General features: G+C 35.7%; 5 protein-coding genes across 7 annotated transcripts in view; 3 read left to right on the top strand and 2 right to left on the bottom strand.

Moving 5' to 3' along the window:
• The first annotated feature begins 29,591 nt into the window (after nt 1-29,591).
• LOC149801977 (electron transfer flavoprotein subunit alpha, mitochondrial-like) lies at nt 29,592-95,777 on the top strand. The gene is made up of 10 exons (XM_089956373.1): nt 29,592-29,723; nt 45,735-45,881; nt 55,119-55,200; nt 56,799-56,881; nt 58,686-58,785; nt 61,517-61,624; nt 74,189-74,293; nt 76,039-76,190; nt 88,237-88,383; nt 95,401-95,777. Exons 1-10 carry the CDS (start codon nt 29,685-29,687, stop codon nt 95,437-95,439), a joined length of 1,002 nt encoding a protein of 333 aa, XP_089812499.1. The 5' UTR covers nt 29,592-29,684; the 3' UTR covers nt 95,440-95,777.
• An 858-nt stretch (nt 95,778-96,635) lies between these two features.
• LOC149801978 (piRNA biogenesis protein EXD1-like) lies at nt 96,636-117,590 on the bottom strand. Of its 2 annotated transcripts, none has more exons than XM_089956375.1 (7): nt 117,409-117,590; nt 112,290-112,425; nt 111,474-111,601; nt 106,157-106,237; nt 103,561-103,674; nt 101,602-101,720; nt 96,636-97,969 (listed from the first exon to the last, which is right to left on the bottom strand). In XM_089956375.1, the coding sequence occupies exons 2-7, from the start codon at nt 112,408-112,410 to the stop codon at nt 97,774-97,776; spliced, it is 759 nt and encodes a 252-aa protein (XP_089812501.1). In that variant the 5' UTR covers nt 112,411-112,425; nt 117,409-117,590; the 3' UTR covers nt 96,636-97,773. The 2 variants fall into 2 exon arrangements, with proteins under 2 accessions (XP_089812501.1, XP_089812500.1); XM_089956374.1 differs by having other exon boundaries at nt 112,290-112,413; nt 117,409-117,587.
• Nucleotides 117,591-131,436: 13,846 nt separating this feature from the next.
• On the top strand, nt 131,437-132,405 carry LOC149801979 (protein CFDP2-like). The gene has a single exon (XM_089956874.1). The coding sequence runs from the start codon at nt 131,437-131,439 to the stop codon at nt 132,403-132,405; it is 969 nt and encodes a 322-aa protein (XP_089813000.1).
• A 19,654-nt stretch (nt 132,406-152,059) lies between these two features.
• LOC149801980 (synaptotagmin-4-like) lies at nt 152,060-186,618 on the top strand. 2 transcript variants are annotated; one of them, XM_089956376.1, is made up of 4 exons: nt 152,060-152,335; nt 157,202-158,001; nt 178,451-178,574; nt 179,528-186,618. In XM_089956376.1, exons 1-4 carry the CDS (start codon nt 152,287-152,289, stop codon nt 179,833-179,835), a joined length of 1,281 nt encoding a protein of 426 aa, XP_089812502.1. In that variant the 5' UTR covers nt 152,060-152,286; the 3' UTR covers nt 179,836-186,618. The 2 variants fall into 2 exon arrangements, with proteins under 2 accessions (XP_089812502.1, XP_089812503.1); XM_089956377.1 differs by lacking the exon at nt 152,060-152,335 and adding an exon at nt 154,082-154,214.
• Nucleotides 186,619-207,619: 21,001 nt separating this feature from the next.
• LOC149801981 (lon protease homolog, mitochondrial-like) overlaps nt 207,620-288,358 on the bottom strand; it is an 85,577-nt gene continuing 4,838 nt past the window's right edge. The window contains exons 4-9 of the mRNA XM_089956378.1: nt 287,844-287,960; nt 281,593-281,733; nt 275,968-276,133; nt 264,460-264,671; nt 223,049-223,213; nt 207,620-210,709 (exon numbers count right to left, since the gene is read on the bottom strand). Of these exons, the coding sequence (XP_089812504.1) occupies nt 210,554-210,709; nt 223,049-223,213; nt 264,460-264,671; nt 275,968-276,133; nt 281,593-281,733; nt 287,844-287,960 (957 nt within the window). The 3' untranslated portion in view covers nt 207,620-210,553. The remainder of the gene's footprint in view (nt 210,710-223,048; nt 223,214-264,459; nt 264,672-275,967; nt 276,134-281,592; nt 281,734-287,843; nt 287,961-288,358) is intronic.

The raw sequence follows: 288,358 nt of genomic DNA on the forward strand, positions 1-288,358 counted from the left end.
TAAATATATTGCACAGTTGCAACAATTACAACAACAACCACAACCAGTATTACAACAACCAGGTAAAAAGTCCGGAAAAGGTCTTGCTACTGGCAGTGTAAAAAAAAAACCCGATTGGCAAGTTGTGGGCATACCAACGGGAAATTATCAAATCGAACAGATCAACGATGAGTTTCAGCGCGGAATCCAATATCGCTATCACGGTTCATGAACCAACATTAGCTGTGCGTTAGAAATATCAACGCATGACTACAGCGTCGATATATAGCAGCCGTCGATCCGAAAAGTATTAAGGTGGCAGGAAGAACAACTACCAGCACCTTCAGGACCACCAGAACCTCAACGATCTAATTATACCTCAGAAAATAAAATATTTAAAAAATTTCCAGAATATCGAAAAACTCATCCATGGAAGAATATGGAAGCATCTGATATAGATACTGGTGCAAAATTTTATTTTACTGCCTCTGATGGCACAAGACTTCCTAGATTATAGAGATCGATATATCACTTTGATGATAATAGAAAGCCAATTATCGACGAACAATTTTTTAAAACATTTTCTGATACCATTAAACCTGAACATAAACAAGTAAGCAACAAACTGCGAAATCTGTTTTTCAGGCTCGCACAAGATTATTCCAACGACGGTAGAAAGCAGTAGATCATTGCAACGATACAACATCTAAACCAGGTTGCATCAGACCTCGAGTATGTCAATCGGATTATTATTAAAAAAGTGATTGTCACCGGTGTTGAATTCGTTAATCTTAACCGTCCCTACGTGACAACACTTAAGCATTTGTTTTTCAAACATTAGGCGATTAGCGAGGTAGATATACCAAAATCCATATTCTTTTGTCACTTGTTTAGGCTCGAATAAACAGTAAGACAAGAAACAGTGAAAACAACAAGTTTTTAAAAATACAATAATTTATTTCCCTTAAAAAATTATGTAAAAATGAAAAATATGAACTTACGGTTTTATAGAATCAAACCCAAAAATAATCCAAGAATAAAATTTTAGTAGTCCTAATAACAAAATGTTCTACTGATTTCACGTTCGAATCCCGACGAAGAATCCAAGATGGAAGACGATGACGTATGCTGCAATCTGTAGAGTTGAAGTCTACAGTTCCTTGTAGAAAAAAATTATCACTCTGGTTTCTGATACCTGAACAAAGTTTTATAAACATAACTGTTCTTGTTCCATGATATTACATGAGCACACGTATTTTCAAGAAAAACAACAGAATTAATCTTTTTGAATCGAAGTAATTGAAATAACTCCAAACCAAGTAATTTGAAATAACTCCAAACAGCACAACATACTACTAACAGTTTAACAGCCCAGCTTCTACTGATATTAATTCTCCAGAACATGGGTTATATGGCTTTCTGAAACGTAAGAAGGGTCACGTAATCATCTTCTGGAAGTTTATAGAAGCAAATATGTGTTACATATCACGTTTACCCAGTGAGACCCTGACGAAAATGAATCATTTTAACTCTAAGAAATAAAAAAAGAAAAACAGTGTTTATATCTTGAAGACAAAGTCCCATCATGACCTTGGAAACAACCAATCATTTTAAAATAAAATAGAACTTGTTTACGAAGGTTGCTACAAATTATGAAACAAGGCCAGGATTTAGATCAACACCTGGTGTTTATAACCTAACAGTGAAAGACTATTTTCTAAAAAAAAAAGTATCATCTCGAGTGAATACATTTACATTACAATATCATCTAATGAAAAATAAAAAATAAAACTGACAAACAATTAAATTGAAATAAATATATGTTAAATCAGATATAATTAAATCAAATATACATACCAATATTACCAGATTTTAACATCGAGGAAATGACAAAAACAGTTAACAATATCATCGATGAATATTTTCTAGCGATACTATAATCATGGAGAAAACTATCCCCTCCTCCGAATATTCTCAAACATAATAATGATCCATACGGTGGAGGTAGTCATATATCACCAGGTGTTGTCAATATCACAGCTAACATTATCTGTGAATCTTATATGTGATAAATCGATATCGGCTATCAGATAGATCTTGAAAAATCCAGTCAGGCCCAGCAGGGATACATTTTATACACATTTACCCCTGAAGCCCTACCTGGATTTTTGATTCTGTTAGAACCTGTTAATCCGGTTTATCTGCGATGTCAAATCCGCTTCTGTCACGGGTACATTTCAAACTTACTGACCATCGCGGATACTTGCTTGATTTAAGAAATGGATCGTTTATAATAAGTTTGTATGTTAGATCGTAGATCTTCGCGCTCATTGAGGGTCATCATAGATCTTCAACACCATCGTAGATCTTCAACGAGTAAAAAAAGTCAGTCTTGCTTGTCGGATAATTATATTCGTGCGATATTATATAATGTACCAACACGTGAAAGTTTTCATATACAACAAATCTATGCTCGAAAGGGACGTCAGAATAATTTCGACACTTCTACACACTGTAGAGTGGAGTGTTGACATACTCGTGGAGGATTGAGAAATATTTGTTAACGCAGGAATAGTTAAATGAACTGCAACGAGGTCATATTATTACAAATTTATGTGATTGTGATCACATTCTGATTACGCACATTCCTGCCTTCAACGGTCCAAGTTACACGAGCTGAATTCGTAAGCAGTCTTTGATAGTCTTAATGTTTTATAATTTTACGTGCATTACCATTGTTCAGGAACAATGTCAATTTGGTACACTCTACCATGCGCTCAGGTGTTGTAAATTTTCTGCACAGATTAATTTCTTCACATGTATGTAATCGTTCAACTTTTTCTCAAAAACACATTTGCTAACGAATTTATTTATTTCTTTTTCGTATTTCTCACGAATTAAATCGCCTAATAATATTTTAGAACCACATTTGTTAGCGGATTCACATATTTCTTTTTCGTCTTTGCCACACTTGAAATCTTCAAATAATTTCTCAGAAGCACATTTGTCAGCGAATTCATACACTTTTGTTTTGTCTTCTTTTCACTATTTATTTATTGTGAAGTCATTATATTAATATTTGTTTCTTTAAAAGTTTGATTCAGTCCGATTTATAAAATTTTGAGGGAAAAAACCTGACCCTCTTTTATAATGGATTCTATTAGGGAAACTGAAAAGTTTTTGGTAAAATCATGAAAACTCGGTAAAAAATAAGATTTTTTCTTGATGTTACAAAAATATAATAATTTTAAAACTGATCAAGAATATTCCTACCACTGGTCAAGAATATTTTTAAGTTTCATAATTTTTTTATAGAATTCTCAGAAGAGTTCCTAATATCTGAACTTTGTCATAACTTTCATTTTATTTAGATGTCACAACTTTTACTTTCACTTTCACAACTATCATTTTGCTTACGATTATGCATAATTTTATTGAACTGTCTCGCACGAGCACTCATAGTCTTTTTTGTTTCGTATTCGTGATACAACTCTGGTCTAATTTTTTCGATCGCTGTTGCGAGTGAAACGAATTGTTCAACTTGTTTATCATCGACACAGGTTTGCGATTGTGTCATTGACTGCTGCAGTAATTTGATAAACCTGTATTCGGCTGCTAATGTGTATCTACCCTCGGATTTTCGTTCCTGTTGCGCTCCAAAATCATTTGTAATTTTTTCAGGATCGAGTTGATCAGAAAGTTGTATACCATCATCATGTAATGTCTCAATCGGAGAAATAATCGCATTAATATTTTCGGAATTTATTTTATAATAAATAACTGTTTATAATAATTCAATATGAGGAATGCAGGACGGCACATACACATATTATTTACAGTATTTACAGTATATACAATTTTTCAGGATCGAGTTGATCAGAAAGTTGTATACAATCATCATGTAATGTCTCAATCGGAGAAATAATCGCATTAATATTTTCGGAATTTATTATATAATAAATAACTGTTTATAATAATTCAATATGAGGAATGCAGGACGGCACATATACATATTATTTACAGTATTTACAGTATATACAATTTTAACTATAATAGTATATTTATAGCATTATATACATAGTTAATTCTAAGGACGGCACAATACACTTAATTATGGCATCCCTAAGTGTTCCGTGAATGCAATCTCTTTACTCATTTACAGTGCTAAAGTTCTCATTAACCAATCATTGTCAGAACAGTGCCGCTGCTTCATGATATTTATTTTCTTTCATTTTCATTCTTTTGTTTTCTTTCTTTTCTTTTCATTTTTTCTTTTCTTCTTTCATTCTCAGAGACTCTCACTTACAGTGCTAAAGTACTCTCTTTAAGAACAGTGCCACTGCTTCATGAGGTTAAATACATATTTACATAATTTACAATATTGACATATTTACAGTATTTACATACACCAACAAGGGCCCTCCTCTACGTTTAACAGATAATTGAAAACATTTTGCACACAGTCCCCATAATCAACCCCGAGGAGTAAAAAGTTGCACCCACAACGTGGTGACATGGTGGAAGGCTGTACATGAATTTCACTGGACAACAAATTTTTACAAAAGTCATGTTACTGAAATAAAATTAGTCAATTCTTATCAATTTTTATGTGCTGAACACGAATATGACAGTCAAATTGCAAAATTGGCTCTAGTTTTTTTGTAATCTGCAAGAAATTAATGTTTACATAACGAAATGCATTCCAATAGTAAAAGGTCAACTGTAATAGCCTACCTATAAAAAATCAAGTCATTGACTACATCTTAGATTTCTTCGCCTGTCTCTTGTACAGCTGTTCGGGAGCATCTCTGAGGAGTGTCCAGCAGTAGTCAGCCAGCATTGTAGTGGACCATTTTCCCTGGTATCTTTGTTCCATTGTTGCGATATCTTGATGAAAACGTTCGCCGTGTTCATCACTAACAATACCACAGTTGCTAGGAAAGAAATCCAAATGGGAATGAAGGAAGTGAATCTTTAGAGACATATTGCAGCCAAGTTTCTTATACTTCATCAACATGTCTTCTACTAGTTCCTTATAGTTTTCTGCCCTAACATTTCCGAGGAAGTTTGTAGAAACTAGGCGAAAAGCATTCCATGCTTGTTTCGCGTCACCTTCCAGCAAGTTGTTGAACCGGTCATCTTTGAAAAGCTCTCGAATCTGAGGACCCACAGAAACTCCCTCTTTAATCTTTGCTTCGCTGAGTCGAGGGAATTTTTCATGCAGGTATCGGAATGCTGGCAAAGTCCGGTCAATGGCTTTCACGAAGTTCTTCATCAAACCTAGTTTGATGTGAAGGGGTGGTAGCAAGATTTTCTGAGCCTCAACCAGAGCTGGGTGTTGGATATTCTTCTCTCCAATGGCTACATTCTGCCTGTGAGTCCATTCCTTCCTCATGTAGTGCATTTCCCTTGCTCGGCTATCCCACTCGCATAAGAAACACATGTATTTTGTATATCCTTGCTGCAGTCCCATTAAAAGGGCAACTACCTTCAAATCACCACAGAGGTGCCAGCTGTACTTGTTATACTCAATGGAATTCAGTAGCTGCCTTAAGTTATCGTATGTCTCTTTCATGTGGACAGCATACGCTACTGGAATAGATGGAAGAATGTTTCCATTGTGCAAAAGCACAGCCTTGAGACTCAGTTTCGAAGAGTCCACAAATAGTCTCCATTCTTGTGGGTCATGAGTGATTTTTAAAGCATTCATGAGGCCCTCAATATCGGAACAGAATATCAGATTACTTTCCTTTCTGAAGAAAGGCTCCAAATGCTGGTGGCGCTTTCGATATGCAGTAATTGTGACATCTTCTTCTAGAAGATTCCATTGTTGGAGTCTTGATCCTAGCAATTCTGCCTTGTTCTTTGATAAGTCCAAATCACGAATCAGGTCATTTAGTTCTTCCTGTGTTATTCTGTGTGGGGTTGATGATGCACCACAGTGAAAATCTGGATCACTGCATGCTGATGGACCAGGAGAAGAACAGGTCGACTCACCTTTGTCTTCGTCAGATGAATCAAGAGAATATTCTGCTGGAGGTTCTGGAATAGGAAGTCCCTCACCATGTGGAACTGGTCTCAATGCAGACGGAATGTTTGGGTAAACTATTCTCGACTTCTTTCGCTTCGTTATTCCGCCGGAAAGAGGAGGAACCAAGCAGAAGTAACAGTCATTTAGGTGGTTGCTTGGCTCTCTCCACACCATTGGGACTGCAAACGGCATTGATGACCTTTTGCAATTCAACCACTGTGAAAACTGTGTTGTACATGTAGCACAGCATATATGCGGAGCCCAAGGCTTGTCTTGGTCACCAACCTTGCATCCGAAGTAAAGATGATATGCCTTCTTCACTTGAGAATTGATACTTTTCTTCTGGTTGGCAAATGTCACTTCCCCACAAATATAGCAAAAATTGTCCGCGGTATTAACACACTTTCGAGGCATTACTGTTCTTTATTGTACGTAAATGGATAAAATAATAAGTTTTATGTAACAGTAGCTTGAACTGTCTCGCACAACGTCTAAAATATTTTAAATGCTGAACCTATCTGATTGGGCTTTATATAGTACACTGCTTACGTCAGCTTCAGCAGCCGCCTGGCATTAGTATAATAGGCCTACACATGTATAGTACACTGCTGACGTCAACTTACTTCAGCAGCCGCATGGCATTAGTATTGCATTGCATCAGAAAATGATGCAATCAACTGTGGATGATGTGAGCATGATGGTATTATGCAATGTTACATCATTATTCCGGATGTTGCTGCAGTCCTACTGGAGAAATTTACACAGTGAAACATAGAAAATGAGGTATATGAATATCTTCAAAACGAGAGCCAATACAAATTTTTCACGGTTATATTCGTGTTCGGCACACCAAAATACTACAGATTAGGGCCTTTTCAAGTCAGTAATGATTTCACTGTTGACCAGTGTTTTCAGTTATCTGTTGAATTTCGAGCATTGGGAGGACCCTAATATTTATGTTTGATAAATTATACAAAGCCGCTAATACATGGTAATCCAGAAAATCCTCACACAGGGAGCGTGGCTTACTTTTTGTCTATTTTTCTCACTTTTCTTAACTGTTATCCCTGACAAAGTCGGGGAAAACAAGAAACCTGACAAAGTTATAAAAAAATAAGGAAAATATAAGTTTTTATTATTAATAAAAATAATTAATTTATAGGTGGATGTGGTTCTTAAATATAAGTGAGGTTACTCTTTAATCTCTCCACTGGAGAAAGCTTTACTTGACAAATTTGAAAATGTTTCCTTTCGTTCAAATACCTTTCTTCTAAAGTTATACTTCAGAGGCGCAGACGTACTTAAATATAATGCTTTGTTTGTATTTCTTTGAAGATGGTGATCTGGTTATTTTATCTGCAACATGTTGTACCGAAGCTGGAAAAATGTCAAACTATTTAGAAGCTGCATATGTCGATTGAATTTCTATTTCTTCCCATGTCTCTGCACTCACAGATATAACCAGTCTAGACTCTAGTCCAACATACCAATCCTACCTCACCCATGTGTACACACCAGCAAGATACTTACGCTCCTCTTCTGACAATCGTATACTCAATATTCCCACTATGAAAACAAAGTCATATGGACAGCGTTCTTTTGCATTCCAGGGCCCAGCAACGTGGAATGAATAGCCCACAGAACTTAGACAGAAAGACACAGTGATCACATTCAAGAGGGCTCTCAAAACTCACTTATTTCGACTGCAAGAACAAACTTAAAGACCTAATAGTTTCCTACCTAAAATATTCTCAGCATGTTCATTTTATTTTTTAATGTTTTTCTAATTTCATGGTGTTTGTTTTTGTAATAATATTATTATATGTTTCTTTATTTTATAGGTGTTGTCTACTGTTGTAAAACGCTTAGAGCTTCTAAAGATTAGGCGCTATACAAAGTCCTCATTATTATTATTATTATTATTATTATTTAAAAATTTTATTATTGCCAGTATTTCCAAGATAGCAATTCTGACTCTGTGTAATAACGTGCAAATTATTCAAAGAATTGTCAATTTTTTGAACGTTTATTTGATCAATCACAAGATTTTTTTCGGTTAGGCCATAAAAGCAATCATACACGAATTTATAACAGAGATATATTTTCTCAGCAGAAAATCTCTGAAAACCAGCATTATCAACCGAACCGATCGGTTCTTTTCGTTTACATTTTTTGATGATACCTTCACGTGATTCCTTATAATTTTTAATTGATAGGATGTTTTACAAATTTTTCTTGCTCTATTTAAATAGTAAATATTATTTGTCTAAATTATTATTTTATTACTAGAAAAAAAAATATGTGGGAGGCTAGCGTGAAAATATATCGAGATAGTTTTCAGCAGTTTTTATAGGACATTGATTACCATCATTTTTTATTATACCAATTTAAAGTTCTGTATTTTCTGCCTCCACAGTCTACACAAAATTGCGTTTCTCCCTGACTCCTTTTGGTATATTTCAGACACGGTTTTGGTCCTAAGACTAATTATCGACGATACCGAACTGCTGATGAAACAGAGAAAGTCACATTTATAAGTCGAAATAATGCTTACTTGTCAGACGGAACTAAATTAGGAACAGCTGTGAGCTACATTGGTGGTGATTCACCACAGTTTACCCATTTAATATCCTCGATGTTAGCGTATGTTTCTATAAATTTATTATCGCTGTAAACAGATTTCATGATACCGCGGTTACAGTTGCCACATATTCATTTTATGTGGATAAAAAAAATACGTTTTTTTTAAAGATTAATACCGATGCATCATGGGGTGAATAGAGAATAAAAAGAGAAAAAAATATTTATTATAAACATAGTATTATGTCAGCGTTGTTATTGTGACCGTCAGTATATGATCCCGTCGCTAGACATAAACCGTTAATCTTAACGGGTGCGGTTGTTCTGGTAAAACAACGCGTGTGATTGAATTATTTCGGAATTTTGAAAAGGTTTTGTTGATGCCTACACAAACTCGCCAGAGAAATGAAAGAGCGAGGAGTGAAAAATAATATCTATCATAGCTTCTTTGGATGGAAAGGAAATGCATGGAATCCTGGACGAATGTGTGAAAATACATTCCTTAGATCATTATTTGGGATGAAATATGCACAGTGTCTTTAGATGTGTTAAACATATTTCTTGATTGGTTTTTGAATCGGAACACTGCTGTAATAATGTGTGGCGATCATGGTCAACCACCATCTTTCGTTGGATCATCTCCGCATGAATGGCTGAAAACATTCGTACATTATTATAAGGAAATAAATGATGATTACCGAGAGCTTGATCCAGAATTAAGAGATATTAAGAAATTAATCAGACTACAACTAGGCAAGATTCAGTGTAAAATAATGCGCTAAATAAGCCCGGAAACACATATAAATTATTTTTGGGAATTTATTGAGTCCTGCTGATTTGGTAGTTGCAAGTCGGAAGATAGTTCGTGATTCACTTCAGCAGCAATTGTTTCTGTTGCATAAAGAAAATGTTTCAGATCTACCTGTACCATTATGTTATCACCCAGTAGATACGCGACGGCAAAATATTGATACTGACATTCCAGGTAGCGGTGTTAAACAAAATCTTGTGTTAAATGATATTGTTTTAGTTCCTGTGAGAGCTGCTGAGAACGCGCTAACGATGGATAAATCTCCATGGACGCTAGGATATGCTATAACGATTCATTCGTCACAAGGATTAACTATTTCGGATACTAATATTCGGATTGTTGATGATCGCATCGAGTGGTCAAATTTTGTTTATCTAGCAGTGTTTCGATTCAGAAGAATATCTCAACTGCGGAGGGTTATCATGGACTGCACAGTGAAAAATAATCTAACTCAGGAAAATCAACGACGATGTAGTAAGGAAACAAGTAGCTAGTTATCAGAAATGTGACAAAACATAAATAAACGCGACTTTGATCTCGATGCTGAATTTATCATGGCACTGAAACAGCGACAGAATAATCACTGTGCTTGCTGTAACACAGTAATGTTGTGGCAGTATTCGGATAATAACCCAATACAGTTTACCTTGGATAGAATTAAAAGCAGTCTCGGCCACACACGTGAAAATGTGATGTTGACCAGTCTTGGGTGTAATTGACGTCGAGGAGCCAGTTCACAAAAGTGAAGGCGGTGGTAATTGTGTAACTTGAGGAATTACTTGTAATATTCACGTAAAAATCCACGTTGAGGAGCAGTTGAATCTAGTTTGTAGATTGCAGGTCTACCCGTGGATCTTACCACGCTGGAAATTTTATAAGTGCTTACACTCCAAATTGGGTCAGTCGCTCTTTTTTTTTACTCCCTTCAAGACACCAAGTTCATATAAATAACTGACAGTCACATTACCTAGTACTTGTTGTTTTGAGAAAGAGTCATGTCGTTGTACTGGTATGTTTTTTTTTTCGTGATTGCGTTGATAGGTTTCATAAAAATTCCACGACTAATTTCTTCATTTAATGCAGCTATCACACTTGGTATTCTTGTAACCTATTCACGATTCACGAGATCTCTTGTCTTTCTGAACTTTGTTCACGGATATTTTCTTCGCATATTGATATCCAAACAATCTCTCAGCAAGTGTTCGATTAAATCGCTCAACGATTCCCTCATCACGATGAAATGCGGTGTGTCCTCATCTGATTTTGACGTTATGTTGTTTAATCAGAGATGTTACTGCACCAAGAAATTCTTTGCCACGATCAACCTGTAGCAACTGTGGGCATCGCAAGGGTCCTCGTTGATAAATTCGTTCAAACGCAGATGCAACATCAGTTGCTGTCTTTGTTGATAGTGGTTCTGCTTTTTTATTTCTACTTGAAACGTCAACGACACTCAACACGTATTTGTTACGTGCGCGAATGACTTCTACCAGTTTTAATAGTATCATGCGGTAAAAACAAAATATCTGCATGATGTACTTCATTGGGAGCGCCGACATCTAGATGTGCGTACTGAATATTTTAGGTGGTGGTAAACAAATTTTCTGTATTGCCTGTCGTGCCAACAAATCTGCAGCAACAGAACGTGTGACACTTGCTGCATCAGCAAGTTTACTAATCGCTGCTCTAACCCTCCAATATCATATCGGACCATAATAAATCGACTCCATATAATAATAATCGACGAATTACCGGCCCCTAGCACCAATTTTCCTTTCATCGCAGATCTTATCAAAAAATTAGCAAGCGGTTCTTTGAGAGATTTTTTTTTACAGAGTTTAATGTGTGTGTCAACTTCACTTCTGCCATATGTCGTTCTTGTAAATCTTTATTTTTATACGCGACATCATCAACGTGGCACGCTTGATCAATCGCATTTATTGGAAACTCTCCAGGTCTTGTTTGATCTTTCTCGTCAAGTTGGATATCAAGTCGGGTTCCAGGACCATAACAATTATATCCAGGAAGATGCTTCTCACGTAGATGCAGCAATATCTCCGCATATTGCATGAGAGATAAATTTATATTTATTTGTAGCACATTTTATACACTTGCCTGTAGGTAAACGCTTTTTATTCCTTGTGGTTATTGTTTTTAATTCAATGGCAGGGGTGGGTGCTCTGCATCGAACACAATATAAATTCATATACTTATTATATTTCTACAACCTGGATGTCATTGATTTCTCGGCGACACGAAAGCAAGAGCCATTCAAGCATTATCCAGTACTACCAAATTCTTTCAGAGCAATTATCATAGGTCCATCTTGGTCTGGTAAGACGCAATTATTGCTTAACCTGATAATGAGATGGCTCAGGTTGGATAAATTGTATCTAGAGGCACTAACTGTAGATGATAAGAGATGCTACGACGTGCTTAAAGAGATCAAAGATAATGCAAAATTATTGGACGAGGACGGTAATGATATTATTGATTTTATCACCGATATCGCAAAGGTCTCGATAAAATTTTTGGTTGAGAGACCCGTTACTTCTTTTTTTTACCACACACAGGTGGTGACGGTCCCGGGTAAATAAATTTGACATACTCGATTCATTTTCGTAGGAAGCTTTATTTTTAAAAACGAACTGTTCTAAAATTGGTCTGTTCACCCTCTACCTTGTCTAAGTTGATGATAAAAAATATTTGTCGGAATCACCCCACCCCACCTATTTTTTTGCAGGAAGCTTTATTTTCACGAAAACAATTGCTCCAGAAACTGGTCTGTTTACTCTTCCTGTTGCTAAGCTGCTAGTATCATTTTTATGTCTTTGGTATGACTCGGCCGGGGTTTGAACCCGCGACTTCTCGCATCTGTGGCAGACCCTGTAACCACTTAGGCCACCGGAGTGGTCCTTTCAATAATGATGTGCATACAGTTAAATAATACATTCTAAATATACGTAATAAATTCAGCAGATGAAAATCACTTCCGGTGTTCATTGCTCTAGTGCATAAGTTTATTTAGTATAAAGAAATATTTAACATCATTTTTGAAAGAAAAGGCATTAGTATATGCAAACCAGAATATGTGTACGGAGAAAATAAATAACCTGTTATCATACTAAGACCAGTCTATATTGACGAAAACGTATCACCTGCATTGATTTCTTTTCAGTGTTAGCAATTTGAATAACATTAAATGATACATTATGAATTAAAAAATTAACATACGTTGCTTTAAACAAAGATTATTAAAGTGTTTATTTTATCATACGAGGAACAAAAAATTATGAAAATATAGACGCATGATATTGACGCTTGATACTGTATCCAACTAAATCATAAATTGTACAGGATCTCACTTCCACTTTTTTTAATACAATTTTTTTTTAGTGTTATTTGTATATAGTAGAACATGCAGTATAAGATAAATTCTAAATAAATCTTACAAAAGAAATAAACCTTCTCATATAGATAGATGTTGTTGTTGTTCTAGGGTTTAACGTCATTTTTCAGCACAAGATAGGCTATACATGGCGGCCAGTATTAATGGTGGAGGAAGAACCCTGGAAAACCCAGGGAAGAACCACCGACCAACGAGAAGCTACTGGCAGGCTTTCCCACGTACCCACGCTAGCCTTGCCTTGGACTCGAACCCACGCAGACAGAGGTGAGATGGCAGTGATCTGTAACGGTGAGCGCTTTGGACCACTCGGCCACTCGAGGCCCCCACACAGATAGTAGCAGAGGGGGCGAACAGACCACTTGTCTGAAACCTAATTTGCTTAAAGTATTTAGCTTCTTCTGAAATAAAAAAAATAAGGTCACTACTAACCTGACCGAGAGTTGTGTTTACATACCAGAGGTCCCGCCCCCTCTGCTGCTATCAATTAAAAAATTATCATATTAATAATACCACCAGCTAGGGAATCTCACACTGCTAGATTAGCTCGAGAGAGAGACTAGAAGCAATCAAAACATTTCTTCCTGTTCGTGATTCTGTTAGACAAAAATTGCAAGAACGTCAAGAAGCCCAAGTTGAATTTACAGAAGGCACAGAATAGTTATTTAAACCCATTACAACAATTACTAAAAAAGCTGTATGGGGGGATTTTAAGGATGATGAGGATGACGAGGACGAGGAGAAGAAAAAGAAGGATATTCTTCAAGTATTAAAACAAACCGCTGCGCAGACTAAAAAAATAGCAGAAAGAACCAAGAAAGCAAAAAAGATTTTACGAGATCTTCCAACTGAAATAGCTGCAGCTCAACCTCTACCTGATGAAGAAATACTTGAGGGTATTGGTAAAGTTCATACTGAAATCGCGGACGTGAAAAAAGAACTTGCGTCTAAACCAATAACAGAAAACATTAAAATAATCAGAAAATTTAATGAAAAATTTATTAGAGAAATTAGAAATACTGAAGAAGATGATTTAACTGAAAAAATAGTAATTGGTATGTTTGATAAATCCAGTATTTTAAAACCCGGTCATGAAAAAGTAAACGATGATAATCTTATTAAGTGGATATATCGCATATATAAAAACAAAATGCAAGTCAGAAATGATGATTTGGAATATATAGATCTTTTTGACAAAGTACAAAGGCTTTATAGAGAGACACTGAAGCAAACAGAACAACAACAATCAGATTCCTCAACCTCTGCAACAGATAGAACAACAACAATCTTCTTCACCGCAGCAAAGGTTGACGTCGGAATCTAAAAAGGCTGAGGAGCTGCTTGAAAAATCAAAGGGAAAGAAGAAAGATCACCCTTAAGATTATTTAGGGAAAGAACGGAAACAACAGAAGAAGGAGCAACTGGAAGTGGTTTGGGGAGTGGTCTTATTGCCTGTCCTAACAGTGTTCTTTCTAACGTAGAACGACTAGAAATACTGATTGGAGGAAAACGAGCTGGAAACAATTCTTCAGAAATTGTTAATGAAATATCTGATATTTGTCGAAGATTATTTCAAGGCGGTATTATGGATCGCAGCATTTATCGTTCTCTTATTGAAGAAATTACTGATGATTATCACAGCGACTAAACAATTAATTAATCAGTATATAAAAATGATTATACACACTGCTCAACGTGGACCGATCATGGTCAGGGTAGTAAACTCACGACTGCCAAATTACAAAACAATTTACGGAGATGGACTTGGTGATGTTGTTCAGGGTCTGTTTAGAAGGATGGCTCCAAAAGCAATACCGATTGCAAAACAATTAGGGATGAAGGCTATTGAGGCTGTTCGTGATAAAATTCCTGACGCTATTGGTAATCTTGCCAGTAAAGCGTTCTCGACTGTCAAGGACAGACTAGCTCGATTAGTACGAAGAAAACAGCAGCAACCAATGAAACTGGCCAGCACTGAAGTTATGCCCGCAAATGTCAGTAAAACAATAAATCAAGCCGCAAATCAAAAACTAGCGGAATTATCTGAAGAAGCAGAAAGAAATATAACTGCAAATTTAATGGCGGAAAGTGGTCTTCAACGATAATTTAGATCACCATTTGGAAAATTGATAATTATAATAAAATGTTCAAGCGTATGTCCGACCCAGCATTTGACATGGATGCACCGGTCCTCAAAGATGAATCAGTACGTGATTATCAGTTTTATTCCTATGACGCAAGACAATCAAATCAGCGGGGGAGAATCGAATTACAGGTTCAGGATACAAGTAGATATTTCTTGCCCGCTGAGGCGTTTATTGAAGTAGAAGGTGAACTTGTAACGAATGTTGCGGCTAATACGCCATATGATGCCAATTTGCGAGTTGGTTTTGTCAACAACGGGATTATGGCGCTGTTTGATAGCCCCACATACATGATTGATGGAAAAAATATTGAATCAGTTCAGAAGGATGTCGATATTGCTACAACAATAATTGGTCTAGCGAGATATTCTGATGATTACACAAGATCAGCTGGTCCAACAATGATGTTTACCAAGGATATTAACAACAACGCTGATTATGTTCAATATATTAAATTACGGACACCAGTAGGTACTGCATCTGATCCACAACCAGTTGCTGATGGTCCTGAATATGCAGCCAGACCAGGTGCTGCTTTTGATATTATAAAAAGTGTTAATGCAACTCACAACTTAGGCTTTGCAACACGCCGAACAGCGTTGTCAGGAGATAATATAAGTTTTTCGTGTGTGATTCCATTGTCTCACATCTTTGGATTTTGCAGAAATGTTAGAAAGGTCATCTTTGGAGCTAAACACACAGTTGTGCTCGTAAGAAAAGGTGATGATAATGATGCAATCTGGCGAGGTGTTGGTGTTGCTGATGCTGGTAAAGTAAATATAACGAAACTTTCATTGTGGATGCCAGTAATGATTCCATCTATTGCTGAAGAACAAAAATTACTCTCTTTTACGGATCAAGGCGGTAAATCATTGCTATCATGGTTAACAGTAACCACAGATGCTGTTCAAAGTAATGTTAATGGTTTATTCACATGGAATATAGCATCACAGCAAGGTGTTTCTGCGCCACGACATACTTTTATTGCGCCGCAAAATAATGATCGGACGAATAGTCAAGAACGTTCACATATGATATTTGACAAAGTTGGAGTTGATGAAGTTTTCTTGCGGATAAATGGACATCAAGAACCAGCTGAAGATATATTATTAAATTTTGGTCAAAATCACGTAGCGCGTGCATATTATCGTTTGATGTCATTTATGGGACGTGATCAAAACGTGGATACTGGGCTGCAAATATCACAGTTAGATTTTACAACATAATATCCGATTTATTACTTTTCGCTGGAACATCTTGATTTATCCAGGCAATCTGTCGTTGATATACACTTTCGAGCTCGTGTTAATGACCCGCCTCGTGGTGGTGCCTTCTACAGAGCAATCGCGGTCATACTCAGTGACAAAGCGATGTTACTTGAAGGTGGTAGTGGACGAATGAGGGTTATTGATGCAGCAGTGGAAAATCTTTAATCATGTTATTTAAAAACACGAGTATTATCATAAAATGCCATATCATCACATTAGTGTCAGTCTGACTCCTGGTCAGATTAAAAACCTTCAATCAAATTCAGCAAAAAACTGTGGAATCAAATTATCACTAAAGCGAGATCAGATCACGGGCGGTCAAAATAAATTATCATTATCAGAACGTCAACTTAAGCATTTCAACAGCGCTAAACAATCAAAGACAGGCGTCAAACTTAATCTCTCTGCGGGTGCAGTTAAAGACTCAATTAAAACAGGCGGTATTTTTCCACTTCTCGCGGCTATTGCAGCATTAATTGCCGCAACGGCACCTGTCGTAGCAAAAGCAGCTACATTATGTGCTGTTGGAACCGCTGCTGGAATGGCTCTAAAGAAAGCAACAGGGCGAGGATTAAAAAAAGAGGGACCGGATTAAGATTGCCGTGATCTCGTTGGGGAAGAGGTCTAAGGCCTCCAGGATCACTTCGTTAATTATTCCAGCATCAAATTTTGATTTACTTGATGCTGTTAAACAACTAAAAATAAAAAACTTCAGAGGTGTTTTTATACGTGATCAATTGCCGGACCGACCAAACTGCGCTGAAACAGGTATTATTAATCTCGATGATAATTCAGGACCTGATACTCACTGGACTGCATACGCAATTGATCCACGTGGAATCGTTTATTTTGATTCGTACGGGTTAGCTCCACCTCGTGAGTTTATCAAGTATGTCGCGCCACTTCACGCAGCGGTTTGGTATTCAATGCTACCAACACAAACAATGACGGATCCGCCAATATGCGGCAGTGAAGTAATTAATGTACTCGACGCTACCTCATAAAGTCGTGCATGATTATACCTGTAACCGCTTCGTTTTAAACAGATCTTAAATTATAATGGTTGATATTTACGGAAGATCTTCTTCTACCAGTAAGAAAAAAAAATCCGACATTGATTTGTCGTAGTACGCGACTAAAGATGAGCTCGCTGATATTATGAACCTGGCTGCAGTTGACCGAGATGAAGTTGTTGTTTTTCAGGACCGATACGGAAAACTAAAAACGAGCAATATCAAATGGAATGATATAGTTCGACGAGTACTCGGTGCGGTCACGGATAACATTCCTGTGTTTACTGACGGCGGTAGAATCAGGGATTCAAGTATGTCGCTTATAACCATCAGAGATGAAATTGCAAAAGTGTTGCTAATCGTGTAAGAAACACCGGCGACATAATGACAGGTGAACTCAGTATGAACGGAAACAAGATAGTAGTTTTAAGAGATCCAACATCCGACGAAGATGCCGCGACGAAAAAATACGTTGACGTCAACTACAATACCGTTGACGGTAAAATATCCATGTTGCCGGCCGAGCACAGCACCGTAGATGGTAAATTATCCACGTTGCGGGCAGAGTATGATGTGCACGTAAGCGCTTTTGGAAGATTTCGAAGAAATTTTCAAAAAACCGATGAAGCCATCGATAAATTCTTAGGCACTCCGCACGCCGTTGACATAAAACTTTCTGATATCAAAACTAACCTAGACACAACTAAAAAAAACATTGGAAGATGTCTTAAGTGGAATTCTTGATATCGTTAACAAAATTAGTCTGATTAAAATTCCAGCCGGAATAACTCCCGGGCATATTACCAAGATCGTATGCACGGTGTCATCTGGATTCGCAACATGGTCACAGCAAAATAAAACTATCAAATATACCGCAACGGTCACTGGCGTGTACAGGATGTCTGTGTTTAGTGCTGCAAAATTCGAGATTTTCACAACGTACCCATGGCGTCATTCCACCGACAAGTTTTCTGGAGTTGTGTCTATCATATTAAATAGCGGAAACGAAGAAATATTTATTCTGGAAGCAGCTGATAAGAAATTAACCGCAGCATCTTTCTGGTGGTGTCTAGAATTTGTAGCTGAAACACCTCAATTGGTTACTGTATAAAATATAATGAGTACCTCAGCATCGCAATATTACAGGTATAATCAAGCACGTGAATGGCAAACGAACTTAAAAAATCGAGTCGAACAATATACGGTAAAAATAAAGAAATATCGACGACGACTAGTTATCGTTGACGTAATCGTTTATTCAGTGTCCGCTGTTGTTGTTGTGTCCACCGGCGTAGTATTATCAACGATAACAATGATGGCGCCAGTAACCGTAACAATCTGTATTTCAGCTACAACATCAATTGCAGGTGTGCTAAATATCATTGCAAAAAAGATAAGTACTTGCACGAATAAAAAATTATCCGATTACATGATAAAGTTTCACACGGCGACGGTAGTATACTCGTTGTTATCAACAGGTCTTAATGATGGAATTATATCTGATTCTGAGTTTACAGAAATGATTAAAATATACAGCTGTGCTGGTATTAAAGGCACAAATATATTAAATAATGACATCACTAGAGCTACTCCAACAGATCGTGACAAACACAACTCCGCTGAAAACAGCGATGATCTCAGTAAGTTCGATTAATACTGAATGTAACGTTAGTTTTCCAACTGCGATTCCAGTAAAAGAAATCGCACTAGCACAATTACGAGTATATTACAGTTGGCCAAATATCAGATCGAAATCATTTAATGGTACACCAGCAAATAATTCGCTTCTATTTGCTAATAAAAATAAAGATGATGGAACACCTGACTGGAACGTTATTGGGATACCCACTGGCAGTTATGAGATTGAAGAGATTAATGAAGAATTTGCGCGTAGAATAAAATCAATAACGGGAAAAGAAGCAAAAATATCGATTAAAGTTCATGAGCCGACGTTATCTTCTGCGGTTGAAATACATTCACCTGATTACGCCGTTGATATTTATTAGTCATCGATAAGATCAGTACTAGGTTGGCCTGAAATCCCGCCAGAATATCATGGACCACCAGAACCACGTCGGGATGATTTTACAATAAATGAAAAGAAATTTATAACAACTCCTAAATACCGAAATTTGTATCAGTGGAATGGAACCAGTGCATATAAAGTTCATACTTTTAGTGGTGAAATAAGATATTTGGAGGTTTATGAAATGTATTCCGGCCCTATTTATTCTGAGGTCAAACAATCAATCGATAATATATAAAATTTGTTTTTGTCGTTATCGCAATATTATAATGATGATATAAACCAACAGATCATTGAGTCAATAAAACATCTAAATCAATTGGAATCAGATTATAATTATGTCAATGAAACTTTCATTAGGGAAGTACGTAATCATGCAATTGTTGCTCGTAATTTTCCTTTCCTTCGCCCTAGAAAGTCATTTATTAATTATTATAGAATAACGGAAAAAGAATATGAAGGGGAAGGCGATTTTATATTTGAAATACCAAAATTTAAAAAAGATGAACTGAAAAAAATTATTGATATAAATTTTCCTAAAATCATCGAATCATGGAGAAAAATAGCCCCACCTCCGCTTGTTCTCAGACATGATAACGATCCATACGGCGGCGGTAGACATGTACCCCCCGGAATCGTTAATATAACATCGACAATCGTGGTTAATCTCGTTTGTGATGTGATAGATGGCAGCTATTAAATAGATCTTGGAAAGTCGAATCAGGCTCAACAAGGATACATTTTATACACGTTCACACCACAAGTTTCCCCTGGGGATTTGATCGTGCAAGTACCAACCAATCCTGTATATCTGCGGTGTCATAATAATATGTTAACACGAATAAATTTTAAACTAACTGGCCACCTTGGACACTTAATTGACCTGAGGGGAGAGGAATTGATTGTGAATCTGTATGTGAAATCTTAATGATTTTTCAGAAATGTTTTATTTATTCTGAAATAATTATTATAATCTGAAATATTTTATTCAGAAATATTTTATTTATTCAGAAATTGATGGGGTAAATGATACTTAAAATTGTGTAAATCAATCAAATTGTTTGTTTTGATGGGGTGGTTGGTACTCAAAATCATATAAATCAATCAGATTGTTTGTTTTGATGGGGTGGTTGGTACTTAAAATCATATAAATCAATCAGTTTGTTAATTCTGATGGGGTGGTTGGTACTTAAAATTGTGCAAATCAATCAGTGCTGCAATAATTATTATAATATGAAATATTTTATTCTGAAATAATTATTATAATCTGAAATATTTTATTTATTCAGAAATTGAAGGGGTGGTTGGTACTTAAAATTGTGCAAATCAATCAGATTGTTTGTTTTGATGGGGTAAATGGTACTTAAGATTGTGCAAATTGTAATAATTATTATAATCTGAAATATTTTATTCTGAAATAATTATTATAATCTGAAATATTTTATTCTGAAATATTTTGTTTATTCAGAAATTGATGGGGTGGTTGGTACTTAAAATTGTGCTAATCAATCAGATTGCTTGTTCTGATGGGGTAAACGGTACTTAAAATTGTGCAAATTGCAATAATTATTATAATCTGAAATTATTATAATCTGAAATAATTATTATAATCTGAAATATTTTATTCTGAAATATTTTATTTATTCAGAAATTGACCGGGTGGTTGGTACTTAAAATCGTGTAAATCAATCAGTTTGTTAATTCTGATGGGGTAAATGGTACTTAAAATCATGTAAATCAATCTGTTTGTTAATTCTGATGGGGTAAATGGTACTTAAAATCATGTAAATCAATCAGTTTGTTAATTCTGATGGGGTGGTTGGTATTCAAATCGATCAGATAAAAAATATTTCAGAATAAAAAAATATTTCAGAATAAAAAAATATATATTTCAGAATAAATAAATTTTAGCAAAAATAAAAAGTAGCATGATAAGCGGTTATCATTCATGGGTTTTCCTGCACTGGCCTGTGTGTCTCCATGGGATCCTTTGTTTGAGACTTTTGTCCCGAGACTCTGTCGATTGAGACTTTTGTCCCGAGACTTTTGTCTTCATTTGAGACCTTTCTTATGGTCTTTTTTCGGCATCCCATGATCGTTTCTTTTAGCTAAACATTTTTTCTAAATGTTTTTTTGTGGGTACCCATGTGACGTAGAGCTTATACATCCACGCTACTGTTTATTTTGGGGGCGTCATAGACATATCTCCGGAGAATTTTTCTAACCGAAACGAACTGATAGAAATATTCAGAAGATTGTCTATGCGCCATGTACACCCCCCAGGAGAAAATCCCGGGGTTACTAAAATGCACTCACAGTACGGTTTCGTAGTGTGAGATGTACATGGGCTGCTGCCGCCCCCATTTTTATATAGGAAAAACCCTACCATAGGTACCGTCGACAGTATGTCCGTTAAGAGATTCGAACTGGAGACCCATAGAATGAGAGTCAGCTGCGCTACCATTTGCCCCACAGTTCCTAATCTGATTATATACGCTTTAAAGGTTATTATATAGTTAACCATCAAAATTAGCTCAGTATAACTAATTTTTCAGTTCTGAATACAGATAAAACGCACAAGTCAGATTTAAAAAGTTAGTTATTTTTCGGGATAACATATGTACCGGAAAAACGTTCTGGCTACTTGTTATTATCGCAGAAGACATACATCACTATAACACGAGCATCGATAAATGGACCAAACTGCCACACTGTAGACATCGTAGCGAACCAGGAAAACTGACCGAATTTAATAAAATAAAAAAAATATATCGTTTGTCGCTGATATAAGGGAGATAATTGATACTATTCCTGTAAGACAACGGAAAATAACTGATATTCTTCCCGTTAGCCAGTTCTAGACAGATCAAAATTAAATAAGTGCGGTTTACATCCAAATAACTCCCATGTACACTGAAATCTATAGTTAATTGACATACATGAATACATCGCAAATTTGAAACAGATGTACTGTCCATTTCATTTAAAGTTGGAGGGTATAACAATTTTCCGCTTACGATCGTAACCACGGTCAAAGGGAAGTAACTCAATTACATGAATATGCTCAGGTAAGTAGTCTGCTCGTATACTATAGACCCAAATATTAAATAAATAGTTAATAAATATATTTCGAGGTAATTTGACGATTTATCTACATCATTGACTTTTACACAATTGCGGCAGAGTTATCTGTATCTAACACCAATGGAATATAAGAGAACGAAATCCAGTTTCCAAACCGGTATGAAAATGATGATTTCGTTCTCTTATCTGCAACATATTTTACCATACGCGAGTTAATATCAAAATATTTTCCAGCCGCGTTCATTGACTGAAATATCATCTCGTCGCCGGTCTCTACATTGACAGATTTAATCGCTCTCTTTGCAACTGTTTTTTCATATTTACCTGTCCCTCCCCGTGCAGAGTTCTCACTTTGTGTATAGCCTGAAGATTAGATAAATTATTATTAAGTTTGATTCCGTTAATATGATCGATCACAAGACCGTCTTTAATCACCCCAAAGAAACATTCGAATACGAAACGATGACAATAATATCTTTTATTCCCAGCACTAAACTGGAGATAACTAGTATTACTAATAACACCAACTAGTCTCTTCAACCTGCAATTTCTGATCACACCATTACGATTTGATTCATATTTCGTTATTACAGGATGCTTCACAAACTCGTTTATATTTTGCTCCATTTATATAATAATAGTATTTGTTTAAATCATAATTTGTCTGAAAACTTAGTTAGATAGTCCTCTACGGATTTTATAGATCTGTCACTGTCATTACTTTTTTTATCATAATATCTTTTAAGTTCTCTGTATCGCTTACCACCACAACGAGCACATAATTGTGTTTTATCTCGCACTCCAGCACCACATCGCAGGCACGGTATTGGTCCTAAGCTTCCACGGTGAAGGCTCTGCAAGTTTTGTCCGCAGAATTCGTTTTTACAGGATTTATTACAGCGAGTCAATGAACCGATCATCTACCATTTGCATTGAGACGTTATATATAATATTTTTTATTTAAATACTTGTTTGAAATATAATATGAGCGAGTTCGATAGATTGTCCCGAATCAAGCCCTGGAACGCAGATAAATTTAATCTCGACAGAATATCTCCCGACCTACCGATGCGAGATCTGGTTGATCCAAAAAATAAAAACTTGATTAATAAAATTCACGGCGCAAAGAAAGAATTTCACACAGATGGTGCATCTCATGTATGGTCAACGTTCAAGATTATACGCAACGGTGTCATCGACGCTACGATGAATGACGAACGAGCAGCAACTATCATTAACTACATTGATAATCGCAAATATCTTTTCAGAATACAATTTGTCGTGCTAACAAAAACAAGTAATTGGATTATCCGTGACAAATATGATCCTGTACACAAGGGTGAAAAAACTGTCGTACTAAGTAAAGATTCTAAACCAGGTCTATTGACTGGCATTGACAAAACATATTATGAGCGAGCGTATCCTGTTACAGCAGTTATTTATGGAATCTATGTGATAAATGAAAAACCCAACGTTGATAAACTGGCGCCGATAAAATTTTCAAAAATAAACTGTGTGGCTAAACGAGTAACAGAACATTTTACCGTTTCGACCCGTGGAAACGGCTTAACGGATAAAAGACGTAAAATAATAACACGTGGGGAGAAATGGTTAAAGATACCGGGGCGTCAATCAAAGATGTGGCTGAGTTAGGGAAAAAGCTAAAGTTCCCAATAAACGCAGCGACGATAACAGGAGAAATATTATTTGAATCAAAATATAAATCAAAAGGTGCTTTGATCGAAATTATTGATCATAACGCACACGCGTGGACCAGCGCAGTAACAGTGTTTCCACGAAATCGAACTGTTAAAATTTACCGCGGAGATATGTTTGATTTTATTAACGAAATAAGTAAAAACGATCCTGTGTCAGTATGGTTATTTCAGAGTTCTTGTGTGGAAGAAAAAAATTAATTTGATCAGTTTGTACGACCTAATGGCGTTATTTATCGAAAAGATCTTCTCCATGAGAAAATGAAAAATCTTGCACTGCAATATACTGATGATACTGACGAACTATTAAGCAACTGTTTTACTGTTCCGTCAGTTGCGGCTCATTTTGCTAGAAAGAAAAATTCGTGGAAGCCAACTAGATTTGATTTTCTCAATGACATAATATCCAGTTGTGTCGAATACGGACACGGTGGACTATGGAATACTAAATACGATCACAGAGATGTTATTTCAGTTGATATGGTCGCGTGTTATCCCGGAAGTTTTCTCGGGTACGGAGATTGTTCTGTGTACTTTGAGCGATTCGGTCATCCGACGCATGAAATGACACGAGTATCGATAAATGGACCATTACCGGATTTTGACCTGACTGGATTCGTTCGTATCGAGTCATTCGAGTTTGCTATGGGACTTCATCCAATTTGTTATGTTTGGTTTGGAAAACTTTTTTCAGAAAAAATGTGGGTACCAATAGTACTGTTACGGTATATGCTTGATTGTGCGATGTTAATATCGTTGACGATCAGCGAAGCAATTATATCATATCGGAAACAAACCGAAGTTTGGTTGCCACAACAAAAACAGTATTCTGATGATGAAAACCCGGATAAAACAGATTACGAGAATAAAATTACGAAAGATCTTGGCAGAAAAATAATTGGCAAGTTCACTCAAGGAGGATCATCCGATCATAAACGACATTGTGCAAGATTGATCATGGACGATGCTGAGTTAGATTTCATAATCGCTGATACAACGAAGAAAAACACGTTTATAAGTCGAGAAATAGCTTTCTAGTCAAATGGAACTAAACTAGGTACAATCGTGAGCTACATGGACGGTGAGTCACCTCAGTATACTCATTTAAGATCATCGATGCTCGCATATGTTTCGATAAATCTGTTATCGATGATAAATAAGGTTTCTAAGTTTGCTGTCAGAGTTGCCACGGACTCGTTTTATTTCAATAAAAAATATTCAGGATTATTAGAACAACTACATATCGATACTTGTGCACAGTGGGGTTCGTGGAGAATAAAAAAAAAGAAAACATACTCGATTATTCCGAATCCGCTGATGTTACAATTAAAAATATTTATTGTAAAAAATATCAAACATTAAAGCTATCTTCTGCACCATCGGTGCACGATCCAATAACCAGAAATAAAACGGTTTATCTGAACGGACCGGGAGGGTCTGGTAAGACGACTCGAGTAATCGAATTATTTCAGAATTCAGATATGATCGTTTTAACTCTTACACATAGACTCGCGCGAGAGATGAAACAACGAGGAGTGCAATCGTGTATCTATCACAGCTTCTTTCGATGGAAGGGTGACGCATGGACTTCTTCGAGGATGGGAGAGAAATATATTCCGAGGATTATCGTTTGGGATGAAATATGTACAGTACCGTTAGAAACATTAAAAACGTTTCTTGATTGGCTATTAACAAAAAAATACTGCTGTGATAATGTGTGGCGATCACGGTCAACCACCACCTTTTGCTGGACCATCTCCACATGATTGGCTGAAAGATTTTGTTGACCACTTCGAAGAAGTGACTGATGATCATAGAGCACTTGATCCAGAATTAAGGGAGTTTGAAAAATTAATCAGACTGCGACCATATAAAATTCAATGTGAAGTAATGCGTGAAGTGATTTCAGAAACACCCATGAACGACTTTTTGCGCGCGTGGAGACCAAACGATCTGATCGTTGCAAGTAGAAAGATAGTCAGAGACACACTTCAGCAGCGGTTGTTTCAGTTACAACAAGAAAAGTTTCCAACGTTGCCAGTTCCGTTATGTTATCGACCAGCAGATACACGACGACAAAATATTGACGTTGATATACCAGGACAGACCGAGAAACAGAATTTAGCGTTGAATGATATTGTCGCAGTTGATGTCAATGTTGTTGAAGATGCGCTAAAAACAAATAAATCCCCGTGGACGCTAGGATACGCGGTGACGATTCATTCATCTCAAGGATTAACTATCTCTGATACAGTTGTTTGGATCGTCGATGATCGTATCGAGTGGTCAAATTTGGTTTATCTCGCAGTATCTAGAGTTAGAAGAATATCTCAACTACGAAGGATTGGCCTGGACGAGTCAGTGATTAATGATGATGATGCTGACGATGACATAATAAGAAAAAAATTAGCTGGTTATAAACAGTGTGATAAAAAAAAAATAAACGCGACTTTGATCTTGACGTTGAATTTATTAATACGCTGAAACAGCAGCAGAATAATCACTGTGCAAGTTGTAATTGTATAATGTTATGGCGGTATCTGAAAAATGATCCAAGACAATTTACCGTAGATACGAAAGATAACCATCTTGGCCATACACGAAAACACGATGTTGACCTGTCTTGAGTGTAATCGACGTAGGGGTGCTAGTTAAGTGATTGTGGTGGTAATTGAGTGTCCTCGGGAATTATTTGTAGTTGTTCACGCACAAATCCACGTTGAGGAGCAGTTGAATCTAGTCTGTAGATTGCTGGTCTACCAGTGGATCTTGTTATGTTAGATATCTTGTGTGTCGTAATACTCCAAATAGGATCAGTCGCTCTTTTTTTACCACCTTCAAGTTCACCTGGTTCATATAAATATCTTACGGTCACATTACCTAATACTGGCTGTGTTGAAAAATCACGTCGTTGTACAGGTATATTTTTTTGGGTAATTGCGTTAATAGGCTTCATATTGGTTGTTCGAGTTATTTCATTATTTAATGCAGCTATCACACTTGGTAATCTTGCCACCCATTCGCGAGATCTTTTATCTTGAATGAATTCCTTCGCGTATTGATATCCAAATAACCGCTCAGCAAGTGTTCGATTAAATCGTTCAACAATTGCCTGATCACGATGAATTGCAGTGTGTCCTCGTCTGATTTTGACATTATGTTGCTTCATCAACGATGATACTGGACCAAGAAATTCTTTGCCAGGATCAACCTGTAATAGTTGTGACCATCGTAATGGTCCTCGTTGATAAATTCGTTCAAACGCATCGGCTACTTCAGATGATGTTTTCGTTGATAATGGTTCTACCTCTTTATATCTACTTGCAACGTCAATGACAGTTAACGCGTATTTATATGTTATTTGACGTCTGCGTACTTTAATCGTATCATAAGATAAAAACAGAATATCTGCTTGATGAACTTCATTAGGAACACTAACATCGAAATACGCGTACTGAATTCGTTTCGGTGATGGTGGGTAAATTTGCCATATTGCTTGTTTGGATAACCACGCTTTAGCAGTAGAATGTTTAACCGCTGCTGCATCAGCGAGTTTACTAATTTCTGCTTTACCCCTCCAGTATCCCCTTGGACTATAATAAATTGATTCCATTTATAATTAATTACCAGCCCCTAATACGAGTTTACCTTTCATTGCAGATTTTACTAACCAATTAGCTAATGATTCTCTGATATTATTTTTTTAGGGAATCTAGCGAATGAATCAACTTCACATCTGCAATATGCCTATGTTGTAGATCTTTTTTTTATAAGCCACATCATGAACGTGACATGCTTTATCAATATCATTTATGGGATACTCACCTGGTTTTGGTTGATCCTGATTGTCAAGCCTGATATCAAGTCGAGTACCAGGACCACAATAATTATATCCTGGTAGATGTTTTTCTCCAGGGTATTTAGCCCATGGGGTTCCTGGGAAATCTGACATTAATTTAGCAATATCACCACCATCTTTTCTGGGTAAAAAAGAAAACTTTTTTCTGTTACATCCTGCACATCTTCCACCATATGCTATTCTCGCATGTTTTGTTGTAACCGTAGATAGATCATTAGTTGGAGTTTTAACTCTACAACGTAAACAATATAGATTCATATTATTTATATATGGATATAATTGATTTCTCAGCGACACGAAAACAAGAGCCAGTTAAACACCATCCTGCGTTGCCAAATTCGATCAGAATGATAATAATAGGTCCATCTGGATCGGGTAAGACGTAATTATTACTTAATTTGATAATGAGATGGCTAAAATGGGATAAGTTGTATTTAGTAGCACCATCAGTTGATGATCAACGATGTTATGATGTATTTAAAGATTTCAATGAAAACGCAAGATTACTGGACGAAGATAAGGATGTTATAGAGTTTATAACCGATATTGATGAAGCGCCGAGAGTTGATGTTTTAGACGGATTTATTAATAATTTAGTTGTATACGATGATTAGATGCTGGACAAGCAATCAAATCCTGCCAGAATTTTTTCACGCGGCAGACATAAAAACACTGATGTGATTTATGTTACTCAGCGATTCACACAAATACAAAAGGTGATCAGAGATAACTGTAATATTTTAGTTATGTTTAATGGAGTTGATACGCACACGTTGCGAAATATTCATCAAACTTGGTGTAGCGGTGACATGGATATAATGGATATAATTAAATTCAGAAATTTCTTTTCACAAGCACAATCAACCCAGCACGGGTTTATAACAATAAATTTACATGATCCTAGAACAAGATATCGCATTGGACTTGATAAAATTTTTGGATTAATTGATAGCAGCAGAGGGGGCGGGACCTCTGGTATGTAAACACAACTCTCGGTCAGGTTAGTAGTGACCTTATTGTTTTTTTTTTCAGAAGAAGCTAAATACTTTAAGCAAATTAGGTTTCAGACAAGTGGTCTGTTCGCCCCCTCTGCTGCTTAGATAGATAGATAGATATATAGATAGAATGTTACTGTGTCTGTATGGAATATTTTCACGTTTTATCTTCTTTAGTTATTTGCATACGTAATAAAATTAAATGATTCAATATGAATTCACAGAAAACAAATAAAATAATGTGCTTTAAACATATTGTTAACATATATTTAATCTTTCAACAGAAAAAAAAACACCGTCTTGTTTTAAAAAAATTTATTACATGAACTCTGCTTTTATATTTGTTTTGTTTTCTCGTCAGTGTTTGTAATTTATTATTTCCCAATAAAATAAACTATTTAAATTTGCACAAAGTTGAATGAGCTACTTAAAAAAATGTCAATATTAAATTAATCTCATTATAAATAACAACCCCATTATCGCGAGTACTATCGGTGTTTTGTTGCCTTAAATGCACATTTGAACTGCTCAGCGTACTTGGAAAATAATGAGAAATATTATATTTAAAGCAAATTTAAATATCAAATTTTTAAATCCCGAACAAATTTAATAATATCTCACATGTTCCGAATCAGCAACAAATCTGGGTCGAATCAGCCGATAATTTGGGCCGAATCAGCCTGTTATATTACACCTTTTAGTCTACACCGTCGGTCCTGCGATTCAGCAAGGTCAGAAGAAAGTACGGGGTCCAAAACCATAACGTTAGTGAAATGTTTGTTCGGTGTTTTAAGCCCAATCTTCTGGAAAGTGTAGGTATTCCAGTTGCTCGGAAATTGAAATATTAAATATTACTTCATTTTCATGTTTTAATTTAGAGGTTTGGTCATTATTCATAAAGCAGTCAGTTTGAAACTAATGCTGAGATATATTGTGGGTTATGTAGAATATAATTTCGACAGTAACTAATTTTCGTGGTAAATTTGTACCTAATTTTGTAGTTGATATATAAGATCTTGCGGTACGAAATAATAATAATAAGAGGCTGTATCTGTAATAATTTGTCCAGTTAATCTAAAATTTCTGTGAAATGTAGCTACGATGTCGTAGCCTTAACTTGATTTTTTGTGGTAAGGTAGGAGTAAGGGTACTAATATTAGTACTATGTGAAAGCTGCATTTAAGCTTCTTTTTCTCCGTGTCGATAATTTCATATTGAGGTCATCACTGGCATTCAGCCAATCAAACACCGCATTCTGACTTAATTCGAGTAGGTGACTTGACTCGGTTTTTATTCTTTTAGACCTTTTGATAGCAAAGAAAATCCTTTTATAATAATCACATACATCCAGTTCGTTTGTACCCCCTCCCCACTGATTTAAAAAATAAAAACCGTCAAGGATATAAAAATGCACAAAGCTTGGTCATTTTGTTCATTGATTTATAATTTCTAACCTGATTGTCTGTTTGGGGGTCCCTAACACTTTCTAATTATTGGCGTTTCAATGCAAACAGAAGCTCCCAATCAGGGATGGTCCTGGGTTTTAAAAAGTTGTCGCCAAATAAATCACCAACTTCAATATTTTGCTGCCAATTTTCAAACAAATTCATCAGAACAAGTAGTGAATATTTTCCATATCTATTAATGTAATAGGCAATGAAAATTGAAAAAGATGGGATAGTTATTACTTTATTGACAACAAGCAGTACAGCTATAATATTGCAAAATACATCATTATCAGATATAAAATATCTAATTTCCTGACATCTACAGTCTCTCTCTCTCTCTCATTTTTTAAAAATAGAAACATCAGGTATTAAGCATATCAATTTTATGTATATTATTTTAGAAATAATAGTTTTGTAAGGAACTTTAGATAATGACATTTTAATACTAAAACCCTATGATCGTACTTTGCAATGTAAGATAAGTGATGTATAATGTTACCGTCGATTTCACGCATTCAGGAATTAAATGTCCTCCCCCCCCCCCCTTTTATGGCTAGTTTCACAAAGTACATCTCCATCAACTAGGGGTTCAGAAATTTATTTTTGCTGTGCTTTTCATGCTTTGATTGTAGTGAATTGCTTCCTAAATCTCAAGAATGATCACTGAATGCAGTAGATTTTTTTTCTCAACAAGCAAAATAGGATCTTCCTTTCCACCAATGAAACATGAGTCAACACCTGGCATTATTGTACCTTATATATAAGCATTAATTACCATCATTAAATTGAAAGAAGGAATGAAGAAACATATCACAGAGCATATGTGCCCCCAAAAAACTAATTCAGAATAAATGTTATTTAGTAAGCAGTGTTATATGCATATATGAGTTAACAGTAGGAAATAAGGTAGGATATAAATGGGGGAAATAGTTATCACATGTATTGTAGCTTGAGACCACAAAAGGGCATGGTTTGTTTGTCAATCAATTGCTAGTGCTTTCACTTACTGTAGAACAGACGGTTTCTTTGAAGTATGCCAAAGAGGCTTGAGTCTGACCTTCAGCTATTGTGCAGTTTGGGCACAGCTAACCAGAATATGAAATGGGGGCATGTTGGGGAGGGGGTGTAATGCACTCCACAGGGAGAAACGGCATGTCCTTTGAGAATTTCACATGTATTGGGCCCAAAAGATTGGTGAATATTTAGTGAAAACAATGCTTAAATATGCCACAAAAAAACTTCCTGGTGGTAGGTCCCAGTCTGTGTGTTTTCAGATTCAATCTCCCAACTTGGTTTTGGAAAAGATTTATTTTTTGCATGACATGCTAGAATAACTGTACGGTATTAACTAAATTTTTTCAATGACTATTTTAATTCTTTGGAAATCATTCTGTACAATTGAAACTTCAACACAGAAGGGACATTTTTCGTTGGAATGTATTCAGATTTCTTGGAATTGAAAGGACTTTTTTAGGAAATAGGAATTCATTCACCATGATGTAAGTTAATTTCATTTTTTCACTTCCTGTATTTTGAGAAGCAAATTATTTTCAATCATGCAAAACTTGTTTGTTTTGCTATTTCTTGTTGCTTAAACTACTTAAGCTCCTGGAGTAGTAATATTGGATTGATGGCACAGCAAAAGATAAATGAACAAAATTAACATGTAATACTTACTTCACTTGGATTCATGTTTGGTGACACACTCCTTCAAAATATCACAACCAGCTGTAAATGAATTGACTTATACCTTGATATATATCACAGAACATCTGCTTTTACTTTTTATCATATCAGCCACGGATTCCCAAGTTTCCAGCTGTCGAGAAATTTTCAGGAACTTTTGATCTGTTCATCATGACGTGGTGTTGCACTTGAAGCACTGCTACCATCACTACATGTAGATGATGTTGTACTGTTGGGTATACCATAAGGTTCAGCGACCGTGGTGTCTGATGAATTTGCACTAAATCCAAATGCTGTTAATTTTGTTAACTTACTCTTAGGATGAGATGATGAATAAGCTACAGTAAACTTTTGTTTACCCATGATAAAGTGGTACTGTTGACAGTTTATAATTCTGACTGAGATTTTTTCCATTTGCTTTGCATTTATACACAGCAATCGGTACTTCAAGGGTATTCATTTTTCTCTGAAGTTTCAGCTAAACTGGTACATTTGTACATTTATTTTTAAAAACAGAAGGATTAGCCATCGTTCAGTTAATTGTAGCTGTTTCTGTTCATGTCTTTAGAGGTCGGTAGCATGACTGAGTGTATCACAGCATACAGTACTCAGGCCAGATGTCAATATTATGATGTAAGAATGCACTGTAAAGATGGGTTTGTACAAACAAAGGATTTGTTTATGTAACAGATAGATTCCAGTGCATTGTTTATCCAAGTTTATGGCTTCCTTTTGTGGTCCCTTTGAATATCTCCACTATAAATCCATGATTGTATGTACAAATTAAACAGCCAAAAATGTTGTTGCCCAAAAAACTGCCAGGTGGTATATTTTGTCGCCAATAAGAGAAAAAAATCGCAATTTGCGACATTGACGTAGCCCAGGACAATCCCTGCTCCCAATGAAAACAAGCAAACAGACTGCTCACTGCCCATTTCTTGTTTCTTGAATAGTCTATTTCAGCAAAAGCTGTTGTCTGCATCCAGTATTTGCAGTGTCTAGTTTTAATATTTCTAAAACAAAGTGAACAAATAAATATGAGTAACTCTTGTCTATGTGTTCAAAGAAACGTAAATCCAAAATTTATGTAATTATTGAGATTTTCAAAGATGTTGAACTACATCATATCCTTTGCTTGAAAACAGACTGGCTCAAGCAAATGTGGTGACCATGTTGCTAAAGAAACTCCCTTTTGATTTAATATGCCAACATGTTGACAGTGTTTGGGACCCCCAGGTGACAATCAGATTAGAATTTATAAGTCAGTGAATAAGATCACGAAGTTTTGTTCATTTTTTTTATATCCTTGATGCTTTCTATTTTAAAATTGGTAAGGGATGGTGTGAGAATACTATAGCCTACTATTTTTGTTTTAAAACTTAATATTTGTGTGTGTGTGTGATTTGGTTATTTTAATGTAGCTTTAACAATTTTTCAGTCATATCGCTACGATGTTTACAGTGATGTCAAGCACTGGGGTATCATACCACAGACATGTAGCATGTCGCAAACTTGGATTGTTTTTCCTTATTGGCTGCAAAACATAGCACGTAACTTTTTTATTTATTGGCGACATTGTTGGCTGTTTAATTTTTTATATACAACCATTGGTTTGGAATGCAGAAATTCAGAGGCCCCATGAAAGGAAGCCACAAACTGGATATAAAATGCACTGAAATTTATCTATTGTTACATAAACAAATTCTTTGTCCATACTGACAAACCATCTAAACAGTGCATTGTTATATCATAATCCACTTATCTTGACATCTAGCATGAGTTCTGTATGTTCTGAAATATCCACTTTTTTGTCGTTGACATTTCTGGTAATGGAGATCAACAGGACAAGGCATTGTCTCATAATCTATCTTTCATCAGATTTTCGGCCCCTCGCTAGTAATTAATATATTTACAAAGACTGACATTTGTATGCGGATGGTAAATAAAATTCCTCTTCTTTTCACTCAGAATTAAATCCTTCAGAAAACTCATGTTTTCTGTAATAATCCCTGTCATCAGAACACCTGCGTCTCTATTGTCTGTTGACCCTTTGTTTATTTTCAGACATGCATGGAAGGCAACGTTGCGCTTCTACCACAAATGTAAAAAAAAAAAAAATACATCTTATGGGTTTATTCAGTAGGCATGGAGGGACGGTAACTAGAATAGTCTAAACGACGGCCAATTCCTTTTTAAAAATGTACCCAGATAAAATAGTTTGCTGAAATTTCAAAGGAAACAGATTACCTTTGAAGCACCGACTGTTATGAAAACGTATTCAGCAAATGGAAAAAATACCAGTCTCAATCATGCAATACAATTATTTGATGTTGCCGCCACAAGAAGAAATGGGCATTCGTTTGGTTCTCCAAAGCTGTCCTTTAGCGGTGACTTCAATAGCACATGCACCCTTCATCAAAGAAAGCCGACTACAATCTTTCAACAACAGCAAAGAACTTTTCTTCAAAGGAAGTCAGTACCAAACTTAAATAAAAGTGATGGAATCTGATGGATTTTTCTATTTTCCAGCATTAACTGTGCTGCGAAAGTTTCTTTTTTGTAGGGAAAAAGTTTATGTTTACGAACGCTACCAACGGCAGCTTAAAACGCAAACTAATTTTTACCGACTTGGAATGTACTTTAAAGTAAATGTGTTTCGTCATTCGTTACGTGATTGTGTTACGTTTTTTCACTGAATTCAGACCAATATGACATGTTACAAAAATAATGAATATTTTAAAGCTGTGTGTGTGCATATTTTCGATGGAATCACTTGTATTGTGGATTCAATGTATATGATGAGGTTCCCTTGTGAGTACATGGTGCTGATACTCTAGTAATGCTATACATTAGACATTTATATATAAACAGGATTTACGTATATGTAACAATTCATGGTTCTCTAAATAAAGTAAACTATTATATTATGTCTTATCTGTTTTCACTACATGTGTATTTCTCATTTAATATGCATAAATATAAGATGGTAACTGTGCCGACGAAGCACATATTTTACCCTCCGCATTTATTACCCCCACCCACCCACAACTTTTGTGTGTGGGGGTACATTTTCTTCAGCTAACTGACTTGGTTGCATATAACGCGGTCAGGTTTTATGGCTTCTAACTAACGTGTTATAGCGGGGTCACACTGCCATTTTTGTAAATCTCGGGTATGACTCGGCCGGGGATCCAACTCACGACCTCCCACAATCGAGTTGGACGCTCTAATCACTAGGCCACTGGAGCAGTCCTAAATATTTGTAATCAATAACATGTTGAAATCTATTCCCTTGCTTTTCAAGGTTCATTATGAGAAATTCTATGAAGATAGAATTAGACACTTGTAAGGCAAGATGAAGTATAAGTCCCGAGTAAACAAAATGTTTTCACCTATCAGAACTGAGCATCAGGCCTGTTGTAGATGTAGAAATTGCCAGTATTTGTTCTTGTTTTAGAAGGTCCAACCTTCATGGGTTTACCACTATTAGATGGCACCTTCTGTGATGGTCTATATTTACTTATCAGTTAGAGCAGTTGTATGCATATGTACACATTATTTATACCATAAAGCCTGTATATCCTTGCTGTACATTTTGGAATAAGTAATAAACTTTACAGTTTTTGTTAAAAATTGTTTAATAATTTTTTTAATTATTGTTATACCTGCACTAAAGTAAAAACATTTAAGCTATCCTTGGGTGTGTTAATTGACATTTTATTTATGAGTTCTGTGTTTTGCTTACCTTGTTTATAATGTCTTCTGTTTTGGAGCAGTTAATTACAGCAGAGTTCTCCTATTGATATGACCTGCTTGCCTGATGGACCAGCTGTATTGATACAATCTGAAAGGATCTTAACATGGGGTGGAAACCTGTATTATTTTGTGACTTTTTCCAACATTCTTATAGTAAAGATTTCTTAAATGTTTTTGTATTTCCATTTCTTTTTGCTTTTTGATGATTGCTTTTTTCATATATCCTATTATTTCTTGCACATTGATTGCTTCCACCAAGTCAAGTCATTATGACTTTTTATTTCTTTGTGGTCTACTTTGATTAGCCCAGTAATACTCTCGCCTTGTAGAAGAGACCAGGTCAACTGCTTGTACTTGCAACATAAGAATCTACTGCCTTTTAATCATTAGGTAGAAAGCATCTATTTTGTGGGGATCTGGCATCATTGCATCAGTAACTTTACTGGAAACAGACACATCTTTAGATGATCATGTTACCAAGTCTGATTGCAGTCTTTTAAAAAAAAGAAGAGTTTTTCTTGTATTGCATTTATCTGCAGGACAAAAATGGCTACCAAAAGTAGCAGGAGCAAAGAGATTTGTCAGTATGCACATCCTCAGAAAATGACCATGACATTTACCAATTTACATGGCTGTCCATTGAAAACTGAGAGACTAGTTGTGTTCACAATTTATTTTGTCATGTCTAGCATCTGGCTGCAAGAAAAAAAGGTGAATGATTCTTATAAAAATTGCATGAGCAAAGTATTATCATTCATATCTTCAGGCAGAGACCATAATATTTGCAACCATTCATGACAATCCATCAGAAACTGGGGAACTAGTTGTGTTCACAAGATATTTTGATGCAAGGAGGGGTGGACAAACTTCAGAACTACATTTTTGATCCTCCTAAACTTGATAATGGAGTCACTAACTCTGCATTTCAAAATTATTTTGACAGTTCTTGTTAACTTTTTGACATAGAAATAGCCATTGAATATTAAGTGAATGTCAAATAATAAAAACCTAGTTGTAAAGGCTGATGAACAGTAAATTTGACATTGGAATAAGGTTGTACATATTTTTGACTGAAAGCTGTTAGGTTGACTTTGGTACATATTATTCATAATTTTCTTGTCATAGCCTAAAACTTTATCCGAGTGGTGTGGGGCAAATTGGCAAATTGTTTTGTGTAGTAGAGACATATGTTTGCCATTATGAAATATACCCATATGCAGTTGATTAAAGTGATGTTAATTAATTGTTAACATCCCTTAATTTATTTCAAATTGGTACTACATAGTGTTACAACTCTACAAATATTAATAAAAGAAAATGAACCCACAATTTAATTAAAATCAACAAATTATTTATTTTTCTTAGTTGAAAAGTGAATATGAAATACTTATATTACATTTATGGTGAAATAAATCCCAAATGATCCTAAATGTCATGTCCTATCACAAGTCCAAAAGTACAGAATGTTCCAAATGAATTCCAGTCGTCTTGAATGACCTGATGTACCACAGTGATGCAATCCAGAATGTCACTGAATGAATTACAATCCAGAATGTCATTGAATGAATTACAATCCAGAATGTCATTGAATGAATTACAATCCAGAATGTCACTGAATGAATTCTTTAACTATTTACAATAAATGTGTTATCCAGAGTCAATGTAATTCCTCGAGAATTATATCTGTACACAACTCTGAACTGATAACAAATGAATCCACAAAACTGATCTTAAAAACAGGAATAACTTATTTGTTTACCAAGTACCCTTTATATACACATCCCAGCTTGACCTAAACATGAGTCATACTAATGGAAAATTCCATCGAATTGTAAACAAGTTTGTTTCTTTTTAAATGTTACCCAGTCATAATACCTTAAGAGAACTACTACTGCCTCACAAATCAAGCATTCCCAGATAAAGCTTTTAGCTAAAAGGAGCTAAAAGTTATCTGCCCACCAAGGCGGTGGTCAGGCAGAGTGATCCCCCCATGATATGGTGGCAAAAATCCATGAATATCCCAGTTACCACCTTGCAAAAGCCAGAACCCACACAGATAAGAAGTTAGATGAGTTCTTACTTCACAAGGAAAGTATACTCCATCTATATTATTCTCTTGACAAAGTTCAGTATTTACAGTTTACAGTTTTAGGCACAGTTTGTCATCTTCACACATTTACTTGTTCTTAGGTACTTGCACAGGTAGCCTGTGAGACTTAACAAATAAGTTCAGGCTGTACTTTTGTTATGTTAACATGCAAGTCCCAGAGACCTATAGAAAACTAATATTATTCCACAAAAACTGGCTAAATATGGGTGAGTTTTCTCTGCTAATGCATTTAATATCTGGACACATGCTACATTGCATTTACCTGTACAAGTCATCCTTGTTACAGGTAGTATATGGAATTTTGGTAAATTTTGTCTGCTATTTGTCAAGGTAACACTATAAGGCATAGCTCTGCACCAGCTTTCTGTTTTATACTTAGAGACGGGTGCTGAACACAACATGTTTATATATTCTGCTCTATTTGTCTTACAGATTAAACTATGGGCAAAGAACGGAAACACACAACTAAGAACAAAGACACTATAAGCCTACATGCTTATATGTGAGTGCATGAATTTTTGGCAGATAATCAACAAAGACTCTCCAGTTACAAAAGGCCAGGAATCTACATGATCAGAGACAGCCCTAACACCTGTTTCACTGCCACAGGATTCCTCATTGCTGGCTGTATGTTTAGGTAACCAAGGAGTGAACAAACTAAACAAAGTATCCTTTTGCTCCACTGATACATGGACCGGTCATGTGGATCATCATCCTATAACCCGCCCCAACATTATGACTTGAACAACATCCTCCCTATAAGCATGGCCTATTTCCGTTTTCAAGCATCCTAAGCCTACTACAAGGGATCTTCAGGATAACACCTCAACATAATAAATTCCCGGAATCTCTTTTCCATTGTCGAACATGGTGTATACAGGCAGTTATGGAGACCAATCTAGCCCACATATGGCCTCACTGCACTGTCCATTTATGATGCCAAGCTTAGTACTTCAGCCTCTGACAGATGCCACCTCTCATTTCTTTCAACCCTTGGTCTATAGAACAGGGTTCCTGCTGTCATGGAAATCCTGGAAATGTTTGTAAATTACAGAAAAGTATTTCAAGGGCCTTGAAAAGTTTTGAAATTTTCATAAGTTATTCAAAGCTTTAGAAACATCAAGGAATTTGGTAATTTTGCAATATCAGGTTACAGTATTGCTCACCTACATAACTTTGACAGCAGGAAAGCATACCAACTGGTCCAAGTTCTAGCAAGCACAAAATGACCACTAAGCTGGGTTCGAACCCCGGCCAAGTCATACCAAAGACTTACAAAAATGGTACTAACAGCTGCCTCACTTGGTGCTCAGCATTAACAGGTTAGTGTTAGGACTGGTTGGCCTGGTGTCAGGATAATGTGACTGGATGGGGCATCACGCTACATGTCTGTGACATGATGCCCCAGTGCTAGGCTTCCCTATAAACTGCCACACTGCAGACATTGTAGCGATATGACTGAAAAATTGTTAAAGCTACGTTAAAAATCCAAATCACACACACACAAGCACAAAACAACAGCGGGCTATCTCCTTACAGGACAAAGCCAGAAGCTGCTTCACAGAAGAAAAAGATATTCTGAAAAGATGGACAGAGTACTGTGCAGAACTTTACAGCCATCAAGCCACAATAGATCCAGAGGTACTGAACGACCCTCCAGCAACTAACAATGACAACCACCATATCCTACGTGAATAAGTAGAAGCCGCAGAAAGATTGCTGAAAAAGAGGAAGTCAGCAGGAATGGACAACACCCCAGCAGAACTGATCCAAGCTGGGGGAGAAGCAGTGATAAGCACCCTCGCAAGCATCTGCAACAATATCTGGCAAACAGGAGTATGGCCATCACTGTGGACCCAGTCACTGATCATCATCCTCTCCAAGAAAGGTAACTTGCAACAGTGTCAAAACCACCGTACAATCAGTCTTATAAGCCATCCAAGCAAAGTCATGTTGAGGATACTGCTGAACAGACTAAAACCACAGGCTGAAAAGATCATTTCCAAGGAGCAGTCAGGCTTCAGAGAAGGACGTAGCACAACAGAGCAGATCTTCAACATCAGGATATTGTGTGAGAAGTACCTCCAACACCAGCAAGATCTGTAACACATTTTCATGGATTTTAAGAAGGCATTTGACAGGGTAGGGCATACAGCCTTGTGGGCAACCATGAGTCTGTACAACATCAATGCCAACCTCATCACAGTAATAGGGCACCTCTATGACAAGGCCACCAGTGCAGTATACTTCAACAGCAGCATAGGGGACTGGTTCAGAATGAGCCCTAGTCAGACAACGCTGTCTGCTCTCTCCCACATTATTCAACATCTTTCTGGAGAGAATCATGGCTGATGTGCTTGAAAATCATGAAGGGACAGTCAGCATCAGAGGCAGAACAGTCGCCAACTTACGCTTTGCCGACGACATTGATGGACTAGCAGGAAGACCAAAATGATGACCAACAGCACCAGGGGCATCAGCACTGAAATCATGGTCCAAGGTACGAAGCTAGAAACAGTCCACAGCTTCAAGTATTTGGGGGCAACTGTAATAGATGTAGGATCGAAGCCTGAAGTACTCTCCAGGATTGCACAGACAACAGCTGCGATTACAAAACTGATGCTCATATTGAACAACAAGAACATCACACTCAGTTCAAAGGTCAGACTGATGCACTCGCTGGTGATTTCTGTATTTATCAACGCCTGTGAATCATGGACCATAACAGCTGACTATGAGAATATGATACAGGCCATAGAGATGAGATGTTCCAGAAAGATCCTTATCATCACATACAAAGACCATGTCACCAATGAAGAAATATGGCACAGGATCAGACAAGCCATTGGGCCTCTTGATCACAGTGAAAAAACAAACTGCAGTGGTATGAGCATGTCTCACGATCATCAGGACTTGCCAAGACCATCCTGCAAGGCACTGTACAAGGAAGAAGAAAGAGAGCCAGGCAGAGAAAAAGGTGGGAAGATAACATTTGAGAGTGGACAGGCTTGACATTGAGGGACTCACTGAAAAAGACAGAAAATTGAGAGGAATGGAGGAAGCAGGTTGTTCGGTCTTGTGCAGTGCCCCAACAGTCTACCAGACTACGGGACTGATGATGATGATAACTTCGTTAATGGATTTGTTAGAGTAGGTTCCCCAAAAACTTCAGTTAGACTACATCTGGGGATCTCACTGCCATTCAAAATCATTGTATTGATGGCACTCAAAAGAGATTGACCTATCCGATAGGATGAAGTATGCCCAAAGTCAGCTATAAAATATGCTTTTGTGTTAAATTTATATATTAGGTAAATATTAAAGATCGTAGTTGGTACTCTTGAAATTGGTTTAAAAAAAATGGTCTTGGAAAAGTCATGGAATTACATTTTTTTTTTAAATTGCAGGAACGGTTCCTGATAGAGGTGCTCTTTAATCTGTAACCTATTAGAAATCACCTTTTAGGCTTCAGAATGCTCCACAAGGTTTGTCAGTGACACACTTTGCTAGCTCCATCTCAGGCAATTCAAGAGACATCAACCTCATCTCATGCAAGCAGAGATGACAATGCTTGCTCTCAGGATCCTTTTTCACTTTGTGATCTCACTATGTCATAGGAAGACTCAGCCGTAAGATCCTCCATTGAAGAAGCTTTTACCTTTTACCTCCAGAGTTCTGCCCTCCTCCTCCTCCCTGGATCAGAGTACCAGTATTTGTTGATCTTATGAAAAAGGAAGAATCCAGTTTCAAAATAGTTCTGCAGTCTGGCAGAATCACAGACATTTTGAATGGTTTTCATCAGCATCAGCTGTTTCTTTTCTCATAAAATGTTTTTCGTCAGCAGTTCTGCTATTGCCGTGCACCAGCATTTCATTCGGAAACCCCAACAGCTGACTGGAACATTGCAGCTTTGGGGATGTTGAACTTGGTATTGATGGCTGTCTTCTAATTGGTGGAAAAGAGCTCATCTCTTACACTGAATCCCATGATATATGCAAGGGAGTCCGTCTCCAGAATGGCCAGAGTCTTGAACAGAGCTGCTGAACATACTTTAGCCATTGCCGTCACTGCAGCTGCAAATTTACAATTGGCAGAATGAGATGCATTGCTTTCCACCACCACCTTCCTTAAGGATCATTATAAAACCAAGCTGTGATCACAACCATTATCCTTGAGTCTACTTTTTCATGGCAATATCGACAAAATACACAAACAAGCCACTAATGAGATGAATTTTCCCATCGCTCAACTGCACCTCAGGTACAGGAATGTTTCAGGAAGCCAACAAAATGAACCAAGGGTCATGACTCAAACACAAACCTTTGACAAGTTACTCTATCATAGTTCCTTACATCATAAACCACAGTTCTTGCAAACCAAAGTGGACAAAAAACAAGTAGCAATAGCTTATACCAAAGTTTCTATGACCACCTCCATCTCTCCAAAAATTACATCACCTTGACAACACCCTTGCCACAGATCACAGTAGAATGCTTCTATTCATTGCTGCTGAATGGGACAAGATTTGCCACGATGATCTTTGGATCTAACAAATGGTTTCTGATGGAATCTGCATCATTTTCAAAACACCTCCTTTTCTGTCCAGAGTCCCATCAGCTACAATATTTCAACAGACCCATTCAAAGCCACCACCTCGCAGCATGAAATAAATGACTTTCTCCAGAAAAGGGTGGTAGAAATCATTTGAAATATAAATTCCCAGGGATTTTATTCCAGACTTTTCATGGTCCCAAAGGCAAATGGCACTCTGCACCCTGTCATCGACCTAAGTACCCTCATTTCATTCATGCTTCTTGGTTCTTGATGGAAACACCATGGCAGATTTAGAATGCCATTCAAGAGGTAGACTTCACAATATGCTTGGACTTAAAGACACATATCTAAGGTTGCCTTTGTATTTGCCCATTACAGATGTTTCTTTTATCCCATTGGAGGTCAAAAGTTTGCCTACTGAACCAACCGCTTCCCATTTGCACAAATTTGAGATACCATCTGCAGTCTTGGAGTGACCTAACTTGACTCACAGCAGGTATACCTCAGAAATACAACCCTGATCAGTCTGTATGGATGGAAGTACAGAAAGCTGGGGGCAGGGCACACCTACTGCTGCCATTTAGAGAAGCCAGTAAAGTGTGGTCTCCTCAGGACCTGCATCTACATATCATTATCCTTGAGATTAAGGCCATTTTGAAAGCCTTTCACTGGTGGCAGGAATTTTTATCTGGAAATGGAGTCCTCATTCTGTTTGACACCTTTACAGTGGTGACTTATGTCAATCAGCAAGGAGGAACCAAGTCCCCTGACCTTTGCATAATGGTGTGGGACTTTCTAAAGTGGTGTCATAAATAACAAATCCATGTCCAGGTCCATCATATTCCTGGATGTCTACCAGCAACTGCAGTTTCTTTGGCCAGCTTATACAGATGGGATGGATTCTCCATCCCATGGTTTTATTCAGATGGAATGGTCTCTCCATCCCTTGGTTTTATTCAGATGGAATGGTCTCTCCATCCCGTGGTTTTATTCAGAGGGGCTGGATTCTCCATCCCGTGGTTTTATTCAGATGGAATGGTCTCTCCATCCCGTGGTTTTATTCAGATGGGCTGGATCCACCATCCCGTGGTTTTATTCAGATGGAATGGTCTCTCCATCCTGTGGTTTTATTCAGATGGGATGGATTCTCCATCCCGTGGTTTTATTCAGATGGAATGGTCCCTCCATCCCGTGGTTTTTATTCAGATGGAACGGTCTCTCCATCCCGTGGTTTTATTCCAATATGCACCTGATATTGACCAAACATTGGTGGACCTGTTTGTGACAAGGTGGAATACCAAGCTCACAACCTTTGTCTCACCAGTCCCAGATCCAAACGCCTGGACAGTCGATGTGCTATCCATAGATTGGAATGGCCTGGATGCATACGCTTATCCTTCTACACCTCAAAGGTGATACAAAGTGAGAGAATCAAAGAGTCGCCTAATCCTCATTGCACCACTCAGTTGTGAGAAGTTATGTATCAACAGCCTGAATCTCACAATGGAAATTCCAAACAAATTTAGAATTTCCCTTATCTACTCAAACAACCATGACAATCCCAGACCTTCACACCCAACTCAGACCTACTTATTCAGCATGTCTGGATCATGTTAAACAGGCCCTCAGAAATAAAGTTCTCTCAACCAGTTATGCAGGGAATTGCTCAAGCAAGAAGGCCTTACACTGTGGAAGCATACAATGGCAAATGCATGTACACATGAACACATATTACCATTACTGGCATCTATACAACATATAGCTAACTCACTCCCATGGCTTTATGATGAGAAAAAGTTAGCATCAAATACAAAGCCACAGTTTCACAATCACTGACATCTTTTGTCACCATGGAAGAGATGATATCAAACAAACCAGAGACTTATCATACCTCTTCTCTGACTTTGATTATACACTGCCAAATATGTAGGCTCTGTGTCCAAGTGGAACCTATCATGGATGCTAAGGAATCAGTGAAATACATGCCCTATCAGGGAAATTGAAATACATGTAATTCTGATATGACGGATCAGTTTCATTTATGATGGTTCCCTTTTTCATCGCCAAGAACAGGCTTCTGTCCATGGGTAACCAGACCTTTGTACTGAAATTGTGGTCTACTCTGGACACTTCAACTCAAGGCCACCTAAGGATCCAGTACAGGCCTTGAAGTGGTACCTTAAAAGACCAAGCCATTGCATCAAGAGGGATCACACCCATTTTTGCCTCTCAAGCAAGGTCAAGACGATATAACCACACAGACCCGTTCATCCTGGATTAAGTCAGATGAAATTGTTGCGCATTTTGGCTCACAAGGTTAGAGCAGTTGCCAGAAGCATCAACCTTGAATGGAACTGTTCTCTGACTGATATTATCCAGGCTGTGGAATGGAGATCTGAGTCCACATTCGCCAGTTTTCACTTCAATCCAAAGGGCTCAACTTGTTCTCGTGGGACCTTTAGGCATGTTGCAACAGGTCACCTTTCCAGGTCATTTGACAGCTTCATAAGATATGACTTCATGACTTCTGCTTGATTTGTAGGCGGGAAAATGTTCTGTTTCTGAAGTTGCTCCCTGTGACAGATAGTCTTCTCCAGTCGGGTTACCTCGAAGCTGTCTCACATACCTTAGGGAATCAGAGATGGCATCTCAGTGGTAAGGGAATATGCCTCCCTCCACCTCTTACCTGTTCTCCTAAGGTGTTATGTTTGGGTAACATGTTTAAAGAAGAAACTTATTTTTTCTAGTAAAATGTGATTCTTCGCGAATATCTACCCAATCATAATACACATACACCCTCCAAGCCTCCCTGCAGTTACATCCATAGAGACCATGCCTTACACTCCAGTAGTAACTTAGATATTTATGGCTTTTGACTGACCACCACCTTGGTGGGCAGAAAACTTTTAGCTCTTTTTAGCTAAAAGTTTTATCTGGAAAGGTCAGATTTGCGAGGTAGGCATAGTTCTCCTAATGTATTATGATTGGGTACGTATTCACAAAGAAAAATATTTTACTAAAAAAATTTAGTTTCTAGAACAATCTAAACTGATAAACAAGTTGTTTATAACCCACAATCATGGATAAAAGTTAGCTATGTAAAGATGTTTGCAAATGACCATTGTCTTAAAGTACAATCTGCAATCGTTGATCTAACAATATAGATATACATAACAATAGATAGTATTTTTCTGACATGCCATTAAACCCCCCATATATATTTTTAGTTCATGTTAATGGCCTACTTGATTCATTACTTTCTCTTGTAGGTACAGTTTTTCCACAGATTCAAAAGCACCCTTGTGATAGTAGAGCATGACAACCAGAAGTTGGTACCCATTACACTTAACACCATCACAGCAGCCAGTAAACTGGGAGAAGTCTCCTGTCTTGTAGCTGGAACTAAGTGTACCAAGGTAATGGCAGACTATCATTTTTATTGACTACAAGCATGTTTTCATGTTTGTCATAGAATTTTGAATAGAATAGTCACGTTCAGTAATATAGTGTACCAGACTAAAATTTACTGTTCTTGATCTTGTTCCTTTTCAGCTTGAGTCATTGCCTGCTACTTCCTATGATAATCCCCTCTTTGAAATTTTTTTTTAAACTTAAAAAAACCTGACTTATTGCTTGGTTTTGCATTTCTGCTTGTTTCATTGTTAATAAATTTAGTTCCTTACATCATTATGAAATCTCAAAAATATATTATACAAGCAGATGTCATATACTTAACACAGAAAGATCTGCATACAATGGCACAAGCCCTTCAATTTTAAGCCACTAAATATGTTGCTTTTATTATAATGGGTTTCCTTCTGAAACACCTTTGACAAATTTTTTGATCATTGATAAGAACATAGTATTGCTGCTATAAAATAAAACATATTTCCTGATATCATTAGAGTTGGTCTCAGCATAGAGGATGGGCAAGTTACATGCCCTCTTCGTGGACCTGGACTATCTCCAGATTCGATCAGATGGTTCGGCAGTCCTTATGATGCAACCCAGTTTTGATACCATGAAATGTTTGCCATTAGCAGATAATCAGAAAGTCATTATATGGCCTGTAGCCTGTATTGATACATCCATAGAGGCAGGTAATCAGACAGTCATTATATGCCCTGTATTGATACATCCATAGAGGCAGGTAATCAGACAGTCATTATATGCCCTGTATTGATACATCCAAAGAGGCAGGTAATCAGACAGTCATTATATGGCCTGTATTGATACATCCAAAGAGGCAGGTAATCAGACAGTCATTATGCCCTGTATTGATACATCCATAGAGGCAGGTAACACTGGTCAACAGTGAAATCATTACTGACTTGAAAAGGCCCTAATCTGTAGTATTTTGGTGTGCCGAACATGAATATAACCGTGAAAAATTTGTATTGGCTCTCGTTTTGAAGATATTCATATACCTCATTTTCTATGTTTCACTGTGTAAATTTCTCCAGTAGGACTGCAGCAACATCCGGAATAATGATGTAACATTGCATAATACCATCATGCTCACATCATCCACAGTTGATTGCATCATTTTCTGATGCAATGCAATACTAATGCCATGCGGCTGCTGAAATAAGTTGACGTCAGCAGTGTACTATACATGTGTAGGCCTATTATACTAATGCCAGGCGGCTGCTGAAGCTGACGTAAGCAGTGTACTATATAAAGCCCAATCAGATAGGTTCAGCATTTAAAATATTTTAGACGTTGTGCGAGACAGTTCAAGCTACTGTTACATAAAACTTATTATTTTATCCATTTACGTACAATAAAGAACAGTAATGCCTCGAAAGTGTGTTAATACCGCGGACAATTTTTGCTATATTTGTGGGGAAGTGACATTTGCCAACCAGAAGAAAAGTATCAATTCTCAAGTGAAGAAGGCATATCATCTTTACTTCGGATGCAAGGTTTGTGACCAAGACAAGCCTTGGGCTCCGCATATATGCTGTGCTACATGTACAACACAGCTTTCACAGTGGTTGAATTGCAAAAGGTCATCAATGCCGTTTGCAGTCCCAATGGTGTGGAGAGAGCCAAGCAACCACCTAAATGACTGTTACTTCTGCTTGGTTCCTCCTCTTTCCGGCGGAATAACGAAGCGAAAGAAGTCGAGAATAGTCTACCCAAACATTCCGTCTGCATTGAGACCAGTTCCACATGGTGAGGGACTTCCTATTCCAGAACCTCCAGCAGAATATTCTCTTGATTCATCTGACAAAACAAAGGTGAGTCGACCTGTTCTTCTCCTGGTCCATCAGCATGCAGTGATCCAGATTTTCACTGTGGTGCATCATCAACCCCACACAGAATAACACAGGAAGAACTAAATGACCTGATTCGTGATTTGGACTTATCAAAGAACAAGGCAGAATTGCTAGGATCAAGACTCCAACGATGGAATCTTCTAGAAGAAGATGTCACAATTACTGCATATCGAAAGCGCCACCAGCAATTGGAGCCTTTCTTCAGAAAGGAAAGTAATCTGATATTCTGTTCCGATATTGAGGGCCTCATGAATGCTTTAAAAATCACTCATGACCCACAAGAATGGAGACTATTTGTGGACTCTTAGAAACTGAGTCTCAAGGCTGTGCTTTTGCACAATGGAAACATTCTTCCATCTATTCCAGTAGCGTATGCTGTCCACATGAAAGAGACATACGATAACTTAAGGCAGCTACTGAATTCCATTGAGTATAACAAGTACAGCTGGCACCTCTGTGGTGATTTGAAGGTAGTTGCCCTTTTAATGGGACTGCAGCAAGGATATACAAAATACATGTGTTTCTTATGCGAGTGGGATAGCCGAGCAAGGGAAATGCACTACATGAGGAAGGAATGGACTCACAGGCAGAATGTAGCCATTGGAGAGAAGAATATCCAACACCCAGCTCTGGTTGAGGCTCAGAAAATCTTGCTACCACCCCTTCACATCAAACTAGGTTTGATGAAGAACTTCGTGAAAGCCATTGTCCGGACTTTGCCAGCATTCCGATACCTGCATGAAAAATTCCCTCGACTCAGCGAAGCAAAGATTAAAGAGGGAGTTTTTGTGGGTCCTCAGATTCGAGAGCTTTTCAAAGATGACCGGTTCAACAACTTGCTGGAAGGTGACGCGAAACAAGCATGGAATGCTTTTCGCCTAGTTTCTACAAACTTCCTCGGAAATGTTAGGGCAGAAAACTATAAGGAACTAGTAGAAGACATGTTGATGAAGTATAAGAAACTTGGCTGCAATATGTCTCTAAAGATTCACTTCCTTCATTCCCATTTGGATTTCTTTCCTAGCAACTGTGGTATTGTTAGTGATGAACACGGCGAACGTTTTCATCAAGATATCACAACAATGGAACAAAGATACCAGGGAAAATGGTCCACTACAATGCTGGCTGACTACTGCTGGACACTCCTCAGAGATGCTCCCGAACAGCTGTACAAGAGACAGGCGAAGAAATCTAAGATGTAGTCAATGACTTGATTTTTTATAGGTAGGCTATTACAGTTGACCTTTTACTATTGGAATGCATTTCGTTATGTAAACATTAATTTCTTGCAGATTACAAAAAAACTAGAGCCAATTTTGCAATTTGACTGTCATATTCGTGTTCAGCACATAAAAATTGATAAGAATTGACTAATTTTATTTCAGTAACATGACTTTTGTAAAAATTTGTTGTCCAGTGTATAATCAGACAGTCATTATATGCCCTGTATTGATACATCCATAGAGGCAGGTAATCAGACAGTCATTATATGGCTTGTAGCCTGTATTGTTACATCCGTAGAGGCAGGTAATCAGACAGTCATTATATGCCCTGTAGCCTGTATTGTTACATCCATAGAGGCAGGTAATCAGAAATTCATGATATGACCTTTAGCCTGTGTTGATATATCCTGAGAGGCATTGCATCAAGATTCAGTCCAGACTATCACAGTTTACTTGAAGTGCTTCAGACCTTTTTGTGGAAAACAAAAAGACCTCCTTTTACTATTTAAGCCTTGAAAGAAAGATATAATCCTTCAAATTCTGTCATTGTGACTGAGGTATGAGATATACTTGGCTTTCTATGAGGTCTCACCCAAACAGAGTTGCCTCATGAAGATCTCTGCTCATAAAATTGGTGTAATCTTTCCAAGCCTTGTCTTCAGCTACAGTATTTCAGTTTGAGACATTCTTGAGGCTGTTGACTGGCACATACAGTCCACCTTCTTGAGTTTTTATCTGCGAGATTTAGCAGGGTGCCCCGAGTGGCCAAGTGTTCTGAAGAGCTCACCATTCCGGATCACTGCCATCTCACCTCTGTCTGCATGGGTTTGAGTCTTAGGCTCGGCTAATGTGGGTACATGAGAAAGCTTGCCAGTAGCTTCTCATGGGTCAGTGGTTCTTCCCAGGGTTTTCCAGGGTTCTTCCTCAACCAGTTATACTGGCTGCCATGTATAGCCTATCATGTGCTGAAAAATGGCATTAAACCCTACAACAACAACAACAACAACAAGATTTAGCCTTGCAGAGACTTTGAATCTTATGGGTGTAGTGTCATTCCCACAGACAACTACCAGATCCAGTTGCAAGCATGACCTCGGAACAGACCCCGTAATAGATTTCACTGGTTTTGTCTGGAAAATCTTGGTAAATAGCTGTTGTCCATTTCTTCCCAGACACAAGCCATATCTCCATTGGTTGTGCTGCTCTCAAATTAGGAGAGTCAGTTATCTTTCATATAGAGAATCCAGCATTCTTCCCATGAATGATCCCCAAAGTATAGGTAGGAAAGTTCAGCAAACCCTCTTCCTATTACCCATTCTCCTAATGCTAATGTGACCAAGGAAGGTATCAGAAGGAGAATGCAATTTTTAAGTAAATTATGTTTCTCTGAAAATACTTACCCAATCACATGACTATAATACCCTTCCCACAATGCAAGCATTCATTTGACAATGTTCTGCTCAGCTTAAGACTAATATCACCTGGCAAAGGTAGAAGGGGGTAATGGGCAAGACATATTGCACCTGCCTGTATAAGACAGACAGGAAATACACATTTTCGCCTTTCGGGAAGCACTGGATTTGAGAGGTAATGGGCTTATATTTCAGACATTAATGTGATCAAGTAGTTATTTTCAATGAAACCTAATTTACTTTAAAATGTATTCTCCAGTTAATCCCCATCCCCTGTTTTGAAGCTCAGCAGATATGGGGTAAATACCTAAAAATCACTATTGTGACCAAGTAGGATATCTTGTGCAATATTGCCATGGGGGAGGGAGTTAGTTGACATTACTAATTGACATTTGAGTAGCCAGTGCATGGATACTACCCATGGAAAAGACTGAGACATTAGAGAGATTTACAATCTGATGCCATTTGAAGTATCAGCCATCTTTATTTTGATTATATATTTGGACAATAAAAAAAGAAAACATTTTAATTCTTGTATATTTACATATGTGTTTAGAAAAGGTTGTTTGACTTCTGTGCAGTGCTTTTGTTTGTAGCTATTGCCAATGTCAGAAATACATGTGCATTCCCAGTTCAGTTTAAACAATGTAGCCCAAGAATTGTACAGAATCGTCAGTGATATATATCTCTGACACTTCCAGAAGTTTTCCTTTCTTGCTTTATTCAAAGGAAATCTAACAAACTTGTATCCTGACACGATGAGAGGCACATCTTTTGACTTCTCATGGACAGTATAAATTCATTCTTTTGTTACAAAGGAAAATTAATCCTCTGAAATATGGATAGTTAAATTCCAAATGACATACACTGCTATTTAAAATTAACAAAAACATTGAATTTACACTGAAATGCAAACCACTTTCTTAGTTCTAAAGCAGTAAATGGTGCTTTTCTGTTAAAATAAGATTGATTATACACAACACTGACCAGCTAGATTCTGACACAATAGGGCCTGCTGCATGCGTACTATAAGGAACTGACCATGTTCTACAGAAATCAGTTGCTATTGTCAAAATATTGACAAGAATTAGAATCAAATGAGGATGTCAGTTTCAGCTTGGGAAAGGTGCTATTGATGTTACAAGGAGCCTCATATTTAACAGCCTCCTCAATGATAACCCAGCATTAACAGTAGAAGTTTGTTCATTGTCTGCAATTAAACTGAATTAAATATAATGTAAAATTGAATAATGATGTGAGAAAATTGTCCTGTTTCTAAGATTAATCCCCATGCCACTCTTTGATTGCTAAGTTGCAATCAAAGATCTTCAGATTTTATTTTCCAGAGACACCTCACACCATCAGTTTTCGTTTCTTGGTGCCGTTTTCTTGTTTTGGCATAATTATATGATGTTTGAGATTACCAGATCTCAGTGTCCAAAACCTTGCTCTTTCTTGTGTGTTCCATTAATATCTGGTTTATTTAGTTGACTTAATTATAGGAAAGATATTTAGCACTATAAACTACTATGGGTCATTGATGATATTACAGTTTGAATTTGTTCATGATTCTTTTGCAAAGAAAGCTGTAAGGTTCCATGGTAGACAAACCTGCCAACCATCTTCATTTGCCTCAGCACCAGAAATTGGGGCGGGGTGAAGGATAGATTGCCAGTCTGATCCCACCTTGAATTTATGTTTTTGCATGGCTGTATAATCCCAAACAAAACCAAAAATGTACAAATAATTTTTAAAAAAACGATTTTACAAAATGATAAAAAAACACAGCCTTCTATCCCAGATTGTTTTTGTATTTGTGTATCTTTTATCCACATTTAATGAAAATAAACACAGTAATGTAGTGACCTGTCTTTAGATTTAATAAATTGTATTTTAAATTGCAATTTAGCTGAAATGAAATTGCTAGTTCATCATGCTGTTGTCATTCAAGTTTTTCCTGTGACAGGGTGGCTTGAGTTTCATCAGTCTTTGCATGTAAAGATTCTAATAACTTTATTTTTTAATACATGTATCACATTTTAATAATCATTGAATTGCATTTATAGATTTATAGTTCTTCAATACTTCATGATAAAAAAATTGCAAATGGTTCCCATAATGAAAAAACTCAACCAGAACTTGAAAATTACATGCTTTACTCAATATATAGACTTACTAAATTTATGTTAGCTAAAATTTTATTTGGAACAATTAAAAAAGACCTATCTGTTAATTTATAAGGGCACCAATAACCTGGTGCCTCACCTAGCTCTATCAATGTCTCTCTCTCCCTCCCTCCCTTCCTCCATGAAGTTCTTTAGTTCATACTTGCAAGCAGCATAAAGAGTTATCATGTCCACTTTATCAACACCACATCTAATCCATGTTGGATAAACATGGTATCTGCTGTTCTCCACAAGAAGCTGTAGCAACTCAATCAGGATACTTGATGTTATCATGGAGGGACCTTTTTCCTTTCCATAGTCTCTCTCTCTACCCCCAATGTGATGTGTGGAGAAATGAAAAAATTGCTTGAGCTGTACTTAGTTATGGATTCCATTTTACTATTCAGTAGAAAAATTAAATCATTGTTTTATCTACCCATGTGTCATGCGTCAAATATGCAGACTTTTCTATTTGACGCACAAAAATCATTGCTGGTACATAATTTGACGCACCCCAATGTTATGTTTTGTTGATTAATAAAAAAAACAAAGGTTTGGTCTACAAATCATTGGCGGTACATAAATTGACGCACCCCAATATTATGTGTTGCTGATTAACACAAAATTAAGTTGTGGTCTAACTACTTTAATGGCTAGATTATGACTCTCCCAAACAGGGAAAACACATGCAGATGAGTTTCTTACGCTAATGTTATTATAATACATAGGGTTACAACTGAGTGTGGAGCCTGGATCTGACCTTATGTGACCTGTAACTGTCACATCATTTGTAGCAACAGGATGTTAGAACCATATAATCATCCCACCCAAGAAAGAGGTGGAAAATAAACACATGATTTTAAAGTGATTCTCACGAGAAACTATTATTTTATGTGCATCCTTATCATGCAATGAAGCAACAATTTCCATTTGCTCAATTGTATGACATGCGTTGTGACAAGATACTGTCAGCGTTCGTTTGGTGTCCAAGGCAAAAAGAATTAAAATTTATCTGAAACAAACAAAATTATCTTTTGGACTGCGTTTGTGATGGTCTGATGATAATAGTATTGTTATCAAACCAGTGGAGCCTTCATCGTCCAATCATGAGGTAATGGTTACTCGTAAGATAAAACGTAATTTGTGCAGCAATGGTTGAAAACAGCTGGCTATGTTTTCAAGAAGTTAATTTGCATGAAAAATGTGACAGTGAATATGCCTTTATGTTTAGCCATATATCTAGAGATTCTAAAAAAAGACGTCCATGACCAAATGTGCAAAAAACAATAACTTTCAGAACAGTACACTGGCAAGGCATGCAGGGTTGCCAGAACACAAACTGCTGATTGAAGGTCCACAACACTAGGCAGATTTGAATGCAGTTTTAGAAAAACATGCTTCCAAACAAGACATAGCAGTGAAAGTACTACTTAAGTGTGTACATTGGCTGAGTGTAGAAGACATCCCTTGTTTTAAAATACAAATCTCTTCTTAACTTAATACACGACTTAGCAACTGAAGAAATTGATACCATCGGCATTTTGAAGAATTCTGCCAAGCAATATAACTCGGCTACTACCTGTTCGGAGTTACTGGAGAGCCTATCAAACATTGTTGAGGATAGTCTTATACATGACCTGCAAAATTCTTCATTTGTGACAGCAGTGGCAGATGAAAGCACTGACACAGTCAACAATAAACGCCTTGTCATATATGCTCAGATTATTTCTGATGACATGAAACTGTCAACAAGATTTTTAACAAATGTAGAATTTTCAGATGCTTCTGGCAAGGGAATGGTTTTATTGGCTTTAGTGACATTATATAACAAACATTTTTGTTGTATATTTAAACAATATAATTATATTTTAAAAACTACTGAAAACTGATCATCGGCTTGAGTAAGACTCATAGGTTTGGATTTTGACTCACATAATATGATAGTCTGATAATGTTTGACAGTCCAGTAAAACACATATATTATGATAGTCTGATAATGTTTGACAGCCCAGTAAAATACATATATTATGATAGTCTGATAATGTTTGACAGCCCAGTAAAATACATATATTATGATAGTCTGATAATGTTTGACAGCCCAGTAAAATACATAAATTATGATAGTCTGATAATGTTTGACAGTCTAGTAAAATACATATATTATGATAGTCTGAAAATGTTTGACAGTCTAGTAAAATACATATAATATGATAGTCTGATAATGTTTGACAGTCTAGTAAAATACATATATTATGATAGTCTGATAATGTTTGACAGTCCTGCAAGTCTGGGTTATCAAAAAAGAATGGATAATTGACAAATCATGGCTATAAACAAGTATGAATAATTGACAAATGATAAGGTACAAATTTTAAGATGGTTTAGTAACCTTTCGTAGTCCAACAAGTCAATGTTATCAGAAATTGTGGATAAATAATAATACATACGTTAAGAAAGTTTGTTAATTTATGAACCCAGCAAGTCATCGTTATAAAAAATTATTAGTAGTTATATCTGGATATCAGTATTTTAAAATAAAAAAATAAAACAACAAAGTCTTTTGTTTTCTAGGTGGTTGAAGAAGTCAAGAAGGTAAATGGAGTGAAGAAGGTTCTTCTGGCTGACAATGATGTTTTCAAGGGGTTCTTACCAGGTGAGATTTACCTGCCTTTAAGATGAGTATTGACTAAATTTTAGGTAAACATTTCAGCCAATTGTTACTGACTAGGTAAGAGTAAACATTTTTTGCTTATTATAGTTTTGGACTGGAGAAAATGCATCATATTTTGTGTATATCTTTATATGTACATCCTTCATGTTTTTTTGTTTTTTTTAAGAATGCAAGTTTGTGGAAATGATTCAGCTATCAGTTTCTTATGTCATCTGCCTTACTAGAACATATTTATGCTTAGGTGATATATAAAAAAATAAGGATAATTAATCCCCACTTTTTTTATGTGGCCTGTCTGAAGGCAACTTTATTCCAGAATTCACCAGTTCAGCTAAGCCAATGTAATTTTACCATAGAGTGAACACAGTAAAGATTCTTTTAAGAAAAATACAGTAAAAAATATCAACGGCTTAACCATGGATGGCTCAAACTTGTTTGTAAAACTTAACAATATTTATGATTATTAACTTACCTGGCCATTAGGCTAGTGAAGCTTACAACCTGTGTAAATTAACAAAATTCAGCTTAGTCCAAAGTTCACTAATGAAATGAATTTCAACAATTTCATTTTTGCTTTTAAAATACTTGTTCACTAATTTAAGTGAAGGAAGTAATTCATGATATTGACTATTGAGAATGACAGAGTTAAAGAATTATTACCCTTCAAAATGTGATATAAACCAGATTTTAAAAAAAAATCCTGTGGGATTAAAATGAATAAATTATTATCAATAATTGAAGAAAAGTATAAAAAAGAGATATTGTTAGAGAAAATATTTTTTTACAGGCTAGAATAAACTATTTGCACAGTTGTAACTAAGGGTCTTAATGTCTACAGTTTTTGACCTTTGTTTTTTCTTTTATTTGTAGTTCTTTCTACAGTTGATTTTACTCTTGTAAGAACATATTTCTTGCAAAAAAACCACTTCTAAGTTATGAATTTATTTGCAGAGGTTTCTTTTTCTAAAAACTTTTGCCACTTAGAAAATTCTTAAAGTTTTGGAAGCAAGTTTTATATATTTGATGAAGCAGAGTTTGACATTTGCTAGTATTATTACATTTATGTTCCTATGACAGCCGTTATTTACATGTTATAATATGTACTTTGAATTTTTGCATATATGATCTCTGCCATTTCTTGCAAATTATTTGGAATTTATATTTTGTATTTCAAGCTTATAATAAAAAAAATACCCCAGTTTGGATTTTTCTTGAAACACCTCTAAATTTAATTATAAAGCATAAAGAATCCCATGGCAAAAAAAAAGAAAAAACAACTGAAAAACTGAATTTAATTTAATTGCACTGGAAGGACCTTTGACTCTGTAAACTGCAAATTAAAGTTTGTAACCTTAACTTTCAAAGATCTTCAATGATTTCAATGATGTACAAATACTGCACATTAATTATGCCTTTATGTTGGGAAAATTTATTTATCAAACTATAGTAAAATAGGACATAGTTTACATGTGTGTCATTTTTATAGTGCTACATAAGTCTGTTTAATTAAATGTTCAGCTGTCAAATTATATAACACAGATTTTATTATTTTCACAAAAATGATCTGTATTCTTTTTCAGAGGCACTCACACCCCTCATTATAGCCACACAGAAGCAGTTTAACTTCACACACATCTTAGCTGGAGCCTCATCTTTGGGAAAGGTACGAAAATTATTAATAATCTTCCATTAGTACAATCTGGGCCCCTTTCATATTGTAAGTGAGTTGCCTATCAGACCTTTCCAAAGTGTTATCTAATTGGTGTGAATGAGACCTTGAGCCCACCAAAGAAATGCTGCATATTGATTTTGAAGTTCTTGAAAGACACTAGTAAATTATTGAATAGTCCGCACCTGGCTTGGCCCCATTTGTAAATCCCTCTACATTTTGAAGATTGCAGTCTTAATCGTATTAAAAACAAAACTCTAAACTTTGTGTTTGCAAAGTGAAGCACATGACCAATGAATGGGGAGCTGCTGTTTCTGTTCTCTGTATTTTATTGGTTACCTGTAATTAGCACTCACTTTTATAGTATCATAATAATAAACTGTCCCTTGCTCATGCTGACTTAGTAATACATTGTGGGTTAAATATATAGAGCAGTACCTATGCGATTGTTTGATAGTTAAGCTAGGAGATTTGAGACTTATGTAAGCCCGCAATACAAGATTTTTTTTCAAACCTAAGAGAACTGAGATAATTCCCATAGAGTTTATAGCTGCTGAGTTTATTGATACAGAGTGAGTGTTTCTTATAATTTGGTATATCCACAGTAACATAGCATGAACTGAAATTACGAACTTGATCTACTGTTTTAATTGATTGATATTTTAAAAAGATCAATGCCTCTCCAAGTTCATTTTAATTTTCAACTTTGAGAAATATGGAGATTTTTGCAGCATTCAGGAAATGAAATTACTCCAAGATTCCCAAATAGTTATCCCTACATACAACACAGACCTTGATGAAATACATACTGTGCATTGACCCGAAGGCATATTGTTTGATTTCGCAAGATCAGGGTTGTATTGTATAATTTTTCAAATTTTACCACATGTGCATGTAGAAATTGTGAAACTGTTGAAAACCCCATTGGTTGTGAGCCCTATTCAGGAGAATGTGAATGAGGTTTCATTGACAAATATCACAAGTATAAGGGATCAAACATTTCATTTTTCTGGATGAGGTTGGTGTGCAAAAATAATAGTTAAAAATATGGTATTCTCAGAATAAATGGATTTTTAAGTCAAAGCAAGTGATTCTTTTTTAAAGAGAGGAAACTCAACGAGTACTGGAATACTTGGACAGTAGTTGATATCTTGAGAGGTAAATAAATATTGAGTCAGTTTAATATGATTTTTGTTTATTTCTTTTTTATTTAAAACACAGCAATTTCAACATTTTGCCAAAGTGTTCGTAGAAGATTATGGTCCATTAAGACACATGGAATTGGACTCAGGGCAGGTGCAATTTAAGTCAGGGCTTCTGAATTTTTTTTAAGTTACTTGCCCTGGACCGGTGTATGAAAAAAAACTTTCATTGAGCACTTTTAATAGACAAATATGCTTTTTTTTCAAAAAGAAATATGGGTTACCTCACTTTGCAATAGGTGGGGGTATAAATGAATTAGGCTTGATGGATCATTCAGATAAGTCAGAATTATAATTCAGAATAAAGGCAAGAATTCCATCTCTTATTGCAGTAAACATAAACTTTTGAACAGCATACCTGAAACTCTGTTGCTGAAACATCTTCTAAACATCTCATCTATGTGCAAAGAGCATGCTAGGATGTAATGGCAGTTGAAGATTAAATTCAAGTATTGTAAATTGGACTCTTAATTCAGTAATATAAAACAAAATCAGAAATAGTATGCATGTATGTTTAGTCGCTGTAAGATAAGTTATTTTTTAAATATTGTGCAAGAAATTTTCATTTTTGCTAATCTAATACAGTCCTATTTCAGAGTTTGATTCCAAGAGTAGCAGCCAAGTTGGATGTAGCTCCCATCTCCGAAATCATAGGAATCAAAGACAAAGATACATTTATTCGAACCATTTATGCAGGTAGGATAACATTCATAGATAGAAATGATAAGCTTATTTGCTTCTACCTTATATGTCATTGGAGGCATATGGTGTTACTCACATTTATTTATCCTATCCTGCCTTGTCACATCCATCACAGTTTCATTTCCACTCCATAACTTTTAACCCTTTACCTTATAGAGCAAAGTTACCTAGTGCAGTGCGCTATAAATAGAACACCTGTTACCTATTCGACTCCATACACATAGGCCTGCCTGTTAACTGTTAAGCAATATAGTATATGTTACGTTTAACAGCAATTTTAACCATTTACATTTTTGTTACACATCTATTATGTGTGGAAAAATTTAAGAGTAAACTCCAGTTGTTATAGCTGTGTAATTATTTTTCATGGAAGAATTTTTTATGTGCTTTAAAATCATGAGAGAACTTGTTCATCGTCAGGTCAGTGAAGCCACATGACCAACCATAGCTGCCATTTCTCGTACTCGAAATTTACAAGTTTTTTGTCTGCGTCTACATCACTAAGTCATCTGAATTTGATAATTTATAAAAACTAATTGCTGCCTACATCAATATCAAAGCCTTTACCTAAGTTGTTGAAGCTTTCATAGTTGTGATTCTAATCGTGAAAATTTTGTAAGTACTGAATGAAATCCATGACCTCCAATTTGGAGAGTGGAGAATATGACCCATTTACTTTAAATAGCAGATTTCGACCAGAGCATAAACAGTGACCACGTGATCTGACATAATGGTCATTCACAGAAATGACTGTTGAATCTAATGGGGGGGTTTCCACGTAGATGGTGCTACAAAAACCTGCTTAAAATGTCTGATGTTTACAGCAGGCATCAAAAGGCACTTCCATGCGACTGGAGTAGATGCATCCAAAGGCGCTTGCATGAGGTAAAGGGTTAAAGAACTTAATAAAATCATTTTTTGGGTCAGGTTTTACTTTAAGAAAACCAAGATCAAGTTTGATTTTCGCTGTTTTCCAGCAAAGCTTTATGGAGTTAAGGTTCTTGCTAGATTTTTTTTTGCTGAAAATTAACATAGTAGCCATATATTTGTAAAATTTAATATTAAAATATTCAGAGATGACCAAAAAAAACAAAGAAATCATTGATATACCTAATTGTTATATGTACCATACAATGTGTCGTTTTTGGTTCCAGATCTGAAGCTGGTTTAGATTTAGTATTTTCCTTGCATGATTAATTGTTTTCCTCTGAAACTTAATATTTGTACAAAAATCTTTTTTTTAGAAAACTATACTATAGAATTTCACTCAACAACAGTATTTTTATTCCACTTAACTGTATGTAAAAATTAAATATTAGTTGACAAAAATCTGACTTGCCACTTTGAAAATATGTAACACCTAATTAACAGGCCATCCTGGTAAAGTCGGATAGTTACGTTTTATTTGATTAGGTCACCAAATAAATCTTGGAGTTTGCTAATAAAAGTTATTTGTTGCTGGTATCTTTTTTCCCTTATTTAGACCTAGGCTTCACATATTTTGTTTTGAAGGTGTCATGTTCTGAAACCTCTCTCAAAAACCACAGGGTGTGCAGGACTGATGTCATGTCTGTAGCACAGATCTTGTGGTAGTCATTCAGACTTTTACTATGTGCTTGTGGCTAATGAGTGTTGAAACAATTGGGAAAACATACTGACCAAACAAGCTGACATGTAGTTAGCAATACCTCTTTTGATTGTCATACAAAGAGACAGTGTATAAACTAGACCTACCAGTTGTCACTGTTGAATTAAGCTTAGTCAGCAACATCTTTATTGACTGGATTAATAAGAATCATTCTGTAAAATAGACCTAGTAACCCTTGAATTTTGCTTCATTATCGTTTTTATTATGTGATTTTGTGGCTAAGCAAATCAAAGGCAAGTTCATATGATGATATTTGAGAACTCAGAAGACTGTTATCTGGTTGCACAAAGTATGTGTGGGTTAAAACCTTTGATATTTTCAATGTATCTGACAAATACAGGGATTTTTGGATCTCTGTATGTTGTACATACACTGAACTTCACCAGTAAAGTTGATCTTTCTTTACTGAGTATGAGTTCAAAAATCTCTACAAATCCACTCACAAAAGTTTGTACTTATCCAAAACAAATTCAGAATAAATTCATACTTAACAGCTAGTACAGGTATATAAACCTAATTGTTGACAGTGTTGATGACCAAATCTTAGACATGTGAAAGGTAGTCTCCCATAACAGCTATATTGCAGAAGTGAGCTTCCAATCAGATTCTGTTCATGGGTTGTTAACTGTATCCCTTGCAGGTAATGCTGTGCTGACATTGAAATCCAAGGAGCCAGTTAAGCTTCCAGTCAGATTATGTTGTTGTTGTTGTAGGGTTTAACGCTGTTTTTCAGCACACGATAGGCTGTACATAGCAGCCAGTATTAATGGTGGAGGAAAAACCCAGGAAATCCCCGGAAAGAACCACCGACCCTCGAGAAGCTAATGGCAAGCTTTCTCACATACCCACATTGGCCAAATCCAAGACTCAAACCCACGCAGACAGAGGTGAGATGGCAGTGATCCATAACAGAGAGCACTTTAGACCACTCAGCCACTCGGGGCCCCTCAGATTCTGTACAGTGGTTGTTAGCTGTATCCTCTTGCAGGTAATGCTGTTCTGACTTTAAAATCCAAGGACCCGGTTAAGCTTCCAATCAGATTCTGTACATTGGTTGTTATCTGTATCCTCTTGCAGGCAATGCTGTTCTGACATTAAAATCCAAGGACCCGGTTAAGCTGATAACTGTTAGAGGGACTGCATTTGAAGCTGCTGCCATGGGTGGATCTGCATCTTCAGAGAATGGTATTTTTGCATTGTACAATATCAGTTAGTGTACTATTACTGGTTTGACACTTTCTCAACTAGTCACAAAAGTTTGCCTTTCAAAAAATACTGGCATTTAAGTGTAGGAATATTTGATGTGAAAAAAACCTCTATTCCAGAACTTCTTTTTATTTAACTTCACTTAGCATCTGTTCTAAATTCTTTGCTTCTTTTGAAACACACAAACATGTCATTTAATGTAACTGCATTTCTTCTTTAAATACATTACCCAATCATAATACCTTTGGAGAACTACTATAACCTCACTTATCGAGCCCTCACAGATACTACTTTTAACTAATGGGAGCTAAAAGTTGTCTGCTGACCCAGGTGGTGGTCTGGCAGAGTGATCTTCCCTTAGGTTTTGAGGATTGGTGGCAAAACAAATGAGCCTGTCAGTTACTGCTTCGCTCATGCCAAGAAGCATGCCTTCATCATGAGAGACCTGCCATAGGCAAAACCCATGAGCCTGTCAGTTACTACTTCCACTCGTGCCAAGAAGCATGCCTTCATCATGAGAGACCTCACAAAGTCAGAATCTACATGGAAGATATAGCATTACAAGTTGGAGTTTTTCACTTCCAAGGAAAGTATACTCTGTATCTCTACCTGTATTTCCAACATTTTCTCATCCTATGCTGACAAAGTTCTGTCTTTGCAATTGCTAACATTTTGTCATCATCACACATTTAGGTACTTGCAAGGGGAGCCATAACAACTTCACATTATGTTTAGGCTATAATTATATTTTGTACATGCACATCTCTATCGCTTATAAAACTCTTAGTGCGTAATTCTATTATGAACGGGTACATATCGTTGAGTTTCTATTCCAAAGCTTTCATAGCCTCTGGAAGCCGACTTCAGTGGTTTTACTTGTATGGGTGGTCTTTGGGCCTTTCTCCCTAAAGGTAATTGCCTCATAATGAATATTGTCATACATTCTTTGTAAGTATCTATAACAGTTCTTCAGTTCCCTTTATGTGAAGATTTTTATGTGTAATGTAGTCACTTGTGTACATTTCTGTATTGCTTCCATTCTTTTTATACACAGTTGACTCAGTTGTATCTTGCTCATGCATGTTTCTGTAGGTAATGCTTGAGTGATATTTATCTGAATAAGTATTCCATCATATTTAAAGAACTCTTAGCCCCTTGCACAGGTAGTCTATGCGGCTTCTGAAGATAGGTTTTGGCAACAATTTTTATATATGTGCATGTCTATGTGCCTTTAAGAAACTCCATACATATGTATAATTCTATCCATAATTCCATCCAAATCACACACACATATAATTCCATCATTACTGGTACACACAGGTGTTTCCTTTACCGCAGCATGTGTGATTTGTGTGGTTTAGACTTTTAACATAGCTTTAACAGTTTTTCAGTCATATCACTACAATTTTTGCAGTGTAGCTGGTTATAGTGATATTTAGCACTGTGGCATCATGCCCAGGTCATGTAGAATCATGTCCCACCCAGTCACATTATCAAGACACCAGACCAACCAGTCCTAACACTAACCTCTTGATGCTGAGCACCAAGTGAGGCAGCTTCTATTACCATTTTTAGACATTTTTGGTATGACTCTGCCAGGGTTTGAACCAATGATCTTCCTCATCTGAGGCAGAAGCTGTATGCTTAATTTCTATATTAGTCTTTCTGTTGTCAATTTCTGGGTAAATTTTTTAAGATTTATCTCCACACTGACATTGCTTTCTAAAGTCATGTGCATGGCTACAGTTTTATCCATTATGCTCTGTCATACAGATTAGAACTACAGGCAAAACTAGGATGAAGACATCACCAGTCTGCATGCTGACCTTTCTTCAGTGTGAGAAATGCTGGTGGACAAGGGTGATAAGTAGATAAGTGAACTCTTACCCTTCAGCTGTGAAGTGCCAAACATTGACATGTTCTGAAACAGCTCTGGCACCCAAGTCACTACCACAGGACTCAGTGTAACGTAATCGAGCTGACCCTTTGAGACCGGGCAGGGTTTTAAAGAAACAATAAACACGTTCGTGGATGACAAATGACAACATATTAAAAACTGGTACTAATGATCTGAAAATAACACGGAAACACATAAAATGAATATAAAACACATATGAAATATACTTTGACTACTATGTCACATTCAAGTAGTCAAAAAGTTCTAGAAACTCCATGTAAACTTCATGTACACAAATATCTCTAGCAAACTTTCATATAAACAAATGCTTGTTGCAAACCCATATAATCAACTACTGGTTGCAAACATTTATGTAGTCAGACACTACTGTCATAATTCACATGTAGTCAAACCACTACTTATTGTTCTTTACTTGTAGTCAATACACTACTTGTTATTGTCCTTTTACTTGTAGTCAATACACTACTTGTTATTGTCATTTTACTTGTAGTCAATACACTACTTGTTATTGTCCTTTTACTTGTAGTCAATACACTACTTGTTATTGTCCTTTACTTGTAGTCAAAACACTACTTGATTGGAAAATACACGTTGACATGGCCTTCTCTCTGGCATGGTCACTTTCCCCTCCGCACTTGTACCCGTATGCTGGCACTGAATTGGTGGGTTATACTAGTAATGGTACACCAGACGTCATGGTATTCACAAGCCCGTCCGGCTGCTCATAACCGGCCAGCTGAATATGGAAAATAAACACACCTTTCCAATAGTCTAATTTAATTGGAATGGGTTTTGTTGCAACTTCTTTAAGAATATACGATAGGTACGAAGTATGACATAGGAATGCTATGGAATAAAAACAAATATACATAATGCAATGACATTAATACATACATAATATGTTTTCGAAATTAGTCGTGATAGCGACTAGATGAAATTAACTCGCTACCACATTGCCTAGGTTATATCTTAAAAAACTGAATTGCAAATACGATAAATGATGTGACCACATAATACAACAATGAACGTGCTTTTATGAAACTGAATAATTATTGTAAATAATAAAAAGAGTTGACTAAAAAAACATTCGACTCACCCAACTGTTTGGCTTTAACAAAATTACAATGGCACCTGCCCGACAGCTGAATATGTTTAGAGCTTCCCTCTACATTGGCTGTGCCCTTCAATATCTCTACCCGATATATATAGTAGTGCGCAATAATACATTATTTCGCACGTGCCGCGCGAGCAATAAAAGCGTCACGCGATACGACGAAAAATTACATTTACAGAAATATTACGGCGCGTGAAACAAGACAACCTGATTATATGAAAAGTATGGAAGACTAAATAAGCCATATCGGGCATTTCGTAACACTCAGCATTATTGCATTATTGGTGAATCCGATCTGCCCTGCCTCCTCGCATGCTTGACTCTATTTGTATTGTGGAACAGTGAGAGAAAGCGCTAAACAAATAGCCTGGTTCCCTCTCACTCAGCAGATATATAGACCTGTTACGTGGATCAAACATCCTATAATCTGTCTGACCTAACAATCCTGACGATATCCTCCCAACACAGATGGCCTAATTACATTGTGATTGGCATAGACCATATACTAGGGTTCATGAAGGGATAAAACAACATATGGGCTCAATCACTAACAGCCTGGCATCCAGTATGTCAGACCCGACTTATACAGACATGTACAGTGACCAGTCTAATACTGCCTCAATTCACTACGTTCAGCATGATGCCAAGATTAGTTCCTCATGTTTCAACAGATTTAGCTTCACAAATCTCTCTACACTCTGCCACTTGAAGAGACTCTTTTCTTAGTGACTGTCTTGAAGTTTAGTGTGTAGCAGACCTATCTTCTCCCAATCCAAATACATGGGAGTTCATTTAAGTAATGGCCTGAGTACTGAACAGAACAGCTCAACACACTTTGACCATTGCTTTAATTGCAGCTACAATTTACAGTTGGCAGAACTCAACTCTCTGCCTGCACTTTCTTGAAGGACCACCATAAGGCCAAGCTGCAAGCACAGTCTTTTCCATATTTACCGTATATATTGGGACATGATAAAATTTAAAAAATTCCTATACCAGAACTTATTGTGAAACTATTTTTCACCCAGGTAATATGTCCCAAGACTAAAGAAACGAAAATAATGATATTGCATTTGTGCTCCTCCCATTGCACATTGTAATAAAATAGAAAAACAAAACACTTATTTGATCATTAAAAGAAAGAAAGTAATCTGCATTGTTTTCATTTATTCCTTTTTTTTCAACATGAGCATCAAAGAATATAATATATCCATGAAATCTGTATATGTAGAGTAGGCTTCCATACTGTAGCGTGTATTGTTTATGTCCAATAACACATGCCACGTTGTTCATTGGCATGAACATTGAGAAACAAATTGTGTTTGGTTGTGCTCAGAGGTTTGAATATGTTTTCTGACTGAAAACTGGACTTAACAAAATCATAAACAAGATGGAAATAATTGACTGATATCACGCATGACATGGTGATAGGTGCAAAATAATGAAGATTGAATTATATCCAGCTTTACTGTAGGACAGTATCTTGCAAATAAAAATCATTATTTGAAAACACATTCACTTGAGTGCAAGTGACAATCTTTTCGCCAGCATGGGTTACAAAAGTATCATCACTATTTACCCGCATGCATCAGTACTTCTTTGTATTAATTATAACTACAGATGCCAAGCACATAGAAGCCCAGGTGGTGAATAAACACAACTGGCAGTGAGCAGTAAACTTCTTTGAACTTACCGACAGGACATCAAAGACAATGGTTATTTTTATTACAAAGCAAGCTGACCTCAGGAGCTGACTTAGATACTCTCAAGCCATTTTTTTTAAAAGGATATCAATACAAAGTTATTTTATTGCAAAGCAAGCTGACCTCAGAAGCCAACTCTGGATTCTTTTATGTGTACCAATTTTATTTTTTTTAATATACAAAGATGACTGAGATAATGGAAGCTAACTTTGGTTCCTTTTCGGTGTTAATGGGAATTCTGAAAATAATTTGAAACAATGGAACAAATTTTAAAGTGACACAGTATAGTGCTTCGTGTACGGATATCGATGACCCAGTGTCACCCAGAAGATTTGGAGAAAATAAAATCATGTGATGAATTTGTGAAGGCCAGAAGAGAAGCAGATGATTTCATCAACAATATGATCATTAACATGGATGAAATTCTAGTGTACCTTGATCTCATTCCTGGATGGACTGATGATAAGACAGGGGTCAGAAGTGTGAGAACTAGCAAGACTGGTGCAAATTTGAAAAATCTGACTTTAGTCCTTGCAGTTTCCGCTTCAGGTGATGTGTTGCCTCTATAAAAAAAATCACAGTATGAGAAAGCTATAAAAAAAATATTCATGCACCAAAAGAATGGATCATATGTGTGCAGGTGAAGGGTTGTGTTGATGCGATGCTGCTGCAGGTAATTAAAGAGTTTTATCTCAAGTACAGAGTTTTATATTTTTTTAAATAAAATTTCAGTTGGAGTGCATTTTCTGAAATGTAACTTTTGAATGATTTAAATGGTGACTTATGACTCGAAAAAACGATGTGTCCCAGAACATTCAGTGCACAAAAAAATTACTTTTAAAAATAATTTATGGTGTCCCAGCAAATACAGTGTCCCAACATATATAGTAAATACAGTATCCTCTAACCTTCTGTTTAATTGCCAGATTGAAGAAGTCCATAAACAAGCCACCAAGGAGACCAATTTCCCTCCCCCATAACTAAGGTGTTGATACAGGGATAGTACAAGAAATCAACAAAAGGATCCAGGGGCCACACATAGGACACGCATCTCTAAACACCATCCTATTGAAGCTCCACCCAGCAAAAACCATAGTTGTCAGAAGCCAATGCAGATAAAGCACTTAAAGATTGTTTATCATTTGTTCCATGAATTCTCCAAGGATTTATTCCAGACTTTTCTTTGTCCCAAAGACAAATGGCACTCTGCATCCAGTCATTGACCCAGCACCCTCAATAAATTCATTTACTTCCATCCTTGGTTCTCAGTGGAAACAACATGGCACATCTTGAATGCCATCCAAGAGGGAGACTGCCATCAGTCTGGACTTAAAAGATGCATACCTTCATGTCGCTATTCACAAGACTTCCAAGAAGTTCCAGTGATTTGCCTACAACATTGAATACCAATTCAGGGCACACCCATTGGGACTCAACATCAGCCCCTGAATTTTCACTTGTCTGATGAATCAAGTAATGGTGCATGTCCTGACCATTTCTACGGTTGCAACATCAAGTTACCTGGATGACATCCTACAGAAACATCAGGTGAGTCATATCTCAACATGTCATGATAGCCCTTATTACTGCTTACCAACCTGGGCTTCTTGTCAGAAAGGAAATGATCTGACCTATACAATTTGTTCACCTAAGTATGGAGTTCAGTACATGGGCCACACAGTTTGTCTCCCTCAGGATTGCACTTGGAAATCTGAACCATGGTGACTTCTTTACTTTCGAGGAAAATTCTTTCCACATGGGAATTCCTTTGCCTAGTGGGCTTGCTAAATGTGGCAGCAGACCTAATTGTCCAAGGTTTCCTTTTTATGTGCCTATTGCAAATGGCTCTTCTGTCCCAATGGAGGCCTGAAGTTTGTCCTCTGGACCATCTGCACACAGTTGAGGCACCATCTGTGGAATTGACTTGACTCATTGCTAGGTATACCTGTATAAGTACAACTGCCTGAGATTACAGTCTGTACCTACACAAGTACAGAAGGCTGCAGAGCCCACCTAATACCATCCTTTCCATAAGCTAGCGGTGCATGGTCTCCCCAGGAACGACATCTGCATATAAATATTCTGGAGATGACAGCCATTGTGAAAGCCTTTTACTGGTAGCAGGAATGTTTAAATGGAAAGGGAGTTCTCATTCTGTTCAACAGCTCTACAGTGGTGAATTATCTCAAACAACAAGGAAGAACCAAGTCCCCCATATCCTTGTGTCCTGGTGTGGGACTTTCTAAAGTGGTGTTGTTAGTAACAAATTCACATACACCTTTGACATATCCCAGGATGCCTGACATACTAGCCAAGTTGTTGTCCCAGAACAATCAACTAAAACAGATGAAATGGTCTCTTCATCCTCGGTTTTCCATCAGATATGTACTATATCCTCATTGCACCACTCAGATGGAAGAAGTCATGGATCAGCAGTCTCATCAATCTCGCAACAAAAACTCCTCAGAAAATTAGGATTTCCCCTCATCTATTCAAACTACCATGATGTCACTTGTTTCATTACTACCAAGAGCTAATGAATCTGGATCATATTAAACAGGCCTGCAGAAATAAATAATTATCATGGAGAGAATCATGCTAGCAATAAGGCCTTCCACTCTGAAAGCATGCAAAGGCAAATGACATGTTTTCACCAAGTGGTGCAAAAACAAACACATCCTACTTCTCCAGGCATTTATACTGCAATATCTGGCTCTTCAAAGAGAGAAAGTTTGCACTGAGTACAATAAAAAATTACTGCGCCAAAATCACTGACACCTTTCATCACAACGGAAGAGAGGATATCACCCAAAATGGGGATTTATCTGTCCTTCTCACTATCTTTGAGTATACTCAGACAAAAACGCTAGCCCTGTGCCCAAAGGGGAACCTATCTTGGGTGTTAAACTCGCTGAACAAGACACATTTTGAACCACTCTGTAGGGCATATCTAGTGCCATTTCATACAAAACCTGGTTCCACATGGCAATAGCGATGGTGGGCAGAACTAGTGAAGTCCTATCAGCAGACCTGAATGACATGCAGTTTCGAAAAGGCAGGTCAGTCTTACTCAAGGCAGCATCCTCTTTCATTACCAAGAACAAGCTGCCATCCATAGGTAACCAGACTTTCGTCAAGAAAACTTTGTCTAGTCTGGAGACATCAGCTCAAGACTTTAATAGAACAGAGCTGCTGCATTGTGGGAGACTGGGCTATGTTTACCTCTTGAGAAGAACAAGGGGATATATCAACACAGACTGTCTCATCCTGGATTAAGTGGGTTATTCACTTTGCATACTGAGAAATATTCCCAGCTCAAAATGAACTTCATTTTGACTCTTGAGTTTAGAGCAGTTGTCACCAGCCTAACATTCAACCAGAACTGTTCTCTAGCCAACAGCTCTCAAACTGTGGAATGGATATCAGTCCTCATTCTCTAGATTTTATCTCAGAGATCTGTCATCCCAAAAGGGCCCAATTCAATCTGGTGTGACCTATATTCACAACTGAACAAGTCACCTTTCCTGTTTGGTTGACAGCTTCTAAAAATTTTGCTTCACAACTTCTGCTGGATTTGCCAGGGAGGGGAGAGGGAGATTATCCCTATTTGAAGCTGCATCCCGACAGATGGAGTCCCCACCAGTCGGGTACCTAGAAGATGTCTCGCATAGCTTAGGGACCGGAGATAGTATCTCCGGAGTAAGGGGATGTATCTACTTCAACCTCTTACCTATTCCCCTAAGATATTATGATTAGGTAATGTATTTAAATAAGAAACCAATTTTTCCTAGTAAAATATGTTTCTTTGAGAATGCTTACCCAATCATAATACATTTTACTAGAAAAAAAATTTTTTTTTTTTAATCCTTGCTTAAAGAAATTCAGTTGCTTATATTATGATGTTTAACTCACATGAACCCAAAAAAGTTTGGATCTAGGGGTCATTCAATATTCAGAACAACTTGTCTGTAACCTTTATTTCAGACAAAATTGCCTTTTTTCTTCGTCTGTGGTACAAGTTGTTTTACATTCAGCATTGGAAGTTGAGAGTCCTGGTTGAGCTAAGACAGACACATCAACCTCATGAACTGAGATTACCATCGCTACTGTCTGTCCCTTAAAGAAGACTAATGAATTAGTCTTTCATTTCCTGGATTGATCTTCATTTTGCTTGTAAAGCACTACATATCTCATTCATTAAATCACCTGACGACACTGCAAATGAATGCTTTTCTTGCCACAATGCTTATGTTTGTATTCTTCATTACTAATGCAAGTTTTTAGAAGACTGAATGGTTTTTGTTTCTCTTCTCAGTTTAACAAAAGGAATGCATTAAAACACAAACTGGTCTGACTACAGGAAAATGTCAAGCTGAGCTGATTTGGCACTAAGGTTCTAATGTTTACTCAGATTTATAAATGTGTAGATTGTAAACAATAACTGAAATGATGCCATTTAATCAAAACTATTAGAAACTCAATTTTTCCCCTGATGAGCTAAATCATTGACAGTATACATGTAATACCTAGCTTACGTACTTCCATTTACTGTACACCTTTTCCCTCTGTTATGACAGGATTCATTTTTTAAGACGTGTTTGTTGAGAATGTCTGACAATTTAGATAAATAGGATCATCATGACAGTGTTTCATATTGCTGCTTTGTACTTGTACTTGAGGGGGAAAAACCATTTTGAACATACTTCACTGGATATGCCTTTTGTAGGATACACTATGACTATAGTACAAGTCACAGGGGGCCTGCAAGTGCATTTACTGATATAAATTTAAAACTTAATTTTAGTTTTACAATTTAATCATAATAGAGTTCTAACAAAGTTTATTCAGTTGTGATTTTGGGGTGATCTGCACAATAATTGTCATAACAAAATTTCCAGACAAAAATTATGAATCGCTATGGACTTTTACAATGGCATTAGACTGGGTCAGGATGGGACTATTAGTGCAGGGGAAATCAATGTGCAGTCATGCACGCTTACGTTTATCTCCCACATGGATGTTCAACTTTGAATGGGATAGAGGAGTAAAATACATTTTTTTTATGTACATTTAATTTTTAACATGTACATATGATATTTCTTCTTCAAAATTATAATTTATCATTGTGTACAATTTCACTAACATGAATCAATTGACAGCTGCATTTCTACTGTCATTTACGTGTATGAAGGAAGATATGTGTGTGGGAAAAATAGGTATTATGTACAAATTGAAATATAAGACACGACATACCATAAATATATACGAAGTTGCATAATTTCCTCCAATTTATTGGACCTGGTGCCTTTTTTTTTCTTTCCTGCCTGTGTTTTCCCAGGCTCTGTTTATAGATGATGACATTGTCACATCCCTGTCCATGTTTGTCATACAGCTTATTCCCAACAGCATGCACTTTCCCAGTTACATCATATTGCAGAAACCGGTTTAAACAGGATCACCCCTCTTGGGGTGGCTGCATCTGAAAATGTTGATGTATGTTATTGAATTTGCCATTACGCATTCTTGAGGAATGTATACACTGGAATTTTGGTGTACAAGGAGCAAAGTAAAGTGAATAAACACCATTTAAAGTATCTCCTAAATACCACCTATAACTGCAAAAAGTGACTCAGAGCGCATACATGACCTGTGTAAGTTGTACTATACAAGAAATGCAATGACCTACAAAGTTGAAACAGTATTTATTTAGATTAGAAGTTTGCTTATCAAAGGTCCTATTCATGACCAAGAAATTCAAATTCAAAAATTGTATAATATCAGTAATCAGGAAAATAAGTTTGAGACAGAATGATAACCATGCCTTTGGATGGAATGGCTAAATCAACAAGTATTGATCAAGTATGTATTTAACATGTAATAAACCAAACGGCGTTAAATAGTCAAAAGTCAGACTGATCAATTTCTACTAGGAAAAAAGTTGTATGAATTGTTAAATGTATTTCAGTCTTATTGGTGAAAAAGGCACAATTTATCACTGATAAAAAAAATAACTGTGTCAGAAAATGTACAGAATTAAACATATTTTTTCATGAGTTTCATGCAGATGTTAAGGAATTTTCCAGCCCAAATTGTATAAGTTGATGGGCTAGTTGGCTTGCTGTCCCCTCTCCCCCCCCCCCCCACAGTCTCAGGCTGTGTACTAGCAGTTGGTAGTGACTTTTTAAGATAAAATCAGCAAACAGCAGGACAAGCCTTGAAATTTTAAGTGGTCATAAAGCTATTGCCATAACCCTGAATCCATTCAAACATTGTTCATCTGTCAGCATTTGGTTTTTTTTAATACTTTTTCTCAAGAAATACTGAACTAATTTTACCCAAATTTCATGTGAATCATCTTGGCAGCAATGCCTTTAAAGTTTTTGCAAATAATTTTTATCAGTCATTGAATTAAAAGCACCCATACAAAAAAAGACAGATGGTTTACTAACTCTGCTCAAAATTTGTGCTTTCTGGCATGATGCCCTTTAAAGTTTGTATACATTGTGTCAGTCTGCTCTATTATTTGGTTGCCCTTCCAAAAACTATTTTAAAAAATGTTTTTAAACAACTTTTTCATAAAAATCACAGAACCAAATTTGACCACATGTGAAACCATTCTGATTTTAAAATCCTTTTGATTATGTATAAACTGTGCTGATCTACCCTTGATCATGGCTGAAGATCCTAAAAATAGATAAATCTTCAAATAACAGTTTGCCATAATTCAGTTGGCAGCAATTTTAATTAATTTTGACAGAACACATGCTGCTAACTTGGTCCACTACTGTTTCATTTGGCTATTAGGCAGATGTTTGCCAAGTGAGCCATCTCAGGCCCACTTGTGCCTCTTTGTTTTAAACAAAATAAATTGCCATTGAAAATCATATATGCCCTTTTCTTGATTGTGGTACTATCTAGCATCAAAATAGCATTTACATCATCTATAGTAATAGCCAATCAGATGTACTTTTTCATCTGATTACAGAGACATATACAGTACTCACATTTTATTCTTCTCATTTCTTCACTGTTAAATAAATCCTTACGGTGTTTTATATTCAGATCTCACAGAGTTATATTCATGCATCAATGTAGGGGTTTGCATAAACATATCGTAAGCTCATACAAGTCTTTTGTAGGTCACAGTATGTTTCTAACAAAGCTGTTAGCATCTAGTAATTTTTACAAGTGGACATACAAGTACTTTTTGGTTTCCTTAAGATTTTTATATGCAGTATTACAAGTATTTATGCTAATATACATGTAAGTTGATGAATTTCTTCATCATATATCAGCCTATTCTGTTTAACTTCATGCTGCAGAAGTGTTATGGAACAGTGAATTGACCTTTGATTAAATGACAATAATCCACTTTGATATGACTTGCTTTTATGTGTATACTATAGATATAGGAATAAAAAGGACATATTTTAGAAAAATTAGCTTATCAACATGGTTTTACTATAATTTGTAGCATAACTTGTTATGCAGCAGTAATTCACATGAAAGGACCATTTACAGAGTGTCTATACATGTGTGAGGTTTTTGTGACACCATATACTCATTTGCAAAGTGAGTCCAACTGCAAACATCAAAGACCCTTATCTGTTGTTGCATAATGTGCCAGTAGTTCAGGGTGTATGTTGTATTTTCTTTTAATTACGCCAAACAAACTGAATTGGCACAGATCTGCCTGCACATTGTGTCTCAGCAGATCTACATTAGGGCAGTTTGTACGTGGACTCAACTTGTAAGCGATGGCACATTTTTTTTGTCAATTCTTTATGAAAGATACTTTTTTTTTTCAGCTCCATCAGTTGATGTTAAGAATACTTTGTCAGAGTTTATAAATCAACAGTTGAGTAAAAGTGACCGGCCAGAACTAACAAGTGCCAGGATAATTATCTCAGGAGGTATGAGGGTATAACATACTGGGATTTTTGTTATGGTGTTCCTTCATCAGTACATTAATTCCAGACGTGTGAGTTTAAATTTCCAGAGTATTTGAATAACAATGTGAATGTTATTTATGCAGAACATTCTCATTTGTAATGTATCAGACGGAGAAAGCACATTTCTTCTAGTGAGTTTTGTTTCCCAGAGAATAATCACCCTCTGACAATGACCCACAAATCCTCAGGGATGTATCATTCAGCTTAAACTAGTGCCACTTGCAGGTGTCACACAGGTATGAGGTGGGAGTTTCTTCCCTTTTGTCTATAGGTGTATAGAAAAGAAACATTAAGTTATCATATCTCTAGAATTACTGAATTCAAGAGGTAGTTAAGCATATATTCCTAATGTTAATATGATTGGGTAAGTATTCTCAAAGAAAATTTACTAAAAGGTCAAGCCTGCTATGAAAGGTATTACTCAAGTTTACACATTTATTTAGTATGGTTCAGATCAGCAAATAAAAGAAAATCTAATAATTAATTTTTTCAAAACAGTCTTGTTGACCGTCAGCTACCACCTCAGACTACAAACCTACTCATACTTTATGTTTATTTGAGTTTACATCATTACATTAATATTTTCATTAATCTGTTACTATCATGTTTCTAGTCTATCAAGGAACTGTAAACTATCCACATGGAACTTTGTTGCCTCAGCAAGCCATTATTGTTTGAAACAAGAATTGTGATTGATTTATTTAAATTTTCCATAGCCCATTAGTTACATTTGGCCAATAAAAGCAGCTGTTATATAATCAACAGTAAGTACCCACTTCAGCAGACCCATGACAAAGCTTAATACTAGATCATAGGCATTCTTGAAGAGTTCTATCTTAGAGGCGGGTAGTATGGACTGTGATCAGATTATGAGTGCAAGATTAGTTGGCCTTCTTCTAACAGAAATCACCAAACACTAAGCTGCAGAATTATATGGCATTAATTTGGGTTCCCTGTTGTAGGTACTCAAATCAAATGTTCATCATAGTAAAATGTATAAAATCCCATCATAATTTTTAACATGATCATTTGTAATAATACTTTTGATTGTATGACATGGATTTCACATCAGGAGATATTGTTACCTAGCATTAATCTTGTTGTCCCATGATTCTGGACAATTAATTTTCTGCCACTGAGGAAATATAGCTAGCTAAATAGATGGATAAAACACAATGACAATGTAATGAAGGTCTGATAAATAATTTTGCTTGATTGATATGACAGAATAACAAACAGGAAGACAAACTGAGACAGAGACAGATACTATCCATGTCATGCTTGCAAGGAGTTTAGAAATTACAGTAAAATTTGTAGTTCTGTATTGGCTTTCTGTGAATCCTTGAGACCTTTATGATACGTTTGACATAAATTACTAAATTGGGTGTGTTTAAGTTGATTTTAAAGTGTATTGAATGTGTGCAAGGTGATTTTAAAGTGTATCATTTTTGTACTGTTGAGTGGTAAAAGATATTAATGTATAGTCAAAAATGGCTGCCAGGATTTGATTAGGCAGTTATTATTTCGTTGTGTTTTTACTTATGAACTGCATAATACAAGGGATTTTAGTTTAAATAAAATCATGTGGCCAAAGAATTTTGACGTTATAATATATCAGTCATTTACAAGAAAACATACCTTGAGAAGATTGGATTGCTATGTTTTTATCACTAAGAGTTTCACTGATTTATTTTCCTTTTTCTTAGGAAGAGGAATGAAGAATGGTGAAAATTTCAAGCTCCTGTATACCCTTGCTGACAAGATGAATGCTGCTGTTGGTGCATCCAGAGCTGCAGTGGATGCTGGATTTGTTCCCAATGACATGCAAATTGGACAAACTGGCAAAATTGTGGCTCCTGTAAGTTTCTTTTATCATGTAGAAATAGAACCTTTACTGCAGTTTTTCTGATCAGTGATAATGTGGTTGTGGCTTATTTGGTTATACAGAAGTCCCCCTCTTGAACGGCCTCCCTGACCAGTGGCCATCCGCTTCTTACGGCAGAAGCCATTGGCACGGACAAGTTTGTATCCAAAAGTACCCTTCAAGAATGGCCACCCCTCTAACACAACCAGCAGCCAGCATATTAGTGCAAAAATGTAAAATGTTCCCCTCTTGACCGGCCACTTTTTTCCAAATGTATCCAGAATAAAAAATGAATTCATATTGTGACGTAAGGTAAGTAATCAGATTATCTCTTATCATCGATAAATTTCTTCCAATGTTAAGTTTCTGTTACTGAAAGAAGTGTTGCCTGAAGTACATGTAACAGTAAGATTAATATTGTATCATTGTCTATACAAGCCGACGTTTACAGGAAATGGGCTTAACAATGTTATGATAGAGTTTTGGGCTTCACACGTCTGTCGAGTTCTTCTCTTTGTTGACTACAACTGGACATAATTGTCAAGATCATAACAGGGTCAGCATAGGCTAAAAATAGATTTGTGCATTAACAAACACACACACACACACACACACACACACACAGAAATTAACCTTAAACAAGACAGGGTACCAGACAAAGACCGAAAAAATCATATAACAACACATTTACCACTTCCTTTACAAAGAAGGCATTTCGTCCACTCGATAAACATTTTGTCTGCATAATGAAATCTCAAACAGTTGGCAACATCCGAATAAATTGTTACCAAACATTAAATTGTCATCACGCATACAGAGACATATTATTTCAGAAGTTGGTTATTCTACTTGATGACATCGGGTGAGGTGGGGAGGGGAGACTTACCGATCATTTTTATGTAGAAAAGACTCGAATAAAACAATTTTATGTTGAAAAGACTTGAATAAACAATGTTGTAACCGACGAGGAGGTTATTCAGCAGCAGTGGGAAAATGGAGCAAATGGAAAGTGCATTATGTATTTACCAAGATTTAAATGATGTTTTTGAATGGTTTTGCAATGTGCATGACCACATACCCGCTTGCATATCACGCTTACGCCAAGATTAAGAACTATTAATGTATATTCAATTGAAATAAGTCTATTATTATAACAATAATAACCTTTTAATAATTAATGTTACTTTTAAATGAAGATATTAATGAAGATATTAAGTGCTTTAAAGTATGTAGCTTTCTTACTACGTCCATTAAATATACTTCTCACAAAAAATTTAGTCCCCCTCTGGAAAGCCACTCATCTCATACGGCCACTTTCCCGGTGCAGAAGGGGTGGCCGTTTAAGAGTGGGACCACTGTAATTGTTATTCCTGTTATCAATCCGTGTCTTTATCCAGGTTTATTTTTCTCAAGAGGTGTTTATGCTTTAATCATCATACCTGATGATTGTATGCATTTCTATTAGTACCATACCCAAGCAATAAAAGTAGCTCAGTGTGATCTACATTTTCAGATTTTACTTGCTTTGGCTTTATTTTTGCATATGGCTCATGACCAAATAGGTTTATTGTACCCATTATGCACAGTCATGAAAGATTATGTGAGTGAGTGATCTTGATGAGTACTATACCCTCATTGCCAAAGTAGTTCACTGTGACCTGTATTTAATGCTTCACTGATTTGGGTTTAGTTTTGGCCAACTGGTCTAAGGCACTCACATTTACAGATCACTCACACATCTCACCTATGTCCATGTGAGTTTTGAGTCTCAGCTTGACCAACATGAGAAAGCTTGCCAATAGCTTTCCTTGGGTCAGTGGTTCTTCCTGGGGTTTTCCCAGGTTCTTCCTCCACCAGGTATACTGGCTGCCATGTATAACCTATTATGTGCTGAAAAATGGCATTAAATAAAAAACAACCAACCAACCAACTTGTTTTTGCATATAGCTTGTCATCAGATATGGATAATGTTACTAAAACAAGAAGAAAAACTATAAATAAATGACTTTTTCAAAACCACAGAAAGCATCTTACATTGAGGACTGTCAGATTTATACAAATTATGCCAATCTGCAGTCAAACTTGAAACAACTGTTAGTGCAGTTAAAAGCATTGGAAAACATTTAAACAGATAGCATCCTAAAGACCCAGATTTCTTGGCCTACTGCATATGATGTTACAGAGATGATGGGATGTGAAAAATATAGTATTCTACTTTAACAGAAATACATGTTTTCTTTTATCGTATGTTTTTTTTCTCAAATTATAAATGGCTTTTACTTCACATTTTTTATTGAAAGTTCACACATATATAGCCATATATTTGTGAAATTTAATTTAAAACTATTCAAAGGCTATATAACAGATTGTGACAAATGAAGAAAACATTGATAGGCCATTGATGAATGAGAAAATGTGTCATTTATTGATCCAGAGTTTCCACTGCTTGAGTGTTAGTATTATCCTTCCATGATTAACTGGTTTTCTCTTAAACTAATTATTTGTAAATATCATTTAGACTTTCAGAAAACTATATTGTAGAATTTCACCCAACATTATTTTATTGCACTTAACTGAATTTAAAAATTATATTTTTTGATTGACAACAAGCTGACTTCCTACCTCAAAAATGCTCATATTACACCAAGTTAATGGTCATTTCTGGTAAAGTTTGATCATGCAAGAATTATATAAGCTCTAACTGGTGAATATCAGTACACATTATCTGTGGACATTGAAACAGTAATACCCAAGCTGATTGACACTAAAGGGAAATTTCTAGCTTGTGATAAAATTGTCTGTAAAATGTTGACCAGGAATGGAGCCAGCAAATAACCACCAATGATGATTTAATGTAGCTCATTTACTGAGTGACAGTTGGAAGTGTTTGTCTCCAGACTTAATCCAAGTACACAGACTTCAGAGCAATGGAGAAAGTTCATGTAAAATTGGCTATTAAATGGCTGAGTGGTCTAAAGCGCTTTCCGTTACGGATCACTGCCATCTCACCTCTGTCTGCGTGGGTTCGAGTCTCAGATTCAGCCAATGTGGGTATGTGAGAAAGCTTGCCAGTAGCTTCTCGTGGGTCGGTGGATCTATCCGGGGTTTTCCCGGGTTCTTCCTCCACCATTAATACTGGCCACCATGTATAGCCTATTGTGTGCTGAAAAAATGGCGTTAAACCCTACAACAACAACAACAACAACTTAACTTGGACATGGGGGACAAGTCTGGAATGTCTTCATGTTGTTATGTCTATGGGGGACAAGTCTGGAATGTCTTCATGTTGTTACATCTATGGGGGACAAGTATGGAATGTATTCATGTTGCTACTTCTTTCTAGTGGTTGAAGATGCCATGGGAAACAAATTAGCATGGATCTGATGATGGGTCAGAATCTGAACTGTACAAGTTAGACACCTTGTGTTAATTTGTAGAAGGGTTGATAGGTGTTGTAACTAGTTTTACATTTTTAAAGATAGATATGAGTACATGTGCAAATTGTCAAAGGCTTGGGGAATGTTGGACTTATGTAATTATGCATTTTGGGGATTCTTTTTGCGACAAATGTTTGTGTGTTCCAAGAGACTTGATTGACATGATATTTATTAGGTGACTTTCTCTGAAAATCATTGATGTGTGAGCTTTATAATTGTTTAGAAACTGGTGTAATATACCTAGTGTTTAATTAGTACCTGTGCTTCAGTTAGTGTATATACCTAGTGTTTAATTAGTACTTGTGCTTCAATTAGTGTATATACCTAGTGTTTAATTAATACTTGTACTTCAATCAGTGTATATACTTAGTGTTTAATTAGTACTTGTGCTTCAGTTAGTGTATATACCTAGTGTTTAATAGGTATTTGTGCTTCAATTAGTGTATATAACTAGTATTTAATAAGTACTTGTGCTTCAGTTAGTGTATATACCTAGTGTTTAATAAGTACTTGTGCTTCATTTAGTGTATATACCTAGTGTTTAATAAGTACTTGTGCTTCAGTTAGTGTACATACTTAGTGTGTAATTAGTACTTGTGCTTAGTACCAACACATTTGTGAATTTAATGGATGGAGGGGGGTAATAAAAGCGGGTGCGAAAATGCATGCTTCATTGGCACAATTACCATTTTAGATCAGTGTATATTAAATGAGAAAATCATTTGCTGTGATAACAGAAATTGCATATATAATATATTACTTTATTCAGAGAACCATGCATTGGTACATACACGTGTATAGTTTATATATATGTCTAATCTATAGCATGAATATCAACACTGTGTACTCGCCAGCAAATCTCATAACATCCATTGAATCCACAATACAAGTATTTCCATCGAAATTATCCACACACAGATGTAAAATATTCAATAATTTTGTCACAGATCATTATGTGACTGAATTCAATGGAAAAAAATAACAAAAATTACGTAACGGGTGTATGTAACGAATGATGAAACAGCACGTCCGAAGGTTAATTAACGGTGTCTGTATAAATTTCATACCACTACATTTCTCATCCATCAATTGTAATACATTATTATTGTCTGAAAAACTCTGTGATTTTCAGCTGCTTTCTGCTACTGTCACGTTTGCTCTTGGCAAAGTCAATTATAGTTCTCAGCTGAAGAATTCGAACATAGTCAATATCTTGCGTCTCCATCCATCTCAAAGCACACTCTAAACCTTTGACTGCTTCTGTTGCTAATGGTGGACTATCCTTAGGTGTGGTGTCCTTGCTATCACCATCGTCAGCATCATAATTGGTGTTATTGAACTTAATATTTTTAATAATTTCCACATCCGAAACGTGGTCTGCAACTGGGCAGTCATTATCGAAATTGAGCCATTCATCAACACTTTCACGTGACTGCATCAGCTCCCCAAATGCCCTCTCAGCCTGGAACACATCATTCTCAGAAAATCCATCAAATAAACTATTGTCATCATCACTGATGTTGCCTCTGTTTTCCTGTGTAATAGTAAATGCTGCCCCAAGTCCTTTCTCCCAGCAGTTCTCAATGCAGCATAGCATAATGGCATCCCAACATTTGCCACCGAGGTGTCTCCTGCTAGTCTTGCTTTTTTCCTTATCATTCCCTCACTTTCATGCATATCCACAACCATCTCTCTTAATTTTGCTTCTTCCTTCTTCCATCCTCGAACTGTTGATTCATTCACACCTAAATCTTTAGCTACCTGTGATTGTTTAACACCGGACTTAATCCTATCCAATGCTTCAATCTTTTCTTTAACAGTAAAAGCTTTATGTTTCCATTTCCCATTTTCCATTTTAAATGTCCACTAATTAACACTTTTACTCCTATTGGTTTGAAAGACTACAGCAAGAATAATTGTCATTAAACAATGGGGGTATATTTGTAGGAATGGACGACATTATTTACTAGTCAACAGATTGCATAAAACAACACCGACAAGCCACGCGCACATGTTGGCAGCTTTTGTTTCTTTGATGTTTTATAAATCATTGCCCCCTAATTTGAACAAGTTTAGCTCGGCAGTTGACATTGATGATGAGCAATGTACTTAAATTAATTGATTAATAAATTCTGGCGAGAATCTTTTATCTACTGCCACATTGGTTGTTGCTTAGTTGCGTATGCAATTTAGAGAACATATGTCGGATATTTTTAGAGCAACGATTGTATATGGAATGCATTCAAGACAAACACAAAGTAGACATGATGGCTTCATTGCTCAAGGATCAGTAATAATAATATTAACACTTATGAGCTGTCATTTTTCAACAATAAACAAAGATCAAAGTTCTCAAAAGGCCCAGCCACTGGTTTGGATACTCGTATTTCCGATGTTTATTTTGGCACAAAACTATAAGAAATTAGTTAAATTTGTAAATTTTAGGAGCCACAAAAACAATTGATTATATTCGAATTTGTGTGATTTCCTCCCCAAAATGATAATAAATTTTCTACGTTTTTTTTTCGCACTTTTAAGAAGAGTATGAGAATAATACATGTATTTGATATTTCAGCCACAGTCGTCTTATATTCGAATTTATATGCAATCTCTTCTCGAAAATGACAATAAAACTCTTTACGTATTAAATTTTTCATACTTATAAGAATTTTTTAGTTTTTGAGAAAAATACCTGTAATAAAGTACCTGAAATTTTGGGAGCCATGCCACGACCGTGTTATATCCGAATTCACGTTATAATGGAGCGCGTTATAGCAGGGTCCCACTGTACCTAGTGTTTAATAAGTACTTGTGCTGCAATTAGTGTATATACCTAGTGTTTAATAAGTAATTGTGCATCAATTAGTGTACATACTTAGTGTTTAATTAGTACTTGTGCTTCAGTTAGTGTACATACCTAGTGTTTAATTAGTACTTGTGCTTCAGTTAGTGTATATATCTAGTGTTTAATTAGTACTTGTGCTTCAGTTAGTGTATAGACCTAGTGTTTAATTAGTTGTTGTTGTTGTTGTAGGGTTTAATGCCATTTTTCGGTACACGATAGGCTATACATGGCATCCAGTATTAATGGTGGAGGAAGAACCTGGGAAATCCCCAGAAAGAACCACCGACCCTTGAGAAGCTACTGGCAAGCTTTCTCACATACCCACATTGGCTGAATCCGAGACTCGAACCTACACAGACAGAGGTGAGATGGCAGTGATCCGTAACGGAGAGTGCTTTAGACCACTTGGCCACTCAGGGCCCCTGTTTAATTAGTACTTGTGCTTCAATTAGTGCACATACTTAGTGTTTAATTAGTACTTGTGCTTCAGTTAGTGTGTATACCTAGTGTTTAATAAGTACTTGTGCTTCAATTAGTGTATATACTTAGTGTTTAAGAACCGCTCTGGTGGCCTGGTGGTTAGAGCATCCGACTCTGATGCAGGAGGTCATAAGTTCGATCCCTGGCCGAGTCGTACCAAAGACTTATGAAAAATAGTGCTAACAGCTACCTCGCTTGACGCTTAGCATTAAGAGGTTAGTGTTAAGACTGGTTGGCCTGGTGTCAGGGTAATGTGACTGGGTGGGATACCTATATGTCTGCAGCATGATGCCCCAGTGCTAGACATCACTATAAACTGCCACACTGCAGACATCATAGCGATATGACTGAAAAATTGTTAAAGCTATGTTTTAAAAAAATCCAAATCCATATACCTAATGTTTAATAAGTACTTGTGCTTCAGTTAGTGTATATACCTAGTGTTTAAGAACCAATACAGTGGCCTAGTGGTTAGATCGTCCATCTCAGATGCGGGAGGTCGTGGGTTCTATCCCCAGTCGAGTTGTACCAAAGACTTACAAAAAATGGTGCTAACAGCTGCCTCGCTTGACACTCAGCATTAAGTGGTTAGTGTTAGGACTGGTTGGCCTGGTGTCTGGATACATGTCTGTGGCATGATGCCCCAGTGCTAGACATCACTATAAGCTGCCACACTGCAGACATCGTAGCGATATGACTCAAAAATTGTTTAAAGCTACATTTTAAAAAATCCAAATCCAAATACCTAGTGTTTAATAAGTACTTGTGCTTCAGTTAGTGTATATGCCTTGTGTTTAATAAGTACTTGTGCTTCAATAAGTGTATATACCTAATGTTTAACAAGTACTTGTGCTTCAGTTAGTGTATATACCTAGTGTTTAATTAGTACTTCAAGCAATAGATATATTATTTTACAGTCCTGTTCCTTTAGATTAATTGTATGGATAAAATTAGATGGATATAAATTTTAACAGGACAGTTTGATGCCAATAATTATGAGTGTAAATGTTTGAATTTATCAATCCTGTTAAAATAGAAAATTGGTTTCACAAATTTGTTTAGTTTCCTTGTAAGTCTGGCACCATTTTGTGAAGAAGAAAAAACAACTTAGTGGAGAATAACATATGCAATGTTGAATCAGTTTACAAGGTAACAACTTGAAATCTGCTGAATCACCTGAAGTCCAAACTATGACTCAAAAGATTGTAATGGCAACAAAGCCTTTTATTATCAATGAACCAGAGCTCCAAAGAGTTTGTGAATTGTTGTCTGACATTCATTCTGTCCATGACAGTTATAGTGAATCCCACATGCCAGAGAGTTAACTCCACTATATTTCTACATTAGTTTGGACTCTTTACACAGCACTGGAATTGTCATTATGCACACTATCCTTTTCTTTGCTTTCCTAAATGTCAGTAATGCAGAAATCAGGTGTGTATCACTAAAATGAACATGGGCCTTTTGACATGACTTTGAAGCAAAACCATTTAAGTTGTAGGAGTCAAGGAGTTTGCTTTTACAATAAGGCTAGCTACTCAGTTTTTGCTCTGTACTATTAGAAAGCCATTGTTACCAGTATATCATACAAATTCTGGAGACCTGCAATCAAAGTAAAAGTATTTACTTCAATTAAATTGACTAAATGACCCTAAAGTTTTGATTGTGAACATATCACTTTCCAAAGAATATATTTAGGTATAGTTTCCACATTTAACTGAACAGGTAATCAAGTTTCTAACCTTCTTTACTATCCATCTTAAACATTGAAGGAGTGTTTATAGGCCTTTTGAGTTTGAAGATAAAATAACACCTACGATTTTTAGTTGGAATCCTATAAAATGTACTCAGTACAGTGGTCCCCCTCTTGAATGGCCCCCCTGACCAGTGGCCACCTGCTTCTTACAGCCAGAATCCCATGGCACCGACGAGTGTGTGTTCAAAAGTGCCTCTCAAGAATAGCCAGCTCTCTAACACAAGCAGCGGCCAGCATATTAATACAAAAATGTAAAATGTTCTCATCACATGCAGCCACTTTTTATTTCAGATGTGTCCAGAACAAATAATTAATTAATTTGGTAAAGTAAGTAATCAGATTGTATCTACCATCTTTACCTGTCTCCCGATGTCAGATTTCTGTTACTGAAAGAAGTGTTGGCTAAAGTACCTGTAACAACTAAGATCATTATCTATAAATTCGATGTTTACATGAAATGTGCTCAACAGTGTTTTGGGCTTCACACAGCTGTCGATTTCTTGTCTTTGATGGTTACACCAGATGTAATTGTCAAGATAAATATAAATATAATCTAGATTTCATGGATTAACACACATAGAAATTAAACTTGAGCAACCAATAAGGAGAATATTCAGCAGCATGGAGCAAATGGAAAGAGAATTATGTTTGCACCAAGATTTAAATGACAATTTTGAATGGTTATGCAATGTTCATGACAACAATACCCACTCGCATATCACACTTATGTCAAGAATAAGAACTGTTAATGCATGTTCACTTGAAATAAGTCTATTCTTAAAATAAGAAGAACCTTTTAATAATTAATGTTACTTTTAAATGAAGATATTACATTTTTGAAGTATGTAGCTTTCTTACTACGTACATTACATATACTTCTCACAAAATATTTAGTTTATACTTTATAGTTCTTTAATAATTCTTTTTTTCAAAAGGTGGAAATAAAACAAATGCATGTAAAGATAATATTTTCATTGAATAATTAAGTTGAATTATGGGAACTAATAGCTTATTTTGGTGATTGCCAGGAATTGATCAGTAAGACAATGGGGGAGGGTTGGGTGTTTCTGCATGATTTGTGGCACATTTTTTAATTGAATCTATAAATTTGTGATTTTAAATTGGAGCAACCATGAAATCCACATAAATTGGTGTCCCTTGAAGAAAGTGAATCTACAGTAACTAGAACAATCAGAGTCTTATAATGGTATTTCTCTAAAGTGTTATACCGTTCCACTGAGACAAAGTTGTAAAAGCCTAGAGTAAATTACTTGATCAGACATTTAAAATTAACTAAGGCAAGTCTTTGTATAGATTTATACATTTATACATGTAGATGTTTTGACCTATTGTTCAAGAAAATTGACATATGAGACTAAGCATTAATACAAATCATTAATGGTGGTGGTATAGTAGATACAAATGGTACAAAAGAGAACGGTAGGAAGAGATATATTCAGATCAATATTTTTTACATGCATGACATGGGGAGAAAAGGTAATAATACGTAAGTACAATGAGTTTACAAGGGAACAGTAAAGTCGTTTACAGTTGCATATACCAACATTAGAATCTTGAACCTGCAGCAGCTCCTGGATATTTAAAACTTTTTAAACTATTGGTAAGATGTATGAATGCTTTCCCTAATGAAAATTTAATCTATTGGTGAGAAGTATGAATGCCTGCCCTAGTGAAAATTTAAACTATTGGTTAGAAGTCTGAATGCCTGCCCTAATGAAACTTTAACTATTGGTTAGAAGTATGAATGCCTGTCCTAATGAAAATTTTAACTATTGGTTAGAAGTATGAATGCCTGCCCTAATGAAAATTTAATCTATTGGTTAGAAGTATGAATGCCTGCCCTAATGAAAATTTAATCTATTGGTTAGAAGTATGAATGCCTGCCCTAATGAAAATTTGCTCATTAATCATAATTTAATCTATTGGTAAGAAGTATGAATGCCTGCCCTAATGAAAATTTAATCTATTGGTAAGATGTAAGAATGCCTTCCCTAATGAAAATGTAATCTATTGGTAAGAAGTATGAATGCCTGCCCTAATGAAAATGTAATCTATTGGTAAGATGTATGAATGCCTGCCCTGCCCAAATGAAAATTTAATCTATTGGTAAGAAGTATGAATGCCTGCCCTAATGAAAATGTAATCTATTGGTAAGAAGTATGAATGCCTTCCCTAATGAAAATGTAATCTATTGGTAAGATGTATGAATGCCTGCCCTGCCCTAATAAAAATTTAATCTATTGGTAAAAAGTATGAATGCCTGCCCTAATGAAAATGTAATCTATTGGTAAGAAGTATGAATGCCTGCCCTAATGAAAATTTAATCTATTGGTAAGATGTATGAATGCCTTCCCTAATGAAAATTTAATCTATTGGTAAGAAGTATGAATGCCTGTCCTAGTGAAAATTTTAACTATTGGTTAGAAGTATGAATGCCTGCCCTAATGAAAACTTAATCTATTGGTTAGAAGTATGAATGCCTGCCCTAGTGAAAATTTAATCTATTGGTTAGAAGTATGAATGACTTCCCTAATGAAAACTTTAACTATTGGTTAGAAGTATGAATGCCTGCCCTAATGAAAATTTGCTCATTGAGGACCAAAAATTGCACTATCTTTACAGTTAAAACAACTCTAGCAATTTCAATGCCATAGACTAACAATGTTAAGCATAACATTGTCTCTAAGAAAAAGACAATATATTTTACACTGTATTTGATATTATGACTAATTCAAAGTGACCTTGTGGTTTAACTTTCAACAGAATAATTATAGTGATATTGTTCAACTTCATAATAAGTATATTGGTGTGGGCACAGTTTGCATGCTGTATAAACAGCTAGTTATCCAGTTGATACCAAATATGCAACCAACTATCCAGTTAATGCCTTGGGTATGCTGAGGAGCAACCAGCTATCCAGTCCATGCCAATCATGCTGTGTAACAACCAGCTGTTGAGTCCATGCCAGGCATGCTGTGTAACAACCAGCTTTATAAAAATATTAGAAATTTTGCACTGTTTATTTTTGTAATAAAACATTTTGGATTTTAATTCTATGTGACTAGTCTGCAGCCTACAAATACAACCTGGTCCTTGGAAATGAGGTTGTACTGAATTTTCTCATGTTTTTTGTTTTTTTTTTCTGGATTACGTTGGAACTTTTGCTCTTGAAATACATGCTACTATCATAGACAGTTGATTAGCACTCATTCTTTTGGGTAAGGTAAGCTATTTGAGAATATTTTTAATTGCATTTATAAAAATGAAGAAGTTTATTCTGCACCCCCACCCACCTATATCCTTGTTTGCCAAGCTTCTATCTGTATTGGATGTTTGTCTTGCATTCTTTTTCTCAGATATTCTTACATTTTCTTGTTACAATGATAGAATTTCAAAGGCCTGTGAACAGTGTGAGGAAAAACATCATTACATATTAGGTAATTCATGCACTGGGAAAACTCATACCTTTGGTTTAGACTGGTTTTCTGTTTTTGCTTTCAGGACTTGTACATTGCTGTGGGGATATCAGGTGCTATTCAGCACCTAGCTGGGATGAAGGACAGCAAAGTGATTGTGGCTATTAACAAGGATCCTGAGGCCCCTATTTTCCAGGTGGCAGACTTTGGACTAGTTCAGGATCTTTTCAAGGTCAGCTGTTGTTAACCTTTCTTTCCATTCTCATTCATGCAATGTAAAATTAAGAAAATAAAGAAATCTTATAACCTTATATACATAATGTTTATAACCATATGCTTGTCATATGAAGTATTTTGAGCATAAAGACTGACATTTTTACAGATCCCTTTTTAAAGTTACCATGATTTGTTAGATGCATATACATCAAAGAATTTGATTATGATTACTTACCTGATTTCGTTAATTCATTATCTTCTTGTAGCTAAATGTTGCCAAGAGATTGAATCTGGTAATTCATGGAAGCCACTATATAGTTTACATCATATGGAATGAGACACTTTCTGACTGGTTAATTGACTTGACATCATGCAGGTGTTAAGTCGGATTTCATTGACACATTCCTTTGAATCTGCAAACAGTCAATCTTGATTTATAATCCTATAAAAATTAAGTATTATCATTAGATTTTCTTCAGAGTTGAGTTACTTTTTATCTTTATTAAGAAACATTTTCGAAACAAATGAAAATTTTATTGTATGCATAGCCCAAGTATATGAACAATTACCCTGTTGAAGGGGAGAGGGTGGAAAACACCTGAAAAATGCAGAGCACGTATGGAAATCATGGGTAAAAGACAGCTTATGGTCTCGCAAGTAATGTAATGCCATTATCAATTTATTTGTGTCATTGTCAGTAAGCAAGTCTTTATGTTACCAAGATTTATTTCGATTTTAATGCTATTTCTGGGATATTTGATCTCTTAAATGGTGAAATGCCATCCTAAATCTCTTGTATTTCCAGAATGTGTTGGACATTGTAATAGTGTAATATTTATGATCAGTTTATTAATGTCATAAGTTTTCTATGTTAATCCTTTTCTGTTCATCTGCAACATAATGCATTCATTAGAGGTATAGTTTCTTTTCTTTTGGGTAACAAATGATGTAATATCATTACCTGAGAAAGATAATGATATAGATAATACAATTCATGCATATTTGTTAGGATACTTTTATTTGAAGACATTTTTCTGATAATAATAATAATAATAATAATAATGACCTTATTTAAAGAGGGTAACACAATTAGCTAAAAACTAATCTACCTTGAGGCCCTCATACAAAGGAATTCATTTATTTAAGCTGCATCTCTGAAGCCACTGGATATATTGGGTTTGGAAGAAGGAAATAGAGTGGGCATTTCTAATCTCAACTGGAATACTATTCCAGAGCAGAGTTCCAGAGTATTGGAAACTTTTTTTAAATAACTCCTTATTTGGTTTGGGAATTTTATACTGTTTGGTAGACATGGATCGCAGGTGGGGAGTATTACCAGGTAGCCTATACTGGAATAGTGATTTATTGTTTCATGTATTCTTGTTGGCAGGACAGTGTCCTGTGTATATGTGAATGATTTGAAGCTAGAAAATAAAAAGGGTTAAGATCAGTGGGGGAGGGTCCCTCTTCCTCAGAATGATAATTAACTTTTTACACATTAGTGTTTGTACTTTGAATTTTTTATTATTTTTTCATGAATAAACAAATGCAAAAATTTCAAGTGCCATGCCTCAATTGTGTTATATTCATACATGATCTCTTCCCCAAAACTGATAATAAACTTTTCATACATTAATTCTCATATGTTGAAAAAATATTTAATTTTTCATCTGTGAATAAATATGTAAAATTTTCAAGAGCCACACCACAATCATGATATATTCAAATTTGTGTTATGGTAGAACATGCTGTAGTGGGATCACAATGTACTGGTTTAGAGACAAATCATTATTTATTTGACAATCTGATTTTGTGATTTGTGATTATCATTTCCATTGTGAATAGAGGTATGACCCTTGACAGTTAACCATCACCACTTAAAAACCAAGTAACATGTTGAACATTGTCTCAAAGACACCTGCCTTTTATGGGTTTTTGGAAGAGTTTATGTCTCCCAGGTAGATTATCATTCTTACTTTGATTTCTGTTTGTTGCATTTCAGCCATTTGGCAGCACATCCATCTGTCTGTTTATTACTCATCTCCTCTCTAAACCACTTGCTGGAATGCCACAAACTTTGTTGCCCATGTTATAACCATCTGCCAGATGGGTGTAAGTTTTGGACCTTGAGGTTGGACAGGGGTCACATATATAAAAATTAGAATCATTGTGACATTCATGAATAACAGGAGGACCTCTGCATCATGGTGTGATGGGGAGATTGGGGTATTATTAAAGGTATGGGGATTTGCCATAGTGCACCATGGAAGTGGCTCTAAATATAATTGTGTAGGTTTCAATTTGTGTGGATTTTCAAAAGACATTATATTTTCATTGGTACTTAATTCTGACACTTGGGAAACAGGTTTCTAATATCTCAGCAATAATCTTTTTTTGTTTTGGTCTTCAAATCCTTGGTTTTTGTCAGCCAAACCATCTATCAAAATAAATGGGCATTTTTCCTCCTATCCCCCCCCCCCAAAATATGTGTTACAGGTGACTACTTAGCTTTCTTAAGCCCATCTGTCTGTCACTGTCCATAAACATTTTTATTTCTGGACCATAACTTGCTGACTGTTCATAGCATCTCAGTGAAGCTTGATACACGTATTGGACTAGTGTGGAGCCACAATTCCAAAGTTAATCACAGGTTTCATACCCACCCAGGCCAACTCTGTTCATTAGTTTTGATGTGCCTATGGGAAAGGCAGATCACTCCCATTTCATCTGCATGATACAGTAAATAATGTGCTCTGAGAGCAGTTAGCAACTAAGTATCCAACCAACCAGATATGTCTTGCTTTTTGTGAATCTTCAGTTAGATTATACTGTATGTTTTTGTCCATTTTCGTTCCACAGACCCAACGATTAGCTGCTTTTTCATTTCTGGAGCATAGCTTGCAAACTGTGCAAGGTGTCTCTTTGAAACTTGCCCTCATGCTTCAGCTTTGCCTTTGCTATTCCCAATTTGGTTGTAATATTTTCTGTGTTTATTCATTTTTCTCTTCATCCAACCACTCAAACTATTTAAGGTATATCTTTGAAATTTGCTGATAATTTTAGGCCCAGATGTATAATTTGGTATTAAAAATTCTTCAGTTTCAAGCTTTTTACATTTGTATCCATTTTTATGCCTATTTATCAATGCTTTTATTTCCAGAGCCTTTTCATTGTTGATCCACCACTCACGTTTAGTTTTGGAGCAGAGTTCATGATGCCAATCACTTCCCTGTATACACTGAACATTCAAACTTCCAGTGTATGAATATATGACAAATGATTCTGTCCCCTTGCAGACATTATGGTAGTAGGGTGGGGAATGTAGATGATTCCATTATCTTGCTGTGTTTTTGTCATCTCCCCATTCTTGTGTAATACAGGCGGAGTATAGCTATAGATGTGTGCATCTGTCTGAGTCCATAAACATTTTTGCTTCCAGAACATAACTTTCAAATCATTCAAGTTATTTCAACCAAACTTAGTACACATGACCAGCAAGCTGTAAAGAGATGTCTTTTGATGCTTAGAATTTTCCACATGGCATATTTGTTATGTTGGCAAGGAAACACAGTATAGCATTGGTAGTATATAAATTGCGAGGGTTTTAAGCATAGGGTACTTTAAGTGGGAGTTTTTGCATAATGGGGGCATTGTCATCATATATGCCTGTTTTTGTATCAGTTATTTTTATGGTATGACCTTGTGTCCATCATCCAGTCATTGTCCACTATTCAACATTGATCCTGTAACTATTATCCATTCATTGTCCACCATTCAACATTGACCTTGTGTCCATCATCCATTCATTGTCCACCATTCAACATTGACCCTGTAACTATTATTCATTCATTGTCCACCATTCAACATTGACCTTGTGTCCATCATCCATTGTCCACCATTCAACATTGACCCTGTAACTCTTATCCATTCATTGCCCACCATTCAACATTGACCTTGTGTCCATCATCCATTCATTGTCCACCATTCAACATTGACCTTGTGTCGACCATCAGTTTATTGTCTACCATTTAACATTGACCTTGTGTCCATCATCCATTCATTGTCCACCATTCAACATTGACCTTGTGTCCATCATCCATTCATTGTCCACCATTCAACACTGACCACCTTGTGTCGACCATCGATTTATTGTCCACCATTTAACATTGACCTTGTATCCATCATCCATTCATTGTCCACCATTCAACATTGACCCTGTAACTCTTATCCATTCATTGCCCACCATTCAACATTGACCTTGTGTCCATCATCCATTCATTGTCCACCATTCAACATTGACCCTGTAACTATTATCCATTCATTATCCACCACCAGTCAAAATTGACCTTGTACCTATCATCTATTCTTTGTCCACCATTCAACATTTGCTGGCTGGAGGCCACATTTTGTTAAAATCCTATATTTATGAAAATTTTAATTTACGTTTCATTATCAGTATCTGGAAATAGTGTGAGTATGGACTGTGCATCAGATAGACTAATCTTAGTATCATTCTGAAAGCCATATTTTTATGACCCGGTTTTGTTTCATACATTGAATACAGAATTACATCATCATTAGCTTGGATGACGAGTTCAGTTACAAGAGAGATCAACACATATTGATGAGGTGATTTTTGTTTCATTGATTGAGCTTGTTTTCAAGGAGGAGGGCATATTTCTGATCATACTTAGAATATAGGCTGCTGTGATCAAGATGTCTAATGAACTTTATTATGAGCAAGATCTTTGATAATTTGGTTTCATTTTTTTTTTGGTGTGTTTTATGGTATCATAACACAAATAGGTTATTTAGTGTAGAGGCATTTGGAGTAAAGTACCTTGGCCAGGCACACACCTTGGTAGCTGATCAGGCTGGTGTGATGGTAGGATTCAAAACAGCATCTGCATAGTAACCACTGAGCCACTGCAGTTTCCCACTCTTTTTTTTTATTATTAATGAAATTCATTTAGAAATAGTTTTAAGTTTTGCTGTTTAATTTTTTTTTTACATGCCTGTCTTTTCAGTCTAAAAGGAAGCAGGGATTTAACCAATGATATTGAATGTTGAGAATTGCTGGTTTGGAGTTAAACATAGTTCTTCCCCTTGCAAAAACATGAAAACCAATGCAGTATTTGTGAATTTGTAGTAGAACAACTTTTTTAAACTTGCAAAATAACACTTAGAGATTAAAATGAATAATTTGTAAGTTATAGCTGAAGAAAAAGCATGCAATAATATTATTTGAGAACATTTTCAATTGCAGGCTTGCAAAAACTATGTACAGTGTTGTAATTAAGGATCAGAATTTCTTTCTGCAATCAATTATAGATATTCTCCTCAAGTAATTGTGGGAGGTTTTTTTCTTCTTCTAATATTAACTTTGCTCCATTGTTAAATAATTCTTTTGCAAACAATTTTATAGAATTTAAATTTGTTGCAGAAGATTATTTCTAAAACTTGGCCCCATTTTAAATTTTAAATATTTGGATGCAAGTCTGAGATACTTGGTAAAATAGAGTTTGACATTTACCATGTTGAAGTGCCTAACATGTGCAATTCATGTTTTATCACATAGATTGTACATTATTTTATGGCATTTCACATATTTAATGCACAAATTATTTGAAGTTTATATTTTGTAATTTTTTTCTTTTAATAAATAGATTAAAAAAATACCTCTTTATGGTTTTCTGCAGAAGCATTGCTACATTTAATTACCAAGTATAAAAAAATACATTGTTTTTAAAAATAAAAAAAAAATTAGATCATAATTTCAGTTCACATGAAAGTCAAGTAACACTAGACCAGAAATAAAAGCTTTTTAGAGAGCTTTAAAAGATATTGAATGACTTCACTTATGAGGAATGGAATGTGCCTATTATGACAGTTTTTTTGGAATTAATTTGTGTCAGATAATAGTAATATAGGCAAAATTGACATAATTTAAAGGTATGCGGATTTACATAAATTGTATTCTTACATTGCTGCATAAGTTGGCTTAATGAAATGATTGGACAGGTGAGCAATATCAGTGCACTTGAGCCTCTTGTATACGGTTTTGCAAACAATGATTTTTGTTGTTGATTGTGTGGAGAAAAACCTTAAATCTTTATATGCCACTGAGTTGTAACCGTAGTTTCTTCACTAGTCAGTCCTCTTTAGTCTTTAAATTATGTGGTTTGCAGATTGTACAAATGAAAATGAATACCACATAAATATTAGTTAATTCACACCATTAAGATAACTTTCATTTTGTACAACTTGCCATGTTGTAATAACTGGTTGAATGGAATCAATATGTCTTCTTTCCCATTGAGGCATATCCATGAACTTCAATAACATTAAACTTGTCAGGTTTGCACATATGGGAAAATTGATATCCATTAGAAATCAATTCGCTTTTGTTTGTTGAATTTTTACATGTCTGACAGGAGTCTATTAAATAACATACTGCAGTTTTCAGTTAATATGATTTTATTTTGCTATTTTTGTAGTCATGTATTCTGCCAGTGGGGATGGCACAGAAGAAGTAATAGGTTCAGTTGTAAAGTTATCCACTGGAGTAAAAGTTTGTCTTGGGGGGGGGGGATTTATCCCTCAGAAGCCTGTGACACATTGTCTTCTCAGTTATCATGGACAGCTTATATTTCTAAAAACAGGCAATTTTCTATATTTAGATCTCTTTGCCTCTTGACCTTTAGAATATGTCTAGCTACATAAAGGGACTTCAAATTTTGATCCTAAGAGGAAATGGTTTAACTCAGTGTGGTTACCTTCCTTGATATTTGACAACTTTGGTGTAGAATTATTTCAGACAGCATTTCCCTTGGTAGAGCAACAGACTTCTAATCCAAGGATTGTGCATTCAATACCCCCCCCCCCCAAGTCAGCCCAGGTCAGCTGCTATGGTGTGTCCTTGGGAAAGACACTAAGCTCCATTTCTTCTGCATGATATTGCCAATAATGTTAAAAGTGCAATTGAAAAGCATCTTCAGTATTCTCAGTACTTTAATTTTCTGTTTTCTTTCAGGCAGTTCCAGAGATGACAGCACTGGTATCAAAGAAATGAGGCAAGAAGGAAGTAGAGGGGAAATTTTCATGCAAGAATTCAGACCCAGGATTGTGTTTTGTTGCCCAATAGACCAAGATAAACCTTGGGCAATAATTGATTACATTTGAAAATATTACCTAATTCATTTCTTTTAAATGGAAATGCTTTTTTGTTAACATTTTCATGAAGGAACAGACCACTAGCAAGTTAAACAAATTTTCACATGACTGAACAGTCCAAATGTATCTATGAGAATCTTAGACTGATCACACTGTAATCAATTCACGAAAAGAATTTATATTTTGTTAATAGTATGAGAGTGGTTCTGAAAATAAAAATTAATATATTAATGAAAACTTTTGTATTTTTTTTTTGTTGTTGTTTATTTGCAAACTGAATTTCGACAATTATAAGCTGAAAAAAAGGATTTTTTTTGTTAGTTAAGTTTGGTATTATTGTCAGATTTTTTAATTAGCTACCCTTGACATAGACCATGAGCTTTTATGAATTCAGGATATAGTTAATTGCACATACTTGTACACTTTGGCATGGTTTTATATTGTTGTATTAAGATTTTGTTGCAGAACTTGTAAATGTCCAAACATTTGCATAGAAATCTCCTTAGGTCATATTGCATCATTACACACAAAAACATGAAATGGTCACCAACTTGACAATTCATAAAAAAAGAATATTTTTAAAAAGTGGCTACAAAGCTGTGCAAAACCATATTGTATTTATAGAAAAGTGTTGATTTTAAGTTTGAGACAATAATATCAAAGAATCATACAGATTATTAAAATATGATTTTCTTTTATATAAACTTATTTTTATTAGTTGGTATAAAAGCTAAACTATTACCTTGCCTGCGTGTCAGGTTATGGGACATGTTTTTCCTTTTTCCCTGTTACCTTTTTGGTGTCAGACTAATTATGAACCTTTAAAAAATAACTTGCTCATAATGTCATAGCATAAGACTAAATGTTTTAAGCCAACCTTATTCATCATAAGATAATGGATGAATTCAAATTTGTTCAATGTTTTGATAATTAAATTTAGAAAAGTATCATTTTAATTTCATTCAACAATTTGGTTTTGTTTTAACTATAATTTTTTTCAGATTTAAATATAAATAAAGATATAATTTGTAGAATGCCTTATTTCAAACTTTGTCAGCAGGAAATTCACATGAAACAAAAAAGACTGACTTCATATGCCAAATGGTAACTTTATTTAGCAGTATAAAAATATTCAACAAAGACATATTTCTTCAGATGCTTGATTACATCCATATACAGCACAAGACACTGTATGTTGAAATTAATGGTATTTGTGGCATTAAACAGAAGAAGGAGGAAAAGGAAGCAGAGCTGTTTGAACATTGATTGGAATATAACTCAGCAATGTTTTAAAACCAATTGTATTTTACAAGTAGATGTCAACATATCATTAATAATTTGCTCCAACAAATTTAGGTTCAATGAAAGAAAAGAAACAAACTGTTCCAGATTTTCTGTTAATGATATTCAGGATTCATCAGAATGGTTATATCCCTTTTACATCTTTGTCCTGAAACCTGAAACCAGCACTCAGCCAGGATGCACACAAGAGGAGACAACCATATCTTAGGTATTCATTTTGCAGGCTTCTTTTAAAGGCAAATAGGCATGTGAAAAAATCTGTAGGATGAATGAATACTTTTCCTAAGAATTTAGAGACACTGGAAAATGTATAATAACAGAGCTCCATGGTCAATCTTCTTTGCATCAAAAGACAATTTGAACATCGAACTTATCTTGTTTCTCAATGGCTAAGAAAAAAGAACTTAGGATATCCATGACCAAATGACCTGCAAAACTGACCAGATCCTGACCTCTAAGCATTGTCATGTCACAAATTGTATAATTGACATGTGCTAAATAAAACTTACATCTGCAATTGGTTACAAATGGTTTTTGTTGATTGATCAAACCTTTTGAGCATGATATTTCAATAATATAGTAAGAAATAGTATTTTAGCTGTTCTACCTTTATCTTTTACTTTTGTAGCTTTTACAGAAATTTAACAGCCTAACTTTGTACTTTTATGTTGTTGTAACTCATGGCTCTGTTTATTTGGAACGTGTTATCTTCCTAAAGATTTTTTACAGCTCTTCATTTTAACATTTTTATAATATGTGCTGAGGTGCTATATATATATATATATATATATATATATATATATATATATATATATATAGGTAGATAGATCAGCATCAATAGGTTGATGCTGATTTGTACAGATTAAAAAAGGAATGTTTGGTTAAATTTCTTGTGTATTTTGCTGTAACAGTTTGTTCAAAATAGTAATTTCTATAGCTTGTGTTGTTCGGAACAACTTTCTCTCAGATTCTTCTCTTGCCAGTCAGCCAAGGTATACACTGGTAATTCAAGGGGAGCTAATCCTGTTCTGGGTCGTCTTTTGGTATATTTCTTGCAAGGTAAAAGGGATAGAGAATTCTGTTCACATAGATGGCAGAACCATTCCCATTTGTCCTCTGGTAACAAACTGAAACAAAGGTTGCATTTTGAGTGTCAGATGCTATTTATTGGTGAGCTAGGGTTGCTAACTGTATATATTTTGCTATTCACTAATAGTAACAGTTATCATAAGCTGGTAAAAAAAATCAAAATATTTGCTACGTTAGCATCAGTGCAAGCCAATCTGCTATGCTCCTTTATCACCTGTGGCTGCCTGTGCTGAAATTTCTTTCTTTCCCATGATTATTTATAAATCTGCTTAACCAGTCACTGTTTGATGGCACATGATGAATTTATGTTGGAAAAGTGACATTAGGACAGACAAATGGACTAAAAATTAAAGGCTTTCTTACTTTTCTACCGTTACGGATCACTGCCATTTCACCTCTGTCTGCATGGGTTCGAGTCTGGAATTCAGCCAATGTGGGTATGTGAGAAAGCTTGCCAGTAGCTTCTCGTGGGTCGGTGGTTCTTTCCGGGGTTTTCCTGGGTTCTTCCTCCACCATTAATACTGGCCGCCATGTATAACCTATCGTGTGCTGAAAAATGGCGTTAAACCCTACAACAACAACAACAACTTCTTTTCTACGTAGCAGAAGTGAGCTGTTGTAGTAACCCTGTCATTTGTGTCAACATTGGTGTATGCACAGATAAAACATAAACATATGCACAATCTCACTGAATGTCAAACAGCCTTTCTTACTACATCCTAGGGACCAGTTTGGAATCAGTTTCTCCTAACCTCAAGGGATGGGGCTAAAGGGACTAACTTAGTACATGTACATTAGTTGTACATTCATGTTTGAATTTTCATTTCAACTTTAAGTTTGTTCACCCTATAAATACTGTTATATGTGGAATCATGAAACTTATTGAGGGGATGCATCTTGATGAGTGCTATTCCTTCATCAACAATTGAGGTCACTGTGACCAATATTTCATTCATCACTGGTTTTGGTTAAATTTTGTGTTTGAAGTTTATTTCTTGTGCACTATTCATGCTTTATTTATCATACTAGTTGATCATAAGCATGTTTATTAGTACTGCTCCAGTGGCCTAGTGGTTAGGCATCTGCCTCAGATGCAGAAGGTCATGGATTCGAACCCCAGCCAAGTCGTACCAAAGACTTATAAAAATGGTACTACCAGCTGCCTCACTTGGTGCTCAGCATTAAGAGGTTAGTGTTAGGACTGGTTGGCCTGGTGTCAGGATAATGTGACTGGGTGGGACATCATGCTAGACATCACTATAAACTGTCACACTGCATACATCATCATGATATGACTGACATTTTTTAAAGCTATGTTAAATATTCAAAAACACATGTTTATTAGTACCATACCTCGGCAGCAAAAGAAGGTCATGGTGACCTACATTTCAGATTATACTGACTTTAAGTTTTTGCATTTAGCTCATTGCAAAATAGGTTTTTAGAACCCTTTATAAATACTGTTATTCCAAGATACATGGAATTTGAACTAGGGATGTATATTGGTTAATAGCACATCCTTGTCACCAAAGCAGGTCACCATGAGCCATATCTTGTGCTATGCTGATTTTGGTTCAATCTCAAGCTCTATTCATGCCAGAATCAGGGCTCCAAGTGGCTAAGTGATTTAAAGTTCTCACCATTACGGATCACTGCAGTATCACCTCTGTCTGCATGGGTTCAGCCAATGTGGGTACATAAGGAACCTTGCCAGTAGCTTCTTGTGGGTTGGTGGTTCTGTCTGGGGTTTTCCCAGATTCTTCCTCCACCATTTATACTGGCTGCCATGTATAGCCAATCTTATGCTGAAAAATGGCATTAAACCCAACAACAACATGCTAGAATCATCAAACTAGGGTATTCATGTGACTATAAGTACTGCAACCATACAACAAAATTAAGACCATTATGACCTGCATTTCAAATTTTTCTTGCTTGTGTAAAGATTTTGTATTTCACTCATAATCACACTGATATTTTTTTTTATCTGCTTCAAGATACTGTTATACTTGGTATAATGAAACTTAGCCAAAGGAGTCAATGCAACCTCATCCTAAAAGTAGGGTCACTTTGACCCATGTTTCACTGACTTTGATTTGATTTGATATTTTCACTTTTCATGCTGTAATCATGTAACATATACCCCTGGCAGCTTGTGCCCCTCTACTGATTTTAAAAATGCAAAGCATCACCGATATGAAAAATGCACAAAAATTACACATTTAGTTCATTGATTTATAATTGCCACCAAGCAGTCCCTAACATTGTCACCTTCTTTTGTGTTTCAACCAACAGATCTGTAACACTTAATATGTTTGCATAGGTGAGTATGTGTTGTTCACAAAACAAGAGTGATGTAATTTATAGTGTTCTATACAGTCTAGATAGTTCCATAAATTTCACTAACAGTGAGATATAAGTGTACATTTGTTCTCTCTTTTTTCAACTTTTTGGGAAATGTTAGAATTAAACATTTCATACATGGATGCAGATGACAAAGCTTTTACCTTCGATGTATGTGTAGGACTTGCATCTGCCCCTTCACAGAAAATGGACTCTTCCAGCATTCAGAAAATGACAGCTGGCTCCTCATTAACATTAAAACCTAATGTTAGGTTTGGTGACAATCTTGTTAGAAATTTTAATTCAGTGACTGTAATAAGTAAATATTTTTCATATTTTATATCCTTGATGCTTTTCATTTTTAAAATCTGTAAGGGTAATGGATACAAACAAATAGATCAATACATACATCTCTCCTAATACCTCACCCATGTAGATAAAAAGTCACTGTGACCCATGTTTCACATTTTACTAGCTTAGGTTAGGTTTCTGCTTTGAGCTCATGCTATGTACATACTATCCTATCTAGAATCATGAAACGTTACTAAGACAGGTTAAGCTTTTGTGTTTATGATAACTTTGATTCATCTACACTAGACCACGATATATTCTATCCCGCATGGAATACCAATGCAGTTGAAAGTGGAAACAATGTGTTTGTTACATGTTAAAGATTTTATATGAATGACTATATATTTTGACCTGTGACCCTCAGCCAGTTAACTGTGAACGAGTATAGGAATTAGATGAGTGGACCGCATGCTGCATACTTTCATGTGAGGATACAGTTGTAGTGGTTAATCAAGGTAATTAATGATGGATGAACAGTGTGTTTGCTTCTGACTGTCACTCCAAGGTTACTCAGTCAAAGAGTGTGATTTTCATGAAGTAAAATTTGGCAACTTTATCACAGATTATTATCAATTCATTATAGTACTCTACTTTTATATCACAGAAAAGAATGTTCTTTTTATTCACTTATGTCTTTTATACCCAGCCATAATAGGTAGGTGGGTTGGTGGTTAAGGAGGTGGCTTTAAAGTATGTCAGCACAATACCTTTTATATATTGCCAATTTAAAATTCCTGTTTTAAATTTTAAAATGATTAAAAGTTCTGCTGTAAAGATTATAGATTACGAAAATGTATTTGTTAGAAAAAATACTAAGATCAATTTTGTTTTGGGCACGATGATATTTACAGTGCCCACTGGAAACTTGTGTAATTAGATGTGAGGTATATAATCCTTAATTACAGTCTGTTTCGATTTCAGGATTTTACCACCTCATTGTCCTGACATTTCTAGAATGTATTAATTAGATACATACCTATTCAAGTCTATATATAGAGCTGGCACCAATGGTACTGTATCAGCAGCGGCAGCATTCAGCATGTCCCTCGTGATCGGCCTCCTTGCCCAGACATTTGGATCATCTTTTAAAAGCCTCTATTAAGAGAAGAAAAGTAAATGAATTAATTTTAAAATAATCATTGTGCATTCTTCCTTGATTTACACAGTTCAGTCACTCTCACCTATATATATGTATATGTACACCTGTAAATATTTCCACTTGCCTGCCTTGCTGCATATAACTGTCTACCTATGTGCTATAATTTAAAAGAGCTAGTACATGTATGTAGTGCAGTATGCTTGGTTGTTGTTGTTTGCTTTGTTTGTTGTTTTACTTTCAGTAGTAGTAGCATATTGGAGTATAGCTGCCTACGTGTGTGCTATAATGTGTACGTAATGAGGTAGTACCTGTTGTTTGTTATTGTTGTTTTGTTTTCAGTAATTGTGTATCAGGGTATGATAGCCTATCTGTGTGCTGTAGTGTGTATGTAACGAGGTAGTACCTATTGTTTGTTATTGTTGTTTTGTTTTCAGTAATTGTGTATCAGGGTATGATAGCCTATCTGTGTGCTATAATGTGTACGTAATGAGGTAGTACCTGTTGTTTGTTATTGTTGTTTTGTTTTCAGTAATTGTGTATCAGGGTATGATAGCCTATCTGTGTGCTGTAGTGTGTATGTAATGAGGTAGTACCTATTGTTTGTTATTGTTGTTTTGTTTTCAGTAATTGTGTATCAGGGTATGATAGCCTCTTTGTGTACCGTATTGTGTATGTAATGAGGTAGTACCTATTGTTTGTTATTGTTGTTTTGTTTTCAGTAATTGTGTATCATGGTATGATAGCCTATTTGTGTGCCATATTGTGTATCTAATGAGGTAGTACCTATTGTTTGTTATTGTTGTTTTGTTTTCAGTAATTGTGTATCAGGGTATGATAGCCTATTTGTGTGCCATATTGTGTATCTAATGAGGTAGTACATATTGTTTGTTATTGTTGTTTTGTTTTTAGTAATTGTGTATAGGGTATGATAGCCTATTTGTGTGCTATAATGTAGCTCTAATGAAGTAGAATCTTGTTTGTTGTTTTGCTTTCAGTAGTAGTAGCAGTAAAATATAAAGAAATCCCTTTTCTTTTTTGGACCATCACTATAGGCAGTATTTTGTCCATAGAAAGCTAGTTTTAGTATTAAAGACCAAAGTGTCGTTCAAAGAAAAGTTTATACATTCTTTGCTAATGTAGCATTTTTTGTCATGAAAAAGTCGACTACAACACCAACAGCAACTTCTCCACCAACAAATTGCTAAAACTGAGATGACCACACACACACTCATTAGAAAGTTTTTTCTATACATTGCAAGTTATTGTTAATATCATCACTATTATTATTATTGGGGCTCCAAGTGGCCAAGTGGTCTAAAGCACTCACCATTATGGATTACAGCCATCTTGCCTCAGTCTGTGTGGCTTCGAGTCTCAGGTTCAGCCATTGTGGGTATGTGAAAAAGTTTGCTAGTAGCTTCTCGTGGATCGGTGGTTTTTTATGGGGTTTTCCCAGGTTCTTCCTCCAACATTTATGCTGGCCATCATGTATAGCCTATCTTGTGATGAAAAATGGCGTTAAACCCTACAACAGCAACACCAACAACAACAATTATCATTATTAAAGTTTTACAGATTATTATTATTGTCAAGTTTTAAAGTGTTTTAAGAAAGAAACGTTTCAGATCATAGTTACAAGTCAGAAAAATTGGATGAAAGATGTTGAAGTTGTAAGAATTTTCACATATGAAATGTGTTAATTTTCATATATAATGTTGTAAAACCTTTGTGCGAAGACACTTAGTGTTTGACAGGCATAGCATTGGGGTATAATTATGTAATAATTGCTTAGGATGAGATTGGGCAGCAGATCAAGAAGTTGCTAATACAACTTACTTGTAACTCTTGGGAGGGAGTGTATCTAGCTATTTTGTATTTGTCACACAAGGCAGGTAAAGAAAGTCTGCGTGGTGGCAACCCTCTTCCTTCCATTATCACAGAGTAGGCAAGCTGAAATTTAAATATATTTTATTATATGTGACATGTGTGCCCAACCAAATATACATATGATTTGTTAAAAGTTTATTATCGTTATGGTAGAATAGTTCTTGCAGTCTACTTTTTTATCTTCTTTTCTTTTTAGTTTAGTTTTTTATGTTCATTTTTGAGTCATTTATGTGTGTATGTGTGTGTGTGTGTGTGTGTGTGTGTGTGATTTGGATATTTAACACAGCTTTAACAATTTTTCAGTCATATCACTGCGATGTCTGCAGTGTGGCAGTTTATAGTGATGTCTAGCACTGGGGCATCATGCCAAAGACGTAGCATGATGTCCCACCCAATCACATTATCCTGACACCAGGCCAACCAGTCCTAACACTAACCTCTTAATGCTGAGCACCAAATGAGGCAGCTGTTAGTACCATTTATATAAGTCTTGGGTATGACTCAGCCAGGAATCAAACCCACGACCTTCCACATCCAAGGCAGATGCTCTAACCTCTAGGCCACCAGAGCAGTCATTTGAGTCATTTGAAAGAATCTTGGAATAATTAGTCCTAAGTATGAAGTGAAATAACAAAAACAAAATCATGTTGCAAATTTTCATCCTGTCCTTTTGTTTCTATTCTTGTTTAAAAGTTTATTTGAAGTTTATTGGGCACCAACCTTTTCTGACTATCAGAATGATGTTCAGCATTTGACTAAAACAAGTTTATGAATTTTCTGTTTGAGTCAAGGATAATGGTAAAAATAGTGACATCTTTAACCTGGAATAAGAATAGCCTTTAACTGCATATCTAAAGGACCAACCATTTAAATTTGGGGGGTGAGGAGGTTGGAGGGGCCTAGGATTTTCTTTAGAGCCAGGATATTTTTCTTTCACCTAAAGATTATTTTTTTCAACTAATAAAATGGATATAATTTTTTTTCTTCTATAAGTGTGAGCAAGACATTTTTTCAAGCTATTGGGGAGCCAGATATTTTTGTACCCAAAAAATCATGCATGCAGAAGTTATATTGGTCATATTCTGAAAATGACCAAAATTGTTCAAAACAAAGTGTCATGTTTATAATAAAGAAAACATGAGGTCCACATGAAGATGTGTGGCAGTTTCATTTTTTAGTATACAAGTTTTATTTAATACTATTAAATCATAGTACATTGTACAGTAGAAAGATAAATTGTCCATAAAAAGCATGAACATATTTGGGGCCCCGAGTGGCCAAGTGGTCTAAAGCACTCACTATTACAGATCACTGCCATCTCACCTCTGTCTGCATGGATTCGAGTCTTGGGCTCAAACAATGTGGGTATGTGAGGAAGCTTGCTGGTAGCTTCTCCTGGGTGGGTGGTTCTTTCCAGGGTTTTCCCGGGTTCTTCCTCCACTATTTATACTGGCTGCCATGTAGAACCTATCTTGTGCTGAAAAATGGTGTTAAACCCTACAACAACAACAACATCAACATATTTAGATCTATATATGGACCAAAAAAATTTTACTGCAGGGCCATGTTTTCACAATTTCTTTCATTGTGTTAGTGTTTGTATTGTTGCTCAATAAAATGAAATAAGCTATTTCATTTTTGTACAAAGGTGAATTATCTGCTTTGAAAATATTTCACTTTAAATTGGCAATGTGAGATAAATAGTCTTGTATTAAATCATTTGATTTATAACCAGAATGATGTTATCTCACACAAATTCGGGGTTTTATATCCTTGAACTGTTCAAAGTACCTGAGAAATAATGATAAATATATTTTAAAGAATTGTAAATGTCATACATGTATTACTTTGCAAGGTCTGAATTGGCCCATAATATGCTCTGGATCAAACTTGTCCAAACCAGCCTGCATCCATTTTAATTTATTTTATTTGGGGGTGGGGGTGTCATAGTGTGGCACTGAACATCACTTACACAAAAAAGAAATGATTTATTGGACCATTCCTATAAATATGGAAAACCTGAGGAGAAAGAGAAAGAGTGCTCATAATGATGCCATTTTGTATTATTAAGGTCTTATGGTCTTGGTCTTTGAATTTTTCTTCATTTTCTAACTCTAAATTCTAAAAGAATAATAAAGTTTTTGGTCTTTGAATTTTTCTTCATTTTCTAACTCTAAATTCTAAAAGAATAATAAAGTTTTTGGTCTTTGAATTTTTCTTTATTTTCTAACTCTAAATCCCAAAAGAATAATAAAGGTTTTGGTATCAAATCCTACCAAGTTAAGTCCATATTGTCAGCTATGGTGTGTTTCTGGGCAATGTATTTTACTACCATTGTCTCAACACTAAATACTTTCATATGCTTATGTACTGATTAAAACCCAAGAAATGTGAAAAGTGAGAGCACACTTCAATGAAGCTCATATCTGTAGGAAGAAGGATGTTATGTAATTGAAAGCAACTTAATCTTAATGTAGGGTAAGACAGTTGCAGCAAAATTTTAGTCTGGAACTTCATCATAATAATTTGGAGACTGTCAACTTACCTGCGTGTCATATACATTTTGTAATTTCACTCCAAACTGCCCAGACAAATTAGCACCATCAATGCTGCAGTCATGCAAGACCTAAGCAAATAAAACTGCAGAGTGAGAAAAAGGTTTTATGGTATTATGTATGATAATTTTATTCTTTTTCTGGTATTGCATTACTAACATGTTGTGCACTAAATCTTTCAGCTGAACTCCCTTATCTTACTCAACCCATATATATATATATATATATATATATATATATATATATATATATATATATATATATATATATATATATATATATATATATATATATATTGAACCCATGTCCCTTATTTATCTCTGAAAATCAGTTTTTTTAACAGTATACAACAAGGTAATATTTTCATAATTTTGGCATGGACAAAATTGCAGCATGTCTTAGAATATTTGAACTATGTAAGTATACATCTAATATATGGTACATTCAGGTATGAAATTTGAAGCTTGGTAAAGATTTTAAAACATGATGCTTGACAGGGTATTAACTTTATCATCTCTTGTTTGTTTATCAATACTCACTTGCTGTTCGATATGATTGCTCATGTTATGTTATTACTAACAATAATAATAAACACTTTATTTTGTGTGAGGGTCATTCAGCTGATCATAAGATTCTATGCTCTGCTGAGATCATCAGGATACATTAAGTATAAAAGTGCAAATTGTACATGATATGCATTATGAATAAATTGGTTTAGTTGTATTACACTAATATTATTGAGCTGTATATAAACAATTACATTTACTATATATATATATATATATATATATATATATATATATATATATATATATATATATATATATATATATATATATATATATATATCTCTGTGTGTGTGTGTGTGTGTGTGTATTACTGCATTGTTGGCATTAATATTTCCTATATGAACACCCTGCCTGTCATCCATGCCGTCATGATTGTATCCAAAGTTTGGTGACCTCAGATTGTATTGTGAAATACAAGAGGTTATAACTTATTTTGTAATATTTTTAAGTCTTACCACTATCCCAACATTAAAAAAGCAAAGTAAGTAATTCTTTGTAATTTCAAATTCAATTCACTATTGGTGTCTTAATCCATAAGCCAGAACACTGTTGATGTATTTCATTATTAATGCCTATCACCCATTAATTTATATGTAAAAATTTACAACCTTTATGAAATAAAATGAAAACTTTAGATAAACATGCAATAGACTGAAGATTTAAAAAAAAATAACAAGCAGTTCATCTTACCCTTGTCCAGCTACACAGTTTAGCACATTAAATTGACTTGATAATTTGTGCAAGTTAGCACAGAAAATAAATTTATGAAGATTAAAATGTATTACATAAGAAATGATTTTTCTACATACTGGCCATTAAATATTTTTGATAAATTCACCTGTATTTGATAATGATAACACAATGAACAGAAATAGATCAGAGTGTGAGCTGAAATACTGTCAAAATCAGTTAGATGACAACATCCTAGAGGTAGTCATAATATAAAAGAGTACCAGAATTGGTGAGATAAATACATAGGTTTCACTTATACTTTCATATACCAAAACTATTGTCAGCAAATAAAATACCATCTTCTGATAAACAAGCTTTCCATCCAACTATCAGTGGTATAAATCTAAAACAATTTTATATAATCTGCAATAATTTGAATATTTCTCCCAGTAACCCTTGGAGATATATAAATGGGAAAAATATTCGTGATTGAATAGATCCATAGCAGTAGTATTGCACATCAGAATTTTGGAGCCAATGTGCAAAATGCTTACAAATGTAAATATAATTACAGAACTCTAGCTAGGAAATATATCAGCTGAAGAAATAAATTCAGTTTATGGGACTGATGATAAAACATAATGGATTCACTTTTTCCTACAAGATAGCAGTTGTCAAGACTCTATGGTCTTAAACTAAATGGCAAAAAGAGGTGAAAACCAAAAAGTTTTGTAAAATCGAAAACATAATTTATTTCCCTTAAATACAATGTGAAAAATTAAAAAATAACTTCCAGTATGATGAATGAAATCATAAATAGTCCTAAATGTTGTATCAAGTTCAAACATATGAAGTGCTTCAAATGAGTACCAGTGGTATTCCGAATAATGTTCACTATTGTATTGATGTACCAATAGTACTAATGAATCTTGATGATAAAATCCAGAAATGTCTTTAAATTAACTGCTATATTTTTCCATGTAATCCAAATAGTCAAAGCACTTTATCATTCCAATGAATGATTGAATTAAATAAATGAATTCTCTAAATCAAACTAAATGTCTTCCAAGACTGATATTAATACTAGGAGTGCATAATTCTCCTTAATTCAACTCTTACATACAAAGCTAAGACATAAAAGAGAGAATCACATTGATTCAGGAATAATCTCAACTGCAAACAAAGGTGGTTTATATTAGCTAATCAGGAATTAGGCCATCCTGCCTTTCAAGAACTTGTGTCCTTATGAAATAAATAATTTCAGGCTGATTTTTTCTAGCACATGGAAGAAGTCATTTTGGTTAGCTGTGTGCTTAGATCACCTACAGTTTCTTCAAGTACCAATATCCAAAGAAATTTCAGCCATCATCCATGAAAGTTACATAAAGGTATGCCAACATCCCCTCTTTACTGTGCCTGTTGCAAATACAAGCAACTTCACCTTACACCTGTCAATCTCTCAGAAATTCATATCTGAGGACCACCCCATATCAGGCCCGTGCCCTGGAGGAACTCGCCCATGCCTGATTTAATGGAACCTCAAAATAATTTTATATGAGTCGTTTAAAATTGATGAGATAAAGTTCGCACTATATTTTGAAACTGAATATAGGAACATTTTGACTTTGTTGTCATTATCTTTCCGACTTTGTTGTTATTATCTTTCCAACATGTATGTACAATAAGACCTACAACAGAAAATGGCTCTTTAGAAACGCTGGTGTAATTGGTATACATCATGGTGATAAATGAGATATATAGTTAAATTACTTAACATAATAGGGAACTTAGACTTTGTTTATTGTTGGTTTTTCTGACAGACGATTGTACTAATATTGAACAAGAAAGCAACCAACCTAGTCCAGCAAGTATTGCATGGTAAACATTAGGTAATCTCTGTTTTGGCCAATGTGCAGAAATACTACTCTGTCATAAGAGATCTTCGTCAAAGTGTATCTACAAATTTTAAGTTTATTCCTAAATTAACTCATAACTTTAAATTACGATAGTGGATAGGGGCCTCGAGTGACCGAGTGGTCTAAAGCGCTCACCATTACGGATCACTGCCATCTCACCTCTGTCTGCGTGGGTTCGAGTTTTGGGTTCGGCCAATGTGGGTATGTGAGAAAGCTTGCCAGTAGCTTCTCGTGGGTCGGTGGTGTTAATTACGATAGTGGATAATATATACCTCTTTGCTTTTTTAACGCGCATTCCAATTGGTTATTGAAGGTTTTGTACAATTTCTATCTTCTATCAACTTCTGTAATGAAAATGAATCAAATTTGTTTGATATTATTTCTTTTAAAGGTCACTCTTTAAAATAATAATAATAATAATAATAATAATAATAATAACAATAATAATAATGTCAGTACTTCTAAATCTACTTCTAAAATGTCATCAAATGTATTTCGTCATTCCAAGACATTAAATTTCTTTGTTTTCATCTAGTGTTTGTTTGCCCATTTAAATGTTTTAAGTCATGTGTTTGTACATGGCCCAAGTATATACATTGTTGGAGTTATGTACATAAGGAATTGATTTATCGTATTTATCTTTATATTAGATACTACTATAGTTTCAATGCTCAATTTACTTAAGCAGAACCTATTTGATATGGCGCTTATTCCTCCTTTAATTCCTCCTTCAATCACAATGAACATATCATAATATGTGAGCTATTCCAATGCTACCTCACTCTTATTTCCAAATTAGCATCATGAACCAGTCCTAAAGCACTCACTTTTATTAAAGAACCTTTCAAATTAAAACTAATTACATGTATGTTGTTCGTCGTGTATCCCCTCATCTTGCATCTTCCAATTTATATTCAATTGGGACACCAAAAATTACCGGACTGACCTCGAATATTCGTTCCCTGGACGTAGAAAAAATAAGCATAGATATAAAAAATAGTTTACGTAACTAATATGTGTTTGACCCTGGTTTATTGCATCGAATTATGCCCATATTCCTACACATGCACAAACACTCATGTCTAACACCCGTTGTTTTCATCTTCTCTAGCCAAGGTTCCGATATGATAATCTTATCTACAGGGTTATCACATCGGAACCTTGGCTAGCGAAGATGCCGTTGTTTTATGCAGTGGTTGTATTATTGCACTGACTAGAATGTTTAAGCATATAACACGGCTTGTATTATGAGTGCATGTATATCGAAACAAGGAAGTACTTCACCCAATGCATTCAAGCTTTTGGGTTAATACAATCACAGTGAACTGAATTTTAAACTAACAAGCGACGGGCGAAAATCAGCCTCATGCACTCGCTTTGCTCGTGACGCTAGTGCATCGTTAGGACTATCATAAGATAAATTATAATTATTGTATTAGTCGTTCAATCATTTATTCTGATTTTTTATTTTTGGGGTGACTTTAGCTACGATGCATACTACCAGAACTGTATGTGTATCTCGTTTGCTTCTCGGGTTTGGAAAAATAAAAATATCAGAAATTAAAATTTTTGTAATGGCGCTGGCTATTATTAGCTTATTTTTGTCTCACGAAGATGGTGCTGATTTAAAAAATTAAAATTATGCATTTTGAGCCAGAACGCACGCGGTCTAATAAAAAGCTATCGTATAGGATACGATGCTGGTTTTGTGAATAGAAAATATTAGGTTCTGGCCTTGGGTTGTTGGTTGCTATTTATTTTTGTCCCGTGAGAATAGGGTATTTATATTTGCAAAATTAAAATTAGGTTATTTGTAGATGGCGCAGGATGAATCGCATCATTATACTTGTTTTACTGTATATGGTAGGGTGGTGGTTTTTGAGTAACAATATTTGGTGCTGGCCATGTGTTTATAGTGGTTAATCATTTTTTTAAAATTTGTTTTAGTATGGCTTTTACAAAATAATTCCCGCTAACCTGATCCAGCACAAACCATGTTTATTCTGCTCCTATAAATTACGGGTTCACTGGGGGAATTATCATCGAGGAAGCTTTGACAACCAAACCAGTGTTAATTTTGTTTATCAATTTTCTATCACTTGTATTGGACATAATGTGGTCATAGTTTGCAGATGTTTATTTGCCCTTACTTTGATCAAATCTACGGATTGCAGAAGCCGCATTAGGCCACCATCATACATTATATCCGGATTAATCTTGACGTCAAAGCTATAGACTTCGCCATCCCAGGTTGTCATGGTAATCAATGTAATATTGCCTTAAAAATAGAAAATAATTCCTGTTATTACAGCTTTAACCTCGGGATAAAGATAACATAATAGATGTATAACATAATGAGACAAAAATAATAACTTCCCCGGGTGGTCGCGTGCAAGTTCACCCAGTACGTGAGTTTCAAATACTGTTATCACAGGTTCGTGTCGTTTCTACAGAAGATAAGAGAAAACTACGATTGACTTTGTCTTATACAACACACCAATGCGACAAAAGAAAGAGAATAGTTGTATTCGTACTAGATAAAGATCATATGAAGGACTGGGTTGGGTGGGTAGGAAATCTGTTTGATATAACATTTTACTGGGTAATTATCCCCATCTCCTGCATCTTAACAAGTAAATATAACAAATATTGATATGTCACTGTTATTCTTTTATAATTCTTTAGTGCGTGCAAGAGGCTCGGGTGGGGTCAAAATCCTTCACCACCAACACGCTGGCCTGAGAGACAACTGTACTGAAAATGAGGCCAGGTAATCTTGGTTTAAGGAAAATCGAAATTATCCTATGGGGGGGGGGGGAGCAAAAACAAAAGAAAAACAAACAAAAACAAATCTGTGAACTTATTTGATACCGAAATATTTATTTAAAGAGTCTGTGTACTTCTAAAGAAAAAAAAAACTGGTTGAGCTAAGAAGAAAATAATAAGTATAAAAATTACTGTCGTACCTTTGGGACCCACGCCGGTACCATGGCATTTGACGCCAACCACTGATCTCTCCAGCTTCAAGATGGCCTTAATTGCATTTTCAGATGCTATTTTAGACGTGATGTAATGAATCTTGCCCATTTTCTGAAAAAGACACTACAAAATAATCATCAGCCATGTACTGGTAATTATTCTGATTAACTTCCCACCGCCCCATTAGTTACATTATTTGACATTTAATTACATATGAAATTACTTTTGATGAGACTAATTTGAGCTTCCTTCACATTGATAATGCTTCTCGCTATATAGACGCTACAATCTTTAAATGTCTTGGGTTTTGTCAGACTTGGACAGAGATGTGAAATGCATACTGAAAAGAAGCACATTAGACTCAGGAAGGCACGTAATTTTGTATTCCGGTTCATTGATGTGGTTAGGTGATCAAGAAGCAGCAAGCATAAAATACACACCGTGAAACACCTAATGCCACGTTAAGGACACCAACTTTGTCCGAAGTCTAAGAGGCAGTACCTGAGAGGTATAGTGGGATTAACTCTGAAAGAAGAAGTAATGGGTCCGAAATCATGCCGAGGGAATGTGTTCGTGCTCCAAGCATTAGTGACAATCGGAAATCCAAAGAGCCACAAGCATATCATCCACAAGAGATACCTATAGTTCTTATAGACCTGCTTGGCGCATGTAAGAAAAGGAGAAGTTATAATGGAACACATTATATGATAAATTTGTGAGTTCTGTTAGACCGACTACAAGGACATAAGCTATGGGAGTATACATTTCCTCTTGACTAATGGATGCTACAGAGAGAGGGAGAGAGAGAGATTTTAGTCTTTAACGTAGCTTTATCAGTTTCAGTTATATCGCTACGATGTATGTAGTGTGGAAGTTTATAGTGATGTCTAGCACTTGGACATCATGCCGCGGACATGTAGCATCATGTCCCACCCAGTTACATTATCCTGACACCAGGCCGACCATTCCTAACACTAACCTCTTAATGCTGAGTGCCAAGCGAGGTAGCTGCAAGTACCATTTTAAGAAGCCTTTGATATGACTTGGCCGGGGTTCGACCACGCTTCCTCCCGCATCCGAGGCGGACGCTTTAATCACTTAGCCCAGGGGTGCACAACCTTTTTCGGACAAGGGTCAGATTGCATTTTCTAAGACCGCTCGAGGGCTGCAAACACTAATTTCTTTAATATAATTACTGTTCACGGGCCATATTTGTGTGTTTTAATTTGCCCTGAGGGCCGGACAGAACTCGTTCGCGGGCCGGGGGTTGTACACCCCTGACTTAGGCGAACCAGAGCGCTCGCAATAATAAAATAGCATTCCATTTCTTCAATGAATTTTACTTTTTTAAACATGTTGCGACTAAGATCTATGAGTACCAATCTTTCTTCTTCATCTTCTTTTTCGGTCTATTATAACTCACGTTTTGAATAACTTAATGGTGGAAAAAAGATAGCGTCGCCCCGTGTGCAATAGCACTCTAGGAAGCAGGATTTTGAGATCTCAATTTTTATTTTTTATCGCAATCAGTCGGGAATAAATATATACAATACTGAAACACACGGTCAGTCCATTTTATATTTGTTTCTGAAACGCATAAATCTTTAAAAGCATGAAAATTAATAAAATTTATCTTCGCTTGTTAGCGGCTATTATGTACAGCTTTTTGGAATAATGTATGTTGGCGGTTATAAAATTCTTCTTTTTCAAGCTTTAGTTGATTACACTGGTCAACAGTGAAATCATTACTGACTTGAAAAGGCCCTAATCTGTAGTATTTTGGTGTGCCGAACACGAATATAACCGTGAAAAATTTGTATTGGCTCTCGTTTTGAAGATATTCATATTCCTCATTTTCTATGTTTCACTGTGTAAATTTCTCCAGTAGGACTGCAGCAACATCCGGAATAATGATGTAACATTGCATAATACCATCATGCTCACATCATCCACAGTTGATGCATCATTTTCTGATGCAATGCAATACTAATGCCATGCGGCTGCTGAAGTAAGTTGACGTCAGCAGTGTACTATACATGTGTAGGCCTATTATACTAATGCCAGGCGGCTGCTGAAGTTGACGTAAGCAGTGTACTATATAAAGCCCAATCAGATAGGTTCAGCATTTAAAATATTTTAGACGTTGTGCGAGACAGTTCAAGCTACTGTTACATAAAACTTATTATTTTATCCATTTACGTACAATAAAGAACAGTAATGCCTCGAAAGTGTGTTAATACCGCGGACAATTTTTGCTATATTTGTGGGGAAGTGACATTTGCCAACCAGAAGAAAAGTATCAATTCTCAAGTGAAGAAGGCATATCATCTTTACTTCGGATGCAAGGTTGGTGACCAAGACAAGCCTTGGGCTCCGCATATATGCTGTGCTACATGTACAACACAGCTTTCACAGTGGTTGAATTGCAAAAGGTCATCAATGCCGTTTGCAGTCCCAATGGTGTGGAGAGAGCCAAGCAACCACCTAAATGACTGTTACTTCTGCTTGGTTCCTCCTCTTTCCGGCGGAATAACGAAGCGAAAGAAGTCGAGAATAGTCTACCCAAACATTCCGTCTGCATTGAGACCAGTTCCACATGGTGAGGGACTTCCTATTCCAGAACCTCCAGCAGAATATTCTCTTGATTCATCTGACGAAGACAAAGGTGAGTCGACCTGTTCTTCTCCTGGTCCATCAGCATGCAGTGATCCAGATTTTCACTGTGGTGCATCATCAACCCCACACAGAATAACACAGGAAGAACTAAATGACCTGATTCGTGATTTGGACTTATCAAAGAACAAGGCAGAATTGCTAGGATCAAGACTCCAACAATGGAATCTTCTAGAAGAAGATGTCACAATTACTGCATATCGAAAGCGCCACCAGCAATTGGAGCCTTTCTTCAGAAAGGAAAGTAATCTGATATTCTGTTCCGATATTGAGGGCCTCATGAATGCTTTAAAAATCACTCATGACCCACAAGAATGGAGACTATTTGTGGACTCTTCGAAACTGAGTCTCAAGGCTGTGCTTTTGCACAATGGAAACATTCTTCCATCTATTCCAGTAGCGTATGCTGTCCACATGAAAGAGACATACGATAACTTAAGGCAGCTACTGAATTCCATTGAGTATAACAAGTACAGCTGGCACCTCTGTGGTGATTTGAAGGTAGTTGCCCTTTTAATGGGACTGCAGCAAGGATATACAAAATACATGTGTTTCTTATGCGAGTGGGATAGCCGAGCAAGGGAAATGCACTACATGAGGAAGGAATGGACTCACAGGCAGAATGTAGCCATTGGAGAGAAGAATATCCAACACCCAGCTCTGGTTGAGGCTCAGAAAATCTTGCTACCACCCCTTCACATCAAACTAGGTTTGATGAAGAACTTCGTGAAAGCCATTGACCGGACTTTGCCAGCATTCCGATACCTGCATGAAAAATTCCCTCGACTCAGCGAAGCAAAGATTAAAGAGGGAGTTTTTGTGGGTCCTCAGATTCGAGAGCTTTTCAAAGATGACCGGTTCAACAACTTGCTGGAAGGTGACGCGAAACAAGCATGGAATGCTTTTCGCCTAGTTTCTACAAACTTCCTCGGAAATGTTAGGGCAGAAAACTATAAGGAACTAGTAGAAGACATGTTGATGAAGTATAAGAAACTTGGCTGCAATATGTCTCTAAAGATTCACTTCCTTCATTCCCATTTGGATTTCTTTCCTAGCAACTGTGGTATTGTTAGTGATGAACACGGCGAACGTTTTCATCAAGATATCGCAACAATGGAACAAAGATACCAGGGAAAATGGTCCACTACAATGCTGGCTGACTACTGCTGGACACTCCTCAGAGATGCTCCCGAACAGCTGTACAAGAGACAGGCGAAGAAATCTAAGATGTAGTCAATGACTTGATTTTTTATAGGTAGGCTATTACAGTTGACCTTTTACTATTGGAATGCATTTCGTTATGTAAACATTAATTTCTTGCAGATTACAAAAAAACTAGAGCCAATTTTGCAATTTGACTGTCATATTCGTGTTCAGCACATAAAAATTGATAAGAATTGACTAATTTTATTTCAGTAACATGACTTTTGTAAAAATTTGTTGTCCAGTGTTATCTATTTCATATACAGTTGAAAGTAACAGTATACTGACTTAATAAACAGAAGGAAGAAAAGTGACAGCGTAATTAGATTGTTCAATGTACTCTGGATTAAAAAAAGGGGGGTGGAAGCTGCAGCGCACCAATCCAACCGTCAAAAAGTGCACCACACTTGTACCACAAAATATCTCCGTAGCGACTTAGAGACTAAATGAGTCTAAGACAGATGACCTACATATGTGCTGCCTGAGCCTGTCACCACCACCACCACCGTTCCTTAACTCTACTCCGTAAGGGATTGCTCACAGTTTGAGAATAGTTGCTAAAACAGATCTAAATAAAATGTATCTCTTATTTCAGTTAACGAAACATTGCGTGATTTCGCATCCACAAACACACCGACAGCTACCTTTAAAGGTGTTATTATTCTTCCGAGAGAGAGAGAGGGGGTGGGTGGGGGGAGGCTTAGATTTTTAACGTAGCTTTTAAAAAAAAAATCATTTATATCGCTGCTGCAGTGTGGCAGTTTATAGTGATGTCTAGCACTGGGGCATCATGCAGACATGTAGCGCGATGTCCCACCCAGTCACATTATCCTGACAACAGGCCGACCAGTCCTAACACTAACCTCTTAATGCTGAGCGCCACGCGAGGCAGCTGTTAGTACCATTTTTGTAAGTCTTTGATATGACTCGGCCAGGGATCGAACCCACGACCTCCCGCATCCGAGATGGACGCTCTAACCACTAGGCCACCGGACCGGTTGAGAGAGAGAGAGAGAGTATGATTAAATATCGACATTATTGACTTCATTAACGTATCAGTTATAAGTAAAATCCTATATTATCTAGGACTTCAGAATACCATGTTGTCATAACAGACACGACCAATGCTTGATACATAGAAACCCTTCAAATAAAAAGTGTGTGTGTGTGTGTGTGTGTGTGAGAGAGAGAGAGAGAGAGAGAGAGAGAGAGAGAGACGGGCTGTGTTACCTAAATGGGAGCCACTGTTTACAACCTCGAATTACAGCTCTCCAAAATTCAGGTGTACAGATTCAGGTTGAATTTGTCATTCCATTACTCGTTTCTCACACTGGGTTACCTACCTGCATAGGATAAACCCGACCGAATATTCTGCATGCATTAGTTTCTCCTTTTTTCCACAGGTATGTTTAAATAAATAATTGCTTCCCTGTGTTGCGCTCCAACAGTCGATACCGGTTTGATCTGTGTATAAGGCACATCAAAGTACGAACAGGTTAGGCTCATATCTACCTTCAGTTAAAACGCTTGTAGATCAGGGTCTACATTGTTCGTTATAATGACCATCAGAAGAGAATTAATTGACCACAAACCTGCAAGAGCTTTATTTGACGGCATATATGGGTCTACATTGTTCGCAATTAAGCGCGAGTTATACAAGGGTATAGACTATAGTTGGAATCCTTCCCACTCATTTCATACAATACAAATAATAAAACAACTTTCATTCACTGCTGTGGGACAGTCAAAGTATATTGTACTGTACAAGCAGTTTTGAATTAAACTTCTCTATTACCCATATGCTATTGAACACAGGTGTCATTGTATTACAACCTAAACTGTTATATCAAAACCACCTAATATGTTTTCTGCATTATCGGTCCAATAATTTCTTTTCAAACTGTGTTTTGATTTTGGTTTTATTTTGGGCTGGGGAATATCACATGTGAACGGAGCATGTCTGTGACAGTGATGAAATCTGGTTATTTAATATACACACGCAAGCACACATATACACCCACGTACGCACGCACACACGAACACATATATGTAGAATTAATAAAATAATATGCACAACATAATGCTACGTATTGTAATTTTAGGTACTGACGGAGAAAGAGATACGGACAGAAATATATGTAGATAATTATATTCGTTGTTACGTAGATAGATCCTCGATTTTTCAGAAATAATAGTTTACGGTCTCAGGTGAATATTATTTGCATATTAAATCTGTGTCTCGACGCAAATTTCCTTTAAAATTTCAGCGTTAGATTTACCGTAAAGGCAAGTTGCGTATGCTAAAGGGATCCGAAATTTGTTGATTTTACCACAATTCCTACAATTTTCTCTCTCTCTCTCTCTCTCTCTCTCTCTCTCTCTCTCTCTCTCTCTCTCTCTCTCTCTATATATATATATATATATATATATATATATATATATATATATATATATATATATATATATATATATATATATATGTATGTATGTATGTATGTATATATATATATATATATATATATATATATATATATATATATATATATATATATATATATATATATATATATATATATATATATATATATATATATATATATGTGTGTGTGTGTGTGTGTGTGTGTGTGTGTGTGTGTGTGTGGTTCAAAATTCCGTCAATCTGTCTTAATTCGTAAATATTTCACACGACTCGAGTTGCGTTATAATAGGTCATCATGACGCACCAGCGATACCATTAATCAACCACTTTCACCAGGGTTAATCCATTTTGAAGAGGTCTTATTTTTCTCAGCCGTTTTCATGGATAAATCAATACACATTATTGCGTAAGAAACAACACGGCTGAAGATAGCGAAGCTCTCATCGATCTTAATTCAAACAATTCAATCTTCATCTAATTAATGTTGGTAATAAGTTATGTTTGATCCAAGGAACAGATCATTAAGGTATCTGCAAATGTAATTTGGTCTTTGATGTAAATTCTACGATGATAGATCATACCACAAATGCAGTTAGTAAACTGAATAAGTAGAACTATATCACGTCCCATGCTTCCATATATAGCAATGTGTGCACACTGAATTTAATGTCCATGTTTTTTATCTATCCGGAGGAGATTACCTTGGCGGGGGTGGGGACAGACATGTAGTGGTCAGCTATTCATTTTTGGGGGGTAGGAAACGATTTGTTTTTGTGAGGTGAAGTCTGGACGGGTGGGGAGTAAGTGACCCTTCCCCTTCCATATGTGCGGGCGTCCATGCACCCAGATGTGTAATGACAAAATCGAAGTAAGAAAGTTACCCGGTTTCTGAAGGCCAAAACTTGCAATGTCTGAGATACTGCTTTTACCCTCGTCTAGTCTACGTCTATAGTACAAATCATGTCAAATAATACAGCTGAGATGTTGCCACGATTTCTGTGTCTGAGTTAGAGTCAACCGAGGAATTTGAAGGACAGTTCATACCTGTGTGGGTCATGATTAATGCTGCCTATGTCAGTTCTAATAATCGAACACGGAATCACTCAAATCTTGATATTTTGCATTCCAAATCGATATGCATTTAGATAAATTATATCGTCTTGAAAAACATCCGCTTTGCAAAGAAGGATTAGGAATGACGATATAGTATGCATTTCGTTAATATTTATTCCATTTTACATTCAATGCAGGAAAAATGGATAGCTTGAAGTATTCTTTTTGTGTGGTAGGAGTTGGTGAGGTCGCCCTTTATTTAGGATGGCAAAAACAGGAGAACTGCACGAGGGAACCTGCTGCCATGAATAAGCGACTACATATCCTTCCACATGCTGGTGCAAGGAAACGAACACAGGACTTCACGAGTGCACAGTGAGCTACTTAAACACAAGGCTACATGAATGGCGTCCAGTACAGCGAGGAACATCTGTAATTTGTACCTCTTATTTTCCATTTTAATTTTAATTTAACTTAATTTTAGTTTTGTCGGCTGTGTTCATGTCAGGAGATAAATTGGCAGTGTTCGCGTAACGATACGCACGATACAGGGGCGATTCCAGTAGTTTCAATTACGACGCACAAGGTTCCAAATGGCAGCAGAGACATTATTGTTTCAGTGTTGTACAACAAAATCGATGACTGAAAGAAACTCCTGTGGACTAAGCGACGAGGTATCCCGGGCAAACCGTTGCAACAGACGCCGTTTAGATGCAACAAACCGTATGATAAAGTACAATAAATTATAGCTGTTATTTATTGCTCTGCACAAACAAGTCAATAACGCGTCTGGCCACGTTGAAACGCAATGGAGGACTGGAACGATATATGCTTATATTTATAGTCAATAATTATTGTTTATTTTTGTATGAACCACAATCGTTGTATGCTCTGCTTACATATACACAAAATACCATATGCAGTTATCCCCTCTTTGACTTCTTCACACACAACCATCGTGAATTTAGCACAGCCCTTTTTTAAATTTCTATCTCTATATAAATTTATAATGTATTTTATTTCATGAGAAATGTTGCAACAAACAATAAAATCTCTTTTGGGGGGTATATCTCGTTGAGACCATTGATTATGCTTTACACCGTTCGTTTACGTTTGCCTATGAGTTAGTTTTCTTTATATTTGTTGTGTTAATTTATTATCGGTTTATTATCTCATTTAATCTGTTATTCCCACTGATGAATAAAAGAAACTCTTCATCGTTAGCTTTGATGCAATTATAGCTAACAATCTGAACCATAAATGATGTTTTGTTTTTTTTTTTACTTATCGTTACTGTTCAAATTGTGGATGGCAGATGTTACTGTTCCGTTATATTTTGAAACCTTTTTTCGAATGATCGTAGCATGCATTGTTTTCAAAACATTTCCTTTAATTGCTGTGATACATTCTGTAATAGTGGAACATCCAAATCAGTTGTTATGTCTGATAAGCAAACTATTTCAGTTGCTATGCTATGTCTGATAAACAAATTATTTCAGTTGCTATGCCTGAGAAACAAACTATTTCAGTTGGTATGCTATGTCTGATAAATAAATTATTTCAGTTGCTATGTCTGATAAACAAATTATTTCATTTGCTATTCCTGATAAGCAAACTATTTCAGTTGCTATTCCTGATAAGCAAACTATTTCAGTTGCTATTCTATGCCTGATAAACAAATTATTTCATTTGATATGCCTGACAAACAAACTATTTCAGTTGTAATGCCTGATAAACAAAAACACCCATAAAACATCAAATAAACAACCCGACCTTACTTAAAAATAAATTTCCACTAGCAGATGGGCACCTTTGACAGGTCCTGGGGTACCTGAGTACTCAGCAAGGGTGTCCCTCTAGCTTAAAAATAACAATCTGTAAAACATACATAACCCACCCAAATACTCTCTAAAACCAAATTAATATACATGGATAGACAGGCGCTTTTGATACGTCCCTAGGGACCTGAATACTCAGCAAAGGTTCCCGTCTTCTTAAATCCCAAATATATCCTTAAAAAATCAACACAATTAATATTTTTAAAAAAAATCTTCTTCTCCTCTCTTCCTAGCCCTACATGAAAGACAGCCAAGGTAATACTGCGGCCTACTTCTTTGCTACAGACCATACTAACAATAAAGCAGCACAGTTTTCCATCCAACCCAGTTCATCTTTACAACAATTTCAGACACAAGAACCAAAACTCAAAATTCGTGCAAGTACATCCATTTAAACCAGTACCCTGGAGTGAGCGGACTCCTGCCTGCAGATGGTCGCATGCCTTCCTGGACACTACCTCCCTTGCCTCCGTCGGACACAAATAAGCGTGCAACGCGTGCATGAAACACCTAACATAAATAAAAGCAAAAATAAATGAATATGGAGTGGCACTATGGTGTCAGAATCCTTACACAATTCTATAAATAGGCCTACAAGAACTACCCAGTCCAGCAGCTAGTAGAAGCAGCTAACTACAATTTTACGCTACACAACTACCATTTCCCCGGAATTACCTGAGAGGAAAAAGGACTTCAGAAATGTAAAGAAGCAAAAGAAAAACGGGGAACTTTTGCTTTAATAGCCATTCTAAGGGCTACCAATATTGCCTCTTATCCAGGGAACAATTTTGGATTGGTATCCCGTTTCGATAAAACTTATGTACATCAACTTGACCATTCAATCCACCGCTTCAAAATTCAAACCTTTTATGACCTAACAGTGACCAAACTTTTTATATGTTTTTCAGACATATTAGTTATTAAAAATTTGTAGGGCATCTACAACGTACATTTTGTACTAGAATTTGTACTATTGTTAGGACGTATAAAAATTTTTATAACTTGTTTTGATTTGACCCAATTGCACAGGTGGCTAACACATTATTGGCATTTTTTATTGTCCATTAGTACAACAAGACTAAATTTGACTAAGTACGGGCTGGCGTTCTTCGGAGTGCACGATATCCATGGCTGGCTTGCCGAGTTCCTTGCCCTCTTGTCTCTCTCGGACATGGTATAACGGCGGAGATGTGGAACAATTTCCACCCGCCTAAAGCTAGGTGTCCCCATGTGACGTCATCGTTGCGACCGCTCGCAACGGGCGTTACATACTGCTTGGGTCGACACCTAGTACAGTCAATAACGGACTGAAATCAACTCTTTGTTAACATGAGTGTGTGTTGGGCCCATTCCCACTCATGAAAGCCCTTCATCCAGATCGTTACGGACATACAGTCCTACGACCTGACGGCTAAATTAGCAGTGCTCCTTGAGCACATAAACGGCTGGGGGATGTGACACTAGACACTAATTCCTTCCCCCAGTAACATTTAGCATCCCGCTGTGCGGAAATAAACCCGTAGCACATGCCCTTTTGGGCGCACGTGACGTAAATCCAAGTAATCAATCGATCAAAACTATTTCAGTTGCTTTGCCTGATAAACAAACTATTTCAGTTGTAATGCCTGATAAACAGACTATTTCAGTTGCTATGCCTGATAAACAGACTATTTCAGTTGCTATGCCTGATAATACACCTACGTCGGTTTAAACTGATTACATATCAGCCTCAACCCGTTTCTAAACTTTTTATATATCTTTGTATTTCTTTGATAGTATTGGACCTCATTGATCAAATAAGTTCTAATCTATTTAATTGTCTGAATACGTTATTTTGTTGTTGCCTCATATTGATTTTCTCTCATTTCCGTATAGATGCTATGCCATTTATTGAGCAACAACTTTGTCAGACAAAAGTTCATTTGCTATCAGATAGTAGATTGTGAACTGGTTAAAATAAAATGGAATCATTTCCTACAAAACATCATCAGTATCCATTGTTGATAGCAGACCAGTTGTAAAAGACAGATTTTTTTCTCAAAAGCTTACTGTAGGCAAAAGTAAGAGCAGAGTATTAAACATTGTTTTTCAGGGTTTCCTAGTAAGTTGTGCTGATAACATTTTTGTTTCGCTCGACATTTTCTAATTTTGATCTGGAGTTAAAAAGAAAACAGTAGATTTAACATTTACATATACTGTTCCAACAATTTTATCAAGTAAAAGTCCGTGTAACATCGTGTAGTTAGTTAATTATAAAGCGAATAACTGAAACTGGACTAAAAGGAAATATGTTCATTATGTATGTTTGATGGGGGCCTTAATTAAACACATGAAACAGATTCTTGAAAAAATGCTTTGTGTACCCATGAAAACATATTTAATGATGCAATGATAAACAGATTTAATTTTAAAAAATTATCACTCGACTTTTGTCAATTTATGTAGTATCAAAAGTTTGACAAATAATATTGCAGACCTAACATTCCGTGGAAATCATTTCTGGTATTGAATTGTGTAAATAAACTCTCTCATCGCCTTGGATAGTTGTATGTTGGTTGATGGTAATAGTCAACAAAAACATTTTCCCCCAAGATGCACCAAATAGCCACACCACAAACAATCAAATAAATGCTTGTTTTATCCTGGGTTTGTTTGATGTCTTTTACGCAATATAGTATCATATATTTGATGTTGTGTCTTGCATAGTATTCTGCGTTTTAGAGCCTTCGTGTTCTTTTTACATTCGTTCTTTTGAATTTTTATATTCAAGTGAATATTTCCCATGTTGATTCACAGGATGAACACTTAGCGGATCTTTTTGCTTAGGGAAGTTGCTTTCGCTAGTTTTTTACTTACCTTGTTTTCAATATGATTTTTCGCTTCTTCTTCATTGAGAAAGAAAAACTGAACGGTTAACGAGACACGATTTCAGGATGTTCAGAAAGCTAAGTGCACGTTGTCTTCCAATATTACTTTGAGTTTTAAAACTAATTTGAAACGTAATTGGTGAAACGAATGGGTACAAAGAAGTGTTTTGAATGTTAAGAAGTAAAATATGTCACCGATGTTTACACAAGAACTAGCCGTTATTGTGAACACTGTCAGACGCCATATGCACAAGTATTGAAATCTAATTGGTATAATCAACAACAGACAAAAGTACCAAATCATGAAAATCACAGAATATCAAACTTAGCAAAGAAAGGAAAATAAAAAACATAAAATCAGACACAACATTAAAGATATTTAGATGTATCGTCCTTTTTGGATTCTACCGAAGATGATTAACCTGAAGGTGTTAGTGATTGCTACTTTCACATTGATTATATCATACCGATTGCCTCCTTTGATTTGTCTGATCTTGAACATCAAAGGAAATTTGCTGCTTGTCACACGCGATACATTACAGCATGTGAAAACAGGTAACATAAAATTAATGGCAATGCATAGAGGATCATGACAAAACTGTAATAATTCAAGACGTAGCATTTAGAATATTTTGTTCAACTGTATTGTCTAATTTATTTCCCTTGTTACTCTTTACTGATATTCTTATAACAAGAACTATTGTAACAACAGACGGTGAAGTCAGCACTGCATTGCGAACAAAGCAACAATGATATATTGTATGTACTAAGTAGCATTTAACATTTTCAGAATCTTTATTTTCTGTTGATCTTTTTAAATGAGTATTTTTGAACGTTATCGAACTAGCAGATAGAACCAAATCTGTTTTAAACCCTAAATTCCTGTTATTCATATTATAAGTTTGCTTTTTATTGATAGCACACTAATAATTAATAACAGCTCAAAATCTGTAATGAAACTTTAACAGTTCTTGCATTTACGAAGATGACAGGCATCTTATTGAATTTACACCTGATTCCAACATTTTCTCAGTTTAGTTATTATTGGCTATCTCTTTGTATGCTATATTTTTGTTTGTACTTGTAATTCCAACTTGATTTGTATCCAATTCTTTTTCTAATTGTATCTTATCCACTTCCTCATTATTTAAATAATGAAAAAAAAATTCTGGCAGAGGGCTATACAGATTTTTACATGAAAATCATGAAGGCTACATAACAGATGAAAATAACATAACCAGTCATTTGAAAATATTAAATCATATTTAAACAATTATAATCTATCAATAGACAGCGTCACAACTCATGTACAATCAGAACGTACAAATTTCAGTGTTCATCAGATATTAAAATATTATTCTTTCATAACATTTACAATGATTGTCAAGAATTTATCAACAGATATGCTAAAGCTGCAATCATAGGTTAAATAAAATGATGGCAAGATGTATGGAGTATTAAAAAGAAGGTTGGAGATCAATAAAAATTATGCAATACTAAGAAACGTGACAGGGTGTTTTTATTAGGTATTGGAATTTCTTGTGGACAAATTAAGTGAACCGTTTTTACTGTATATATGACTTGAAAACGATTTATTACCAGTACATACAAAGATGATGTGTTTTATTTCATTGCCAGAACACACAGAAGCAAACCCATGGCTGGTTACGGACACGGTGCAACACGCAGAAGAAATATAGTGTAAATACCCTCTTTACCTACTATTTTCGATCAAACAACCAGTGCAATATCCTGATAAATAAAAACACAAATAATAGACCCAAAGAAACACAAACTAGATATCACAATGAATCGCATGAAAGTATAACATTATCTGAAAAAAAATGTTGAACGTTACTGAAAATGTTAATAGTGAATTCAAAAAGGAAATGGAGACACTGGTGAATTAATGTGCAAATTGGAGAGAAAATTTGGTTGTTTCATTCCAGTGATCAAGCAGCGGTTAAAACAAAACAACAAAAAAGCCAAACACAAGGGCAATAGTGATTTTATCAGTTAAGAAGAAACAAGGATAGGAGGATAGACTAAATCTGTTCAAGTTGTAGGCTCAAACCTAGAAATTTTTAATCTAGAACTCGAACGCCTTGACTAACACAGAGATAAGAATACACGCATAAATTAAAAAAGAAATTGGCGATACTGAAAAAATATTATAAAATCAATTCGGACAAAAATATATTAAGTCAAAATTTGGAATTATCCAAAAACTAAAACATATTTACAAGTCCAACATGGAACAAATTACAGAAATGATGAAGATGTAAACTGTTAATTAAAGAAAAGGTGTAACAATCTATCTACATATCTAGGAATCACAAGATCAACATTTGCTGTCAATGTGGAAAATTATGTAAAAGTTCCCTCAGCTGGTTGTGCTGTTAGTCTGTCTCACCTTCCTATCCACAGTAAATCATTTCTTGGCAAATTAACAAGTGCTTAACATTGATATGTACCGGTTTCTACTCATTGTCTACTGGATGCCTGTTTCATGAACATTCTGTAAAGTGGGCATGCTCGTGCATGGTGCTTTATGTTTATCGATCCAGTATCATTAAACATCTGCGTGGATGCTGTGCATGATTGAACGACAAACTTTTCGACGCTGATTTGTGGTTTTATGATATGTTCTCCTTGATGCTGAATGAGGAAAAAGAGTTTCTAATAAAAACACAAATCCTAATTTGACAAACTGTAACGACTATGCTAATCTTTCTCGTTGCTAATCAATGCTACAAAGTGTGAATTAGATTTACGTACAAAATACAGGTCCGCCCTTAAGGCAAGGTGGTTGCCTTGAGGCCCGCGTTTTTTGAGGGCCTGCGCTCCAATTGATAAAAAAAATACAGGCATGCAGCAACTTCACCGGCCGGGCCCCTCTGCTACCGTGACACCTTGGGCCTCGCTAACTATAAACTTGCAAAATAAATACTATTTCAGTCCTATTTCCGTTACCTGTGTAGACAAGCTCTGTTTTCTAAGCTGGAGGAGAAGCTCTCTGCTCAAAAGAGCATTGGCGTAGCTGTGATTACAAAGTTAGACTGACAAGAATATATAGTTACTGGGATAAAAAATGAATTCCCACTTTTAAAAATTTCTTGTAATTCAAAGGTAAATAACAAAATGTCAAAAGTTTAATAAGAACACTTTGGTGTAATCCAGATGCATTTATTCTTAATTTGTTTTTATTCCTCTCTTCTGCTTAATTAATACATTGTATGAAAACAAGTATTCCTTGGATAATCGCCATGCTGCACTAAAAAGGCAAGATACAATATTGGATTGTGAAATATATACAGCTAATATAAACCTCTGTTTCAAAATTTGCATAACTTGAAAGTTTTGACACATTTATTGCCACACCAGGCTGCACATTCTAACAACTTAGGCCTCTTCCAAATAGACACGTAGATCATGAAGGACTTGCAAATATAGGTATATCGTTATGCGTCAATCAGAAACACAGTGCATTAAGAATCATGAAAAATGACAAAATTTATACAAGTAGAGGGAAAGAGTGGAAGAAACAAATAAGGAAAGACAATACAAAATAAACGTAGAACAACTAATATAATGAAGAGAAAGTGAGGGGGAATGGGGTGGGGAGAAACGATATAGTTACAGTGTTCGGCAGAAACTTATTTGTAAAATATAAAATCATATTGTGTTCAGCAGAAAGATAGGCCTAGCACATCACTGAAGAAGTCTCGTCATTAACTTTTGGTCCACCAACTAACAAGAAAAGGTGGATTAGCTTGTTGTATATTGCATCTTCATTTATGGCTCATTCTTGGTTCCCATCTTTTAACACCACATTTCTTTCTCTCACAAAAACCTTCAATGTATCTTTGCATTACTTACATACAAGACTCCACTGAACTTAAAATGTGATCATCAACGATACGTATTTTATATTACACATTTATGAAAACATTTAAAAGGGTTAAAGACTCGTTACTCTCATTTTATCTGCTCATAAGGGAAACGGACATTTGTGTTGATAAAACACCTGACACTAATTTCATGTTTTTTGCCGTCACTCGGTGGATTTAAAAGGTAATCCGCTCAAGAGTATCTAAGTTGAGTAAACACACTATAACAAAGTCGCTTAAAGCACTGCTAATTAATGATGCTGGATTTGTTTGTTTGGAGCGTTTTGATTGTCTGATAATTTGGGTGCTTATCCTAATGTGCCGTCAAACAAGCATATGTGACAGTTATCGACGACCACTTAATGTAGTAGCACAGATGTGAAATGAAAAAGACAGATATAGATTCAAGCATTCGGTATGCCCAGACAGCATTAGCGAGATAAGACAGATAAGGTGATTAGGTATGAACTTGTTTTAAAATGGGTGGGGGTGGGGGGCTTTTTTCCCGGACTAGCTCCTTTGAAAAGGTGTTCCATTAAAAAAAATGTATAATTCCGAACGTCTGGCAATGGGAGTTTCCACTTAACACTTAGACTTTTAAAATGATTATCCGACTGAAGAAACAAAATGTTGTTCGTGTGCATTTGTCTTGCTATGAGCTTGTCAGGTGTTTTGCTCGATGTATACATAGATGACGACATGATTAATGTGATTTTTGCAACGTTTCCTCCACACCTAATCATGTCCTTAAGTTAATTGTTCGATAGGTTCGTTTGCATAGCTTTTCGATAGGCCCACCCACCCTTCTAAAATATGGATATACCTTCCTGTTTGTTTGTACAAGCCTTCCGATTTAAAAAACGAAAAGCACAAATGAGAAAAAAGATGCTCAGAACTTAATAAGTTAATTTATTGATTTATATTTTCAAACCTGGTTGTATGCGGGGGCGGGGACTAATACCGTTTCACTCCAAACGGAAGTTTTCAGTGTCTATGTGTTAATGGATTATCCAGAGGGTTTACATTAACGTGCGGTACTGCGTTTGAAGGGAAACAATTACACTAAAGGAGTAGTGAGTGTTTTCATTTAAACGACAAAATGTGTCACTTCAGTAGAAGTAGTTGTCAATGAAGTAATCTTTTATGTTGGATAAAAATAGTTTATTACATTATTTTCGCAAAGATAGTCATAAGAAAAAAAGTCAGAGAAGGAAAATTCATGTGAAAGTAGAGGGATAAAACGTAACGTTGCTACCCAGTCTGAGAAAGCTAGAGACGCAAGCTCGACTCTGGTAGCAAAAAATGTCAAATATGACATAACCAAGAGACGAAGAAAATTAGGCTGATAACTACCCATGGCTTGAATTCATCGACTCTGAATGAAATATGTTTGCAAGCAATCTTCAAATCGGCACAGGTTGCAAATTCAGCCAGCATGTTCAGAAAATCCCTGATGCTAGAGTTGCTAACACTCCACTAGGAAAGGCCATGTTAAAACTAAATGAGAATGAAATGGACAGAAATGCACGACAGCTCTCTTTAGCATAGCCTACAACCATGACTAACATGCTAAACCATTTTAGAAAAGTGGAAATGATGTGTTCACTCTAGGAGAACAACGGTTATAAACTTGATGATATTTATAGGAACATACAAAGGGCAAGAGACTGTCTTCTGTCAACTGATCAAGTCTTGAGGGAAGAACATAGGGGGAGGTCTGAATTCCAGTAATTTCTTTTCCATTGCTGATGAAAAGTACTGATGCTGCCAAATCGGGGCAAGAAATAATGTATATTAGATTCATTGACAACATGAAAAACTACACATAATTAAGCCCTTTATAGAAATAAACATATTCTATATAGTTTCTTTTGTTTTTAATATTGTTTAAAATACACGCATCTTCACTAACATAGGAAAGAGATTCAATTTGGGGACAAAATGCAGCTGGGACAAATGAATTTTCTGAAAGCACTTGTCTTGGTAGAAATTTATTTTATGTGCTCTGAGTACTTCTTTCGAAATTTATACCGCGTGTTGCATTTATGAACCTACCTTACATACATATATTATATGTCATGAGAGAGAGAGAGAGAGAGAGATTAATAACAAAAAAAATTATCACTGTCGTTACGTTGTCGCACTTAGCCGTCTAGAGACTAGATTACTATCTGTTACAGATGTTTTTCGAGATAAAATAATGTCTAGGCATTATAAAGGACTCTGGATAGAGGTAGCACCTTTTTTGTCTGGCAGCTGCATTCTCTGAGTGGATGGACGCAATGGTTTTCATCCATCTCCCAAATCTTTCACGTCTGCCTCCAAGAAGGAATCATTCCCGGCATACCCTGGTAGAGCGCTTCAGCCAGCTGGCGGGACAAACGACGTTATGGGGGTGATGTTAACACTGCATCACTAGGCGTATGAACTTATGTTAACAATGCATCACTAGGCGTATGAACTTCTACAGAGAAGTCACCGGCTAGGGCGGAAGGCTCTACAGATCAACGGAAAAGTGGTCGGGACCAGGGCGCACCATATGTATTAGTGGATCGCGGCTGTGGCTGACCAGCTATGGTTTGAAATACAGTTAAGGCAGATCTCTTCAGCCATGGTTGGCCATCTGCCTAGGAGAGGGAAACTCCGACATAAAACCTACGGCCTGTGGACCTCGCTGTTACCGTCCTGGCTTGCTGAGCCATCGCAGATGAACCCCAGGTTTAAAGGGTGGGGCCAGTTTGCGCAGACTGCACTCCAACTAAGAGCTCCACTGCGCAGGCATGAAGGAACTGTCTACTGTTTACTTTCGACTCTATCAAACCCTGCAGAGATGGGGAAGAGGCGAAAACGGCAGGTGAATGATGTGACTGGAATCCGCAGTCCGAATTCTACATCCAGGCGACTCAGGCCTTTGACCGTCTGGTGTTGATCCGGAGACAACATCATCACCTGGCAGCAGCCTGAGTGACCAAGCAGCCTTATCTAGGGACAGAACTGCTTGCTCCGTATGGAGAGGGGCCTAGAAAATGTGGCCTAACGAAAGCTCGTCTTCTTACCCCCCCCCAGTTGGCCTGCTGAAGCCAACGGGCATCTTCCGACGCGGTCGAAACATTACAGAAAAAACAAGGCATGCCCCACCTGCCTCACATCGTAAGAAAAGACTAAAACTGTCTTATTGGAACATCAGAACAATGCTAGAATCAACCGACAGCAACAAACCAGAACGACGCTCTGCCTCAATCGCACACGAACTCTCTCGCCTTGGTGTTGACATTGCTGCACTTAGCGAAGTCCGCCTTTCAGAGGAGGAAAGTCTGAGAGAACTCGGCGCTGGATACACCCTTTACTGGTCAGGAAAATCAAAGACTGAAAAACAACTTTCAGGAGTCTGTTTCATGGTCAAGGACTCAGTAGCCACAAAGTTAACAAACCTTCCCACTCGTCACACCGACCGCATCATGTCCATGCGTCTCCCGTTCGGGAACCAACAACACGCCACACTCTTCAGTGTATATTCTCCAACACTCCAGGCAGATCTTTCTGAAAAGGATACATTATACGTTGACCTGCGCAGACTTCTCAAGAGCGTCCCAGAGAGCGACAAAATAATCATCCTCGGAGATTTTAGTGCCAGAGTGGGTCGAGATTCAGACGCATGGAAAACCATTCTTGGGAAACATGGCGTGGGTAGCTCCAGTGAAAATGGGCGCCTGCTTCTTGAATTTTGCGCAGAATTACAGCTCACCATCACAAAAACTATATTTCAGCAGAATAACGGTCTGAAAACGATATGGATGCATCCTGGATCAAAACACTGGCACCTAATCGATTACATCATAGTACGCCAGAGGGACTTAAAAGACGTCCTTCATACCAGAGTGATGCCCAGTGCAGAGTGCCACACAGATCATCGTCTTGTCCGATCCAAGCTCGACTTCCATTTCAAGCCTAGGCACAGACAACAAGGAGGTACCCCGAGAAGGAAGCTCCAGATCCAGAACCTTCTGTGTGCAGACGTCAAGGCAGAATTTCAAGACAGCCTGCAGTCAAGACTTGAAAAACCTAATTTTCCGCCAGATCTACCTCCGGAAGAGACGTGGAATCACACTAAGGCTGCCATTCTGCAAACCTCAGAAGAAATCCTTGGATTCCCCACTTAGAAAAACAAAGACTGGGTTGATGAAAACAACCAAGAAATCCAAGAGCTGCTTGCCAAAAAGAGATCATCGTACCAAGCCCACCTCGCTCAACCAATCTGTCCACAAAAGAAAGCAGCCTTCCGACTTATATGCAGCTCCCTCCAGTGCAGACTCCGAGACATACAAAATGAATGGTAGACAAAGCTTGAAGAAAGAAATCAGCTGTACGTTGACACTGGTGACTACAAGGGGTTCTACGAAGCGTTGAAATCAGTGTATGGTCCTTCCTTCCAAATACAGATCCACCTACAGAGTGCAGATGGTCAAGAGCTACTCACTGACAGGGAATCTATCCTGAACCGATGGTCAGAGCACTTCCACATCCTCTTCAGCACTAGCCATACATTCCATGAGGCAGCTATTAATCGCATCCCACAACATATACTAAAGATGGAACTCGATGAGGCACCCACACTGCAAGAGACTATAAAAGCTATAGAACAGTTCAAGACTGGAAAGGGTGCAGGAAATGATGGTATCCCGCCAGAGATGTGGAAGAGTGGAGGCCCAGCATTGCACACCAAGCTCCATGAGTTCTTTATTTGCTGCTGGGAGCGAGGGAAACTTCTACAAGACCTTGTACAAACAAGGAGGAAATGTCTGACTGCTCAAACTACCGTGGGATAGTTCTGCTCTCCATTACAGGCAAAATCTTTGCTACAGTGTTGCTGAACAGACTGGTGCCCGCCATTGCAGAAGAACACGACCCAGACAATCAATGTGGCTTCAGAGGCAATAGGGGTACAACTAACATGGTGTTCGTCCTGAGTCAGATCCAGGAGAAATGTCGAAAACAAATAAAAAGGACTGTACGTCACATTTGTAGACCTGACGAAGGCATATGACACGGTGAGCAGAACTGTAATGTGGAAAATCCTTGTAAACCTCGGCTGTCCTCCAAAATTCTTTACTGTGGTCATCCAACTACATGAAGACCAGCTTGGTCAGGTCAGAAACAATAACGATATGTCACAGACCTTCCCCATCGCAAATGGCATGAAATAGGGTTGCGTTTTAGCCCCCACACTGTTCTCAGGAGCTTGCCGGTTCTTTGGACTTGAAGTCAGTCTTAAATAAAATGAGGTACTTTAAAAGCCTGCTCCCAAGGAAGAGTAACGGCCACCAAGCATCTTCACTGACCAGACAGAGCTAAATGTAGTCCACCAGTTCACCTACCTGTGCTATGTAACATCCTCTGATGCCAAGATCGACAAAGAAATAGACAACAGACTGGCCAAGGCCAACAGCGCCTTCGGCAGACTCTATAAACGAGTGATGCATAAAGCCAGTCTCAAGAGAGATACAAAGATCAGCGTCTACAGAGCTGTCGTACTAACCACCGTCCTATATGGCGCCGAATCTTGGGTTACATACAGCCGCCACCTCTGCCTCCTTGAACGCTTCCATCAGCGTTGCCTCCACACTATACTCAACATCCACAGCAGCAGGGGGGCGAACAGACCAAGGCCATTTTCCAAAATAAAGGCTTCTACGAAAACTTTGTTCGAAGAAATGCTGATTTCATAAATAAACGCTTCCACGAGATATTAAATATTTGATCCTACTATGATATGACTATATTTAGGTCAGGCCCCCACCCCGCTGCTATCGTAAAAAAATTAATTTATAAATTAATCTTAATCAGAGGAGCGCGAACAGACCAAGGCCATATTCCAAAATAAAGGCTTCTACGAAAACTTTGTTCGAAGAAGGGGCTGATTTCATAAATAAACGCTTCCACTAGATATTAATTCCCCCCCCCCCCGCTGCTATCGTAGTAATTATTTTTTATCAGAATATTCTGTCAAGGCCAACTCGATATCTTGATCGAGGATCATGTAAATTTATTGTTACAATCCGTGTGGAGTTGCTTGAGCGCGACTAAAAAAGTTTTTGAATTTATTTATATCCATGTCGCCGCTGCACCAAGTTTGATGAATATTTCGTAACGTGTGCGTGTCAACGCCGTTAAAAACCGCTAAAATGTTACAATTATCTCTAATTACTTTTGATATCTGCGTGTACCGTTGAGTTACATAAATAACGTCGGTGTTTTTATGTCTGCCTCGGGAAAATATTCTTGCTGGATTCGCTTGTTTATCCAACATCACGTCGTCGTATACAACTAAATTATTAATAGATCCGTCAATGAAATCAACTGATGGAGCTTCTTCGATGTCTGTGATAAACTCGATAACGTCGTCGTGTTCACTTATTAATCGCGCATTTTCATTAAAATCTTTTAATACCTGATAACTTTGTTGATCATCAACGGACGGTGCAACCAAATACAACTTGTCCCATTTCAACCATCTCATTATCAAGTTCAACAACAACTGAGTTTTACCCGACCCAGATGGACCTATTATTATCATTCTAATAGAATTTGGTAGCGCGGCGTGATGTTTAACCAGTTCGTGTTTTTTTTTTTGTGGCTGAAAAATCAATTGCATTCATGGTATAATTATATCATGGATTTATATTGTGTGAAATATGAAACCCGTACACCAAAATAAGATTTAACTACGGTTGTTACGCGCAACAATAGATCGGCCGTTACTGGTATATGTGCAAAATGTGGCACGAAAAAATGTAGATTTACTTCATCCGGTCAGAAGCCAGTCAAAGTGAGAAAAGTTAATAAAAAAAAGCATCCACGGCGGTGACATCACAACAAAGTTAGCGTCGTTGCCAGGATATTTTTGGTCTGAATATCGCGGAAAAAAACATCTTCCCGGATATAATTATTGTGGTCCTGGAACTCGACTCGATATCAGACTTGATAATCAAGATCAACCAAACCGCGGTGAGGATCCAATAAACGCAATTGATCGGGCGTGTCTCGCTCACGATATAGCTTATCGAAGTAAGGATTTGCAACAGCGACATCTCGCGGACGTGAAACTAATTCACACGCTAAATTCTATAAAAGATAAATCCGTCAAAGAAAGATTAGCTAGCTGGATAATTAACACCGCGATGAAAAGCAAATTAGCGCTAGGTGCCGGTATTTAAATATTATGGAGGCAATTTATTATTCTCCTGCTGGATTTTGGAAAGGTAAAACAGCTATCAAAAAACTTGCCAAGGCTGCTCGAGTAAAACCTGCTACGGCCGCAGCATGGCTATCTAAACAAGCTATCTGGCAAATTTATTTACCGCCGCCTAAACGAATTGAATACGCACACTTCGATGTCAGTGTTCCTAACGAGGTTCATCAGGCTGATATCATGTTCTTACCGCATGATACCGTTAACGGTAACACATACAAATACGTGTTAACGATAGTTGACATTGCAAGTAGATACAAGGAAGATACTAAAACAGCCACCGAGGTCGCGAACGTATTTGAAAAAATTTATCAACGAGGACCATTAAAATGGCCACAGCTGCTTCAGGTTGATCCTGGCAGAGAGTTTTTAGGTGCGATATCATTTTTGATGAAACAAAATAATGTCAAAATACGACGTGGAAAGGTTAATATTCATAACGATCAAGCAATTGTCGAACGGTTTAATCGAACACTTGCTGAACGATTATTTGGTTATCAATACGCGATGGAGTTTATTCAGAATAAACGATCTCACGAATGGGTTGCAAGATTACCTGGTGTTGTTGCAGCAATAAATAATGAACCATCACGAGCAATATCAATGAAACCATCAATTGCGATCACACAAAAAAATATACCAATAAAAAGACGTGATTTTTCAACACGGCCAGTGTTGGGTGATATCATTGTACGATATTTATATAAGCCTGGCGAGGCTGAGGGCCGCAGAAAAAGAGCAACAGATCCTATTTGGAGTACAACAACACACAAAATATCTACCGTGACAAGATCGTCAGGTAGACCAGCAATTTATGAACTTGATTCACTTGCTCCTCAACGTGGTTTTACTCGTGAGTAATTACAAGTAATTCCCGCAGATACTCAATTACCGCCTCAATCACTTAGATAATCAATTCCACGTCGAATACATTCTAAACACGCTAGAGTGATATTTTCTCGCGTATGACCTAGATGATTATTTTTTCTATCTACGGTAAATTGCCTTGAATGATTTTTCTGATATTTCCATGTCATTATACAATTACAACCGGAACAGTGGTTGTTCTGTTGTCGTCGAAGCGATATTATATCATCGACATCCAAGTCGAATTTGCAATCCTTTTTTTTAAATCAAATTGTTTATAACCGAATATTTTTTTCTTTATTATGTAATCGTCAATTTTGTCGTCGATAATTAATCTGTCTAAAACGATACGTCCTAGTTGAGATATTTTTCTCACTCTTGATACGGCTAAATAAACTAAATTGGACCATTCGATGCGATCATCAACAATCCAAACCCGAGTATCGGTTATAGTTAGTCCTTGCGACGAGTGAATTGTCATAGCATATCCTAGCGTCCAGGGAGATTTTTCTGCGTTTAGTGCTTGCTCGACAAAATTGATATCAACTGCGACGATATCATTTAATACCAAATTTTTTTTTTCTCGACTCTGTCGGTGGACCTGGAACATCGACGTCAATATTTTTTGTCGTCGAGTATCTGCTGGCCGATAACATAACGGCACCGGCAGCAATGGAAATTTTTTCTGATGTAATTTAAATAATTCTTGTTGAAGCGCATCACGAACTATTTTTCTGTTAGCAACTATTAAATCATTTGGCGCCCACGTTGATAAAAAATCTTTCATTGATGTTTCAGGAATTATTTCCCGCATCACAACACATTGAGTTTTATTTGATTGTAATCGAATTAGTTTTTTTAAATTCACTCAACTGCTCATCAAGAGATCTATAATCGGTATTAACCTCTTCGTAGTAATCAACAAAATTTTTTAACCACTCGTGAGGAGATTCTCCATCAATAGGCGATGGGTGACCATGATCACCGCACATAATTATCGCGGTATTTCTCGTTGATAACCAATCTATAAACGTTTTTAGTATATCCGCGACACAGTGCAAATCTCATCCCAGATAATAACATTGTTTATATATTTTTCGCCCATTCGTGAAGAATTCCATGTTCCGCCGTTGTATTTGAAAAAACTATGATACGTGCTAGAATTAACGCCGCGCTGCTTCATTTCTCGCGCTAATCGATGTGTTGGCGTTAACACAATCACGTCAGAGTTTTTAAATAATTCTATGATTCTTGTCGTTTTTCCGACCCACCTGGTCCGTTTACGTAAACGATTTTATACCTCGCGATGGGATCGTACACAGATGGCGCTGATGAAATTTCTAAAATACTATTGCAGTAGTATTTATCTTCAACCGCTACGTCAGCTTGTTCACAATAAGCAAGAATACTCTCGTCCTTGATTCTCCACGTGCCCCATGAACCATCGCCGGTTAAATTCGTTAGCGCCGATAAATGTTTTCTGTCAGTGTAAAATGAATCAGTTGCTACTCTAACCGCGTCACTGGAAAATCTATTTATCATTGATAATAAATTTATACTTGCATACGCGAGCATCGATGATCTTAAATGAGTATACTGCGGCGATTCTCCTTCAAGATAACTAACTACGGTACCTAATTTTGTTCCGTCGCTGAGATAAATACTTTCTCGATTATAAAATACACCTCTCTCGGCGGTATCGGCAATTATAAAATCTAACTCGGCTTCGTCCATAATCAATCTACAATGATGTCGTTGATGATCATATGCGCCGCCCTGAGTAAATTTACCAATTATTTTTCTTCCTAAGTCTTTTGCATCACTGTATTCCGTCGGCAACCAAACTGCGGTTTGTTTTTGATATGAAATAATTCCTTCGCTGACCATCAACGACGTTAACATGTCACAATCTAGCATGTATCGTAATAAAACTATTGGAGCCCATTGTTGTTCTGAAAAATGTCGTCTAAACCAAACATAACAAATTTTATGTAAATTAACAGCGAATTCAAACGATACAACGCGAGCAAACCCCGTCACGGAAAAATCTGGCAGCGTACCATTAATTGCCACACGAGTCATTTCGTCGCAGGGATGTCCAAATTGTTCAAAGTATTTGGCACACTCGCCTAATCCTAAAAAGCTTCCAGGGTAACACGCAATCATGTCAAATGATATCATACTGGCGCAATTATATTCGGTATTCCATAAACCGCCGTGACCGTATTCGATACAACTCGCCTGAACATCTTTGAGAAATTCTCGTCGCGTTGGTTTCCATGAGTTTTTTCCACGGCGGCGTGAGCAACAACCGATGGAACGGTAAAACAATTAACAAGTAAATTTTCATTTACTGAATATTTTTTTTGCTATTTCTTTCATTGTCATGTAATGATTCACTTCTGTACATGTCACCGTTAGGTCGTACAAACTGATCATATCGTGTATCGCTGGAAAACAACCAAACAGATACGGGATCGGATTTACTTATTTTATAAATAAAATCAAACATCTCCGCGGATTTCTCTGCGGTAGAATTTTCTACTACAGATTTTTCTGCCATAGAATTTTCTGCTGGATAGAATTTAATAATGCGATCTCGCGGGAATACTGTGACCGCGGACGTCCACGCATGAGAATTATGATCAACAATTACAATTGGTGTTCCTTTAGATATATACGCGGATGAATATAAAATCTCCCCCGATAACGTTTTTACCGTCATGGGAAATTTTAATCTCGTCGATAACGCGGCAACGTCATTTATTGACGCACCATCAATAATCGATTCCGCCCACGTCGTTATTTTTTCTCTTCGTAAATCTGTTAAACCGTTTCCGCGTTTCGCATTTGTAAAATGTTCCATTACTCGTTCGGCTACACAACTTATTTTTACTGACATTTTCATCCGAGCAAGATTCTCCACGGCGGGTTTATTTAGTCGATAAATTCCATAAACAACCGCGGTAACAGGATACGCTCGCATATAATACGGTTTATCGATGCCGGTTAATAAACCACCTCGAGAGCTGCTGCTTACCGTGACAGATTTTTTCCACCAATTACAGGATCTCGTTTATCACGAGTAATCCATACATCATTTTCATTATAAACAATAAATTTTATCCTGAATATAAACTTATCATTGCCAAGTGCACCAATTATTTTTTTAGCTTGTGTATCGTTCATTGTGTGATCGATACCGGTTGTTTTCCACGTCGACCACACATGAGCTGCACCGTCATCGTAAAATTCTTTTTTGGCACGATTTACTTCAGGTAAATCCTATTCAGCGTCATCAAGGTCAAATAAACTCGTGTTATATTTTAGACAAATATCTAAATAAATAATGAATCAATGCAAATGGCTAATGGTCGGTTCATTTACTTGCTGCAAGAAATCGTGTCGAGGTGAATTCTGCGGAATACATTCAGCATATATTTGTCGAGGTTGCATTGGACCAACTAGACGTATCAGATGCGATGTTGGAATACGCGGAAAAACTCGAATATGCGCACGCCGCGGTGGGAAACGCTATCGAGAACTTAAAAGACATTAATGCAAAAAATCAACCAGTAGCAATATCGCTATCAGATGCGAGAAGGATTATCTAAACAGGTTTTCAGACAAACCTTGATTTAGACAAATGATAATTACTATATGGATACAATCTTCAAGAAGCATCCTATCATTGATAACTATGAAGCATCCTGGAACGGCACAGTCAGACATTGTAAATTGAAAAAAATCAGTTGGTAACGTTGATAAATTTGGCTATATCAAATTTACCGTCGGTGGAAATAAAACTTATTTTAATCATAGATTTATTTATGAGTGTTTTCACGGACCAATAAAAGATGGTCTAGTGATTGATCACATTGATGGAAACCCACTTAATAATTCCATAGATAATCTTCAGGCGATTACACAGAGTAAAAGTTTATCACGAGGAAATGTTGGTGGACGCAGAGTTTCTAAAGCAGTAAAATCAATAAACGAAGAAACCGGCGAGGAAATATATTTTCAGTCAATGAACGCCGCTGGTAAATACTTTGATATTAAACCAGCGGTGGTACGATATGTTGCAGAGCGAATATATAAATCGGCGTTCTCATATCGGTTCGGAAGCTGGATTTCATTTAGTTATTATCCTCTGATATTAGATAAATAAATCAAAATATTTTATTTTAGAGATATGAATTAATATATAATGATCGAAGAAAACATCAACGACATAATTAAATCCATTGAGGTGTTAAAAATCAAAGAAATACCATTATCAGATGAACTAGACACTGACAAGATCACTGAGGATTTTGAAACATTAATGCAAAACAAACAAGAAGGTCGATACGTGTTGTGGTCCGAGTATAAATTTATAAAGAAAATTCAATCGGCGATGTATCGGTCACTAGCAGACATCGATGAAACAGCGATAGCGGAGTTTACTCCGTTGGCGCGCGCAGTTGAAAAGATCCGATCGGAGCTGTCTGACGAATACGAGGCTAAAAAAGTAATTAGTACTCGTGCGCGACAACTAAGAAAATTAATAGATAATGAGAAGCAGTAAATGTGAAACTAAAAAAAATTATTATTCATCTGAATTTATTGATTTTTTAGTAAAAAGACCTGAGAACATTTTATGAATTTTGACTAGTAATTTACCCGTCTGAAATCATTTTATTCAGTAATTCATGAAATTATTATTCAAAATTAAAAAGAAATGTTTTTTTGTCATTTTTGTCGGTTTTTTTTTTTTTTTTTTTTTGTTTGTTTGTTTTTCACGTATACAGCTACGATTGCACCAGTAAATTTATACTTAGTGTCTCACCGCGTAAATCAAGCAGGTTTCCACTTTGATCTGTCAGTGAAAAATTTATTTTTGATAATAAACTATTATGACATCGCAGATAAACTGGATTAATTGGTTCTTGTATGATTAAAAAACTTGGTGGTTCTTTCGGTGAGAACGAATAGAGAACAAATCCCTGCCGGGCTTGATCTGACACTGATGCATCGGCGCTGTAGCTGTTTTCGACGATGTCGCAATTGAGATTAACAGCGACGATAGTTATTTATATTTACAACCTCCGGCGAAATATGTCTGCCACCGCCAGATGAACCATTATCACGCATTAAAATAGTTGCTGGCGGTAACATTTTGTTCCACAATGATAACTCATAAAATAATTCATCAACGGTGTCAGTGACGGAATTTTTTTAACTCATCTACGTTATATCCAGGAAATTTATAATTTGGTAACGTTTCCTCAGTTAGCGAATACGCGTCTAAATATTTTTGCTTATTTTTTTTATCTTTATCATTAATTACTAACTGAATTATTCGCGTGTGTACATATTCCATGTCGGCCGCGAGTTGATTTAATATCTCTACGTGTTTGATAATCTCACCACATGAACTAAATATATTAAAAACACACTCACGAAAAATTCTTTTTAACAGATTTATTTGTTTTTTTTTATGTCCTCATTAATTTCTTTAAAACATTCAAAAAATTCACTCATCTCAGCTGATGTACCTCTTCTGGCTGGTCCTCCATTAATTTTTTCTCCATAAAAGCTCCATAATATTTCATCTTTTCCTCTGAGAATAAAAAGACCTCCTGCGGTTGTATCTTTCATCGAGAGTAATTTTCTTTTGTATTTTGGATTAAGATCATGATAAGATTGCCTGTCTGTGATTATATCAGATTTTTTAAGTTTTGGCGGTGCTGGCGGCGCGACCTCTGCCAGCCCAGTACGGTTCTTATTGAACTCGCATAAATATCTACGATGTAATTTGAATTAATTTCGATGACCGAAGTTATGCCACTGAATTATTAACAAAATTTAACGATATCTCCTCAGATGGTTCCTGATGTCCATTTATTCGCAATGATATTTCGCTGGCATTAAAATTATCAAATATCATATGACTAGCTTTCTGATTGCCTAGTCTAGTAGTTTTTTGAAGAGCAATAAAGATATGTCTAGGTGCAGAAACACCTTGCCGCGATGCCATATGCCAGGTAAAATTACCGTTGATGTTGATAGGGGGAGTATTATCGGTGGTTATTGTCAGCCAGGATATTACCGATTTACCACCTTGATCCATAAAAGAAAGCAATTTTTTTTCTTCGATGAGTGATGGTGTCATCGATGGCATCCATAGAATAAATTTAGATAATATCACTTTGCCGTTAGCAGCATTATCAGCATTAACATCAGCAACATTCTCTCTCCAGATGGCATCGTTGCTACCCTTCCTGTAGAAAACAAACGTGTGTTTAGCCCCAAAAATAACCTTTCTAAAATCTCGGCAGAATCCAAATATATGAGATAATGGAATTACACAAGAAAATCTTTTATGCTCGCCTTTCAACATGTTTTTGCGTGTAGCAAATCCTAGATTATAATGAGGATTGACATTTTGTAGTGTTGAAAACGCAGCCCCTGGCTGAGCTATCGTTCCAACATCCTGAGCAGCCCCAGCATTTTGAGCTAATTGTACTTTAAGAAATTGCTCATGATCGGCGTAATCAGAATTATCCTTGGCAAACATCATACTAGGCCCGGCTGATCTAGTGAAATCATCTGAGTATCTCGCTAGGCCTATACTCGTCGTAGCAACATCGACATTATCGTTAACTGATTCAATTTCTTTTCCATGAACCATGTACGCGGCGCTTTTAAATAATGCCATAATACCATTGTTGACAAATCCGACCTTGAAATTGACGTCGTATAATAGATTATTACCGTGAGCATCAACATCGGTTCTTACAATTTCACCAACAACCTCGATAAACGCCTCGCACGGCAGAAAGGATCTACTGGTGTCATTAACTTGAATTTCAACTCGATTGTCACTATTTGGTGTTACTGCGTCGTACGAATGATACTGATAATCGCGCACTGATTCGTCTTTACTTATTGGTTCATCCATGTCAAAAGCGGCATTAGATACTCGCGAGAACATTTTTTATTATAAAAGATTATCTTCTAAAACGAAGACCGCTACCTGAAATCATGCTGGTATTTATTATTTCATCCTGTTGATTTATCAACGACGCTAGTTTTTGATTTGCCGTGTCATTTATTACCTTACTGACGTCACCGGGCCTCGTAGTGGTACTTGGTAATTTTACGGCAGATTTTTTTCGGACACTAAATTTAATATTCTATCTTTAACGGCGCTAAATGCCTTACTGGCGGCGCTACCAATAGCAGCGGCGGCTTTATCACGAACAAAATCCATTGCTTTCATTGACAATTGCTTAGCAATAGGTCCGGCTTTAGGAGCTATTCGCGTAATAAAACCTTTAACGGTATCACCTAATCCATTCCCGTACGTGAATTTATACATAGGCAACCGCGAGTTTACCACGCGGGCCTGCGCAGGTCTACGATAATTTTTGTGTATGATCATTTTATTTAATTATTTATCTTTAACTAATCGCTGTAATCGTCAACAAGTTCATCAATGAGATCGCGATATACAGCGACGTCAATAATGTTACCCTGAAACAATCTTCGGCAGATATCAGTTGCCTCGTTGATTATTTCCGGTGAGATATTTCCAGCTCGTTTTCCTCCAATAAGAACCTCTAACCGAGATACATCGTTGACAACGTTGTTGGGGCAGAGAGAATTATAACCGCTACCGGTAGCACCATTATCTGAAGGTTTTGGTGAAGGTAAGCTCGTTTGTTTAGGTGGTCTATATCTTTGTTGTTTTGCATATACTTTATTCATGAATTCTTTAAAACCCGGGTCATTTAAATCAACTTCTTTTGATTTAGAAACAAAATATTTTGCCGGAGCCCACATGATTTCTTTTATATCGTTAAGATACTCTTTTTTTTACATAAAAACCTTTAATTTTATAATTATGTGCAGCAATTGTAATTGCTTTTTCTTCGTTTTTAAAATCATTGATAGCATTTGGTTTAAACATCTTAGAATAATGTTCTAATTCTGATTCAACAGGGTCTGGTTTCACTGGTCCTAGATCTAATTTTGTATGTTCAATAGGATCCGGTTCTCTTGGGGGTTTGTCTTCATCTCCTATTTGCTCATCATCTGCTTTTTCAGTTTCTTCTAATAATCTTTTTTGGTCTGTTCTTGGTTTACCCATCTTTTTGTCTTCTTTTTCTTTTGCTTTTCTTTCTTTTTCTTCTTCCCTTTCCATCTTTTTTCTTTCTTTTGCTTTTGCTTTTGTTTCCTTTACTTCTTCTGGTTTTTGTCTTTCAAAATCTGCTCCTAATAATACCCCTTCATTAAATGTGAGATAAATAGCATCACTTTTATTTAAGCGTTGAATATTTTGTTTTGCTTTAAACATTAAATCAGTCCATGCATCACGAGTTCTAATTTTTGGTAGATGTTCAGGTTTTAAAAAATTATGTCTTTCTTTAAAACTCGAATAAGCAAAAGCACCAAAGTCTCTTATATCTTGAGCATTTTCAAGTGGACGTTTTTTTATTACTTGTGCGCCATCATCGGTAAATTTTTCTATGGGTATTCCAGGTTGATCCTCGGGTTCTATTTCATCGTCATCAGGTACTTCTTCAAATTCAGTTTCAGCTACGAGTTTAGGTTTATATTTGATTTTAGATTTGGATTTAGGTTTAAATTTAGGTCTAGATACAGGTGCAGGCTGAGGTGCGGGCGCAGGTTGAGGTCGAGTTTGTTCTTCAATTTTTTTTTAACACTGGAAGAATACCCCGCTTTCTTTCTTCGGGGTCTTTAATATCTCCAAGAAGGATTTTTTCAGTGGTTGTAGTTACTGGTTTAAATTACAATTCAGTTGATTCACTGATTGTCTTACTGGTAGATATTTCTTTATTGCTTCTTGTCGTTCTCGCGGTAATCTAGCTGTATATGATTCTCCAACATCCATGAATATTGATATATCATTTGATTTTAATTTATAATTAAATAAATTTTTTTTTTACAATGATAGAATATTTTTAAAAAAAAGATGACTACGATAGCAGCGGGGGGTGGGGGGGGGGGGTGGGGTGGGCCTGACCTAAATATAGTCATATCATAGTAGGATCAAAAAATTAATATCTCGTGGAAGCGTTTATTTATGAAATCAGCCCCTTCTTCGAACAAAGTTTTCGTAGAAGCCTTTATTTTGGAAAATGGCCTTGGTCTGTTCGCGCTCCTCTGATTAAGATTAATTTATAAATTAATTTTTTTACGATAGCAGCGGGGGGGGGGGGGGCCTGACCTAAATATAGTCATATCATAGTAGGATCAAAAATTTAATATCTCGTGGAAGCGTTTATTTATGAAATCAGCCCCTTCTTCGAACAAAGTTTTCGTAGAAGCCTTTATTTTGGAAAATGGCCTTGGTCTGTTCGCCCCCCCCCCCCCCCCCCCCGCTGCTTCCTCTAATGCCAAGATCGACAAAGAAATAGACAACAGACTGGCCAAGGCTAACAGAGCCTTCGGCAAACTCTATAAACGAGTGATACATAAAGCCAGTCTCAAGAGAGATACAAAGATCAGCGTCTACAGAGCTGTCGTACTAACCACCGTCCTATATGGCGCCGAATCTTGGGTTACATACAGCCGCCACCTCTGCCTCCTTGAACGCTTCCATCAGCGTTGCCTCCACACCATACTCAACATCCACTGGAGTGACTTCATCACCAACACTGAAGTCCTCAAGCAAGCATGAAAAACCAGCGTTGAGGCCATGCTCACGAAGATACAGCTACGCTGGGCAAGGCACGTGTCCAGGATGGATGATCATCGCCTGCCTACGACTGCATTGTATGGTGAGCTGTCCACTGGTCACCGTGATAGAGGGGCACCTCAAAAGAGATATAAAGACTCCTTGAAAAAGACCCTCACCACCAATGGGCATCACAAGCTGCTAATCGTGAAAGCTGGCAACGTACAGTTCACCGGCCATTGCCACTTTTGAACAAAATAAATGGACAAGTTTGGAGAAAAAAACCATGGCGAAGAAAAACCGGGAGCCATCAACAGCACCCACCACAAGCCAGACATTTCCCTGCAGCCTCTGTGGACGGATGTGCTTATCAGTTATTGGGCTCTTAAGCCACCAGCGCGCTCGCAATAGACGTAGACATCCCCCTTCCTACATCTTCGCAAGCGAAGTCAAGCCAACAATGTCTAGACACGATGCTACGATTCTGCTTCAAACTTCAGAACATGTATTATGGTTCCTGCGGTTAAACGTATTAGAATACAACCTGTCTCCACTTATACGTGATTAATTTTCCATGTGTAAACCTATTAATTTTTTGAAATTGGAATTTAATATTTAGATTCGAAGCAATTATGGCATAAAATGCGATGCTTTCGCGGTTTTGTACTTTCATGTCGTATATGTTTATTTTGACTGACCCCAGGTTTGCTGGATACATGCCATTGCAATGTGAAAAATATGAGTCGTGGTTGGTGCAGAAATATTTGTTTTTAAAGTAATACATTTTCACTGTTTAGCTTCAAATTACATGGTTAATTGTAATGCTTTTCCCTTTCATTTTCATGTAGTATACACGTTTCCGTAGATTACGGGGTTTCTATTGGCGTCAAAGGACACTCTAGCACTTTTCTCGCTAAAAAGAGAACGTAGCGATTACAGCCTGCAGCCATTTAACTATATTGGTATAAATGCAGCGTAAACTAACTTCGGTACCGCAGCAGAGTAGTCATTGATGCTGTTCTTCCAGTAGCCATATTCATATACCGAGCATTTGATGTCGGTAAATCACTATGAGCGTCTATTATTATTTCACGAATTTAATATGTCACAAAACATTCTTAGGTGGACAATTTTAAAACTAAATAATGATTTATCTCTAGCTCTGACAAAAATTCGCAGTTTCGTCACAAATATCACAATAAATGATATACAACAATGCAAATTTACAGCAAATTTACACAAAAGCTACAAATAATGAGGAAATTTACAATACGTTTAACATTATTGGGTATTTAAGTCAGTCTGAAAATATTTATGTTGTTTTAATATTCATTAATGCATAATTTGAAGTTATTTGGGTTGACTTCTTTCTGAAAGATATTTTTTCTATTGCCGCAAAGGAATTTCACGATGAGGACCCTGAAAAAAAGGCATAATTAAATATTTGACAAGTGTTTATTCGCAATGTAATGTTACCATTGGTGGACTAAGTAACACTGTAACTTATAACGAGATAAAACGGTGGCAAGTGGAAAAATCAGTGGAAATCACTAACCTATGGAAGATATTATATGACCCCCTTTTGAAGTCTAGTCATACAAAACAATATATTGAGAAAGATTTCTTTAAACTCATGAATATTTCCACATTTGGTAAGACAATAGACAATTTACGAAATTGAATTCGAGTCGACCCTGTTCGTTGTAGTGAACAAGATAAGCTTCGATGGCTAATCGATGACCCGGCGTTTAAATTCCCAAATATTTTTATGCACATCACAGCCAATGACGTGTATCCCGAAATATCTTTGATGCACATCACGGCCAATGAAATGTATGTGAACATGGCTGAACAAAGATTAGTAAAAAAATTTTACACAAGCTAGGATCCAGGTGATCATTCATTGTTTAGTAACGTCAATAAAAAATTTGCTGGTACATTCAAAGATGAATGCTCGAGTAAACCAGTCGAAAAATATGTTGGACTGCGTCCCAAACTGTACTCGACTGTAGTGGAAACTTCAGTTCCATCGGTGGATGTAAATACCCTGTCAAGAACATTGAAAAGGAAAAGGTGTTCTACGGGTTATTGTATAAAAGATATTTCAGGCATGAAATGTTTGTAGAGTTTTTCCGTTAGCGAGGAGAATTCCCACATGCGCAAATATGATACAGACTCGGAAACACATTTATGCATACCGATGCACTAATGTAAGTTTGTCCCCTTTTCATACCAAGCGGTGGATATTACTCGATGGCATTACCACTTACGTGTTTGGCCATCATGCTATTGTGAATTAACTTACGACTGATGCACACTGTGAATTGCAAAACGATTTATTAACGTGTTAAAACATGTGTTGGCAGTTCCGTATACGTTGAAACGATTTGCAACTCCAATCTCACAAATGTCCTGCTAGGTGTACAAGGTACATCCAGTGATGTTGCCAAACTATAACGTGTTACTTGTCTTCGAGTATCAATCCGTTGAGAAACAGTAAATAAATCAATCGACAATACTGGGTCAGTAGCAGACGTTGTCCACCTAAATATCCTGATACAGATACCGAACAAAATTGTTTCCGAGTGGTTCTAACGGTTGTTACATCATTTTCTGAGTAACCGTGACAGTCTTTTCTCGAATATATTAGATGCTTTTGAACCAATAATACGTGTGATTTTGTTATTTAGACTAATGGACGTCGTGCTACCCATTCGTGCGATCACTCTGCACTCTGAGATCTCATTGCTAATCTCCGCGCGTACGAATGTCAGAATAACCGTCTTGCAAGTGTGCGATTAAACCGTTTCAAAGTAGCTTGATGACGGCCTCCAACGCGAATGCGCACACGCTGTTTAACCAACAGCGCAGCAACAGATTAGAGAAATTCCCTTTACCAGGATCGGCTTGTAATAATCATGGCCATGTTAGTGGTGAATGTGTATAAATGAGTTCACGTGCATCAGCGACACTTGCATAATCTTTTGATGTCAACAGATCAGCGTCTTTGTGTCTGCTTGCAACATCAATAATTGCGAACGCGTATTTTGTATGTGTGCAGTTGTGTCCTAAGATCACGTATACAATCATGTGGAAGAAATAAGAGATCAGATCGAAGAACCTCATTTGGTATTTGGACATCAAACCACCCACGTGTTTTTTTTTTTTTTATTGGCGCTTGTAGGCAAATTTGCCACAACGCTTGTTTGGCCAACCATGCTCGAGCAGCACAATGGGTAACCTTTGTCGCGCTTGCTAACTTTTCTACAGCAGCTTCACCTTTCCAGTATCCACGCGGACTGAAGTATATTATTATAATGTCCGGCTTTTGTTTATATCAATCTAATTCACTTTTAATTTCTACTCAAAACAATCTTGAGTTGTATACATCTTTGATTGATCCACCTAGCTAAACTTTTTCCAGTCTAGGATTATTCGCTTTCGAGTAATGAATGAGATCAACGTCGGCACGTTGACGTACACGGATATATTTTGATGTATTATAAACAAGGTCATGCAGCATCAACACGCTTTACGGATGCATTACCAGACTTTTGCTGGTTTTTAAGAAACAAGTGTTATATCAAACCGTGTCCCGGGCCCACAATAATTGTATCCAGGAATAAGTTTTTCGCCAGGATATTTGAACCTTTGGTGTTCCTGGTAATTTTTTTAATGCAGCAGCAACATTACCGCTGGTGATTTATTTTTAAACCCTCTGCGTTTATGTTTTTTTCTTTTTCTCATAGATAAGTACGGTCTAATGAATATAGACGTGTTTGCTCCACTTCGAATGTTCCCTCCATCGTGGCTCTACCATTACGGGTCCAAGCTCGAGTTGGATTTTTACCACATCAACTATTATAGGCACACCAATCGGAATTATTGTTGGGGATATATCGATAGGAACCGGTGTCTCTGGTGGCGCTAACAAAGTAAGTTCGATACGATTACATTCATGAATACGTTCTATTCAGAACTGCTTACTGCGGCGCAAAGTAGCCTCAATACGATTAACAAACAGCATTCGGCGGCTATTGATGATAAAATAATTAACATGGATATGTGTGTGTGTGTGTGTGTGTGTGTGTGATTTGGATTTTTAACGTAGCTTTAACAATTGTTCAGTCAAATCGCTACGAATTCTGCAGTGTGACAGTTTATAGTTATGTATAGCACTGGGGCATCATGCCGCAGACATGTAGTATGATGTCCCACAAAGCCACATGATCCTGATACCAGGCCGACCAGTCCTAACACTAACATCTTAATGCTGAGCGCCAAGCGAGGCAGCTGTTAGTGCCATTTTTGTAAGTCTTTGGTATGAATCGGCCGGGGACTGAACCCACGACCTCCCGCATCCTAGGCGGACGCTGTAACCACTATATATATATATATATATATATATATATATATATATATATATATATATATATATATATATATATATATATATATATATATATATATATATATATATATATATATATATATATATATATCGTAGTGTTTTTGCGGTTTACTGAGGTCACTGCGTCTATGTATTACACTAGCCACTTGTTTGACCACTTATTTGGTCACTTCACTTTCATGAGCATCTCTTTATGGGTTGGTATATTTTCTGGACCCGACTTCCTTGTATATCCTCAAAATACAAGTAAATACATATTGATTGTTTTATCTGGCGACCTAAAAGCTGATGTTAATATAATATTTTACCTGGATAAATCTGAGATTAATATAAATATTTTACCTTGATATTTAAAAGCTGAGATTAATATAATATTTTACCTATAGACATAAAAGCTGAGGTTAATATAATATTTTACCTGGAGACCTAAAAGCTGAGGTTAATATAAATATTTTACCTGGAGACCTAAAAGCTGAGGTTAATATAATATTTTACCTGGAGACCTAAAAGCTGAGGTTAATATAATATTTTACCTGGATAAATCTGAGGTTAATATAAATATTTTACCTTGATATTTAAAAGCTGAGATTAATATAATATTTTACCTGGAGACCTAAAAGCTGAGGTTAATATAATATTTTACCTGGAGACCTAAAAGCTGAGGTTAATATAATATTTTACCTGGAGACCTAAAAGCTGAGGTTAATATAATATTTTACCTGGATAAATCTGAGGTTAATATAAATATTTTACCTTGATATTTAAAAGCTGAGATTAATATAATATTTTACCTGGAGACCTAAAAGCTGAGGTTAATATAATATTTTACCTGGAGACCTAAAAGCTGAGGTTAATATAATATTTTACCTGGAGACCTAAAAGCTGAGGTTAATATAATATTTTACCTGGAGACCTAAAAGCTGAGGTTAATATAATATTTTACCTGGATAAATCTGAGGTTAATATAAATATTTTACCTTGATATTTAAAAGCTGAGGTTAATATAATATTTTACCTGGAGACCTAAAAGCTGAGGTTAATATAATATTTTACCTGGAGACCTAAAAGCTGAGGTTAATATAATATTTTACCTGGATAAATCTGAGGTTAATATAAATATTTTACCTTGATATTTAAAAGCTGAGGTTAATATAATATTTTACCTGGAGACCTAAAAGCTGAGGTTAATATAATATTTTACCTGGAGACCTAAAAGCTGATGTTAATATAATATTTTACCTGGATAAATCTGAGGTTAATATAAATATTTTACCTTGATATTTAAAAGCTGAGGTTAATATAATATTTTACCTGGAGACCTAAAAGCTGAGGTTAATTTAATATTTTCAATTTTCAGAAACTTTTATATGTGATTTTAAATTTAGTGCACGACTCCTGAACGTCATGGTCATAAAAAGGTGAAAAGGGCGTTTCTAATTCCGTTATCGACCTGTTGTAGAACTATATGCAGTTCCTGGTCTTTCATCGAAGCTCATTCAAGCCGTAGGATCATATTTCAATCGATTACATTTCCAGCATCACTACTCTCATCGACCAAATTCAAGGCACTCCGATTAAAATCGATCGCTTGATTCCACTGCGCATTGTCGCAGATTACGCTACAGCATCAACGGTCCGTACATGCTTGTATTGCCATTAAAGGAAAGGACGGCCATATGGCGACCGAAAATTGTTGATTCTCGCGTTACTGTGTGACTTTTTGACGTGTTGATAACAAGGATAATGCATATATGTCATGCTTGATTTTATACATAGTGTAAAAGATCTGGAAATATATTCAGAAACGAAATAATTCCTCAACAGAAATGGTCGAGACAACCAAATTACATCCTGCTCATGAAAATGTTCACATATGTAAGTATACAGGGATGAAAAGTGGTGTGTATGTGTATGTGTGTATTTGATATGTTTGGGTCCTTCGAGCATACTAAGAATATAGTCCTCTATATTTCTTCTGAGAAATGTATGTTGTACAGAGAATGCCTGTGTGTTCGTTTATCATCCAGAATAGTGTATTTTGGTATTACTCGGTATTATAATGTATCTCGAATGGTGCTATTCTTTCATATTCTGATTGTGTTCTTGAGAAACAAAACACATACACGCGCGCGCGCGTGCGCACCTACACATACACGCACGCATGCACACTAAAAACATCAACAAAAAATGTATTTCCACTATTCTCTATGACTAGGGTTCGGAAATCTTTATTCAACTCCATTAGACGGCGTAAAGTTTTGTAACGTTATTTATATCAGGTGCAGAATTAAGGTATTAACAGAATCAGGTACAGAATTAAGACATTTCCAGAATCAGGCACTGAATTAAGGCATTACCAGAATCAGGCACAGAATTCAGGCATTACCAGAATGTTATACTCTAAATATTCATTGAGTATGGAATTATGTGAATTAATACGAATAAGATAATCGAATTAGATGTGTGATGTTTCTTTTTGCATATGAACAAATCTTTGGGTTTGTTTTAGACTTTTGACCACAAATAAAATGTGTGTATATTAGTTTCAAAGCTTAAATAATACTCTCAGGTTGCTTTATGTCCAAAGAATTGTATTTATTTCCGAGATATTTCCGTACTTACGAATACTTTCCAACACAATTTTTAGTGTGTCTCTTATATTGATGAAAACTTTTTTAAAATAACGGCAGAAACACAGATGTAAAGGGAGTGGAAGGCTGCTTTCATATATGTATTTATTCTCAACAGAAAGTGAGATATAAAGAAAGACATACTGCGAGATAAAATTGTCGTTATCATTTCTCATAATAGCCATGTATTTAAATACAACTTTGTTGCTAATAGAAGTATTAGAATTGAAGGAAATCTGAGGTATGCATTCATGGTTTATCTACAACTGTTTGTTTTTCGGACAATGTAATAACACTAACAGCTTTTCGTGCCTCATTTATTTTGACCACATTAATTTAGCTGTATTTTGATTTGTTTCTCAGATTCAGAAGCTTTCGTATACATCTTTAATCAGCAGTCTATGCACAAAAGTGGGAGAACTTGCGTAATATAAAATAGAAGTATGGTGTACTATTTTATATTTTCTTTCCCGTGTCAAACCGATCACTTCCATTTAGTCATTTTGGGATTGCGCACTAAATGCAAGATATTTACTTACCTCCAAAACCGAAGAGCTTTACAATGTGTAAGACTTCGTTTCTCCGAAGCTGAAGGTTTGAGAACGGAAGTTCTCCAATGAGCATGGGCAATTTTATGTTTTACAAAAACACAGGTTAACACACACACACACACACACACTTTCATGATGAATTTTACTTAGTTCAAACTACTGTCAGCGCATATATCTTTTTGATTTAATCTGCCAAGTCATCACAACAAAACGAAAGGAAAGGGTCCAAGTGTGTGGAACCATTTTGTTCTACTCGTAACACACATACGGTAATATCCAGACTGTTTAATAAATCAACCTGATAGTAGTTGTTACTGTTGTGCGTTTAATGCCAGTACGTGCGAAACCATATAGCGGCCAGTATATCCCGCTGAGTAAGAACCCGAGAAAGCTCCTGGAAGAACCACCGACCCACGGGAAGCTACTGGCAAACCTTCTCACACACCTACGTTGGCCGAGCGCGAGACTAGAACCCACGCGGACAGAGGTGAGATGTCAGTGATCTGTAAAGATGAGCACGTTAGACCACTCGGTCACCTGGGCACCCCCTGAAATAGAGGCTCTTTCTTAGAGGTGATGTGCGGAGCGTTGTAGTCATACATCTTTCTTCCTCATTATTTATAGCGATGTCAGTAATGCATTATTTCATATTATAAGGGGAATCTTCTTATGCAGAAACACGTTTGTACTTCCCTGGTTGGAGATTAGTGTTGACTTACAATGTGCAAGAGCGGCTGCCATTTTCTTTTCTTTTTGCTTTGACTTTTGTTGTTGTTGTTGTTTTTAATATCATGGAGAGAATTTTGAAGAAAAATCTTTAATTTTCTACTCTCCTGTTCGTTAATGTAATATCTGGAACGCACCTATTACTGCCATATGCATACAAAATCTCTCATTGTTAGAACTTGAAGTAACTGGTGTTTACGGACTATTCTAAATTAGATCAAATATGTGAAAGTTCAAAATAAAACAGAATGGTAAAGAACGGTAATGTAAAGTTTACTCTGGTTAAGACTGCTTTTAGGACTGGTGATGAAATCAGTCTATTGGAAATGTAAAACTGTCCAAAAGGTGTCACATATCATTATTCATGCGAGGATTTGTACATATTAATTTTTATTATGGTACCACAAGAAGCCAGCTTCGTTGATGTTCTTTTTCTTTTTGTTTAATAGTGTGCTTTAACAGGGAGCACGTTAGAATTGTCATATCATATCCTTTAAGTACAGTGTATGTATGCATGTATGCATGTATGTATGTATGTATGTATGTATGTATGTATGCATGTATGTATGTATGCATGTATGTATGTATGTATGTATGTATGTATGTATGTATGCATGCATGTATGTATGTATGTATGTATGTATGTATGTATGTATGTATGTATGCATGTAAGTATGTATGTATGTATGTATGTATGTATGTATGTTGCATGTATGTATGTATGTATGTATGTATGTATGTATGTATGTATGTATGTGGTTTAATGACACATCAACACAATTAAAGATCCACAAGTACAGTGTATTTAATATATCTAGTGCGTACAATGCACGTGCATAAAAATGTCATTGGAGCCGTTTCTATTATTTTCTTTTACAGTATGCGTTTCAAATGTACATGCAAGTAGAAATGTATACAGCAATCCATAAAGCAATTTGCATTCCTGTACATGTCAGTTTATGTTTTCGGTTGCCACAGACTACGAAAATATTATCAGGAGTGTAAATTATATATTTTACGTATAAAACAATATAGGCCATTACAGCGCTGTAGTATACAATTGTGTCATCATCATCATCATCATCATCTATTTATTTATTTATCCTTGTGCATTTATGTCGTATCTGGTATATCATCATTAACTGGTCAAGAGAACAGGGTAATATATATGTGGCTTCTACAATAAAAAAAAGAGAATTATTTGATATTTTTTACGAATATTTCTGTATGTAGGTACGAGAACATCCAGTCATGATAAAACAGCATACTACTAAACAATTTGGCCTAAATCATTTTTTCATGTACACATCATTGCTCTTTTTGACATTTTCGTTCGTAAAATAAACGACTCGCTGAAAATTTTTATTGCATGTACGGAACATATCACCGTCACTACCACCCCACCCACTACAGCCCTGAGAAACTAACTTTATATAGCACGTGATACAATATGTAAATAAGGCAGCTGGTAAGTTTGTACGTTTATTGTGGGCAGAATTGTTGTATCAGTCGAAAGGACGTAGCCTTAATGTCTTGACTGTTTTAAAAATCGATTTACTTTGGTCAACAGAGATTTATTTTTCCTTATGTTGTCACCATGGTAACGTCCTTTGTGTGATGCATTGTTACTCTGCCATCAATAACTGGACCGGCATCCAGTGGAGAGAGAACTGTAGTATTGTCAATGATTGGAAGATTGTTGTTTTTGTATTACAATAAAAATACTTTTGTACTACAAGAAGGAATGTTTTTAAATGAGAATGTAGCCTTAAATGCTTGATAAATAGCTGGGTTTACTAATTGTTTTAGCACTTATCAGAAAAAAGTGAATGTGAGATGAGGCAATATATATTTTTTTTTTTTACACATTTCAAATCCATATCGGATTTGGTTTCTCAAGAATGATATTTCCTAAACTTACTCTTGGCAATGCATTTTCTACAATTTAAAGGTAGACGGCTGACAGTTTAACAGAAATTGTTGATTAAAGTACATAGGAAAAAGAAATTGTCATTAATACAGCACACACAAAAGATGAAGAAACAAAATAAATTTTAACAACTAATCCTCCATCCCAGCGGAGGATATTCCTCGATCCTCAAAGCGGAAAAAGCATATTTACATTCAAATGAGGCGATGATTTGATAAAAGATAACTTGTTTGTCGCCATCAAAATCGGCGACAGTAGTTTATGTACACACTTTATATATATATATATATATATATATATATATATATATATATATATATATATATATATATATATATATATATATATATATATATACAAGCCGTAACCCACACACCTTTATTTCGCCCACGTATCGAAGAAAATATAGTAATAGCTATAATTCATGGGAGACAAAAATACAAGTATTTGTTAAACTAGCTTGACCGACATTTTTGGGAATATGTATATTTTCTTCTTCTTCTGATATACATTTTTCATTGTTAACTTTGGTTCTTTTTCTGTGAGAGTATTAGTCCTTAATTTAAACTTTTAACACTCCAAGATGAGAGACTATTTCTTTATCAATGCTTGAATCACATATTACTGTCTATAAATATTTGGTTAATTAAACTGGAAGTTACTTTAGTTCACCTGTTTCTTTGGTGCAAGCATGTAAAAAAAATATCTTGCATTTGAGCTATCCCCGCCATGATTTAATTTATAGGAGGGTATACCAGACAGAAAAAGTGATGTGATGATTCTTTAGATCTTTCCGCGTTTTTTTTTTAAAAACACACGGGCGCGCGAGCGCACGCACTCGTGTATATTATCAAAGATTTGTCGTCAACGTTATGAATATTTGTTTTCCACATTATCCTTTCAGTATCAGCCGGGGCTATAGCAGGAATATGCGTCGGGGCCTTAGTCTTCTTCATAGCGCTATCCGTCACTGCTTACAAATGCTACAGACGACGGGTCATGCGCAATGCGCAAAACAGACTGTCGTCCGCTATCAAGAAAGGACTTAAAGAAAGTTCCTCTTCGAAGAAATCATCTGCAAGGGGACACGTTGTGATGAAAACGTCCAAAGGTACAAGCCCAATTTCTCCACCTGACCCCTCATCTGGTCCATTTGAGAAGATCCCTCCTGGAAGCTTCTCCATCCGAACGGAAATAGATCCGGCGAGGGATCATATGAAATCGGATGTTGTAGTGTCAGACGAAAAGGATGGGGATACTCCAGAAAAGGAAGAGAAGCTACGGGAAAGACCTATCGTAGAAAAGTCGCCATATCTCGGAAGTCTGGAATTCTCCGTTGAGTATGAAACTCAAAAGTCTGCCCTTCTGGTCACCATTATCCGCGTTCGAGACCTTCCACCACGTGATCCGAGTCAAGGAGGAAGTGACCCATATGTTAAACTGCAGTTGTTGCCAGAGAAGAAACACAAGTGTAAAACCAGGGTGCTGAGAAAAACGTTGAATCCAATCTACGACGAAACATTCACGTTCTATGGAATAAATTACAACCAACTGCCTGGAATCACCCTTCATTTTGTGGTGCTGATGTTTGACAGATTCTCACGAGACGAAATCATGGGGGAGGTCCTGTATCCTCTCGGTGGGGAGGAAATCGGCAATAAGGAACTCTCTGTGTGCAGGGAAATTACCCCAAGGCATCTCAAGGTAAGCACGGTGTATTATTTAGATGGTGAGTTTCGTTCGTTAAAGTCAACATCAAGACAGTTCTTGTAGGGCGTTTCTCATACTTGTAAGAATCAACCATCCCTGGCAAAAAACATATGCCTTTGAAATTGTGTGTGTGTGTGTGTGTGTGTGTGTGTGTTGGGTGCAATATAAAAATTCGTCAATTATTTTCGTAACATGATTGCAAATACAGTAATTCCAAAGGTAATCCAGAAAAACCCCCACTGTAAGTCCAACTTGATAGAAATTAAGCACGACTCCATTTCCAAATTCAAGATCGCGCTTTCAAGGTCAAGAGGGCAAGAGCGTATCATATTCGCTGCACTATGATATTTGCTATTTACATATGACTGTTGACAATAATAAATCAAAACAAATACAAAAAAGTTTCAATTTTAATTTCAGTAATAAATTCATAGATTAGTAAATACGTAAAGACTGCGCTGTTTATTTTTTTATTTTTTGAAATAGACTATTTAAAATTTAAGTACTAAGAGACTAGTTCGCGGCATGTTAAACGCGACCTTTACTTTGGAAATGGAGTCACGCTTATTTTTTGTCGTGCAAAGCTGGATTTACAACGACTTTTTTTCGGAAAATGAAGTCACACTTAATTTGTATCATGCCCGATTTACAATGAATTTTTTTTCTTGTGGAACTACCGTCTTTACAGTCATGTACCACGACAGACAGATGATTAGCGTTCATTCTATTCGTCGGCAAGGTATGATTTGCAAAAATATTTTGAATTGCATTGAAAACATGACGAATTTTTACATTGCACTCCTAGTCACCTACAGATGATGTTGCCATTCTTGTCTATGATAGATAGATAGATAGATAGACAGATAGATAGATAGATGGACATACATACATATATAAATAGATAGATGGATAGCGAAAGAGTTGTATGGATACGTGTGTGTGTGTGTGTGTGTGTGTGTGTAGAGGAATGCACTATAGGTGATATGTTAATTCGTGCAAATCTAGCCGCAAGCAATTTTAAGCCACACTATCACCACTTTCTCTTCGGATATTTGTTTCGATACGATCAGTATAGTTTTAGGATATATTCTTGATATTTGCCGAAGTTAGCTTGGCATGGGTTGGCAAAAATCGATGGAATAGGGTTTGTTTTTTACTCGTGTTTATGGCTGTATGCGCACTCAGTGGATCTTGTGGGCTGGTTAATGAATGCAGGCACTGAAGAGATCCTATGGTGAAATAATTTGCTTAACATTGGTTTTGCACTGTAAGCACAAAGTGGAGAAAGACTTATTAATATTGAAGATCTCTTTGATTAAATTTATTTGAATTGTGGAAGGCAATTTGTCCTGGGGCGGTATCGATAATTTACTGAATTGGAGAGCATATTTGATTAAAAAATTCCATCCTTGTCGATAAAATGGCACAAATATCTTACTCAATCACAACAACAAGTAATTCTCTTTCACATTAATTTAACCTTGAATTATAAGTATCTCCCGTGTGTTCACGTGGAACATTAAATGAATGAAAATTTTACAGAGTTTAAGAACTCGTATATCGTCTCAATCTAAAAGAGTGGTGACCATGAAAAGTCTCGTCGATGAAAGAAAATCTATATTCAGTTTTTGAATTATTTTATTTATTTCATTTGTAAACAAATGTTATTAGTTTACTTACTGAATATGGCATTAGACTTACTATATCGCTTTTTTATGATTTTAAAATGTTTTCATTGGAACGCCTACTTTTTGACAAGCCTTTTAATTTATGTTGCTTTTTGCATTTCCCCAGATAGGTCCATTACAAACGATAATTTGTACGCCTTGGATATATCGTTTATCTTTTCAACTGTTTTGATTCCATTGTTACACGTATCTTTAAATATGTTTTTTTTTTAATTATTTCTTTTACCAAACAATTTTCCAATTAACTTTTACTCGTTCTGAGTATTAGAATCACAATGCAAATTTTCAAGTTTATTCACTAAATACTAAATATATCCTATCGTCAAAAAATCAACGTGTTTACTTCAACGTTGTATGTGTCGTGTTCGTAAGATATAATCAATTACAAACTCGTTTAATGCAACGTTGTATGTATATTGTACGTAAGATCTAATCATTGAAATCTTGCATTCCTCTTTTCACAATTCAACAGGCAATTTTTTAATCGTCAGTCTTAAAGTGACACCCATTTTTGTGTTTGTTTGAAAAATTCCCTTAGTTTATTTTCTTTTTTTCTTTCTTTTTTTGTTGTTTTAAAATTCTAAAACGAACACACGTTGCTCTAGGGTGCTACAATTTTTTCTATGATATCAACGTTTTTATTTCATATTTGAATTTCCTATCACATTCTTGATAACCAAAAATAGGTCATATCTACTGTTTTCAGGACAGTCGGATGTATATTTTGTCTTTAAGATAGTCGAATGTATTTGTTGTCTTCAGGATAAGTCGGATGTATTTATTGTCTTTAGGACAGTCGGATGTATTTGTTGTCTTTAAGGTAGTCGGATGTATTTTTTGTCTTCAGGATAAGTCAGATGTATTTGTTGTCTTAAAGACAGTCAGATGTATTTTTTGTCATCGAGATAGTCATATGTATTTTTCGCCTTCGGGAAAGTCGGATGTATTTACGTGAGTTATCATTCCCTTCAAATTCTCATATAAATCGTTAATATAAAAAAAAACAACAACAGACAAAGCTAATCTGCATCCGGTCACAGTTTTTATCCGTGTAGTTAGGTTTCAATACAGTGTTAAAGATACAGTGCCAGATTTCCCATTATGCACACCTAGCACGTGCTTAAAGAACAAGCAGAACAGGGAAACCAGAAAAAAATTAAAATTAATTTTTGACGATAAAATAGAACGAATTATGTATGATCATTTCGATCTGCATGTACGAATATTTTGATTTGGAATGATGACAACGCTGGTATTTTCCATCTTTTTAGCTTTAAATGTTTTTTATTCTAGTTTCACATTTTGTAGGAAGAGTGACCATAACATTTTCAGTTCTTAGGGCTTTCGGTTTTGTTAGGTTGATATTTTTTCACTCATACAAATGGTTTTTCTTTTTATCCCAGTATCTCTCAAATTCTATCGAATTATTTTAATTTTTTATAACTTTAATACTGTTCGATTCGTGTCCTTCTCCATGATTTTATCGAATACCGCGTTATTTGTTTTGAAATTGTCTCTTTTCACATCCTTGTTTTGTCTCAGATTAGTATGCAGTTATATATTTTCCCATTCAAGGTTTTGAAGAAACAATATTTATCTATTCATAGTTTAGCTACGCACCTAAACTTATGTAATATTTTTTGTCGTATGTAATAAATCATGTAATTTATTTTATAATGCAATACACACTAAAACGTTTTAACATTTGATGAGTTATTTCCCCTTTCTTTCTTTGGCTATTTGCTTCAGCAGATCTCACGTCTCTTAGTGACCATGTGTCATCATTTTAGGAGTTAGCCTATAGGCGTTTTAGTATCCATGCAGCTCTTCTGGTATCTCCATATCTACAACTTGACCTTGAAGTATCCATGCGACTATTTCGTAGTTTCCAAATCTACGTCTAGGCCTTGAAGTATACATGTGGCTCTTTCGGTATCTCTAAATCTACAACTTGACCTTGAAGTATCCATGCGACTCTTTCGTAGTTTCCTAATCTACGTCTAGGCCTTGAAGTATACATGTGGCTCTTTCGGTATCTCTAAATCTACAACTTGAACTTGAAGTATCCATGCGACTCTTTCGTAGTTTCCTAATTTACGTCTAGGCCTTGAAGTATCCATGCGGCTCTTTCGGTATCTCTAAATCTACAACTTGACCTTGAAGTATCCATGCGACTCTTTCGTAGTTTCCAAATCTACGTCTAGGCCTTGAAGTATCCATGCGGTTATTTCGGTATCTCTAAATCTACATCTAGACCTTGAAGTTTCCAAACGACTCTTTTGGTGTCTCTAAATCTACATCGTCGTCTTGAAGTATCCACCCGAGTCTTTCTTTGTCTCTAACTTTACATCTTGGTCTAGAAATAACCACCCAACTCGTTCAGTATCTTTAAATCTACATCTTGACCTTGAAGTATTCATGCGCCTATTTGGTATCTCTAAATCTACATCTATGCCTTCAAGTATACACGCGACTCTTTCGGTATCTATAAATCCATATACAGGCCTTCAATTATCCACGCGAATCTTTCAGTATATCTAAATCCATTTACGTGCCTTCAGGTACCCATTCAACTCTTTAGGTGTCAATAAATCTATATCTAGGCCTTCTAGTATCCATACAACTCTTTCGTTTTCTCTAAATCTAAATCTAAGCCTTCGTGTATCCACGCGACTCTCTCGGTATCTCTAAATCCATATAAAGGCCTTCAGCTATACACGCAACTCTAAATCTACAAGGCCTTGAGGTATCTACGCACCTCTTAATCTACATCAATAGCATATCCGTTTTTCAGTTAGGAGGCCATATTTTGAGTTTGGGTTTCAACTATTTTTTTCCATCCTCGCCTATCCAGCAAAACCCTCTATAAGGTAAATACTGTGAAATCGATTGTTAGTTATTGTTATGAGGTAGCTTCTTACCTCTTTTATTTGACCGAATAAATTTCAATATATGCTACATCTTGTCTTTTCATAATAACCAGTGTGTTTTAAAAATGTATATTGTTTTAAATTCACAATAGGGCCGGTTACGAATTAGGCGGATGTGAAGCTACGCGTAATGACCTCGTGCCCAAAAATAGACCCACGTGGGTTGTTTTTTAAACCATATGGACAAATTTTGTAACATGGTTGCTAAGCGTCAATAAGCAGAGTTAATTGAGGACGATCGGAGCGAAATTACCTTACATCCTAATAGTAAGTGTTGTTTTGCACATTGATATGAGCAGCAACATGCTTAAGCGTACTCATCACAATGTGTACACTCGAGTTTCGTTGTTTGTCCGTAATCAATATGGCAGTGCTCGTCAGTCTTGTGGGTAAATTCAATGTATAGTAACAAGGCGAATGTGTAGCCAGTTCCATTAGTGTTCTTTCAAATATACTCATGCAAAGGAGCGACGAGCATTGAGAGTTTGGTGGGTCACTTGGCTTATGTGGTTTTAATAGTCCAGTTCTCTCATATTGTTACTATTCCATTTTTTAAAATTCACGTTCTGTTGGAAAATTTATATATTCTATTTGTGTCCTTTAAATTTTTATCTGGTTTGCTGAATGCAATCTTTATGTAGCGTCAAGTATGACATTAATTTGAAAATGCATCCTCCCGTGATTGTTTTTAACATAGAAAGGGAAATGCGCACTGAGTACACGCAATTTGTTTGGCACGTGGCAGCATGGAGAGACACCGTTGTTATGTGTAATGTCACCTTTAGCGCTAATAACGCCAGAGGATTTAAAACACGAAACTTCTGAAATGAAGCCCATTTATCTACAATCAAAATATAGGTCTCAGCTTGTCGGAAAAGCAGAATCCATATTTGTTTTTTATTTCGTTAGCGAGTTTAATTTCCATTTTATTTAGCTGGGACATTTGAATTACCAGAAATCATTTACTGCCCTGTTATGCAATTAAAACCGCCACAAGGGTAAAGCGAATTTGACTTTTTTAAAGCGCATGTATGTGAATACAATCTCACCAACTTAGTCACACTTGTATTTGGATCACTTTAAGCATTTATGTATTTGTTTTAAATCTCAGCTGGTTGAAACAATTGCTCGACGTATTAGAAAAATCATATCCTTTCGGACAAGAAAACCAAATGAGATAAGTAGCAGCTTCATTAGCGCCTTTTTGGTGTAATATACCGTTTGTACAAAACATTACAGCAAAACCAGAAAAAGAAAACTTGCATTGAATCAGTCTCAAGATGATGGATTCCAGTTCGAATCAAGAGTTTGCCCCTGAAATTACCGAAAGTAATGTTGCCTGTAAACGATTAGCGCGCCAAAGAAACTGAAGTAATAGCTGTTTATTTCCTCTGCTTTTCTTGTCTGACGGCTTTGATTTCTTCAATCACTTCGATTATGTTTCGAGTGGCTATACACCCACTACCGCAAAGTATGAACTATTCCGCATGCTATTGATGTAGAATGGTAAGATTAGATCAGCCACCTACTTACAAAAATTTCCAACTGTCTGTTTGATAATGACTGCTACCATTACTATGAGGTACATCGCATCAGTCATCACAAATAGATTTCTTTAAATTTATTTTACAAAATTCCTTGTCAGCATCAAACAGCTGAGCGAGTTAAATCAAGCTGACGAAGTCCTTCTCGAATAGCTAACATTCTTTGCATTTCTGCGACTTGAATAAATCTATGGAGCACCGATCCCAAGCACGCGATAATGATCATACAAAGAATATGTTTGGTCATTTGATTCGTTTGTGTAAATGAATAGACACTTATCAAAGTTGTTATTTTTGCTCTATATCATCTTATTTTTGTTATTACCGGTGTATAATTCTTATAGGAAGAAAATAAGAATTATATGGTATTATACAGTTAGAAATTGTTACCTAAAATGAAAGCGATTTCTGTACACGGTTGTGAAGAATGTAATCTCAGAATATTTTATCTTCGAGATCATCGATTCTGTTAACATCGTGACATGTGATGTCACGTGAGCTGCATGATGCTGTCATTGGATTGTTAAGTCGCTTCAAGCAGATGCCATTATCCTTGAGAATGATCGTATTCAAACATTCTAATGTCACCAACAACGGCATCTTGCAATTAATCTTATCAGCACTTGTTTTAGCTTTTCATCGTGTTAATATCTATTATAATCGGAAGGTGACTTGCAAATTTGAACCGATTAGAGTTTCACGACCAAAATGACAGTTTCAACTTTGACTTATTTTAAAAGATAACTCTCCCTTGTATCTCTTACATCTGTCAGTATGTTCGTGTGGCACTGCCATTATGTATATCTCGTTGTGGATATGCTTTCCAACTTTCACGCACGAGTACTGTTTTGAATCTGAATTGCGTAATAGATTACTTCATCGTTTTAATTTATCACACCAGCTCACACAGTCTATATACATTCAACCGAGTTAACCTTGTGGTTTTGTAATTTTGCTCCTTTGAACTGTATTACTTTCATCTCTACTTTCATAACAGTGTATTTGAGATCAAGTGTACTGTGCAAATATACTTCATGGTTTTGTGCCAAAGCTTGTTTGCCAAATATTCTTACATACATACATACATACATACATACATACATACATACATACATACATACATACATACATACATACATACATACATATATACATACATACATACATACATACATACATACATACATACATACATACATACATGCACCTATCCATCCACCGATCCATACCTGTTACAATTATTTACGCCTGTCTGTTTGGTAACAGAGATGTTTTTCCTACAAAATACAAGGAAATTCAAAACGAATGCGTGATGCTGAGAGTCATCAGCAGCTGTATCAGTCAAGACAAATCTGTACCATACACTTCCTGTCGGGGAAATTGATTCAGCTTATTTTTATTTTAAATGCATGGAAACACGAACAGTTGGCGGGTTAATAGTGAATGGATTAAATTATGATGATATTGCTTTCTTCGCGTTCCTGACAAACTTACTAAATCTTGGAATAAAATCATCCAAACGCTAAGCAGTCGCTTTAGAGAAACTCGTATGACATGAAAACCAATGGACAATATTTAGGCTAGTTTTCAGTTTCTCGATGTTTACAGAAATGCATTAAAGCTAACATTGTTTCCAGTCACCGGCCCATCTTCGTCCTTGCGATTATAAAACGTTTATCTTTTAAATATTGTCACATTTGCTTGGCTAAGTATGGAAATTCACTAAAATTTCTCTGAAAATGGAAAGTCACTTTTATTTGGCTGAGAATGAAAACTCACTTTTATTTGGCCGAGAATGAAAACTCGATTAGTTTTGGCTGAGATGGAAACTCACTTTTATTTGGCTGAGAACGAAAACTTACTTTTATTTGACTGAGAATAGAAATACATTTTTGTTTGGCTGAGAATGGAAACTCATTTTTATTTGGCTGAGAACGAAAACTTACTTTTATTTGGCTGAGAATGGAAGCACACTTTATTTGGCTGAGAATGGAAGTACGCTTTTATTTGGCTGAGAATGGAAAATTATTTTTATTAGGCTGAAAATGGAAACTCTGTCTCAGACTCACAGTTCCTTGATTTCCAGCCACGATTCATATAGTCTTAAAATTAAAGAAAGTGGTATTCGCGATAATTTGAAGTTTACATGAAATTACCCAAGGTGACATAGAAACTTAGATCGGTATCTACACTATCAGATGAGCAAGCAGACGTCGTGACGTAGATAATAACTCGCGGAGTACAGATTGTGACGTAGATAATAACTCACGGAGTACAGATTGTGACGTAGATAATAACTCACGGAGTACAGACTGTGACGTTGATAATAACTCACGGAGTACAGATTGTGACGTAGATAATAACTCACGGAGTACATATTTTTTAATTTGCTTACTGAGTGATAGAATACAGAGCCTTTTCTTTTTCGACGTCATTCCTGAAATTAACCAATCAGTAATTGTGGTTTTCACATTAGAGTATGTGATTTACTCTGTATTTAGCCATTTAGCAATAGTTATAGGTTACTGCATTTGTATGGGAAAATATGAACGAGTTTTGGGATAGAATACTGCACGACCTGGGAGTGTAGTATATCCTTCCGACAAAACGAGTTCATATTTTCCCATACAAATGCAGTAACCTTTTTATTATGTGCTCATTTTTAAAAAATTCTACCTAAGGTTTAATTATATAAACAAAATACACTACAAGAAACAACGTAAATGAATGAATGCCGTATTCCAAACTAAATACACAAGCGCAGATTTGTCATTACACAATAACATCATTATTAATGTGCACATAACTCCGCCAGATAAATTTGAATTTAGTCGCGCGCTCGACATAACTTTCGAAAGAAAATGGCGTGTCTAGTTAAAATTGAAATTTGCAGTCATATTGTGAATGCATGCGCATTGCAACAACTTTTCCATTTGATCTGGAATGAATATATTTTGGTATTTTGTTTCGATTCGACGAAAGTTTGTGATTTTGGACTGGATTCATCTGTGCAAATTATACATGAAATACACCGGATTGAAGCGGCGCGGGAGAAGCGTGTTTACATCTGCAAATGTGTTTCTGTTTCTGTCACTGAATGTTTGAAATCATAATGTGGGGAAAATATGAAGTCTTTCAATTGCAATTATCAAAAAGACGCTATGGAAATTAATGCTTATTTAATTTTGAGTGCAGTAAGGAGGATGCAATTGCACTTATCATAGAAATGACAGCACAATTTCGAAATGTTTAATCCAGATTGAAAACCTATGACATGGATCATGTAATTCGGATTTGCAGAATTAAGAAAATACATTTTGAGGAAATTCAGGATGTAAAACTTAAGTATATTTTATTTTACCATTCTTATCACCAGCTAAAGAAGAGAGTATATGATTTGTCACTTGTATGTTATTTGTAAGGACCTTATCTTGCGTATCTTATATAATGTAGCTAGCCTAAATCCGTAACAATGTATCAACGCGGATTGTGCCAAATCAGCTGGTATGTGGCAGTCCACGAAACATCTGTTTTAGTTCATTCAGAAACAAATTTAAACAAACACAACGTAAAGAGCCTCTTACGCGAGTGTACATGATTTGTATACAAATCAAAAGTGCTGGTGTCTGCGTCCATTGTTTGTTTACAATAGAAAGTAGTTCCTTTATGCACGAGAATGCTATATTTGTATTGTCGCGCGAGTTCAGTATCGGGTAATACTGAACGATTCTGACAATGTAAAGTTAACGGGGAAAAAAATGAGCATATAATAATTGTTATGTTTGGAGATTAAAAAAGGCATCAAAATAAAAGAAGAATTTAATTCCCTGGCTATAGTGGCTTTATTTAATGGGGAAGTTCACGTTGCATTATATTTATCACATACGGTGTGTATGATACATGTTTTATATAATACCCACACCATAATATAAAGTATTTTATATTTCTATCAAATAAATCGCTTGAAAACATTATATTACCACTGTTACTTGTTACTACTAAAAGTCATACGAGACGTCAAAAAGTTAGGTTGCTTAGAATGACTGTTTGTAATGCGCAAACGAAGAAAAAGGCACAGCTGAATTAAAATCTAGCCTAAATCGAGGTTTAATGTGGTTAACTGCATGCATTTATGAAGTACTTTACCAACAATATTAATTAGAGTTTATGTTATATAAACTGCAATAAACATAAACCACCTCGTGACGCACCGAAGCATTCAGATAACCCTTCATGATTTCGTAGCATCCATACATCTTATTTCTAAACTACTGCGTGCCGAGAATATATAAGCTAGATTTTGAACTAAAATATTTCCCTAAACATAAGATACTTCAACCATATTTTGCATTTTCTGTATTCATGAAGTTAACATCTGTCAAATAATAAAGGATGACAATTTTTAATGACTTTTCTTCTAATACAAGTTAGCTATTACTACGGTTAATTTTTAACACGGGACGTTGGGAGATATCTAAAACCTTTTCAATAACGGGAAATAGGTCTCTAACCGGTAAATAGATATTTCGGATTCGGTTCGCTATTCAATATTACATGTAAATAAATATTAAGAAAAACTTACATTTTGTCCCTTTGCCTTTTCATATGTCTTTGCACAGACTCGAGTTCAATAAATCAGAAATTATTGACGTGTAAAGGATATTTCAACGATAATCTTGGACCTTTTCACTTACGTTTGTAAAGTTTAGCGTGTTCATTCATCTCAGGCAGAGTAACTCAACCATGCCAAAATGAAATGAGCGTGACACAGCTCTCACGCTTCAACAATTTTTGTGTTGTGAGCCATCTGTATGTTACACGTCAGATATTTTATACACTGTTTCACCCATTCTCATCACAATTGCAGCGTGGAAAGTCAACATCCATGATCCTATCATGTATCAACTGCGTCACTGTGATCTGATTTTCATGCACAATTTAAATTTGTGTTTTTAGCTATCCATGCCTTAAACCACAACTATACTGAACCTAGTATGATAGATCAAACCACCAAATCTGTGTTGATACTGATGGACAACGTGTGGGTATGATGCCGCCTGTTTATTAACCTGTTTATTAAAACGATCAATTTAGATGCATGCAGATCTTTCTGGAACACACCAGGGTACAGATTAGACACTTATCGGTATTCGGTAATAGCCATATCTAGCGCGAAATTCAAAATGGCCACATGACAGAGAGTTGTGCTATTCCACGTTGATTTACAAGTTGTCAAACAGAGGATTTGATCCTGATATATTATATACATATTGTAAACAATAAAAACAACAACCACGAGAAATATCGGGAAGTATATAAAATATACACCAATGTGCGTAGACGAATCTGTTTGCAAATAATTGTAACTTGTAATGAATAGGCGATATCAGCCCCTAAAACGTCAGTCAATATCACCACATGAGTGGGGCTGATTTATCGGCCAATACTGAACCCTATTTAACGTACACAAACGAAACTTGGCATGTGAATGCATCTCATGGAGGATAACTCAACCATATCAAAATCATGAACCTAAATTTCAAGCTTGGATGACTCTCGTATTTTCTTGCATACCAGACAGCATAATCTTGGCTACCCCAAAAGTGCTGTATTGGCAAGGTTATTTGCGTGTAGGGGTGAAGAGTTCACATTCAGACTCCGTTAGTATGATTCTTTTAAGGCAATCAAATGTTACGTTTAAATCGGAAGGAAACAAATGTTTTCCGAAATTCGGGCTATGCTACATTTTTTTTGTGTATCTTATAAGCTTTAGATACTGATAGTCTTCGCCATAAGACTCTAGAAGAATAAGTGTTGATCGTGAGCTTTGAGCTTAAAACTAAAAGTTTACAAATAAAGTATACTCTTTTCCGTGCAGCTGTTGATCTGTTTCTAGTCAGTTGCTTGAAGATAACGATTATCATTAGGAACTAAGAACATCTGGATTACTGAGGATTGGTAATCATCTGTATAAATCAGGGATCGGCAACCTATTTTACATAGTTTGGACTTTCTTCTGGATTAATTACAAAAAGAACGAGCGCGTGCCACCAGTAAGAGAGTAACACTGTCAAAATCGAGATTTTTGGCTGCCCTTCGGGTGCCACACAAACCCTCTTGACGGACCATGTGTTGTAGGTTGCCGACCCCTGTTATAGATCATCCGTCTAAACGTCTGGTGTCAAACAGGTCCATTATTAGAAGCATATATGACGAGCTGAAACCAAAATTGGCGTTCCAGTACCGAATAAATAAAGGGCTATAAATAACCATGCCGCTCTTGCGGAACAACCCCTAATTAAAAGGACGGTAATTAATTTCAAGATCAATAATACAGTTGTGAACAAGAATTTGTTGAGCACACAGGGATGTTATTAGCACACACTAATAAATGAAACTAACTACGTGTGTGCAATTATAAAAACGCCATTAAGACAGTCTATGATAGGTTATTCGTTGTGTGTGTGTGGGGGGGGGGGGGGGCAGATGTTCGTTGGTGGCACCAGAAAAAAAAAAAAAAAAAAAATCGAAATCATCATCCAAATAAAAGAAAGATATCTTTTTCGCTGGTTATTACAACATAATAATCACTCTGAGGGTCCTTGAATGCATATGGATAACAAACCAAAATATTTAACTTAGACCCATGGAATGTATACACTTTAGTCGCCACATAAGTAAATGATCTGATTAGATTACGGGTCATTACAGCATTTGTTAAATTTTGTTTACACGTATTTTATATTTTGGATACTTGTACTTTTTTGGTCTGCAGTGGAAGCATACGTGTTTTACAAACAGTTCTAGTCATGACAGTGCTTACTGCTCACAAAGCTGAAGTCGTTAATTCACGTTAATTCCATGGGTCTAAGTTAAATATTTTGGTTTGTTATCCTATATGCATTCAAGGATAAAGTGTTTGTCAAGTCTAACATCATTAATTTAATTTCAGTTGCATATGTCTAATTATGAACCAAAGTGAAGTTATTGTATTCATTGTATTCATATATATCAAAACAATTGGAAAGGTTGAATATAGATCTTGAAAAAGAAAAAGTAGTGAAACTAATTCTGCTTGCGTCAGCCTTTCAAGCGAGGTCAAAAATAAAAATATCCATTACTTACCAGATAGCATGAGTTTTGAAAATGATCATAAGAACATGGACCAATGAAACCTGAGGTTTAAAATTTTATTTTTCAAATCAACCAATGAAACCTGAGAGTTCAATTTTTTTTCCCCCTTCAGATTATTGTTTTTGTTTCTCAACTTCAAGCTGTGGTCACAATGTGTCATGATATATAATAAATGTAGTGCGGCCCTCAGGCCATCGAAAATGCCCTAACGCAGCCCTCAGGGTGGTTTGAATCTGAGATCTCTGATTTAGACAGTGTATATATGTTCTCTTTGTGACATCAAGCCTTGTTGAGAGAGAGAGAGAGAGAGAGAGAGAGAGAGAGAGAGAGAGAGAACGTCTGGTGGAACGTGACTACATGATCACTGGTTCTGGTCAATCGGAATATCCTCGCAAATAAACCTCTTATTGCTATCTTGGTGGCGCGTAACTTATCATTTTTCCATCATAATTCATAACAAATTAGACTGAAACAACGACTCAAAACGAGTGTGATGCCGGTGTCAAATGGTTACTCATGCAGGGGGCGTAGTTATCTACGTAGGAGAGTCTAACTATTGGTAACACGCACATGAACCCTCACAGTACCGCTTAAATGAATCAGTTTAACACGAAAATTGTCTGATGTTTTTGTTGTTGTGCAGAATGTATTGTTATTACGCCTTTAATGACCAAAACATTACATCCATACCACATGACGTCTTGAATAATTGAAATATCCATCAAATGGGAGAAATGTTTATTGCGTACTGCATGTTATGGAACCTTGTACTATGCTTGGTATGGTTTATGTCCATGTACTATGCTTGGCATAGTTTATGTCTGTGTACTATGCTTGGTATAGTTTATGTCTGTGTACTATGCTTGGTATAGTTTATGTCTGTGTACTATGCTTGGTATAGTTTATGTCTGTGTACTATGCTTGGCATAGTTTGTTTATGCACTATGCTTGGTATAGTTTATGTCTATGTACTATGCTTGGTATAGTTTATGTCTGTGTACTATGCTTGGTATAGTTTATGTCTGTGTACTATGCTTGGTATAGTTTATGTCTGTGTACTATGCTTGGTATAGTTTATGTCTATGTACTATGCTTGGTATAGTTTATGTCTGTGTACTATGCTTGGTATAGTTTATGTCTGTGTACTATGCTTGGTATAGTTTATGTCCGTGTACTATGCTTGGTATAGTTTATGTTCATATACTATGCTTGGTATAGTTTATGTCCATGTACTATGCTTGGTATAGTTTGTCTATGTACTATGCTTGGTATAGTTTATGTCTATGTACTATGCTTGGTATAGTTTATGTTCATATACTATGCTTGGTATAGTTTATGTTCATATACTATGCTTGGTATAGTTTATGTCTATGTACTATGCTTGGTATAGTTTATGTCTGTGTACTATGCTTGGTATAGTTTATGTCCATGTACTATGCTTGGTATAGTTTATGTCTATGTACTATGCTTGGTATAGTTTATGTCTATGTACTATGCTTGGTATAGTTTATGTCTGTGTACTATGCTTGGTATAGTTTATGTCTATGTACTATGCTTGGTATAGTTTATGTCTGTGTACTATGCTTGGCATAGTTTGTTTATGCACTATGCTTGGTATAGTTTATGTCTATGTACTATGCTTGGTATAGTTTATGTCTGTGTACTATGCTTGGTATAGTTTATGTCTGTGTACTATGCTTGGTATAGTTTATGTCTGTGTACTATGCTTGGTATAGTTTATGTCTATGTACTATGCTTGGTATAGTTTATGTCTGTGTACTATGCTTGGTATAGTTTATGTCTGTGTACTATGCTTGGTATAGTTTATGTCCGTGTACTATGCTTGGTATAGTTTATGTTCATATACTATGCTTGGTATAGTTTATGTCCATGTACTATGCTTGGTATAGTTTGTCTATGTACTATGCTTGGTATAGTTTATGTCTATGTACTATGCTTGGTATAGTTTATGTTCATATACTATGCTTGGTATAGTTTATGTTCATATACTATGCTTGGTATAGTTTATGTCTATGTACTATGCTTGGTATAGTTTATGTCTGTGTACTATGCTTGGTATAGTTTATGTCCATGTACTATGCTTGGTATAGTTTATGTCTATGTACTATGCTTGGTATAGTTTATGTCTATGTACTATGCTTGGTATAGTTTATGTCTGTGTACTATGCTTGGTATAGTTTATGTCTGTGTACTATGCTTGGTATAGTTTATGTCTGTGTACTATGCTTGGTATAGTTTATGTTCATATACTATGCTTGGTATAGTTTATGTCTATGTACTATGCTTGGTATAGTTTATGTCTGTGTACTATGCTTGGTATAGTTTATGTCCATGTACTATGCTTGGTATAGTTTATGTCTATGTACTATGCTTGGTATAGTTTATGTCTATGTACTATGCTTGGTATAGTTTATGTCTATGTACTATGCTTGGTATAGTTTATGTTCATATACTATGCTTGGTATAGTTTATGTTCATATACTATGCTTGGTATAGTTTATGTCTATGTACTATGCTTGGTATAGTTTATGTCTGTGTACTATGCTTGGTATAGTTTATGTCCATGTACTATGCTTGGTATAGTTTATGTCTATGTACTATGCTTGGTATAGTTTATGTCTATGTACTATGCTTGGTATAGTTTATGTCTGTGTACTATGCTTGGTATAGTTTATGTCTGTGTACTATGCTTGGTATAGTTTATGTCCATGTACTATGCTTGGTATAGTTTATGTCTATGTACTATGCTTGGTATAGTTTATGTCTATGTACTATGCTTGGTATAGTTTATGTCTGTGTACTATGCTTGGTATAGTTTATGTCTGTGTACTATGCTTGGTATAGTTTATGTTCATATACTATGCTTGGTATAGTTTATGTCTGTGTACTATGCTTGGTATAGTTTATGTCTATGTACTATGCTTGGTATAGTTTATGTCCATGTACTATGCTTGGTATAGTTTATGTCTGTGTACTATGCTTGGTATAGTTTATGTCTGTGTACTATGCTTGGTATAGTTTATGTCTGTGTACTATGCTTGGTATAGTTTATGTTCATATACTATGCTTGGTATAGTTTATGTCTATGTACTATGCTTGGTATAGTTTATGTCTATGTACTATGCTTGGTATAGTTTATGTTCATATACTATGCTTGGTATAGTTTATGTCTATGTACTATGCTTGGTATAGTTTATGTCTGTGTACTATGCTTGGTATAGTTTATGTCCATGTACTATGCTTGGTATAGTTTATGTCTATGTACTATGCTTGGTATAGTTTATGTCTATGTACTATGCTTGGTATAGTTTATGTCTGTGTACTATGCTTGGTATAGTTTATGTCTGTGTACTATGCTTGGTATAGTTTATGTTCATATACTATGCTTGGTATAGTTTATGTTCATATACTATGCTTGGTATAGTTTATGTCTATGTACTATGCTTGGTATAGTTTATGTCTGTGTACTATGCTTGGTATAGTTTATGTCCATGTACTATGCTTGGTATAGTTTATGTCTATGTACTATGCTTGGTATAGTTTATGTCTATGTACTATGCTTGGTATAGTTTATGTCTATGTACTATGCTTGGTATAGTTTATGTTCATATACTATGCTTGGTATAGTTTATGTTCATATACTATGCTTGGTATAGTTTATGTCTATGTACTATGCTTGGTATAGTTTATGTCTGTGTACTATGCTTGGTATAGTTTATGTCCATGTACTATGCTTGGTATAGTTTATGTCTATGTACTATGCTTGGTATAGTTTATGTCTATGTACTATGCTTGGTATAGTTTATGTCTGTGTACTATGCTTGGTATAGTTTATGTCTGTGTACTATGCTTGGTATAGTTTATGTCCATGTACTATGCTTGGTATAGTTTATGTCTATGTACTATGCTTGGTATAGTTTATGTCTATGTACTATGCTTGGTATAGTTTATGTCTGTGTACTATGCTTGGTATAGTTTATGTCTGTGTACTATGCTTGGTATAGTTTATGTTCATATACTATGCTTGGTATAGTTTATGTCTGTGTACTATGCTTGGTATAGTTTATGTCTATGTACTATGCTTGGTATAGTTTATGTCCATGTACTATGCTTGGTATAGTTTATGTCTGTGTACTATGCTTGGTATAGTTTATGTCTGTGTACTATGCTTGGTATAGTTTATGTCTGTGTACTATGCTTGGTATAGTTTATGTTCATATACTATGCTTGGTATAGTTTATGTCTATGTACTATGCTTGGTATAGTTTATGTCTATGTACTATGCTTGGTATAGTTTATGTCTATGTACTATGCTTGGTATAGTTTATGTCTATGTACTATGCTTGGTATAGTTTATGTCTGTGTACTATGCTTGGTATAGTTTATGTCTGTGTACTATGCTTGGTATAGTTTATGTCTGTGTACTATGCTTGGTATAGTTTATGTTCATATACTATGCTTGGTATAGTTTATGTCTATGTACTATGCTTGGTATAGTTTATGTCTGTGTACTATGCTTGGTATAGTTTATGTTCATATACTATGCTTGGTATAGTTTATGTCTGTGTACTATGCTTGGTATAGTTTATGTCTGTGTACTATGCTTGGTATAGTTTATGTTCATATACTATGCCTGGTATAGTTTATGTCTGTGTACTATGCTTGGTATAGTTTATGTCTATGTACTATGCTTGGTATAGTTTATGTCTATGTACTATGCTTGGTATAGTTTATGTCTATGTACTATGCTTGGTATAGTTTATGTCTGTGTACTATGCTTGGTATAGTTTATGTCTGTGTACTATGCTTGGTATAGTTTATGTCTGTGTACTATGCTTGGTATAGTTTATGTTCATATACTATGCTTGGTATAGTTTATGTCTATGTACTATGCTTGGTATAGTTTATGTCCATGTACTATGCTTGGTATAGTTTATGTCTATGTACTATGCTTGGTATAGTTTATGTCTATGTACTATGCTTGGTATAGTTTATGTCTATGTACTATGCTTGGTATAGTTTATGTCTATGTACTATGCTTGGTATAGTTTATGTCTGTGTACTATGCTTGGTATAGTTTATGTCTGTGTACTATGCTTGGTATAGTTTATGTCTGTGTACTATGCTTGGTATAGTTTATGTTCATATACTATGCTTGGTATAGTTTATGTCTATGTACTATGCTTGGTATAGTTTATGTCCATGTACTATGCTTGGTATAGTTTATGTCTATGTACTATGCTTGGTATAGTTTATGTCTATGTACTATGCTTGGTATAGTTTATGTCTATGTACTATGCTTGGTATAGTTTATGTCTATGTACTATGCTTGGTATAGTTTATGTCTGTGTACTATGCTTGGTATAGTTTATGTCTGTGTACTATGCTTGGTATAGTTTATGTCTGTGTACTATGCTTGGTATAGTTTATGTTCATATACTATGCTTGATATAGTTTATGTCTATGTACTATGCTTGGTATAGTTTATGTCTGTGTACTATGCTTGGTATAGTTTATGTTCATATACTATGCTTGGTATAGTTTATGTCTGTGTACTATGCTTGGTATAGTTTATGTCTGTGTACTATGCTTGGTATAGTTTATGTTCATATACTATGCCTGGTATAGTTTATGTCTGTGTACTATGCTTGGTATAGTTTATGTCTATGTACTATGCTTGGTATAGTTTATGTCTATGTACTATGCTTGGTATAGTTTATGTCTATGTACTATGCTTGGTATAGTTTATGTCTGTGTACTATGCTTGGTATAGTTTATGTCTGTGTACTATGCTTGGTATAGTTTATGTCTGTGTACTATGCTTGGTATAGTTTATGTTCATATACTATGCTTGGTATAGTTTATGTCTATGTACTATGCTTGGTATAGTTTATGTCCATGTACTATGCTTGGTATAGTTTATGTCTATGTACTATGCTTGGTATAGTTTATGTCTATGTACTATGCTTGGTATAGTTTATGTCTATGTACTATGCTTGGTATAGTTTATGTCCATGTACTATGCTTGGTATAGTTTATGTCTATGTACTATGCTTGGTATAGTTTATGTCTATGTACTATGCTTGGTATAGTTTATGTCTGTGTACTATGCTTGGTATAGTTTATGTTCATATACTATGCTTGGTATAGTTTATGTCTGTGTACTATGCTTGGTATAGTTTATGTCTGTGTACTATGCTTGGTATAGTTTATGTTCATATACTATGCTTGGTATAGTTTATGTCTGTGTACTCTGGTTGGTATAGTTTATGTCTATGTACTATGCTTGGTATAGTTTATGTCTATGTACTATGCTTGGTATAGTTTATGTCTATGTACTATGCTTGGTATAGTTTATGTTCATGTACTATGCTTGGTATAGTTTATGTCCATGTACTATGCTTGGTATAGTTTATGTCTATGTACTATGCTTGGTATAGTTTATGTTCATATACTATGCTTGGTATAGTTTATGTCTATGTACTATGCTTGGTATAGTTTATGTCTATGTACTATGCTTGGTATAGTTTATGTCTGTGTACTATGCTTGGTATAGTTTATGTCTGTGTACTATGCTTGGTATAGTTTATGTCTATGTACTATGCTTGGTATAGTTTATGTTCATGTACTATGCTTGGTATAGTTTGTTTATGCACTATGCTTGGTATAGTTTATGTTCATATACTATGCTTGGTATAGTTTATGTCTATGTACTATGCTTGGTATAGTTTATGTCTATGTACTTTGCTTGGTATAGTTTATGTCTAACTCAGTGATTTAATAATGTGCATGGAATAGTTTGTGTCTAACATTATGATTTAATAATTTCCTTAGAATAGTTTGTGTCTAACTTTGTGATTTAATACTAAGCGTGGAATAGTTTATGTATAACTTCGTGACTTGATACTGTCATCTGTCTTTATTTATTTATTTATTTATTTATTTATTTATTTAGTTATTTGCCTTCTACTGCGTTTTCTTCTTTTCTGGCTTGCTTGTGTACACGATTTTATTAAAATCTTTTGTGTTCTAACGTTTTGATATTTCTTTTGAAATGTGATAAGTGAACGTAGAAAATGGAATAAACCTGATGATCAGTAGTTAAACGATTACTTCTCCGTTTCAGTTTCGATCCCAGGGCCACGGAGAATTGCTAGTGTCCCTTTGCCACCAACCCGCCGCCAACCGTCTAACAGTTGTTGTGCTGAAGGCAAGGAATCTACCGAAAATGGACATCACCGGCTTGTCGGGTAGGAAACTTACCACTTCCTCTGGTACTATTTGCATGGGTGACCGAATATAATAATAATAATAATAATAATAATAATAATAATAATAATCATCATCATCATCAAACTTGTGATTCGCACAGTAACTAATCAAACTCCCAGGTGTAAAGTCCCTATCAAACGATTATATGGTAAGCTGAGTGAAAATAGTGAAGATCGATTTCCAACAGATCGATTTCCAACAGACTTCAGTATTTTTCATTTTTAAATGGGCATTTATTGATTACGCATAGATGTACCTGCAACACATTAAAATAATTAGTCATAGTATATTAATTAAGTGTAAAGTTATGAAATGAAATTCCATTCCTTTCAGGAACGTTTGCTGTATTGTCATTTTTTTTAAATCCAAGGGTTAAGAGCTCTCTTCATCTCCAAGACTGGCAGCTGCAACCTGTGAATTTCATAATGAACTACTAATATATCAGATTTTGTCGCATATTTATTTTGATAAGCTGTATGAATGCAAGACCTGACATCCATTTCACTAACATTCTTAAAATCTCTCCTTACATTTTTTTAACTATCTAATAATCCTTCAGAGAATACTGAAATATTTGTCAGGTAATTAGAAAGAATAACGAAATAACATTGGTAAGTAACAAGAATAACGAAATAACATTTATAAATTGTACATCTTTGTGTCTCTTAAAAGGTAAATAAGAATTGTTCATTGTTTCAAATTTGAGAAAATTCTAAAGTTTTACTCGTTAATTAAGATATAATATCTTTATTTTGCAACGTTGATGTTTTCCAAAATAATCAGTATTAACAGTACCTGGGCAAAACATGCGAATGGCAGAGGAAGAAAGTCTAATCTTTAGATGAAAACTTAGAGGAAATTGATCTTCAGATTTTTATAATTAAACGTAGAAATATTTTGTAACTCACTCTTGGCCTGTTTTAAATTACAGACCCTTACGTGAAGATATATCTTCTGTACAACGGCCAGAGGATTGCCAAGAAGAAGACACACGTCAAGAAGCGAACACTAAATCCGGTGTTTAACGAGTCCTTCGTTTTTGATGTTCCTTACAATGAAGGCCTTCAGAATATCAGCCTGGAAGTCCTTATTCTCGATTGGGACCGCATGACGAAAAATGAGGTTATTGGACGTCTCGAGATCGGAGCCAGAGTCCCAGGTCATCCTGGTCATCACTGGCAAGAAGTCATGAACTGCCCGCGGAAACAGATTGCCGAGTGGCACAAATTGCTAGAATAAGAGAAGAGAAGAGATCAGATATATTCGTGTTAAACCCTTTCATATAATGAATCATACACATGCATTATTTCGTGGCAGTCGGATCTTATTTCGTATCATGGTGAATATGTCATTATTCTTCATGAATTGCTCTGACTCATTCCCCTCCAAAACCCAACAAAATATATTAAAAAAAACTACTTTTATTTGCCTGTCTTGACCATGTCATGTGATCCCGTTATTCCTTATCTAAGAACAATTTCCGCCGACCACTCACCTGTCTCTGTGACTATCGCTTTAACCTACAATTAACCATTCATTCAGTTGGATTTTGTCATGTTTGGTAAGATTTCGGGCAGTGATACATTTTCAATATTTTTATAGGAGGACAACAGTTAAGTCGTTGAGCAAATGGAGATAGGAGTGAAAGTCAAAGTACACTGTTTAAAATCCCAAAAGCACCTACCGGAAGTTCTGATACCTCCTTCGTTTCAAATACTGTATATATTTATTAACCAATCATGTACTCTCTTTCAAACAGCAGTATGCTTTGTTATGTTCAGTGGAAATAAATGTCAGATAGGTTTATTGACTTTCGAAATCCTGAGAGATGTAATTACTGGCTTATAGTAAGGTCACTAGAATATGTAATATGTGCCTGACAGATATTCACAAAATGGCACAGAATAATAACTTTGTCTTTATGTTGTTTTATCCTCGCATTTCTTACGCGAAACTGCTTTATTGCTTGGCGGATTTTGAGTCGGTCAAGAAATGATCATGCACATTCGAAACTGCCTCTGCTTATGCGAGACAAAATTATGCCTTGGATGTATGTCGGCGCAGCAATTTATAAAACAAAATCGTACAATTTCTCAACAAAAAGGAAAGCCAATCTATTTGGATCACATCATTAGTTTTCATGAATGGATTGACTGTATCATTAATGAGAAGTGACAAATGAAAAGAATGGTTCTATCATTTGTAACAGCTCGGTGAATCCTTGTTTTATAAATATCCGAAGTAGTTCGAATGGTAGTTATCGACACACGTTCAAAGTATGATCGGTATGACTGACCTCGAAGTTGCGAATGGACCATGCAGTCGCTCTTTTGCGTCACCTTTGAAACCGTGGTTATGTAGGATTAACTGGCCAAAAATTTAGATTCTGCAACATATCCATAGGTTTGCAGAGCAAAAGTAACATATTTTACACTGTATTAAAATATTAGGTACATAATTCAGTTTTTCAAATCGCAACATCCGGAATACATACATATATTATCACACCGTGAACGGATGTCTGTATAGATATTTTTTAGACTGAGTCCTGGCACAAGTAAAAGACAAAGAAAATATGCCAAATATGAATTCGATAATAAATGCCTGTATTCGCTGCTATATCATAACAATATATTATCCCAGTGGCTATCATTCAGTGTTGCTTCTTTGTGGTTTCAGAAATCTTTATCGATTTTTGTAAACTTGGTTTTGATGTCTGCTTAACTAGACTATTTATCTATATCATTATCACTCCAAATATACACCATACTCCGTCTGTATATATTTAATACCTGTACTTGTCCCTTGCTTATTTATATTTTTTACTTTACTGACAATGAAGGTCTTTAGGACAGCAACGTTGAAGTTATCACTTTGAACCTCACCCCACCCTCTCTTTAAATACGGCTTGCTGAGTGAAACAAATAGCTGGAGTGACAGACAAACGGGGCAAAATATAAAGATACTGAGAAAATCATATTTACAGTGCCGTATTATTTGCTGTCAATAATTTTTCCACCTTTTCTATTGGTTATTAATGGACTTTTCAAACCTTTGGTTATGCAGTCTAATCTCGTTTATCCGACACATATATTTGCCCCAAAAAGTTGAATAATTCAATCTGTGAATGACTTTACATTTATGGTGTCATATATAAGAGATTGTCGGATAAACTTTTTTACATTGTGCTTTGATTAGGGAAAGCAAACTCTTTGAAACAATGCTTGAACGATTAAGTCTGCTGCGGAGTAAACTGGGTAAGGAGCTTATATAAAAAATAATAATTTCTATATTTCACAAGGATAGCTCAGTTACGATATAAATGTATCAAATCTTTCCTGCGGCCCTTAGCTAAACTCTTTGTCAGAATGTTCTAGTTCAGGAACAGAAAGTTGTACATTGATAAACAATGAATGTCGAAATTAGGCTTAATACATTAAATTTGGGGAAAAAGGCACATCAGAAGATAATATGTGGTGATATATACATGCATAATGATGTAACAAACCTTCAAGAAAAAAGCATAGCTCAGAAGTCAAAGATACTGTCTTTAAATAGTCTTAACATATTGTGTTGCTTTAATATGTCCAGACAACAAGATCCATATCCTTGTTGCAGAATATTTTGAAATACATCTAAACTGTTTGGTTAGATATTTCGTAATTTTAGCTAACAAAGCTATTTAGTTGTAAAGGAACTTACATACATGGTCAACATATTTATCCCATCTTAAATGACTGTCACCGATCACTCCTTAAGCTTCTCTTCCGTACACTTTACCTGACTCTTCATCTTCATACTGAGAACTATCTCAGAATTTGTACAGCTATCGATTATGATATTTTTGATTCGTTTATAACCATTTTATATGTTTGGACAGCATCGCAATAATTCTCAGAGCAGAGCTCGGTAGAGCTTCTCCAATATTTGCATCGCCACCTAAAGCTGATAATGTTGTATCATCTGCAAATAAGATCTGTATGTGTGTCCTGTGCGTATGGGAGCTAACTCAAGGGCCTGTCTGAAGATTCCCATTGTCTATTTTCTGCGGTCAACACTCTGTGGTGTTTTGTTAATGATGTTTGTTAGTAATGACCCTTTCGAAAACATGAATATTGTATGTGTAAGAGTGAGAATGGGTCTAGGTATTCACATACTTGATTCGGTTCTCTTTAGAAATGTCATACAGTTTCCAATGTACAACGTAGAGCCATTTTTGGTCAAATGGAGTAATTTTTGTTACTTGAAACTTTTTGCTTAAAAAAAAACAACAGAAAAGAAAATAAATCAATAAAAACCATACCTAAATTGTTGTTTGAGGTGAGTTAAAGATTGAGATATCGCATATGCAACTTTTTGGGCCTTTGTTTTTCAAATGCAGTTCATTTGTAACAATTATTGTCATAACCGTACACATCTCATTCGGTTATGGTGGATATGGAAAATTCAAAAGTAATTGTTTTGAAACCTTTCTAACTAATTACATAAGTCGAGATCTTCTCATAATTGGTTCACTAGATGTTTGAATTAAAGTAATTGTACATGTATCAGCTGCTTTGGTAATGTTATGACCGAATTTGGATTGTGGTTTAATTGGATTGGGCTAAATTCTTTGAGATATTGCCCTAATAAACGTGTACGTGTAATGCTGTCAATGTGTTGTTTACACTAGACTGTCTTTGTCTTATGTCTAAAGCATCTGAGTGTATGTCACCACTTTTGTAGTTTTCGTACTCCTCATTTTAGGGATATATCTCTTAGGTACCTTGCTTCGTTTATTTAAGCTATCCCTTAACACGGTTAATTCCCCAAGGAGCATAATTATCTGATACTCCAAGGATCATGATTGTTCAACACTCCAAGTAACGTTAATTATGTAATGCTCCTGTGGTCATGTTTGTATAATACTCCAAGGAATAAGACTGTGTAACACTCACAAGGAATGGTGTTTGTTTAATGCTTCTGGGACCATGGTTGTCTGATACATTAAAAAGCGTGATTGTTTAAAACTCCAAAGATCGTGGTTCTTTAATATTTCAAGGAACTATGATTGTTTAATGCTCCTAGGAGCACGATTGTCTACCACTCCAAGGATCATGATTTTCTAACACTCGAGGGAGCATGATTGTCTAAAACTCCAAGAAACATGATTATTTAAAACTGCAAGGAACATGATTGTCTAGTACTCCAAGGAGCATTAATGTATCATATTGGAAGAAGAAATTTGTACCCTGCCCCCAATACAATAAATTACCGTTCAGAATATTCATAATATCATTAAAAGAATCAAAGCCAGATCCTTACAGACATTTTCTTCATTACAGTTGCGAAAATCTTTTCATATTTTTTCATGATGTCGGGTTATGATAAAATTGGGCAAATGTCAAGTGATACATACCGGATAGTGACCACTTATTGCATACACATGTAAATAAAATTTACTTAAATTTCCTGATATATTAAGTACAAAAACAGTTAGTCAGGATCGATTTGTATTGATTCATGTAGGACCAGGATCGATCTTTATTGATTCATGTAGGACCTTGTACCATTGGAGCTAGATTTACAGGTTGAAAGCAATGCCAATGGAGCCACTTCGGAGAACGATTTCTTTTCAGAGACACAGACTTGTGTTAAAGTCACAAATGGTTACTGTTTCGGTATCATGTACACTCACGTCATTCACTATTTCATTTTCAAACATGTATATCCTCTGAACTTTATAAATATGGGGAATGTAGGCAGTGCATGTGAGAATTGGTTTTGTTTGTGTCGGGTTTACTTCTATCCGTGTACATTATATAGTGCCTGTTTCTAGATCGTATATGCAGTGCAGTCTGCAGTATAGAGAAGCCCTCTCCTCCCCGCCTTGTTCATCAGCTTTAGATATTCTTTCAAACTGAAAACATTTAATATTAAGTAATGTATCTATTAATTACAAACATGGCTGACATAAATTATGTGTACAGTAAGAAGATGCCTAATATCATAAAGTTTGGGCAAATTGTTTGCTACATTGAGGTTGGTAAGTATTACACCCTATATTGTTACACACTCAGCAGTAACTTGGTAATCAAGACCTTTTGATGTACATTGTAGAAAACGCAAGTTACCAGTACTACATAAATATTTGATTGTTACAGCTTTAATGAATGGATTTTATATTCACAACTTACTCGCGATAGGCTAAACCAGGGGTCTCAAACACGCGGCGCGCCAAGCAGTATCATGTGGCCCGCAAAATGATTGGCGTCACAAGGTGTCACGAGAGATGACAAAGGTGGTGCGGCCCTTGGGCCATCGAAAATGCCCTCATGTGGCCCTCAGGGTGCTTTGAGTTTGAGACCCCTGACCTAAACTATATATGGTATATAGATTCTCCTATGTTGTCAAAATATCATAGCAAATATAGACATCAGCATGGACATCATGGCAAACATAGACATCAGCATGGATATCATGGCAAACATAGACATCAGCATGGAAATAATGCACATTATTAGTAAATACTTCTTGACTTAAATTGGCCTCTCTTGTATAGGGGAGCTTAATGTACAATATATGTGTGCATTACAGCCACATTATCATCATAATGGAAAACTAATTTATTAGTGTCTGCTGACAGTTTTTCTCCAGGATTGGTACTATTACTAGAAGTAATATCAAATGAATACATATCGATTTTAAACTATCCCATTTTATGCATAATTAAAAATTCTAATGCCAATGCCATGTTTATACTAAAATATTTATTATTAACGTTTCCCAGTGCAGAACAGGTCTAAATGACCTTTTCTTTCCCAATATATTAGAAAAAAAAAGGAATCTGCTTGATTAACAACTTATCTGAAGAGTTGAAAATCCTGCAGCATTTAAAAATATTTCTTATTAACTTGAATTTCTTACCTAAATTAATTTTGACTCGATCAAACAGTTGGAGATTATTTTTAAGCTACTTATAAAGAAAGAAGTGTATTGTGTCACATATTGTAAATTAAAATGTTCAGATAGATCAATTGTTCAGTGAATGCGGGCAACTCAGTCACCGTTTAGTTCGTGTTGAAAAGCAGGCTTTAAAACTTATTCTCGAGATGATCTAAGGAATGGTCCTCATTTGTATTATTACCAATGTCTTTATTTTTCAGGCACCCTTTTAACTTATCACCAAGGACTGTACCAACTTCGAGTGTTGTGTAGGATCTGGTTCTAGTAGTCTTTGTAAGTGCTGGACGTCATATTAGCATTCTACCTGGTAGTCTTTAGTCAGGACTTCTTGACTTCTGTTCTTGTAATACACGTTTTACGGCGGGGGTGGGGGTGGGGGGTGGGGCACAGATTGTTTATAATTTGCATTGGTATGTATTTATTCTTCTTTATAATATCCAGTTAGGGTCCTGTTTTATTAAAATATGATATTGCGTCATCTTTAAAAAGTTTAATGTCTGACACAGGTTCTACTCGTCTTTTCAGGTTATGTCATTTGGGCAGGTATTGGGTTTCTTTGTATTTCCTTGCTCTCTGCCTTTACACATTTATTCATCAAGGTACCAAACTCCTTATTCAAGGAACTACTTTTTGTATTTTGTTAGTTAAGGAACTAATTTTGTATTAGAGTTTATTATGTGTGATTGGTCGATACTTTGGTTGATGTAAGAAATATTGTGAAAAATACTGTTGGCATACCATACATGGTAGATGGAGTATTCAGCAGAAAATCATTAATCGGATTTTAATTTTCTGTATTTGCATGTTCTTGGAAGACCGAATTCTGAGCAGGAAGTATTCAAAACGCAAATATTGGATAGTCAGAAACGATTTTCTTAGTAACCAATTGAAAAAATGTAATATTTTTTGAAAAAGGTTTCGTGACAATAATGTTACTGATGACGTAGTGTGATTAAATTCAATTTAATCCTCGACTAAAATGACAGTTCATTAATTTAATCTTCCTTTAATTTACAGTCATAGATGTGACTATTTCTGGCATATTGCATGAGAAATAAATAAACAAATTCTATGATATTTTTCATGTTTTCTTTTCTATGCGTTTCACTGATTTTAAGTTTCGTTTAAATCATACAGTGAGAAATATACAGCGGATATACAAATGACTCTTTGAAACTGATGTCCTATTCTATGGTTCATATGTAAATATCGTCATATCTGAAGTTTCGTACTAAAATTATTTATTTTTTCTTTCGATCAATATCTAATTTTCAGTGGATTAAATAGTCTTCAATCGTGCGTAAAGCGATCTTCCTTTTGACATCATCCGACATGATCGTCTTATTTAGTAATTTTCTATACATGTGTCAAGCATATACAAATTTCTTTACAACAATGGTAATGCATCAGCATTCAAATATTTACATGCCTACAGTAAACACGTCTCAATTTAAAGCTGAATAATTGTGATGAGAAAGCCATCATTGTTTCTATCGATTAGGTTCTACCGCGTTACTAACGGTCCATATCATCCAACTGCTTCCATTTGGTGCTATTGATTCACTCAAAACACAATCGTCCGAACGCTTATTGTACTTTTTCATGCGATATTCTTGCAGAACATCATTTTATCTCTCTTCTTAACGTATATTAAAATTTGTTGAAATTTTAACATTGAACTAAGAAAAACGATCTCGTTAAGTTTCACTTTTTTAGCAAAAGACACATCAAATATAACAAAGTCTGATACCACATTAAAAAATATTCTTCATAATGTTGGTGCTTTAAAAAAAAGAAAACTTGTATTCCGTTCGAGAAGCGAGCGAGAGAGAGAGAGAGAGAGAGAGAGAGAGAGAGAGAGAGAGAGAATAAAATATATATTAGAAGTGTAAGGTATAGCAGTCCAAGTTAAACATAGAAGTGACGAAAATAACCTTTTCAGTTGCGCAGATGTACCCATTTTCTGTTTATTTCTCCTTTCTATTGAAGGAAAGGCTGTCTAATGCAAATATACTATTAAATATTGCATCAGAAGTTCAACAGTCTCGGTGAAAAAGATAAACTATAACCTATTTTTTTTTCAAGGACTACAACATAACTAATTTGAAGATGGTGGTTTATTTTTTTGGCTTGAATAGTATATTATAATCATTTATTGTAAATAATAAACCTGGTAAACAAGCTTCTTAGAACAAATAACGATAACACAATTCGTGTTTTCAGATATCTAACTAACCTCAGCGTAAACCATTAAATAATCTAACTTTCATCAGATTTTCAACATAAATAAGGAAATTCTGGATGATAATATCCCCCACCCACCAAACAAAAGATTGATTTTTCTTAGTGTGAATGAGATTCATATGAGAAATAATGACCGTACACTTTAAGGATTTGCAAGACAATTTTACCACCATCTTTTATTTTAAATACATTGTAAAGAATGCTAACATATTTGCCTTTATCTTCAGTCTTGTAGAGCTTCATGTCTACTATTATTGGAAGGATTTATCTTCTTCTTTATGTGTAGTTCTTTATTCATATATTTTTAGTACTTTACTTTCAACCAGCAGCGTATAGCTAGTATTGTGCTGGTGTACACAGATACTTAAACGTTAGTCAGAATGATCAGAGACAGCGGTAGTTTGTACTAAATGTCATGGACAGTTTCAAATATCTATCTGAATTACACCGCAAATGAGACAAGCATGCTAGAGTATATTAGACTGATAAATTAAGCCACGTACCGATGTTGGTATTGACGGGTTGTTTTTTTTTATATCACCTATTCATAAACATTTAAATTAGTACAGACAGATCTGCTCGCAACTGGTCGATGAAGATATTGATAAATTTCAGTATTTCTCGCAGATATTGAGTTACGGTCGGTTAACGGGGCCTTTTGGCGACTTGCAAAGCATATTTCGGCATCAAATCCGATGTTTGACAACCTGGAAATTAAAGTGTTATAATAGCTCTAAATTCTGTCGCCATTTCGAATTTCGGGAATATAGCGGCAGATAATAGACTGTTCAATCAATATTGAGGAACTAATCATTTGTGACTTCGTTCACTCGAAATGGTAGTTTTTATCGTGTGATTTCGAGCTACTGTGGATTTATCGTTTCATTATGTGACTTTATATTAATATATATATATATATATATATATATATATATATATATATATATATATATATATATATATATATATATATATTAGCCTGTCTTATAATATAAATTGCTGATGTTTATATCAATAACAATGCCATAAAATATAAAACGTTGGTCGCCATCCATTAAATTGTGAAAATGGTGAGGGTAAAATAAGACCCTTTGAAAATTACCTACATTATTACATTATACAAGTACCAAAGAAGCAGTCGATATATTGTATGGATAGAAAACGAAGAATTGTCGGTAAAAGAAACTTTGGCACTAAAAAGATCACAATTTCTGATATCAGAAGCTTGTGCGTTTGGTCGGAAACAATCGATGGAGGATTCGATAGCTTTCTCGTTTAATTAAAACACTCATGAAAATAAATATGGACTTAAGTCTTAAGATTGATTCTAAATTGAAATGATATGCCTGGTAAAACACGCCACATAAGATTCGCACTCATGCCATACAAACACGTATTATAATTAATTAAAAAATACCTGGAAAACATCTTTTACTCGTACTACCCGTAGGACACGTACCCCCCCCCCCCGTTCCACACAATAATACACGACGTTTTTCATTGTGGACACTTCCGTGCTCATGTGAAAACCGGTGACAAGAGCGATATGGACAATGTTTTCAACTCTATGGTGCATCCCTTCTTGAATTACAGAACAACGGTAGATGCAAAAGTAAGTTTTTTTTTTTTTTTACGTACCATTAACTCGATTCAACTTTAGGAATCCTGTTCCATGCAAGAATTATACATTGTCTTCTAAATTGCACAACACATCGTATACATGCATCTCTCTTTTCAAAATAGGCAAACTATGCGGCACTAACGTCAACGCCGAAATATGATTGGCTCAAAAGGTTATACTTATTATCATAGGAGCACGGAAGTGTCCACAATGAAAAACTTTGCGAAAATCGCACGTTTCGGAGCCCGTAACTTCAGTTTGGTACAACGCAGAAAAGTCAATGATGGCTTGATGGATAGAAAAATATCTCAGAAGTAAAACAAGCCATATAGTATGGTCGTGTGCCTTTAAAGACGGAAATAGCAGAAGGAAATCGAGGGTCATGGGTGGAGCGAAGTATTTGGAAGTTCCGTACCGTCTCTCTTATATATTATGATAGAGAGGGTCCTATGTCAGAACGGGTCGTGGGGGTAATCTAAGGTATTTTTGTCACTCTATGATTTTTTCCTTTAGATGATTGTTTTTTTTTTTTTCTTAACATCAAGCTCGCGTCGAGCACCTGTGGTCTAAACTGCCACACTGCAGACAAGGTAGCGATATGACAAACATTCTTAAAGCTACGTTAAAAATCCGAATCACACATAAACACACACGTCTAAATCCGGCACTGAACAAAATAATTAACATCACACGACAGTTTTTTTTTTCTTTTTCAATAAATAGAAAGTTAAGATTAAACATTATTCACATAAATTTCAGATGTTTTTTTAAACAACTACATCAGTACTATAGTAATAAAAAAAATTTAAAAGAACAAAATTTTCACCAATTAGCTTAAATGAATGATAACTGTGAATGCTGTAAAATTTTCTCTGCAAACAAAATCGCATCTCCATTTTCGCCAAAGAAACTCGGCAAGTTAACACATGACAGTTCTCTACCGTATATGAAAGTTTAATTACCATGATTAAATTAAAAGAAGGAATAAAACAAAATATACCATGCAGTATATGTGCCATTAAAAGAACTAATTCAGAATAAATATTTTATTCAGTAAACAGTGTTACATGCATTAAGACTTAAACCTATGGAAATAAAGTGGGGCATAAAACGTGGGAAAAACAGTTGCCACATGTACGGTAACACGTGACTGCAGATTTGAACTGTTGAAATGAAGTCCTAGGCATCGTAAGTTACAACAAAATAAGCATCGTTAATTTGGCAATCAATTGCTGGTGCTTACATACACACACTATCGAACATGGTTTCTTTGAAGTATGTTCGAAGGACAGTCCTTTTCACAAAATAAATGCAAGGATAAGTATAAGTGTTAATTAGTCACACTGGCTTTATTGTTTGCGTACTTAAATAAAAACTTCAGCTATTTTGCAGTTTAGCCAGAGCTGATCAGAATATGAAAAAAGGGCTTGTCCTGGGGGAATAATAAGACGTATCACAGGGAGAAATGGCACGTCCCATGGGCGCTCGCACACTGGGGCAAGGGGGTGGGGTCAATAGTCTCCTCCCCCCAATTTCTATTGTCAGCCAGTTAATGTGAAACTTTGACCTCTTTTCTTTTAATCGCTGCTATTTAAACTACCCAAGGGATAGTTTTACATCATTTCCAATCATTACAGATTACCGTTTATACATATTACATGTAATAGGCACGAAATGAAAGTTTTTTATATGTAAAACAATTATTTTTTTTTATATAAGATTAATGAATATTGTGTTTTCTCGAAACACGACAGGTTTAGAATCTTATTTTTAGCAAAGCTTCCGTTTGATTAAAATCAGATTTCAATTTCACCTAGGACAGTGGTGATTTGATTTAGACTGCCGTGTTAAGGCATGTCAACATCTTGAATATAAATGTCTTCATTTCACCATCGCAATCGAAGTTTCCTCAGGCAAATAATTCTTGTTTCGACAAGCCCGACGGGCACCTCACTTTGAATACTGGATGGGCCCGAACTAAACTCAGAGGGGCCCCGGGTGTAGGGCTATCAGATTTCTTAGCACTGCTGGTATAGATAATAGACCAGTGAATTGATTGTTGCATTTTGTGGTCACTTACTCAGCCTTCTGCTTATTTTCGTAACTCACACGTTTAACATTTTTCCCAGGATTTAAAATATCCAACGGTATGTCTGGAGCAACGCCGACTTTTAGTCTACGCCTAACATCTGCGTATCCTAGAGCTGCCATTTTTTCAGGATCCCTTTCGTAACATTCCTTTGAGAAATGTAATGAGCACAGAGTGCTGTATGGTGTTGCTTTCAAATCGACTTGCTTGTAATAATGTATTCATACTTTCTTCATACCTCTGTCTTTTGGAAACGGAAAAAAAATGTTGTCCACATGCATTTCTTAATGTGCTATTACACCGGTAAGCAACGCAAAATGGCACTTTCTTTTACTCTGGCAACTCCCAGTTGGGCTGCTGGAGTCGCTACTATGACGTCACATCCCGAAAGTAACCGATAGGCGCGGAAATTTTGCATACGAAGTCACGGAAATTCAGCTCCTTGAAGATGTGCCAATATTTAAATATTGGCATTACGGTCGCTGATGATACTTCAGAATAAGGTTTTCTTCTATAGTGCATTTATTAGTATTCTATATTTCCATTGGTTTCTGGTCTCCTTTAACGATCAGTTTGGCAAACCTTGGCTACAAACTTCTCTTTATGGATTAATGAGACATGGTATTTTTCATCATGTTTTCTGAAATTATGTACACAAAATTAAAAAATAATACAGCATGGAAATATCAACTGAAAAGCGTAATCATAATTACAACATGTGGCTTAAACACTATCGTTAGTAGGGAACAGCCCGAGTCAGATAACTGGTCAGAATGTGACTATTTAGTGTATCTTTGGCGTTTCAGAAAGTTGTTGTGGTGCTCGGGAACTTAAACCACCGGCTTTCTCCTCTTTTTCCGCGTCCTATCGGTTTGCATGCAATATTACAAAATATTACATACCTAGTTTTTGTCTATGTAGGTTATAATTTAAGATTATTATTATTTGTTAGCAAAAATGTGTAATTGTACTTGACTTCAGGACATTCGTTTTCCTCTAGGGAATTCTTTGTGTACCTGGCGTTTGCCATGTTCTAAACCTTCAGTAATGGACCTGATCTTGTCGACAAGTTAAAATGTTATAGAAATCAACTGTTGGCCCTCATCCTGGTCCTCTTATTGTGTCTTATGTTCTTATATCAAGTTTATATTAGAATTACTCATTCCTATCGTAACATATAAGGCTGTGTTCAGTTTAAGAGGATTTATTAAAATTATTCATTGGAATTACAAAGTGCTCATTAATCCTTTTCTGACCGCTCCGGTGGCCTAGTGGTTAGAGCGTCCGTCTATGGAAGCGGGAGCTCGTGGGTTCGAACGCCAGCCGAGCCATACCAAAGACTTACAAAAATGGTACTAACAGCTGCCGCGCTTGGCGCTCAGCATTAAGAGGTTTGTGTTAGGACTGGTCGGCCTGGTGTCAGGATAATGTGACTGGGTGGGGCATCATGCTAATGCTACATGTCTTTGACATGATGCCCCAATGCTAGACATCACTATAAACTGCCACACTACGGACATCGTAGCGACATGACTGAATTTTTTTTTTAGAGTTACGTTGAAAATCCTAATCACACACACACAATTCATTTCTGACTAATTCACTATTTTTGGGATTATTGTGAATACATTTAGAGACATTTTGGATTATATCTACATCAAGACTCTTAGCACATTTAAGTCTTCCAGGCTATAGGTGTATCAGCATATTCAAGATTGGAATTCATTCGGAATACTCTATGCTTTTCGACTTGTGATAATACGTTTAGGACTATTTTGGATTTAATTCACAATACTGTAAGTACATTTTAAGTTTTCACTTTGTATTGCTGGGTTTCGCTCTTGTCTGTTAGTTAGTTTAAGACCAAAGAGTCGTATCATCCATCTAACCACGTGACAACATAAATTACGTTATTCAAATGTTCATATGGAGTGACTTTAAATATGGATTCACATCGATTTCCAGAGACAGTGTTGGAGAATGCTCATTGAAGAAAATTTTCCTCATATTGTACTGGATTCACGAATCAACAAAGGTTACAAATCGATTGCACACTGCACGAACGACCGCATCGAGATGAAGACTGTTCATGTACAGTGTGTAATCGATTTTCCAGCTTCATGGATCTCGTAAAATACGAAGCTATATTATTACAATTACAAACAAGTATCGAAATAATAGTGAATCTCTAGAAATAAATAAATTATATTTTAAAGTTATTTACAAATATTGTTAAAGAACACAACAAGGTTTCGTGATTATGTAAATAGTTTCTTCCTGGTCTTAGAATAATTACCTTCTAGTTTTCTGCCTTTTTAAACACTGGTTACAAACGCTTAGTCCTTATAAATATATGTCTGAAATATCAGACACAACAACATATATTATTTAATTCAATATTATTCGATTGGTCAGTTTAAAGTTTAAACATTTGAAAGCCTGTCCTCAGTATTCATTCAAAAGTACATTTGAGAGGAACTGTTTTTGAGATCTTCTTAACACGATCAAGTACATTAAGGAAAATCTGTCCATCAAAGATTTGTTCCGAAATGGTCATGCACGACTAGATTGACTGTCTCTAATACAATTATCTTTTTCTGCATTTAATAAGAAAGTTCCTGGCTTGTTTTCTTTTTTTATACGAGTAAAAAAACTTCACTGAGCGACATTGACCCCCCCCCCCCAACATATTGTCCCTTTTCAGCGAAGGCGGCAAATTTTGAAGGAATTACGGAAATGTCAGTGAATGTACGAGTCTCATCGCTCGTGGCCATTGAAGATGACCGTTCGTGGCGGGTTTGAGTATGTACATTTCGCTCGTGGAAAATTGGAGTATTTAACTTTTAAAAAAATGTATATATTATGTATATAATGGGTCAAGCGATTCAAAATTACTTAAAAGTTGCATGTTGGTGTAGATTGTCTTGCACTACCATCAGTTGTTTATCTGTTCCCAAGTGAAGGTCATTACAAAGAAAAGTATGGCGAAAAATCTCGTCACTTATTATCTATACGATAACAGCCGAGAGAGTATTCAAACGTTATTACACATTGGACATATTGAAGATCATATGCTCTTTTCAAAAACATACGGACAAGTACATGTTGTTGGGTAAACTATTTTGTTTAGTACGACGTATATCCCCTTTCCGCAACAAAGAGAGAGAGAGAGAGAGTGCCAGTCCGATTTACGACAGGTCGTCAATTGTGAAAGCTTTCCGAAAGCCCGAGGTTAATTTCCAGTTTGAAAATATTCGGTATCCTCGCACAAATGTCGTCTGTCCAATAATCAGACTTTTTTCAGTTTTCATGACCCGAAATAGAATTGTCTGACCGGCTAGCTGATGGTTCCATCGTATTATTGGTCTGAATTATTCCGCACCCATCAAATCCAACTTGTGAAATTTAATATATATATATATATATATATATATATATATATATATATATATATATATATATATATATATATATATATATATATATATATATATAAAACGGTATTTTTGCCCTGTTTCTGCTCTAATAACGAATTTTCCTACAACCACACTCACAATGTAATGTATCTAGAGTTACCATCTTCTAGACAAAATTGTAAGGCAAATTTGACCAATTGAAAAGTTTCGTCTCGTTTAAAACCGATATAAGCGCATATTACTGCATTCGAACCATGTGGTAATCAAACTGAGCTAGATACCAACATCATCTGGTACATACTTAACATCTAAATAAAACTCTTCATGCCAACGTATGCATTTCTGGTCAGATGAAGGAATTTTTTTTTTCTGCTTTTTTTTCTCAATGGTTTTTGTGCATAAATAGGAATCCGTAGACTGGAACATTACGGCTATAGTTATCTTTGACCATTGGATATTTTTTTAAAACCGCTTTTTGCTAATTAAGTTTCCTTTCGACATAAAAGGTAAATTAAAACAAATCCAATGTCTCAAAGATAATTATTAATTTTGCAAACATATTTACCCAGTCGATTTGGTGACTTTGCCGAATTTAGGCAGTTTTACACTAAAAATCTATTCCCAGGTACAATACTGAAGATGGTTATGCAAATGCATGAATGTGACATGGCATACTTTAAATGGAAAATTTCATGGTAACATCAAAAAATATTAAAATATGTAAAAAGTTGTAACAATGTTAATATAAAGAGAGTTGTCCTGAATATTTTGGAAAAAGTATCAATTTGCTATAAATCTGGAACAAACTAGGTTATGCCACTGTTACTCCTTATCTCTGTTGTGGAAAGCTGATGTGCGTCGTATAAAAAAAAAATGATTTTTCCACCACTATTACCTCGCTAATATATGATAGACGAAGTGCAAACTCTATGACATGTATACAAATTTCGAACCATTGTCTTGTCATTTTTTTAATTTTTTTTTTTAAGTTACGCTCAAATCTTCACTACATTTCACTTCTTCACACGCACGTGTTCACCAGGTTCAATCGTTACGGTAAAAAAAAAATATTGGGAATTTGTTTCTCATCATCTATCCTGCACAATAAATACATCGTTGTCCAGTATAATGGCTCTCAAAGTCATTTATGTAGTGTTTAAGGAACTATTTAACTTTTGCTTTGGGATCGGAAGGAGGTTATTGTAATGCATCATAAACATGCCAAACAGTACAGAAATTTAACTTGTTTTTTTTTTAATAATAAAAAAGTCAAGACCTAAGCGAGAAGATCATCACGGGACGCATTTTAGGGTTAAAAGGTTGCCTCCATTAGACCCCACCCCCTTACCATGTGTTCGACAGCGCATAAGTTCCTGAGCTGCGGAGAAGCGTTGGTGAACACGCTTATCATGATAACATTGCAAAGTTTGGATGCTGTATCTTCTTTTCAGTCTGACAGCATATAAATTGTAATTTTTTCACAATAAAATCTGCTCGAAAGCAATAGCCATCTTTACGTTCATTGACGTCTAGAGAAATGAAGATGGTAATTCGACAGCGAACAAAGAAGCAAATCAAGAACAAGTAAACCATGACAACTTTCTTATGTGGTCATATTATCATAGCTTTCTATATAAAAAAAATCCAAATAACGTTTAATGATTTCGCTTATATTGCGTTGGAGCTAAGTAGAACATATAATTTGTGAGTGGGAAGTTCTACATTATTAAAATGTATCCATTGTTGGCATTGATATTACCCATTACACTACAAAATTGCGATACAACTGAACAATCTATTTCGCTCCTCAGATTTAGTCTAAAGCAAATATAAAGCAAACTTTTCTTTCTTCTTCTGGTGGTGGTGGGGGAGAGATAGAATGCTTAAGGTCCCTTGCCGCACGTGCAAGAACAATTTAATAATTAAATACGAAAATCCAACAAAATTATTACACTAATAACATTCTTATTACATGGTTACAATAATATTATTAAATGAGATATTCAAATTATTGTGATAGATACATAAAACATCATCAGAAAGCAATACAGAAAAATGAATAAATATTAATTAAAATGCATATTTTCAAAGGATTGCTTCCATGGCCACGAGTTGGACACACCTGGTTTAGTGTCATCTTGTCAGCTCTTGAACATCCATTGTCTTTGCGGCTAATTCCCGAAAAATGGTACGGTGAAATATACTGCAAACTTAGAGATCAAATATCTCTCCAGCAACTGATGATAATATCAAGGTCATCTATCGCTACTTTTAAAAACAGTCATCTAAACTTTGAATTTTTTTGTCATGGGTGCAACTATAGTTTCCACATGTCGAGTCCTAAAGGAAAAACACTAAGCATTTTACTTGAGAAGCTTTATGAATTAAAGGAAAAATCTACCCCGTTTGTTCACCGCTTTTGCACCCCAGAAACAGTCGGAAGATCTTGTTTTACTCACAAGTTATGCCGACTTATTTTTGTCTTAAAGAATTTGCAAAAATTCATTTAAGTCACTAAAAGACCTTTTATCTGATACAAAGGATGAAATACTTTCGTTTAAATAATTTTGTCAAAATGTTCGCATTTATTTGTCTCAAGCAGATGGCATATTGGTGAGTGAATAATTTAGTTTAGCTGAAACAAACCTAACAGCTAACAGCCTGTTGTAGTCCTAAACCAGAATCGATACGGAAGCCATTTTTTCTAAATTTCTTTGGAATTTTGACATTTCTCTAACTTAACTCAGTATATCCTTAGCCGTTGATCAATTACACTGGTCAACAGTGAAATCATTGCTGACTTGAAAAGGCCCTAATCTGTAGTATTTTGGTGTGCCGAACACGAATATAACCGTGAAAAATTTGTATTGGCTCTCGTTTTGAAGATATTCATATACCTCATTTTCTATGTTTCACTGTGTAAATTTCTCCAGTAGGACTGCAGCAACATCCGGAATAATGATGTAACATTGCATAATACCATCATGCTCACATCATCCACAGTTGATTGCATCATTTTCTGATGCAATGCAATACTAATGCCATGCGGCTGCTGAAGTAAGTTGACGTCAGCAGTGTACTATACATGTGTAGGCCTATTATACTAATGCCAGGCGGCTGCTGAAGCTGACGTAAGCAGTGTACTATATAAAGCCCAATCAGATAGGTTCAGCATTTAAAATATTTTAGACGTTGTGCGAGACAGTTCAAGCTACTGTTACATAAAGCTTATTATTTTATCCATTTACGTACAATAAAGAACAGTAATGCCTCGAAAGTGTGTTAATACTGCGGACAATTTTTGCTATATTTGTGGGGAAGTGACATTTGCCAACCAGAAGAAAAGTATCAATTCTCAAGTGAAGAAGGCATATCATCTTTACTTCGGATGCAAGGTTGGTGACCAAGACAAGCCTTGGGCTCCGCATATATGCTGTGCTACATGTACAACACAGCTTTCACAGTGGTTGAATTGCAAAAGGTCATCAATGCCGTTTGCAGTCCCAATGGTGTGGAGAGAGCCAAGCAACCACCTAAATGACTGTTATTTCTGCTTGGTTCCTCCTCTTTCCGGCGGAATAACGAAGCGAAAGAAGTCGAGAATAGTCTACCCAAACATTCCGTCTGCATTGAGACCAGTTCCACATGGTGAGGGACTTCCTATTCCAGAACCTCCAGCAGAATATTCTCTTGATTCATCTGACGAAGACAAAGGTGAGTCGACCTGTTCTTCTCCTGGTCCATCAGCATGCAGTGATCCAGATTTTCACTGTGGTGCATCATCAACCCCACACAGAATAACACAGGAAGAACTAAATGACCTGATTCGTGATTTGGACTTATCAAAGAACAAGGCAGAATTGCTAGGATCAAGACTCCAACAATGGAATCTTCTAGAAGAAGATGTCACAATTACTGCATATCGAAAGCGCCACCAGCAATTGGAGCCTTTCTTCAGAAAGGAAAGTAATCTGATATTCTGTTCCGATATTGAGGGCCTCATGAATGCTTTAAAAATCACTCATGACACACAAGAATGGAGACTATTTGTGGACTCTTCGAAACTGAGTCTCAAGGCTGTGCTTTTGCACAATGGAAACATTCTTCCATCTATTACAGTAGCGTATGCTGTCCACATGAAAGAGACATACGATAACTTAAGGCAGCTACTGAATTCCATTGAGTATAACAAGTACAGCTGGCACCTCTGTGGTGATTTGAAGGTAGTTGCCCTTTTAATGGGACTGCAGCAAGGATATACAAAATACATGTGTTTCTTATGCGAGTGGGATAGCCGAGCAAGGGAAATGCACTACATGAGGAAGGAATGGACTCACAGGCAGAATGTAGCCATTGGAGAGAAGAATATCCAACACCCAGCTCTGGTTGAGGCTCAGAAAATCTTGCTACCACCCCTTCACATCAAACTAGGTTTGATGAAGAACTTCGTGAAAGCCATTGACCGGACTTTGCCAGCATTCCGATACCTGCATTAAAAATTCCCTCGACTCAGCGAAGCAAAGATTAAAGAGGGAGTTTTTGTGGGTCCTCAGATTCGAGAGCTTTTCAAAGATGACCGGTTCAACAACTTGCTGGAAGGTGACGCGAAACAAGCATGGAATGCTTTTCGCCTAGTTTCTACAAACTTCCTCGGAAATGTTAGGGCAGAAAACTATAAGGAACTAGTAGAAGACATGTTGATGAAGTATAAGAAACTTGGCTGCAATATGTCTCTAAAGATTCACTTCCTTCATTCCCATTTGGATTTCTTTCCTAGCAACTGTGGTATTGTTAGTGATGAACACGGCGAACGTTTTCATCAAGATATCGCAACAATGGAACAAAGATACCAGGGAAAATGGTCCACTACAATGCTGGCTGACTACTGCTGGACACTCCTCAGAGATGCTCCCGAACAGCTGTACAAGAGACAGGCGAAGAAATCTAAGATGTAGTCAATGACTTGATTTTTTATAGGTAGGCTATTACAGTTGACCTTTTACTATTGGAATGCATTTCGTTATGTAAACATTAATTTCTTGCAGATTACAAAAAAACTAGAGCCAATTTTGCAATTTGACTGTCATATTCGTGTTCAGCACATAAAAACTGATAAGAATTGACTAATTTTATTTCAGTAACATGACTTTTGTAAAAATTTGTTGTCCAGTGTTATCATAGATGGCAAAAGAACGCTTTTGCTATCAGCATGTCAGTCATTTCCTAAAATATCAAAATATCATCTGTTGCAAAGATGTGCAGAGTGATGACATGTCAGGAAAATGCTTTCTTTCCAGGTCTCAACAGGTTTGTTCAGCAACTTTAAGCAGAATCATCAATTATTCGTGATCAAACCAGCTGTGGAATATCTAATAAATATTTTTGTACTCTACAGAATTGGTTTTCAACTTAATAAATCCTAAAAGTTATTACAACTTGAACCCATGCTCGCTTATTGACATTTCAATTTGTAGGACAAGTGAGATGCTCTAAATAAGATTATGTTCTCTCTTACGGGAATTCGCATTGGTTAAAAAATTACCTTCACAAATTAGGTTTTCAAGACAGATCAGAAATGACTGAAATCTTCCCATCCATCGTTCGCGTGCGTGTTTGCAATGCCTAATTCTATCTTTGGGCTAAAATTTGTATATTCGACAAGAATACTGACAGCTAGTTGACTGATTGATCTGGTCCACAAAATGCCTGCTCAGACCCAAACATCAAAGTCAGAGTTAAAGAAACTGGAACAGCAAATCCAGTCATTTATTAATTGGTAAATGTCTATATAATACTCCGTGCTAAATCTTAAGAAATTATATATTTTTGCTGAAATCTTAAAGTTTAAAAGGATAACTGAATTATAACTCATAGCTGTGGAGACAATCCAGTGTTGACCGTTCCCAGAGTTTATCTTATGGAAGTCATGTTTGCTCTTAACTTGCTTGTTCAAATTTGAATCAAAGCATTCTTAAATAGGTTTCAAGACAAGAGAAGGCTTTCAGCATACAATCAAACAATGCTGTAAACATTATGATGAAATGAGAATATCGTGTCCATGAATATTGCCATTGCTTCATAAAAAGGTATTCAAGTATGGCCGAAGTCAATATTGGCATGGAAGAAACGTAAACAAACTAAAACACACTTGAACCAAAACCTTCACAGAACTTTAAATGACAATGCCGTCTTCGTGAAACCATATCTTGGTTTATTAATGTGGGTTTGATGAAAATATCCAACTGGATTAGTCTGGTCTGAGTGACTGAGCCCAGCTGCCTAAAAACACTAAACACTGCTCCAAATATGTTCTTTTATTTTATAGAAATAGTTTCTGATGTGTATTTTCATCTCTAAACAATTTCCTTTTACTTGACCCAAAAGTTTCATAGCTTACTTCCTAATGTGTTCAAAATAAATGAGGGTATAAAAGGGCAACAAGTAAATAAATCACCTTTCTGGCTTTTCTAATTTCCTCATTCTCGATGATCACATCGTCAAAACTAAAAACGCCTAGTGTAAAATATGTAAATTTATTGTTTTTTCTGCAACAATGTCACTGTGACTTTAAAGGCAAAGTATAAAACGACCGCATTTGTAACACAAACATTTAAACTTTCAACTACTCCAATTCCAGGTATTACCGCCTTCTTTTTTAAACCTATGCGCCAAATCTGATACAATTCCATTAATGAATGATGCTTTATGCAGAAGGTTCTCCCTATATTCCTTAACTGAATATATTATAGAAAAAAGTGTTTCAATGTTAATTAATTTTTTGTATCCTCACCTATATTCGACAGCACATCAGCAATACCTAACGGTAATTATTGTCAGGATGCATTTCTTCAAGTTGGTCAAAATAGTTTTTTTTGCGAATAAGTTGTTTAAAGAATTTGCTGTTTTAGTAACCATGACCACATGGATCTAAATAATGTGTAAAACGGATAGCCTTTTTTAGTCTGGATACTTTTCTTGAAATTTGATCAACTTCTTTTTAGCAGTTTTTGGAAAGTCGTTTAAGGACTTGTTTTATTTTTAATAGTGGCCATACTTTATCATCTGCACCACTTGCATAACCATAACTCATTCAGCCCCTATCTTGTATGTAGGCGTGATGAGGCTGTACCCTACTTCTGAGCTCTGTAGTGTCAAGGTCATTTGAGAGAGACCAAAGTGGGTGGTAATACAAAAAAGCAGACAGATATAGCTCTACAATGATACCAAATAGTCGGACTTTCTACTTGCATTACAAAATGCAGAGAGACGAACATAGTTTCTGAGAACCGATTTGTTTACACCAAAAATTCATCCATTGTTGGAATCAGATTTTGTGTCCAGATTTTTTACTTTCTGGCCTGTGATCTCAGGCAGACCGGTTTGAACTGCACACAGACAGATGAACCTTTGGAAAAAGTAGGAAAAGTTGCAGAACATCCTCATCTCCAGCCTCCATATATGCAAACAGTCTCACTCAAGTACCCATATGGATGGTCCAGTTCGTGCTCATCTCAAGCATCTACACATGTAAAAAGTCTCACTAAGGCACTCGTAGGGTCCAGTTAATCTTCGTCTAAAGCCTCACCACATCTCACTAGAGTACCAATACATCTTCACCTCCAGACCCCACATGTGTCAATAGTTCCACCAAAGTACCCATATGGTTCAGTACATACTCATCTCCAGACCCCAAATGTGTAAATAGTTCCACCAAAGTACCCATATGGTTCAGTACATACTCATCTCCAGACCCCAAATGTGTAAATAGTTCCACCAAAGTACCCATATGATTCAGTACATACTCATCTCCAGACCCCAAATGTGTAAATAGTTCCACCAAAGTACCCATATGGTTCAGTACATACTCATCTCCAGACCCCAAATGTGTAAATAGTTCCACCAAAGTACCCATATGGTTCAGTACATACTCATCTCCAGCCCCCACATGTCTGACATGTGTACCAAGCTTGGTTGAAATACATGGTTTGAGATCTATGCTGTGGAAATGAAAATGTCTACTGATGGAGGGAAATAACAATACCTATATCTACCCACACCCCACTCAAGCCCATGTTTAAAATGAGGGCCTGGGGAATAAAATGTGACACCTATGTGGTTAAATCTGTACTGTGTTTATTTGCCAAAACCAAAAGAAACTTTTAATGGCCCACCCAAATATGAAAGATACATTCACAGCACAGCGTCAAAACAATGTAATTTTCACTCGTCTATATCCACACCATATTCCTGACTGTAAAGTCGGCTCTTTACCTGTGACGTGCATTATGTTGATGAATGTTTCAGTTATTGGGAATGATGGTTTAGCTAAACTGGTTATGTTGCCCTCCGCCATTAATTTAAAATTTAACAGTGCAATACATGATAACAATTCACATCATATGCAAACAGATTCTAGAATGAATATTGTTACCTGCTACATACATTTGCAATCAATGAAACTAAGAATATATAAAAACTAAGAATATATACCTTTCTGTAGCATAATAGGTTATGACTAGCTTTCAACCTTATCAGAGATTATACACCAAAAGAAAATCCCTGACAGCAGTTGGTGAACATTGCAAAGGATCGGGGATAACATTGGAATATTTGGTAGAGAGAATAATAACCTGAGAAGGAAAACAAGAGAAGCTATTGAAATCATGGATGAGGAGCCAATGTTGAACCATAACTCTGGATTGTAAGAAGTAAACACATATTGACCAGCTACAACCATGGTAAGAAGTACAATGTATTAACCAGCTACATCCATGGTAAGAAGTACATGCATATTGACCAGTTACAACCATGGTAAGAAGTACAATGTATCGGTCAGCTACAACCATGGTAAGAAGTAGCCATAATGACCAGCTACAACCATGGTAAGTACACGTATTGACCAGCTATAACCATGGTAAGAAGTACAATATATCGGCCAGCTACAACCATGGTAAAAAGTAGGCATGCTGACCAGCTACAACCATGGTAAGAAGTACACACATACTGACCAGTTACAACCATGGTAAGTACACAAATTGACCAGCTACAACCATGGCAAGAAGTATGATGTATTGGCCAGCTACAACCATGGCAAGAAGTATGATGTATTGGCCAGCTACAACCATGGCAAGAAGTATGATGTATTGGCCAGCTACAACCATGGCAAGAAGTATGATGTATTGGCCAGCTACAACCATGGCAAGAAGTATGATGTATTGGCCAGCTACAACCAAGGTAAGTACATATATTGACAAGCTACATTAATGGTAAGAAGTACACATATTGACCAGCTACATTCATGGTAAGAGGTACACATACTGACCAGCTACATCCTTGGTAAGAAGTATACATACTGACCAGCTACATCCATGGTAAGAAGTACACATATTGACCAGCTACATCCATGGTAAGAGGTACATATACTGACCAGCTACATTCATGGTAAGAGGTACACATACTGACCAGCTACATTCATGGTAAGAGGTACACATACTTACCAGCTACATCCATGGTAAGAGGTACATATACTGACCAGCTACATTCATGGTAAGAAGTACACATATTGACCAGCTACATCCATGGTAAGAAGTATACATACTGACCAGCTACATTCATGGTAAGAGGTACACATACTGACCAGCTACATCCTTGGTAAGAAGTATACATACTGACCAGCTACATTCATGGTAAGAAGTACACATATTGACCAGCTACATCCATGGTAAGAGGTACATATACTGACCAGCTACATTCATGGTAAGAGGTACACGTACTGACCAGCTACATTCATGGTAAGAGGTACACATACTGACCAGCTGCATCCATGGTAAGAGGTACACATACTGACCAGCTACATTCATGGTAAGAGGTACACATACTGACCAGCTACAACCATGGCAAGAAGTATGACGTATTGGCCAGCTACAACCATGGCAAGAAGTATGATGTATTGGCCAGCTACAACCATGGCAAGAAGTATGATGTATTGGCCAGCTACAACCAAGGTAAGTACATATATTGACAAGCTACATTAATGGTAAGAAGTACACATATTGACCAGCTACATCCATGGTAAGAAGTACACATATTGACCAGCTACATTCATGGTAAGAGGTACACATACTGACCAGCTACATCCTTGGTAAGAAGTATACATACTGACCAGCTACATCCATGGTAAGAAGTACACATATTGACCAGCTACATCCATGGTAAGAAGTACACATATTGACCAGCTACATCCATGGTAAGAGGTACATATACTGACCAGCTACATTCATGGTAAGAAGTACACATATTGACCAGCTACATCCATGGTAAGAAGTATACATACTGACCAGCTACATTCATGGTAAGAGGTACACATACTGACCAGCTACATCCTTGGTAAGAAGTATACATACTGACCAGCTACATCCATGGTAAGAAGTACACATATTGACCAGCTACATCCATGGTAAGAAGTACACATATTGACCAGCTACATCCATGGTAAGAGGTACATATACTGACCAGCTACATTCATGGTAAGAGGTACACATACTGACCAGCTACATTCATGGTAAGAGGTACACATACTGACCAGCTACATCCATGGTAAGAGGTACACATACTGACCAGCTACATTCATGGTAAGAGGTACATATACTGACCAGCTACATTCATGGTAAGAGGTACACATACTGACCAGCTACATTCATGGTAAGAGGTACATATACTGACCAGCTACATCCATGGTAAGAGGTACATATACTGACCAGCTACATCCATGGTAAGAGGTACACATACTGACCAGCTACATTCATGGTAAGAGGTACATATACTGACCAGCTACATCCATGGTAAGAGGTAAACATACTGACCAGCTACATTCATGGTAAGAAGTACACATATTGACCAGCTACATTCATGGTAAGAGGTACATATACTGACCAGCTACATCCATGGTAAGAGGTAAACATACTGACCAGCTACATTCATGGTAAGAAGTATACATATTGACCAGCTACATTCATGGTAAGAGGTACATATACTGACCAGCTACATCCATGGTAAGAGGTACATATACTGACCAGCTACATTCATGGTAAGAGGTACAGATATTGACCAGCTACATCCATGGTAAGAAGTACACATATTGACCAGCTACATCCATGGTAAGAGGTACATATACTGACCAGCTACATTCATGGTAAGAGGTACACATACTAACCAGCTACATTCATGGTAAGAGGTACACATACTGACCAGCTACATTCATGGTAAGAGGTACATATACTGACCAGCTACATCCATGGTAAGAGGTACATATACTGACCAGCTACATCCATGGTAAGAGGTACACATACTGACCAGCTACATTCATGGTAAGAGGTACACTCATATTGAAATGCTCAATCCATGGTAAGAAATACACTCATACTGACCTACTCAATCCATGGTAAGAAGTATATATATCGGCCAGTTACAACCATGGTAAAAACCAGGTTGAAGTTAAAATTGGTATTTTTGACTCTCTCAAAATAAAGATGTACAACAATAGAGCAGTAATTTAAAAATGTCACATGATCCTCATTGACATGTAAAGCAGTTTGCTGTTTAAACTTTTTTAACCAGTAAAAGAACACACCAGCTGTGAGTAATGGCTGCAGCATAGTGACTGGCACAACAGTAAAGAACTTCACTTATATATAACTGAATATAAAAACTGGATAAAAATTAGGCCTGGCTGTCTTTCACTGGCAATTCATCATAAACGTCAAATTTTGTTTTGAATTAATTAACTCTTGGATATGGGAAATTTGCTGTTCTTGTTTTCACAAAGTTTCTCAATTACACATTCCAAACAGTTTCTATAATTTCCACATATCTTTAGTTGGCATAAAGTCAGAAGAAAAATGCAAGGTTTAAAATAGTTTTATGAAAACAAGATTTTTCAAGTGTCAGATATAAGAATATAAGCTTGCATGTATCTCAAGCCAATCCATCTTGCAATATCTGAAACAGTATAATGTGTGTGTATTTGTGATTTGAATTTTTTAATGTAGCTTTAACAATTTTTCAGTCAATTTGCAAGAATGTCTGCAGTGAGGCAGTTTTATAGTGATGTTGAGCACTAGGGCATCACTCGCAGATATGTAGCACAATGTCCCACCCAGTCACATTATCCTGACACCAGGCTGACCAGTCCTAACACTAACATCTTAATGCCGAGCATTGATTGAGGCAGCTGTAGGTACTGTTTTTATAAGTCTTCGGTATGACTTGGCCGGGGTTCAAACCTGTGATCTCCTGCATCTGGGGTGTATGCTCTAATCACTAGGCCACTGGAGCAGTGAAACAGTATAATGTAATTACTGTAGAGATATCTATAACAAAATTTAAAACATTATGTTCACCATAGATGGCAAAAAAGATCACCTAAAAATGAGCAGCAAAAGACAATTCATAAAAAGGAAAAAGCTGGATAATGAAAAGATAGGGAAAAAGATAACCCAGATAAGGGAAAACTGGGATATATGAGATAACCCAAATAAGGAAAAACTGGATATACCAAATGATTGATATGAGAAGATGGTGATCAAACATTAAGAATGATCATGGTCTGGAGAACTGAAGCAATACTAATGGACCTCGGAAAGGAAACAACTCCAGAAATATTACTATTCACTGTACTTTTTACTATGACAAAAATACTACTGCTCTAAATAACTTTGAAACTTTTATTTCACTTATAATGACACAGAATTTCTACAAACATTTAAAACAATATCTGATAAAATTATCATGATTTCTTTTTAAAAGCTATTTTATACAATAACTACAAATATTATCATCAGTGAGTAAATCAGGTATATTTATTTGCACAAAATTAACATGCAAGACCAGTGAACCTACATTGTATTTAATTATAGTAAGCCCATAAAGTTTGTTACTATTGTTAGCATGAACTTATATTGGTAATAGACAAACGACACTATGCCATGAGCATAGTGGGTTTGAATTCACTTTAAGAGAACTTGTGCCACATGCCCTCAGAAATATTTCTTTGGCATGTAGGCAAAATGAATTACTTAAAGAAGCACTCATCATACATTGGTTTTAGCAAGCACAATGGTCACTTATATAATGCTATAATGCTAATCCTGGGAGCCATAAAGAATTACAAGCAATGCTGAAAAGAATAGCTAAATATTTGAATTTGTTTACCAAGCAAATAGCCAGGTACCTTCTACCAGACAAAGCTGTCAGTCATTCTGACATGACACAGCAGTCAATCATGCTGACATGACACAGCACTCATGCTGACATGACACAGCAGATAATCATGCCAACATGACACAGCAATCCATCATGCTGACATGATACAGCAGTCAATCATGCTGACATGACAGCAGATAAGCGTGCTGATATGACAAAGTAGTCAATCATGTTGACATGACACAGCAATCATGCTGACATGATTCACAGTAGTATTTTTGAAGCATTCTGTACAAGAAACATGTAAAAGTAAATTAGTTAACAATGGAAAACTTCAAACTGCTAAATCACATGAAGTTCAAGCACCCATTCATAAGGTAATCAAAATGCCAAATTCTTAAAGAGTCTTACAGTTCACGATATCACCAAATCGATTCATTATCATTCAGGCAATCTTTAAATAGACAACATTAAGAATTTCATGCTGACAAAGAACAGGGATATGTTAAAGTCAACAAGCCTTTATATAAAGTAACCTAAAGGAAAAACATTGAGAAATAAATGAATCACTGACACTGTGCATACATTATCCTAAATTGTTCACACTCTGCTCAAGTTCCAAAACAGTCAAACTGTGATTTTCATTGTGAATAAATCACTTCCTACATAAAATTTTGGGCTAGTCTGTGACTTTAACTGAAATGGAGTTATTGACCCTTTTCACCTATATTTGATCTTCTGCACTAAACAAATCTTTTGGTTGTACTGATTTGGAGGATAAACAGAGCAATATAACACCTTCATTTTTGGATTATTAATACAAATTCAAAACGAAAAAGGAAATATTGAACCTCATCCAAATGTATTCCACAAATATTAAAATAGGAAAATTTTGGGTATTCATCACAGCTCTAGTTGTAAGTGGTCACCTTATACTAAGACAAATTTAATATCAAAAGAACATTATCCTGTGAGGTACCTGTGTTTTATGGGCTTTATCCCATTAAGTACCTTTGTATACAAGGGCAAGTTTAATATCAAAACACATTATCCCATGAGACACCTGTGTTACATGTGGAATTATCAAAAAATGTACCCGTGTTATACGAAGAACTGTGCTATACTGAGATCGTTTACAGTTAGGGTCCAATGTACTTTTGAGTTCTATCTTGACTTGGTTGCTGAGGACCTGGACAAGGGATAAGCAGCCTCAATAATTCTGGGTAATGTATTAAGATATTGTTGTGATCCTATTAAAATATGCTTATCAAGTACAGCATTTATTTGTGTAAAATGTGTATCTTACATTGAAAACTCAGACCTTCTTGCACAGTCTGTGCCAGTATCTACACTTTATGAAATCACAACCAGAACAAACAATACAGGCCATAATTAAGTGTATTTTGTAACGGCAGACCTGAGTCTACCATGCTGGTAGCGGAGTCTATTCTTTATACATTTATAAATCTTATATTTAAGGTAGAAACATATCCAAAAATTAGACAACTGGTTTGTGGCAGGTTTTACAACATCAATAAAAGGATAAAAATTTCTTTGAAACCTTGACAGAATTGATTACTCCAAAAATATATGTATAACATATTACCTCTGTTAAAGGTTAAGTTCAGGTGATCATGTTATAATGCATCATAAAATGGTCTAAAAGGACCAATGCTTTCAGACTTGTATGCTGTTCTCAAACACAAATCTGTTGCTAAGCAATTTGAAGGAGGCAAACTGTAAATTTGTTTACTAAGCTGATTTGTTTTTCAAATAAAGTACCACAACTGGGTCATGTATACCTGGTGAAGTTAGAAAATATTCCAGTTTATCTCTTTGACATTAAATATACAGTTCTAACATTCATGGTTCTGCATTAGAGAAAGTCACTAGAGGTTTATTTCATGCACAGGGACCTATACATATTCTTTTGCTTGTCAGAAACTAATAACATTCAAAATATCCTGCAAAACATTTTCAAAATCTGGATGTGAGAAATAAAATACTATTTTGTTCAAATATCTTCTAACATGAAATCATTGGTAAAATCTGCTCTAAAATAAAACAAGCATGTCCTGATACTCCTAACTTCCTTGCTTTACTATGCACTAGAGAATTCATAAGTATTGGGACCACTAACTAACAATACAACAGTGTCTCCTGCTGGTAATTTATTCCTGCATTGAATAAAAGTCAAGTATTAAAACTGACATTTAGGAAAATCTATGTCAGATCATTGATCAGACCTTTCTGGCTATTTATCAACATGTTCCAGTCAAATGAAGAAGGTCAGACCTTTCTGGCTATTTATCAACATGTTCCAGTCAAATGAAGAAGGTCAAACTGCTGATGCTGCACCTTTCCTCATTAAGTGTAGAATGCTTAACAGACACAATTATCCACTGATCAGTTGGATATGTCAGCTTGTACTACTGACAAATGTTAAATATTAATATCAGGGAAAGCAATCTTAAACACTTGTTGATAATGGCTGACAAAGTGCACCTCCAGCCCCTCACTGATGAACTTGGGTAAGTCAGAGAAGTCTTTCTTGTTGTCCTCAGGAAGAATGATGGTAGTCACCCCTGATCGTTTGGCCTGAAAAGACAGAAGCAGGTCATTATCTTATTTGTAATATTATTGTGGCTACTCTGTGGTTGCTGAGTGGTCTAAGGCAATCACCTTTACATATAGCTGACATCTCACCTCTGTCCATGTGTGTTCGGATCTCAACACAGCCAATGTGAGAATGTAAGAAAGCTTGCCTGTAAATTTCTGTGGGCCGGTGGTTCTTACAGGGACCATCCTCCACAAAATATATTGGCCACCATGTATGTGCTGAAAAAAGGTACCTAAGTAACCAACTCAAGCTCAACCAAAGTGAACCATGCAGTTGTTCATTGATTACATCAATTCAGCAATCAGATGCTGTCCAACCTGTTTTAAACAACTATCTGTGGTACAGCCTTCCATGTCAGGTTCAAGTCTTGTACAACACAGCTGATGGACCTTGAGCATGTGGCTAAACAGATGACTGTTTATACAGGTGTCTTTACAGGCTGGTTTAACTGTATAGTAATGCATGTGTATGCATGCACATGCAATGATTAGCGTTGTATATTTATTACGTGAAAAAGACACCTTTAATAATATTCAACTAGAATAGTAAATACCCTGGTCACTTTGGGTGAGCTAGACTTGACAGTTTTGAAATTCAACAACCAAATCTGGAATGTATGCCTAAAATACAAGTCATTTTGGAAGTATTGGTTTTTATAGAAACAACCAATAATATTAAAGTGAGAATATTAAAGTGAGAAATACAAATCCATGCATTCAAACTTATTCTGAAGTCACACAGGCACACACATTTGTGAAACTATGCAATTCTAGGAACTTGAAAACATGGTAATCAAATTTTACAAGTACAGTAGCTAAAATGTACACTGCATAGATTATATATATATATATATATATATATATATATATATATATATATATATATATATATATATATATATATATATATATATATATATATATATATATATATATATAAATAAAAGGGGTTCACATAGGGATTATTTGTCACATTTTTTGGAAATTGTAAATTTGGTAACAGTTGCTTTTGGGAAGATTATTATTAAATTTTTGGGGATTTTAGTCAATGTGTCCATAATTATTGCAGATCAAAACATTTTTGTGTGTGCTAACTTGAAGGCCCTGATGCATGGACACTGTCAGACATGATCGTTCAGTGTTTTGTTTTCTTTTTTTAAAAGATAAATAATTTTTCTTTTAATTCTAGGTAATAACAGTCAATGAAGGAATTTGTTTGGGTCAAACATGGTAGAATTCTGTAGAAAAATGGTTTTAGAAATCAATTTATATGTTCATTGGTTTTACTGTTCCTAGTAATTGTAGTCATATCTAAAGGCAGAGTTACATAACTGGTATAAAATTGAATACCCTATTGCTGTTTGATAAACCCTGAGGCAAATTTTTTTGGTAAGTTGTACAAGTGAACTTCCTTCCAATTTAATTCAAACATATCTGTAGCATGTCCGAGGTATTACATCTGGAACTGATATAGTTTGCTACCTGATAAGCAGAATACACTTGACAGCAATGAGAAAAAGTTTGTGTTTGATCTCTGATGGCAAATACATCCATTAATTTAGCATTGACATAACAATGACTTTAATGCTTACAAAAACTGGACTGCATCTCAGTTCCAAATCCGCATAGAAGTGATATAATTCAATGCTCACAAGGTTTTTAATACTTGTTATCATACTTAAGTACACCTAACTCATTCTGACACCCAGGCACTCCCCCACTAACAAATCAACAACTATGATCAATTTTTTTCTTCCAATAATTCAGAAAAATGCAGATTTATCCTTGTAAATCAAAACATCACAAAATTCAGATCACTGTAGTCATTAGTGTGGAAAAAAATTCCTATCAAGAAACCAACAAGTGAAATTTAACATTTTTTTTCTTTAAATAAATTGAAATTTACAAAGCCAAATACAACTGCACAGTATTAGCAATAAACTGGTTTTACAGTGAGCTCAAACAGTTTAAACAGTATGATATCAATTACCTAACAGTTTATACAGTATGATATTATCTAGCAGTTTATACTGTGGAATATGAGTCATCCAACAGTTTATCAGCCAGATGTTAATTATATTGCAGAATACCAATTATCTAACAGTTTATACAGTAGAATGTCAATATAACAGTTTACACAGTAGAATGTCAGTATAACAGTTTATAAAGTAGAATGTCAATTATCTAACAATTTATACTGTAAAGTGTCAATTATCTAACAGTTTATACAGTAGCATGTCAATTATCATACAGTTTACACAGTTGAATGTCAATATAACAGTTTATACAGTAGAATGTCAATTATCTAACACTTTATGCACTAGAATGTCAATTATTTAACAGAATGTCAATTATTTAACAGTTTATATAGTAGAATGTCAATTATATAACAGTTTATACAGTAGAATGTCAATATACCAGTTTATACAGTAGAATGTCAATTTAACAGTTTATACAGTAGAATGTCAATTATCTAACAGTTTATACAGCTGACTGTCAATGTAACAGTTTATACAGTAGAATATCAATTATCTAACAGTTTATACAGTAGAATGTCAATTAGCTAATAGTATATACTGAAGGGTGTCAATTATCCTCATGCTAGCTTTCAGGCTTGTTTGATTGTACCAACACTCATCATCCCCTCAAAGAATCTATCCCATTTGATTTTAATTAATAATCCAGATTAACAATTTTCCAGACAATATCACTGACCCTTCATGTCTCTTATAAATAGTGTTTTGCCACTGATGGTTTTTAAAGGTGTTAGATACAGTGAACCCAGAAATGGGATTTAATTTTATTGAAGGTGATATTTGTCTAATTAAAGATTGCAATCTCATTTAAATGGCATGCTTTATCCTTTTATGTATGTATAATGTCAAGTCTTGTTTATACAACTTCCATTACTTCAAATATGAAAATTACATCTCTCCAACAATTTTTAGAGTAGTTTCTATTTCAAGACATACTGCTCCGGTGGCCTAGTGGTTAGAGAGTCTGCCTCACATGCAGGAGGTCGTGGGTTCGATCCCCGGCTGAGTCATATCAAAGACTTATAAAACTGGTACTAACAGATGCCTTGCTTGGCACTCAGCATTAAGATGTTAATGTTAGGACTGGTTGGCCTGGTGTCAGGATAATGAAACTAGGTGGGACATCATGCTACATGTCTGTAGCATGATGCCCCAGTGCTAGACATCACTATAAGCTGCCACATTGCAGACATCGTAACGATATAACTGAAAAATTGTTAAAGCTATGTTAAAATCCAAATTACGTACATGCACACACACACTATTTCAGGACTGGCTATTGAAAATATATAGGAATGACAAAGTACATATGTAGTTGTTTACTGGCATTTCAACATGGCTTTCTATCACTCAATAGTCCTTTTTTGTTTTTATACTACTACAAACTGACATGGAATACACAAAACATGATATAATACTGTAAAAACAATTCTGTTTTGCACATTTTTTAACCAGAGTAGCAGTTTATTACATTATTTCTGGCTAGATACTTGTGTTTTGATAAGTCAAAGGGAGTTACATGACGATCTGGTATAAAACCACACCAGGCCAGTATGACATAATCTGATGTTGCAAATGACATAGTTTGGTCATAAAGTCTATCAATGCTTCTCACTTAAGCTTCTACAGGAAAGGGGATAATGTGCCAACAAATTGGTAACATCATGGTAGAGTCTGTTGGTGATCTGGTATGGAATGATAGCAAGACAGCAGAAACTTTACCTGGCCTTGACGTTGCAAGTCAAATTTTATCATAGACTTGGTATCATTGTATGCCAAGTAATTAATAAACCATGTACCTAATTAACTGATTTGTACAGTCCATAAAGGCTGCAGAGATTGTTGCACAGCTATGGTTTACAAGATGCAATAATACATGACTTTTCTGCAGGTCATTCAAATTCACTAATCTGCAGTGGCGTCACTAGGGTTGGTGTGACACAGTGTGGTAATTCATGGTAACCCCCCTTCTGCACAAAAATTAAATTTTTTTTATAGACAGTCATGTGCAATAACTATTGATGTCACCCCCATGAACCTCCTTCCTGCACAAAAAATTCAACAATTTTATAGACAGTCATTTTGGTGTCACCCCCTCTGATGGTGGCACCCGGTGCAATCTGCACCCCCCACCCCCCCATGATGCCACTGCTGATCTGTATTACTGTTACGCTATTGCAAATAACAGCTGGAGTCAGAATGATCAGGCCAGTCTATACTTAATCAGCAAAGAATGGTTTTCAATCTATCCATCTACTCACACCAACCATGTAACCATGGGATACATGAAATCAACCATTCAGAATTAACTTGACTCGGCAGAATCTGCTACACATGAAAAGTTCATTCTAATTAGGATTTGGAACCTAATGCCTTCTGAAATAGACTAGTTAGGCTTTTTCACAGGAAATTAAATGTCGGAGGCCAAAGAGTACAATCCAATCATCCATACTAAATTTATGAAAACAGGACGTGAGGATGCAACAGACTGTTACAACCTGGGATGTGGAAGCTGAAAGGTCTGGAAAAGTTATCATGCACAACTAAAGAGCAGTTTTCCTGGCTACAGAATCTGAGACAAATGAAAAGTTTACCAATACTGAAGACTGGAATAAGAAGTTATGCAACTCATTAACAAAATACACACAAATGATCAATAAAAAACATAAGCTTACATAAAACCAATCACAAACAGCAGATAAAGAAACTCAAAAAAGTGTGATTACCAACAAATCCACTATACACCACAATTTATTTATCACTGATTTTTTTTGGAGAAAGAGAGAGAGGGACTGAAAGGAAATTAAGCATAAATGTCAAAACATATGACATCCAGTGTAACCAAGAGCTAAATGTGTTCCAGGGAAGGTCAAGAAACAATCTGCCAAACTTATTAAAAGGTACCTTACGTCATTTATCGAATCAATACAATGAAAATTTGTCTTAAAAGTCAAACAGTCATAACCACATTTCCTAATAATTGTGATGGTTTTCTAAACATTTTTGGATTTATAACAGTGGACCCATGAAACAAGGTAGCAAAATAAACAGTGAGAAAGAAATACATTTTCTATCTAATCCAAGAGTTAGGGTTTCAATACCCAATCAGGCCAACCCATGTTGACTGTTTTGATGTGTCCTTTGGGAAATGCACATAGCTCCCTTTCTACATCATAATATCACCAATAATGTTTTGAAGTGCCGGTATACTCCCAACTCCATACCATGTCTTTATTACAACTGAAGCAGAATTATAAAGGAAATGTATTCAGCATTAATTTCTTGCCTCCAAAAAACGAAACTTCCCATACCAGTTCCTCTGTGATCTGAATATGTCTGGAGACTGGCAATGTTTTATAGGCTTCATCATATGTCTGTTCTTATCCTAATAGAACCCTTTTATTATGGTCACCTCTATTAATATAGCCAAAGTTTTGCTCCCAATTGTGTCTTGTCTAGTGAAGTTTCAGTTTATGAGAAAAAATATAATATACACATGATAGTACAACATGCTGCATTTTACAAGAGGAAAATGTAATTTGATGGCCTCATTCAGACATGGAATAAATCTTTTGGAGCTTTTGACTGGTTTACTATTCTATTGATCTATACTGTATCGATTAATTTTATATGATAATAATAATATGATACCAAGCATCTTTAGCCAATAACAATGTAATCAATATACAACATAAAATCCATCCTAGTTTTTAGTCCTCTGATAAACTATAATTATATATTTTTTCTTAATAATGGTTTTGGTTTGGTTTGGTTTGATGTTACTGTGGTGCAGAAAAACAAATAGGTGCATTAAGTAAATTGGGAGTAAAGTGTCTTGCCAAAGGACACACCAAGGTATCCAACAAGGGCTGATCCAGATTCAAACCAGCATGCTAACCACTAAAGTCACTGTGGCTCCTACCTACATTAGTCACTTCATGTGACATGCAGGAGAGTGAATCAGACCTATTCCATACTCTTATGACAAACAGGAGAGTGGATCACGCTTATTCCATACTCTTATGACACACAGGAATGTGTATCGGGTCTATTCCATACTTGTCATTCTAGAACATGTTGCAAATACATGACTTGGCATTTTTTAAAAATTTTGTACAGGCTTGGTACTTGGTGATGTTGTAGGGTTTAAGGTCATTTTTCAACACAAGATAGACATGGAGGCCAGTATTAATGGTGGAGGAAGAACCCAGGAAAACCCCAGAAAGAACCACCGACCCACAAGAAGCTACTGGTAAGCTTTCTCACATATCCACATTGGCCAAATCCAAGACTCAAACCAACACAGACTGAGATGAGATGGCAGTAATCTGTAACGGTGAGTGATTTAGACCACTCAGCCAATTGGGACCCCAAGCTTGATACTAAAATGGGGTAATAGTTAATTGCAGTGTAATAACAAGCCCTTATTTTTTTGTGTGATCCTGTTCACAATTACAGTAGCACTTTTCAGTAATTTATTCTGATATGGAGAAAGTTTTCAGTAATTTATTCTGATATGGAGAAAGTTTTCACTTCAAAGAGCTAACATACATCTTGATGAGAGAGACCAATGAAATGTTACAAGACAGAGAATGTCCAAACTAATTTCATTTTTCTTCTGGTCAGACAATGTTTCGGTTGCCCAGGAGAAAAGGTATTTTCAAGTGGTGAAGAACACTGATGACTGATGTTATAACACATTAATGCATTGAATGAGATTGCTGAAGCAAATCTTAAAGTTTGTGATCAGCAGCAACATTTCTCTGAAGTCAGATTTTTACTCAATATATAAAATGCAAAACATGATTATTTTAGTTGATGGAATAGTGTTCAAGTGTATTCATTTTTGAAGATTTGGGATTCAGAAAGCAAAAGGCTGTCATCAGATCAAAACTACAAGTTGATAGAGTTTTACATTGTCAAACATGGCAGCAAGAGGGAACATTTGATTCTTTGCACATACTGCAAACAACATAAATGACTAAGTGTAGCATGTACATTGAAATAGAGCACCACCTGTATGTAGCATATCTGACATGCTGAAATGAACATTCAGATTTGTTCTCTTTATTATTATTTATTTTGTTAAAATATTGACTATTAATTGACCCATGCTTTTCAGGATCGTTTAAGCCACAAAACAGATTAGTTGAAAGATATTAATAAGCACACACTCATGTTTGCACAGTTGATTTGTGTTCATAATTTTTTAAAATTATAATTAATACCCAAACTGTGCAGAGGTATGTTCTCCATCTTTCCGCAATGATATGATCAAATGTAATATCTACACATACATACATAGATACATACAAGAGCCAAACATCCATATCTCGTGGTCAATATCAGACATATCTTTGACAATGCTAACATTGTGGTCATCATAAACAACTCAGTTCTGACCAGGATTTGCTCTGAGAATCCATCAGGGAAGTTTGAACAACAGTACCGTCTCTAGTGAATGCAAAAATGAACAATAATGACACTTGCATTACTTTCAAATCTCCTACTGAACTACTGAGAGCAGTAAAGACTTCATCAAATTAAGCATATTTTTTGCCATCCAAAGGATTTTAGCACTGAAACTTTATGTTTGGTGAGTGTGGGAATATGTGTCTGGGAATATGGCAGGCATGCATTCAAAATGAATATTTTAAGCATCATAGCCGATTGCCACCAACCTTCATTAACAGCATGCATGCCACCAGAAACTCAATACATCAAGACACCAACCCAACCAAAATGATGATTAAAAAGTGCAACATTCCGTTCAGGCAAAAACGAGCTCGAAACCACCCAGCAGGTAAGAAAATACATATACTCATCGAAGAAATTCAACTATCCGGAATTCAAGCAGAACAATACAAAATCAAAGATCCTATCTCTTGGAAAAACGGCACGCCCAAAATAAACCTGTCTGCCCAGAACCTATGATCCAAACTACAAAACCCACCAAAAATACTAACAGAAATCCAGAAAATCATCAAAGAAGCTTACTCTGGATTTCTTAAAATCTACACAGACAGATCTAAATCGAAAGAACTAAACAGAACTGCTGCTGCAATAGTGGTGCCGCAACAACAAATTGAATTTGGTGCAAGACTCCCAGATGGCTGCTCCATCTACATAGCAGAACTCTGGCCAATAAATGAAGCCCTCAAATGGATTAAGACCCAAAACCACAGTCAACACGTCATTATAACAGACTCTTTAAGTGTACTCAAATCCTTAGAGACTGGCATGTCAAAAAGTAGAGCAAATATGCTAGAAGACACTATGCTGTCCATCAGGGAGATCGAAGATAAAGAACAAACCATCAAATTCCTATAGGTACCTTCTTACATTAATCTGATTGGCAACAATAAAGCTGACCGAAGGGCAAAATACAATCTCCTGAACAATGCAACAGAACAATTTAACTACAGTGTGTATGAGATATATAGCCAGATAAGAAAAAAAATGAACAAGAAATGGCAGCAGGTCTGGGACAACACCAACAAGGGCTGACATTTATACCGACTGCAAAAAGAGGCCACAAGGGTAATCAAGACACCTAAAATCCTGGAAATCGTGGACATCCGAATTATCAATAGGATCAAAACAGGAAAAACTTTACTCTGAAACAGCTTTGGGAAACATCTAAGGAAGGAATTGAACCAAACTACTAACTGTCCACATTGCCCTGCTGCAGAAACAATGGACCACGTATTCAACACCTGTCCCAGATACCATAATCAACAAGTTGGTTTCTAAGATTACCAAAAGAAAATTAATTCCCCTACAACATACCCTGAATTTTTGGATGAGGTACACAACAAAAACATCGATACCACATACATGCACATAATAATGTATCTCAAACACATTAGTAAACATGGCAACATATAAATACACCCACAAGTAATTATAATAACAATTAATAGAAGGGGTAAAGCAGTAAGGTAAGACTGCTAGCTGAAGCGCAAGCCCATTGTTGTTGGTTGTGTGTTTTTTGTGTGTGTTTTTTGTTCTTTTTTCCGCATGTAGGCATGCAGCTAACACAATACTAACCATCATGGTCTGAGAAAAACAACACATATTCCCATAACTATGTATACATATTATAAAGGTGGCAAACCCCCACCATCAGGCCCAGATACACATGGCAACAAGAGTGGTGAGATATAAATAAACACAAAAAATTCTTGAGCCCCAACCATCTTAAGACTATAAGGTGACCTAAGCCCAGTCATCAGGCACCCCACACAAGGTGGATCTAATTAAACAACAACAACACAATCCCCCAATTATTAACATGATATGTAAATCCAACACTGATACTCAGACCAAACACTAATTTATACAACAAAAAGGGGCACAATATACCTTCCAAATTTAAGATAGCTATTAAATAAAGAATCAGGGCGATAAAAGACCAGTCGCAAACATCAAGATCTAAGGCAATGGAAGTAGAGTCGAAGCAGAACAGCAAACTCAGCAAAACAGCCAAACACTACAACAGCACAAAGAAAAAGAAAGAAGGTAACACAGAATGAAGAAGGAGTAAAGAAGGAAACGGACATCGACTTTCAAATAACCAATTTATGAGGTTCTTCCTTTGGCTACTGAAGACCTCTTTCTATAAAAGCTCTATCCCCACAATCCTAACTCGATCCTTTGTATACCACCATCAAAAGTGAAAACCGAAAGTAAACACAGCGTGACCCAAACATGTATAGGGTGCCTGACACCCAGCTGACTGACAACATTCTGGAAAATCAAAAGTACACCATGTACAACAAATTCCAACTTTAATTAAAAATAGTAATGAAATTACACAACTCAAAGAATTAGGAATATTACACGAGTGGCTTACACACCATTGGAATAGATTTCTGTCCACCAGTACAACTGGACTTGATTTGATCTTATGCACTTTGCCATTTCTGGGCATACAGCTTTCCTGTGGCATTTCATGTCCTGCGGGTCCCTTGCCTCCTGTCCTCGGCCAAACATATTCATAAATTAAAAAGTGCAACATTCGCACATAGAAGCGGGCCTCTAGTGGCTCCATTCCTACAGTCCCGATCAATTGAAAATCTCGACCTTTGAGACTTAACCAGTTGCGAAAGCACTCGCTTAGGCGACTTAATCCTTTAATTGATTGATTGAATATGTTGATATAATTCATTTATAAAGTAAGTACACCAATCTCTTGAGAACTCACACCCTCATAACTTATAAACCTGCTTATATTGCTGGGTCAGGCATGGATCCCATTTGCTTTTTGGGTCTAGCCACAGAATTGACATCTACTTACTGAATGTGAAGAATATCTCGATCAAACTCAGAAATGAAACTTTCGTATGTTGCTGATTTTATTATCAGAACACTGGTTAGTGCCCAGAAATCAAAATGAACATCACGAAATTCACAACTTTTAAAAGGATGATACATTCTGTTAAATTTTTCATTACTAAAACAATATTCTCAGCACACAGAAAATATAAATATTTGATGAATTCTCAATCCATGAAAATGTCAGTAATGCCTACTCATTACAGCACTTTAATATATACCAATTAAATAAGCTAAATTAGTGAAATTCATGTTTTAGTTATATTCTTTTGAATTCAGTTTCAGTGTCATCATCTAAATACAACATGTTAAAAGCATTGCAGCTATGTGTTTCTGTGAGAATCTAATTAAGCGTCGACTGTGCTTTCATCTCCAATTTGCATAAGTGTTTGTTGCATTGTTACAATCAAATAAATGTAGATTTGTGTTGTATTATCATGTTAATTACTCATTTTTTATCATTTCAAATAATGGGAATGAAATCAAAAAAGTTAAAAAGGCAAAATCCTACATGCATGTGAGCCAGTGGTCATGGTATTGTGTTAAATTGACTCATTTTAATTTACCGAAGAACATTGTTATAAATAGTATTACATCAGTAACAAGATTAAACTATCTAACATTATTCAGTTGTTAACCCTACGAATTTACAAATGTGACTGAGGATAGCATATGATTCAAGTGAAATGAGGGCTTGGTGAATGAAAAACTTTGTTTCACAGACAATCATTATTTCATGAAATAAATATCCCTACTTTTTGAAAAAAGGAAAATCTTGTTTTATCTGGAATCAATAATAACACTAAGAAACATCCACATTTATATGCAAAAAGAAGTGATGTAGTACACAATGTCTGGAAGGTACATGTGGTGATGTGCTGAAACCTCTTAGAGTAATGTTCTTAATGATCTTTCATAGGCTGTTTATCCTTAAAAAATGGTAATTTCATTAGAAAAAGTTATTTACTGACAAGTATTCCCAACATGATGTAAAATGGAGTATCAAACAATTAAACGGCCTCCCCCACCCCCACTGATGTCCATCAGTGATGGCACCCCCTTCTTAATTTTTCAGAGATCTTTTGATAACTTATGCCCATGATTATACTGCAGACTGTTTTGGGCCCCGATCTGAGCTCAAGTTATCAAGAGAGAGGTGTTATGTTAAAACATGACTGGTTGAAATCAAGTTGACGTAATGACCTAGAAATGTTCTAATTCTTTTGGACAATGGACAATCTTCATTATTATGGCACTGTGTGTAGCTCTCTAGAATGGAGATTTGACCAAACTGATCATTTTGTATGAAAGCCGGTGAAAAGAAATTACATACTTATGTAAATATCAGCTTTACTGTGATGATGTATTAATAAATTTGCCATGTAATAGAACATAATATTTTCATGGTTTTGAGTCATTTTCATATCAAGCTTGCATGTGGTTCTCTAGTAAATGCATAAGGCAGTGTAGTTGAGATGTGTACTTTGTCAAGTACAATGAGGACAGGGGCAAGCAACTATTGCATCTCACTCCATCCCTGCATGGGCAATGTTTTCCTGAGCCCTGTTCACATTCAGTGAGGGTGTACATGCCAATATGATTTTATATCTGCTGATGCTAGGGCAAGTACAATTGCTTACCTCTAATTTGTAGTGGGAAGCTAAAATTCTTTTTTCCTGGTAAAAAAAATTGCTTCAAACATATTTTGCTGAATTGCACACAATTTTCACATTACAACTTTCAAAACAGTGAATATATTTAAACATATTCAAGTCCCAATAATATATTTTATTCACTTATGATGTAGTTGCTGGTACATCAACATTTATTGGAAACTGTTTCATACAGTGTTATCCTTATTTCTTATATGGATAGCATAACTGACTATATCAACATGTTTATGCATTCTGAAATAAAAGGTCTGAATACACTATCATCTACTTACTGCTATTGTTTTCTCTTTGATTCCTCCTACTGGCAGAACCTTGCCTGTCAGTGAGATTTCTCCAGTCATTGCCAGGTTATGCTTGCAGGGCTTATTCACAGCTAGGGACAACAGGGCTGTTACTATGGCGATACCTGCACTTGGGCCATCTTTTGGAGTAGCACCCTGTAAGGGAAATAAAATGGCTCTTGCTAAAAAAAATTGCAAGGGGTAACCATTCCTCTTTTTCATATACTGAGTTGCAGAAAGTTTTCATGTGACACTGACTTAGACAGGCAACCTGGCTAGCATAAAGGAAGTTCCATTAAGAGCCCCAATTCCATTTACTCCTGTAAAATTTGGTCAAAGATCAAAACTGACCAATATTATACCTAACCAAAGTGTGATGTTCAGATCTACAAGAAGAGTGATAGCAGCTAACTACCACTCATCTGTCATCTCAAGTTATACCTGCCATATCACAGAACTCATCTGTCATCTCAAGTTATACCTGCCAAATCACAGAACTCATCTGTCATCTCAAGTTATACCTGCCAAATCATAGAACTCATCTGTCATCTCAAGTTATACCTGCCAAATCACAGAACTCATCTGTCATCTCAAGTTATACCTGCCAAATCACAGAACTCATCTGTCATCTCAAGTTACACCTGCCAAATCATAGAACTCATCTGTCATCTCAAGTTATACCTGCCATATCATAGAACTCATCTGTCATCTCAAGTTATACCTGCCATATCAAAGAACTCATCTGTCATCTCAAGTTATACCTGCCATATCACAGAACTCATCTGTCATCTCTAGTTATACCTGCCATATCACAGAACTCATCTGCCATCTCAAGTTATACCTGCCATATCACAGAACTCATCTGTCATCTCTAGTTATACCTGCCAAATCATAGAACTCATCTGTCATCTCTAGTTGTACCTGCCAAATCATAGAACTCATCTGTCATCTCAAGTTATACCTGCCAAATCACAGAACTCATCTGTCATTTCAAGTTATACCTGCCAAATCACAGAACTCATCTGTCATCTCAAGTTATACCTGCCATATCACAGAACTCATCTGTCATCTCAAGTTATACCTGCCATATCACAGAACTCATCTGTCATCTCAAGTTATACCTGCCATATCACAGAACTCATCTGTCAACTCAAGTTATACCTGCCAAATCACAGAACTCATCTGTCATCTCAAGTTATACCTGCCAAATCACAGAACTCATCTGTCATCTCAAGGTATACCTGCCAAATCACAGAACTCATCTGTCATCTCAAGGTATACCTGCCAAATCACAGAACTCATCTGTCATCTCAAGTTATACCTGCCAAATCATAGAACTCATCTGTCATCTCAAGTTATACCTGCCAAATCACAGAACTCATCTGTCATCTCTAGTTATAGCCGCCATATCACAGAACTCATCTGTCATCTCTAGTTATACCTGCCATATCACAGAACTCATCTGTCATCTCTAGTTATACCTGCCAAATCAAAGAACTCATCTGTCATCTCTAGTTACACCTGCCAAATCATAGAACTCATCTGTCATCTCTAGTTATACCTGCCAAATCATAGAACTCATCTGTCATCTCAAGTTATACCTGCCAAATCACAGAACTCATCTGTCATCTCAAGTTATACCTGCCAAATCACAGAACTCATCTGTCATCTCAAGTTATACCTGCCATATCACAGAACTCATCTGTCATCTCAAGTTATACCTGCCATATCACAGAACTTATCTGTCATCTCAAGTTATACCTGCCAAATCATAGAACTCATCTGTCATCTCAAGTTATACCTGCCATATCACAGAACTCATCTGTGATCTCAAGTTATACCTGCCAAATCACAGAACTCATCTGTCATCTCAAGTTATACCTGCCATATCACAGAACTCATCTGTCATCTCTAGTTATACCTGCCAAATCACAGAACTCATCTGTCATCTCAAGTTATACCTGCCAAATCACAGAACTCATCTGTCATCTCTAGTTATACCTGCCATATCACAGAACTCATCTGTCATCTCTAGTTATACCTGCCATATCACAGAACTCATCTGTCATCTCTAGTTATACCTGCCATATCACAGAACTCATCTGTCATCTCTAGTTATACCTGCCAAATCATAGAACTCATCTGTCATCTCTAGTTATACCTGCCAAATCACAGAACTCATCTGTCATCTCTAGTTATACCTGCCAAATCATAGAACTCATCTGTCATCTCTAGTTATACCTGCCAAATCACAGAACTCATCTGTCATCTCTAGTTATACCTGCCAAATCACAGAACTCATCTGTCATCTCAAGTTATACCTGCCATATCACAGAACTCATCTGTCATCTCAAGTTATACTTGCCATATCACAGAACTCATCTGTCATCTCAAGTTATACCTGCCAAATCATAGAACTCATCTGTCATCTCTAGTTATACCTGCCAAATCATAGAACTCATCTGTCATCTCAAGTTATACCTGCCAAATCAAAGAACATCACATAAAAAGCATTATTTTTAAATACTAACTGCTACCCCCCTCCAAACAAGAAAAAGTCTTTCATAAAAAGTGGATCAACAGATGACATGTTATCATATACACTTGCTTTTAAGTAGTCTTACTGCAAACTGCACAGACCCAGATCTATTGTTGCACAATGCACCATCAGTTCTGGGTCTATGCAGTTTGAAAGGAGCAATCTGCAGAATAAAAATACCATGATCTACTGATGCATTATGCAAAGGCAGATGAACACCTATACTGTTTGCAGTTCTGATAAGTGAGTATATATTTGTTCACTGCCATTTATGATGCCAATGGGAAAATTATATGACTAAAATTGTGTGATCAAAGAACTGTTGCATGCTTTACTTGCTCAAGCACATAATGCACCTGGCCAATCTGGCCCTGCAAACACAAAACTTTTCTCAACATTTCCAGTACAGTAATAAATATTACTACATTATTCGAGTGACAAATATTACTAGAGACTTAAAAATCTTACTCAAAATGCACAAATGCAGCATTCTGAGTTGTTCTAGTGTTTCTGATTAAGATTTGGAATCAAGCAGAAGTTAATGTTGGAGGGTTGGCAAATCTGGTTTTACAGTGTTCACAAAAAATGAAAACCCATATCTACCAGTCCATTAAAGCAAAGGCTGGTCTGGTTCTATGCTGTTTAGAAGTTGAAAGTGCATTAAAAAAGGAAAAGCATTCTGAATTTCCCAATTGTTTTCCAAAACAATGGACATGACTGCATCTGATTGCTCAATTATATTCCCTTACAGGTTTGTCTGATTAAACAAGGTGGCAATTTGCTGCTTGTCAAGAAGCATTTGAAGCACTGCTGTACACTGAGTGACCTTAATCTGAAAGTTAACCATTTGAATGAACATCTCAAAGAATGAATTGTCTTGGCTTCATAATGATTCATTCCAAGGAATGAAAAAAAAAAAAATCACTCAAGGAATTTAGGAATAATAATCTAACAAAATAAAGTAACCAAAATCGTCATGCAAATTATTTTTTTTATATCTGACTCTGACACCAGGGTCAAAGAAGTGCAGATGTAAAATTGATTGTCTTGGCTTCATAATAATTCATCCCAACAATAAAGAAACTCCATCAGTGGATTTATGAAATGCGGTAAAATGTAGATCATCTATACCCATTTGGAAGGGGCCCCGAGTGGCTGAGTGGTCTAAGGCACTTTCTGTTATGGATCACTGCCATCTCACCTCTGTCTGCGTGGGTTTGAGTCTCGGATTCGGCCAATATGGGTATGTGAGAAAGCTTGCCAGTAGCTTCTTGTGGGTCGGTGATTCTTTCTGGTGTTTTCCCGGGTTCTTCCTCCACCATTAATACTGGCCCACATGTATAGCCTCGTGTGCTGAAAAATGGCGTTAAGCCATACAACAACAACAACAAAAGACCCATTTGGAGACATGGATCATGTCTGGATAATTAATCTGACATCAGATGATCAAAATTTTGATAAAAAAGTTCCACCATGCACAACTGTGAACACAAAATATGACTGCTATAAATTGGCTGACACAGATTACCTTTATCCACTGGTAATTCTGCAAGATTACATTACGTAATGCTTGGACTACAAAATGCCTTTGATTGGACCATTATGAGGTTTTAATTCTGCTAGATTAGCTTGGCATTTCTGTATGAAAAATTACAACTGGGTGTAAGATTAAACTGTCTCTTTTTGTACCTCACTATCTCCCTTCTAATTATTTTTATTTAATTTTCAATAGATAATTTCATTATTTCATAATACAACTACAATTGAATTTATAACTATACAGATGTTGGATGTCACACTCATTTGCAATGGTGGGCCTGATTTGAGATAAATGTACTTAGTCAGGCCATCTGTATAATGAACTATGATATGTGTACAAATTCGACACTAACAAGAGAGACCTGGTCTGTGGGCCACACTAACAAGTCTGGTGGTCTGTATGTCTGCCACCCCTGGTATAGATATTATTAAATCATGTTTCTTATTTCTTTAACTCTGTTCTATGTTGTTATCGTGACTGAAGAATTATATTTATTGATTTATGTACACTGTCTGTACAAGTTATTGTCAGAATCAGAATAAATGAAATTTTACTGTAGAAGCAAATGTTAAACCTTAACCAAAACCTTAATCGCAGATGATGACAGAAAAGGACTGCGCTGCCTTGCTTCAGACTAATTAGGGTTTAACAATAAATAAGTCAAAATTGATTATCTTGCTATGAATGGGCTCAAAAATAAATAAGACACATTGATGTCTTGCTATGAATGGGCTTAAAAATAAATAAGACACATTGATGTCTTGCTTCCACAATAAATAAGACAAACTGATGTCTTGCTTTTCAATAACATCTGCTCAACAATAAATAAGACAAATCTGGAGTTTAGAAAGTCAAGTCATGATCACTAACTGCATAAACCATAATTCTTTTTTCAGTCACAGTGACCTTGACTTTCTAAACTCCAAATTATAGCAATAGGCTTCTTTCTAACTGTATGTCATCCACAAACTTCGGTGAAAGTCTAAAGCTGAATACTTAAATTCTGTGCAGAAATTACGAATCTTCATTTAATGATGTGACTTTGACCACTGATCTTTTGAGACCAAATATCAAGAGGCTTCTTCCTTTCCTCAAGTGCAAGCCAAGCACAAAGTTTGGGTCTTGTCTGTAATGCACATTTAAAATTGTGCACAATCCATTTTTTCTTCTTTCACACTGACCATGACTTTTGACCTTTGGTAGCCCAACGTCTAGCAACTGCTGATGGTGGAGAACTACATTACAAGGCAGAACCGTTTTCTTTTCTAGGTCACTGACCGTGACCTTTGAACTTTTGACCCAAAATCAAAAGGTTCTTTTGCAACTGTTGATGACAAACCAACTCAAGCTTGTTTTAAATATCAGAAACATTGGTAACAGACAGATGGATGGACACAATCATAATACAATCTACCTTAAGGCAGGCATATAATAGGAATTCCTTGATGGGACTGATGCTCCAAGAAAGTATTTCCAGAAATCAAAGATAAGCAATAAGAAAGTATACATTCCAAATAATTTGTGATTAAAGGAACTGAATGTACAAAATTCCAAAAATGATTCATAATACATGTGATAACATATAATGCTGAATGTTTTAATCACTTTCATCTGGCAATGTTTGCAACTGAAAAAATATTTCATCAAATGAATCAAACTTGCTTACAAATATTTAAGAATTTCAAATGTGGCAAACTAATTTGAATAATTCTGCAAAGAAATTTATAAACACATTAAATATGTTGTTATAGGATCAAAATCATTATTAGAAAATCAAATTACATGAAAATAAATCTAAAATTGCGTAAAGATATTCTTATCCTACAACAATGCACATAGTTTAAAACAACCTACCTGTAAACTTTCTCTTATAATATTTTATATTTCATATTTTTCTGCAGTTATAAATAAAAAATATTCATTTTAATTCCTAAAATGCATTATTTTTTGCTAATAAGTATACACTGTTCCAATGAAATTTATCCCTCTTGTGTTCTAAAACAAACTTTGACTGGTTTTCATAATTTTCCTTGGGGAAGAACTCAGACAATATCATGAGTTAATTCCCATTCTTTCCTTTAATTTAGAGTGAAAGAAAATGTATTTTGAATCCCCCCCACCAACTATTTAAATTGCTTACAAGTTACGAACTATTTCCAACTGTGCTGAATTTCATTAATATGTGTAGATCTTGTTCATAAGAAACGGTCGCAAGATTGGTAACACATTCAGCCAATATGACATAGAATCATCTCAATAATATGTATAGATCTTGCTTATTATTGAATTCATGTAAGATCTTGATGATACATGCCTATATTTGAAGCTTTATCAAAATCAGATTTGAATAATGTCCTTCCGAAGGTAACTAGCTTAGACAATTAGATACAAAATCATCCCATTAATACACATTGTTCTCACTCAGTATTGCCCAACAGTTTTAGGATGTAAATACAAAACAGCAAGTTTGATCAAAAATATGGCATCATATGATGTAAGCATATTTTCCAAGTCTGATCAAAAATATGGCATCATGTGATGTAAGTATATTTTCCAAGTCTGATCAAAAGTGAATCTGAAATATGGAATACAAAGTGGAAACAAGTTCAGTCAATCATTTTTGCAGATAACTTCATTAATATGCATCAACTTCGCCTGTTATCAACCTTGCTCAAGATCTTAATGATATTCCAAAAATTCTACGCTTATATATATATATATATATATATATATATATATATATATATATATATATATATATATATAGAAAAGAGATACAAAATATGGCTCCATAGTGGTAACAAGTTCAGTCAACCAGATATTACTCTTATTAAAACTTGTCAGAGATATAGGTGATATAAAATTAAAATGCCTGCACTTTCAATGAAACAGTTGTTTAACCATACTGAATGTTCAGTATGTATATCCAAAGAAGTTCTCTATCTTTCCAAATTATGTTGCTACTGGAGAGCTCTGGATGATTTCTATTATCTGAACACAATTTATGTTGTGGTCAGTTTGGATAAAGTGTTCAGACACTTATTATGGCTATGCCCCTTAATTTTTACTTGGGATTCCCTTTTAGTTTTACGTTTGTATTGTTTGCTGCAGGTGATGATGTTATGCATAATACAATGACCTCTTAACTTGGGTTGTAAATGTGTTTCAAAATATTTTCATGAAAGAGGTGCAATTAATGGTTTACAATCTAGTTTTTTGTGAATGTTTTATTCATAAACCCTGAATGTTTACTTGAAAGCGTTGCTCGTTATTATTAAACGGTCACTTAATTTAAAATTAATTCTCTGTGCAAAAAATATGAGGATTCTGGAACATACTTGGCAAAGTAAGGTTGACTAATGGTGATATGAACTTTTATTCCAACTTTGATCCAAGTAAGATAAAAAAAATATAGCCTTCAGAGTGACAATGTTGTGAGAGTGGACACATTGCCATATCATGAACTAAGTAGGTCTTAAATCCAGGTGAGCTAAAAAGTATATTTTTGGTAAATTCCATGAGGCTCATTATATCTAGTGCGCACTAATTAAGTCATAAACAAAGTCACCATCACATTTATGTACATATTTGAAGAGTTAGCTTTCTCTAGGTTGGGAACTCTTTTCTCTCCCAATAAAACACTTGTAAGATTTGTTTTGTGGACTGCTTTAACCCAATAAGTTAAGTAGGAACAATACATCAGGGATCATGGTGGTAGATTAATCGAGCACAGTCATTAAGTTTTACACTGGTTTTAGCAGCTGCTCTCCTCCCACAAGGCACAACATGACTGAGATATATGTGCTGACAAATGGCAATCTGGATGCAACAAAAACAAAAAGAGGAATGCAAACTGAAAAGAAAAATAAATATGGCAGCACAAGAACTCTACGCAATCAAAGATGTAATATCTGCCACATGAATCAATGGAAATTGTGGTGGTGTTTTATTGCCTGAAAGAAATGCAGCTAAAGTACAGTATCTACTGCTGTTTTTTTTTAGGAATAATTAGTAGAACGAACAAACATGGACCCTAATCAGCTGGTGCATCATGTGACAACCAATCATGGTCTATGCTGGATGCAACTGGATCTGATTTACATGCAAGTTGCTTTTTATGTTTGAATAATATCTGCTTTACATTGCCTTTCATAAAATCATATACACTGTTATAATCACTTGCATGTTTACAAATGTACATTTCATCAGTGATGATCATTGTTGATTGTTGTGAGAAAAAAGTTGGTTATGTTTTAATATGCTGTCCGGTGAAACTGTTGCATTTTCTGACAAGCTCTTCTTCAACAATTAGGAAAGGAAGTAATTTCAACCAATGAAAGCCAACATGTTTATTTTATAAATGAACACAAATGATGTAATTGAAGAAGAAGAAAGTCTTTCATTAGGCAATTTTGCAAGGTGATAATGATTTATGCTTTCTAAATATTTCTTTTTAGACTTCTGAACAAGAAATATGTCCATATGGCATGAAAGCCTCCACCATTATGATGCAGTTATGAGCAAAGTCCTAAGACAAATAGGACTGTAACTTAAATTCTGTGGAAAATTTAAAAATCAAACTTGACCTGGCTCTTCCTAATTTAAAGTCTCATACCAAATTTGGTTTCAATTCCTCCACAAATGGGTAATCAGAAACTACATTCATCAAGAACGATACATGATAAGATGGGACTGATGAATATGGGTATGGATGGGATATAAATATAGTAACCCAAAGGATGGATAACCTTAAAATAATGCATGTTATACTGAAACATTGGTTTTCTATTTTCATATGTTGATTTGGACTAAACTAAAGTGTAAATCTAGTGCAAAACACCCCTCTAAAATTGATGTTTATAATTGACGGTTTTCAAACTTAAAAAGACCAACAATAAAATGTCCTCTTCATGGTGAAATGTATTAACATCACAGTTGGATTATATGCTGATTCATTCTAAGTAACAAAAATAGACAGTACATCAATCTTTTTCATACACAGCTGTTGTGGTGACTAACTTTAATACTAAATATGAACTTTCATGGAGAAAAAAGAAGGAACTGGAGTGCGGAATCCATTATTGAAAATGTGTTACATTGACAGATGCAATCTGCATTGATATTGGTCGAAAAAGATTTGAAAGGATACTAACTTCAGACTATGACTTTGTTAATCAAGCTGATTAAGTCTTTGTATTCCAACAACACTATGGAGCTCTGTTTGGCAGAGCAGTCTAAGGCACTTGCCTTGACCAATCAATGACATCTCACCTATGTCAGCATGGGTTCATGCCTTGGGCTCAGTGGTATGTGAGAAACTTGTCATGAGATTGCCATCAGTCGGATGTTCTTTCTGGGGCTTTCCCCTGGTTCTTCTTACACCAGATATGCTGGCAGCAATGTGTAATCTATCCTGTGCTGCAAAATGATGCTAAACCCACAACACCAACAAACTATTTCCAGAAATCAATGCCACAAGTAGATCACCCAGACATCAAGACAATGTTCAGCACAGTACAGAAGACTGGTGCTAACAAGTGTTACTAAGAAGTATAAACTTAAATGAATTTCTAAATGAAGTTCAATGAAATTTTAACAGCTTATATTTGTGAAAATCTCTGTGTTCATAAGCTTGTAATAAGGCTGATTAATTACTGTGAATGGCTCTATTATAAACTGGCTGTTTTGATTTTCAATGTACTCAATCTTGCAAGTGTCCATTTCATATAAAATGGACACAACCTGTGTTTCAGTAATTATCAGTAGTCTTAAATTCTTATTTATCTTTGAAACTGTATATGATAAAAAAATGAACATGAGAGTTTGTCACTATTAAAGGGAAAAAAATTATATAAAATGTTTACAACAACCACGACTCTTCTAATTTTAAAAATGTATACCAAATCTACACCATTAATTTAGTAAGTGTGACAAATCTACACCATTATTTTATTATCTGTACCATTATTTTAATGTGTACCAAATCTACACCATTAATTTAGTAAGTGTGACAAATCTACACCATTATTTTATTATCTGTACCATTATTTTAATGTGTACCAAATCTACACCATAATTTTAATATCTATCAAATCTACACCATTATTTAAATATGTGTATCAAATCTATACCATTATTTTGATATGTGTACCAAATCTACACCATTATTCTAATATATGTATCAAACCTACACCACTAAATTAATGGGTTCCAAACTTCATCGAGGTATCCTAATTAGCTTTGGGGTCTTGCCCAGAAAAACATGACATTTTTTTAAAAAAAAAGAATATTATTTTGAACTGTACAAAGGTACATCGGGTTGACTTTTCTAAGAGTACCGGTATACCAAAATCTGATAGAGAAGACTTGATTGGTTTGAAGTTATGTTCTGGAGATGACAATGACAATAATGGAGACATATGACACAAATCAATATTTATTCAAATTTCATATAAATATCCTAAACAGTTTTGTAGTTATGGGAACGAAAGTGTGCTTAATAGATGTATGGATGGATGAGTTTATGAACAGATCAAACTATAAATATATACTGAAACATAAAAGCAAATGGAATAGATAGACAACACAGTCTAAAATGTGTACCAAGTTATAAAGAGATACCATATATTAAATGATTTTAAACTTCTGTCCTAGAAATGAAAGTGTGGATAATGAATGGATGGATTGAAAAATGGATATAAACATAACAGTTATTGCAAATCATGAGCTGTGGATAGCAAAATTTACATCTGGACCACAAATACAATATATGTATTAAATTTCACAGAGATATCTGGACCACTAGTACAATACATATATTAAATTTCACAGAAATATCTGGACCACTAGTACAATACATGTATCAAATTTCAGAGATATCTGGACCACTAGTACAATACATGTATTACATTTCACAGAGATATCTGGCCCACTAGTACAATACATGTATTACATTTCAGTGATATCTGGACCACTAGTACAATACATGTATTACATTTCACAGAGATATCTGGACCACTAGTACAATACATGTATTAAATTTCACAGAGATACCATAAATGGTTGGAGAGTTTTGGTCCATAAATAAAACTGCTTACAGTCAAACAGATCACTGATGGACAGACACATAAAAAGCCATATTCCCCATATTACACAGATCAGAATATATAATTTGTAGGATAAAATATTTCTTTCAGTTTTCAGAGTGGTGTTTTCAGTTTTTAGATTATAGTGTTTTCAGTTTGGGAAAAGCTCAAGCCCAGAAAAATATTTCAATTTTCAAGGTATATCTGGTGTACTGTCTTGAGAGGTTTCACAGACAAAAATATGGTCAAAATAAAAATGCTAATTCGAGAGGAATAGTTATGCCTATGGATATGTGTTGTATCAAACTGATATTTACTGATATATGTGATAAAATATTAATCCAATTTCAAAGAATTTATGATAGAAAAACAGTGTTCTATGTAAGAATCTTGAAGTTTCTTGTTTTTAACACCAGTACTCTGTACATTCTAATCAATAATGATCAATATCAAGTTTTTGCAAGAAATTCATACCTACACCTCTGGCACTGACTGGAACTACATGCAATTTTTTGGCATTTTCTCCAGCATTCTTCACAGAAAATATCATATTCTGCACAAATTACCAAAGAAAGGAATAGTGAAAAAAGACAAGATTTGCCTTAATACAGTTTTACTTTTCGATTAATTAATGACTTAATTTCAGAAAAACTTACCATGGCTATCTTGACATTTATGAAATAATAGCCATGTATGCTTGCTATTTAAAAATGTGTATATCACTGGTGGTTTATAAGTTGTTCTTGTCACATTTAACTAAGTATGCACTTTATCATAAAATCATCTGAAGGGAACATTAATGGACGACATTTTTGTGAGGAAATACCTCAGAATATTTCTCCCATCTCCAGCATTTTCCAAACGAATCACAAGTATTTGATTCAAAATCTATCTACACATTTTTTGGAGGAGAAATACAAGTTACACCCCTTGTAAATATATCAGAAGACATCCATAAGAAAAATACACTATGCTCAATGTGGTTTTAATTTAAATTCTTCCATAGCATCATGATGCATAAAATATGCAAGAATTTGGTCTCATTTCACACTAAACATAAATCATACACAAGATATCCAAAATTTTGCTTTATTTCTTATGTAAATGGTGGAATCGCTTCTGTAAATGGAGAAGACATTGACAATGACGCTCATCAATATACATAAAACAAATTTAGCAATGAAAGCAGGCAATGTCAATCTTCCAGCCTTTTTGCATACAAAACAATGGTGACCAGAGTCAGGTACCCATGCAATGTCAAACAGCAGTCTACAATTTTTCTTCTTTTAAAGCCAATTACTATCACATCTGATTGATAATGAACATTAACTTGTCCAAGAGTTTGCAAACTTTTCAGATTTACTGACGGCTACAGGAAGGAAAGTACCACATGTGTGCCTTGTCTTTAGAGACCCTCAGAATATTCAATTTATGGTACAGTTCAAAGAGGCATGTAAAAGGTCCACTTAGCAAAGCATCAAATGATATTTATTTATGTCCCTTGAAAAACTGATCTGAATTTGATGGCTGAACATTAAAGAGAGCAAACAGTTCATGCAGTATTTTACTCTAAACAGTCAATTAAAAGGCAAGATTTATATTGACTATGGGGTATTATTTCTAAAGCAGGAAAAGAAAAAGCTCTAACATAAATGTCTTGTAAGCAAAAATGTAAATAAGAATCCTGATGTTTATGCCCACCACTGCCAGAATAAACATTGGCACCGTCATGTCTTCCACAAAGTTTTGAAGAATTATTGCTCGAGAAGCTGATGCTAATTTAAAAAAAGGAGTTTGAACAAAAGACACATTTCTCAAGTTCCAAAATAAACATGACAGAAGAATGACAACATGGCATTTTGCAGAATAAACAGATTTTCATGCTCGTAAGTAATACGGTACAATTTTATGCTGCTCAACTACAAAGATTAAAGATTTGCTAAAATTTAATGACACTAGCGTGATTTACAGCAACATGGACCCTGATCTGACAGCTTATTATGCATGTGATTCTAACTTGTTTGCAGGTACCCACACATTATAGCTGAGAAAATATTTCCTACATGACATCTTATAACATTGATTCTCTGTCGTCATATTTTAAAATCTCTAATAGTACCTTTATGCCTTACAAAATAATCTATAACATGGAAACCTGATATGGCCATAATTTCTGAGTGAGACCTGACATTTAGCAATGGTCATATACATGAACATCAGCCTTGCTACTAGCCAGCTACATTTCACAAGAACTAAGTGAGCTGTAAGGCAACCATCTGGAAAGCTGAAATATCAAAAATGTCATTTAACACATTAACACCTGAAGGTTTTTGTCATTTTCATCTGAAATTCAAGTAGGAAACACATTTTGAAAGCTATTTCTGAATACATCCTAAAACACCAACTTCCAGGTGATCTTCCAATAAAATACTGCCTAGTTGTGTTACAAAAATCGTTTTTCATTGGCTATTTGGCTCGTGCATGAGCAGATCAGTAAATGTAAGAGCACATCTGTCTAACTTTCTATAATACCACATACTTTAGTGTATCATACATGACCTTGACCCTTCAGAGCTTGGCAGAAGGCTACTAACTCCTGCCATGTAAACTCATCACCAGAGGTTAATGTGTGAACAAGGATTTTTGAATTTTTGTATAAATCATCAAGGAATCGCTTAATTTGTAATTTATGTGCAATGTTGATGCACAAGTGATTAAATACGCAAGGAATATTCATATTTGGTAATGTCATCAAAATGCACCCATTAACACATTAACCCCTGGAGGTTTTTGTCGTTTTCGTCTGAAATTCGAGTAGGAAGCAGATTTTGAAAGCTATTTCTGAATACATCCTAAAACACCAACTTCCAGGTGATCTTCCAATAACATACTGCCTAGTTGTGTTAGAAACATCATTTTTCATTGGCTATTTGGCTCGCGCATGAGCAGAAGGGTAAAAGTTGGAGTTCTCTTTTTTTTTTGCTTAAAGAACCCATTATTTTCGTATCGAGATCACTCTTTATTCCAAATTTCCATCTTATCCTACTTTTTGAAAAGGTTCATCTGTCTGTTTGCAGTTCATACCAGTCTGCCTTAGATCTGAGACCAAAAAGTATAAAATCCGGACACAAAATCGGATTCAAACCACAGGCGAATTTTGGGTAGAAAAAAATCAGGTCCAAAAAATGCGGTTTTTCCCTCATTATTCTGTAGTGCAGCTAGAAATTCCAGATTATCTGGTATCATTGTAGAGCTACATCTGTTCACCTTTCTACAATACCACACACTTTAGTGTATCATACATGACCTTGATGCTACAGAGCTTGGCAGTAGGCTACTATTTCCTGTCATGTAAACTCGTCACCAGGGGTTAATGTGTTAATAAACATAGTACAAAATGTCTAGAAGACCAAACTTGTAAGATGAAAATAAATTAAGATATGATGTATAAATTCCCAGTCTGGCACACATGATAGTACACAAAAGACCTTCAAAAGAAATGACACTGAAAAGAATCTACAGGAATTCAAGACAAGAAGATTTCTTAATTTTTAACTGCTAAGTGTCAAGACCATCTATGATATAATTGTTACTCCATCAGAGGAATGACTTCATAGACTCAGACTAGCAACACGAGATCTACATGTGCATAATGCAGTGACAGATATGGACTTATGTAGTTCACCCTTAGGTATGAATTATATGCATAGAGATCTGCTAGTGCAAAATGCAGTGACATATGGGTTTATGAAGTTCACACTTAGGTATGAATTATATGCATAGAGATCTGCTAGTGCAAAATGCAGTGACATATGGGCTTAAGAAGTTCACACTTAGGTATGAATTATATGTATATTGATCTGCTAGTGCAAAATGCAGTGACATATGGGTTTATGAGGTTCACACTTAGGTATGAATTATATGTATAGAGATCTGCTAGTGCAAAATGCAGTGACAAATGGGTTTATGAAGTTCACACTTAGGTATGAATTATATGTATAGAGAGAGAGATTGAGATCTACTAGTGCATAATGCAGTGACAGATATGGACTTATGTAGTTCACACTTAGGTTTGCATTATATGCAGAGAGAGATCTACTAGTGCAAAATGAAGTGACAGATATGATAATAATGATAATAATAATAATGAGGACTTTGTATAGCGCCTAATCTTTAGAAGCTCTAAGTGCTTTACATTAGACAACACCTATAAGATAAAAAACATAATAACATTATTACAAAAACAAACACCATGAATTTAGAAAAACATTAAAAAATATAAAAAAACATGCTGAGAATATTTCAGGTAGGAAACATTATTAGGTCTTTAAGTTTGTTCTTGCAGTCGAAATAAGTGAGTTTTGAGAGCCCTCTTGAATGTGATCACTGTGTCTGTGTCTAAGTTCAGTAGGCAATTCATTCCACGTTGCTGGGCCCTGGTATGCAAAAGAATGTTGTCCATATGACTTTGTTTTCATATTGGGAATAATGAGTATACGATTGTCAGAAGAGGAGCATAAGTATCTTGCTGGTGTGTACACATTGGTGAGATCGGATAGGTATGTTGGACTAGAGTCCGACAGTGAAACGTTAACATAGAAGACAAATTTTGTGTTTGATTCTGGATCAAATGGATAGCCAGTGTAGGGTACAGAGCAGCGGGGAGGTGTGCTCTGATCATGGTACTCTAAGCATGATCCGAGGAGCTGTGTTTTGAACTTTTTGAAGTTTCTGGAGTAGATATTGAGATGAACCAGACAGAATTGAGTTACAATAGTCCAGTCTTGAAAGTACTAATGAACACACAAGTGTTTTAGTGGCATCAACTGAAAGATATTTGCGAATTGAGCTGATGCGTCTCAGCTCAAGATATGCAGCCTTGCATATGTTCATGACATGTTGGTGCAATGTGAGAGTACTGTCCAGAGTAACACCTAGGTTTCGTACTGATTGTGTGACTTATGTAGTTCACACTTTGGTATGCATTAAATGTAGAGAGATCTACTTGTGCAAAATGCTGTGACAGATATAGACTTATGTAGTTCACACTTAGGTATGCATTAGATGCAGAGAGATCTACTAGTGCAAAATGCAGTGACAGATATGGACTTATGTAGTTCACACTTAGGTATGCATTATATGCAGAGAGATCTACTAGTGCAAAATGCAGTGACATATGGATTTATGTAGTTCACACTTAGGTATGCATTACAGGTATGCAGAGATTTACTAGTGCAAAATGCAGTGACAGATATGGACTTGGTAGTTCACACTTAGGTATGCATTAGATGCAGAGAGATCTACTAGTGCAAAATGAAGTGACAGATATGAACTTGTGTAGTTCACACTTAGGTATGCATTATATGCACACAGAGATCTACTAGTGCAAAATGCAGTGACATATGGATTTATGTAGTTCACACTTAGGTAAGCATTGTATGCATAGAGAGAGAGAGATCTACTAGTGCATAATGCAGTGACAGATATGGATTTATGTAGTTCACCCTTAGGTTTGCATTATATGCAGAGAGATTTACTAGTGCAAAATGCAGTGACAGACCAGGACTTATGTAGTTCACACTTAGATATGCATTATATGCACAGAGAGAGAGAGAGAGATCTACTAGTGCATAATGCAGTGACAAATAATCATTTATGAAGTTCATTCTTAGGTATGCATCATATGCAAGTAAACGCAGTATGATATTCCCATTCTGACAGTGTACCATGGTCTATTCTATAACAATAAATTTGGAGGGAAACTCCATTTGATAAAAAGGGTGGGATTTTCCAAATGTAGGGAGAATCTACTGAAATAGGCAAAGGTTGAACTTGCACATTTTTCTGGCATGATTTGTATGCATTTGGGTGAATTTCTGGCATGATTTTTTTAGCAATCAGAGTGAATCCTACAATCATACATACTAAAACATTTTGTGCACTCGAGTATTAAGACACGAGTAAAATTTTCTCTTACAATGCCAGATTCAATTACAACCATTTATAAAATCCCTGATCTACTATACCAATTTGCACTTAGGCAGGATTCAATCTGTGTGTTTGTGTGTGTGATTTGGATTTTTAATGTAGCTTTAACAATTTTTCAGTCATATAGCTACGATGTCTGCAGTGTGGCAGTTTATAGTGATGTCTAGCACTGGGGCATCATGCCACAGACATGTAGCATGATGTCCCCCCCAGTCACATTATCCTGACACCAGGCCGATCAGTCCTAACAATAACCTCTTAATGCTAGGTGCCAAGCGAGGAAGCTGTAAGTACCATTTTTGTAAGTCTTTGGTATGACTCGGCTGGGGATCTAACCCATGACCTCCCGCATCTGAGGAGGATGCTCTAACCACTTGACCAAACTTTAATTACCGGTACCACATTTTCTGATAACTCATTCAATAATGAAAACATCTTGATCTGTCTGCTGCAGCTCTTGTTCATAGAAGCTGCCAATTACTGACTCTCCTGACAAATCTTTTACTGACCAAAATCGTCATTAGAATTTTATCAACAACAAATACTTCTTCGGTCCAGTTTTGGAGTCAAACCTTTTCTCAATTTTTTTTGTCAAGGAAATTTTAACTTTGTCGCCGATCTTAAATTGATGTCTCCGGTACATATTTTCATTTGCCAGTATCAGAGTAATAATTGCATCATACGGCGACATCTATCTTTCACCAGATGAAAGTGTTCTGTGTTTTGTATTGTTATGTTTTGATATAATCTGCAGAAGATGTCAATGTATCTGTTGGTGTTTTAAATTGCTAAATGTTTCTGAATATGTTCTTGCAGTGTGCGGTTAAATCATTCTACGAAAATGCTCTTTCCTTCATTTCTGTTAGTATATTTTTTAATATTGTTCTGTTTCAGAAACTGTTCAAATTTTTTATTGAAAAACTGCGTCCTGGTCAGTCCATATTTGGTTTTCTCTCATTGCCTATAATTATCTGAGCTAATGCATCTGTTATTGATGTTCCTGTTATATCTGTAATCGGAATACTTAATGTGTATTTAATAAAAACATCAATAATGTTAAACATGTATCACTTGTCATCATTAAACTTTGAGAGAGATTTGAAATATCTACTAGATCTATTGCCAGATATCGTCAACAGCATTCAAGACAACCTTTTGTCACGGAAATTCAGTTGCATGGTCATCGTATAATCCAATACACAACTTGTATTTGGTTCCTATGCACTAGCTTTCTGTCAATACGTTCAGACATTCCGGCTGGTTGCATTTCACATGATTCATCTAGCATGATCCTGACACAACCAGGTTTGTCTTGTTCATTGTTGCTATAACAAATATTGGCATGCATTGTGATAGCATCCACTTGATTGTAAGGCTCTTGTCCCAGCAGTGGATTGTCGTTCTTGTCCAACTGTTGATCAAGCTGGTTATAAGGCCCAGTGTATTTGTGTGCTGGCAGTGTCCAACCACCTACTGGTTTTGGTAATGTACCAGTTAATTTGTGTATGTCAATACCTGCGCCAATTATTTCTCTGTGATTACAGCACTGGCAATATGTTACTATTTTATCTTGTTTGAGAACTAGGTCGCGATCGCATTCACATTTACATTTCATTGTTATTTGATTTGTCACAAAATATTTTTTTTTCAGACTAAACAGAAATAATATTTATATTTTTCAGATTTTCTGATTTCTGACTGATTTTCGTTATTTTTACTACCAAATACCCCCTCAAAAACATGAAATTTGACCAAAAATCATTGTTTTTAATCCCCAATAAAAAAAATTGGCCAAAAATCAGTTTTTTCTTCATAATTATTTAAACTAAAACAGAAAAATAATTTTTGTCAAGCAGTAAAAAATACAGATCATTTTCATAATAAACTGCTAGCAAGTAAATATTATTTGCTGTCATCAAATAAAAAAATAAAATTTGTACTGTGCGGTAACGAAATAGTTCATGTTATTTCTGAAGACATACTTGAAACAGATAAAATTATTACACCAGATTTGAAAATGTACAACGATTATCGTGATAAATTTGCCAGGTGTACCAGGCAGATAAAAAAATCAGATTTTTCAATCATAACAAAAAATATTATTAAGAAATATCTGATTTTTTAGAATTCTTCTGTACAGTTTTTGTTTTTGACCAATTTTCTGTTTTTGGACCAATATTCCTGTTTTATAACCAATTTTCCTGGGGGTGGGGGTGGGGGTGGGTGGTTATTTGGAGTTTGAAAATTTCTATGGCTGATTTTTATAATTTTGATGGCAAAACCCTGAGCGATTCTCTAGTTGAATTTCATGATTTTTAAAAAATAAATTTCAGCATTTTTGGTCAAAAACAGAAACACATGAATTTTTTGTTGTTGTTGTTGTTGTGGGGTTTAATGCCATTTTTCAGCACACGATAGGCTATACATGGTGGCCAGTATTAATGGTGGAGGAAGAACCCAGGAAAACCACTGGAAAGAACCACCAACCCACAAGAAGCTACTGGCAGGCTTTCTCACATACCCACATTGGCCGAATCTGAGACTCGAACCCATGCTGACAGAGGTGAGATGGCAGTGATCCATAACGGAGAGTGCTTTAGACTACTCAGCCACTCGAGGCCCCAGAAAAACATGAAAACTGGAGTAAAAACAGAAGAAATTATAACAAAATCATGAAATTCTACTGGAGAACCGCTTGAGGTATTGCCCACAAAATTACATTTTTCAGTCTGAAAATTCTGGTTTTTTACCCCTAATTTTACACTAAAAATGAGAAAATGGACAAAATTCAGTAAACAATAAGATTCTGGTCAGAATTTCTAATATTGTATTTTTTGTCTTAACATTTTAAAATCTGAAACAGAAATACTATTTTTGTAATCATTTACCAGAATAAGTTTATCGTTAATCAGAATTATCTCAACAATTCACCAACAACTGCATTGTCGTTGGCTGTTTGTTTTAAAAACAGACTTTTTTTCTGCCACAAATGGCACAAATACTTTTTAATATCAATCTATTTTTTTCTGTTTGCTCGTCTGTATTTGACATTTCGGTTTTACATTTGAAACAATATGTTGTCATTTTTTATATATACATTTGTCAAATAAAATTAATAGCCAGGTTATCATTGTCTGCACCTGGGTATTTGTCAAACTGTAGAATAAATTTGAGAAAATCTGGCTATTTGCCACCTGAATCTACAATCATAACACAATAGTAACCGCAAGCAGAAGTTCCGACTGGCTGCAATTGATTAGAAAAAGAATTAATTTTTTAATATTTATTTCTGATAAATTTCTTGATACTATCACTTGGAGTAAGTCCAAATGAATCAAAATAAATATTTTTGTAAACTGCTACCCAGTGCATATCTGATCCATCGTTGAAATCTTGTACATTTACTACACACGATCCATCTGCTGGTGTTGTATCAAGTTTAGATAACACACTATGAATATTCTTTACTGATTTTAATTTGTCAAGTATATCAATGTTGCTTAACAGTGATGACTTCATCGTTGATGTTCTTTGAACATTTATCATCTCGTTCCCGGCAGCATTACGCTGCAAAAGTTGACTCCACAGCCAATCACGAGCAGACTGGGAAGTAGACTGCTGGCTATTCCTGCTAGAAGAGGTCCTATAAATCCCCCTTGCGTTGCCTTAATTTTGTGGCTGGTTCTTGGTTTTCTTGACGTTGTCTTTGTTTTCGATCTAATTTTTCTGGTTGGCATTATTTATTTGTTACTGTCACACAAAACTTAAGTTTGAAGAATGTCACTCACACAATTTGTTAGACAGAGTCTCTGGCTACTGCTCTTTTTTAGTTGCTCCTAATATTTCACCTGATGCACTTGCTATTCCCAACATTCCGAGTACAGACGTCAGTTTTGGCAGTATTGTTTTGGCTAACATGGCAAGTGCTGCTCCAAAAAACCCACCATGTCATGTCATTGCTGTTACTTGAGCCAAACTTAGATTAAGAACAAATGGTTTGCCCTTGCTCATTTATGTTACCTGTTGTTGTATCAACATAAGTTTTGTCTGTATACCTGTTGTGCTAGTTGGAGAAATATTTAGAGAAACTGCACGTCTTTTGGCAACTTGAGTTGATAATTTCTTTATTTGTATCTGAGTCAAGTATATTTTTTTTGTAGTGTATTTTGTTATTTATATCTGTTGTTACATAAAATTGTTTTAAACTTGGACAGTCATTCTGCCTTTGGTAGCGTTGATTGTAATGTATCTGTCACTGTTAACAAGCGCAAATGCAGTATAATTTGCAGCATCAGCCATTGGTAAAGCTGCACCTAATCGCCAGGTTACTTCAATATCAGCTGTTGATCCAATAGCTCATTTGGAATATTTTGAGACATCAAAATGAAAGATTGGATGGAGCATCCAAAATTCCTTAACTGATGTTTGTGATGCGCTGTCGGAGTCCCGATATTCTTGCATAGCTTCCATCAAGTACATGTATACATGTGATACATTTCTGTTAGCGTCAGTGGCAAACTTGCATTCAATATCACATTTGGGATACTGTTTATTCTGACAAATATTCTGATGATATTAGCGTGATCAAATGCAGATATATTTCCAAGTTGATTTTCACGATGATTATTATGCTAAAACACAACAGACACATTTTGGTAATTGCTGACTGTTGACTTGGTGTTGTTGTGATACACCATGTGTAGTCGGTTGAAGTAAATGTGGTTTGGTAAATCGTTTTGTTGAAAATAAATCTTTTTTGTGTACGCTGATAGCAGTGACTCAAGTTTGATTGATTTACTCATTGACGGAACGATTCTTGGCATCCACAAAGCAAATCTATTGATTCTAAACTGCATATCTGCTATTGCAGCATCATATTTTATGATATAATCTAGATTGCTGGCCCTGTCAAGTATCAATGTGTGTTGAACTCCGCGAAATACTTAGTTGTAATCAGAGCAAAACTCAAATACTGAGCTAATCGGCAACATCATTTTTATTTGATTTGATTCTGTGGTAAACGCTTTTCATTTGGCATAACCCTCATTGTAATGAATATTTCTTTTGTGCCATGCTGCAGTTATCAAATTTACAGTGTCCAGCATTGCTGTGCCATCATCTGTAGCACCTGGTGCTGGTTTATTGAATGCGTTACAAACAGATGTTAATATAGCCCTAGTTGGGCTACCCTTATCAATTGAGATATGACCCTCAAATAATCTCTGACAAGAACCAAATCAGCTGCTGCATTGGCTCCATGAGCAATTGGACTACAATCTGGAAATCTGCAAATATAGCCCCTCCGGATCCAGTATCCTTAAAACCAGAACATATTTGTTGCAATTGATCTAGAATAACCATCACTGAATGAAATTGTGTTAAGTATTGTACTTGCAATACGTAAGTACTTGGAAATATCCTATATTGTTTGATTAGCCAGCTGGTATTGTGCGTTTTACAACGAGCTCCATCCACTACTTACAAGTGCAACTTCTGTCCCAGCTGCAATTGGGTCCCCAGCTGGTGTCAATAACTGAGCACGTATTTCAAGTATGGCCTTATGTGGCAGCAGAAACAATCCTCGTCTTGTGTATTAAATGTACTCATTCTTGTTTCATTTGGTTCGAGTTCTCATCATGATACTCAACATACTCAAATTCTGTTGTTGAGTCATCAACATCAAATTCTTCGGTAAGGTTAAGATAATCTTTTACATGCATTATTTTTATTCATCACTATCACACAAAAATTAAAACGCGGCAATGTATGGTTATTGACTTTGTTGACGATGCTAGTTTTCATATAATCTGCTCACCTCTCGGAGATAACAGTTTCTTGGTTGTCTCTATAATTGCTTGTTTGCTATCTGCTGTTGGCACAATTGTTGACATTACTTGTGCTATTTCTTGTGCCGACACCAGCTTTCCTTTTATCTTATCGGCAATCTACGTTGTTTAGATCAAGTTGCCACCCAGACTGATTATGTCAGTTGCATATTTATGCTTGATATTTGCATTTCGACATTAATCAGATAGTATATTATCTGTTTACGGCTAACTTGCATTAACGACTCAGAAGTAATGTCAGGAGAGAAACTTTATATTGTCTCGTGCAGAATAAGATTCAAACGCAATTAATTACTGTGTTTACCTGTGTTATATTTACTGGAACATCACCATCGTATGATATAGTTTGTTTGGCAACTGAGCCATAATGGTGATTGTTGAAGCCTAAAACAGATGCGTTGCTAGTTGCTGATGAAAAGTCAATTTACAAATTATATTTAATGTGATTCTAGCACACAGCCTATTGTAATTTGGCACCAATTCAAAATTATCAGCAATGTCCCTGATTTTTGTAATTATCTCTTTTATTGTCTTATTTAAATCTGTTAAGTTGTACACGCCTTTTGGTATTTTGACTGATACCCTGGCACAAGGCTGAAAAGTAAAATCATCATTGATACCTATTTTAACTTTTGCCATAAAATGCCAGGCAGTAGCAGAAATTAATCCAATTTTGTACTGTTTTGCCATATCAAGTTGGATCGACGGATTGTAATTGACAGAAAAGTTTGCACTGTCCATGGTTGATTGTCATCAATCAAGTAAAAGTGTAGTTGACATCATCTTATTTTTTACTGTCCTATAAAAATGTTAGAGCAATTCATTGTGTAAAATTTTGTATTCACCTGTTGTTAATGACCCATTTGCGCGAAGATGATCAAGCATAACTAAGATTTTGTTGTCGATTTCCGTACTTGTATTTCCAGCTTCTTTTGATATCAACAACATTAGTCACTCAACTATTTATGCGGTTGAAGTAAACACTCTGATGCCATATCCACATTTCTCTGCCACTTGTTCTTCATCCAGAATCTTTGCTATAGTACTTAATTTACTCTTGTAATTATTAAAAGCTTCCACATTTCCTAATATATTTCTTATAGCTTTATTGTAAAGACCAGCAATAATCCCATATCAATATTCTTTATACAATCTACTCATATTTTCTACACCAACTGATTTAATATCATCTTTATCTTTATTTTCTACATGTAATCACCTCAAACAATCCATTAGCTGATTAAAAACATTTTGTTCCATTTTATTAATCTGATAAACTTCAAGATTAGTACCATACTCATCATCAACATTCTGCATTTGTTATCAATAATTTTGTTGTAAATTCTCCTAATCAACTTGTTTATGATTTGTGGACGTTTTGCTTCTCTGATACTTTCCTCCCTAACAAATTTTTCCTCTTCAAGTTTTTCTATTATCTGCTGGTATGGTTCAGCTTGTTCTAAAAACATTTTAACAGCAGCCTCAGTCTCGGTTTTCTGCTTCTCACCAAGTAAACCTAACAAACCTTTTGCTTGTAATTTCTTTAGTTCGTTGGCTGATAACGTTCATGTATCTAGTTGCTTACCCAATACAGCCTCGGTAACTGGCCTAAAACATTTGGCTGTTTCTTCTGCCGCAACTAGTTGTCCCTGTCGTTCTTCCTGCACTTTTGTTTTAAATGCTGCTCTTGTTGAAGCAAATTTCTTTAGTAAATCAATCTTTGATTTGTCCATTGTTATTTATTATGTTTCATAAAATTTGTCAACATTTGAAGAATGTCAAAGAAATCTGTCAATGCAACAACAAAACATTTTTTTAGGATCACGTGCTAGTTTATTAAACAAGAAAAAGTTGTAAAGGTTTTTAGTTGCCTCAAGATAAAGTTGTATAAATTTATCTTTGGTTACATCAATGCATTGTTCTGTTGCAATATTTCTTATGTCGACATTATCAAGTCTGGGATAGAGTATAAAAACAACCTGTATTTCGTCAGATAAATCTATCAACGTCATAAAACCCCTATGCAAAATAAGCTGCATTACACTTGCAATTACATGACAATGAAAAATAAGATTGCATTTTATTCATTTTGTTATTGTTCAACGGAATATTCTCAAATATAATTATTTTTTGTTCTGTTGAATTAAGTTCATTTACCAGAATTAGATCTTCTGGTTGTTTGATTAAAAATGTATCTTCACCAGCACCAAATTCATTGAGTAATGTGTCACTGTAATCATTTAATTCGCATTTATCCTGCTGTGGATTAATTGTATAAATATATACATGACCGTAGCTGAAGTTGCCGTTGAGCAGAAGATTCATCAGCAAGTTTGTTTTGCCAGATCCAGTATGAATAACAATAAGATAATGACAATTGGGAAGTTCTTTAGTGTTTGTGCTTGACTAATCGCTCAGTATCAAAATTTAATATTGACACTGTTTTTATTTACCGCCACACAAAGTTTCTCAAAGGACTTTGCATTTTGGGGACAAATTTTGTCACTCCATAAAAAATAAACAATGAGTTACACAAAATTAGGAACAATGTTAAACAGATCAATATCTTCTGATACAACAATCACAAATGTAACAGTTAATTTATCTGGACATCTAAAAAAATCTGGCAATACAATGACCAGCAACTTGTTGATGTCTAATCAACATGTGTTGGGTCTTGAGACAACATTTCCACCAGTAAATGTGAACAAAACACAAGCGATACATTATGCTCAACTCAATTCTGTTGACGATAACAAGCTACCACTGACTGGTGGAACTTTGAGCGGTGATGTTAATGTCAGGTAAAAAAATAATAAATTTGGAACTGCATATCCACCAGCAAACTTGAAGCAGTAAGTTGGCTTCAGTTAAAATATGTTGATGACACCAAACTTGATAAGATAGGTGGTATTGTTACTGGAAACATTAATATGTCCCGTAAAATGATTATCGGACTAGAATAAAATTTTCCACCAGCCAATGTAAACACAAGTCAAGCAGCATGTTATAAACATGTAAAATCTGTTTACAATGCTGCAGTAAAGAAAATTGGTGATACAATGTCAGGCAATTTAACTTTGTCAAACAATGCAAAAGTAACCAGATTATCAATAAATTCACCACCGACTGATTATACTGACACTGTCAGTTATACCCAATTAAAAGGTACATTGACGCCCTATTTGCTTTTGTCTGGTGTAAAATGACAGATACAATCGATATTGGTGGTACGGTTTTATACAATACATAACTTGACAATACAACACTGGCCAAAGATAACTGGCTAATATTAAATTTGTCAAAAGCAATTTCGTTAAGTTGAGCGGCAATACAATGTCAGGTGATTTGGATATGGGTGCTAACAAAGTAAAATCAACATATACTCCAACCACCAGCAAAGATTTAACAAACAAGAAATGTGTTGATGACAGTAAAACATCAGCTGTATCTGCTGCAGTTAATGCCGATTATTTAGCACTTGCTGGTGGTGTAATAAGAGGACCAATTACAATGAATAACAACAATTACACTCCAGTTGATCCTGCTGATCTAACCAACAAGGCATATGTTGATTCTGTTTCAGTTGGTGGCATAAAACATACTAAAACCAATGTAGGTTATATTCCGACTCTTGTTGAAGCATCTGACAAAAGAGGTGGTTTTGTTACAAGTGCATCAATGCAGTAAACCAGCAATAACCCAAATCACACTTTTCTTGTTAGTTTTGTCATTGTTGGCAGACAAGAATGGACCACAAATGGTGAAACTGCAAACTTTTGGATTAAAATTAAATGTCCTGTTGCGGTATCTATTTGGTAATTTCATTTGCATGGCTGATTAAATTCTGGTGTTAGACAAATCTTGCATGGCTGATTAAATTCTGGTGTTAGACAAATCTATAACTGGCAGCTGGAGGGATCTACTGATAACATAACTTGGGCAATTCTGTTCAGTACGATAAACATGTATTATATTTCAACAGTGCAAAATTTTACAATTTCATCCGCAAATACAGTTAACAAGTATTTGTATTTCTGAATATATGTTGTCGCCGCAGAAAGTCCATATCCTGGTCTGACTGCATTTCAAATATATACCATCAATGATCAAATGTAATCGTTGCAATTGAAACTCGTCACGATTGAAATTTAATCAGACTGTAAAAATAAATGTCAGACACAATGATAGACCCACCAATTGTGACTGTGGCAAAAGAATTTTATGATAGTGTTTGCAAAAGCAAAAATTTTGTAGGAGTCAGAAATCTCTCTAATTTAACCAACGATCAAATAGCAGAAGCAAATGCTAAAAACCAAATGAATGAAATGAAAAATTTATTTGATTTGTCAAACCCACTAAAAATACCGATTTGCTGGTGATTACAGATAATTTTCTTTGTGTACTTGGAATGAGAGCTCCACAACTTTAAAAAGCTATAGAAGACTTTGACTTAATCAGGAAATTCTGTCATCCAGATGGCTCATGAAGAACACAAAAAGTAGAAGATTTAATGAAGATTTTTTTTTAACTGAGCTCAGCAAAGAAAATATTGATTTGATCATTAAATCAAATCTTGCAAAAGAGCAAGTGCATGGCAGTCAAAATCCTGAAGAAAATAGAATAAGGTGAGCTCACAATGAACTTAATGATTTGGCAAATAAAACAAGAAAAAATGAATTATCAAAAAATCAAAAGCTCAATAAGTGATTTAGTAAATGTCAAATATTTCTTGAATTTGATATGGATTATCCTGATAAAAAAAATCTCTACTTGAGGTTGTAGATGATACAGAAGATGCTGAATGAATTTTCAGAGCACATACTAATGCAATACTGCCACCTGTTGATGATGAAGTTACTTTTGATCCTGTTATTGTCAATAAATCATTAAAGGTAATTGAGGAACTTGATTCACTGACTGATGGTTATGATGATACCCAGAAAAAAATCTTTCTTGATGAAATTGACAACATAAATGTTTATGATGCTATTAAAACATACTATGATACCACAGACGATATTTCATTACCAATGATTCAACATTCCAGAGAGCTGTCAATAAGAAATTATTATAATGAAATTGAAAACATATTTTCAGAAGAACATAAAATATTACGAGAAAAACTTGGTGTTCCATTAGGCATTGTTATCTCAAAAAATATTGTCAAGCAGGCAATGTTGCCTTTTTTTTTATTACTGCATATGCAATTCTAAGGAAACATCTCACACTCCAAAATCTCAGCATGGACAAAATAAGTTTGGCAGTTGGTTTTATTGATAAAACAGAAAGCAACTACACTGATCTTGTTAATGATGTGACAACAGTAAAAGATAAATTTAATTTGTACAAGTGGGTAAGGAAAAGCGAGGTACTGACAAAGGATAAATATCATCAATTACTTGATTCTGTTGTTGGCACTAAAACTTTTACTCTATCGTAAAAAAATAATGAAAAAAAGCCCAGATAATCAATTTCAATCATGTGTTGGAAGATATTCCAAAACCTGAACTTCATGTGCTAATGCAATACTACAATACTACAAAACTTTGGTGTGTAAAACGACGTTACAAGATTACAGTAGGATACTTGGGGTAATATCATATTTACCTTTGTTAATGATTGGCTCTGGTATAATTTCAAGTGAAGCATCTTTAAATCCTTTTCGTTTAATAATATCAGGTGTTAGTGTAACCTTATCAACTGCTTGTATGAGAATCGAACCTTGCTTTGAGACAAAAAAGGTACTTGCAAAACACCAAGTGTGACTTACAAAAAGTTACTTCATCAAATACGATCTTATTTGCACTGCATAAAATACAACATGGGCAATTTTATACATGAGGTTTGTATTATTGACAGTATGCTAACAGATATTCTCCCAATGAGAATTAACACGTATGAAAATTGTTATCAACGAACCTATCAAGTGGAATGTATTAGTGATAGTCAAGGTAATATTGACAAATTTTGTCGAAACTTTATAAATAATCATCATCTAAAAATATTTCAATCAGACCGTCAATGAATAACATCGGATTTATGGTCCATCCTTGTATTTGTGGATCGTCAGCCTTGTAAAACAACCACGTTGATTCATATTCGGTAAACCGACAACATTTAGTTTGTTTGATACAATTACCAATTGCATTTAGATTTATCTTAGTATATCCTGATGCAGCATTAATATAATCAAAACTTACAAAAAATCTATTTGTCAGATTAAACCCAACATTTTTTATTCAAGTATCATTCCTTATTCTACTGTTTTAGATAAAATTCAGATCAAGTATAAATACTGTCTCAACTTTATAAATAATCAATCAGCAATATAAATCTTATCTAAAAATATAAATAATCCAATGATAGCTATTTTACAGTAGTAGTATATTGAGAGTGTTTCTGGATTGATACCCTAAAAAATGTTCAAACAAGTACAGTTTGTATGACAGTCACAAATATGTCATCTCCAATACAACCTTCATCTTGAACACATCCTGACAGGGTTGTCCCTGTGGGTGGTGGCAAAAAGATGTCATATTTGTTTGGGCATTTGTTAGGGTTACTGAGCCAGAAACCCCACTATCTACTACTACTGGGACTGTAAACAAATAATTCATTCCTGTTTTATATTAATCCACTGGAATCCATGATCAGATTTTGCAGTTGTGTTCAGATATAATTTGACAGGAATTATTTATTTAAATTATTGAGTGAAACTGCTAAGTGCTTATTGACTTTGGATTATTACATTAACAGGTTATTTTGGAATTATTGAGAACTCATTTTAAGACATTCTGGATTGCATCACTGTGGCACATGAGGACCTTCAAGACTACTGGAAGTCATTTGGAACATTCTATGCTTATGGACTTGTGATAGGACATTTAGGACAGTTTGGAATTTAATTCAAAATACTATAAGTGTTTCTTACATTTTCACTTTGTAATTAAGAGAAATAAACTGTTTGTTGATTTTACTTAAATTGTTGGTTTCACTTCTTTCTGTTAATTGATTTTAGGATCTGGAGTCCAAACAATTCATAAAGTACAGTAACTCTCTGTGATATAGAACCAACATTATTGTGCAGAAACCATTTTTCTTCTTTGAATCACAGTGACCTAAACCTCTGACTTCAAAATCAATAGGTTTCATCCTTACATCAAATGCAAGCCATCCACAAAGCTTGGCTTTGGTTCGAGATGTAGAACTAATTCAAGTGTGTGGAAACCATTTTTCTTCTTACAATCACAGAGACCATGACCTTTGACCTGGAAAAATAATCTAAAAAGTTTTTGTTTACTAAATGCAAAAGCCATCCACAAAGTATGGCAAATGTAGACAATGGAAAGCTTGAGCCATTTTTATTTTTTCAAAATGACTTCGACAATTGACCTAAGATCCAAAAATCAAATGGGTACTTGCTTACCACGTGAGCACTTTTTCCATAATGCACGGTAATTGTAAATCATGGAAAAATGATGTTGTTGCTTAGAAACCTTGACCTTTCACCCTGAAATCAGTAGGGTTCTTCCTTACACTAAATGCAAGCCATTCACAAATTTTGATGACTCTAGATGGTGGTGAACTTGAGTTATTGTGCAGAAGCCATTTTTCTTTCTGTTGTCAGTGCCCTGGACCTTTAAGCTTCGGACCCCACAACTAATTGGGTTCTTCCTTACCCCATGTGCAGGTCATCTGCAAAGCTTGGTCACTATAGATGTGGGACAACTTGAGTCATTGTGCAGAAATAAAATTGGTAACAGAAGGATGGGCAGAAAACATTATAACATAATATAGGGCAGAGTGGTCTAATGTGCTTGCATTCATACATCACTGACAGTGTTGGTTTGAGTATTGACTTGACCAGCATGAGTATTGAGAAAGCGTGTCAGTAGCTTCCCGAGGATCTACCTCCACCAAATATACTGGAAAACATGTATGACCTATCATATGCTGAAAAATGGTGCTCAAACCACAAACCATAACATAACAAACTTGTCCTTATAGCAGGCATATAAAAAGTGAAAATGTAAGTCCCTAAAGCCTGAAATAAGTATGTCTAAATTTCGAAGCTGTACAAGCAACAACTCAGAAACATTCACCTACATACTAAATGCCCTCAATTTGGAAAATATAATGCCCTCAAAGTGTTACTTAAGGAATACACAGTATACAAGGTATATATAGAGTGAAGCATGCAAAAGTAAATACATAAGGTATGAATAGTGAATGATGCAAAGTAGCCACAGCAACCTACTTTAGTTATCAAGGCATAGATATATTCAGGGTGCATACAGATACCCCAGTATCAAGTTTCAAAACTAAACAAACAACAATGGTATTTAAGAAACAGACCTATAAATGAAAAGTGTCAAGTTCTCCTGGCCAATAATAATGAATAAAGGGGTATAGCAAAAAAACCTCAAATTTCTTCAAAGACTTTAACTGTCAGTTCATCAGAACCCTTCAGACATTAAAAAAAAATGATTAAGAAAAATATATGTAGTTAATAGCACTGGTCAACAGTGAAATCATTACTGACTTGAAAAGGCCCTAATCTGTAGTATTTTAGTGTGCCGAACACGAATATAACCGTGAAAAATTTGTATTGGCTCTCGTTTTGAAGATATTCATATACCTCATTTTCTATGTTTCACTGTGTAAATTTCTCCAGTAGGACTGCAGCAACATCCGGAATAATGATGTAACATTGCATAATACCATCATGCTCACATCATCCACAGTTGATTGCATCATTTTCTGATGCAATGCAATACTAATGCCATGCGGCTGCTGAAGTAAGTTGACGTCAGCAGTGTACTATACATGTGTAGGCCTATTATACTAATGCCAGGCGGCTGCTGAAGCTGACGTAAGCAGTGTACTATATAAAGCCCAATCAGATAGGTTCAGCATTTAAAATATTTTAGACGTTGTGCGAGACAGTTCAAGCTACTGTTACATAAAGCTTATTATTTTATCCATTTACGTACAATAAAGAACAGTAATGCCTCGAAAGTGTGTTAATACTGCGGACAATTTTTGCTATATTTGTGGGGAAGTGACATTTGCCAACCAGAAGAAAAGTATCAATTCTCAAGTGAAGAAGGCATATCATCTTTACTTCGGATGCAAGGTTGGTGACCAAGACAAGCCTTGGGCTCCGCATATATGCTGTGCTACATGTACAACACAGCTTTCACAGTGGTTGAATTGCAAAAGGTCATCAATGCCGTTTGCAGTCCCAATGGTGTGGAGAGAGCCAAGCAACCACCTAAATGACTGTTATTTCTGCTTGGTTCCTCCTCTTTCCGGCGGAATAACGAAGCGAAAGAAGTCGAGAATAGTCTACCCAAACATTCCGTCTGCATTGAGACCAGTTCCACATGGTGAGGGACTTCCTATTCCAGAACCTCCAGCAGAATATTCTCTTGATTCATCTGACGAAGACAAAGGTGAGTCGACCTGTTCTTCTCCTGGTCCATCAGCATGCAGTGATCCAGATTTTCACTGTGGTGCATCATCAACCCCACACAGAATAACACAGGAAGAACTAAATGACCTGATTCGTGATTTGGACTTATCAAAGAACAAGGCAGAATTGCTAGGATCAAGACTCCAACAATGGAATCTTCTAGAAGAAGATGTCACAATTACTGCATATCGAAAGCGCCACCAGCAATTGGAGCCTTTCTTCAGAAAGGAAAGTAATCTGATATTCTGTTCCGATATTGAGGGCCTCATGAATGCTTTAAAAATCACTCATGACACACAAGAATGGAGACTATTTGTGGACTCTTCGAAACTGAGTCTCAAGGCTGTGCTTTTGCACAATGGAAACATTCTTCCATCTATTACAGTAGCGTATGCTGTCCACATGAAAGAGACATACGATAACTTAAGGCAGCTACTGAATTCCATTGAGTATAACAAGTACAGCTGGCACCTCTGTGGTGATTTGAAGGTAGTTGCCCTTTTAATGGGACTGCAGCAAGGATATACAAAATACATGTGTTTCTTATGCGAGTGGGATAGCCGAGCAAGGGAAATGCACTACATGAGGAAGGAATGGACTCACAGGCAGAATGTAGCCATTGGAGAGAAGAATATCCAACACCCAGCTCTGGTTGAGGCTCAGAAAATCTTGCTACCACCCCTTCACATCAAACTAGGTTTGATGAAGAACTTCGTGAAAGCCATTGACCGGACTTTGCCAGCATTCCGATACCTGCATGAAAAATTCCCTCGACTCAGCGAAGCAAAGATTAAAGAGGGAGTTTTTGTGGGTCCTCAGATTCGAGAGCTTTTCAAAGATGACCGGTTCAACAACTTGCTGGAAGGTGACGCGAAACAAGCATGGAATGCTTTTCGCCTAGTTTCTACAAACTTCCTGGGAAATGTTAGGGCAGAAAACTATAAGGAACTAGTAGAAGACATGTTGATGAAGTATAAGAAACTTGGCTGCAATATGTCTCTAAAGATTCACTTCCTTCATTCCCATTTGGATTTCTTTCCTAGCAACTGTGGTATTGTTAGTGATGAACACGGCGAACGTTTTCATCAAGATATCGCAACAATGGAACAAAGATACCAGGGAAAATGGTCCACTACAATGCTGGCTGACTACTGCTGGACACTCCTCAGAGATGCTCCCGAACAGCTGTACAAGAGACAGGCGAAGAAATCTAAGATGTAGTCAATGACTTGATTTTTTATAGGTAGGCTATTACAGTTGACCTTTTACTATTGGAATGCATTTCGTTATGTAAACATTAATTTCTTGCAGATTACAAAAAAACTAGAGCCAATTTTGCAATTTGACTGTCATATTCGTGTTCAGCACATAAAAATTGATAAGAATTGACTAATTTTATTTCAGTAACATGACTTTTGTAAAAATTTGTTGTCCAGTGTAGTTTAGTGGTTTTGGTGCTCTAAATGGTTTTTGCAAAGGATTAATTACTTTGTGTAGCACAATTCTGGGCATGCATACTTTGAATGAGATATTTAAAAAACGTTATATCATCTCACATAATAGTAACACCCTCAAACATTCTCTCGTATATCCATTCATGTTTTATTCCCCTCCCCCTGCTATTTTCTGTATTTTACTTGCCTTCACTGAACATTCCACTAATACAATCAAAACTCAGCCTTCCTTTGATTAGTTGACTAAACAAGGTTGCACTGTCTTGAATGTTTTGCATCAATATGTTTCTCTATAAGAAATTTAGTTTCTATTTCATGTAAATTGGAATGTTCAAATAGAAGTCGTTTAAGCTTCATATAGGGGTGAATTATGCATGTAATTTTTATTTCTCTTGCTACACTTATGATCGTTTATTTAACAGTGATATCTCATGCTTCAACTTTTTGGTTGCTCAACCATGATAAAAGAGCTGCGGGAATACTTGGCATGCTGTTGACTGCAATCCTGACTGGCAAACAAAACATAATATTTTGGCAGTGATTCAAGTCTTTAAAGCAGTACATCCTTTATACTTGTACTCTAGAATAGGCCTCTGTCAAGTATTCAACAAAAGAAAGAACAGATCGAATAATCTGAAATCTATCTTGATGTAAGCATTGATGGAAAAAAAATATTTGTTCAACTACTCAGCATACCTAGTATAATGAATAGCTCACAACATCAGCTGCTACAATGGATACAAGTGTTCCCTTAAATAGCTTTAAAATGAATAGCTCACAGCATCAGCTGCAGCAATAGACACGTGTTTCAATAAATAGCTTCAAAAAGAATAGCTCACAGCAATATTTGCAACAATGGATACAAGTGTTCCCATAAACAGATTCAAAATGAATAGCTCACAGCAACATCTACTGCAATGTATACAAGTGTTCCCATAAACAGATTCAAAATGAATAGCTCAAAGCAACATCTACTGCAATGTATACAAGTGTTCCCATAAACAGATTCAAAATGAATAGCTCACAGCAACATCTACTGCAATGTATGCAAGTGTTCGAATAAACAGACTCAAAACAAACAGCTCACAGCTATGACTGCTTTAATGGATATAAATGTTCCTATAAATAGCTTCAAAGTGAATAGCTCTCATCATTAGTGCTGCAGTTGATACAAGTGGTCCTACAACAGCTTCAAAAAAGCAGTAAGAATAAAAGTACATTTTACACTTCTCTAACAAAATTCCGACAGAATTTCAATCCTGAATGGAGATAAAACTCAACAATAGCTGTGGAGATCAGCAATGAGTTTTCACATCCTTGTGTACAAACCTTGAAATCTAACTGATTAAGTTTCATACCAGATATTAAAAGGGTTTTAAAAAAAAAAGGCACCAGTCTGACATTAATACAAAAAGTATGTGGTATCCAAAGTTTCACCTGGTTCAAAGCTGCATGATTCATAACCCTAACAGCCACAAAGCAAGAAAAGAAGGTTAATGTGGTCTGCAAAAATCAGAATATATTAGATTTTGAAATAACTCAACCAAGTTTCATGATTGTTCTAGCAACTGTGTATTATAATCAGGAGTATGAAAAGTAGGTCAGTGTAACCTAATTATGATAAAAGTTGCTAATAATCCTCATGAAGAATTTATCAGGTTTTGAATCTTGCACCACTTTTTGAGCAATGGAAGGAAATGCAAAATCTTAATCTTGATGCCTACACTAACAATGACAATGACAAACCCAAAAGAAGTACAAAAAATAAGGCTAGTTATTGGTTGATTGGTTTTTAACAGTACTTTCAGCATGTTGTTGATAAATGGGAGCTAAGTACTTTTCACAAGGATGCACATAAACAGCAGACCTGGGTTGGCCTGCATGGGTATCAAAACTGTCATCTTTGTATTAGGAGTCTGATGCTTAACCAGATGACCAATCAAAAAGCATAAATCCAAGTCATATCTGTTTTCATCTGTGTGACTACAATAAAGCCCCAATCCTAAATGATTTTATAATCATGCAAACATTTTCTTCTGGAAATCTAGTCCTGAACATTTTATTCCAAATTAATAAATTCAATATTCAGTATCATTCTAATTTTCCCAAATGATGAGTACAGACCTAATTTCAAATAACTGTAAAGACAAAGAAGAGAAAACAAGAGTTCCTTGAAAAGACTGAAGCTCTGCTGTCTAAAATAAAATTCCAGGAATTCAAGACCAGACCATTTCTTCTTTTTAACTGCTGGATGTCTGCTAGGCACCATTTTCAGTTAGGACAAGCTAAACATTATAAGAAGTCTTTTCGTGAAAGCTCTATGTTATGACCATCAATTTTAGACAACCAGCAATAACAAAATATTTAAGATGACTGCCATGGTGGTTATATTAAATAATAATAATAATAATGAGGACTTTGTATAGCGCCTAATCTTTAGAAGCTCTAAGCACTTTACAACATTAGACAACACCTATAACATAAAAAACATATATAATGATACGATTACAAAAAACAAAATGAAATTAGAAAACATGAAAAACATGCTGAAAATATTTAAGGTAGGAAACATTATTAGGTCTTTAAGTTTGTTCTTGCAGTCGAAATAAGTGAGTTTTAAGAGCACTCTTGAATGGGATCACTGTGTCTTGTGTCTAAGTTCAGTGGGCATTTCATTCCATGTTGCTGGGCCCTGGTATGCAAAAGAACGTTGTCCATATGACTTTGTTTTCATAGTGGGAATAATGAGTATACGATTGTAAGAAGAGAAGCATAAAAATCTTGCTGGGGTATACACATGGGTGAGGTCAGATAGGTATGTTGGACTGGAGTCTGTCAGTGAAATATAGCACAGAGAACAAATTTTTTGTTTGATTCTGGATTGAATGGATAACCAGTGTAGGGTACAGAGCAGTGGGGAGGTGTGCTCTGATCATGGTACTGTAAGTATGATCCGAGCAGCTGTGTTCTGAACTTTTTGAAGTTTCTGGAGTAGATACTGAGATGAAGCAGATAGAATTAAGTTACAATAGTCCAGTCTTGAAAGTACTAATGTACACACAAGTGTTTTAGTGGCATCAACTTAAAGATATTTGCGACTGGAGCTGATGTGTCTCAGCTCAAGATATGCAGCCTTGCATATGTTCATGACATGTTGGTGCAATGTGAGAGTACTGTCCAGAGTAACACCTAGGTTTTGTACTGACTTTGTGAATTTAATGTTGGTGCTGCTGATATTTATTGTTTGAGGTAAAGGATGTGAATGAGAAAGTCAGATGGGCACGATTTTCATTGAGGACCAAGTAGACACCATAAGAAGTCTTCTGGTGAAAACAACATACTGATATGACTTTCTACTTAGGAGGAATAGCTAGATGATTTTCAAGATGTCTGCTATGGCACCCAGCACAATTTCATTAGGACCAAATGGACATTATGAGAAGTCTTTTTTTTATGTTAACCCCTAGTTGATATGACCATCCATTCCGAAGGGGTAGTCACAAGCTTTATCAAGATGGCCAGTTTTGTCAACAAATCATTTTAATTTAGGACCAAACAGATATTATAAAAAGTCTTTTGATGAAAATCCCATGCTGAAATGATTTTCCATTCAAAAGGAGTAGTTATAGCAACATTTACAAGATGGCTTCTGTATTGACCATATTGAATGTCAACATGACCTCATAATAACCGTGTCAATATGACTTTCCATTTAGTAGCAATAACAAGATTGTGAAGATGTACTTTTTTGAGAAAATATTAAAAATAATAAAGTTTATATCTGAGAAAATGAGCAAAGACCACAAATTGGCTGACATAGCTGTGCTTTTGAGCAAGTTTTATACATGTAATTTTTCCATGCAAATGAATCAGTCACCCAGGTGTACATAAGTCTGCTACATAAGCACCCATCCATGCATGAGTACTAGTGAAGAATCCATACAAAATGATACTTACCCTTTATGCAAGTTATTTTAATTTTCAGCGGTCATAAATAATTATTAGCTGCCTTTTAATTCTTAAAATTGAGAATAGATCTGAGACAGCTGTCACAAGAATATGCACTCATTTCTGTTAACTGTTTTTAATAAACTACTGAAACACTCACTTGTCTTCTACAAACACAGTGACTAACTGATGTGGTTTGAAATCTGCCCCCACCACACCAACTCCATGCCAATTGTTGTATCATGTTATCATGTTCAGCCACTGATAACATACATAAGCATAAAGCAGACATTCAAGATTTGTTTGACTTAAGTATTTACTGATCATTTAATAACCATTTTTATGTGAAGCTTCTCTGTTGCTTGATATTTTGTCTACTTGGACTGAATTTGAAGGCCACTCTTCTTGTGTGTCACACAGAGAAATATGTTATATTCAGTTCTGATAGGTGGATACTGTTTGTTCAAATCCAGGGTAAAAGAATGTCCACCAATCAAAACTAACTACAACTTATTTATCACATGACACAATGGAAGCAGCACACCAAAAGTCATTCCAAATAGATACAACTCAACATATAAACTTTGTGCAGACATGACTATTAAATGATCTGTACAGTATGTACAGTACTTATCATACATTGGGAATACAGATGGAATGATTCCTTTTATGTTGATATATATAATCAGTGACTGAACATGATGATGGTATAAAACAAACATTAGCACAGAACAGGCATGGGAGCAGATTCCAGTCTGCATGTGTTATAGTCACCTCATCTTAATTTGTAGAAGGGGAGCAGGTTTTGTCAATAATTTCCTTTTTTACTGACAGAAATGAGTGCATGTGACCATGATAGCTGTTTTGTAGCAAGTAACAATGTGATCAATTTGTTTTTTAGCCACCTCTATTCCCAAATGCTGACTTGCTCTAGACAGTTGTTTTGTATCTGCAGCAAGTACAATGTGATCAATTTGTTTTTTAGTCACCTCTATTCCCACATGCTGACTTGCTCTAGACAGATTTTACTGGCAGGAGGAAATTGCACTATTTCTTCTGTTTTAAAGATAACACTATAATGCATTCCAAATTTAAGTGATGACATGAAATGAGATGTTTTTAAAGAAATCATGCAGTACAAAACAAAGGGCATGGTGACCAAATTTATCCTGCATGTGATCAAATAAAGCAGCCTGAAATGGCCTCAAAGGCTGAATTAAAATCAACAACTGACTGCTTTTAAGGGTGGATGGACAAAATGGTAGCAGACAAAATGGTATGGACAAAACGTTATGTGGACATAATGGTATTGGACAAATTGGTATGGATAAAATGGTGCAGACAAAATGGTACGGAAGAAATGGTATGGGACAAAATGGTACTAGGATTAAATGGTATAGACAAAATGGTATGGTTAAAATGTTGCATACAAAATGATATGGGGCATATGGTGCATATATTAGAATTTCGCTTGCTAATGAAAATAATAATTAAATAAAATCATAATAAAATTTAAATTTTATTATTATATTAAAATATTCATGCATCCATAAACTAACTGAAAAAGAAACCAATACAAATGATTTTTATTAAATTCGTGTAACTTCGGAAATGTTAATTGTATTTTATTTAAAAAAACTAAAGTGAAACTGCTAAAAACTTATGCCAAATCTACAAAATGCAACGATACCAAATAGCAATTCAATGCAAGTTTAATGACTGAAACAATTCGCAACAATTTTGAATCAACAAAATCAGCCTTCCATTACCTAAAAGAATTTATGACAATGTACCTGTGCATTCAACCCATACATAAACTAATGGACAACGATTATTCATATCATCTGAGATAGAGTTTATGTTGGTCTCATTTTTAAAGCAGACAACTAAAACTAACTTTATGATGACCTTCATCAAACTGGCTTTCTGCCATTGAAATTAAGCATTTACCATGAAGCCTAGGAATAACCTGATCTAGTGTTTGTCACACTTCCATGCTCTTCCTTGCTTTCAAGAATCAATTTGTCTGTGTTTTTTTTTACATTTCGTATTAACAAAATTGTAGTCGTATCATTTTGTCTATACCATTTAATCCTAGTACCATTTTGTCCCATACCATTTTGTCCATACCATTTTGTCTGCACCATTTTATCCATACCAATTTGTCCAATACCATTATGTCCACATAACATTTTATCCATACCATTTTGTCTGCACCATTTTATCCATACCAATTTGTCCAATACCATTATGTCCACATAACATTTTATCCATACCATTTTGTCTGCACCATTTTATCCATACCAATTTGTCCAATACCATTATGTCCACTTAACATTTTGTCCATACCATTTTGTCTGCACCATTTTATCCATACCAATTTGTCCAATACCATTATGTCCACATAACAGTTTATCCATACCATTTTGTCTGCACCATTTTATCCATACCAATTTGTCCAATACCATTATGTCCACTTAACATTTTGTCCATACCATTTTGTCTGCACCATTTTATCCATACCAATTTGTCCAATACCATTATGTCCACATAACATTTTATCCATACCATTTTGTCTGCACCATTTTATCCATACCAATTTGTCCAATACCATTATGTCCACTTAACATTTTGTCCATACCATTTTGTCCTAGTACCCTTTTAAGTATTTGTTGTTTACATATTGTCAAGGAGAACAGAAGATAGGTCGGTCTGTACTAGAAATACAACCAATATGTCAAAATATATAAAAGCACCACCTTACCAATGATGGGCCTTCTAAAGATAAAAAAAACATCAAGATGATATGTGTATCAATAATGTGTCATATCATAGCTGTATTGTGAATCATACTGATAATCAGCACAGGTGTATCATTTCACTGGTATGCAATGTATCTGTCTCTTCCACGACAAAAAAACCTATGCATAGATAGGCTGTAGTGATATTATTTGAGGGATTATTTGTAACAAATCTGCTGCCATACTTAACAGGTATACGAGTTGAAGAAACTTCCATGCCAAGATAAATGTTTTGTCCAAAATCATCTCCAACACATGAATGATGTTTTAGATGCACTTGGGAGGGAAATTAACAAGATTGGGCTGTGTAAGGAATTTCATACTGAGACGAATACAATGTTTAGAGGGAATATGGTCTGACTTCTCAAGGTTTATTATACACCTTAAATTGCGCATAGGGGAAGAAATATTTTTTTTTTCAAATCTTGAACCAAAACCGAACTTACCCAATGGTTTTGAAGGATGTCATCCTGGTATGCTGCTGTCACTGTGGAGGAAGTCTTTCTGAGCCAAGAGATTACACAGCATGTGTGTTTTGGGCTTAGGATGAGGCAGAAAAGATGAACATGGAAATGGTATACTTTGTCTGATAGGCAAAGCAATCTTTGCATGACATTTTAGGGACTGGAATGTGAAAAAGTTGACTGAATTATTTAAAAGGATCACTTAATTCTTTTTAAATGATTATTTATGCTAGAACATTAGCAAGGATGTTCATCTTACCTCTGGTACATGAAGATGGACTGGGGCTTTCTGCAGTAATCTGTTGTTTTCCATGTGAGTAAGCAGGAAAGACTTAGCAAAGGTGTATGCTAGTGTAACACTCTCCTTCATCACATCACCCAGGTGTCCTGTCACATTCAGATTTCCTTCTTTCTCTGTTGATGGGTCAAACTTGTCTTTTACCAAGGTTTCTATGTACAGAGTGCTCCCCCCTGAAATTACACAGACATAACAGATTCACCTCAATCCAGCACAGTGGTTATTTCTTCAGTGTTTATGGAAAACAGTTGCACTTAGTGTCAATCATATATATTGGGAATTGACAACTATTTTTTATGAGAATAATCTAATTATAGTTTATAAGTGGATGATATATTAATTCATATGCTGAACTGTAAATTTAAAAAATGTTGCAAATTTTGAATAACCAGTGTAATGTAAAGTGGGGAGCATTTCACTGAATACTATAATGCCAAAATGGATGGTAAGATTGAATGTTCCCTTAGCCTAGAAGAGATGAAAAAATGCAGGCTGCAAAATGTTTATACAGTATGGGGAAGGTGTTATCAACAGTATGACTCTTTCAACTGTTCTCATCTTGCATCAATTCTGAAAAATATGTACTGTCATTTTTACTGACATAGGCAAACAGTTCAAAAGAACTTTGAAGGGGCTTAAAGTAGTGATAGCTAAGCAAATTACAAACGCCTGTCACTGTGTTCACTGTACACTGAAGATGTGGCTGACATCATTCTCACCTCACAGATACAACAATGCATAGGCAGAATATCTCTGCACATTACTTGATTCAGCAGTTAGTCTGAAATTATTTAGTAATAAAAATTTGCACTTATAGTATTAAAACAAAATGACTGATGCTTTACTAGTACATCCAGCAGAGAGGGTTTGGCTTACCCATAAAAACTAAAAGAAACCAACAACTAATCATGAGTATTTAGTATGCAGAAATGAAAGTTTAGAAACATGTTAACTGATCCCAAGTTACACAGCATCAGTCGATACTCCACAAATAAAGGAGCATTGTCTCTCCACTCCCATCCAGTGGTTATGACTAGATTTTTCTTTTTCAAGGTTGTCTGTTTGCTCTAAATATGAAGGATATCAATCCAGAATAAATGTTTCATGCAAAGATACAAATTTCAAACCAACTATAATGGTTTTATGTTTACTGCCATGAAAAAGTTCACTATGATGAAGAACATAGGAAAAAATCAGGAAAATTGGACAGGATCTAATTTTTCTAAAAGCAGTCCATTTACAGCAGGCTTTAAATAGAAAATATAAGTTACACACTGAAATAAATCTTATTTGATGATGTATGTCATTTAGAGCTAAAGTTATTGTGTTATTCTTTTAGTCAGTGACCTTAACCTTTGACCTTTCAAATCCAACATCAATAAGGTTCTTCCTTACCCCAAGTGAAAGTTATCCAAACATTTTGGTAACTGTAGATGAGAATTCCAATTATTGTGCAGAAACTATTTTCTTCTTTTAGTCATAATGGCCCTGACCTTTGACCTTTTAACCCCAAATCAAAAGGATTTTCCTTTGTTCAAGAGCAAGCAATCCACAAAGTTTGGTAACTATAGGTGGTGGAAAACTTGAGTTGCTGTGCTTAAAACAACATCATACTCTGCCTTATGGTGGCTGTATAAAATTTATGATTAAGCAGTTCTATATTTACACGTATAATTAAGTATTTTGGTAAATACTTATAAAATTAAATAGATCTGCATATAACTGTACAGCAACTGTAGCATTACAATAGACTCTAAAAAATTTTATACTTCAACTGATGTGATAAACAATATCATACAGTGAAATTGCCATAACACGCTTTGTTATAAAATGGCTTAGAGCCATGGTTGCTCAGTGCTTAACACCCCAGACTCATGACCAAAAGGTGTGGGTGTGTATTGGACCAGTCTGGGTCAGCTACCATGGTGTGTCCTTGGGCAAGTCACTTCACTCTAATTGCCCTGGCACTAAATAACCTGTGTGTTTTGCCAGGAGTTTTCAAGGACTTCCAAAAGTTTTCATGGGGTAATTTTTCTGATGGAATTACAAAAACTTGATTTATAATTTAGGAAGATGTCTTGCATTCTTGAAAAAAATATCACTGCTTCTTTCTTATTTTTTAAAGATGTTAGCTCTTTACAAAGCTGATAACTGATAATCTTAATTATTAATGAACCATCAACAATAAATCTTGTCTGTCTTCAATACATCTTGCGTACAGTAGTTGCTCGATCCATAGTCAACGTTTGCTCAGTCATTTGGCCTATACAATTAATTATCTAAGAAGGTTATAGTATTAAAAAAAGTTTCTCACCTGGTTTAATAAAAATAGTTAATTTATGTTCCTATTTAACGGAAGACAGAGCACCAAATGCCAGCACAAAAACAATGCCTCTGATGAAATAAGTTTATCACCTGAACTGTCAGGAACAATTTTGGTCATTGCCACATACATGTACCCCCACACACACACACACACACTAACTTCACCCCTCATCTTTCTTCTGTTTTAAGTCATCATATATATATATATATATATATATATATATATATATATATATATTATATATATATATATATATATATATATATATATACCCATGTGATTTAATTGTTTAATTTCCTTAAAATGTAGTCAGAAATGTAGACATCAGATATGAATCACTCAGACATACACATGCCACTTGCCATTGTAATGCTAAAGAAACGTACTGTTGTTGAACTGTTGAACACTGCTGGAAGAGAAACATTTAAGTTGTAGGGATGAATGGATTTGCTATTATAACCAAACAAGCAACTCGTTTATTTTTCCTGCAGTAGTGCAAAGTCATAGATATAAACATACATTTCAGTGAATATATGACTTATTAATTTTCCCTCTGTCTTTTAGAGAATATGTTTTGGAGATCTCTCTTTACACATGATACTGAATGGTTTACTCTAAAATTCAGTTGCAGCAGTTTCACACCTGCACACCTCAAATATGTAATGAGTTCAACACCAGTGTATAAATTTCATTTTAAATATTTTTCAAGCCTAACAAATAGTTTCTTTTAGAAACTCCAGAAGTCTGATTTATACATTTTTACAGCCAGCTGAAAAACAGTACATTTCGACATGTCCAGCAGACATAAATATTTCCAAAAAATACAGTCCTTCATAAGTTATTGCTAATGTATTAGCCAGAAATTAAGTACCTGGATTCAAAAATAAAATCTAGCAAAACAATCCAGATATTATTCTTCTTTGATGGAATTCTCATTATGGATACAAGATCGATTGGTGATTACACATACTCTATTTGCACTATCACTTGCCAATTTTCTTACACACACATGTGTGTGTGTGTCTATATATATATATATATATATATATATATATATATATATATATATATAATAATAATAATAATGAGGACTTTGTATAGCGCCTAATCTTTAGAAGCTCTAAGCACTTTACAACATTAGACAACACCTATAAGATACAAAAAACCATAATATTATTACAAAAACAAACAACAAGAAATTAGAAAAACATTAAAAAACAAAAAACATGCTGAGAATATTTGAGGTAGGAAACATTATTAGGTCTTTAAGTTTGATCTTGCAGTCAAAATAAGTGAGTTTTAAGAGTATTCTTGAATGGGATCACTGTGTCTTTGTGTCTAAGTTCAGTGGGCAATTCATTCCACGTTGCTGGGCCCTGGTATGCAAAAGAATGCTGTCCATATGACTTTGTTTTCATAGTGGGAATAATGAGTATACGATTGTCAGAAGAGGAGCATAAGTATCTTGCTGGTGTGTACACATTGGTGAAATCAGATAGGTATGTTGGACTAGAATCCGACGGTGAAACGTAACACAGAGGACAAATTCTGTGTTTGATTCTGGATCGAATGGATAGCCATTGTAGGGTACAGAGCAGCGGGGAGATGTGCTCTGATCGTGGTACTCTAAGTATAATCCGAGCAGCTGTGTTCTGAACTTTTTGAAGTTTCTGGAGTAGATATTGAGATGAACCAGACACAATTGAGTTACAATAGTCCAGTCTTGAAGGTACTAATGAACACACAAGTGTTTTAGTGGCATCAACTGAAAGATATTTGCGAACTGATTTGATGTGTCTCAGCTCAAGATATGCAGCCTTGCATATGTTCATGACATGTTAGTGCAATGTGAGAGTACTGTCCAGAGTAACACCTAGGTTTCGTACTGATTGTGTGAATTTAATGTTGGCGTTGCTGACATTTATTGTTTGAGGTAAAGGATGTGAATGAGAAAGTCTTTGTGTTTTGATCAGAATGGCCTCAGTTTTATCATCATTCATCTGCAGCTTGTTACAAGTCATCCATGATTTCACATCAGAAATGCACCTCTCTACACCTTGGATGGTAGCATCAACTTCAGTTGGATGGCTAGATTTGTATATTTGGGTGTCATCAGCGTACAATTGGTGAGACACTGGATGATGATCTATGACACTTGAGAGCAACTGAGTGTACAGAATGAAGAGAACAGGTCCAAAAACAGACCCCTGTGTAACACACCGCAATATAGATCAACTGGGCTGGAGTGTATTCCATTTGCAGATACAATTTTTGTCCTGTTGACCAAGTAGGACTTGAACCACAGTAAGTCTGTATCATGAATGCCAAATACATGCTGGAGGCAGTGAAGTAATATATCATGGTCTATTGTGTCAGATGTCGCAGACAAATCAAGGAGGGTGAGGACTGTAATCTTTCCGCTATCCAACACAGAGAATGTCATTAACTACTTTTAGAAGAGTAGTTTCAGTACTGTGGCAAGGGAGATATGCAGATTATACATTTCTAAAAAGACTGAATTTAGATGAGATACAAGCTGGGCGGTAGTTCTTTAAATCGTTATGGTCTAGTGTTGGTTTCTTCAGCAGAGGCTTTACAATGGCAGTTTTGAAAAATGATGGGAATTCCCCGGATGAGAGAGAGGTATTAAAAACATCAGTTAGTGAAGGCAATACTGGATCTAAGCACTCAAGCAGCAGTGATGTTGGAATTGGATCAAGTTCACATGACTTTGGTGCACTCTTCATCAGGATTGTACGTACGAAATCCATAGAGATAGGTTCAAATGCTGCTAGTGGTTGCCGCTCAAATTCTGTATCCCATCTGTATGGTGACAATGAGTCAATTGAAACTGTAATGTCAAGCTTATCTCTAATGGTTTGTACTCTGTCACAGAAGAAATTTGCAAACATGTCCGGAAGGTCGACTGAAGAGAAGGTAGTTGGAAGTGGTGTTGGTTTGTTCCTTGACATTAGCTTGTTAGTAATCTCGAAGAGCTCTTTGCAGCTGGAACTTTCCATGATCTTAGTAGTGTAGTGGGCTGATATCGCTGCATGGACTATATCTGTGACATTCTTCTTAGCGACTTCATAGATTTGCTTATGAATAGTGAGTCTGGTGAAAAGCCAGAGCCTCTCAGCTTTATGGCGGTCTCTTTTAGCAGTGTGAAGCTGGTCCCTAACAATGCTATACCATGGAGAACACTTTTGAATTGATACTCTGCACTTGGTAGCTGGGGCATGTTTGTCAAATAATGAACGCAGACAGTTATCAAGTTGTTCTGTGGTAGGAGGTAAGCAAGTTGTTAGGTTAGCTTGGATGTCGTGCATTAGTTTGGTTCTATTTATCATACGGAGGTTTCACTTAGTAGCAGGTAAAGTGGAGGTGATCTGATGCAAGGTCATGGGATACCAGGGAGGACCGTAGAATGTCATCATCAGGTCTATGAAGAATCCAGTCTAAAATGTGACCATGTTTATGGGTGGGTTGGTTAACTGACTGTTTGAGGATGAAAACATTAATGGAATCTATGAGTTTTTATGTATTTGAGTTTCCGGGACAGTCAACGTGAAAGTTGAAATCTCCAAGAATAATCAGGTTGCCACCTATCGAATTTCCATAGTCCAGGAGATTCGGAAACTGCTCTAAAAAGAGTCAGCCAGCTTGTTTTTTCTACTAGGAGGAGGACGGTATAGGCAGAAAAAATGGACTGACCTTTGCTCCAGTGTGAGTGTGGTTTGGACTAGTTCAAACGATATGTGGTCGAAATTGAATGTTGTGGTGTAGTTAAAATGTTTTATCATGTAGTTCTTTGTGATGACAGCAATTCCACCTCTGCGAGAATTACGGGGGAACGACTTGATGGAGTAACCAGTTGGTGTTAGATCCGCACACTTGGTCTCATCGCCTTATGTTTTTAGCCATGTTTCTGTCAAGAAAAATATGTCAACATTTTGGTCGTTGATAAAATTAACTATTTCTGTGCGCTTGTCCAGTGGTCCTACTGACTGGGCATTGAATAATGCAATGCACAGAGGTATTTCTTGGATAGTTGACACAAAGGTTGACAAATTAATTGGGATTTGAATTAGGTTATCTAAATTAATGATCAAAATTTTTTTTAATGGTTGTGCCGAAGAAAGGGAGATAACTGGAATTTTTCTTCCTGTTCTACACCGGCCAGCTTTGAAACAACGTTTCTTTTTTTGCTTCTGTTTACATTTAGGTAATGATGAATGTAGTCCCAGTTCGTTTAGTCTAGAGCACAATGTAGTGTGGAGAGCCAAGGAGTGATCATTTAAAGCAATTAATGAGGATCCATCGCAGCATAAACGGGTTGACTGGCGAGTATCACATGATGGCGGTTTGTTCAAAAACAGTGGAGCAAGACAGCTGAGAAAAAGTCCAATTATTCTCGTTTCCAAAACAAGGAGATGAAGAAACACATATGAATTTAACAGCCAATACATAACGAACACAATAACGAAGATGAAAACAGGCAACAAGCACAAATATCATGAAAACGGCACTAAAAAATGGAACAGCTGCTTCAAGCCGGTTAAGCGATAGCGGCCATCTTGTCTCATACCAATGCATATTCCTCTGCCAAAACAGAACAGTAAAACCTTGCTTGAGAGACCATCCCTTCTGCCAGAAAAAAAAGTCTCTCAGGACAAGTGGTCTCTCACAACAGGTACGTAAGCAAAGACAAGTCTCCAGTGTGCACTATCTAAGAAGGAAAACTAACCAAAGCCACTGTACATATATTCTTTTCTTTATTACAACTCTTGTTAAAATATTGCATGCATCTAAAAACAGAATTATTTATTCATAGCCAAAATTTGATGGCTTAATTTACAGATGACATAAAAGGATTAACTCTATAAACAAATGAAGTAACCAAGTGCACGACCTTAAACATATGATGGTTTGATGTAATCACTGTAACATAAAAAAAGCAACAAACAACACAATCCTTTCAGAATATCAATCAAAACTGGTAAATGATTCTCGCTTGTTGGCTTAATGAAGAAAGGCCTCATCCCCCCCCCCCGGGCAATATGGATTAACTCTAAAGACAAAAAATGTATGCAACTACTTGCTTGATATTGGCACTACAACGGCAGTTCATGTATTGTGACCAGCCAAAATTTATAAATCGGTAGCAAGACTCCTTTATCTTTTTAAAAAAAATCAGAACAGTCTTAAAGCAGATCACATTTACAAAATGATGAAACAAAGGTCAGTGGCATTTGTCTCTGTTCTCGTGATACGGTCATTCACAGTTCTGGAACAATCTGCATGTACTTTAGTCTGGTTTACAATCTATACCATGTGACACTCCATGCATGACCAATACAATTTCAGAAATCAGTGTATAGTCATTCTTTAAGAACAGTCCAAGCGGTCACAGTTATAAATATTTAAATAAAGGACAGTGGTGTTTATCTGTTTTTGCGATGCAGTCATTCACAGCAGTGTCAAAATGGATAGTTTGCCAAGATGTTTTCATCACTGATCATGTTCAGCAGGTGGTCACTCACAGCAGTGTGTTTATATACTAAAATCAAATCATGCATTACAATTGTGGTTGTCAATGTCTGGTGGTCACTCATGACAGTGTGTTTATATACTAAAATTGAATCATGCATTACAATTGTGGTTGTCAATGTCTGGTGGCCACTCATAGCAGTGTGTTTATATACTAAAATCGAATCATGCATTACAATTGTGGTTGTCAATGTCTGGTGGTCACTCATGACAGTGGGTTTATATACTAAAATCGAATCATGCATTACAATTGTGGTTGTCAATGTCTGGTGGCCGCTCATAGCAGTGTGTTTATATACTAAAATCGAATCATGCATTACAACTGTGGTTGTCAATGTCTGGTGGTCACTCATGACAGTGTGTTTATATACTAAAATCGAATCATGCATTACAATTGTGGTTGTCAATGTCTGGTGTCACTCACAGCAGTGTGTTTATACACTAAAATTGAATCATGCATTACAATTGTGGTTGTCAATGTCTGTTGGTCACTCATAGCAGTGTGTTTATATACTAAAATCGAATCATGCATTACAATTGTTGTTGTCAATGTCTGGTGGTCACTCATAGCAGTGTGTTTATACACTAAAATTGAATCATGCATTACAATTGTGGTTGTCAATGTCTGGTGGTCACTCATAGCAGTGTCTTTATATACTAAAATCGAATCATGCATTACAATTGTGGTTGTCAATGTCTGGTGGTCACTCATAGCAGTGTGTTTATATACTAAAATTGAATCATGCATTACAATTGTGGTTGTCAATGTCTGGTGGCTGCTCATAGCAGTGTGTTTATATACTAAAATTGAATCATGCATTACAACTGTGGTTGTCAATGTCTGGTGGCCGCTCATAGCAGTGTGTTTATATACTAAAATCAAATCATGCAATACAATTGTGGTTGTCAATGTCTGGTGGTCACTCATGACAGTGTCTATATATACTAAAATCGAATCATGCATTACAATTGTGGTTGTCAATGTCTGGTGGCCGCTCATAGCAGTGTGTTTATATACTAAAATTGAATCATACATTACAATTGTGGTTGTCAATGTCTGTTGGTCACTCATAGCAGTGTGTTTATATACTAAAATTGAATCATGCATTACAATTGTGGTTGTCAATGTCTGGTGGCTGCTCATAGCAGTGTGTTTATATACTAAAATTGAATCATGCATTACAATTGTGGTTGTCAATGTCTGGTGGTCACTCATAGCAGTGTGTTTATATACTAAAATCAAATCATGCATTACAATTGTGGTTGTCAATGTCTGGTGGCCGCTCATAGCAGTGTGTTTATATACTAAAATCAAATCATGCATTACAATTGTGGTTGTCAATGTCTGGTGGTCACTCATGACAGTGTGTTTATATACTAAAATCGAATCATGCATTACAATTGTGGTTGTCAATGTCTGGTGGTCACTCATAGCAGTGTGTTTATATACTAAAATCAAATCATGCATTACAATTGTGGTTGTCAATGTCTGGTGGTCACTCATAGCAGTGTGTTTATATACTAAAATCGAATCATGCATTACAATTGTGGTTGTCAATGTCTGGTGGTCACTCATGACAGTGTGTTTATATACTAAAATCGAATCATGCATTACAATTGTGGTTGTCAATGTCTGGTGGTCACTCACAGCAGTGTGTTTATACACTAAAATTGAATCATGCATTACAATTGTGGTTGTCAATGTCTGGTGGTCACTCATGACAGTGTGTTTATATACTAAAATCGAATCATGCATTACAATTGTGGTTGTCAATGTCTGGTGGCTGCTCATAGCAGTGTGTTTATATACTAAAATCAAATCATGCATTACAATTGTGGTTGTCAATGTCTGGTGGCCGCTCATAGCAGTGTGTTTATATACTAAAATTGAATCATGCATTACAATTGTGGTTGTCAATGTCTGGTGGTCACTCATGACAGTGTCTATATATACTAAAATCGAATCATGCATTACAATTGTGGTTGTCAATGTCTGGTGGCCGCTCATAGCAGTGTGTTTATATACTAAAATTGAATCATGCATTACAATTGTGGTTGTCAATGTCTGTTGGTCACTCATAGCAGTGTGTTTATATACTAAAATCGAATCATGCATTACAACTGTGGTTGTCAATGTCTGGTGGCCACTCATAGCAGTGTGTTTATATACTAAAATTGAATCATGCATTACAATTGTGGTTGTCAATGTCTGGTGGTCACTCATAGCAGTGTGTTTATATACTAAAATCGAATCATGCATTACAACTGTGGTTGTCAATGTCTGGTGGTCACTCATGACAGTGTGTTTATATACTAAAATCGAATCATGCATTACAATTGTGGTTGTCAATGTCTGGTGGTCACTCATAGCAGAGTGTTTATATACTAAAATCAAATCATGCATTACAATTGTGGTTGTCAATGTCTGGTGGTCACTCATAGCAGTGTGTTTATATACTAAAATCAAATCATGCATTACAATTGTGGTTGTCAATGTCTGGTGGCCACTCATAGCAGTGTGTTTATATACTAAAATTGAATCATGCATTACAATTGTGGTTGTCAATGTCTGGTGGTCACTCATAGCAGTGTGTTTATATACTAAAATCGAATCATGCATTACAATTGTGGTTGTCAATGTCTGGTGGTCACTCATGACAGTGTGTTTATATACTAAAATTGAATCATGCATTACAATTGTGGTTGTCAATGTCTGGTGGTCACTCATAGCAGAGTGTTTATATACTAAAATCAAATCATGCATTACAATTGTGGTTGTCAATGTCTGGTGGTCACTCATAGCAGTGTGTTTATATACTAAAATCAAATCATGCATTACAATTGTGGTTGTCAATGTCTGGTGGTCGCTCATGACAGTGTGTTTATATACTAAAATCAAATCATGCATTACAACTGTGGTTGTCAATGTCTGGTGGTCGCTCATAGCAGAGGCTGCTCAAGACAGGTATTACTGTAAATATTAATTAACTTTTTAGTCCCGTCCACAAACACACACAAGGGATACACTTGCAACATGTTCTTCAGTTAATGGATTTATCTGGATATTGCTTGATATGTTACAAAAATAAATATTTAATATGTAATCACTGTTATAATTACTAGTAGTTAAATTTAAGTTGGTAATTGCATAACTGGAAAGCCCATAGTTTTAGTTTTGCACCCCCACCCCCACCTAGACTCCCTAAACAGATATGCATACTGTATTTTCTTCAGTAAACTGACTTGTTTTGCACCCCCCCACCCCCACCTAGACTCCCTAAACAGATATGCATACTGTATTTTCTTCAGTAAACTGACTTGTCTGGATATTGCATGATATATTACATAGCAATATGTATTTCTGTAGACTGCTAAAATCATGTCATAGTAGGGTTTGACTTCATGTTGTTAGCATTTAACAAAAATCATTTAAACTTAAACTATAATAATGGGGCAGGCAGGTGTTTCCTATAATTTTTCAATGAGAATGATTCCATTATGGATAAAAAAGATCAGGCTCTTCCTAAAATTCTCTTTCATCATTAAAAACAAAAAATTATAGCTATACAACAAATTGCATCATCTAAACTTACCAAGAGCAGTCCAAGCAAGACCTGTAACAACACCAGGTGGTGTAGTTTCATACAGTCTGTCTTTCTCAAACAACTGTTTTCCCACAAAAGACTCCAAATTCTCTGGTGTCACAATAATTTTATCTTTACCCTCACTGACAATCTGTAAAGCTGTTTTCCTTAAGACCTGCAATCAATCAATCAAACAATCAATCATCAAATAAGACAAAAATGTTTCAATAATTACAATTTAAAAAAAATATAACTTATGACCATACAACTGCATGAAATTGCTGTATCACATCAACATTGTTAAGCATTTAACTGTACTGTGTAGGGTTATCCAAAGAAGCATCATGAAAGTACTGTATCACATCAACAATGTTAAGCATTTAACTGTACTGTGAAGAGTTATCCAAACAGAATCATGAAAGTACTGTATCACATCAACAATGTTAAGCATTTAACTGTACTGTGAAGAGTTATCCAAACAGAATCATGAAAGTACTGTATCACATCAACATGAAAGTACTGTATCACATCAACAATGTTAAGCATTTAACTGTACTGTGAAGAGTTATCCAAACAGAATCATGAAAGTGCTGTATCACATCAACAATGTTAAGCATTTAACTGTACTGTGAAGAGTTATCCAAACAGAATCATGAAAGTACTGTATCACATCAACAATGTTAAGCATTTGACTGTACTGTGAAGAGTTATCATCTGGTTGACCAAACAGTGATAGGTAATTAAACAAGACCAAGAACGGTCAGTTATCAGAAATCTTTAAGTCATCCACTAAGCTGCTTTCCTCAAGTACATTGATACCATCAGAAACAAAATGGCCAAAAAATGAAAAGAAATAATGCCTGACAAAAAGAGCATGATATTTCACTGAAATAAAGTTGGCATGAAAACTCCAAATATTGCTAAAAGTGTGGGAAAATTTCAAACTACCATGGAGAGATTTTTGAAAAAAATCATGTATAACTGGTTCTGCAGAAAATCTCCACTGAAGTGACCAGCCACACAATTTCATGTCTATGGTTATTGGGTCTATTTTCAGCTAGTAAAAAGAAACAGGAAACAGTTTAGAAGACGCGACAAATAAATCATAAATCAGTTAGTGCCCATACCAGTATCATGAGATGTCTGCATTCTGAGGGATATTAAGTGTGTTGTATGGAAGAAGTTCACTTTCTGAATTAGCTGATGCAGGGGAACATTAGGACAGACCCTGCAGAATGGATAGAGTGATGATCAGTGTTAGGTATTGGTTGGTAATAATAATATCTGGTTAAGTGCCTGCATTAAACATGACAAATGTTACCTACCAGAGTCTCAGAATACATAGCGCACATTGATTACCTAGGAGAATTTCTGCGATGGTGTGGGGCTGCTTGACATTCAATCAAAAACATTGGTTAAAACTGATGGCAATTTGAACCGTGATAAATATTTTCACATCTTAGTGGCCTGTACACAAAACATTTTTCCAAATGGAGCTACAAGTTACTGGATGACAGCTGCTCTTTAAGGAATATCTGACGACCCATGAATGACGAACACTAATGTATAAACAGTTTGATGACTGGACTGTTTGATAGAGCCATCACAAAGCCCATATATTAATATTGCTGAAAATATCTGGAGAATCTTCAAATTCTAACTTCATAGAAATACTGATGATACTAAATCCACATTGACTTTATGACAGCGCATAATATAACTTGGGATTCCTTGTCTCTTTTTGCATGGATAAAAAATCCATATTATGTATTCATAGGAACATATAACAAAGTACACCAATCCCTCGATAACTCACACCCTGATAACTTGCAAACCTGCTTGTAATGAGTGGTCAGTCATGGATCCCATTTTTTAAAATATTAAGTACCAAAACATTTACTCCTATATGCTGAACATGAAGAAAATCGCAATCAAAATTGGTAACTGAAACCATGATATATTGCTCATTTGATAGCTAAAAACGGTTGATATAATGTGGAAATATTAATCAACAGTATGAAATTATCAACTTTTAATAAGATATCATGTATTTTGTTAAAATTTCGTTCCAAACAACATTCTTGGTACACCATAAATAACACTATGCAATGAAATTTTCGATCAATAAAATTTTCACTAATGCCTATTTAAGGCAACACTTTAATAAATTCCAATTAAATATGTTTTTTGTCAAGTGAAATGTGTGTTTTAGTTATCTCTTTTAGTTGGTAATGATCATAAATACAATGTGCCCAGTTATATTCAAATGCGAAACATGTCAATCTATCACAAAAGCTATGTCTGCAAGCGTTTCTGTGAGAACCTAATAAAGTGTCAACGGTGATCTGAAACCTAATTTGCAAAAGTATTTGTTGTATTGATGCACTGAATTAAAAGCTGACTGCCTTGTACTACCACGTTAATTACATCTTTTGTATCAAATGGGGGGTGTGTGTGTCTAAATGAACAGTTAAAAGGTATGCAAATCCAACCTGCATAAGAGTTTGTGGCCCTGGTCTAGTGTCAGGTCAACTCATTTCACAAGATCAAACTCTGTTAAAAAAAATTTTTTTTAGAACTTGATATAATTAAACTACCTAAAACTAACATACTCATTCACAAATGTGACAGGAAGATAATCAAGCAAAGTGAATACTTGATGACATATAATTCAGTTTCACAGATATGTTTTATTAATGAAAAGCTAGTTTCCGAGTTTGTAGTTAATTTGTAACTTCTGAATTGGCACTTAGAGATTTCCTCATGGATGAGAAGTTTCACTGTTACTTACAATGAAATCATGGCATCAATATTTTATTATATAAGAAAACAAAATATTGACTTTTGACGATGATGGCTGTTTCACGAACGAAATGTTGTTTTTCTTTATAAATAAAAGGAATCTCATTTGATTGTGAATTTGAATCAACAACTAGTCTGGTTCCCTGCTTAGTATGCTCCTTTAGTTGCATTCCACAACAGTAGAGAGCAAAGCAGAGAGCATATTGGTCAAGGAACCAGACTACTCAAGAACCACATAAAGCAGTGATGTAATACACAATGTTTTTGTGAACTAGTGAAAGTTGTTGAAACCGGGTGGAATACTGTTAACGATCTCTCAGTGATTGGACATCTTGAAAATAAAGGTCATTTTTAAATAAAAATGAATAACTTCATTCAAAAAAGTGCTTTATTAACAATTATTCCCAATGTGATTTTACAATGAGTATTCAGCCACTAAACAGACCAGTTTGCTCACCCCCACGGTTTTCTTATGTCCAAAGAGGATGGTATCATTTCATATTGCTATGGAGGTTCTCGCTTATAGTGCAGTCTTTGTTTTTGGATCCTGTTTTGCACAAGTTATCAAGGGAGAGGTGTACTTTAGAACAATCAAGTTAAACCCTATATTTAATTTCATTTTCATTCAAAAAATTTGTCACCCATTTCAGAAGCAACAATACTTAAATCACTCTCATGCTGCAACACTTTTGCCATGACACTGTATTTATAATATCCATGATTCCCCCCCAAAAAAGTAACAACACCCACCATAACTTTGTTTTACTTTTCTTTATTAAGGAGCCTTTTCTCAGATAAGAGATTTGTTGTTGTTGTTGTTGTAAGGTTTAACGCCATTTTTCAGTACACAATAGGCTATACATGGTGGCCAGTATTAATGGTGGAGGAAGAACTTGGAAAAACCCCGGAAAGAACCACCGACCCACGAGAAGCTACTGGCAAGCTTCAGATAAGAAATAAACTGCAATGTTAGAAAATTCTTAAATAAATGTATGGGAATCTTATGCAATCTTATATACAAATAATACTTTTATAAATCATACGTTTACAACTGAGCAGCAGTGTCCAAACTCCATTGTCAGATGAAAAAAAAATCCCCCTCAACACAATTCCATCACCCAAACGTCTTGCCAACTCCTGATGACAGACTAAATTCTACAATCCTTGTGTAAATGTTTGACATATGAGAATCTTCTTCAAATAGTCATAGTGGCCTTGTTTAACACTGCTGGACAAAATGCACTAAATTAAAGATAAACAGACACATACATGTACCAACACTTTCAAAATGGGCAAAATCAATCAAACACTTTAACATACATAATAATTTCACAAAATCTAATGCTATCATTAATTATTAAACATAAAAATCTGTTTCATTTACAGCAATTAAACATAACGTACAGTAAAAAGAGAAAAGTAGATCAAAGATTTTTATATATACTCCTTTCAGGGTAGGTGTATTTGGCTACATCAAAAATCATACATGCACGTAACATGTTACTTTGTTGTATGAAAACCAATGGGCTATTAAATCAAGATTAATTGGTATTATGACATCTGTATTTACATGGCATACCATAGCCAATCCCAACATGGTAACCCTCCCCTCCCCTCCCAGCTCAGGATCCAAGGATCTTAATTCTGTTACATATGATATGCAGCTTCCCACTACAAATGCATGTTTAAAGATTGGAAAACAAAACAAACTGCATCTGCAACTACTGCATATATGACTTGTGACACCCTCTTAGGACCCCAGAAAAACTAAAAAGTCATACACCATCCCCAACACTTTCAGACAATTACCACAGTGAAAACCTCTGTATTAAGAATTTCCACCCTGTGGTTAAGGAGACAGAATTATAGATGGATGGTTGGCTGTCTGGCTGGTTGGACTGATGAACCAACAGATGAGTTGTATCACAAAGCATGGGGATAAAAACATTTCCAATAATTTGCACAGTCAAAGAGTTTTTCAAGGAATTTTCAAAGACTTCAAAAAGTTTTCAAGGAGTATTGTTTCCTCACATATGTTGTGGTATTTTGTTTATTGCTGTATACAGAAAACTAATTAATACACCACTTCATCAAAGGGATGCAAAAAAGGGAGGCAACAATTCCAACTTTCAGCAACTATTCAAGCAAGGCTGATGAAAAAGGTCTTAAAATTTGAACATCTCTTGTTTGTTTTTTCATATGTTAAATAATGGGTTACTTACAACTTTTTTTACAACCCCAACAATGATTTTTTAAAGTTGTTTTGGTTCCTTAGACTAGTGAATTTTCATCTCTGGTTAACAAACCATCACGTGTCAGATAAGCCACCAAAATTTTATTATTTTTGAAAATTATTTAAATAAAAAAATCTAAATTTATTAAGTACTATATTAGTTGAGAGAGTTTTAATATTTTGTGTTCCCTCAGATAAATTTAAGATGTTTTGGGGAAAATTAAAGAACCGTTTCAACAAATTTAAGAACTTTTCAAGTATAAACTGATGTTAACAAAATTCAAGAATTAATAAGTCAACACCTCAAATTCAAGGATTTTTAAAGTTTGTAAGAACCATGAAGACAATCATTCAAACTAAGTCCAAAACATGTTCCAAACAACCATGATGTAAACAGAGAGAAATGAATTATCAATTACAGACAATATAATTACAGTAAGTTTGAATGGACATTCAGATAGTAAGTCTCGGTCCACATGAGAAAACTCACCTTAACTTAAATGATTTTACTTCGGATTGCTGAACATGTCATTGATGGAGGTGTCCATTGATGGAGGTGTCCTTTATAAAAGTTCCTAGAAGAAGAGTTATAGGCTTACCTTTTCAACATGCTTCTGTAAGTTTCTAACCCCGCTCTCCCTGCAGTATTTTTGTATTAAGGTCTTCAAAGCTTCATCGTTAATTACAACCTGTTCATCTGTAATCCCAGAATGGGTCCTGGCCTGAGGCAATAGATATTTCTGTAAATGGAAAAAATCAAATAATCAGTAAAAATAAAATAAAAAAAGAAATATACTCTTGGTGACCATTCATGTATGTTTTCTTTTTAAAAGAATGCATTCTATAAACATACTACGCTATATTTTTTTAGATTTTTCATTTTATCTGTACTTTTTACTTAAAACAATTCTGTAAATATAAAGAATTGCATTATTTTCAACAGAAAGAATGCATGGGAGAGAAAACGGGCTTAAACTGGTCTTTCTAAATGACCTTTTATTACTTGCTATGGAGAACAAAACCTCTCGCTCTCACCAAAGAGTAAGGTTTAGAAAAGGAATTCCCCAATTAACATGCCTTAGTGGGGTCCTTCCTTCTTTTCAAGTAAATTTTTTAATTGATGGCTGGACTATGGCTCTCTGACCTGCACAAAGTTTGCCTCTTTGGTGAACTGTTTCCCGACCTTGGGCTGTGGAACAAGAAGTTGAAGTTAGGGGTGAGATCTGAGGGTGTTCTGATCGTGGCCTTTCAGCAGCGCAGATGTGGATAGGAATACATCTTTTTCCATGAGCTAGAGCTTAATGGAAGCATCTATGAAACTGGAGAGAACTGAGCTAAACTGTTGAATGCACAAGCCATGAAGTGAGAGACTGGCTCCCAGGCAGGTCTGTCAACAAGGATCTCATCAGATGGTTTTTGAACATGTTCTGTATGCTAAAATATAGTTACTGAGACCAGGTCAATTATGGAGGGAATAGATGCAATGTTGTGAAGAAGTTGTTGGGAGCTGAGGACAGGTTTCCAGTTCATGCATACAGAGGAGGATTTGGAATTATCAGGCCTGCAACAGCTGTGACTTCAGTGTGGAAGACTGATACATGTTTTTAAAAAGGCCGGACTGAAGTGATGTGATACTAGACTGCAGTATCTTTTTGAAAATGACTGGAATTTCTTGATTATAAGGCTGATTGATGCAGGAATTCAACAAATGGCATCAGACAGAAGAGAATGTGGTCAGAAAACTAAAGGCACATTCAGGAAGACTTCTTCAACTGATGTACAAAAGGCTGAGTCTCTCTGGGACATCATCTTACCAAGCTGAGAAGATGGTGATTGCGTGAATACATTTTTGGGTCAGAGGTGTGGAGCAAAAGAAATGCCACCTGTGATGGTAGTGACAATGGAGCTGGCCAAGCAAGATGAAAGAAACTGCGAAACCATTTATGTTGGGATATGTTGTTCTCCAGGCATTTACTTCCAACCAAAGTCTAAGGCAGGTACTGGATGTTTGGAAATGAGAAATTGTTGAAGCTGGTACTGGGTCACAATGGAGCTGGAAGAGTGAGAGACCCATCTTGTGCCAGTAGTGATGACCGTCCATTACAGAACTGGGCCTGGAAATTGCATGTGGATGCTATCTGCATCATGAGTTCAAGACCGGGTATGCTATCTGGGTATAATGGAAAGACAAATCACCATAACCAATCTCAGTGGTAGAGGACACAGAACTGGAGTGGATGAAGTTTTGGGACAGCTGATGTCTGCAGCTGAGGTCTGGTACAAGCTATCAAGCAATTAATCACCACAGCCTGGACTGGGATCTGTACATGGTGGAGGAATGTTAGTAAATGGTTCAAGTGGGCTGCTCTACTGTGTGAGTACATATGTATGCATAGGGTTTAATGGCACCTCAACATAATCCAGTGTGTGAGTACATATGTAAGCATAGTGTTTAATGGCACCTCAACATAATCCTCTATGTGAGTACATATGTAAGCATAGTATTTAATGGCACCTCAACATAATCCTCTGTGTGAGTACATATGTATGCATACCGTTTAATGCCACCTCAACATGATCCTGCGTGTGAGTACATATGTAAGCATAATGTTTAATGGCACCTCAACATAATCCTCTGTGTGAGCACATATGTATGTACAAAGTTTAATGGCAACATAATCTTGGCTACATAGTGCCAATTACAGTTTTAAAATTGTAAAGGTAAAAATTGCAGTGTAAATTATGAAGATAAACATTACCAAATAATGTAAATATGTAGTTGTAATACATAAAAAGAAATAAAAGGTAATGATGTTTAAAATTTTCAAAAACTGTAAAAGATAAACAAGAGGCTCAAGTTGGCCTGAGATTGCTGTCTGATATCTACCTAGCAGCCAAATGCAAAAGTTGGCCAATAACTCTGGGTCAGTAGAATTTTGTAGAAATGCATTCATGTTCTGTCAGTTGCAGTTGTTTCAAGGTTATCAAACTCCGATATTTTTGTCCATAAATGACAGCACAGTTTACTCAGTCCTTGACAGGCCTCAGTATCAGGGTGCTTCAAAGTTGGTCAAATTCTCTTATGCATGTTTTTAATATAAAGTTGTTTATATGTCACTGCCTGATAAATAAATAAAATCTTTAAAATACAGGGTCAACATTTATCACGTAAACCGCATTCTTTCAAAAACTCAAGATTCTCTCTCATGGTGCATCATCAAAGCAAAACAATGGCATACGCAGGTGAATCAGTGAATGCCATGAATTTAGATAAATGGAAAAGAAAATTACATAAATAATTTTATTTCTAAGAATAATCAATTATCGAAATGAATTTCAAATGCTGCTGACAATTAGGACAAGTTGTCATGATGTTGATGTTTAGCTTTTCACACAACAAAGACAACTGAATCAAATATATTCATTCCTATTTAACAATGAGCAAAAAGTAGTAAGTAAACAAATGGAGAATTCTTTCCTGTGATGAGAAAACTCGTAAAACTAGTGAAAAAGCACAGAAATGGAATGGGTCTGTTAGACCTCTTGCAATTTGCAGATCTGGCATGAGCAGAAGCAGCAACTGTTGACTGACAAGATTTGGTGCCGCTCCTTTATTATATGAGAGACCAATTTTGTCCGACTTTTAAACACTTTTATTGCTAAAACAAGCCAAAAGATGTGGCTAGCATATTTTTTCAATTGTGGGGCCTGGATCTGTGAGGAAGTGGATGTTCTCTTAACATACTGTTGGTAAGGTATCTGATAAAGAAACAATCAAGTCACCTTACAGCAGATATTTTTAGGTGACATAAAACTTTGGCATTTCATCCAGATAGAGATAAATTCTGATGATTTCAGATATATGGGGGTTGTAATATATAGTAATACATTTTAACAGGATTATTTTGAGAGTACCATATCACAAAAATTTCCCATTATGTGGTATATTACTCTGACTCCATTTTAACCAAACTTGTGTTGGTTACCATGTGATGAATGATTTATTACAGAGTATGTCAAATATTAAATATTAAACACCTGGTTTATCACACAATTTTCATGGATACAGTTTGCAACAGATTTAAAAAGTTAGAATCTATTTAAGGTACATGCTGTTAGTGTAGAGGTCCCTCACTATAAAGCCATATGTATATAATGTAGGTATGAAATGGCTCCTAATACACTAATTAAATTTGTTTAAACTTAGATACCAAATTTATTTCACTTGATTTGAGTATTTTGATGTGATGAATCATTTTTATTACACGAGTTCTAACTTTGCTCTCATCTGACTGGCTTAAATGGTAAAGTTGTCTTTACGATCAATCAACCTGATGTGTATCTGCTAGGGTTTTATTCTGAGTGCAGAGGCTGATATCCACTGCCATTTTTTTGTATTCAAATGATGCCATGCTTCACAGGTATGAATCACATGCTACTAATCAATGACAGAAAGCTTTCTGAAGTCTATTCATTATTCCATCTGTCGAATCATCAGTCTCTAACTGTCTGTCTGTATTTTCACTTTTTGTGTCCCAGGTGACTGAGTGGTCTAAGGTGTTTGCCAATCACTGACATCTCACCTTTCTGTGTGGTTTTGAGTCTATGGTTTAACCACTGTGGATATGTGAGAAAGCTTGCCAGTAACTTCCTATGTGTCAGTGGTTCTTGACAGACTTTTTCTGAGCTCTTCCTCCACCAGATATACTAGCTGCCTTGTATAGACTATCATGTGCTAAAATATGGTGTTAAATCCACAAAACCACATTTGTATTTCCATTTTTGGGGGAGTCAAAATTATCAGAAACAAAGGACAACATTGTTAGATCAATATTTTACTCATTATCTTTGGTGGGTTTTGTTACATTTTGATTATTAAAATTCATGTCAGTGCTTTATGTAATACACTGCAAGCACTTTGTTTTTCAACTTTCAATGTGCATTGTTTTTCTTGTTTTCATATACAATTTGAACATGGCCAGCTGTAGTCTCAATACAAATGAATTTCATGAAATTAATTCATATAATGAAACTATTATTTTTGTCTTTGTTTGATACAATGATTTATCAAGAACAGAAACAACCATATTTACCTTATAATCTCAGTGAACAGGAGAAGTGAACATAATTTTTCTGGCCCAAGAGAAGTGAACATAATTTTTCTGGCCCAAGAGAAGTGAACATAATTTTTCTGGCCCAAGAGAAGTGAACATAATTTTTCTGGCCCAGGAGAAATGAACGTAATTTTTCTGGCCCAAGAGAAGTGAACATAGTTTTTCTGGACCAGGAGTTTTGAACATAGTTTTCCTGGACCAGGAGAAGTGAACATAGTTTTTCTGGACCAGGAGATAATATTACTATATCAACCTCATAAAAAGTCAATAAAAAGTCCCTTTCATTTCACATCACTCATCCTATTTCTGTTTTGTTCTGTGTTTATCACATGCACAATCATGATGAGCATAATCGGAACATTATCTCAACGGTAAGCTCAAGTAACAGACATGATTTTGGTCTTTCATAAAAAAAGCTGAAAAAATGTTATGGGGGGTTTGGGGGTCCTCACGCAACGAAGTCTTGAGAGGCAGCGTAAAACGCATTTTACACTCATAAAAAACTGCTCCTGGTGCAACTTATGATCATAAAATAAACCAAAATAATCATTTGAAAAACTAATAAACTTACAAAAAATATTCAACTTCACTTCAATAATTTCACAATATTTATAGTCACATTAATTTGTTCTCCAACACTATTGATGCTGAAGTTATTTCATGTACATGTCAGTGTTCACATCGCAATTGAGTCACAATAATTTGTCAATTTTTGCAGCAAATATGTTATACTTATCTCTTTTCATAGCAAATCTGTAAAATAAACACCCAAGTACATCATCTATATAAAAATAATCCCATACATTCACTTGTCTTTTTCTCCACTGGACACAACCTGTTGATATGCCAGTCAAGCTCTTTTTCCGGCTTTGGCAAAGATTTCTTTAGCCTTCCTTTTTGTCACCACTGACTTTTTGTGTTCAATGTGCAATCGTTTCTTTGCCTTCTCAATGACAGCCTTTTTCCTTTCAAGCTGGTGCTTGTATTGGCGACAAGCAGTGCGCATATTCTGACAGAGGGCTACATCTGTTATCTCATGCAAGAAATCTTTCTTCTGATAGTAATTAACCGCACTTTTTCCAGATGCCTTCTGAGCTTCAATTTTTTCATATGCAGCTTCTTTTGTAGGTGCTGTTCCGAACTCTTCCAACTGCAATTACTGTAATTCAGACCTTTCTTGCAGAGGTCACAAAATGCTAGTCCTCTAGTGTTCAGTTTTCTTATAAACTGACCAACTAAATTTCCATCAACCTTTCACTCCAGCCATTCCCATGCATTTTTAAAAACTTTTTGCATCATGTTCTCTCTCAACAACTCGGTATGCCATGTTTTGCAAGCATAATTCTTCTTTCCTATGCCATTAGTTTCCATTACACGAAGATTCACTGGATGAATTTAAACCTTTGACCAATCAGAATACTCTTTCTAATATACTGAATGAATCATTTACAAGGGTTGTTGCGGAATGGGACTATAAAGACCATTTTTACAAAACCGGATCGGAGACGAGATAAAAAACCGGACTATATCAAGAAAAATCTGATTCAAGTCAGGAGAAAAGCGGAATTCCGCTTTAAAATGGAAAAATCATGTCTGTTCTAACAGTAATGAGGGTCAGTTCTATGGCTCCAATTAAGAAAGATTAGTAAAATTGAGCACTGTATCCATAAGATGGCAATCAGACACTCAAGATGTGAATAAGACTATTATACAGGTGAGCTACAATATCCACCTACCTGTGCTATTGCCAGTTTCTCTTCAGCTACATAGCCTGAAACCTCAATCAGTTCCATTCTGTCTTTCAAAGGCTCTGGAATGGTACTGGTGACATTAGCTGTGCAAATGAACAGCACCTTGAAGGAAGAATACAAGGATATCAATCTTGCAAACTAGTCTAATTAGTCTAGTCACATGTTCTTCATCAATCATTGTTAAAGCTACTACAGTGAGTAATCAATGTATCTGCACTTTTTTGGAGAACGGAAAATGATGTAAGGAAATATTTTATGAGTGAAGTGGGAAAAATTGAATTTTCACAACTGGTGTAGTCACTCACAACTATACAAAATGTTTCCTCTACACAATTCAAGTATTTCCATATATCTTCTAAAGAAATGCAGGTTTAGACTAAAAAACACATGTAGATTTTCTTTTTATCATCTTTAAGATAAAAATCATCAATTTGCATGGAGTATGTCTCCATTCTGAGCCAATGAGATTGATGTCTGCATTACTACATCAATGAAGGAGC

This window comes from Sinohyriopsis cumingii, chromosome 4 (genome assembly GCF_028554795.1).
Source record: "Sinohyriopsis cumingii isolate HCF-2022 chromosome 4, ASM2855479v2, whole genome shotgun sequence".
Lineage (NCBI taxonomy): Eukaryota > Metazoa > Mollusca > Bivalvia > Unionida > Unionidae > Sinohyriopsis > Sinohyriopsis cumingii.

Excerpts from the sequence above, each read along its gene's own strand:
- LOC149801977 (XM_089956373.1), top strand. The coding sequence starts at position 29,685 with ATGTTTGTTCGGTGTTTTAAGCCCAATCTTCTGGAAAGT. Across the intron at positions 45,882-55,118 it reads CTGGAACTAAGTGTACCAAG|GTGGTTGAAGAAGTCAAGAA; the intron begins GTAATGGCAGAC and ends TTTGTTTTCTAG. Across the intron at positions 88,384-95,400 it reads TAGTTCAGGATCTTTTCAAG|GCAGTTCCAGAGATGACAGC; the intron begins GTCAGCTGTTGT and ends GTTTTCTTTCAG.
- LOC149801978 (XM_089956375.1), bottom strand. The coding sequence starts at position 112,410 with ATGGGCAAGATTCATTACATCACGTCTAAAATAGCATCTGAAAATGCA. Across the intron at positions 101,721-103,560 it reads CTCCCTCCCAAGAGTTACAA|AGGCTTTTAAAAGATGATCC; the intron begins GTAAGTTGTATT and ends TTCTCTTAATAG. Across the intron at positions 97,970-101,601 it reads CTATATATAGACTTGAATAG|TTTGTTACCAGAGGACAAAT; the intron begins GTATGTATCTAA and ends CCTTTGTTTCAG.
- LOC149801979 (XM_089956874.1), top strand. The coding sequence starts at position 131,437 with ATGCTAGAATCAACCGACAGCAACAAACCAGAACGACGCTCTGCCTCA.
- LOC149801980 (XM_089956376.1), top strand. The coding sequence starts at position 152,287 with ATGGTCGAGACAACCAAATTACATCCTGCTCATGAAAATGTTCACATA. Across the intron at positions 152,336-157,201 it reads TCATGAAAATGTTCACATAT|TATCAGCCGGGGCTATAGCA; the intron begins GTAAGTATACAG and ends TTATCCTTTCAG. Across the intron at positions 158,002-178,450 it reads TTACCCCAAGGCATCTCAAG|TTTCGATCCCAGGGCCACGG; the intron begins GTAAGCACGGTG and ends TCTCCGTTTCAG.